At 36.5% G+C, this 288,358-nt stretch overlaps 1 protein-coding gene across 1 annotated transcript; it reads right to left on the bottom strand.

Annotated features, from left to right (window-relative positions):
* Positions 1–83,252: 83,252 nt before the first annotated feature.
* CCDC91 (coiled-coil domain containing 91) lies at positions 83,253–226,258 on the bottom strand. The gene is made up of 11 exons (XM_062569556.1): positions 226,087–226,258; positions 200,051–200,220; positions 197,017–197,199; positions 195,105–195,231; positions 176,258–176,367; positions 161,554–161,658; positions 148,142–148,234; positions 147,893–147,961; positions 145,386–145,562; positions 132,398–132,511; positions 83,253–83,375 (listed from the first exon to the last, which is right to left on the bottom strand). Exons 1-11 carry the CDS (start codon positions 226,256–226,258, stop codon positions 83,253–83,255), a joined length of 1,443 nt encoding a protein of 480 aa, XP_062425540.1.
* Between the last annotated feature and the right edge of the window lie 62,100 nt (positions 226,259–288,358).

The following is a 288,358-nucleotide window of genomic DNA, read 5'->3' as shown; positions in this document are numbered from 1 at the left end:
AAAGACTCCCAGGTAGGCTACGTCATCTTGGTTGTTGCCTCATTTGCTCTTGGGGGGCTGCATCTCATTTTGCATCATGTCTGCTGCAACTGTTACATAAGAACGCAACTTACTGTTGCAGCTAACTGAATCCATAACTAAATGAGTTATACTTCTCCTGTCTGAAGATACAAGCTTCACTGTGGCAAGAGCCATTCTGATTTTAGATTTTTCCTGTTCTAGTCTTGATGCCACTATTCCCAGGTTTAGCAAAACTTGGAAAACACATATCAGTTCTAGAGATCTCACTGTCTAATTGATGCCTGCGTTCATCCATGTATGTCTCACATCCCTTTCTACAACCATCTCTACATCCCATAGAAAAAAAGAGGATGGTTTTGGCCAAGTTCAAGAATGAACAACAGGACTGCAGTGGTGTCATTAATGTGGCCTGGTACAAAGCGCATGCTTCTGCTGAACAGGAATACTTCTGCATCTGTTCCTTTCCCCTCTTTAGGAGTCACCCCCTGGTCTTGGCAGCCACACTATTAAAGTCTCAACCATCTGATTCATGCTGCTAAAAGTTTCCCTGCAGAAAACATACTGGCTGAACCACTCTGTTTTTCCTAGAGCAGTGCAAATAGTTATTGAAAGGGGAATTTTAGGAAGATTGTGCCTGGCAAGGAAAGCTCACTAAGTAAATACATGATGTTAATTATCCTTTGCCTGTTTCAAGTGAGCATTTCAAAGTGCTTTGCAAACCATTAATTAAGATGCAATTTAGTACTATGAGGTAGCTAAATATTATTAAAACTGTTTTCTGCAAATGGGAGATTCTGACATAGAGGGTGAAATGATCTGGATGAAGTCTGTCAGCAACAAGCCTGAGAGTCAAAGCCATAAATTTCAACTCACCAGTTCCCTGTTTCATTTGACCTTTCCATTGTGAAAAGAAATGGCTACCCTATGAAATCCGATGTAAACATGTGAAAATTTGAACTGTGTATGTAGAAACCATTTAGCATGCTACCCCCATAACAGAATGCTACCTCCATAACAGAAGCAATGCCTACAGGAAGAGTGATTCTCTGGATTATGTGGTATGTCTCCCATGTCGTGGAGCAGCTCTTGATTAATAACAGTCCTTATAGTTAATTATGCCATTGATTCTGATATGCCCAGATAGTCTGCTACCAGCCTCATAGGAGTCAGATTTCACAAACGAATCAGTCACTTAAATCTGCGCTGCACTTTTAACAATCTTTTTGGCTCAGTGATTCTCTGAAATGGCATTGCCTCTTTCAGCTGTCTCACTCAGCCTTTCCTCCTGTTTGCAGTTAACCCTATCTCTCTAATCAGTGGCTGAGCTGAAGTATCTTGATTAAGACATTTACTGAGCTCCAAAAGCTGTAGCGCTAAGAGACTACTGCAGAACTGCATGTGCTGGCCAAAGATTTACAGTTGAAGGAAGGTGATGTGCACTGCTGAAGATGCCTTGTATGGCAGAAGTCATACAGTGGGATGGTTTTATCAGCTCCTCATAAGATACATATTTCAAACTTGATTTTTAAGTATTGCCTTAGCTTTGTTCTCCAACTCCAAACACCATGTCTCCAATCAGATGTCTCATCATTTCCGATATTCCTACAGTTTTAGCCAGTCTTCTTCCTTTTTTAAAATCATCTTAATTATATTCTCAGCTACCATAACAACTCTAAGTTAATAAAAGAATAAAGAAAGAATAAAAGTTAAGAGTACCTGGGAAAAGAATCACCTCAGATAAACTGTGAATGGTAATGGTGTTGAGCCCTAGGATATATGTATCTGACACAAGTCAGGAAAAGTCTACAGGAGAGAACCAAAGGGTGGGAGGAGGGCTATCTAGGGGGTTCATTTTATAAAGCTTTTAAAAACTTTTGGGTGTTAATCTTCACTTTTGGATGGACATTTACAGCAAAGAAAAGTGCAAAGATTGCAGGGCTGCTTCCTCATTCAACAATCCTCTTCTTTTCCCCTTCCAGTATCTGTTATACAATTTGGTTCATAGTAACTCTCATTCCTTTTAAAAGACAAATAACTCAGGTGTAACACTTCCTACTGCTACAGAGCAAAATTGTTCCACATGTGCAAATCAGATGTTAGCCACCTAAACAACAACCAAGTGATACTAACCACTTTTTGAATCACAGAATCACAGAATAACAGAATGGTTGAGGTTGGAAGGGGCTTCTGGAGATCATCTAGTCCAACTGCTCAAGCAAGGTCACCTAGAGCGTGTAAGACAGGGTTGCATTCAGGTGGGTTTTGATTATCTCCCGAGAAGGAGATTCCACAACCTCCCTGGGCAACCTGTTCCAGTGCTCTGTCACTACCACAGTAAAGAAGTACTTGATCATATTCAGGTGGAACTTTCTGTGTTTCAATTTGTGCCCGTTGCCTGTTGCATGACACTACTGGAAAGAGTTCCACCCTCTTCCCTTAACACCCCCGCCTTAAAGAATTTGTCTACTTTGATAAGATAATCTGCCCCCTATTGCATGTATGCAGCTGAAGATATGCATTTGCTGATGCGCATTTTTATGTAGATGTATAAATCTATTCACACACCTATGTGCAAAGATCAGTGGCAAATGAGCGATATGGCAGATGTACAGATGTACTGAGCCACTAGATGGGGCTACCAGAGGAATATGATAAATGTGGGATTATAGGCAATTCATCACAATCAGGCAGAACTGCTTATTCCAAATCCTGGTCTGTGTGGAATCTTTATTGAAAAAAATCAACCATAATCGCAGTGTACAGCACCTGTAATCTCACCAAGCAGAGGGAAGCAAACATGCTTCTCAAGCCAAAATGCACAGCATTTTACCAGGAAAAAAAACATTGTATCCTTACAATTGTAAACTCTGGTGAATGTGCTTATACACTCAGAGCATGAGGCAGATGGTAACAAACCACATGCTTGTGGATTATCCCACTTTTTCCACATTTGCATTCTCAAAACCACTTTTGGTGCCCGTGGTTTAACCTCTGTTTCCCTAACTCCTGTTTATGAGTTAAGTGGTCACATGTCATCATATTGAGTGGGAAAGTGTGTACAGGGGATAAGGAGGTAGAAGTGGTTCCATATGGTGAAAGAACTGAGTATGCCAAATCATTAAAAAATATAGAAAGAGGAAAACATAAGAGTAAAATACTTTGAAAGATCGGGAATTTAAAATGCTTTTGACCTTATATGAAGGAAAAAGTTTTCTGTTTATGAAAGAGAAACTATGATTTAAAATGCTAATAAGAAACTTTACAGGGTTTGGAGCAGAGATGAAGGTGAGAAAGATTTACCTTCCTTTGTTCTATACCAGATTGGGATTGAAGGCAAAGAGAATTCTACTCAGAGGATAGGAGGCCTCTGAAAAGGCCATGAAAGAGCTGAATTCAGTGGTCCTTCCAGTTTTAAACTGCTGATTAGAATAAAAAGAAAAAAATTGTTTTCTGTTCACAGTGGTATTGTAAAGTCAGTGTGGTGGTGCCAAGTATGGGTTTGGAGTCTGTTGAGACAATTCATTCACCAAGCGCAGTGTCCTTGTGCTTCAGGGAAAGGCAAATCAAACTCAACAAATGTCCTTTATTCAAAGTAGTAAACAAGGGTAAAATTAGTTATAATATTAAATACTAAATGAGCTGCCATAAAACTATGGAACAAACAATGAGAATAGCCTTTCATTCCCCAAGTTTAAATAGAAAATAGACAGCAATGATAAAAATTTATTGTTGTTTGATGGGAATATAGCATTCTCTGTGCTAACAAAACCACTCCCACATTTGCTGCCACCATAATCAGTCCTGGTAGTTTTATTTAAAAAGATCAAGCAAAGAAAGAGGAATGGGAATTCAACCTCAAATAATACATCTACAGTGTAGGCTCTCACCGGTGCTGTATGCTGCAACAGCTTCATAAACGAAAAAAATATTTCACTTACCCAAGGCAACTGAGGTATCTCAATTTTTGGTTATACACGAAGCAGTTTGAAAAGTCAGCATTTTTATACCCTTCTGAAATGCAAGCATCTTTAAGAAATTACTATTTGGCCACCCAAAATGCAACACATTTCTGAATATTTAGGCCAAGGGAATTTGTTTTTGAGAGTCAATTATGTAAGCATAAGTCAGTCCTGAAAAGGAGTTCAAAGACCAGCTTACCTAGCATTCATGCACTTCATTACTGGTGGTCCTGAGTGTTGCACACCCTCTGGATGTTAGCTGGGATGAGTTTTAGAAGACAGACTAAGAAAAGCTGCATATGGTACTACAAAGCAATTAGCTCTGCTTCAAGAGGAAGTGATCTTTGTGATAATCTTTGCCAATCTACCTGATGATGCATAAACACAAGGGTGAAATTGCAGTTTTCCTTTACCATCAGGTTCAGTGTGGCCAGGATTTAAACTCAGTGGTTTTAGGGACACATCCAATACTCATTTTGTCAACTCAGAGATTCTCACTGAGTTAAGAGGGAGATAGATCACAACCTCAGAAATTAGTTTAGTCATATTCACAGCTCAGGAAAAAGTGCTGTACTTCATGATTTTAGAAGTGGAAGCAAAATGAACTGGACTAGAGGGAGGAGAAAAGAGAATGATAGGCACAGGTCAAGACTACTCCAGCTAGCACCAGGGTAGCAACACTAAAGCACACTTCATCCCTGTGAAAGAGGATTGGATTTCTTATAGCAGGTCTGAAACTTTCCCTGAGGCACGTTTAAAGCTCAAAATTGTATGTAAACACTTTCCATCTCACTAGACATGCTATCACAAACCTGTTCTGTATTCTGTAGAGCTAGTGGTGGGTGGCTTTCAGTTGACTTCCTCCCCACACACACTTTCACTCCCCTCTGCTGCCAAGTCAGAGAGATGCAAAATCATATATACTTGCATTCACCAAGTGATCTCCAAAGCAACTTAATACTAGTTCAAGTCTTCCTTGTCTTATAAATTGGATTCATTCTGTAGATTGTTTACCTACCACTTCTAGTATGTCTCCAATAAATTAAAATCTGCTGAAGTGGTAAAATGCACGAAAGATATAGTGAGTGGTGTGCAGGCTGCACAGTGGAGCCATTATTCTAAGAGGAAGTAGGAAAGGCAATCATAAAATTTTGAAAAATTATGCAATAACTTTGTAGTTATTGCCCATCTGTATTCATTACAATGATCTGCTTCACAGACGTATAAATAGAACTGGCAAGTAACAGATATGCTGTTTGCCTGCAGACGTGGCACTAGGCTTCAGCAAATGAAATTCATTTAAAGTCTTTAGAAAAAATGTTGTAAGCATTCATCAAGAGAAGAAATCTAATCACCTCTCTGTCCTACCCCCCATTTTACCTTCCACTGTGCTTCCTCTTATGCCCACTCAGGACACCTTTGGAAGAAAGATGACAAAGTTTAACTGCTTCATTTGCAGGGTAATACACTGCATGACATAGTTCTCACAAGGCAACAAGTCCCATAAATCACACGTACTGAGTGCACCCATTAGAGCTCCAGTGTGACAACTTTATGCCTAATACTCTCCAAGTAAGGACCACACAAAACTAAGACTGTAAAATTGCAGTTGACTCACTGTGGCTTTTATAACATGCATTCAGCTCAAAAAGACTTAACTTATATGATTTTTATTCATATTTAGGCATAAGAGACCTCTCACTGATTCAAGACAACGTATATTAAGAAAAGAAGAAAAAGCATGATATATTTGGCAGAGCTCTTTCCCTTGCAGTTCCCACAGATAAAAATGTCAGCATAATGGAAAAAATGATAATCTAATTTTGAAAAGAAAGGAGACCATGAGAAGTACACCTTCCTAAAATAATAATAATAAAAAAGTGTGTTTCCACAGGGAGGGGTAAGAAAGATGGCGCTTCTGCGTTAGGTCTTCAGCTCTTGTATATCTGTTGTATATCTGCACAAATCCACAGAAGTAACTAGAGCTACACCCATTTTATTAGGAGTCTTGATGCTGCAAGGCTAAATCCTGTCCCTAAGCATATTTACACCATTGAGTCTGCATACAATGACTGCCCTATGAAAATTCTATTTGTTTTGAATGTGAGCATGTGCAGAGTTGCTCAGTCCTGCTGGAGCCAAGTGCTAACACCGGAGAAGAGTGAGTCCCACTTAAGGAGCTGATATTATTCCCAGAGTTAGATAAACAGGTGATATTATGTGATGGATATTCAAAAAGATCCTGGACTAACTGCCCCAGAGAGTCCCAAATCTCAAAAGCAGAAACTACCACTGCAGGCTTCTGCATAAACAGAGAGAGCATAAAGGGCTCAGGAAGAGATCCAAAGATTTTCATGTCTTTAGACAAGGGCTCCCACTGCTTCCCTCCAACAATGTGACACACATCACTACATTTCACTGAGAAACGGTTATTTCTTTGCACAATAGTTTCCCCCCCTAATCCTCCCTAGGGCTACAAATGAGACTGAGGGGGTGAATCTTACATACTGTCCAATGGGCTTCCTTGCATTTAGAAGGCAAAAACAAGGGGTTTATATAATCAGGCTAACATGCAAACCAATTGAAATTACAATGGTACATTAGAGTACATTCCTTAAGTATTCAAACCACAGTGAAAAAAATCTCCTCTGCAAAACTACAAGGGGCTGACTGAAACCCACAATAGCTGGGAAACATGGTAAGGTCTGACTGAAAGCCTGTCCTTACTTCACCCCTGAGGAAAAAAGAGCAGAGTGTATAGATAATATTGGCTGCTTTTTTTTTTTTTTTTTGGTAGGCCCCAAATACATAGCAGAACTATTAAGCCTCACAAATTAAACATGAGGCTTGCAAACATATCCTCTCTCACATTCCAATGCAACCAGGCCTTTATCTCTCATGCCTGCAGGACTGCTTACTTTCTGTCCAGAATCTTCTGCAGCACAGGTGCCACTCTTGGCTCTGCTTCCCTGATTTACAAGGTTTAAGGTAGCACTTGTCACATTTTTGTCCCTCCTTAAGCTAGCTGAAAGGCGTTTTGATAGCATGAACAATTCCCCCCTCTACCTCCCCCAAAGTAAAACATAAAATTTTGGAAGCATGAGTCTGGATGTCTAGTTTCCTATGGATTTGTGCCTCATGTTCCATTTCCATATTCTTACCTCCATTATCATACTCACAGCACCTCCCCTATTCACCTACCCACAGTGGTTTGGTTGGGCTAGTGGCAGATGCCATAGCTGGTTTAAGATTATATGTGTGCTGCCTGGCTGCCTGCTCAGTTCATTGCAATTTTTTCAGATGGATAAGAAACTAAGCTATAATTGTCTTTTCCTCAGTTAGAGTACTAATTTCAATCTTTTTCTTCTACTCAGCTATTCCTTTTCATGAAATTCACAGGAATTTCCTGTCTTCACTTCTTCCCCATAGCTAAACATAGCTGAAATGGACCATTGTTCAAAGGTTAGTAGGAAGGATGGGTGGGCAGACTGTATGTTCACAGAAGCATCATTTCTTTAGGAAATCAGGTGGCTGCCAGTGCAATCAGTGAAGTTCTTTGATTCCTCTGGGTTTTCTATCTAAAAAATAAACACATGCATATACACATAGAGGCCATGTAGGTCTATATGTTGGACTCTCTGCATCATTGCAGATTCTGTGCTTTTCACCAATTTTCGAGGGTTTTATACAAACCATATTTTCTACTTTGTGGCAGGAAAGTGATTTGATTTCTGTATTACAGGTGAAGAGTTGAAAACCATCAAATATCAGGATCTTCTAAAGTATCCAGTTCTTGTAGTTTTCAAGGGCATTTAATTAGTTAACTACATCTGAGAAACTGGGAACACAGGCCTCACTCAAGGGCTTACCAGAGGTTTGTGGAAGAGCAGAGAGCCAAATGTAGTTCCAAAACAGAGATTAATGTCCTAGTTACTTCCTCTTCCATCTGCACCATAATGACATATAATATAATTTTCATGGTAAGAACAATTACAAATATATGGGGAAAAGAGATTTTTTTAAAAAAGAAAGATTTCAATTTGATTTGTATGGTCTTTCAGCCTTATGTTCTATATAGACCAGACTTGCATGCACAATGAAGTCACTCTAAACCACCTTGGCAAATTAGGTCTTGAAAAAGGCAAAGTGTATCTCATATCCTATCTAAGCTGCTCTACCCTTTCCCACTACCTAGCTATTTAAAAGATACTTTGCTCTAATGAGATTCAGCTTTTAAAAGTCAAAAAAAAAAAGAAGATTAACACAATTAGAACATATACATTTTTTTCTCTACTGCTATTTTCTGGAGGGGAATCAGCCTGCTTTAAGCATAGAAGCAGCTTCAAGCTCTGCTTGAAGCAGGGGAATGAAAGTTTCTTTGTAAACAAAGAAATACAAATTAAATTTAAAAAGCAATGCTTCACATTCTTTATGGATTGGCATGAACCTGCAAACTGATGGTTTGTGATATTAAAGCCATGGGTCCACTCCATGGAAGATCAGCCAAAGTTTGACACTGAAGCGTATTGGTTGGGGCTATATAAATATTCCGTCTGCTTTGCTCTGTTTTTAAATGAGTAAATGTGAAATACTGGGTTTTGTTTCATTTTGTTTTGTTTTTTTGTTTCCCCTCAGAGCAAGAGGGGTTATTGTTTAGCTGTTAAACAGAGCTGGGCAATCTTAGGACGCATGGAATAAATAATGCAGAAAATGCCATAATGCCATTTATATCAGATGTGGTCTCATCTATAATCAGTGTGCAGTTCTGCCTCAGCAAAGATATTATGCAGTTTCTAGGTCTGGAAAAATCTGTGAAAAATCTATTTGTTCACTTCAGAGAAGAAATAAATAGCAAGGCGCAAGAGAAGAGTATATAACATCATGGATACTCTGAACAGAAAGCATAATCACATTCAGGGAAAGTAAAAAATAAGTTACATAAATAAGATGAAAGTAAAAACCATTTAATGGAATATATAATTAGCCATTGCTACAGGATGTTGCTAAAGAATTTATCAAGATTTAAACATGGATTATACATATGTATTAATAACAACCCTATCACTATTATTTATTGATACAACAATTAATGATAACATTTTGGAGAGATAGGATTGCTGCATAAACTTGATTAGATTTTCACACATTTAAAAAAATTAAAAGCCAGAAAAGATCATTGAATCATTTCCTGAATAGCATTGCTTGGTAAGTGTCACCATGCTTATCACAGACACATCCAAAAGGGCTTTAAAGCTGACTGTTGTTTGTCTACTGTACCCATAGGTTCTGGAATTTAAGCAACAATAATTTAGGGGAAGCTTACTTAAAAGCCTGCTTCTGCTCTACCTTATTCTGCTCTTTGACTCTGCTTTCCCTTTCCTGTAGCCTCAGTTGCTTTTTTGAATTCTATTACTAAAAGAACTGTACTCTTTAGCAATTCTCGTATGAAGACTGGAAAAGAAGGATAAGAGAGCATAAATCTTTAAATCCAGCACACTTACCTGGAGAGGAGGAAGCATCCCAACACACTTCCTATGTAGCAGTGAACAGCACAGTTAAGCAATGACAGCTCTTAGGCTGGAAAACTTTCAACCACAAACAATGCACCTTGAGTGCTCCCTTCAAAGTCAGCCTTCATTGTCTTTTCTGCTCTTTTATTGCTGAAAAGGGGGCATAATGAGGGCTTGAAACTGATCTCCCCTCATGATCAATGTCTTACCGCAGTTAGTGAAAAGATTCACTTACTTGCCTATGTTCATGTACTATATGGGGCAAATCTCCTTATAAAAGCCATGGAAGAGGTGATGTACCTCCATGCATTGATTTAGCCCATCTATAGCACTGCAAAATTTCTGTCTCAACTGAAGCAGATGTGTGCTTACAATTAAGTATTTCAGCACTAGCTTTTATATCCATTAAAGGTTTTAAGTGTCTAAGTTGCAACACTTTCCCCTAAAGGGAAATTCAGATGTTTGTGTTCATCACCTGGGCCTCCACAGGACTGAATGAGGAAAACTAGGCACCTCCCGATAAAAACAGAAGATTGTGCTCCGGTGAGGAGCTACTTAGAGATTCTAAATAAGAAATGATGAGTATTGAATTCTTCCTCTTTTCAGAGCTTAGATACATCACTATGCAACCTAGAGTTAAAGCTCACATCTTAAGAAAGATATCCCATTTTTGTCCCATAGGACAAGGACATCTGTCTACTGGATATTAAAAAAAAAAAAAAAAAAAAAAAAAAAAAATCTTTTTTTGTTTATATTAAAAAAGAAAAGAAAAAATGAAGATGCTTTTCTTCCCTCAGCTTTATTACTCAATTCTAAATTTTCATCAAGTTACAGTGACTCTAAAAATGTCACTATAGGAATGGTCACTATTGGCAAACGGTTGCACAAATTTAAGAAGGTATCAATATGTTTAACTTTATTCAGGAATATCTGCCTTTGCTAGAAACTTTTAGAGCTGTCAGCCTTCACACTTTTGGAGTGAATTTCACAATAAAATATTTATCTCACTTAAAGTTTCATGGAGACTTGCAATTTTCTGACTCTTTTGTTTTTGTTTTTGTCTTTCATACTTTGCAGAGAAAGTTTGAATATGGCTCAAAATCCAAGATATAAAAAAAAAGAGTCCAACGGTTGCCACTTAGGAAGATTTGATTTGAAGAAAACTTGATTTACTATATGCACTTGATTTACTATACACAAACATTTCAGGACAGCAGTACAAGACCTCATTATGTACAGCTATTCAAATGTCACTGAGTCTTCCAAGATTCCTAACAAGAATGCCAGTAGGGGAGTAATTTTATATGATAGAGTCATGCTCTCCAGTTCCATAAAGGTAATATTTATATAAACATCTTAATTTATTCTCTGTGAGTGTTTTATACTTGGTATATTTTGCCATAAAAATACTGGGTACTAGAGTCCTAACGGTTTACCATTTATCCATGACTTACAGGAGAAGAGGGAATGTGGCCTCATCAAGCTGGTGGATGATAGTCAATATACTCCATGCAGTGCTACCATTCAGAGGAACCTAGAGAGGTTGGAGTGGTGGGCTGATAGGGACCTTATAAAATTCAAGAAGGATGACTGCAAATTACTGTATGTGGGATAGACTAACCTCATGCAATTGTACAGCACAGAGATTGACTGGATGGGTGGAAGCACTGCTGAAAAGGACCTGGGAATCCTGGTGTTCTGGTAGACAGAAGGCTAGACAGGGATCAGCACTGAACCCTTCGCAGCAATGAAGGCTAACAGCATCCTGAGAAATACCAACAGAAGTGTAGCCAGTTGATTTCAAGAAGTGGTTATTCACCTTTACTCATCACTTGTTAGACCACATCTGGAATACTGCATCCAATTTTGCACACCTTTTGCCAGTACAAGAAAGATGGTTATAAACTTGAGCAGGTCCAGTTGCAGGCCACCAAGATTGTCCAGGAGCTAGGACACATGAACTTTGAGTACAGTCTGAGGAAATGTGGCTTATTGAGCCTGTAGAAGAGAAGGCTTAGGAGGAGACTTACATCACCATACCTACGAGGAGGTTATTCAAAAGATAGAACCATGCCTTTATGGAGGTGCACAGGAGGAGAACGAGCAACAGTGGTCAAAAACTGAAACAAAGGAGGTTTCAGCTGGATGCAAGGAAAGAAGATTTCGTAGTGAGGATAATTAGGCACTGGACAGCTGCCCAGAGAGAATACCTGTTCTTGGAGAGTTTCTAGACACAAATGGGCAAAATCTTAAACGACCCCTTCTGAACTCAGTGCTGATCTTCCTTTGAGCAGGAGGTTGGATTAGGTGACCTCCTGAGCACCTTCCTAAACAGTCTGTGATTATGACTGCCATACACAAAACAAAACAGTAGTTCAGTTACAATCTTTAAGCAGAATTAGTTTTTGTTCATTAGAAAGACAGTCATTATAGTCAATCTCAAGAAAAGAAACTTATTCTACCAATTTTCCTGCTTACTTCATCTGATTTCTTGACTCAAACTTCCACTTAAATTTCTGTTTTTCCAGAGCACTGCTAATTCTTTTTCATTTTTGAAGTAGAGCTTCTATCTCTAGGGTAGAAGGGGAAATAGTATTTCTGCAAAAGGCAAAGCTGCAGCTAGACAGGCAACTCTCAGAAGCTTTTCTCTCATAGAAGGGAAGGAAAGAGAAAAAATGTGGTCCTAGACTGGGGGAAAAGGATATCAGCATTATTTGTAGTTATTTTGTAGTTCCACAGAAATTAAAGCATTTGCACATAATAGCTTCCCATTCCTTCGTTCCTGTACAGATCTGGCACAGGTGGGAAGTTCAGGTTCTTGAAAATGGCTCTCTCTCCCAGCTAGGCCAGAACCAGGGTAGCTGATGAGAAGAAGTGTTAACAAATCACTGTCCTTCAGCACCTGGGACTAGGCAGGCAGGGAGAGAAACTTTTTAAGTACTACAGGGTCATACTAATTTATTTGATGATCTGTAAAGCTGTTGAAGATATCTTTTTCCTGTGTGCCAGTTATTTTAAACCCTTTTATATGACAAAATCTTTGATCCCTCTTTAACATAAATGACTCTCAAGAAGGCTTGTCAGCAGTTTACTGTGGAGACAGCAGTGAGGGGAATGAATTGGTAATAATGGACCATCACCTGCCATCTGAATGAGTTTCATATGCAGTATCAGACATTTGTATCATTTATTCCCATGTCAAGATGGAGCTCAAGGTGATTTGTCAAAGATGTGTCCAAGTAGGCATAGCTAGAGTGTGTGCCTCTCAGAGGGGAAAGCATAACTATGACAAAAAAGACATTACATATACTATCAGCAACAACCTGAGATGGACTGGATCTGAGTTACTGTGTATTCTTCATAATGTAGGAAGGAATACTGTGTATTCATCCAAGAAGGCCAGAAAATCTTCTGAATGATGAAAGTTAAATAGCTACTCATTCATGTACTTATTTGTAAAAAAATAGAACAGATGTTGCTGGAGATAGCATTCCTGCTTAATTCTTCTAAAACTGGAACTACTTTCCAAATGTCAGATAATAAGATACTACACTGTATTCTGAAGAGAACCAAACCCAGTTCCCACTCATTAAGAATTCATTAAGAATTATATTACATAATCAAGGTACATATCTTATTTGTCATGATCTGTCTTTTGAACAGAATTTTATATCACTTCAAAATATTTTTCCATTGAAAACCATAGGTATTTAAGTTTTAAGTGTTCAATGTTTAATTTTTTCAAAATTAAAACTAAAGTGAACATTAATAATTTTACTTGCAAACAAGTAAATTTAGCTAATTCTGTGATTATTTTCATATAATAGTATAATTGTGATTTGAATGCTCAGCTTATCAGCAACTTAAATTTTGATGAAGTCATAATCATTCCAACCTCGAAGAAACTATGGAAAACCCAGCTTGCATGTGAAACAACTTCTGTGACTGGTCTTAACAATAAGGAGATCAAAATTTCCATTTCATTTAAAGTAACATTTATTTTTAAACAGATTTTAGTTTACATAGCTGGCAATAACTGGTGTACTTCATATCTTAGATGTCACACTTCTACACCGAAAAAACATGAAGCACTGCTTTATAAGAAAAGAACCTTTGGAAAAATCTTTCCTAAATTAAGTGTGAGTTTTGCAAGCTGCACAGAAATTTTAGTCATGCAATTTACACTCATTTTAATGAAGTCAGGCATCTAAATGCCCCAATTATATTTGAAAAATATGTTCAGACCTTTTTTCTTTCTGTACCTTAAGGTACAGTTCCTATTGTTTGGTATGAAATATTGCAAGTGGTACCAGTGTGGATATCTACACTCTTAAAGGCTGGGGGTAGCAGAATATAAGAATAATTACTGAAAAGTGTCACATAATTAGAATAATCTTTACTTTATTAGATAATTTCATATAAATTGCAAGAAAATATATGTGAATATTTGTTAAGCACTTGCATAAAACTATTAAAAACAAGACAAAGAAAATAATTAAACTGGATTATTCCCAGGCTGATTCAACTGACCATGTAGAATGTGAGCTTTCTGTAAAGAATGGTATTTTTCTTTCTGGACTTCCTAGAATAGCTTTCTCTTAGCACATGTCTTCATAGATAGCAGTATGATGAATTATGTGGGAGCAAAAACATATTAGCAGGTGAAAGTGAAAAAGTGTCATTCTCAGCCATACCAACTTCATTTTCACATGTTTAAACACTATGTTTGCAACATTTCTTCAGCAATGCTCAGAGCCATGCATGCTGCAGCATGGAAAGGGTATTATTACCCAATTGCGCACATTGAAGCACTTGTAGGAAGACTTCCTCCATTTTCCCCTTGACATATGTTATGATTTCATGACAGCATGGAATACTCCTCTCTGAGACTCTGCCTAACCATTTTTGCAGTATGCAAGGGTCGTGCTGTTCCCTGGAAATGCTATTGGTCAGTCTAGTAGTGAGCCGTTGATAGGGCCTTTGGCTAAACACTGCTTTAGCAAATCCATCTTCCAGATAGCTTGAAAATTTCCCTAATTTCTGACACATTGTGCCCTTATAGACTGTTGTAGCTTTGTCAGTTCTTCCACCTGTCACAGAAAAGTCCTCTTCCTTACTTTCCTCTGGTGGCCACTAGAGTATTAAAGAGAATCTCAAGATCAGGATTGTTCCACTCAGAAGCAGCTAGCAGAAAACTAGGAACTCCATTTGATTCTAGATTTTTGATTGATTAGAAAGGAGAGATGTATGTTTCCCCCATTGGAATAGAATAATCTCTTGCTCTTCTTGCGTGTGACCATGGAACAATGAAAGATGTAACTAGGGGCGTGAGAGTAGCATTTTGGGAACCATCCTTTGAAGTCTAAAAGGGAACATCTGGAGAAGGAAATCAGCTCTGGCACAAAAGGTTCTGGTATGAGTAAGGTTGTGAAACCTCACTAATGGCTCTGAGTCTTCTTTTTTGGCCTTTCAGATGTGAAAATGAACCTTCTGCATGTTGAAATGCACCTACCACCTTCTGCTTAATAGTGTACTGAGATACTGCTCTTCCTTTCTGTGGAATAAAGAAAAACACACTTAAAAATAGTATAAATCCTTATCCATGTAGTTTTTTACAGAGTTACTTTCTGATATCTCTGACTGTATCCCATTTTTCATACTAAGGGTGGGATTCCTTCCATCAGGCTTTAAGAATAAGGTATCTGGTTGAAAACAGCATGCCTCTGTGGTAATCCCCTTAGAGTCAATGACCAGACACATACATCCCAGGGCTCTTTTAGCCCAGATATATATTCTAAGATATGATTAAGCACTTCCTGAGAGTGAATATTTCTTTCCACTAAGCATAATGTTATTTGTGCATTATACATTAGACTTCTTTTTTTTTTTTTTTTTTTTTTTTTTTTTTTTTTTTTTTTTTTTTTTTTTTAGGAATGGGAATAGTCCAAAGAGGAACATCTGTAAGTAAACATTAAATTATCTAAAATGATAATAAGGAATTCCTGGAAGCGGGCCTCTGCATTTTCTCTATCCTGATAAAGCTCATTACCTTATTGGAATCAGAGGTCTCTCAAAAGAATACACAAATCTATATATTCATTCACAAAGACAATCCAGAAAGATGGAAGCCAATTTCACAAGGTTCCTCCCAGCCTGTACTTTTTTCATAGAATCATAGGATCAGTAAGGTTGGAAGGGACCTCTGGAGATCATCTAGTCCAACCCCCCTGCTCAAGCAGGGTCACCTAGAGCATGTTAGAAAGAGTTGCATCCAGGAATATCTCCACAGAAGGAGATTCCACAACCTCTCTGGGCAACCTGTTCCAGTGTTCTGTCACTCTCTCTCAAAAAAAATTCCCCCTCACATTCAGGCGGAACTTCCTGTGGTTCAGTTTGTGCCCATTGCCTCTTGCCCTGTCACCTGGGACAACTGAAAAGAGTTTGTCCCCATCCCCTTGACACTCTCCCTTCAGGTACAATGATAAGTTCCCCTCCACACACTTCAGTCTTCTCTTCTCTAGGATAAAGAGGCTCAGCTCTCACAGCCGTTCCTCATAGGTCAGACGCTCCAGTCCTCTGATCAGCTTTGTAGCCCTATGCTGGACTCTCTCCAGTAGCTCCATATCTCTCTTGTACTGGGGAGCCCAGAACTGGACACAGTACTCGAGATGAGGCCTCATTAGGGCTGAGTAGATCCTGCCAGCAGGATCACCTCCCTCTACCTGCTGGCAACACTCTGCTTAATGGACCCCAAGAAACCATTGGCCTTCTTCATCACAAGGGCACATTGCTGGCTTATGGTCAACTTGTCATCCACCAGCACTCCCAGGTCCTTCTCTGCAGAGCTGCTTTCCAGCAGGTCAGCCCCCAGCCTGTACTGATGCATGGGGTTATTTCTCCCTAGGTGCAGGACCCTGCACTTGCCCTTGTTGAACCTCAGGAGGTTCCTCTCTGCCCAGCTCTCCAGTCTGTCCAGGTCTCTCTGGACAGCCCTCAGGAGTGTCAGCCACTCCTCCCAGCTTAATATCATCAGCAAACTTGCTGAGAATCAGGAAACTTACTGAAATTTCTGAAAGCCAACATGACAAGGTAAGACATCTGAGGCCAATTTACCTCATGAGTGACAGGAAATGCCATTGCTGATTTTTGCATGTGATAACAAGGAGAGAATCTTAAACTTAAACTTGGAGGGACTTACCCATTATGGACATGGAATTTGCTCAAAGATCTCACTGTCTTGGCCAGATGCTACCCTTATTCCACGTAGCTCTCTGTGTGAGTTCATTAACCTCTTGAGCTCCCCTACATCTAGTGGAAGAGGCTATGACATCTTTAGCACTCTAACAATTTCTTTTGGGGTGGATTTTCTGCTGGGAAGCCATTATTTGTTCTCTCTTCTCTCAGGGAGTCTCTAACCAGAGGATACAAAGATTAGCTGCTTAGGGCACAGCATGAGAACAGCCAAAGTTAATTATTTAATATTGCCTGAGCAGTACTCCTCACCTCTGATGCAGCAAAGGTTACTTCCAACAGGAGGAGGAAATTAATGGGTGGAAATAGCAACCTTAATACTTCCTCTCTAAAAGTTATCTGTCAATGCCCCTGATATAAGATGATATGACTTTCTAAGCACATGGATTTGGTGGGCATTAGCAAGCTGCTACGCATGAGAAGATGTAAGAGAAAGGAGAATCTTTGTATCCACATCACCCTACTCATCCACTTGCTCTGCTCTGTGTGGTCAGGCTGGTTTGAGGACAAGTGTAAAGCACAGGGAATGCCTCACGGGGGACTCATGACTTTTCTATTGGTAATTCAACTTAATATATATATAGCTCAGTTCAATCTGCCTGCTGTCAAAATAATCAGGTCAGTAGCCAGACTGATCTCTGCACAAGTCTGTCAAGGACTGAAAAGAATTTGAAAAGATCCACATACTTATAAGACTGGTGGTCTTTATTTTATTCCTTCAGTCATATCAGTGGGCTTAAGGGCTGCAAGATCTGGCCCTACATAGGTAATAGCCTTTCTAATTCTCACTTTTTTGAAGAGGATTAAATAGATTGTTTTTTCTTTCCCATCCTATGCAAACTATGATTCATCATGTCAATAGCATCATATTCATAAATATGCCACCATGCCTGGTGTTTTCCACTGCTGGCAAATGTACTTAGAAAGAGGTGAAATGAAAATTTCAGGAATTTCCAATTGGGCTTAGCAAGTTGTGAAAGAGGAGTGATGACTGCTATCGATGCAAAGAGTTATGAACTGCTTAGTTCTTCTGTTTTATGGAACAGGTTAGCCATAGAGCATACCTACTTCACTGCCACTGTGGCCTAGTCCTGGCCATGGCTTTAATTTTTCTGAGGATGTTATTCATAAATGCTCCCTTAATCAAACTCAGCCCCAGAATTCTACTGTACAGGCCAAACTAATTGCCAGGATACATGAGATGCCAAAGCCTAGAAGGTAAAGCTAAAATTTGTGTGTCCTGGCTCAGAGAGCCACTATGTTTCAACTTTGAAATAAAAAAGTGATTTTCTACGTTTCTTAAATAGTTGATTTTCCACTCCAACAATTAGAACTCTGTGCTTCTCAAAGAATTTACACTGTGAATAAGTAGATCTCCTTCATTTTTTAATTTTACCAAAACAAAGACTTATCTCTTTTTTAAAGGATTTTTTTTTTCCTTTTTAAGGAAAAGAAAAGAAAAAGGAAGGTTCTATTTCAAAATCATTTCTGGTTAGTGTGTGTGGTTACCATGCTGAAATAGAAAGCACTTTTTTGGGTGAAATGGCATTGCCCCTGGTGCCAAGACCCACATGGAAGGTATGCCAAGGACTGTGAAGATTTTTGTCTCTCCTGCCATCATAAACAGGAATGTTATATCTTACAAATGGGAAACTGGCAGGTTCCCCATTGATTACACCCTTTTTCTTGAAAAAGGGGGAGATGAATGATTTTCTTTATTCTTTTCACATAGGAAAGCTTCTACAGTATTAACAATTTCATGGTTCTCAGTTAGAACACAGACTTCAGCACAAATCATTGTGAGGCTTCGTAATAATCTTATCACTCACCATTAACTGAAATACTGTAATTAATAAATGAAACAATGATTCTGAACCTTTCAAGTTCAAAGTCCACTAGCCCTGAGTTGTGTGATTGTGAGAAACAATAGTTCACTTCTTATTCATGCTAGTAGAAAGAAATGAAGTGAGGTGTGTAGAAAGAAAGGCTGATAAGTCTGAAGGAAAGACTGTTCATTTTTTAAAAAAATTGTATCACTCCTTTTGATAAAAAATTAAATTGCCCCTCCTTAAAAACCTTGCATCTGGGCTCCAAGCACATCTCCCCCTCCCAAAGAGTTTAGATGTCTGCACTCACAGACAGCTCTAATATGGTACAGCAATGCAGTCACTCAGCTGTGAAAGAAGATCTTTGGAGAAAGAGTTGTCCAGCCCTATGAGGCCTTAGTAGGGACCTTCCTCTCCTTTGAGAGCTCTTGATCAGCATGGTTATAAAAATAGTGCTACAAGAGTGTATGGGATTCTGTGACCTTGAATAAATGAATATTACTGATGCTTAAGTAGGAAAGAGTCACATATCAGCAATCTATCAGGCAAATGCTTTAGATATCTATCTGTTGCTATTTCTTCTCATCTTCATCACAGAGGAATTACTGCTACCAACTCCATTCCTTCACAAGGTAAATTTGTAAGTGTTTCATTTGTCCTCTAGAGCTCTAAAGGAACTTCTTCTGAGAGGAGCAGATAATTTGGGACTCTGAAGACTGGTCACTCACATGAGGAATTGCTGGAAGAGCTTAGTCAGTGAAGGAAAAGTCTGTAAAAAAACAAAACAAAACAACACCCCAAAACCCTAATCCTTTTTACTTTAAAATCAAAGCCAAAAAGAATTGTCCCACAGAATTGGCTTTGAACTGTTTAGTGTAAAAATATATTCTTGTCAGCAGTTCTCAAATTTCTTTCTGCCCTTGTGTTCCCACCTTAGTGGTGCTGGTACTACTACTGTAGGGTCATAATAAAACAGAGAAACCAAATCAGAGAAAAGCTCCAGATCAAAAATAGTCCATCGGGGGAAAAAAAAAAAAAAAAAAAAAAAAAAAAGAGGTGACTAATGAGGATTAGAACAACTTATAGGGCAGCCTTGAGTGGAAATGAGGAGTTGACATCGAAAGCAAAGGCTAGGAACAACTTAAATTGATTTTGTTACTGAGGAAAATGCCTGTGTAATCACGACATGAGAGCCTAAACTTTGTTGACTTCTTCTAAGACTTTGAACTTCATGTACCACTTCCAAAAAGAAAGAGCTACAGCTCCTCAGTTTCCTAAGGGAATTTAAATGTTACTCTTTTATCACAGAAAAAAAAAAACTCTGTTTTTTTATTGCAATTTATTGCAATTTAAATTGCAATAAACTCTTTAAACAGTTAATTTCACTCAAGCCATTTTTCAAGATGCCTGAGAACAGCTTACAAAATCTTCATCTTAATTTTAATTCAAAACATTTGTGAATGTCATCAGTAGGCTATTGATGCTATGGAGTACTGAATGTAATACACATCACTTGCTTCAACTCTTACATAGCTAATTAGCAGCAGTACACATTACAAACTGCACATTTGAATGGAAAATTGAAAAGTCACATTGCTTTTGGCTCTCCAGTTGAAGTTTCTGGCAGGCAGCTAAAAATTCAAACTACAATAAAAGCAATGCATTTTCCATGCGGACTCTGCTAGGAAAGCTCAAACGTTCACTAAAAGCATACGAGAATGAGTGAACTGAAATAAACTTTTGAAGTTAAATGAATATCCATATAACAGACAAATATTTGTGTTTTCCATCCAGATTTGTAAATATACATTACACTGTAATAATGGATGAATACGAAAAATATTGGCCTGTGATTCTGGATAACTACCCAGAACTGTCAGTTCTTGTCCAAGTTATCTGGATCATTTGGACATGGAAAAACTGGGTGGGGAATTGCATGAGATCAGAGAAGAGAAAAGGAAATCTTACAAGAAAAGATCGATGAGGATTGCCTCTCATGGTGTTTTTGGCAGTCTCTCAACACAGAAGCACATAGCAAATGAAAAATAGCAGTAATAAACTCCAGATACTGTTGGGAATTGACTGAAAGACCAGGAGTATGGCAGCTTCTGGGACCCCATGCACAGCTACAGAATGCTTGTAGAATGCCACCCTCCACTCAGCTGCTCACAAAATTTTACAGGGACAGTGCTTATTGCTGACTCATGCTGGCAGACAGATCTTACTGATTCAAAGCATGATATAAGAGGATCAGGAATATGTCACTGGAGCAGAGGAAACTTGCAGTTGCAGTGAAGGAGTCCCCCAGAGAAAGCTTCAAGAATAGTTAAGCTTGAGGAGAGTGCTTATGGTGTGTTATTACTGCAGCCTGACAAAGCCAAATCCTAGTGAACGGGCACCTGGGATGCATACAGCATGTTGAATCTGTTCAGAACAGGGTGGGAATTTTAGCTTCTTATAAACACTTTCCTGAGCTGTATGGCTCAGGCCTAACAGATAGATGAATCATTTGCAAAAGATGAGTCTGCTTGTTTGCTATCTAATCTTCTGCACCATGCTAGCATTGATTTTATTAGCTTCAGCTTAGATTGTTGCTCTCTCATATTCTTGTTGCTGGAAAGGGAACTTAAAATACACATTCTCCTGTTTGTAGCATTTTAAACTTGTCTGGCACTAGGTATAAACGAATGCAAGAATTGCAGGACAAAGGGACTCTGAGTTGAAAGTGTCCCCTGACAGAAAGCTCTCTAGTTTGGTCTCCAGGGTCTGCTGCAGATCTCTTTATAAGTCTCCTTTGCAGGTCAGCCACTTTTCTTGGGTGACTATGAGCAGAAGCTCCCAGACAGTTCTGCAAGGAGGTCACAGCCAGGGCCAAACCCCGCTTCTCGTGGGAGCTGCTTTTAAGCTCCTAAAGGCCCCCACTTGAACTACTACTCCAGCTTAGACAACTCTTTTCCAAGTTTAAGACACACAGGTTTTGAAAAATTGCCATTCCATTCTCTAAATTTAAGACCTTCCAGATTAAGACAGATTGCCATTTCTGAGGTGGTTCTACCTAATACACTCTTACATAATTATGAGGTGATTTGGCATATCTCTTCTGCTATTGTTATGCTGTGGAAAATCACATTGACGTTTTGTTCATTAATGTAACAGTGATTTTTCTAATGTACTGTTGTAACTGTTTACAGCTGGTGTAGTTTCAAATAAAACTGTGACACTCATCACTTTTATTGTTTTAGAGCTAGTGTAAGTCTGGTTATAGAAGCTGTTCTGAACAGGCCATTAAGGAGATATCTCTTACCCTGGGGTCATCCAGCTCTGTCACAATACACCCTGCCAGTAAACATAGGTGAATCTTTTTTGCTAATTATGAGCCACCGTCAGACTGTAGCTTTCATCATACTGTATCCCTTGAGCTAAGGCAGGTACATATCCTTCAAAGAAACCAAATGATTTTCTTGGTAATAAGTCTAGCCACACAAATTCTATCTTGATTCAATAAAAAAACATGTAAACCAACAAATTAAGAGAGGGGAATCAAAAATAAACACTATTAATTATTATGGGGGCAGGTTTAGCTCAGTTGGTTAGAGCATGGTGCTGCTAATGCCAAGGTCACGGGTTCAATCCTCCTATGGGCTATGCTAAGGGTTGGACTAGATGATCTCCAGAGGTCCCTTCCAACCTTACTATTCTATGATTCTATGATTACACTATCTTACAGCCAATCATAACAAAATGACACGGTACAGTTACCAAATCATGAGTCACCACAATTTTCTACTTCAGTCAGCTGTATGTGCAGTTTCCTAACCTTACAGATAAATACAAGCATCCATTTTATAGGACGAAAAAGCACTTATTCCAGATATTGTAAATATACAATAGCAAAAGAAAGAGAGAAACTGGATTTGGGAAGGAACAACCTGGGATGAAATGAGTTAAGAAAGAGAGAAAATAAAGAAAAGGTTACTGATGGGCAACACAGGGGAACAAAGAGGAATACAAAGAAGAAATGAAGGGAACGATTGTATGGGAGTTATTAGTTAAAAAAAAAGTTTAAAAGGAAGTAGAATAGGGAGAAGAAAAGCAAAGGAAAACAGGAGGCAATTGACATTCTCATAGTCAAAACTAGCCTTCTCATCAGGAGATCAAATCCTTGTCTGCAGTACTTGTCTGGGCCAGGTGCATTGATTTCTGGATTCACCTGAGTACAGTGTTAGCTTGGTGAAATTTCATGAAGCTGAATATACTTCTGTTCTTTAATAGACAGACTAGAAAACCTCCAAAATTGTCTGAAGTCTAGGTGGAAGCATCCTATCTGCCAAATCCACCCTGCCATGCAGAAAAACCTGAATCAGAATACAATGAGGAATAATTGTATTAAGGTAATTTGCTTGCTCAGCTTCCCTAATGTAGGCGAGTTGAGGTGAGATAAGGAAATCATACTCGGAATTGTAATGAAGAAATCATATTTTTTCTCTGTTGTTAAACTACGTTGTGTTCAGAAATCAAAGGAACATTTTCCATCACAGGTTTATCAAATTTTTTTCCCTAAAAATTAGTTAGTGTTTTAGTCTAAAGTGTTCTGCAAGATGTTGACTTGTCAAAAACAACCTTTTTCAAACAAGGTCTTGGAACAGAAGATTAAGCTTAAAACTTCCAGGAAGAACTAACCTCATACACAGTATACTATTGTTTAGACCATTCAACACATGCACAGGCTGGATCCAGGCTTGTGCTCTAGTAGATAACCTTCATTGGTCATCTTCTGTGGATGACCTTCAAACGGATTGACTGAGAAGGTCACTCCCTGCCGAGGAGATCGAAGTATAGAAATCAAGATGCCTGCCATGTAGAAGTTTTTAGAGTGGAATTGGCATTTGATCTGAAATCTCCTATGTCCTTGCAGAATACTTAATGACCTGGGTGGGATCACTGTGCTTTTGTGCTTTTACAGTTAAGGAAAAATAAGGGGGGTGGGGAGGGATGCCTGTATCAGGAATACTTCAGAAATCTCAAGCATTTTGCCATGACAGGAATACCACTTTTTCTCAGCTCTACATTTGTCCCTTTCAGTTTTATTTCCCCATCCCATTCTTAAAAAAACAGACACATTTTGCTTAAATCATTGATACATTCTTGCCAGACCTGGTGACCAAGACTGCTTTGCCCTCCTTCATTGCCAATTGCCGCACCTGGTTGGAAAACCAGGAAACCCACAGAACTTCTTGCAATGAGAAATAATAATAATTTTACCATCTGCGGAAGTTTTTTGAGCCACAGCAGGCTACATGCAAGATTTCTGATGAAAGTCCACCAGGTATTCAGAGTTTTTATTTAATTAAAAACTATAAAAGTTTTTATTCTACTGTGTCTGGGCATGAGAAAGCTAAATTACCTGTGCTTTGAAAACAGAGAAAGATCAAACAAATTTCAGGTTGTCATGGAAGCAGATTGTTGTGGCAATAGCAGAGCTCTGTAGTTGCAGATAATTAACCTTAATTATCTTGACGTGCTGTTACTAAAAATATTTGGTTACCTATACTGCTTGCAGTGGATAAAACTGACAATTGCGCTCACTTCAGGCTGTGTGGTTTGATAGCAAAACATATTTCATTAGTAGAGTTGACACAGAAATTTGATTGTGTAGCCTGACAGCATTTTAGAAGCCGTACTCCATCTAAACAGTGCACTTCCTAATATCTGCGCATTTGGACAGACTGAGTTCTGTGTGCTGAAGTAAAATACTCAGAAAAAAAGTGGTAAAGTTTCATTTAATATTCTTGAGATATTTTTGCCAACATATATACAGTACTCATCATCTAATTCCTCTTCTTTATTAGCCTGGCAGAATGTGGAGGAAAAATGATTTTGCTAAGTTCCAAATACCAATATGAAAGGCCTGACAATAAAAAAAGAGAAAAAAAGAAAAGATTTCAGTATGAAAAAAAAAAAATCTATTTTACATTTAAATAACAGTGAACAGAGTTGCCCACTGCAACTCTAAAGATCTCATTCTTTTCTTTCTCCTTTTCCTCCCCTTTTGCATTTCAAAGGTTGCCATGTCAGTCTTAACTGTGAAATTTCTGCCTTACGGAGAATTATAACACAACTTCTTTGTGAAACAAGGAGGTTTATGAGAATAGAGTTTAGGCCACTTTTCATAGTACTTAATTTCCTTCTTTCTTTCAGGAAAGGCAAGGGTCTGGTAATAGGAAAAAAAGAAAGAAAAAAAAAAGAGTCTCAGGATTCAGGTCACTTTCCTGATACTGACTTTTAGACAACAGATGGAGCACCTACTGATGCTGGTGGTGTATTTTAGGTACTCCAGTCTCAGGTCATATTTTCTTCTGCTTTCTAAAGAGTTCTGGAAATTGATTTAAATTAAACTTTTATATAATTTGACCTGCAGTTATTACACTCCAGGGCAGGCTCACCTCTCTGCCTGAGGACCTTTATTAGATCTTTTTGTCTCTTTTTGCAATGTAAGTAGTTCTGAGCCCCTCCCGGTGGGTGTCAGGATAACTCATTCCTTCTCATGCCCACAATAAGGTTGTCAATTGTAACATTCAGACCTCCAAAATAACAGACCTAATCTATATCTTTAATCTTAATGAGAAGAGCTGTCTTAGGCTGTCTATCAATCCCTTCATGCATTTCTGCAAATTCCTCATACAGTTCTACTGAGTTAGTAAATTGTAAGGTAAGCACCAAAAATAAACTGACTCAGGACTTTCAAAAGAGTGGCATTATTAATATATTATTGGTTTTCTGACTTCTCAGGAAACTCTAGTTAAATGTTTCAAGTTTTGAAATCAAATTAGAAAATGGGAAATTAAGAGTGTTGGAAAGATACTAGTAAATATGAGTTTTGTCTAGAACAGAAAAGTTATAAGTCTCTGACTGTTGGCATCAAAATGAAAGTAGCTGACAGCTGACTGCTATTCAGATGAAAGTGTTGATGAGAATAGAACATATTCGCCATTGTACTCTGGAATAAATATTCAATACAATTTGACTTCATCTGTACTTGTACTTAAGTTATCTTCATTGTTGGTTGTGCTGTAGTTTTCCAAATCCAGGAAAAATTAGAAAGATAGTAAATAACAGTGAAAACTCTTGAATTACATTCAGAAAACTAACAGTAAAGCAGTATTCATGCCATTTCCATTTTGATCTTTGATACTTTCATGAGAAAGTAACACATAGTATTTCAACATGCCACTTTTGTAGTCACATCAAGTATTTTACATAAGAAAAGATCAATAGTTCATTAGGAGCCATTCTTCTCATCCATTCCCATAAATTTCTTCTATAGAAATGAATGGAGATACGGTATAAAGACCTAGCTGCATATTTTGACCTTTACATAGGACAAAACAGGTTATCTTCTCCTTTCTTATCCCCCAAATTCTCAACATTCTAATCTGCAGTATAGCTTTTCCAAGGGATATTTTCAGTGATGATCTACAGCAGTTTATTTACAGAAAGAAGAAAGACTACCTGTCTTAAATTCTTAAGGCCTAGTTCTCACCTAGATAAAGGCCATTTTATGTGACTCAATGGTCTAAAACTAAGTCTTACAGATCTACTCATCTACTTTACAGACCTTTTAGAATTTATTTTTATTTATAATTGATTATATCATTTATTTATATTATATATATATTAAATAATATAGCATGATTTTAAATGCAGTTGAGTGGAATATATTTCCCATCTACAGTACTGCAAATTTTTGGCATATAAAGTCATTAATTGTTAATGCTAATGAATAATTCTCTAAAGAAGTCTCATTTACAAAGAAAAACTAGCAAGCTATTGTGACATAAAGTATTCCATGATTCCAGAATATCTTAAAGTAAATGACATTCTGGAATGAAAGTCACTTGTATTCTAGAATAACTGATATTTGGAAAAATATTTGGAAGAAAACAACTTCAGAGTGCCTCTGAAATGGCCTTTGAAGAAGTATTTATTCTGCTGCAGTTATTCCAGCCAATATCCTATGAAGATAAGCACATCAGAAAAGAAGAATCATGCCTACAGTATTCAATGTAGATAGAGCTCTTTGATTCAGATTTGATTTTCTTGGCCTGATTCCTTGGTCTGTTACAACAGAGTGGTTGTGGTGACTCAGGGCTCCTCTGGTCTAAAAGCAATGAAATGTATTGACAAATACATCTCAGAGACTGTATCATCTTTGGGGTAAGAAGCTTGTCATTGTCTAATGCTGTATAGTGGTGTGTATACAGGCATTTGTATTGTATTAAAACAATGTGGTAACTGAAGCCTGAAATAAATAATATCTGCACAGATAAAATCGCTTTTGTTGAGTGAGGTGCTGTCCGTTTTTTGCTCCCCTCCTATGAATATCCTTTGAACACAATTTAGTGGCAGGAGTGTTCTCAATATATTTGAAGGAACTATAAGTATTCATAAAAAATAAATTCTTAATTCAAGCATGAGGAAAGAAATCAGAATGAACTCAGAATATTCATTCAGTACAGATCTACTCAGGGCCAAAAAATGCCGTGTGACTCATGCATACAGTTAAAACTGAACAACAGAGTTCAAATTTCAATCTCCAGCAGGGAACAGCCATCTAAGCCATTTATAGTTACAGCTTTATAGAATAATTAAACAGCAAATATATCCAAGAACATTCAGAGTTTCTCATGGAGTGCTAAAAACATTGAAAGAGACTAAATTACCTTATAAATACAAAAGCACTTACAGTCTGCAGGTTTCAGATAAACATGTGAATTGGAGGTTGAGACAGAAAAAGGTAGATTGGTACAGAATGAAATAAAGGACATCTGGTTTCCTGCAGGCTTGTGTCTCATGACTGTATTTTTTGGTGTTTAGTAGGGAAGGAGCTCACAATACATCTCTTTTCTCAAAGAGGCACTTTCCAACTGCTGTCAAGAAACTTCCTTTGCAAAACTCCTGTGTTTGAAACTACTATGTCCAGTCAAGATTTCTTAACTAAATTTTGGTTAAATTTTGTAACAGTGACAGAACTGACGGGTAAGAGAAAGACTGAGAGAATTAGGACTATAGTGTAACCAAGCTGATTTTCCACCTCCATGCCTTAGTTAGCGACTGGTTTTGCCAATGCATTGAGCCAGTACTACTGTCTCTGTTAAATTTCATTGAAATTGGCCAATCTGTTTTAAAAGTTACTAGCATAGAGGAGGAATTGAACAGTCTAGCGCACACTGAGTGAGTAAAACAATCCTTGTTTATATTGGAAACTAGATTAAAACAAGAAAAGATGGAGATCTTTCATGTTCTACTTACAAACGACTCCAAATCAATTCAGGCGTCAAACGGAGCTGGCTTATACAGTGACCATAAAAATGCTTGTACGAGCTCCTTGGGACTTGAAATTGGATCAAAACTATGACTATTGATCCCAGAATTTTTATACAGGTATGTCTTAGTCTTCAGAGCTTCCTCTTTGAGGAAAACCAAAAATAAGTAGTGTTTTTCGCACTTTGCAGGTGATACTGAAGCAGAGGATTGAAATGCTTTCCCTGAGACCTCAGAGCACAAAGCGAGCACCTAGGACACTAAGCATGCCAATCTCATACCTATCTTACTGGTTCACATTCTAGTATTATCTCTCTTGAACAGACTGAGAGCACTGGGAATGTAGTGAAGGAAAAGAAAAGCATACATTTTTGGAGCTAGACTCTGATGCATTAGTGCATAGTGCAAAGGGTAGGAAAGACCTGGTTTAACTGATATTCATTCCAGAGATGTTAGACTTTAGTAGTCATGTATTTGCTTGACCCAGAAGCTGTCTTTTGTGCAGACACACAGTAAGCTATGAATCCTTCATATGTTACTTGGCTCAGTTGGCTAGAGCATGGTGCTAGTAATGCCAAGGTCGCAGGTTTGATCCCCGTATGGGCCACTCATTTGGGAGTTAGACTAGGTGATCTCCAGAGGTCCCTTCCAACCTTACTGATTCTATGATTCTACTTAAGTTTCTTCTTCAGAGGTACAGCTCATTCACAGAAACAGCTGAACCAAGGTACATGAAAATATATATTTCAAATGGATGAATTTATGGATCCGAACTCTGAGTTGGCATGTCCAGTCCATAGGCCTGAGGATGAGATCACATAATCACAGAATAGTTGAGGTGGGAAGGAACCTCTGGAGATCATCTAATCCAAATGCCCCGCTCAAGCAGGATCACCTAAAGCATGTTGCGCAGGACCATGTCCAGATAGGTTTTGAATAACACTGGAGAAGGAGACTCCACAACCTCTCTGCGAAACCTGGTCCAGTGCTCTGTCACTCTCACAAGAAGTTTTTCCTTATATTCAGGTGCAACTGCCTACGTCTCAGTCTGCGCCCATTGCCTCTTGTCACTTGGCACCACTGAAAAGAGTCTGGCCTCATCCTCTTCACACCCTCGCTTAAGATATTTCTATATACTGATAAGATCCCCTCTCAGTCTTCTCTTCCACAGGCTAAAGAGGCCCAGCTCTCACAGCTTTTCCTCATAGGTCAGATGCTCCAGTCCTCTGATCAGCTTCGCAGCCCTATGCTGGACTCTCTCCAGTAGCTCCATGTCTCTCTTGTCCTGGGGAGCCCAGAACTGGACACAGTACTCGAGATGAGGCCTCACCAGGGCTGAGTAGAGGGGCAGGATCACCTCCCTTGACCTCCTGGCAACACTCTTCCTAATGCACCCCACAAGACCATTGGCTTTCTTGGCCACAAGGGCACTCTGCTGGCTTGTGGTTAGCTTGTTATCCACCAGCACTCCCAGGATCTTCTCTGTAGAGTTTCTTTCCTGGGGGCTAGTCAGTCCCCAGCTTGTACTGGTGCATGGGATTATTTCTCCCTAGGTGCAGGACCCTGCCCTTGCCCTTGTTGAACCTCAGGAGGTTCCTCTCTGCCCAGCTCTCCAGCCTGTCCAGGTCTCTCTGAATGGCAGCACAGCCATCAGCTATATCAGCCACTCCTCCCAGCTTAGTATCATCAGCCAACTTGCTGAGGAGGCAATCTGTCCCTTCATCCAGGTCACTGATGAATAAGTTGAACAAGAGTAGACCCAGTGCTGATCCCTGGGGAACTCCACTAGCTACAGGCCTCCAACTAGACACTGCGCCACTGATGATGACCCTCTGAGCTCTGCCTTTCAGCCAATTCTCAATCCACCTCACTGTCCACTCGTCTAACTCACACTTTCTGAGCTTATCTAGGAGGATATTGTGGGAGGCAGTGTCAAAAGCCTTGCTGAAGTTAAGGTACACAATACCCACTGCTCTCCCCTCACCTACTCAGCCAGTCATGCCATCACAGAAGGCTATCAGATTGGTTAAGCATGATTTCCCCTTGGTGAATCCATGCTGGCTACTCCTGATCACCTCCTTTTCCTCCGTATGTCTTTAGATGACATCCAGGAGGAGCCGTTCCATCACCTTTCTAGGGAAGGAGGTGAGGCTGACTGGCCTGGAGTTTCCTGGGTCCTCCTTCTTGCCCTTTTTGAAGTCTGGAGTGACACTGGCTTTCTTCCAGTCCTCAGGCACCTCGCCTGTTCTCCACAACCTTTCCAAGATGATGGAGAGCGACCTAGTAACAACATCCGCCATCTCCCTCAGTACCCGTGGGTGCATCCCATTAGGGCCAATGGATCTGTGGATGTCAAGCTTGCCTTGAAGATCTCTGACACCATCCTCCTTGACCAAGGTAAAGTCTCCCTTTCTCCAGACTTTCTCTCTCATCTCCAGAGTTTGGGATTCCTGGGGGAATATTGCTGCTCTTTAGAGAGAGAGAGAGAAAGTGTGTGCTGATTTTTTGTTGAATATTTCTAAGTGTTAATGTTCCAGGCAGGAGAGTCTTTCACAGTTATTCATAAACTGTTTGTTTCTTGGGAGGGCAGTTAATTCCTACTTTAGCTTCATGTTCCCCCTCTTCCTTTCTGCCTCCCATAGAACTGTCTTCAGCCAGCCAGAATATTCCACCTGGGTGTGGAGCACAACTTATAGAATTCACACACTTTGCTGTAAAAATGTAGAAAAGAATGAGTATGTTGGAAAAGTTGCAAGATGAGAGCTCTGAAGAGGGAGAAACATGCTGGAGCAGTTTTTCTCATGAAGGTGATTAGGAGCGTTTTTTCTACCACCTACTGGAGTCATACCAGGTATTCTGTCAGACAGGTTCCATTTTCTTTAATATGTGCTTCCATAATAAATTTATGAGGCCCCCAGAGGCCTGTTAGCTAGAAAAAAATCTCAGATCCTTATGATGCTTCAGCTATTTGCTCTTTATCACAGAAATAGATCAGAAGTAAACTTTCAGCAAAAAAATCCTCATGGCTGGAGTAACCACTGCCAGGCTCCTGAAGATACGAATGCCCCAATGTCTTTAGCATTTCAGTGTATGTTTTGGCCACTGGAGGCTCAGATTTTCAATTATGGATCAAAAAAAGAAAACAGTTGCAGGTAAATTTGTCAACTCAGACAATGAGATTCTTGTTCTTTGTGAAAATTTGTATTTATTTAAGCTTTAAATTTATGTTCATATTTACTTTTAAAGAGCGCAGTGGTGCTGGAGCTGTGCCATGTCATGTTTACACAAAAATTAAGGAAACTTGGTTGAAAATAGAGCAAGAAGCTCACATGAAGATGATGAAGATTATATATCATAAGATAAGTAGCCCCTGGGAGAGGGAAATTTTAGCCTAGTTGGAAGTGAGTTTTCTTTTGCTTTTCTGCAGCCTTGTTTGCTGGGCTAAGGAAACACAGTCCTTGATCTTCCCCCATCACTAGCTCCTTAAATTGGAAAAGAGATAAAACAATGGAAGGCAATTTATTTATTTATTTATTTATTTATGCAGCAGGTCAATGGGGCAACAGAAAATCATCCTATTGGTTGGAAAAGTAAATAAATTCAGAAATACATGTCAAAATTGCTTTTCAGGCATATGTGTTGTATGTAGAAATAGAAAAATTTCTCTGTAGTCTGTGTAATTTTTACTGAAGCAGATTAGGTTTAAGTTACATGTAATAAATGCAGGCTACCTCCCTTTAGAGGAACGTTAACAGTTCATGATGAACTTCAAACCATTCAGTTCATTTTGATGTATTTTCAGGATGTCTCTTCCAGTTTACAGAAAAACCTCTGATACTCAGCCTTAGCTGTTCCCTTACCAGTCTTCAGCAGTAACCAACAGCAGAACCAACCATCTCCCTCTTTTCAGTTTCTGTGCAAGTACAGTCATTTTCCAGTAAGAACTGGAATACTGCAATGCCAAGGGAACTTAATTTCATACACTGACTCTGGCTAAAAGTGTAAGTGGAAGAGACAGAAATTTATATACAATATAATTTATAATTTATAAATTGAGAGTCCATGATATCAGTGGGTGTATTATTACAGAATTACAAAGGAAACAACATTTTCACCTCCATTTTGTACTCAAGAGGTTCTGACTTTGTGGATGATTACCACAACCAAATCAAAACACACAAAAAAATGTATATACTGGTCAACCCCAAGGTTTATCAGACCCCATTAACCCTTTCTTATGGTTAAGTATTCAACTTGCTTGTAACCAAAGTACTTTGCTTGGCTTTGGTAGCAAATATTCTTTGAGATTTCAAACCCTAATTCTCTGGGGTAATTATTAATATCTCAAATATCTTAACATATAAAGATTTTTTTTTCATTTGGAGGGAGTCAGAGATTCCAGGTTCTTTATATACTTTAACTAAATGCTCCAGAATTCATGGGAAAGAAATAAAAATATATCATTGCTGAAGAGACGATAAGGAAAAAAATGTCAGTATTTGGCGACTAGAAGGAGGCAGCCTATTTTGAATACCTGGCACCAAAGTAAATAACTGTTTCTCTCCTCATTGATTAAACATTGTCTAACTACTAAGGTAAGTGAGATAGGCATTCCTGTCTTGCTATACATTAGCACTTGCCTTGTGAAAAAATACTACGTCACTGGAACATTTAAGATGATAAAACACATATGAAAAAAGGTCAGGATTTAGACTGCATAGTTTTTAGTATAGAATACTGAACATGGTGAAAAATAACTTGTACCTTTGAAAAGTTTTTGCTAAACAGAAGCAGAATAGAGTGATCTGTACAGAACACTTATTCAAAGCTGAAGTAATTTCTTTTATATAGTTACAGTCTTCTCTCACATTCAAAATCACTGTAATTTCACTCAGCTTTTACAAAATGGTGGATCCTTTGTTCGGGGGAAAAAAAATCATGGTACTATACTACAAAAAAGCATGTACAGCATCCATAGTGTGATTTTTAAAAGTAAAAAGTCAAGGACTTTTTCCTTGCATTGCAGTGAGATTGTCTGCATTAAAAAAAAACCTACAATCACAGTCACAACATAGCTTTGAGGAATCACATTAACAGTGACGGTCAGCATGACTTTGCAGTCAATGTGGATATGAAAGCTAAACTGATTCTTAGTTTCTATAATACTTTGTACTTCCTTTATGGTTTCAGCTTGAAATTTTTCAAAGTTGCCTGCAAGGTTTAGAGTCTACTGTGACCTTATTTTTGAAATTGGTAAGTTATAGTTACATAGCATGTATCATAAAGAGTTATTTTATACTAACCACCTTATCCTCGGTTGCTTTTATTTCCTTAATATAAAACCAAATAATCTATTTAGAAATAATTCTTATTTCCGTCATAGTCTCTTAATTCTTGATGGTATTTAAACCTCTTTTAAAGATGCTTAAACCTCGTTCATTACTATAAATCACTATTCTGTTGTTTGTGGGTTATATAAAATAAACTGAATGTTTGGTGCATTACACATATACTGGTTATTTATAATTTAATGGGAAGTCTAATTTAATGAGAAGTATCAAGGAACAGAAAAGTTTTTTTTCTGATAGGGAAAAGAATTTAAGAATCAGTTTAAGGTTAGATCATTTTCTAGTCATGCTTCTCAGTTAAACGTGTAAGCCTTCTATTTGTGAACAATGTTATAAGGTGTTATATCTAGCTATTTTGTTTTTCTTCTGAATCATGTAAGGAAAAAACATACTGGATACTAGAAGGAGCTAGTGGTAGATGCAGCAGCAGATGCAGATAGATAAAAGCACTACAGCTGCTTGCTCTTGCTTTTTTCTTTTAGTGTTGTTCACAGAAGGGTGATCAGCAAAGGACCAAGCAGACTCCAAGGTAGAAAGCATATTTCATATATTCCATTATAAAATTCACAAATGTCTTCCCCAGATATGGTAAGTCTCTAAGAGGTTTACTACCAACCAGGATGCCTAAGAGATTGGAGCGCAGATGTTACTTGTTTGGATTCTCCTGGATCCAGCTTGTGGTTTCCATCACTTCTCCTGTCCCTCTATTTGACAGGATAGAGAAATAAATCAGAAAGAACTGAAAGATCAAATTTGCTACAAATTTACTGTTTTGCAAAGGAGTCCAACAAATTGCTTGCCAAAATTTCAGTTTCTTTGAACAAACATACAAAAAAATTAGAAGCTTTAAAAAGCCTAAAGTGCACAAATGAATATTAAAAGATTGGAGTTGAACAGCTACATGATGCAGCCCACAATATATTTTTTTCCTGTTTATTGATGGCAATAGTACTATGAGCAGCAGTACTACTTTGATTGTGGTCGTATAAAAAAGACTTCACTCAGCATGAGGTCAGCAAGGTGCTACAGAGGAGGGACACAAAAGCATAATACCTCATGCTCCTTACACTGCCAACAAAAATTTATTCTATTTCTTCTTTTCTTCTGAGAAAGTACTGCTGAGTGCAAATGGTTGATAACGTTTAATGGCATTTCAAACTGGAGTATAGATTTCCAAAGCAGTATAATCTCAAGTCTGAATGATCTGAATCAGTGCTCTCCATGTTTTCTCAGTAGAATATGCTGGCAGAGCATTAAAATAGTCTTTATGAATAGAAATGGAATGATTGGTCTGCTAGGTCTTACATAATTTGTAAATGTCATGTCATAGGTGTGGCCTATAAAATAGGCCTTTAATGTTCATATTTTTGACTTGTGGCTGAAGTTGATCAAAATACCATGTTGCCAGTACTCCTGATTTTATGATATACCTTAGCTTCTGCAGCTATGGGAGAATTTTTCTGTGAGCTGTGCTCACAGAACCCATCAACCCATCTTCCTTATTTGAAGACACTAGTACTAAAAAACTAAGAACTAGAGGACAAATAAACAAATGCTAAAATATTTTTGTAATCTCACTGCAGTCATTGTCCTCCTCAGTGAGTCCTCCAGATGTTCTGTGTAGCCTTCTGATCCCATCTTCCTGTGGAGTTGTGTACTTCTGAACACAGAGTTACAGACTACAGGCTTGCTAAATCCAAGCTCTGCTTCTTACAGCCTTGCAGATACTTGTGCAGTGAACCATATTGCAGCAGAATGAGAGCCTCGTGACTGGGCTTTTAAGAACTAATCCTATGTTTCAGTTTGGACATTTGATCTGAATTTTGACTCTGCTAGTTAACCTGGTCATCTGGAGAGCCAATGTTAGAGAAGAAACTTCCTCCAAAGAAGACAGGTCTTGTCTGTGTGATTCTAGTTCTGCCCCATGTATTGTTTGGAAAGTTTGTGGCCCATAAATTCCTGATTTGCCAACACGCTGTTTCAATGTCCACCTAATGAGTCCAGTAGCATATGAAAACATAGGAAAATTAAAATGACAGTTTTCTTGGGAAAATCAGCATAGTGGTTGAGGAAGGCTGTTCTTAACAGAGTAACAGGGAAAGCTGGGCTTCCTCTGCTACCCCTTTCCTCTAACCCTTTGTTTAAGCAGACTAGCAACAGTGTGTAGGAACTTACCTGTGTGATTCCTTACTAATTTCCACTATTGATAGTCAAAGGGTAATAGAAATGGGCTTCTATTGTGTATCATAGGCTCTTAAGGTCTCCTAGAAACTAGTTATTTTCAATTCTGCTTTGACATAGGCAAATCTTAAGAGATCAAGTCAAATCTGAATGGTGTGAGGTGAAATAAGCAGGGTTACATAGCACTAGGAAATTGTCTGAGTTACCTCAATATTCCTTTCATAAATATCCAAGATTAATTTCTTTGGGTTTACTTTTTGAGATATAGGTATTTGTCAAGTTTTCTTTTCAGGGGTCAAAAGACAATGGGAAAAATGCTGGGAGTTGTTAGCTAATCTCCAGAAACCTTTATCTTCTAAACAAGTTTTTAGCTGTCAAATCACAAAAGTTTTAACCAGGAGAGTGTACATGGCTTGTGAAAGAAGAGCTCCAGCTTACCTGTAGCAACCATCAAAGGCCTTGGCTTGGAAGGCTGTGCAGGTAATGAATGATGTATGAAACCAGAAATTAAGATTTTATTCTTCAAGATAAATTACATAGTAACATCATTTATTGAGAAAAAATATAAATATTTGTATAGTTTTTGATAGGTAGAAGAAACCCTTATCGTTTACTGCTTAATGTCATCCTTAGTTTCATGTGTCTGTCAGCCCAGTCCTGTCTTATTCCCTGAACCACACCTTCCATTTCTACCTTTCTTCCACTCCTCCTCCCGCTTTTTTTTCTCATCCAGCTGCATGTGTTATGATCTTTTCCAATGCTTTTTAGGCACCTTGCCTGCCCTGTGCTTGTTTTCCATTTCCTTCATCCCTGGCCTTAGTAGTCAGAGATGCTGCAGTTACCCTCAAAGCGAGCACTAAAAACCTAGGAAGCAAAAATTTGAAAATTTGAAAATTGAAAATATGGAAACGTAACTGTTAACCCAAAAAAGTTCAATTCTGTTCTGTATTGACACAGTGAAGTCAGGCAAGAATAGGCAAAAATGAAAGACACTGCTAAGTACCAGTTTAATCAAATCTTGAAAACAATCTTTACAGTATTTTAATCATAATATTGTTATTAAATGCTCTAATCACAGCACAGAGCTGTTTGGAGGCTGTTCTGGGCATTTCTGTAACTGAATATGTTTGGCTACCTTTCAAGGTTAATGTATAGTTTGAATTTACTGGGTTTATATGTTTGATTAATGGATAGTTATTTCCTCATCACAATATGTTTCATCTTACATTATTAATGTCATATTTACAATCCTAAATCCCTCTTAATTTCCTTTTCTTTTCAGATAACACGTAAAGGACTGTCAATCCAGCAAGTAAATAAACAATCACTTTCATCTGAAACAATTCAGTATCTACATTCAGATTTCATTGTGGGTTGACAGCTGAGTGCACAGCGAACAACTGGACCAACTGGAGCCTACTGGCTCAAAACAGAACTAAAATAAAAGATTTCTTAAAGGAGATTTATTTTCAAAGACTAATGGAATATTTCCATGATTTTGATTTTGCTCTAGTATTCTTTAAGAAATCACACATTGCCTCCCCATATCTGAAATCTAGATCTTGTCGCATTGAGAAATCAAAGTACAATGACCTCAAGCTACAACAAAATAACTGGGTCTATTTTCATCACTCAGACATGTGCAGACACAAAAAGGAAGAAAAATCTCAGTAACAAAACGTGAAATGACCTTTGGTATGGTCAGCTCGGCTAATTTAATGTGCTCTGATGAACACAGCTCTATTCTCTTCTTGAGCGGCTCTGAACATGTAAGAACACAAACTGGGGTTAAGCCACAGACCTACTGTGCCCAAAACTCCATTCATGTTCTGTTCAGTGCAAGACCTATGCCTGGGATTTAAACTAGCAGTGCTCTCCTACTCATTTGGGTTGTAACTAGGGTCTAAATTCTAGCTTTAGTAACAAAAATGGTATTAGCTCTGAACATTTGCATGCATTTATGTTAAATGCATTACCTTTGTATTTAACCTGGAGCTAGGCTTAGTGTCATGTGAAAATGCCTTTTTTTGTGCAGCAAGGGAGAAGGGATGGGCTGGCTCTGATCATAGATACTCACTTCTCGTGTTTCCTAGAGAAAAAAGATGTTTACTGAAAATAGAGATATTTTCAACGCAGAATAATTGTCAGGTCATTTCTTCAAGAAAACATTTGTAGTCATTTCTTGTAAGTATAGGTTATCAAGTGTAATAACGAAACAGACAATTGGGGTAGTATATTAACAAAATAAGCCTCTATATTTCACTACTAATAGACCTCCACCCATGTCTCCTCATGCAAAATAACCTCCTCTCCAGCCAAAGAATGCTCTATCATATGTGTCCTCCAGACCCCATCTATGCTATGCCTTAAGGTAGTTCTATAAATTGAGTTTGCGTGGCTATGGAGTGATACTAACCATTCTGCTTCACTCCCAGCAGGCATCTGGTACTATGCATCTCAAGTCAGATTTATATCAGGTTGCTTGGATACTCACATACAGGAATGATATCCTTATTGCAAGAGCTATAAAGTTCCCATACAAAGAGGTTCCTTGTTCTAACTATAACTGGTAAAACAATTAATTGAGTATTGAAACTGGGGTGAGTAGGCAGAAAATAAGCAAACACACAGCAATGAATTGTCTATACTAGCTGATAAGATTCTTAATTTAGACACCATGAAAAAATTGATGATGTGCCAAGATGTTTAATTCTTGTATAGATCTTGTATAGATCCATTATAGATAATGGATCTCTGTTCTCATACTTCATATATGAGAACTTCATATGTTCTTCATACTTCATAAAAATATATATAATGTTTCAAACTATTGTGGTCCTGTGAATGGATCACTTTTTTTCTCTCATTTTATCTCTCACTGTTTAAAACATGAAAGGTTGAGACAAGCCTAATGGTATTTGCACTTTTTTTTCCAAGTAACCTTTTATTTTGAAGCGGTTGCTTGGAGAACTGAAGTCAATCCCTCAGGTGTACACTTTGAGAGATCTGACATGCTTTCCTAGGAAATCCACCCTCATTCTACAATCATCAGTATGCAGCCTCACAGTTTTATTTATACACTTGGAGGCATGCAGATTAGTCCTGAAACCATCCTTCTCAACCTCCCCTGTTCCAACTTGAAGTATAATTGTTCTTGAGAAACAGAATCATTTTTAAAATGACCTATTCATTAGTAAATGAATACTCATTTACTCTAGTAGCTTAACTACTAGACAATTCAATCTGGCAGCAAGATACATCAAGTTAGAATTAGCCAAATGTGAATAATAAATTCAGAAGCACCTTGGTTCAGAGTTTCATTTTGTGAATTGTATATATTTTTTTAAAAAAATCTTGGCTGTGAACCTAATGAAGAGCTTCTTCAGAGTTTTCCTAAATTAATCGTTTTCATAGACAAAAGAGTCAGCCCTGCAGACATACAGGGTTGCATAGCTAGGTATCCTTGTTCATAGTACACAGTCTAATGGACCTCTTAGCCACAGAGCCATGGCATGACACAAAATAGACCTTCTTTTTGCAGTCTAGAGGGACATGTTAATAGTTTATATCTTTCCTTAAGGGACCACCACCATGGTCAAGCTATGAACCAAGCTGTGAAAACAACATTGACTCATGTTAAGCTCATGTTTAGGTAGTGGAAGATGTAATTTTTAAGCCTTACTCTGTCTGTGTTGTTTTATTTATTAATGTCACTTTAGTTGCCATAAGTCTGTCAATTGGAGCTGTAGAAGCTGTGTTCTGTGTAACTTCAAGTGAAACACTGCCTTCACTATCTACATTGCTTAAACTTCAGTTTCTAAATAGTATTTCCAAGAAAATACAAAACATGGTTATCATCTAAAAAAGGCTTCCTCTCTGGATTTATGGCTTATTCTGAGCATGAAATGGTGCTGGCACAGGCAGCCTGCAAGAGAAGAGCAGGAAGTGAAAATTTCTTTTTCATTACGAATGTATTTGTCTGACTTCTGTCAGAGGAATTCCAACAATGAGAACAATTGGGGTCCCTCTGGCTGGTTTTCAGACTAGGACAGATGAACAGAAGCAGCCAAGAATTTCTTGAGTGAGGAGGAATAAATCCATAGTTGTCAGAAACAGGGAGCTTGAATTTGGAGGTTGGAAGTATGGCCTAAACACCTGTTTTCAAGCCCAAATCTCATTAAGAGGGAAGCTAGAGGGAAGACATGTAATAAACAGTGAGAAATTCCTACTCACTGCAACACCTCAAAAGACAAGTCAAACTCTGAGTCAAGCAAAACTCTGAGTAAAACTTTGGCTCAGCCAAAAAAAAGGTCAAATGGTAAAATTTCCCTTACCTTTGTTCCTGGAATATTGCCCCATTAGGACAATTCTAGGACACTAAGAGCTGGAATATGGCACATTGAGTAAAACTTAGGCTATAGCCTCAAAAATTTCATTGTAGTAAAACGATACTAGCTTCACGACTCTAGCAGACCTATCTCAAAGGAATCTTAAATTAATTTGCCTTCCCTACAGTAAAACCAATGCCTTGCAATGGAGAATTCCACTTCCCTTCCTGCAGCTGTTGTGACAAAGCAACTTTTCAAAATGAGATATGTGCCATTAAGGCCACATATGTGGCAGAGGTTATAGAGAACAATTTCTGCCTGTTGACCCTTGGATTTGATTAAAAGAAAGCCATCTTGTTTTATTCAGTGTTACTAGGAATGAGTAAATCAGTTTGCTTAATAAAAAAATTGCCCTGAACCTTAGCCAAAAAAGGGACTATCTCTGAATTTCCTGGATGCAGAGAGAAGCCAAAGTGCAAAGCTCTTGGAGAAGTCCCTTGTTTGGAAAGCTCTTTATGTTGAAAACTCAGTCAGAGTAAGTAGTACTGTTAATTTTCCAATCAATTAAGATGCTCTTGAGAGATCTCCGGGCATATTTTTAGAAAAGGAAGGTTCATAAAAGCTTCTTTTAATGCTACTAAGTGGATTGCGTGCACAAGACCTTGTTTCTCTTCCCTCTTAATGATGTCAGACTATTAGACAATGAGTTAAGTTGCTCAGATTCTAAGGTGAGAGGTGCTTCAACAGTATCTGGACTCACTTTTCTGCAGAGGTTTGTATGCCTGTGGATTTTTGAGGATGACTGCAAACAATTTCAGCAGATATCATTAATGCTACTGCTAGATAACCAGATACCCTCAGAAGCTGACTCAGGAATGACAATATTCAGTGTAGAATCCTCCTTTCATCATAAGTTTTGAAAAAACAGTGACAATGTTGGTACTGAGCTGAGAAAAGAACATTTGATTTAAATGTACATCTTGCTGAACTGGACAGCTAAGTCCTCTTCTCACCTACAGAACTGACAAAGCAGGGAAAACACTTGTGCAAGGCACATCTAGTTTCAGCACATTTTACTGCTGACCTGAATGGAGAAGTGTAATCTTTCTACATCATTTGATGGTTGAAGGGGCTCGTGAGTTCCTGTCCTCATGTTTATTTTTATTCAAAGAATAGCATCCATCTGGAAACATTCAACATAAATAAAAATAACCAGGCTATTTCATAGACAGTAGACCATTCCCAGCCATCAGATGGAAGCAACTTTCAATTGCTCTTATCTGAACCACAGTTAACCCTGATAGCCTAGAGAGGTTCCTTACCTCATAGCCAGTGTTCTGATTGTGTGATCCCATTCAAATGATGGTTTGCACTGCTTCAATAATAGCAACATAGCAACATCAACAATGTGGTCTCCTCCTTAAATCAAAATTAAAAATCTTTTAAACCTCTTTTTTTTTTTTTTTTTTAAGAACAACAGAGAACATGTGCCAGCTGTGGATAAGACATGGGCCAAAGTCTACAGGCTTCTGGCACTACAGCCCTGTTTCTTCCAGCTGAGGAGTAATAATTTGACACCTCTGAAGCAGTAGGACTTCATACTCTGACAGCTGCAGCCTTGTTCTACAGCTCTGAGCCATTCAAACATATGACAAAAATCACAGTCAGCAATCCGTAGTGGATTTTTTTCCCATCTTAGCAGTTCTTTCTTTCCTGTGATGTGGGCTTGGAGATACACTCTGTGGTGTCACTGTTAAGCTTTTCATTTATTTTTCCATGCTTACCTACACAGAATGAAACACCCCCTTTTAGATGCCAGTCTAAATTACTCAAGAATACTTTTGGCAGTTGTCAAGTAATTTAGAACGGTACCTTCTTAACACCTTCTCAAAACAGACCTGACAATCCAGAGGAGTAAAGCTTCCCCCACTTTTAACTATTCTATGCGTGCTAAGTTCTACCAAAGATATTCATAGCATTGAAGCGTAGTTTCTTTCTTCTTAAACGGGTGAAGAGACTTCACATTATTTTGGGTTAGAACACACTTTGCCATTTACAAACTGCTACAATTTTCCTCTATTTGCCACCACCAAAATCCACACTTTGGCTGATGAATCCTTAAGAATATGTGCAGTGTTTTAAAAGATACAGTTACCTTTAGAACATGACGTATTACAATACTAAATGGGTCTTGCAAAAAACATGAAAGCTATCTAACTGATCAAATCAAAGTCTTGCTTTCAGAAGCTTTCTAGTACCATTTTTAAGTTTACAGTCCAGCAAATAAATACAATAGGGAAGTCACCTGCTTAGTTTAAATCATCTGTTTTGCTGGGTTACCCTTCACTTTGAGGATTATTTTTCTTGCATCAGTCCAGAACATTCTTCCAGCAAATTAGGCATGATGGTGGCTGATTCTTTTTGCAACATTGAGAATTGCTCCATGGATAGAGCAGACAAAACCTGACACACCTCTGAGAATGAAGTTTGAGTCACAGAGAGTGGCTCACTACCATCAAATATTAATAAAATTGTAACTCCAGATTGAATTCTTACAATGATCTACTTGAAAGGCATATAGTCAGAAGCACATTCAGATATGTGGCATTCTTTAGCGTCTGTGGCAATCAACAGAAACCCTTGCGGACACAGATTTTTGATCCCAGAAACTCCCCCAAACTTTTTTTAAAAAAAAAAAAAAAAAAGCTGCCTCACTTATCTAAAACAATGCATGCCTGTGAAATATGTGGATATATAATACCTAGGCAGCATAATCCATGTGTTCATCATGGATTTATGATATCCATGTATTTATGGATAAATACATCTCTCAGCAGCAGACATTTTAGCAAGATTAAGAATAATGCCCCAAGCAGTGTCCAAAAAAAAAAAAAAAAAAGAAAAGAAAAAGACAAAACAAAACAAAAAGCAGGAAACTTGTCACTGCCGAAGAAATTAACTCTTCTGCCTTAACCTTCACTCCTAAGCCCATGCTAACTAGGAGTCCAAGAAGTTAAAAAAATAAAAATAAAAAAATAGTAATAAGAAGCAGAACCAAGCAGGCTTAGGTTTAGTTTTTGGCATAATCATGGCTTACTGAGAAGATTTCTTTGAAGGAGGTTGACAGCTGACATGGAGATGTTGGAAGAATGATGCAGCAGCTACTGTTTTAGGCCTGGTCTCGGGAGCCATTTTTCAACCAACATCACAACTCTTACTTATTACAAAGGGTATTACCAACAGAAAAGCACTCCAAATTGTCCAGCACTATAGTAATGACAGCTACAGAAGGGCCAGAGACAGACATAAAACTTAAGTTGATTCATTTCAGCAGACATGACAAATATTGAGGCTCTCCTATTTATCTGCCTTCCTTCCCTGCTCTTTGTTGAGCATGACTGTTAGAAATGATAGTGTTTCTTTTGTTTGTCATATGTTCAGTAACATGAAAGGACAATTTTCAGAGCTGTGCAGCATGGTGGATTAGGTTGGTACTGACCTCCACAAAACAGCAAAGAATAGGGTTAGCCATATAGCAGATGGTACCCTTCCCCTCTTACTGGGTCCTCAGCCATCATTTCAGCATGCATCTGGTAGGCCTGATGTCGTCAGCCTTCAGGTTATATCTCACAGATAAGATATTTTAACAAAGAGAACATGAACACCCACAGACAAAGACACAATGATGAATTAGATTCTTCTCATTCAGTAACCCAGAGAGCCTGAGCGATCAGGTTTCTTCACTGTCATAGCATCTCAGAAACATGGCTTGCTTCTCCAGTAACTATTGAAGTAACAAAAGTCAATCTAGACCTATTATCCTTTTCTTTATATCATTTTTTTTCTTTCACTTTGAAGCTGTGAATATGAAATCCTGAGAATAAACTGTTTGGAAAAGCAAAATTGCTGTTGCTGTCCTTGGCAAAAGATAGTTCACTCTCCCTATCTATAGAAACTTGTCTTAGTGTGTGACTGCTTCTGGTCTTTAAAGGTTATGGTAGGTGTGTTAGCCCTGATGCCTTGGCTGCATCACAGCTTGTCTTTAACTGGATATGCTGTTCATCTCTGCTGTTTGCTTTCAGATGTTGCATTCATATTAAATGCAACTGGATAAACTCTTCATGAAAACCCACTAATTTCAGTAACAAATGAAGTGAATCCTTTTTTTTTTTTTTTTTTTTTTAATATAAATTCTTATTCTTCCTATAGTGGCACTATGTCCCTACTGTCATACACCTACACACTCAAATCTGACACAAGGTGGTAGTGGAGAGAAGGGAAAGAGGAGGGTGAAAGTACTTAGAAAAAGTACTCTGGATATGAAATATTTCATATGTTTTCTCGGTGGAAGGTTCACAGTAAACTGAAAATTAAGAGTCTAGTAATATGAATAGAGAATACATGATTTATAAAGTGTAGTAAAGCTCTCAAAAAGGTTGAACTAGAAAGGACATACTACTTAAATATACAGTGGGAGTGAAACAGGAATGGCTTTTGGGAAAGAGGGGATGCATCATTACAGAGAAGTAGGAAATGAAAATGAAATCCTTACAGCCACAATTGGTCTAAAACTTCCATGATCCTAATGCTGGAATCCTTTCAGTAAAAGTACTTGGAGAGGAAAAGGAGGGAGAGAAGGGAAAGGATGTTTCATCACTAGCAAAACAAACAAAAAAAAAATTATTTCACAAATGCTCTGAGCACCTTCCCCAAGCCAGTCATCCTCTTAGAACAGCTATATACTGCCTAAAACTGGTAACTTGGGCAAAAGTTACAAGTTAAAGTGCATCACCTTCACAGAAATCCAAGTAAATCTGCATGGAAGAGAAACCTTTTGTACTTATACAATCAAAGCACAAGTTAGGGATTCCTGAGGTTGAGCATACACTTCCTAGATTTCTAAAAAGTCTGTATAGGGGATGATGTGATCATATGATAAATAATGGAGAAAAAGTCCTCCCAGGGAGCTTTACACAATAATCCTCCAACAAGGAACAGGCAATGCTAAAATAATTTATGGGTTTTCTATACTTTTGCTCTCAATACAGAGATGCTGCTAAAGAAGGAAGTTGAAAGCAGTAGACCTTGCATTTGAACTAGAATATGATGAAGTTAATCATGTTCTTTGGTTCATTTAATGATTAATTCAATGGCTTGGAGTACGTTCCAAAAACTTCTTACTCTACTTCTTGTTTAATTCAGCTATATAAATTTCAAAGCAGAACTACTGAAGAGGTGCTACCAAATTTGCTTCTGAAACTGTCATGACCTAGATTTAGCTAGTTAACTTGAAAACAGCTTATCATACAGGCTTGGCACCCTTGATCTGCTGAGAAATTTATTGGCAGAATATTTAAACAAAACAGAACTTTTTTGTTTATTTTCTTTTTTTTTCTGTAGCCTGTGCTACACTCCATTCTTGTTGCAGGTGCACTGGTAGCAACAGGTATACTGACTGTTTATTCAAAGATAATTAAGGTATATCTTCAGTAGATACATTCTTTGAAGTGACTATTTTTTAGATCTATCCTTAAATACTCACATGTTTTAATACGACTGAAAATGTGTAGGAAGCCTCAAGAGTAGGCAGGAGGTTTAAGCAACTCACTGTAGCCAGCAGCTGTAGAGACTCAACATTGCTTTCTGTACCACCCGTCACTCAGCATGTGGTAGATCTGTGGAACTCCTTGTCCGAGGGAATTCTTGATGCAGAGCTCAAAAGAACACAAAGTTCATGGGTTCAGTGGAAGACTGGACAAGTATACAAAAGAGCGCTCTATTACTAACTGTACAAAGCACATCAGGCTCAGGAAATATCAAAGGCTGAAAGTAGCCGGTGACTGGGAGAGTATTTGGAGCAAGTATAGTACAGCTTGGTTATATCTTGGCATCTGTCCATGGCCACTGTTGGAGACTGGGTCCTTGCTAGATTGTCCTTGGGTAGTCATTATTAAGTTGTTATACCAAACTGAAAAGACACTTGAATTCTCTGGAAAGAAAGATGTGACATTACTGCAGATAAAATATGGGGGGAAATTGAATTTGACTTGAGACCAAATGCAGTTAATGTAGGAATAACCTTCAGCTGATGTAAATCTGCTTGAACTCACTGACATAAAGAAGCTTCACTAGTTTACCCTAGCTTTGTGCAAGATAGATAAAAATACGCTGTTTAAAACACTTACTGCTCTGAACTACACTAAGTAGATGAATACATTTAATAAATTATTTGAACCATTGCTTTGGCATCCTCAATTAAACATTTAAAATAGTTAATGGAAATGCTCTTTACTTCTGGATAAAAATTACTAAAAGGGCTGACTCTGAAATATTTGAGAAGCTTGGTTTGTATTAATGTTTAAAGGTTGGATTCTTATTCTAAACATTTTGGATATTTTTGTGCAGTAAATCATATGTGAGCAAGCCATGTGGTTTGTAGGCCTTATATTTGGCAGTGTTAAAACTACCACAGGAAGAGCTTTTTCTCATGGCATTTTGGCTTCCGGTCACAAGCATAGCTTGAAAGTACAGAGGCGTGGGAAATTAAAATAAGAGGGGAAACAGTTAACCAAAATTTTGTGAAAAGGCTTTGGATTCACTAGAAGTTATGGGAAGGTCAGCTCTTATTGTATCCAGCTTCCTTCTCCCAGGCCTACTAATAAATAACAGGAGTAGGTCAACAAATCTAAACATATAAAAAGACACTAAAATGTCTCAGGTCTTTCCTTTTGCCAGCTGAGGACTTTTCTGCCACTCTGCAGCCTCTATACTAGGTGAGACAAAGTGTTAAACCTGACCCCTCTGCATGGTGATATACAGCCCTTAACACTTCATCAGCCCAACACTACTCCCTCCATTGTATAACAGGTCAATAGTCACTTGGCAATGTAATCCTCAATTCTGTGTATTTTCTTGAGAGAAGATTCATTTTATCCTGGTATTGCTACTCTTGGTATGTTCAAAGATTACCGTAGAATAGCTTTTCCATAAGGATCCAGATTGTTTTGGGTCTTCCCCTTATGGTCTCCCACCTCTGCCTTTTTCTCAGAGGGAAACAATCTCATGCCAGGAGGAGAGACACTGAGATAGCTCAACCTTTGAGTTTAATTAAAACTTAAAATAAAAAGTGTGAAAGCTTCAGTCCTGTAATCCAAGCCATTTAACAAGCTTGAATTTTCAAGCTGGTATAGGAAGAGCGGCAGCAGAAATTTGTGCATTAGGTTGTCTGTTCTTCAACACCGCTGTTCTCAATGGCACAGTCCTACTTTCCTATTTGCTTGAAAAAAATCAATCATCATCTGGAGAAACAAGATATCTTTTTGTGTGTGTGTGTGGAAGGAGTTAATTTTAAGGAAGTGAACTATAGTTTTGGGGAAGCCTACAGTTGATTTAAATTTCTGCTCAAGTGAGCAAGTCTCTTCTCTAAAATGAACTAGCCTAAGGACAGACACTCAGCAGTAAGATGAGCATTCTACAATTATGGAAGCCCAGAAAAAAATGGTTAGTTTCACCTTAAAACGCTACCATCTGCTTTTGTTTTGTGGAGAGTAACACTTCATCAGCATTTGGGAAAGGAATAAAGCCAACTGACTGATGACAGAATTAACATTTGTCTCCTTTGCAAAAATATATTCAGGAAAAAAAATCGATGTTGGGGGAGCTCTTTGGTGTGAAGGATTCAAATCTCATAAAACTGGTTCAAATACAATGAGTTCACCTCGTGTGAGGTGAGAGTGAAAGCTAAAGGAGCATTTCAGTAGAGCTGACCAGATTTTGGGTCATCTCCACCAGGATCTTTTTAATATAATCAACTAATCAGATCATATCGTGCCTTGGACTTCCACATATGGGAGACAGCCTCTTTCTGTTACATCCTGAAGGTGTTGAAATCAGCATAAATTCCTGAACTGTCAGCTTCACAGGCCCAAGAAAAAGGAAAGTGGTGGCACAGTATGTCATAAATCAAATAACTGTATATGGAAGGAGTTTTTCATAAAAAACTTGTCTACCTTTCTTGGGCAGATATATGGGCTCTGCTGTCAGAGCATCCCTGTTAACTTGCTTATCCTCACAAACATCCAGGAGGTTTTACCACAGCAATTAAATGACTTTTCCGAAGTCATATAGGAAGTCTGTTGCAGAGTAAGGAAATGAACCTCAGTGTCCTGAATTCTTGGTTACTATCATAAGCAATTTCTGCCTGTAAAATAAATCTTATGTTAGAATAAGAATTTTGGGTTGCATTTTGAGACTCATTGGGAGTCCAGACCAGTATGTTTGGTAGGACTACTGTAAATTTTCTCTAAAGCTCTTCTGACTCAGAAAATGGAAAAATAAAGTAGGTCTTTTATATAATTTATGTAAAGAGGCAACTCAGACAACAGCCAAGCCTTTCAAGGAAAGTGGATTTCCCTTGTGTGTTCTGGCTTATAAACCTCGTCTCTTTTATTTTAGGAATATAATTGTCACACCTTCCAAAACAACACAAGAAGCCAACTACAACAGTTAGTGTCTTGTGTGCCTGTATGGTCCTGGCCAATGAAAGGAAAGAAGAGTTAGGGTCAAAATAATGAAAAAGAAAACCACAGCAAACAAGTTTGATCACAACAAATAAGTCATTTTGGGCAAGAATCACCTCATTTGTTGGATATACAAAAATGAGGCATTTTGTTTGTATGATCTCTCTAATCAAAGGAGAGAAGGTCTTCCAGATGCTGATTCAGTCTTCCTGAGATAGATTTTTAAAATAAATATGATGAATCACTCTCCAACAGCTCCTGTCTCCCTCCACTGACTATAGATGAGGTTATTGTAGACAGATAACTTTGATGACTAAAGTTAGATGAGAGGAAACACAGACATCACTTCTTTGATGTATGTGCCAGCTACAGAGCTTTTCCTAAGACACATAAGTAGATCAGTTAAGGCATCTCCCTATTCCTTTTCTATGATTTGCTCCAATCAGATGTTCATCTGCATGTATTGCCTAAGATTTTTAAAAAAAGATCATGAAGGAACTTCTAAAAACTTAAAATATGCAGGAGATAAACATTTTCCTATATACAAAGACCATTTCTTTAATGTACATATAGCTAAACTTCCTGATAAAAATATAATCTCTTGAGTCATCCAGTTATATTTCTTCTTCAAAGCCATTGCGGAAGACCATCAGCCAAACAATAAAGGAAATTGATAAACATGAAATCTATCAGCATCCTTTCTGAAAGGTACTGTCTTGCAGGATCTTTTCTATCTCCAGGAATTCCTGTCTGTCACTTTTTTCCTTTACTTACAGAAACAAAACCAAACAAGACTCCCAAATCAGGTGTTGCATCCTCTGACCAGAACAACACTGTCTACTTGATTCTACTACCTAAAGTGAAAGAGTTCTTTCCAGCAACACACTCCACAAATGGAAGGAAGCAGTTGCCTTTAATCTCCTTTCCCTGTCTAATAGTTACCTTCTTTTATCCTCAGGTCAAATTTCAGCTAACCCCAACCTTTTTAGGTGGCCAGTAGAGCCATTTTTCACTTCATAATCTTTTTCCAGTTGAAAGATTAGAGGAATATTTTACTGTTGTACTGTATAACATCTAACACAACTCCACCTGAATATTTGTCAGGATGCCACCTTCACATAAGTTATGAAAAAGACAACAGGAAGCTAAAAGATCTGACTCTTCCTTGAACTATAGTTCCCGAATAATTTAGAAATCCTGCCAGTCAAAATATTAGCATTACAATAACACACAAATGATGCAAGAGAATCAGGCTATAAGTTTGAGTATACATGGTTCATGCACCAATATGCATGCATATATGTAGCAAATGAATCTATGTACATAAAGTAAATAACAAGTCTAAACTGATAACACAGCACCTACAAAGCAAGAGCCTAACTAGTTTATATTCTGTGACACCACCAGTCTCATTCCTGTTTTAAAGGCCTGCATGTTTTTGTAGGAACCTAAATTAAACCTTGAAGAAACTCCTGTGTAAACCCAATAAGGAAGAATTCTTTTCCAGTTTAATTTCTAGAGAGAACTGGAAAAAAAAACATTTTTTTTCAACAATGATAACTGGGAAACTGTAAAATAATTACATTGGTCTTTGTTATTAGTTGTGTACATTGTAATAACCCTGACTCTCCTACTGAACTTTTTCTGCCTATTTTTTACTTTGTCTACACTTTTTACTTCCTTTCTTAACCGCTCTACTGAGCTGGTGCAAATTCTTGCATGTGAGCAGTACTGGGAGCCATCCATGCTGATTCTCTGATTAACTCAATGGTCAAGCTGTTGACCCCCTTCTCCAACCTCAGGATTCCCCTCTGGCCATGCAAGACGTGCACTCATGTCATTGGGAAAAGACCAAAGGAGGAATTCTGCTTAAAATAGTAGATAATGATATATAGATTGTCTGATGCTTTATTTTTAACTAGGTCAATCTAGTAGTGCCAGTGCCAGTGATGGCTGAGATGTTTGATTAAAGTCATAAAGTGATTAAGGCTTGCTGTTGAGGAACATCTTCCCCCCAGCTGTACTAGGGCAATGTAGTCTGGAGCTACTTCAGACTCTGACCTACTATTTATTCTCTAATACTTCTCAAGCTTTTGCTACGACTCTATATGTTTTTGTCTTTGCAGTATACCTTGATCCCAGCTCACTTCTGTTTGTTGCTCCTGTCCTGATTGTCTCCCAGTTCCCATCTACTGCCTGCCAACTCAGCATAAGACTGATGCAATTGTATGGGGACATTCCCTATCCACTTACAGGCTCATCTGGAGTAAACAGAACTCAGTTACTTGCTCTGCAGCACTGAGGGGCACTTAGAGATTAAACCAAAAAATTCTAATGCTAAAAAGGATTGGTAAATTATCAAGTCTGGTATGTTATATACACCTACACTTTTTCATTAGGAAAGCAACAGGCTGATATATTCCTCTTTTTCAGTGAAAATATATGTTATTTCTTTAGACAATTACTATTAAAGTTAAATGTATTTTTTTAATCTACAAGAATGGATAATTTTCAACAAAGATTATTAAAATAATTGGCCAAGGAGATCCTAAACCATTCTTAAGGTTGACTTTTAAGAAAGCTTTGAACATCAGGAAATTCTACAGAATTGAAGGGAAGCAACCACTGATAATAGTTATGAAGTCAATCAGGGCAAAAATAAGAAGGTGAGACTGATATTGACCTTAGGCAAAGTCTTGGAAAGGCTGCTATAGGACACTATCCTTAAATAAAGAAGAAACTATAACATCAAGATGAAAGATAATCATGTTAAAAGGTTTATTTTTTTTAATTATTATTATTATTATTTTCTTTCTTTTCAAGACTACAAATTCGACAGTTAAAGGTATTTTTGACATAGCATTTTTAGCATTCTGTAAAGCATTTGACATAGTTCTGTGTGACATTCCAGCGAGAAAAAGAAATAAATAATGGTAGAAAAAATGAACATCAGTGTAGCTCATGTTAAATATATCAAAGGTTAAGAGATTACAGCAGTTAATTGTATACAAAGAGGTTCATCATACAGAGCTGTTTCTACTGTTACCCCACAGCTTTTGTTCCTGGCTGAATGCCATCCAGTATCTTTATCAGGGGTCTCAAAGACTATATGATAAATAATTGGTAGTAAAATTTAAAAATAATATTAAAGGCTATTGGAATTAATATGTTGTCAGGGAGAGATCATATTAACCTGGATCCAAACTGATACATACCTCATGGTGAAGTGGGCTTATTTAAAACATATGCATTTTAAAAACTCTGAAGAAATGGACAACATGCCTATTAAATGAGCGAGTGTGTTCTGCAAAGTAATGACTGCTCTGAAAAACCTTTGTGGATTATGGCAAAAAGTCACTTGTGAGCATCTAGTGAGATGTTGTGACTATCAAGGTAGACATAATCTTTAGTTACAAATACTGAGTAGAAAAGAACATGAATATTAATCCTGTATCTGGCACAAAGGAAAGCTTTCATGGCATCACCTATCCAGTCTGATGTCTTCCCTGCCAAAAGACTGTTGAAAAATTGGAAAGTGTTTAGAAAAAGCTACAAGAATGACCTGAGATTATAAACAAATGGCTCACAGTGTGAGACTGGTTTGGAAATATTAGGATGAAACTAATTTCTAATAATTGATAGCTTTCTAATCTAACAAAAGAAAGCACAAATAAGATTCAAAGACTAAGAGCCACAGTTAGACACAGTCCAAACTAGGAGTAAGCAAACATTTTTATCAGGGAGGGAAATCAGCCATTGGGAACATGTGATTTCTCTATCATTTGGACTCTTAAAAATCAAACCTGGATCTAGACACATAGGTCAGGCAAAGCTCTGCGCTTGGGATAAGAATATCTGGGTAAGATGACACACAAATGCTTACTCTGGGTAAGAGTTAGACTAGATTATAATTGTCCTACCTAGTGTCAGAAACCTGTGAAAAACTCAATTCACTTGTTATGAAGAACAGGGTGAGTATTCCAGTGTCTCCAGAAGATACATGGCCATGTACTGAAGTGTGGTTTGCAGACTAAGAGACATGGAATAATTAGAGGAGAAAGGTGCCCCACTGGATTGTTTATATTCACTGTATCTGTGGCAGACCTGAATGAGGTTTTAATGTGCATTAAAATTATTCTGTAGGCAGTTACATACTGTGAAGCTAAAACATTTCCTCTCCTCCACCTCCCCCCACCTCAAACCCTAAGGCTTTCATTTACAGTAGAAAAAACGAGCCAGTAAATCTATACTATTGTATACACAGGGCAGCACAATGTCTGTTAAAATTCTGTGCAATTTCTTGTAATCATATATACTTAAGTAGAATTTACATGATCATTATGAGCTGCTCTTGGGCAATGGCTCTTTGTCAGCCTACAGCGATTAGCACATTGGCCTTATCAGGAAAAAGTTCTGTCAGTACCACAAGGAGCAAATTTTTCAAGTTTCTTTTTATACAGACTCACAGCTCAAACTGGCCCTGCAGCCTAATGGATTTTTTTTTAAACTTTTCCAGCCATGAAGTTTGACTCTTCAGATGGAAATTAAAACAATTTCAAAAATGAATAGTTTTAGCCTGTTTCTAAAAATAGCCCTGATCTTCAGCTGGGAATATGATTCCTCAGCCGTGTGCAACAAAGATGACCTCTCTGTCAGGTCTAGTCTGCAGCAGGAGGTATCTGTGCCTGGTCTACTTTTACATGGGTTCAGAAATAAACAGCCAGTTCCTCTGGCTGTCCTCCCTCACCAAATGCAGGCATGGAACATTCTGTACAAGGACATACTCACAATCATTTGAAGGGCCAGCTCTAATGAAGCTAATTGATGCATCAACAACATATGCTCGACATTAACGCTTTTCTAATACTTTCATGGGTTATACAGCTATGTATTATGTTATTGCACAGTAAACAGTACCATGCATTTGGGATATCCTGTGGACATGAGTTGAAAGCGAATGTATTTATTTTTGCAAAACGGAGTCTCAGATCTAAAATTTTTGTAACATACCCGTGACACCAGAATATATCATCTATTTTTCTGCAAACAGTTGAATAAACCAGAAATGTGTAATATCTTACAGCAAAAAATATTCCAATAAACAAAAAGTCACTTGAGTCCTATATGAGTTATATCTTTTAGAAGAACAAAAATAGGTAAGGAAAAAAAATTAAAGCTGAAGTAACATGAAAGTCATTAAAATATGACTTTCAACACTTATGTGTTGAAAATCCACACCTGTTTTAGCTATCTTTTATATCCAGGAATTAAAAAACTACATTACATTGCAGGGGTGTTCAGAGAGTGAAGTATCAGGTAAAGAATGGACTCACAGTTCCAGTAGTGTTAAAGAGTTAAGATGAGAAGATGAGCTAAAACAAAAGTGTATATTGAGATGTGTTTTCTCTGACAGAAAGATGTGAAGTGTTGTTAGGATGAGAATTTAGACCCATATCTTCGAACTTGAAGTAGCACACACATCAGTGAAATGATTGAAGTTGCAAGCACTGCAACTTCACTTGCATATCATCGTGGATATGTTATAACACTGTGTAGTGATTAATGCATTGAAAGCTGTGGAATAACACTTCTGTTAATGCTTTGGCTGGAGAACAATCATCTGGGTTTAGAAGAGAAACATTAGAGGAGACACAGTGCAGTGTCTCTCTGAAATGGTCTCTGAAAAGGCACATACGGATATGTTTAGCTAAGCACAATATAATGGCCTCCATCTCACTGGGCAAAGAGAGAAAGTTATTTGGGAGACAGCAGGATCTAAAGTCAGAGTAGTGTCTCATACACTGAACCATTTGTTTGAGCTGCTAGCTCCTTTAAGACAAATGATAACACTAAAAAGGTTTATTTTGTTCTTCTTCTTAGGTTATGTGATAAGGAGCTTGTCTCCACATACATACACAGAGGAACACAGAGAAACACAGCAGTACATTGGGGAGCCCAAACACCCTGCCCCAGCTACTCCCAGGCCCATCATAAGGGAGCACTCAGCTCATGAAGGCTCATTGTTGCATGATTGTGGGAGCACAGATGCACAACAGCCAGCAGGGAACCCCAATAACCCACTCAGAGAAATGGGACACCAGAATATGTCACCTACTGGCCATGCTGTCATCTCATTAGTACAGTTTGTCATGTTTTCTCATTAAACTCCACTTCTAACTCTTCTCCCAGGTGAGGGGCTCTCTTATGTGTGTGTGTGTATATGGAGGTCCAAGTGCCAGCAACTGGTGTTAGACTGCAGATCTCAGGAGCCTGTGTGTTTCCGGTGCCAGCAACTGGAGTGAGTGAGAGCACCACATGTCAGTGTGCAATTGCTGGTGAATATCAAGCTAGAGTAGTCAGCAAGTAGGTCAGGTGGCCTAACAGTGAGGTCTGTGCACATGTCCTGAGGGTGAGGTACCTGAAGGCATTGACTACTGGAGGGAGCAGGAGGTTTGTGTGAGTACTAAGTGTTTCTTTCAGTGTTGATCTATGTGTGTGTGTGTGTGTGTGTGTGTGTGTGTGCATGTGCGTGTGTCCATTCGTCCGTCAGTCCACCTATCCCCTTGTTGGCTACTGCATTTGACAACTCCCTAACCCTTATTATTTCTCTTGTGCCTGGCTGCCAGAGCAGGGAGGGGATTGTAGAGCACATGGCTCTATAAGGTTGGAGCTTAAGTCCAAAAAAAGAGATAACGGATGTAATTAAAGCCATGACAGACTTTTATGTGATGAAAGATTGAAAAATGTGAGGCTGGTCTAGAGAGGTCTGTAAAGATAGTATAGGCATAGGTGTACACTGTCATGGGCAAGAAAATTGAATGGGCAAGATCAATGTTTATCTTTTCTGAGAATACAGGGACAAGAAGACATCCACTAAACATGAAATGCAATCCTTTGTCAAATATAACACAGTTTCTTGGGGAGCCCAGTGTCACAGTGTGTTATTGAGGACAAGTGGTTAGTGAAGAGACAAAAATTGAAAAGGACAAGATATTAAGACTGTAGATTCTCGGTCTTCCAGGTATAAAAGCTAACTTCTAACTATCTAAAGTCAGGAAGAATGTTTTATCTCTTAGCCTATTACTCCATAATTTTCCATTATGGGATTTGTTGGCTTGCTCTCAGAACTACCCAGTACAACTAACTGTGAGATGCAAAAGCAACTCTGTGAGTAGCAAGGTGTCTATTGGTATTGAAGTCTAACAGAAACCATACCAGTGCCTCAACCTGTGGAGTGCTGATTAAGCAGGTAACTTGACCATGGACTTTAGTGGAAAAACTGTGCAATTAGGTAAGAGGAGAAGTATTCGGATGAGTAAGAACACAGGGAGATGTGTTATTCAGTGATCTGCTGAGTCTTGCTAAGTTCACTTCTTTAATAAAAAACAGATCATGGATGATGAACATTACGGTGATATGGATCATTAAGTGGCCCTGGAAATGAAAGAACTGCAACCATGTTATCTGTTCCTCTTGGGGCAAATATTGTGCCTACTATATGAAAAACATACTACAATAAAGATTGGCATCATTCAAACATTTGTATAGACCTGTGAGACTGATTCCCTTCTATGACACAGACTTCTGGTGAGCCTTTATGTCAATAGTTTAATTTTTCCACATTGTGGTTTTCCCATTTGTAAAAGAGAGATGGCAGTGCTCTTCCTTAACTCATAGCATTTTTCTGAGTTAAAAAAAAAAGTCATGTGAGGTGTTAAAAACTATGCTAGCAAGAATGATACAAGCAGGCAGATAAAATAACAGTCTGTATACAAAGAAATCTCTTTACTAGTGAACTTCTCAGAGGAAGGAATTTGGACAGATTGAACAGATATAAAACCAGCTCCTTCATTGTTGGGTATTTTGTACTTTTTCTCATCACTTTTTCCAGTTAGTGATTCTGTTTATGTCCATGTTGCTTGCCTTCTCCTTCCCATTTGTTCTGACATTGAAGCCACTATTACACAAGCGTTTGAGCCAGAAATACCATATCCAAACTTCTTCAAAGACTGGAAAACGGTGGGGAGGGAGAATGAGTTTTGGCTCCCAGAATGGAATTTCAGCTGGGAATTGAAACTTCCACCTAGTTTGGGATTGTGCAGTTGTGAAACTCCAGTCCAAGTTCATCTCTCTAGTCATAAGATGGAATTCATGACATTAAAATTCTTTCCACAGCACCAAATGGATGTCACCATAATCACTAGGTCATGACTTCTCTATAGGCTGCTACAGAAGAAATTAGTGCAGAAGCAGCAGAGACTTTTAAAAAGTGGCATGACCTTTTGGTAATAGAAAACACGGAAAATATAAGTCTTGAAGAAGCTTTTTTAAATTCTGGCTTGACCTTCTGTGTAAGTCCCTGTGTAATTTCAAGTTTAGGGCCAGGATTTCATGCTTTCTCCTTAACTGCAGGCACAATTTTGCACATTAATATTCTAACTCTGAGATCTTAATGTACTGATATTTCTAAAGTGCAGGAATTCATTGTGAGAAACACAACCACAGTGACATCTAAGCTCTGAATTTGGATGTGGAAAAAATAACAAAGCAGAAACAAAAACTAAGAAAAGAAACAGAGACTGTGTTGGAGTCTTCCTAAAAATCAATGCAAGAATACATGAGGAGGGAGTTCTGGATGCTGTTCATGCCTAACACAACTAGTAGATAGATGCATGGCTTGTAGACATGAGATAGAGAAATTGTCAGACTTCCAGATGAGGTTTTAAGTGTTTGTAGTAAGCAACGCTTCCTATCTTTTTTGGTCTGGCCTGAGTGCTGTCTTATAGACCATAAATAGAAACTTCAGGACCAAACATTTGGGGGCTGGTAATGAACCCATTTTCCAGCCTGTAAGCCTCTTGAAATTTGTGATCAGCATCAAGATCAAAGAATGTGCCTTCAGGACAAACCATTCTCTCATCACCAAAAGGTACATAGTACACAGGCCATAATACTAACAAAGGCAAAGGCTATATAGCTTTAAATTTCTCTTGCAAGTATTATTCAGCTCTCCACAGCTAGGGATCCAAATCTCCAGTTTTTGTTCTGGGGAAATACTCATTCTATATATCATTTTGCATCCCCCTCCCTTTCCCTGCTGCTACTGACAGCACCCTCAGCCTCCCCATCTTTTTCTCTACGTGAACATTTTATGTTTCGATGGTCACTTGCAAGCTGTGAGATTCAGCCCAGGCTTGTCTGGGTGGTTTAGTTTTCTTCTTTTCCCCTTTTACCACCACTGCTTGTTATGTAAAAAGCCAGTGTTTGCTACTTCTCTAAAGAAAAACATTGTAAAATTCCAACTGTGAGCATGTATGGTCAGGCTTTTGTGGACAAAAGTGGCGGTCTCCTACTCTCAGAGTTCTTGGAGTGTAGTATAAAAAGGATGAAAGCCCAAAATGGCACATTGTGTTTATGCTAAGCAAATCATTTCAATTATTTCATTTGAGTCAGGTGCATTGACTCACCATAGACCTTTTTTCTTATTTGTACAGAGATAAGCTGCAGCCACCCTTTGAGAGATAATCATGATGCCACTCTTTCTTTCTCTGCTCTTTGGAATAGCTAATACTGCACCCTCGAACTATAAAGTGGGACCACTCAAAGTGGGACCAAACTTACCCATCCCTTGCTACACAGATTGGCCCAGCTTCTCAGCATTATGATAAGGTTTGGAGTAAATTATTTGCTGTTTTGTTTTGCAGCAGAACTTGAACTAAAGCTTATGCTTTTTAATCTGTTCAAAAATATATACCAAATGGGAAACATCTGAAAAGGGAGGGTTCCCAGATATCAGAATGGTGATATGGAGCTCTAGGGGGAAAAGGATCATTAAGGCTTGAATATGTATTGCATATGTCAGGTTTGTTTTATAGGCTTGATTCAAAGCCTACTAATGTCAAAGAGAATCTTTTCATTGGCTTGGATGAGACCTATGGATATAGAGAGAGTCTTGAGTGACAATCTAAATAGGACTGATAGTAAGCCATTGGAAAGTGACTATCCCGTAAAGAGATTTTTAAGCAGAATATTCACGGCAAATTTTTGTGTCTATACTTATGTCACAGGTTAATATGTGAGCTACTCCAGAATGGTGCCCAGCATTCTTACTCCTACTGCTCCAGCATAAGCAATAAGCTGGATAGAGAGAAAAACCCCTTTCCGGTTGGATTTCCCCTTTAGCACAGCTTTGTGTGCTTATATAATAGGAAACTTTTCTTTTTCTATATTTCTTTTCTATTTCTGTTAAAGCTCTAGAAGCTTGGATTTCCCCCAGGATTTTTAATTAACAGCTGAGCCTAAATCAGAGCTGCCTGGGGTCTCCTTTGCCTTACTGACATCATAATATCATTTCATCTGTTATTCCGAGCCAGTTCCTTGTTCTCTCAAGCAGTTCATCCCTCTAAGAGAGAGCATGATGATCTCTCTCCCTTGCTGTTAAAGCTTTACTGAGCTGTTTCAAAGCTGGACTTCTAGCACTGTGGGGAAAATCTCTTTGTTTGATTGACTCAGAGCTGGAATGCAAAGGTCACTAGAATGGACTGCAGGCCAGAAGATGGATTATGTTAAAGGCAGTCAGCTTCTGTGTATATATATGTGTGTGTGTGTGTGTGTGTGTGTGTGTATATGTACATATACATACATATATATATATATATGTGTGTATATATATATATTCAGGCCCACTTTGGGCTTTACCCAAGTCATTCAGGGGCCAAACCTTAACACCCTTGTTTATACACCTCATATAAATTAAAACACTCTCACTGCACCAGTTAGGAGCTACATATTCCTCCTTGCCACCAAACACATAGAAAAAATGCCCTCTGTGTGGTTGAACTGATGCATAGATTGAATTTGTGCAGTGGAAGAGGCGGGGGGACTAAAACCAATAGAGCTGATTTATGATATGTACTGGGCTGCCATGTTACCATCCTCAAACTAATTGAATTACATCAGGCCCTTTTTCTATTTCTTGTGACTTAGTGTGGCTTGACTAAACTGATAACGGAAATGGCAAAAAATGGTAAATGGTAAAAATGATAAGATTACATGTGCATTGTCTCTAAGAGTAGGAGTGGAGTCAGGAAAGCCAAAGTTCAGCTGCAGTTGAGACTAGCCAGGGCAACAAAGGACAATGAGAAAGGTTTCTATAAGTACATTAGTAGAAAAAGAAAGGCTAAGGAGAGTATGGGCCTATCATTCAGTGGGTCATGGGACCTAGTCACAAGTGACAGGGGAAAAGATGATGTACTCAATGCATTTTTTGCCTCAGTTTTCACAGATACAGCGTGTCCTGTGAGCTCCTAGGTCCCTCAGCCTCCTTTTGATGTCTGTGGGAGTAAACAGTGCCCACAGCAGAAGAAGAAAGAGTTAGGTTTACTCATTTGGACATTACAAAAGTCCATTGGACCAGGTGAGATGCTTCCAAGGGTGCTGAAGGAGCTGGCCAACGTCTTTGTAAGGCTAATCTCCATCATCTTTGAAAGATTAGATGGTCAGAGGAGGTTTCTAGAGGTGGGAAAAAATCAGATACAGCACCATCTCCAAGAAGGGCAAGAAGGAGAGTCCAGGGAACAGCATGTCAATCAGCATAACCTCGATCCCTGGGAAGATTATGAAGCAAACTCTCACAGAAGCTATTTCTAAGCATGTGAAGGACAAGAAGGTGATTGAGAGTAGCTATAATGGATTTATCAAGGGCAAAGCATACCTGACCGACCTTATTGCTTTATCTGATGAGGTGCTGTGGACAAGAGGAGGGAAGTGGATGTTGAATACCTTGTTTTTAACAAGGTCTTTGACATAGTCTCCTTATCATCAAACTGAGATATGGGTGGATATGGGCTGGACAAGTAGAGTGGAAAATTTGCTGGAATATCAGGCTCAAAAAGCTGTAGTCAGTGATGCAAAGTCCAGCCTATAGTTAGTAACTAGTGGTATTCCTTGGGGATACTGGGACCAATATCGTTTCATATCTTCAGTAATGGCATGGATGGTCAGATGGAGTATATTCTCAGCAAGTTTGCAGATGACATCAAACTGCGAGGAACAATCAGTCTGCTGGAGGACAGGGCTGCTTTCAGAGGGACTAGAACAGAAGGGACAGGTTGGAGAAAAGGGCTGACAGGAAATTCATGAGGTTCAACAAGAGCAAATGCAAGGTCTTGCATGTGGGATGGAATAATCTTATTAAATGATCCAGGCTGGGGGCTGACTGTCTAGGAAGCAGGTCTGCGGAAAAGCATCAGGGGGGTCCAAGCATACAACAGGTTGAATGTGAGTGAGCAGTATGTCCTTGCAGCAAAGAAGGCCAACCACATCTTAGGTTTTATTAGTAGGAGTATAGGCAGCTGGTCCAAAGAAGTGATCCTTCCCTTCTGTTCAGCACTTACGAGACTGCATTTGGAGTACTGTGTCCTGTTTAAGGCTCTCCAGTATCAGACGGATACTGGCATACTGGTGAAGCAGAGCGCCACCATGCTGGTTGTGGGGCTGCAGTGCATGGCATATGAGAAGGAGCTAAGAGTGCTAGGTCTGCTCAGTCTGGAGAAGAGAAGGCGAAGGGTTGAACTTATTGCTGTCTGTAACTACCTGACTGTAGATAGAATTGCACTTGAAGGATGAGAGGCAATAGACACAAATTGGAACCTAGGAAATTCCAACTAGACATTAGGAAACAATATTTTTATCATGAAGCTGTCTGAATAGATGAACAGATGCCCAGAGAGGAGTTTGACTAGATTACCTTTCGGGGTGGTGGGGTCCCTTCCAAACTATGTTATGATTCTGTGATTCTATTACCCTGAAACTGAGTATTCCTGCATAGTTTTTTCCTAATAAAAATTCTGTGGACCTCAGTACCTCTCTTAAAAGAGAAGGTCATGGGCTCTACTCCCAATAATCATTAGAATAAGAACCTAGAATAGTAAAGGAGATTGTTTAATATACATTGATTGGTGTTATTTGCTATGGCAAATTTAACTTTGTTTAATTAGGGTATGTTCATCTAAATCTTATCTTACACCTTACTTATTTTGGTTTCAAATGTGGAAAAAAGAAGTTGGCATTTCTCTAAGTGCCATGCAATTTTCCAGCTTCTTTTAGACAAAACAGAAGGAGGGTTTTGAAATCTAAACCACAAGGGTTACCTCACATTCATTTTGAATAAGTGTTCAAAATGCTATAACTTCAGATTTACACTGTGCTGACATTTTCAAGAGATTCTCACTCCTTTGAATAACAGTGAAGTTCAATTAGACTAAGGAAAGACTCTCGTCCTCTGTAAAAAGAGAATGATTTGTAAGCTTCATACTTTTTTCACTGTTGCTAAGGCTAAATCTATGATTCTGCATCAGCTCCCAACTTCCTTTCTAAAAATTCCCTCCATAGCAATTACTAACAGTATCTATGGGATTTTAAAAAACATACCCACAGACAGACTGCAAGTATGAAAAATTCCAGCATGAAGCCTAGGAACATAGATCCAGTGGTGTAGGGAGTGCCTTTAGAAACTGTTTTATAACCTTAGCAATAGCTTTTGCCACTGAAAATTTCAGCTGAAAATCAAAGCTGAAAATATGCTTATACAAAGCAGGCAGATGTTTTATTGGCAGTTCTTGGGTATTGTCCCATAATATAATCCATAGCCTTTCATTTTCCACTTTGTTTGGCCATATTATGTTTATTTTTCACCTGAATAAAAATCCATTCAGCACAGAAAAGGCTCTTAGGATCAAACTTATTAGACTATTCCCCATAAACAAGAATATAATTCTTGTTCTAATTCTAAATTCTAATTTCTTCTTCTAATTCTGAGAAAACTGGAAGTTAAGGCCTGTCCCTTACAAGGGGACCTTCTGTTCCTTCATTTCCTTCCATTTTTTCTACCTCACTACCTTTCATGTTAAATATTATCTCTCTGCTTCCAGCAGGGGTTTTCCTCCTTGCCCATGCAACTGCACCAATCACTTAATCTCCGAGATTTTTGGACAACCGTCAGTCCTTCATTATTTTCCCTATTTTTTACACCATAAGGGCAAGGTTGTTCCATGCAATTTGTGTGGCCATATGAACCAGCACCTGTCCACAGTTTGGAAAACATAGCTCAAACAGATCTGCATTCTGCTCTGAACATGAGATCATTCTTTAGAGTCCCCTCTTAAAAGCCAGTGATATTAATAAAAATCTCATAGATAAGATATTTGTGAAATACAGCTGAATAAGAAATTTAAGTAAGCTTCTACTATTTCTCTCTAGCCTTGCTGTGTTCAGACCTAGTGTATCAGACCCCGAGAGTTCCCTGAACAACACACCACAACAATCCCCTTTGCACTGCTCATCTCTGTGGAACAAAATGGACAGTGGTTGCTTTAAGGAAAGCCAATACCTTCCCAAATATAAAGCCATTATAGAGAACCTATTGAATCTGCCACCTAGGTGAAGTGACCTGGAGACAGCAGTGGGTGAGAGTGGAAACAGGTGTGTTGCCCTCTGATTATCCTCAGTGAAAAGAATAATTCAAAAGACCATTTGTGCCAGAATAATTTAGCAAAGCATTTAAGCTGCTCTAAATGTCACCCAAATTGAACTCCATCTCCTATAAAGCACCAGTTAAAGTGGGAGAACATAAAGATGAAGGGGAGTCACCTACCTCTCTCTCTAACATCTTGAGTACAGTTCAGTCAATCCTCAAACTGTTATCTCCATTGCATGCTTTTCCAGAATGTCAAATTTATATTTTCAGTGATGCTTCCCACATTTCCTGGCATTTTTTCTTAGATATACATAAGCTGATAAGTAATCCTGCAATATACTTAGGACACATCTTTCCATCCTGCCTGCTAATGACTCTTGGAAGCTTCAGAGATTTCATTAATAAATCTGTAATTTATAATTATAGCTTTGCTTTTAGACAAAAAGCACTATGAAGTAGTTGACTTCAGCTGTCAGCTAGCTCAAATTAACTGGAATGTAAAAAACAGAAACATGGGACAAAATTGCAAAAACAAAAAGAGGAGTGGGACATTACTGTAGCATTAAATTATGTCTGAGTATGTAAACAAAAATAGTTTTTTTAAGAAAAAGTTTGACTTCTCACTTCCTATTTAATACTTCCATTACACAATGTAAATATGTCAAAACATCTCCAGATTCCTTCATGCTGAAAATCATGTTGTTCTTAAACAAAGCTTGTGTGTGTCCTTCTCTGGCAGCTTCCAACTGAATGTCACTGTTTTAAACACCATTTTTTTAAAATCTGCTTTTATACTTTGCCAGATGAGGTCACAAATGCTTCCTGTTAATAGCTAGAGATTTTACCATCAAATCTGTATTTTAATACATGTGTTTTCTGTTGTTTGCTTGATTGCTTGATCTGAAAAGTGTGCAGGAAAAGAGGGAACCAGAGAGATGTTGATAAAATATGGAAATCGTCATCCTTGGTCCCTGCAACCTAAAACAATTTCAGGTCCCTTGCTGCATGACCCTGCAGTACTGCAAGGGGAACTATGTGTCTCCATCCTGTCAGGGCTTCCACACCTCATTACTGTCATTTTCCATTTTTTTTTTCATGAGGCAGGAACAAAGAAACATGCGGACCCTTCTCTTTGTTCTCTCTAGAGTCCTCGTGTAAACCAGCACTAACTCCTGTCCTTAAGTAACACAGGCTGCTAATAACTGTCAGGCCCTGGAATGAAAACCCTGAGATCATCTACCAGCTGAACCAGCTGATGTTCTGTGTCAAGCCTACATTCTAATTCCAAATGACTAGGATCAAGTTGGTCAATATTGCCACACCTGCAGAGGGTGTCACAATGCTTTAAATAATGTGAAACATCAAGATCAGATCCTAGTCAATGGGATAAAAAGAAATAGCACTTTTAAAAGACACCGTAAAAGCAAATTCTTTAGAGAAATTTGTATCATTTTCACCAGAAAAGTGACCAGTTATTCACTTTTCAGATGAAAAGGACAGTTAATCAAAGGACATTTCCTGGTATGAAGTGCAAATCCAAGCTTCTCTGGAAGCAATCATTATGAGATCATTATGAGATCAATTCATTCTATGTGCAAAATAATGTGAAATAATCTTACAGTGAAAGCAATTTAAATCAGCAAATGAATGGAGGTGGTACAAATTGTTTTGATGACCTCTTAATCCAAATTAATCCAATCATATCCTATTGTGGAGACTGAAGGCCTCCTATCTGTCCTTTTTGCAAGTGTAGCACATAATCTTCCAAAATCTTTATGGTACCATTGCTTAGCATCAGCATCTGTCTTTAGGCAGGAAAGCTTTGACCACATTGTCGTTCATTCCTTTTATGGCAGTCTTTGCAAGAATGAAGGTGAGGAGCTTTTTAAGAAATCAGAAAAAATAAGTCCTATTTTTGCCATGATGGGTAACAATACAATATTTTTTCTTCTCTCAGAGACCCCAGCACACCTCTGCATTCAACTAATCTTACTCCCAAAACAGCAGCCAGATCCAAGACTTCACACCTTGAAGAGAAGGTCATGAATCCAACCTCACTTTGAAGGTAGAAATAGTTAATGTTTGGTATGACTACAACAGACAGCTCTTTAATCCCTAAGCCTGGTCCAGCAAGCAGTCAGGCATGTAAGTTAGTCTTTAGCAGGAGTGATCTGGGTCTCTAAGAAACTAGGAGCTGACTAAGGACAATTCCTACCTCTGAGGATGTCAAAGAGCTAAGGCTTGATGCCTCCCATGCTACTGGAACTCTTCTCTTCCTCGGGTCAAATGGGTACTGTGTGCCAGCACAAGCCCCAGCTCACTGTCACGGGATTCACTTATCACAAGGATTCAGCAACTCAGGCACTCCTAAGTTTCAGGTCAAACACACCATCACCATGTTCCTTCCAATTCCTCGTTGGTTTCCAGTTGCACAGAGTTTGTTGCAGGTGTACATCAGCCATTTAAGGGCCACCCTGGATGGCTATGCACAGATCTAGCAGGTTATAAATCAGATGAGCCTTCTTTGCCTCGGATATGTCTCAGGCTTTTTCTGAAACTCCACTACAACACATTTACATTTTGTGAATCTGGGTTTTGAGGAATATCAAGGATCTCATGTCAAGATCCTTCACTAACTGCTTTTCATGATAGCATCTTCTATGACAGATCTAGAGCTCTCACCAGCCCTTTCCTGTGACCAGTCAGCAGAAATGTAGATCCCTTCAGTTTCTCACAGAGCCTTTGGTCATACTGGAAATATATATATATATATATATATATATTCTGAATATATTTGCCTTGAATTTTTCTTTCCATTCACTTCATTTGCCTTTGAATCTGGCCCTGAATCAATTACCTTGGAAGCATATGCAGTGACAACGGGACTGAAGGAAACACTCCTGCTTGTCTGAACATCTGTTAGATGTGAGCAAAAAAATAGAGAAAGTTCAAATTACCCCTCTTAAAAAATAAGACAGATATGAGTAAGAGGTACCACTCATGACACAACTCTGTGGAGTAAACATTTTGGAATAATATTCCAGGCAACAACTACAGAGGCTCTAACAGATCAAGCAGCCATTTATTACATTTCAAACAAAGTGACTCAAAGGAAAATATTCCAAACAGGCACCACGGGGTATTTGACTCAGCTCAAGCAATCCTTTAACTGTTGCTCTGCCATGAAGAACATGTGACTTCTGTAAAGTATGCCTTGATAGCCACCTCTGAATAAACAGATAGTGCATTTGACCATTTTTTTCCTCCAACTTTTTAAAGGGAGAAGCCATTGCAGGGTGCTCCTCCCAGTGCATAATTCCAGATTCAAATAATTGTTTAAATCATTGCAAACATTTTCTCCTCCTTAAATAACATTAGCTTTCTGGACTAGATAACTTAAATATAAATAATATATGAGTGACTGCATGATCGTTCTAAAAATAGATTGTTTTCCATCTTAAATACTTCAGTGATCTGGAGGAAATTCAAGATGTCCAGGTCTGCAGGCTGAGAGTGCCTCAGACCTGTGGCATGCTGACCCTAGAGAGGCTGGTCATGTCTGAGATACCAGTATTTTATCTAGAAGTGTATTTATAACACTTTGTACCATTATGTCCACTGAGAATGCAGATCAGAAATTACAACAGGAAATGACACACTATTAAGACTAAATATTCATGAGTGAGCCTCAGTTATGACAAGTTCACTAGCAGAGACTGTGGTCAGTGCAGGTACTGAAATTTTCCAAAAAAGCCCCCAGACAAACAAGTTGCTCCAGGAAGAAATTCATACCTTCATGATTTATAACAGTGGGAGTTAGTCCATAAAGCAAGATGAACCCAGTGAACCCACAGTCATAGGCCACCTATAGACTTTCATGTTGCCTCCAGTGCCTTAGCTCGTTCTAAGTGGTCCATAACAATGGGTATGGACCTCTGTTCTTAGGAGTGTGCAATGTCAGCAACTTCTATTGCCTTAAAGGCTGATGATGAGTTTCAATGTGAGTTAGCATTAACATGGAAAAGTATAGCGATCCTATTTACGGCCTGCTGGTAGCAGACAGGTAGAAAAAAATTACTCTTCCAAAATCAATGTTTGCTTTAAGGAGAGGACTGCCTTAGATGTACACTGGAAACAATTCTGTCTGTCTTCCACCACAGTTAAGTCACCCTACAGTTAGGTGTGCCAGCCAGTAGTAGACAGCAGTCCAGAATCAACATTTCTGCTGCTGAGCAGAACCAGACCATATGGCCGGAAACAGATGGAAAATATTATATGTGGCACAGCATCTGATGAATGATGATAATGAATAAAAAATATAGAGGGGACTAGTGGGCATCTTGGCTCCTTTTCACCCTACTTGTGACAGGATACAGCATCTTGCACCACTGATGTGAGAAATAGTTTTAGCAGAGGGTCTCCTCCCATCTAGCACAAGCCAGTCCTCTTCTTGCTCCTTCTCATCACCTAATCTCAGCCCAAAGGATATGACACCATGAGCCTGCTTCTTCACTCACTGGTACCCTGTAGGATCATTTGATCCTGGGAAAAGTAGCTATAAAACACAACTGATGAGAATTTTCAGTTCATTTCCTTTGATAGGAGCAACTTTAACCTTACTGTTCAAAATCATGGCTGGCCATTCAGTGCATGAAGCAATGAGAAAAAAGTGCAACCACTGAAAGCACCTTGAAAGTAGGGCCTATGAACTTCAGCATCTTTCAGACTATCCTTTCTACATATAGCTCTCTGTTCCTTGATCTCTGCTTGTGAATATTTCACTATGAGGGGCTCCCCAGTCCAGAAACTTGGTATTACTAAGTCACATTTCCTGACATTCTGATCTAAAACTAAAGTCATTCCTCTTCTCTTCATCACTTCATGTAAAATAATGGTGATTCAAGTCTTACATATTAATTCTCATGGATACTAGATGCCAATGGAAAGGCATTATTAGAGCCCTTGCTACAGGATTCTGGTTTTCCTTATTAAGTTAGTGGACTGCTACTTTCAGAACCATTAACTCTGTCGTATCACAGTTACTGCTTGACTTTCCAATCAGCAGATAGAAAATGTTTCTCAGAGACTTCTGTAACAAAGCAACAGACAAGCATAGCAACCTCTGTGGCTAGCAGAACATTATGAACTGGCAAAGTGCCTGAGAACCAACCAGTGTGACAATGTAAGAGGTGGTATGTTCTCTGCTGCAGGGTTTGATGTGACTATTTGCCATTATTAGCCAAATGCATACATGGAAAAAAATGTACGATAGCTTTTTATAGAATGCTGCTCACGAAACCAAGCAGAATTGGGCAATGAAATAAATACTGGTTTTGACTGATAGGATTTCATCAAAAGCAAAAGAAAATATTAACTTGCTAACTAAAAGCTTTTTGCTAGCTTTTTTGCTTCCCAGTCCTAGAGCCTTCTCTAAAGCTAGTGTATATGTGCACCATATTAGTCTGAGTGAAGTCAATGGAACTCCAGTACAAATCTCTCCTCAGGCAGAGACAATTGCAGGATCAGACTGAAACAGTGGGAAGTCTTAATGCCAGCAGAGTTCAGTGCAGTAGGCTGGAACTCAAATCTTATGAGCGAGGAACAACCAAACACTTCAGGTTGCCTTCTAGTGCTATCTTTCTCTGCTATACTTTTGCTCCATCAAAGGAGCAAAAACACACTCCTGTGGATAGAGATGCTGCATTGATTAAATAGTTATTTCATCTTCTGCTAACTGTGGGCGCTGACCCCACCCTCAATGTTCTGCAAGAACTGCTGCTAAGAAACAACACACACTTGAGGGCCTGACCTCCTACAGGTTTGCCAGGTCCTCCAGGGTTGCATTTACACACTTGGCACGTATTTCAGTATTGGAGACACACTGGAACAAACACCTAAGACAGTGTTTTTACTCCAGAAAAATGATAAAAAGATTTTTTGCAGCTCTTATCCATACTCAAATCTTACTAAAAAAAATCTGCATAGTTACGTAATCATTTGTAGTTGTCATACTTATATCCTGAATAGAGTGTGGAATGTGCTTTTCTACATAATTTACTGTTTTCCTCTGATTCATGAAACTCCTTTTTTTTCATGAATAATTGGTCATTTCTTGTTTATATATCTCCATGGTACATAGCTAGCAGGCCAAAAAAAAAAAAAAAAAAAGAAAAAAAAGAAAAAAGAAAAAAAGAAAAGAAAGAAAAAAAAGAAAAAGAAACAAGGCTGACATTTAATCATTACATTCATTGTAAAACATAACACCCCCTTCTCCCAAATGCCTTCCTTTTTACCTACCCTCATAAAAAGAATGTGCAGAATTTTTGACAATGGAAATTTCCTAAAAAAGATTCTTACAGTTTTACCCTTCTTAGCACTCATTAGCAAATTATTTTGCTTCATGCTTGTTTTGTGTGTTGCATTTTCTAGAAAAATAAACAAAAAGACCCTTATGATCAAACTGTGATGATAGAGAAAGAGGAATGTTTTGGGCAAATTGTTGTCAGGAATGGCAACTTTCCAAACACAAATTTGTTTATTTTTCAGGGGATGATAGTCACAGTTCTGCTTATCAGTAGCCACCTGAATTAGAAAGCACATCAGTTTGTTTTCATAATACTGTTCCAGCCTCAAAACACTTTAGGGATCATCAAGGGGCACATTATACACTTTTTGCAGTCAAGTAAACTGAGGTACAAATTAATTTGCTTGCAATGTCTACTCACTGAGGCACTGCTGAACTGGCTTTGACTCTTTGATATGTAGAGCTTCTCTTCTGCCTTCATCTACAGCTTCCCAAATGGATTGCATGATTAGCTCAATGTGATATCTACTGTAGATGAATGTGTATCTCTGTATATGTGTTTGTGTGTATATCTAACACTTCCTGCCTTTAAAGCTGAGGGTGATCTTGTAAAGTATTTTGACAGTAGATGAAAAAAAAATCAAACAAACAGTTTTATTTATGCTTGAGAGCATTGTACCATGGCAACCCAAGAAAATGTCAGAAAATAGAAGTTAACAGGAACATTTAAGAATATCACAAAAAACATCTTGACTTAATACCAACTATCAATCTCATCCAATAGGCTGTCTAGAGCAGTGGCCAGAACCAATACAAAAACTGAATACAACAGAAAAAGAAAAGAAAATGTTTGTTATAGGGAATACACAAGGACATTAATCTCCTTTTTACCACAAACCCAAAAACCCAAATCAACATCAGGTTTTAAGACTGGGAAAAAAAACTGAGTGGTTTTTACCTCATATAGACATGAGACAAAACCAAAGCCTCAAAATCTGATCTTATTAAAAAAGGGGGGGGTGAGTTGTGAGTTTTTTGTTTTTCTTAGGGGTTAGGACAGCGGAAGGAGAGAAAAGACAATTGAGAGAGAAAAACAGCTGCTTGGAGTTTACTCTTCTGATTCAAATACACCTTAGCAGCACTGGTAGGAAAGCAGACTCAAAAGCAGAGAGAAATTCTGGGCCACAACCAAGATTACAGAAATATCTCGGTCTTCACTAGGCCATAATCTAATGAGAAAACTTGTGAGAATTTGATATTTCTAAACTAGAACCTTAAAACTGATTTGGATCAGAAATACAGCTGTTTTGAAAATGTTTTACTTCTTCCTGTGGAAAAAAAGCCCCAAAATGGAAAAAAGATTCAGCCAAACCCAAAGTGCCCGGTCTCATTACAAGCTCAGGAAATCAGCTCTGTTTAAATCTCTTTCAACACCATTGTCCAACTTTAATAGTGTGTCTGTGGAACCAACTGCTACACACAAGTCCACCCTCTCCTCCTGCTTTCTCTCTCCCCTACTCTAACTTCAGCTCTCTGTCTCTAAAGGGTCACTATTTTCATTTTTCTTTCTGATTCATCTTCTCAAGACTTCTCACTAACCACTTTTTAGCATCACTTACTCCACTGTCTCTGTGATTTTCATTATCTCACCCTTGCAGTCCTAACTTTGGTGACTTCTCTGGTGTTGACTCCCAATGTTATTGACTCCTCTTTTCTTGGCTGCCTCACTCCCCGTCATTACTTCTCTCATCACTTCTAACTCTTGGGATACCAAAACTGTTTTTATTACATCAGATATCATCTGAGTGCTAGATGAGTTCACCCAACTTTCTGCCACAATCTTTTCTTACACTGCTGGGACTCCCCCAACCAAGGACCCCTTGAATGTGTATCTCTGGGAAGGCAGGGACCTCTGCCTTCCTGTATCTTTAGGAAGGCAGGACTTCTCCATCCCATGTCCATTCTTTCCTCACCACTGCCTCTGAGCACCAGTTGCTTTCCCTAGACTGTTTTATTTTTCTTCCACTGCCCTAACCCATTCCCATGCTTCTAGCACTTGTTGACAATCACCAAGTTGTGAGATGAGGAAAGCCCTCTAGCAGATTGCAGTGGGTATCCACTAAGACAAGTTCTGTCATTGGAGCTCCAATTTCAGTGTTGAATTCTCTCTACTCTTTTTGTTTGCACTTACTATTATTGCAAAATCTTCAGTTGCAGCATTGGGAAGTTTACTTTGTTTCTGAATCACTAGCATTACGTCCATCCTCTGCTGAGTGGGTTCACTGATCTTTTTCTCTTCATTTTGTCAGAAGAACAATACATTTGCTAAGTACTGGGTGGGAGGTTGGTTGTTCTACGGGTTTTGTTTGGTTTTTTTTTGTTTGTTTGTTTTTTTGTCAGTAGGACCAGTCAATGGTCCTACCTTAAAGTTGTGAAGATGGACCTTTCCTAGGAGCCTGTCTGAAAGCTTGATTGCTCTGAGCACATTTATCTACTATTTTTAATTTCCATGCAAGTCTCTAATGCTGCTGGGCTAGTTGATCCACCTTCTTTCTGTTCTCTGTAATGCTGCTTCTTTTGGGAACCACATAGCAGGAGACCTGGCAAATCAAATGACATTTTCTGATGTAGTCAGTTATTAATTTGCAATGTCTTACATGTCAAATATCATAGGTTTGGAAAAAGAACTCCACTGTATTTCATTATTAAATTGTTTTTTAAGCTACCAACTGAGCACTTCTTACAAGATTGATTGTCATTACTCACCACATGTTATTTTCTGTCAGTTTTCCAATCAGTGATGGGAAAGACATTGTATACAGCATGCTCTTAAATATCATTCTGAAGGGCAAAAGTGCATTAGATTCTTTTCTTTCATGAAAATCTACGAGGACCTAAAACACTTCCAATATTTCCATATCTACAATGAACCTCTGACTAGCCACCTTTACTTATTTTTACATTATTTATTTTTAATCTTAGTTTAGATATTTCCACAGGTTAATTAATAGGGAAAAGAATTGCTTTCTTTCCTTACTGGTATCAAAGTCTCCCTAATTATTAGCAATTACATGTTAAATAAAGCTACCAACACTAAAAATAACAGGTGCTGGAAATATATGTTTTGATTATATCAGCTCTGCATATTTTGGTTGTGTGTTACTGTGAACCACAATGAGGTAAGACTTAGGCTTTCTATTGTGAAAAAAATTTCCTGTAAACAGGATGATCAGGAGGATTTTAACACATTGAGCACAGTTGTCAGCTTCCACATCTGCCTTATCTGCATCCAAACTGCCTAGCAGCCTGTCACTTTGGTATGTAATAAGCCAAATAATGTGGAAGTAATTAATTTAGGGGCTGCATGATTTTATTCACATTTTTGGTAAACTCTGAACAATAGCTAGTGAGGACTTTATACTTTACTTAAGCACAGAGGCTACTGCTGCAGTAACTACACCAATAGTACATATGCAGCACGAGTAGTCTACCAATTCATACTATATTGGGATTTACACATTTTCATACAAAATTAAGTCCCTCTGTTTCCCAGTGTATCCTGCAGGGGTGACTTTTGTGAGAGGAAGGAGACAAATCCCTTCCCAATTAAACAATGCCAAAACAAAAATACTTGTCAAAAGATTAAAAGTTAGATGACATAGGAAGACCTGACAGAATGATATGATACTTTCTTTTTCTCATAAGTGAGAATTAGATGAATGTAAGATCACCAGTCACCCAGTATATACCAGCATTAGTCTAAAGAGAGCCTAAGATCTAACCTCAAACCTTCAATCTGGGGAGCAAGTGAAGTCATGAGGTTAAGAACAGAACTGGAGAAGTAGGGCTGAATTATGACACTCTCCTTCGGGCGAACTACTGATCTACCCAAGACAAGGCTGCTCTGCTAAGGATTTTATCACAGGTTTTACAGCATTTGAATTTTTTCTTAAAGTCTCAGCTACTGACATCCTGTGAGTTTTAGCTCTCATAAAGAGGAAAAAAGGCTTTCTGGCACTTGCTATTACAGAGGAAAGCTTATAAATAAGAACGCTGAAGGTTTCAAAACTATGAGGCAAATACTGTATTCATTTCTTATTAAAAATGACTAAAACCACTTTATGACTTTTAAAAATAACTCAAGATCTTGGAAGACTTGACCACAATGTCTGAATATTTTAGGATTTTAGGACTTTAAAGCATTGTTAAGCACCTACACGTTTGGGCACTAGTTTATTGGCCATTTAATAAGAAGTAAATAAAAGAGTAGAAATAGTCAATTCCTAAATCATTTCTAGACATGTCAAGAGAATTGTATGCATCATCTCTGTACCAAAGCTGAGCGAAATGATACATGAGGCCATTCCTGTAGGATATGTTGCTATCCACTTAGAAAAAGGTGATTGAAGTTTGGTAGTGATGACAATAACTAATATTAAGCCCTTCAGATATACATGAGTTCCTTGTTAGCATCCTGCTGCCTGTTTGTAGTAGCCTGGGAAAACATGGGATGGGCAAGAATGAAGGGAGAAGAACAGGCTTATAGAGGGATTGAACTATACCTGTGTCACAATCCGAATCTCTGACCTGCATCTCAAAACAGATTGCACTAGGTTTTGTGATACCGCACGGACAATAAAGGTGAATTCAACACCAAGTGACTGATAAATCCAATTAAAACTTTTTATTGACTACACAAGAGGAATGATTAAGCAGTTGGGAGTGCAATCCTAACTATTTTATACTGTATGTTATACTATTCAAGCAAAATGGAACTTTCTCTACTGTACTTCATCAGTGAGATTGAACAAGTTGAAGAAGAGAAAAGGGGAAAGGGAGAGGAAGAAAAAAAAAGAGATGATAGGAAAGAGAGAGATCACCACCAGCAATGTCTTGTCCCACATTGTTCCTGACTTGAGGTTCCTGGATGGTGGGCCAACAGTTACCTGCATCTTGCATCTTTTACAGTTTCTTGTTTTCAGAGATTCTCTCATCAGGCGAAGTTTCATCAGAAAGTTTGAGCAGGCGTACTGCGTCATTCAGAAAGTTCTGGAAATGGATCTGGAGGTGTATGGTGGGGGGAGGAATCCTGGTGGTCGACTTGTCCTCTCTATTGCCATGATTGTGGTATAATCTTTCTGTGCACATGCACTCAATCTTTAGTCAGGTAATGCAGGAGATAGCACCATTTGGCCTACAAAAGGCCTGCTGTTTCCCACAACTTCCCAACTCTGAAAACAGCTTGTTTAAGGCATACCTCACATATCATGTCCATGACAACCTGCCTATGCAAAGGTTCGCAAAGGCCCTTGCTTGGCTTATCCTAAGAGTCAGGCTGAAACCGACTCTCAGGAATTCCATAGAGAGAGGAATGAATCTACTTTATCTCCTCTGAGTGGTTATGTTTGAAGTATGCTATTTTTAATGGGTTCTTCTGACTAATTTTGACAAATTTTAAGTGCGAAGTAAGATATAGTAAGATAGACACAATACCTTTCCCTAAACAAACATGAAAGACATCCTGTACTAGCAATCTCTTCCTCTGCACAGAGACATACTGGCAGTTTTTACTAATGCAACACTTTTCAGTAATGCAACAAAAATAACATTCAAGATCTTGTTGTATAGTCACTTTCCTCTCAGTATAATGTTATTATATCAGAAGAGCCTTTAACACAATATGCAAGTGGGCAACTATACAAACTCCCAGGTTAAAAGACCAGTGCAGTAGCAGAGCATACCAGGAAGCAGAGCTGAGCACACATTGCTATGACAGTGTGATAAGGCAATTTCCTCCATGACTCAGAACACATTGTAGTCTATGTAAATAAGGGAGGTCTCCCTGAAAATGATAAGAAATTAACAGAATGACGTCTTTGGAAATGGAAGCACAATGTTCCTAAGTGGACTCCAAGCTGGAAAGCTTTTCAATGTCTCTCTCTTTATAATGGATATCTTTCCTTCCTTGAGAGCCCTATGTGAACATGGTATCACTGATGTTCCTTTAAAGCTCCATTGTCAAGAAGGAGAGGCAATAGCTGGAAACAATGAGTAAAATCCTGACCTCATTCAAAACATTCTTTGAATTCAAGAGCAAAATTCCACACTAAAGCCACAAAGCAACTGCTTCCTGCTAGCATTTGGGGACCAAGCAAGAAGCCTGGGACCTCACCTGGGGGCTAGCTTGTCCAGATCAGGGAAAGCAGGAAGCCTCCAGTTAGAGGGGTACATTGATACCAGGAGGTTGGTGCACATATAATTCCTTTTCTACTTTCTGCCTTGAGGTTTTGCTGCATGAGATGATGGTGTTCATGTCAGTAACAATTCTGTTTGTGACTCATGAGCCAGAATAAAACCTAGTTCACACTGTCCAAGCTCTGCTGACTCTGGCTGACTCTGAAGGATTAACTGCAGGAGTAAAATCCAATAACAAAATTCTTTGACCTGCAAGTTGGCAGAGAATAGATCTGTACTGGTTAGTTTTAGGACACTGTTATATAAATGCATAATTTTCAGAGCATCACAAGACTGTAAAAAACATTATTGGTCAACAAAGTTTCTTGATTAATAAAAGCAAGCAACTTCCTTGGCACATTGATTTTGCCTTCTTTAAAGGTAACCAACATCTGTTTCACTGAACTCAACAGTGGAAAGTCTAGAAAGTGTGAATTAGTTCTCACTGTAAGGTACAAAATCTATTTTAAAGTTGTTAATTGACATTTCTGAGCTTTGTGCTGGAGGCAGCTGTAATGAAATCTTTCATGACACTGACAGTATACAAGGCATATAAAACACTTCAATCCACTTTCTCATTTAATTTATTGAAGTTTAATCTACAAGAAAAAATACAGGTTTTTTAATTTAAAATATGATTAAAACATGTTATTGATAAGCCAAGGGACATAAAAACTACTGTGCTATATGTCTGCTCTACGAAAAGTAACACACACTTCCAGATGCTTACACACGATAATAGGTTAATACATTTGGCCTAAATGTATGGCAAGCTAGCCAACCATTCAGTTAGGCACTTCTTAAGTGGAAGATGTCCTCATCAGTCCTCTCCTTCAACTCGCATATTCTTTTAGAATGCCTAAGAATTTACTGAAGAAAAACTGTCTTGCAAATTGTACACATACATTGTAACCAATATTTATATTACATATTCATACAATTGAGTGCAATTTAATGTTTATCTTACTTGCACTTATTTGTATTCTTCTGTATATTCATATTACCTCTGAACTGTCTAGCTACCAATCTTTTATAGACCTTTTCCCCTGCTCTCTTGAGTTTATGGGAATTTTTTATTCAAATTTCAGAAATATGTTCAAATGAAAAATTACTTCATCCGAGACTTAAAGACATTTCTTATTTCCAAGAAGACAGGTAGATGACATATAATCTTCCAACACAACATCTGGATCTCTTTCTTTTTTTTTTTTCTTTTTTTTTTTGTCAGACATTTGAAGACTTCTGTCATGTACATAGTATTTTATTAATATTAGTGTAATTATCAAACAAGAATATCCTCATTATCTTGACACAGTGTCCCCAGCAAACACCATTCCTCCTGAGACACTCTCAACACATTCTTGTCAAGGATGTGAAAAAATCTCACTTCTGGACATTTCTCAGATTAATGTATAAACCATAAAGACACAAGAGTTAGAAAACTGTACATGGGCAGATTTCTGAAATAATCATGCTTTCCAAAGTCAATGTTACCATTTCAAACAGAGTAAATGTAGTGTTGCTGTCTTCAGACACAGCACCCACTGAAAGCCTTCAGTGTTGCCATCCCAGGACAGATTTTGTCCTGTTCTATCTAATAACACATAAACAGCAATATGCTTTCATTTATATGATCCTTTGACCCTGACAGATTTGTTAAGTTTCATCCTGGTTTAAGGTTTAAGGTTTTTATCAAAAGACAGCCAAGAGTAAACTTCACAGATACTTGCAGGAGATGATACACCATTTGGGAATGTCCTCATCTTCTTTGTCAATTAAATTAATTTGTCAATTAAAACTAATAATCAAAGGGATATATAACAAATGCAAATCTTACATTTACTTTCGTGTTTTCCACTACTGTCAAGCCTGATGTTAAGATGAAGTAATTTGTACCTTTGTGATGGTGACTTCACTGACATATCTAAATTTGTTTTTTTCTATGCTTTTCAGCAGGGGATGCTATAGAGATGCTATCAGATGTGCTGATGGGGAAGCAGCTTATTTCAGCAGGAATATGAAAAAACATACTTCTTAGCAGTAATGTGGTAATATATAACCTCAGCAGGGTTTCAGCCAGCAGCTCCTCTTCATACCCATAAATGGAACAAATACAATATTTTCTTCAAAAAACTTGATCAAAAAATCTGCTCTTTAAAGAACTTCAAATCAACCTGGTTTCTGTGCACATTTCTGCACCCACACAAAGCCCTGTGCATTATATTCATTGCAGACATAGCTGCAAAATATGTGAGAAAGGATGAAATTGGAATTTTGAGCTGGAAATAACCAACAGTAGAATTCTTGCTAACTTTCTGGGAGCCAGAATTGCACAATCACTTTTGAAATACGTAATCTATGTTCACAATAAAAGAGTGAGAAGCTTAAGTGATGGAATTTGTAAAATTATTGCCACAAAATTAGAGATTGGACATGTACCATGGTGACCGGCTATCATTTAGAAAATTTATATACAAAGATAGGTTTGAAGTCTTAACTGATGCTCTATTTTGGTAGCAGTAAGATAACTTGCAAATATCTTGCAAAGCATCTTGTAAACTTCACTCAGTAAAAACAATTTTGTTTCTCCTTCGGCTGAAGGCTAACAGGCTTTCTACAATTATACTATACAGAGGATCAGTTAAGATCAACTTCCTTTTAAAGTCAGAGAGGTGTAAATTCCTTTGACACGTGTGGGAAGAATACAAAATATTTGAATAACTTGAAGAAAGAGAATGAATCTCAATGACTTGCAATCCGATGGTGATCTACATGTATTGCTGTAGATTTATGGTCAAATCTGAAAAGAAATATGAGATAACCTAGGGCATTTCATCGATAATTATATTTTTATGAAAAGCACATTAACAAACATCCCATTTTTTACTAGGGTTAGCTGTCAAACTGTTTAAAATGCTATCTAGAAAAAAAAAAAAGAAAACAGAACAGCCTGAGTGTTTATTCAATAATCCTTTCTTTGTGTATCATATTACTCATGCTGGACAATTGAAAATATCTAAAAAATGCTCATTTTATAAGTCTGAAATGTGAGGAATTATGTGAATGTGAATGTCTGATGCATAAAATGGCTATAATTACACAGAGAGTACGTAAGACATGGATGCAATGCCAATACCATATTTATCACAGGAAATGATCACCTGAAAGGTGATGTATCAAGTTTAAAATACATACTCTAAATTAAATAAGATCAAAAGAAAGAAAAAACAAATGTTTTTATTTTGGCTTGGCAAATACCACACTATCATTGCCATCTCCGCTTGACTATCATCACTTTCAGGACATTATGATAGGTCTTTATAAAATAATGCTAGCAATGTTCCCACAGAAATGTAATCATAATAACCTACCATGTGTATCTGTGGCAAATGGCATAAAGGAAGACTGAGCTTTTGCTCCATGTATGAGGAAGCTTGATAGGGGCATTTTTTTGCTGCTGCATCATTGTGGCAAGTGAACTGTTCAGATAGTGCCTACAATAAGAAGTCAATGCACCTCAGTCCTCTCTTTTCACTAATGAAACATATGCTTTCAAAGGCTATTACAAACCTTGAGCCAGAGTGCAACTCCGCTGATTTCCCCCATTAAGTTAAGCTGATTTGGGCCAAATGTGGCCCTGAGCTGTTATTCAGCAACAATTATATTAGTTTAATGTGGGCTTAAATTTTTTTTTTTAAGAATCTGTTTTTAAGTTCTACTAACAAATAATTGACTCTTGAAGCCTTAGGACAGTATTACTGGACAGATCACTGAAAAGACAACATTTGTCTAGCCTGCTCCTGAAAGCAAATGGAATAGTTAGGGCTTAAATTATACCCAGGTAAAAAGTGTTTCCTGGATCAGTATTTCTTTAGCACATTTATAGTCTACTGATGAAAAAGAAATGCCACAAGTGTTATAAAATCTTTCTAGACAATATTCATAACTACCATGTAAAAATTTTTACCTCAATCTGACATACTAATTAATTGCTGCTGCAACAAAGCTTGTAGTACCCAAAGAACTTAATGCTGACTGTGTATTTCAGGTAGCTTAGCATGGGCTGCAATGTAGCTGATGAAGCAGGGCCGTACAAATGGGAAGTTAAACCATGTTGCATACTGTGCTTTAACATCTACCCATCTGGCATCAAGAAAGCTATCTAGCTGGAAGCTAGATTGACTATAGCTATAAAATGTACTTTCAGGACCCCTTTTACATTTGCACTGAAGTCTGTTTGATACTACACTGACATTGTACATGATCTAAAAGTTATTATAAATTATATCTGTGTCCACTTTATGAACAATTTATAATCAATGCCTATTTCCTGTTAGGAAACAAGGTGAAATCATCACAGACTCTTCCTACTCGAGGGGAGAGGACAAATCTGTAGCTCAAATATTTGGCCTAGAAATAAAAGTGGAAGAGGAGAGTCTAGAGAACTAAAAGGGAGTTTCAGTGTGAACAAGAATTAGGCCCTTTCAGGTCATGTCTACATCGATAATTACAGTCAGGAATTAATATTACCATTTACTGAGCAAGCTGGATATGAGGCAACTTTTGACCAGAAGCCAATGTAAAGATGCACAAAAATCTCAGAACACTAATGCGACCTCAGCCTCTGGAACAACTACTGAATTTTCTCTGTTTGGCCTTCCTATGATATACTGAAGGAATTCAATGCTTTATTAATAAAAATGTTATTTGTCAATGACATTCCTAGAGCAAAAAAATATTCAAATATTCTCTCACTGATTTCAGTTCTGGACAGTGTATAGAAAGTCTGTGGCAAATGATTTCCTTTTTGTTAAAGATTTCTACACACAAAGGCTTAGTGCTAATCTAGAATTTTGGAATGGAAGCAACTAGGGAGTCAATAGAAATGTGTGGAAATAAAACACAAATGTATAAGACTGTATCATACCACAGCATTCAGTATTAATTTATCAAATTTTTAGTTAGTTCTTATCTGCTCTAGATCATCAAATAAAACTATTAAAATGGAACAGTCCTGACACTAACAGCAATGAAAGGCATCATTACATATAGTAGTTCTGTTGTTACCAAAGTCTTCTAGCCAGCTTTTAATATACACAACTGTTTGTTTAAAACACATCTTTGCATAACAAGAATTATGACTTATTTTTAATATATAGAATCATTATATATATATATATATATGTACAAGATATAAGCTTTGGTGGTGTTCTAGGCTGCAGATTGTGGCACTTCTGCCAAAATTATTTTATACAATCATGGCTATTAAAGATACTGATACTTGAACATATTATAAAAAGGAAAAAAAGGAAAAATTTGACCAAGATGGCAGCCATGCCTCAAAGAGGCAGAAAAAGGTTTTCTGGTAGGTCTTCAACATATTATTTCTCTTAGATTTCATTCTTCAGTCTGTCAAAAGAGAAGGAAAAATTCTAGTGTCACTAGACATTACTCTAGTGCTAGACTGGGTTTTGCAAACATTTCCCTATCCTCCCTCCCAAAATTCCACAAACTGCATTGGCATTTATGCAGAAATAATGTAAAATAAATAATGTAAAATAAAATAATGTAAAACAAAATTAAGCTCTAAAGCCTTGGGTGGGATGTGGAGAAGATGGAGATTATTGCATACTGCAAAGCTGGATAGCTTTTTCTGCTAGGTAACAATTTTTTTTCTCTGAGACTTGGGCTTTTGAATACAATCCAGGTTCTCAATCTGATTTTTGTATGACTGTGATCTAATTCAGTTTTATTTGTCACCACTTTAAGTAGCAGACACTAAATCAGCAGTTTTGCTCAGAGTCTAGAGAGAAAGATTAAGGGACTAAATCTGTCAAAGGTAAAAAGGAAAAAAAAAGCCCTCTTACAGCTCTCTGTGACAATCACAATATTCAAGAGCTGACATTAAACAACACATAGTAATGCTAATGGAAAAGATATAGAGCAATTGCCAGTGAAATCTTATTGACACTCATCAAAAACTTCTGTAACAAGTGCTTTTGTATGTTATTGCAACTCAAAATGTAAAACTTTTCTGTACAAAAACACTGGTAACACACTAGGGCTCTGTCTTTTGATGGGGAACACTTGGCAGTCTATCACAGAAAAGAGTACTATTCCACATATGGCCCTAGAAATAAAAAATAAGCAGATTGAAATCCATCTAGGAATCTATTCATATCACATCTCCATAATCAAACATATGTTATGAGACAACACTATACAAACAATCAATTTTATTTTGCACTAACTCTACTTCTCAAATGCAGATCAGTGCCATCCCCTAGCTGTAGTTGACAAAGACATTAATTACCCTTGTTTGGGACCAACAAACAAACAGAAGACTGCAATCTGCTGGCCAGGACCTGGAGATGAAAAATATTCAAATTCTGCATAAGTAAGTACAGAGCCCTGAAACAAAGCAAGACTTACATACTGAAACTGAGTAACAAAGGGGGACAGACGGTCAAAATGAAAAGAATTAATATTATCAAGACTGTATCCTTTGCCTAGTCTCTCCAGGTAAAAAATCATCATTTGGTCTGCCAAAAGAAATGTACAGTAATCAGTCAATCAAGATATGTATAAAAAACGAGAGTGATTTTTCATTCATGAGGAGGGAGAGGTCACGATACAGTAAAACCTGCATTATTTATTTCTTCAGTGAACCTTTGCACTCATATAGAAGATAAAAAATTATTCTTGACTACAAAAATGAAGCACAGAAAAAGAAGGTTTAAATAATACCTAAACATCCTGTAATACACATTTCATATGGCAAAATATGTATGCACCATTTGGAATTTCTTTTATATATTTAATAAGTACCAAGTGCAGTGTATCTGCACTATAACACACCCATGAGTCCCCACTGAATCACAAGCCCACTACAAAAGGTATCATTCACAATTTATTTACACTCATAAATAGTATTTTATTTTCACTTATTTCATTCAAAATTCCTCTAAACTAAAGCTCCAAGTTTAAAATCAGTAGAGTATAGGCACACTGCCAATAGCAAGACTGGATAGATCTAATGATCCAAAGCCCAATACAATCAGTGGGGAGTATTTCTACTTTCTTCAGTAGGTTTAGGAAGGGCAGCTGAGGTCAGCATCCTGCACTCATCCTGTCAGAAGTTCCACTGAAGCAGTACAGGATCAGTCTCCACATAATTTTCTTGATTTTTTTTCCCTTGAAACTGATGTCAGTCACATTAATCCTACTTCATTAATCCTACTTTCGTGAGAAAATAGACTTTTGGAATCACACTAGCTTCAAAAAAATAAATTATATACCATGCACTAGTTATTACAACACAAGACTTCCCGAATGCTTTGAACTACTCTAAAAAGACGTAGTGTTCAGTTTTTAAACTTTTCTATTTCTAGAGCTGAAGCTGGTTTTACATGATTAAGGAAATGCCTGTCAACACTCTTAAAATTCAGTACTGATCTTCTGTTATACATTCAAAGTAATAGAAGGTAATAAGCTCTTCAGCTTTCTTGGGGCAATGCACTTGGGGATATACTTTAGAAACACAAATAGATTTTCATGAATATTTAATTATTTTTTTCTCTATATTTAAAAATATCAAAACATTAATAATTTACCAAGACACACGATACAACCGTTTAAACAGTCATAACAGGAAAATGTTTTCATCATTGCTGCAGTTACCTAGAAAATCAATCATGAGCTACTAGAAAATATGAAGAAATCACAATCATAAATAAAATGTGTTTTTTCCAATGATTTTCTTATTTCTTATTTTCCAATCAAATAATAGTAGTCAAAAGGAAAAAAAAAGAAAAAAAAAAGAACAACATCCACAAATATTTCTAGCAACCATAGCTTCAGATCAGTCTTGAGCCAATGGTAAAATTCACAATGATTAGAAAAAACAACTTTTGTCATTTGCTACATTGAGATTTGCAGCTCCACAAATCATAATGTATCGGTGTATTTAGTATGTCACTCCCTCTTTTCTTCTGCAGTGACAAGCTCTTCCTTTAATAAAGTGCTTAATTGTTTCTGTGCACATGAGAGGAAAAGTTCCAAACTAGACAGACTTCTCTGACGGACAACCTGATCAAGCTGTTGAAACAGAAAAAGAAAGAAAGATCAGTTTTAAGAAAATCTGAAAACAAATGCCAGAATTTGTCAGCAAAAATTCAATTATTCAACCAAAAATTCCAAATAGCTTACATGCACACAATTTAGTAATAATTTTTTAACTAAGTATTCCAGTTTTCAAAAATAAAACACATTCAAGTCTAAAAATAATTTTCAACACCTGCTAAATTCCACAAAAATATAGTGACAAGAAATTTGAAAAAAATGAAAATAAACTTTGTACTTTACATAATAGACAGTAGGTGCAAAGAATTAAGCCACTGTGGTTCTAGTTTTTGCTCCTCTGATCAGTTAGCCTATGCAAATGTTCTACACATGGCTATCAATATCAAAAAAAAAAAAAAAAAAGTAGGCCTTTTAACCATTCCTAACAGAATATCATTTTCCGGACAAACCTATTAGAAAATATGTAGATGCTAGCAGGGAGAGAGAGATTATAATGTGCAATAAAACCACAACTCTGTCATCTCTGTGCTACTTGCTATAGAGCAAAATAATGAGTTTTAATTCTGTGGTTCATCTTTGAGAAACAGTCAAGAATTTCAAAAACTGTTTTATGAGAAACTTTCCCTCATAGGTAGCCAGGTGTTTTTGTCCTCCATAAATTACCTGAGTTCGTTCCAGTACACAGTAGCAGTTTAATTTTACTTACAAAAATCCTAAGGGCAACTGGTGCACTGGGTAAAGTATTACTGGGGTATAGGTGTAAGAACCAGGGACATTGATGATTTCTTTGCTGGGGATGCATTCAGTATGTCAGTAATAGATATTTGCCTGCAAGTTTTACATTTACTGCTCAGGGATAGCCTGACCCATTCCCACACATTACAGATGGCATTATTTTTGGCTTTTGATAAGAAGTTTAGCAAGACTGGGTGGTTTTGAAGATACTACCTTTATTTACAAACCTACCTATGAACACTAAGCATACATAAAATGAACTCCAAACCATTAAAATGAATTCCATTATTAGCTTTTTTTCCTTTTAGAAATGCACAAAACCCTACATTCCTGTCACATTTCCCACCCTCAGCATGTTCCAGAACCCTCCTAGATGTTCTCCAAAAGTACTTCCCTCACCTGAAAATAACTTGGACAACGTAATTCCTTCTGTTAAACTTGAGTGTCCTCATAATAATTCTTCCTTTATAAGGACATATGAAACCCTTAAATAGTGTTCATCAACATTAACTGCTCTTACCTCAATGAAAATATACAAATTTACTCACCTGAGAATATGTCCACATATTTTTTACTTAAAGTCTCATATTGATTTCCTAACTTCCTACTTAATAACTTTTATTTATTTATTGGGTATCTGCTCTAGATAGAATCCAAATACAATATAAACAAGAGACTAAAGGAGGTGGATGGGGGATTAAAATCCTGGGTCCAAGTAAAGTCAAAGGAATTTTTCCACTGGAGTCAAAGTAGCACAAAGTCCAATAGTAAAAATAGATTTTATAAAGCCTGTTCTCCATAGTATGAAATTTAAATTGAGCTGCATTCACCTATATGCAAAAATAGCTAAATTCAACTGTAAAGAGAATGAGGGAAAAAGTTTGGCTAATACTAAACAACAGAAAACATTAAGATAGATTATCTACAAATAAGAGTGCAATTTATATTATAATACTCTATGACCATTTCAGTTTCATGGGGCTTATTGTAAACAGCATTCATATCTCCTGATTTGATAACTGTCATAAACAGGCTTAGGAACCAGAGGGTCATTATTGCTCAAAATTCACAACCTTTCTCCTCCAGATAATATAGCAACAAAATTTACTAACTTTGAAGTCATTGAGTAAAAGCTTACAAATACAGACAATGTAAATCCAATTGTAAACAAGGGAATAGTGGAATAATAATAAAGCTTTAAGTAAGGATTTTTGAAAAAAATTCGGCAAGACAGCAACCTGAACAGCCCATTTGCCACACTAGATAGATCATCTTTAACAGGTTTATCCTCAGATAAATCTGTTAAAACTATACTTGTTCATTTTATAAAAGACAATGCTTTTGCTTTAAAATGAACACTACATACAACTATATATTTCAAATTTCAAAATGTACTTATAATTTGAATGATAACATGTTTAAATAGCTTCCAAAGGCAAAGTGGTAATATTTTCTGTTTTGTTTCTTCAGACATGTTCTTTCAGTTTTTGGTGCCTTTACAGTCAGGCAGTATGAAGTAAATACTTTCGGTAAAGGAAATGCATCCCATTCTTCCCTTCCCCTTCAAAAAAGATAGGAATCAAATGACATGATTCACCAGATTGCATATGAATGACATAAAAACATGGTTTACCAAAAGGTATTTGAAGGTGCTTAATGCCATAACATTAATAAATAAAACACAGCAGGCTCCCTTTCACCTTAATTCTGTAGTTCAAATGTCAAGCAAATATCATAATTGAATGATGTTTTGAATATGACTATCCTCTGATCAGCCACAAATTCAACTGAATGTATACATAATGAAGATGCAGGGTGAGACTGAGAGGTAAAGCTCATTAGCTCTACGAGCTCTACAAAGCTAATGAGACATAAAAGCTATGCCATTCAAGAAAGTAAGTAGTAGAATTTTAACCTCCGTAAGACCACACAGTCATACAAGACCTACAGTGGTGAGTATCTGCAAATGGCCATGGTTTTTGAAAGCATATTATATGCCCTTTACATCTAGCATTCTTGGTTTTAATTACAGCTTTCAACAAAAATTGCTCCTTGTGGTATGCTTCAGCACATATAAGTAAGCAGCTCACCATTCAGAAGTTGCCATAATGCTCTAGAAATCATTTGAATGGATATCCTGTTCCATAAAATATCTGCTTTTTTAATATTAAGATAAAATTCACTGCAAAGTTGGTTATACTTTCCTACTTCTCTTTGAAAATGCATTCACGATTTAATTACAGCACTGACTAAATGTTCACAGAAATATTTTTATGAAGCTTTGCTTTGGTGCTCTTTATGCTCCTCTAAAATGCAAAACAGGCTCTGGTAGTTCGAATATTTAGCATTTTCTTTCAACAGTGACAAATGTGTTAATTCCATAATACGCACCTATTTTGTAGAAGTCAAACAGTCATAAAACTCTCCTTCAGTAATACAGATCTGCCTGTATTCCTTCATTTTCTGTGGTTTCCTGTAAATTTCCAGCCATTGTGCAATTTTTTGCATCTCATTGCAGAGCAGACATTACTGCTCTATACATAGTCTGATTTGTACTTAGCCTACTGATTTGCCACAGACAGTTCTTGACATACTTAAGTAACACCTACCACTGACAAGAAAACACAAGACATAGAAAAAGCAAAATAAGCCCTGAAGAAGCTGTATCTAGAATGGACAGCCTGGAACAAATAAACAACATGAATATACTGTTAATGCAAAAGAGTGTATGTTCTGGTTTGAAAGGTGTCTTGCCTCTTCCTCTCGTCCAGTCCAAATTATAAAGGGCATTTTGCATGGGGAAGTTTGCAGATATTTTTGTCCTCGTGACGCATATTTCTCTGGGGAATGGGTAGATAAAAGTACAATTCACATAATTCATCTGTTTATGTCATATGAAAGAACATATGACACTTATTTCTACAAAAATATAGTATCATCAAATTCTATTGCTTCTAGTAGATGTATTAGTTTGATGATAGTTTTCTGCTTACAGTACATTATATCATCTATGCTCTTAGACTGATCTTTACTGAGGTGCCAAGAGCTTTGGCTAAACTTTCCCTTTTTTTCTAGCCTTTCGTTGCAGATTTTGTTTTAAAGAGATCAAAGTAGCTCTCCATACGTGTGTTTTCTGATATGCTGGTGTTAACTTTCTTTAGTAAGGCAGCAATCTCAAGCTGTATACTGTTAAAATTATTTATTTCACCAAGTAGCAATGCAGATGTTTAATACGTATAGTGATTGGCTGCAGCATGAACAAAACAGAATTTCTTCAAACTGAGAAAGTCTTTAAAAGTCTTAAATGAATTAGGTAAACTTTTGGGCAGTCTTCACTGAGCTCAACTGGTTAATCAGCAGTCTGTTCATATGGAAAGTTTATGGCTTGTTAAAAGTTTGTGTAAATTCAATAACAGAAAAGTTCAGAACTCAGTTCCCTCAGCAGCCCCATATCTGCTCAGTTTAAGTGTAAGCTTTGCTTTAAATAATATGCTTTAAAATTCTTTCAAGCTACAGTAAATGAAAAAGTATTGTGGGAAAAGCCTTAGCATCTTCACAGGGCAGCACAAAATGAGAAACAGTGAAATGATGCTTGCTTTGAAAATGGTACATTTAAATGTAAAGAAAACATTCTATTTAATAGAGTAATTGATTAGGAAAATAGAAACAAAAACTGTGAAACTTTGTTATGTAATATATTGTTTAATGAAGTGTTATTGATACGATCAGACAAATGTCTTCGAACAATGCCTTGATATGGCTGTACTTTTGTTTGCATAATACACTATGAGAAATGCAAATATATAAGTAAGGCATTTTAAACCTTGTTTTTCTGAACAGTCTTCCCTCTGTATTTTTAGATCCTGTTCATTTCATGGAATGATCTCATTATTTAAATAAACATAAATGGACATCTGGCAAATTCAAACTGAATGTGACTCATATGCAAATATGATCGCTATGAATAACACATATTAGGAATGGAGCATTCATGTAACCAAACCCAACTGTCCTAATTTTATAGATACTGAAAAATGCACTGCATCGAGCCAGATTTACAACACTGAAGAGAGATTTTTCTGCTTCAGATCATCACTGTTTTTATTCCTATTCAATGATTTTCTACCTCCGTGTGAAATCCAGTTCAAGGTTGTCAGTTCTGCAGATTGTCTCCTATTGGCAGAGATGAAATCAACACAAAGTTTTAATGCTCCTGGCATTTTATAATAATGAAGAGTTCAGGAAAAGGTTTAAGATATTTAATATCTTAAGATACTTAATATCTTTCTGAATTCTTCAACACTTTTTTTTTCTTTAAGAATCAGAGGGTGTCTTTCTATGTGCTTGTGTTGTTCCTACCGTGGAACTGGCTATGTAACACATGGAGAAACAGTTCCCAAAATAAGCAGGTGTCTATGCCATTCTTTAAATTCCCAGAGTAATTGGGAGCCAATCATTTTGCTAAAAACAGCTGATTCTTGTAAAGGACATTCTAATATATTCACTGTTTTTTTTCCCCCTTTCTGTTTAAACTTTCTGTCCTCTTTTGAGGTCTAAGTGTGGTTCCACTATCCTTCTGGCCAAAGATGACTGGATGAAACTCCCTATGGGGCCCCATTTCAGTCATGTCCTTAGTTGCCCTAATCCTAACACACACCTCCATCCCAAATATTTTGCCTTTGAGTTAAGTGAGGCATGTCCTGAAGAGAGGCACAGGCCCAAGCAGAACTTCTATCAGTGGAAGCAAGAATTTGATTCAAGAAATAAAACTAAAGGCTCAGATATAACAATGTGGCATAACAAGTGGCAGAACACTGCCACTAGGTGATTGTTTTAATTCCAGGCTGCTCTATTTTATTTTATGTCATTCCCTTTTCTCATTAAGTATAATTTATATTACCTGTAAAATGGAATGAAAGTCTATATGGCTGATGTTTTAAGAAAATACTCTGTTTCTTACACAAATAAGTGAGCATATACATCCTTAATATTTTCCCCTTCGAATATAACTGCTCATAAATAAAAGTATTTTCATGGCATGATTTTTTTAGCTTCCTCTATTAACTATTCTCCACCCCTTCAAACATGTCAAATTGCTAAAAGAAAAACTCAGTCAGAGCTCTATAAATAAGTACTACACGTCATAATTATATTATCTATTACAAGGAACTAATAAAATATCTTATGGAAAATACAATTTTAGGTTTAGACATGAAGATTAAAGGATGAAATTCTGATCTCACCAAAGTGAAGACATGTTTATTATTAATCTCAATGTAGCCTGAACTTCCTTCATAAAAGTGAAGAAATGAAAAATCAGTGTTACACATGGATCTGTCACTTTTCCATTTATTATTAACATTCAGACTTAATTTTTTTTTTGATGCTGTTTCTCAGAGAATACCATTTTCTACAGCTTGAAATACAAATGTGTATTGAACAATTTATCTGTAACTTCAAATGACACTGTAATGATTAATGTATCCAAATGCATTCCAACTCATAATTTTGGTTCTTTAATAACAGGAATAGAAGTTGAAATGTTCTTCATAGGGTTAATTACCAGAGACTAAAAGCAGCAAAGCTGAGTAAAGTTATTCAGTAAGAAGTTGATAAATTTACTTTTATTATTGGTATTTTTCATAGCTGACTATATTTAAATATAATCATGGCATTTTTATTTGTTTAATAAAGCAGAGCAAGTAGATTCCCTTAAAGATCATGAAATCAGAAATCAACTTCTGAGTTGTGCTGATTTTTGAAACTCCTAGAACTGTGTCAAGAAATCATTTTAGCATGATGATATCTATGTTTTTATTAATCCATAAAGCAAAATAATAAGAAATGGACCACAAATCCTGGAAAGCATCCTTTGTTGCTCAAGTGAAACAGTCGTGTTCTTGCAAAGATGGAGCATAGGATATTTCTAGCCCAAACTGAATGGTTTAGGGCAGTGAAAACATGGTGATTGATGTATTCTGAAGCTTGAGCTTGGTAGGTCTAGATTTGTGGAGCTGATATAAAAAAGCTTTATATTTAACTACTGTTTACAGGTGGCTGCTGGTTAACTGTTGGATAGAATTAATTGCCAAGTTAATTCTTTCAAGTTGAATATTGATTAGCCACAGCTAGTTATCATCACAGAACTATTGCACACATTTTTTCAAAGAGATTAGTAGCAAGAGAAATCCTACATATTTCAGCAACTTCCTGCCTTCTTTCCAAGTAATTTTCAGGGGAAAGAGTATATATCAACATTGTTACTAAAACCAATCAAAATTTGTTGTAATATTTGTGGCAAATTTATCTTTTTTAACGTAATCTTGATTACTCTAAATATATTCATTATTGATAAATATAACAAAGCTTTGTCTATTAGTATCTAACTTCTATTATTTGACTATATGGTACTGTGGTATATGTATTTATAAATTAAATCATTTTAAAAGAGTAAATATAAACTGATAAATGATGATTAACCTACTTTTGATTATGTTTTCTAATAATTTAATTAAATATCCTACTCTTTGCAAAAAATAATATGAGCCTAAGCTTACAATGAGGTGAACTGATATTTTTTTCCCATGAAAAGGCTCTAGTATAATTTTTCTTTTTATTCTATATTCCTAACATAACAGAGTTTGGTCAACACTTAGGTGGATATCTCCAAGGAGAATATAATACTAATGAAATGCATTGATGATAAAAGACTGCTTCTTCTAAATACTTCTGTGCCTAACAATTAAACACTAGAGGAAAAAATTACTTTAGTTCTATTGAAATCAGTGGAATCAGGAATATACTTAAAGTTAAGGATAAGGAAGAGCTTATGGCTCTTGATTTGTTCACGTACATACAAGAACAAAAAAAAATCTTTTTTTTTTTCATGCCTTTCATACCTTTTACAAAAAAATTCCTTCAGTTGTACTCTTTCCTCTGTGTAGGAGCTTATGCTATGTAATCAATATGATACTAAAGAAATATTGCATTGTTTATGTTGCAGTTTCTCCAGCTTGTAGTCTTAGACCATTATTGTTGTAACCAAATTCACAGTTAGGTACTTCCATTCTGTCCCTAACTATAGGTAAATCTATAAAGGTAGGTAATAATGTTGTTAAAAAGAATATTTTAGCCATCTGCATTGTGACATTCAGATCATGGTCTTTCTGAAGGACATCCTGAACTTCAGTGCTAAATGGACTAATAACCGCATTTTAAATCTGTTTTAACTTTATCTACTTTTCAAAAATTTTTTGAAAAAAAAAACTGGGTGGCATGTTTCTGAAAGATTACAGGTTTTCTTGTGTGAGTAAAGTCTAAGCTTTTGAAGTTTCCCTCTGCTCCCCTATGTGGTGGGCAATAATCCCCTGAAATGCACTGTTGCAACTTATTGTTTAAGTTTCCTTGTGTATACCATACAGTATATTGTCTACCAAACTCACAGTGCTCAGCAGAGCAGTATAGTGTAATTAGAGACGCCTAAGTGTGTTTTCATATTTTCATCTGTAGATATCTCTTTGAGAAAAAATCAAAGATGCAGAATTTGTTTGGTATAATTTTTATAATACAATTTTTTTTTCCCCACAATTGACCCACAATAATAAATGAGTCTGACATGATTCTGAAAAATTCTATACTTGCAGAGGTTCAGCTATATCATTATATTTTCTAGTAAAACTATAGGCTCAGGAAGCTTTCCCAGTGCACTAACATGATCTTCTAGCCAAAGATTCAATAAAAGCCTTTAAAAAATTCTCCAGCATATTAAAAAGAGCATATAAAAAAAATATTACCTTAAAGAACTTGCAAATCTGAGCTGGATGAGAAAAAAATGAACTACTTCCTCTCATTTCTATAATGGGTGAAAAGGAAAACAGATCCATATGTTACATACGTGTATCAGTTTATTTTAGAGAACAGGACATTTTGTCTGTCTACCTGTGAATTTCTATTACTGATAACACTAAGTATATAAAAATAAGGTTCTTCATGGCTGTAATTTGTACAGGATCTGCTACACATTAGAAAGACATCACTGTTCAAGACTGAACCTCTAGGAAAGACTGATGTTTAATAAATTATGTCGCCATGTGAAAATGTCTCTTTCTCCTTAAATAAATAATGCTGCAACCTTAAGGATTTTAGGCTCTGAACTTGATCAGTGAAACGATTAAAATAATACCATATGTTGGATACATCTTTAAAACACATTTGCCTAGTCTGCTGAAGGTGATGGGAAAACACCCTGTCAAACCGCTCAGAAACTTTGCAGTCTTCCAGCTGCACAGAGGAATGTAAGCAAACATCAACTTTTCTTCATCATATAAACAAGAGAAGGAAATTTGCTTTCAATTAAGGAAGCAAAATTAAGCGCAAAAAGGAACTAAAAATTATTGTAGCACCTGCCTATGATATCATAAAAGGTAGAAAATTGTTATTATCCAAAACCAAACAAAAATAATAATGAAAGCATTAATCCATAGAAATAGATGAGCAACCTATGCAATGACCTACACACATACTAGATCAGGAATATGGGATTCTTTTATTAAGTTATTTGTAGACAATTGACACACACTAATATACAGAGCTAACAATTTTTTTCCAGTAGAGTCAACATACTTAAGATAAATGTATTGAATTACATGCAAACAATATATAACTATCTGAATATCTTATACAATGAAATGCACTTGTATAATCTTACAAACTGAAGCCCTGAACCTACCAACTTTTGGACACAGGCAGATCTTTGAGAACAGTAGGACTGTTCACACTATTGAAGTCATTCATGGATACAACATGAACATACATTTCACTGAATTTTTAAAGATTTCCAAGAAAACAAAAGCTATCTCAAAATCTTGCTTTACTTGTAGAAGATAAGTGCTTTGCTTACAGCTTAACAGCTAATGCATGAAAATGCTGATTAGATACAAGAATGAAGTCAGGTTTCTCTCATATTGAGTCTATATACTCTCTAAGCTGTATATGTAAAAGTTTTTGTTTTACAAATTACAATAACATAAATCAAGAGAGAATGACTGATAACACATCACTTTTTTATTGTTATTAGCTACAAGTAGCACATCTATTGGTCGTATATTCTTTTCCAACCAACAGTGAGGTCTTATCTGTTAGTATATGATGAGAAAATTCCTTTATAAAAGCAGACCTTGATGCTCTACCACATTGACAGAAGTCAATGAGAGCTTATTTTTCTTTTCTGTCCTGAGAAGAAGCCAGTTTTGAGCACATCTGCCATCTAAGTATTTAGCAATATACCTCGTTACCGGTTAAGTGTATAAAACACAATCCAGGCTCATAGTTAGATAAACACACATATTTCTGGTGCTCGATATCGAATCTAATGAACTAGATCTGAATTGAAATATGAGAAATTTTGTGATTCTACCTTCTGACATTTCAATGTCAGCATGTGATGATGATCTCTCAGTGCAATTCAGAATACACCAGGGCCCGTTGGAATTTTGTCACTAATTTAATGTATATCAGAATTTTGCCCAACATGGTTCGCATTGCACAACAATAGCAAACCTGATCTTCCCCTTCCTTCCCACTGTTGAGCAGTGACATTCTACTGCACATCTATCAACCACACATCAGCCTTTGACTTCTTACACAGCCTTTCTAAGAATATAAGATTTTATAATGGTGATATAAAAGCTATTGGGATTTGTTAAGTTGATTTCAATTTATAGACACTGGCCTATGACTAAGAAAAGAAATTGCATATGAATTACTCAGGTGTAATTAATCAAAGTTGATTGTACTGAATGGATTAAATTTTGTATACAGTACAAAGTAACATAGTTACAAATCTTAAATATTATGTTTTACAACTACCCCTGTGTTACTGATATACCTAATTATACACACTTGAAAACTCTGCATCAAAAATGTCAGTTGAATACAAATCACTGCAATGTAACTTTGGTTACAAGAATATAGATGGATTTTAAAGAAAAACACAGCAAATGAACAAAACCTTCTTTTTAACAAGAATGTCAAAATATTCACCCAGTCCTCCTCCTCAAAACATGCACTCGCTCAGTCAAGTAGGATCTTAAAGTTCTCTTGTGAATGTCTAAGGACAATTTTTCTGCTGTTTAATCTCAAAAGAGATTTCAAGAAGGTTGTGCAGAATGCAGAATGACCTAATTGATAACAAGCTCATTCTCTCAAGGATAACATTCCCTCCTGAACCTCAGAACAAATGATGTGGTTACAACTCTAAGAATTCCCGAAGCACAAATTAAAAACAGTTCAGTTCTAAAACAAGAAGGTTGGATCAGGAATAATAGCAGACTGGTTGATATATGTTACAGGAGAGCCTCACTTACAGGTGTCAGAAGGAGCATAAGAGAGTACCACTTCCTCCTTTCTCACAGTCTTTCTCACAGACAAAAAATATGGAGGCCTCTTCTGTTTCTGAATCAAATATATGCAGAATAGACGGAAAGTATTGGCACAGTAATAGAAAAAGGAGGAAAAAAGTTATCTTATGAGAGACACTTGTTTCCTTGGACCTTGGGTGTTGCTTCTCATCCAGTAGTAGGCAAAAACTCCACTACCCATGACTGGACACATGCGGGTGATGTTAATACAGTGTACTCTGCAACGCCTTATTAATGTGAACAGTCTATACCTAGATGGTTGGTTGCATGATCATGTGACTGCAGAGCTAAAGCTTAGGTATCTCTTACAGTAATTACATTGATGCATGTTGGACTAAAAACATAATGTATACAAATCACAACAGAAGTTTTAAATGTAACAGCCAGTCATCTCATTGTTGACCATTATCATTCATCCTGTCATTTGCCCCCTTTTGGCTTTGATATCACAATCTTTTCTCAGCAATAACACCACTTGAATTCAGTTTCAGCTGGAATTTGGCCTGAGCAAAGAGTACAGGCATAATCTCAGTCTTTATAGTTTTGTAAAGTGAAGCACACAAAATAATATGAAACAGCTTTAAGTAATAAATTTCAGACTCTTGTAATTTTACTCTAGAGTAATTGTAAAATACATACATAGGCTATGTATGTAGTTTCAACTAAATTCTTTCATCAGCATAAATGACTATACAAGTAGTCTGAAAACTTTAATTTTGGTTATTTAATCAGGTTCTTTTTTTGGATTTCAATGAACCTAAGTAAGTGGCAGAGAATTGTATTCTTTCCTTCCATTTTTAAATACAGAGTACTATAATTGCCAGGAAATTAAAAATTCTCTTAAATGAATGATGCTTCTGTATTGAAATGTGGAAGAAAAATGGCGTAAGACTCTCTGAAGAAAAATGTCTAATAGGATGTATAGAATGAAATTCTATATTCTTTCATCAGAAATTATCATTTCATTTTAATATTTAGAAAGGCTAATTTCAAAGCTATAGAGACTTTAAAATTCAAAAGAATGCCAAGCTAATTTCTGTATCATATGCAGTACACTGCTTCAGCCTGCCTTATTCACAGAAGAAAACTGACAGCCAGGTGCACCAACTCATCTTACACTACAACTTTACATAAATCCCCCACTTAATCCTTTGGATTTATACTGCTCTTTGAATTGGGTAAAGGAGCAGTGTGAAAATGCTCCTAAAGCCTCAATGTAAATGTTTCTTTAATCCTATTAAAGCCACAAAACAGGCCCAGCTGAATGAGCAGGAAACTGAGCTAAGGAACTCTCAGTGACCCCATCACTACTGTCTCTCTTGGTACTGACTCATTGGTCACAGGTTCATCCTGAGCATGCTGTGGATGTGCTGATATTGGGCTGGTAAAGAACATCAGTATCTGGCCTCTTAGAATACATATCTTCATATCAGATGGTAGTATGTTTTGTAATAACATTAAACTTCGCATTGGTAACTTAAAGTCAAATTATTAAAACAGCTGATAAAACATACTAGATGTGATTAAAAGGTTCTTAATGCAACTTTGTTGTGTTACACAGATATTTGTGAAAAGTGTTTTCTCCAAGTATGGCATTGAATTTGGCCAAAAAGATACAGCTTTAGTGCTTTTCTTTTAAAGTCAGAAGGGGGGGGGGGGGGAGTTAAAAGAAAAAAAACTCAAGGTGACACTACACTTTAAAAACAGGGAAACTAGTCTGTTAAAATGTGTTAGTGGTAACATTTAGGCTTTGGACTCTCATTAATGTGGCCCCAGGGAAAATATAAACAGTCTTTCTGAAATTAAATCTTGAGTTTGCCCACAACAGTCTTGTTTTCAGCTTCAGCTCCTGGCACTTCAGCCTGCAATTGAGGCCTTGCATCAAACGCCAAGTCAAATATTCTGGAACAAGAATGGTAATGACACCCTACTTTGTTCAAAGTCATATTAAAACATAGCAATTTTTTGAAATTGTTAATTTAAAAGAAAATGATTTTCTTAGCCTCTTCCACTTGCACTTGCCTTCAAGTAAGCAACCTTCAAAAGAAAAATGTTCTTGATTCTTGAAATAGAGCACAGTTATGAGACAATAGACATTCACGTCAAAATTCTGACAACCACTGACTAATACTGATGAGCATTGCCTAATACTGACAAGCATGAGTTTTACAGGAGCTCAGAAATGAAATCATTATTTTAGGTGCATGATTTTGCAAATCACTCAGTATGAACAGATCAGTAAATCAAAGCCAGCAATCTGTATAAGACGTTTTTCAAGAAGGAGCCTTCCTATTCACAATGCTTTGATATACTGACATTGTAACTCTACAAATGAAACATTTAATATCAGCAGCCATTTTAGTTCTTAGTTCTCCTAGTCCTGCCTTCTGTTGCTAAATATACTACCTACAAAATAACTGTGCTGCTCCAGTTATTCACTTTTTTCCCCTCTCTCTTTTCAGACTTTAGCAGTAGCTTTCTGCTCACCAACCTTATAATTTAGATGGATCAAGAGTACCAGACAAAATGTATGGTATAGCCCTATCTCAAGTAAGGCACTGGAATTTCCCACATGAAAAGGGAATGGCCAGCCTTGCCCACCTTCCCTTTATCTTCTGTACTGCCATAGACACCATATATGAGGAAATATGACAGTCTGGATCCAGCTGGGGTGTACAGGATGTCTTATGTAACAGTTGTCCTAAAACATTTTCTTTCCAGCTGATGGGAATCTGGTTTGCAAATTAATCTGACTACAGATCACTATAGATCACTCTGATTCAACGCAGTTAAAGATAGCTTACCTGCAACTGGAAAAATGGAAAACTAGAAGGATTTGAAGCTATCCACTTGAAAAAAGACAAAAGAAAGAGTGAGACAGAACTTTATTAATTGTTTTACAAAATCCATTGGTAGAATTGCAGAACTGTTGAATTCAATGAGGGGAAACATGCACAAGTCACTTGAAGAACAAGAGACTACAATATACTCTACAGTTCTACCTAATATACAGAGTGAATATACTGAGACAGGCTTTTCTTGCCTTTATTTTAAAGAGCAATCATTAAAATCAATCCTGATATGTGAATAACAACATGATGCCAATTAAATAAATGCCAGCTCACAGCCCAGGCTACATCACTGGCTAGAAACTTTACACTTTTATTTGTAGACTACCTGTATTTAGACCTTGATAAGAAGATACTGCATGCTTGTAATGACTTTCTTGATGCAAATAACCGGAGAGAAGGCAGAGTGTTGGATTCTTTATATTGTTCTAAACTATAGCTGACATTTTTTGTGTGCAAGCACAACAAATCACATCTCCACTCTTCTCGGAACAATGAAGTCAAGTATATATTTTCAAAACTGCAGATCATACATGTATAGCATACCTACTAAAATGTTACCGTACTGGCTTGTGGTAACCAATATTTTCTGTTCAGACTAAGCAGGTATTTTAGAAGCCTTTTAAAGCACATCATTTCATATTGACATGCAGTATTTATTTAGAAGGCAAGTAAAGTATTTTCTTCTTTTGCTTCTACTCTGTCATGCCAATTGCTGTGTAAATATATATTTTACTAGCGATGGTAAATGATTTTGCAAATTTAATTAAGAGTGAAAAAGAAGATTGGATGGACACAGTTGGGCAATAATAGAATTTTTAAAAAGCAAGAAATGAAGGTATAATCTAAATGTGAATATCATTCCAAGAATCTGAGCTCTTAGAGTGTAATTATCTCGGATTCAAATTTCAAGCTGAGATTTTACTCAAAAATGGCTACAGCCCATAGACATATCACAAAAGTAGATACATAATGTCTAGAAGCACAGAGAGGAAAGCCAAGGTACAGTCAATAAGAAGATCAAGGAATTCCAACATCAATGAAGCTAAAAGAGGGAACGTTACCTACATAATAAATGTCTAGAAGGCAACCAATTTAATAATTTCAAAAAAGACACAATATCAATAAGCAATAGCTGAGCTCTATGTCAACTCTTGGTTGAAGAGAAAGCCAAAATTCTATTAAAATTTCTTTAATTACAGTTTGCCATAAATATGTTAACAAGTATGAAGACTGATGTATGAGTGAGATAAAAATGATTCAAGTGTTGTGACATTTGCTTAGTGGCATAAATACCAACTACACATAGATATCTTTCTAAAGAGACAAAGTAAACTTCTAAAGAAGAAAATTAAAAATCTTTAACAGAACAGCAAGAATATAACATAGATGTTTGTATGTGTGACGATGGAGGGGAATATGCCATTTTTATTTTCTATTTAGCTGATGTTGGAATAGGCTTTCCGATAATAATTTTGCTTTCAAAGAACTTTATACAATCATAGACAGTTTCAGCTACCAGAGAGATATCTCATTTTTCTTCTACTGTGCTGATTTTCCTCATTATTTTTACCTACTTCTTAATGTAAAAAGGATTGCAAACTACAGGATCCTTACAAAAATTACATGACCTTTTATATATTCCATATTCTTGTCAATATTGTACAGAACTAAAATATTATTTCAACTGTAGTATTAAAATATGCAAAGGGGTCTCATTTAAGAAAACCTTCACTGACCATTTTCTCTAATGATTTCAGTAAGACAAACAACAAAGCAACTATGTAAGTGTATAGATATCTTCTCACTTGACTATTAAGTGAATTACAGCCAGTTCCTCAGATAATTCCAGCAACCAGAAGGAATTTGCTGCCTCACCTCAACAGAGTGGATAAATCTAATTTAAATGAACATTTACTCTCAACTTCAATTATTTTCTTGAAGCCTTTATCTTGAATGATTCTAAATGCAATATAATATGTTTCATGACAAAATATTCTCCTAAAGTATTAAGATGTAAGAATGATGTACATTGTGGACAGAGCCATCTTTTTCCAGATCATCCAAAATTACTTTTTCCAAAAAAAAGTTTAAGATATCCTATAAGAGAACGTTCCCATCATCACCATCCTAAATGAGATTTTTTTTTTACAGACAAATGTCACTTCAGAAAACATAGACTGCTTAATCCTTAGAAGACTGCTTAAAAAATTCTGGCCTGTGCAAACACTAGTCAAATCCCTCTCCCTCAGGGAGTAAAAACTGAGATATGAGGTAAGCAAATCTGATAACCTAATTTACAAATGTAGAATGATTGAGTATTTATATATAATTTCCCTAGGATTTACTTTGTGAGTCATTTTTATGTAAGATATCTTTTGTTTACTGTCAGAAGAAATACATGTACTTGTCCTCGGTTTTAAATCCTTACATTTCCTTTTCCCATTTCTATTATTTTACTTCATTAAAAAAAAAGATAATGATGTTTAATTATCTGGTCCTGATATTTCTACTGTGCATAATAAAACATGTATCTTGCTGTTATATGAAAGGTACGGTATACCAAAAGTAAACCCCAAAAAACAAAACAAAAAAACCCTCCAAACCTGAATAACCCCAAAAGCAAGCATGTGAGAAATAAGCACAGCAGTAAAGAGTAACTTAAGAAAAATCGGTAGGTAGTTTATAGAGCTTTTAAAGAACAGAGATCTACTTATACTGTACTTTATAAAAAAAAATCCCCTCAGTACCATGACTTCACCAATATCACATGGCAACTTCAACCTACAGTGCCTTAGGCTATATGACAATTATGTTTCAAAACATGTTTCTTTCTTACTCAAAAATGTGGATCATTATTTCTGCATCTCAGAATGCATTCTCATCATTAAGAAAAGAATTTCAGTAATATTATATTTAATGAATACATAAAGAACTGGGATTCTGAATAAGACCTCAATCAACTACTAAAGTTTCCTCCACTTTTCATAATTGTAAATTATTTTATTGTCTTGAATATTAGATCATGAGTAAAAGCTTATTTATTTATTATCAAATGCTAGTGGTGAAGGTCAGGTCCAGCACAAGGAAGCAAGCTTCAATGCCTACAAGAATCAACATCAACAAAAGTGATATAACTTAACTTTATAATCCCAAATAGTATTCTTTTACTGGCTAGACCACCATTATAAAAACAAAAAATAATACAAAACCATTCAACAGTCAGAGCTAGGTAGAAGACAACATTTCATATCTTCCAGTTTGGCCAGAAGGGCAGAAAGGAGAAGATTCAGGAATTAAAGTCATAAAACAAATATGTTAAATAGCTAAGAGAAAAATAGTGTAGACAGATAAAGAGGTAGATAATATACTTCATAATGAGGTAGATAAAAAGAGAACAAAAGAGACAACATAACAAAAGAGAGGAAATTAAACTTTTACAGACTTCATTCAAAAAAGAGGCTACAAAACAGAATTCTTAGAAACAGAGAGTATAAAAGGCATTTGTAATTCACTTATGGAGAGAAAATCTGGTGGATTTCAGTAAACTGAGTGTATGTTTTTGGATATTTATGTAACATTGTACATATGTACATATGTATGTACATTGGTACATACACTAAAACCAAATGAATGTTTAGGCATTTGGCCTGAATCTATAAACCAAACTTTATTGCGGCAGAATAACTGGAAAAGGTTGTAGGATAATAATGACATCACCTGAATCTAAACAAAGTTCAAAATGCAAAGTCAGAGCTGAGAATATTTGCAATAGCTTGTTTCATGGGGCAGGGGGAGGGGAGTTTTACAAAGTAAAGACACGTAAATATTCATTGGCCCTCTATCATGGACAAGTTCACAAAGGTTACTTAAGAGTCAGATGCAGTAACTCATACCTAAATCATACCACAGAATAAATTTTTCTAAATCTGAATAAGATTATATTTGACATAAGCACAACAGAATCCTGCCGTTAACATTTTACTTCATACATACTTTAGCATGTAACTTCCCTCAATAGGGCACATTTTCATTATGGAATGACATCTTTAAAAAAGGCCTGATATTGTTTTATTAACTCAATATTTAAGTATTCTGTGGTCAGAAACAGAAATCACTACTGGAAATCTTGGTCTGAACACCAAATACACAATAATTTTTCTGTATGAACTGATTGTCTTCCTCCATTCCTATGATTTTACTATTGCTAATTAGCCTTTTTCCTTTACCACTTCTTAAAGAAATCCTGTTCCTTGTTCATCACTCTTCTTTCCTCACTGCTAGAATATTTTATTTGTTAGGGAAATTATGCTTGTTAAGCAGTCAAAATAAGTTTTGGTGTTCCAGACACATTATCAATAGAACCATCTTCCTATAATAACCTTATTCAGATTTAAAAATTGCTGTATGATATTGACAGTGCTCATGAAGAAACTCCAGTGAAAATTTGTAATTTCTTTTTGGGGTTAGATTTTTGTTGTTCCTCTCAGTTCTAAACTCCTCTAGTATTCCCAGCTTTTTTAAATTTCTCTGATATGCAAGCAATAGAAACTATCTCAGCAGTGATAGCATACACTAGGTATTCAACCTAACAAAACTACTGGTTGACTGTCTTTTTTAAGCACACCTCTCAAATAACATGGGAACTGAGAAGGCATAAAAACTTTGCAGAATATCCAGCCATCCACAGATTTCCGATTTGAATGAATACAATAAATTCAGATATTCTCTGTGAATGCTGCAAAGAAAATATCTCACTTCACTATTTAAGAAAAAATCTACATAGAAAATAAGGGGTTATAACAATAGTAACACAGATGATCCCCCACAATTTTTATTGTTGAAGGTGCTTTCAGGACAGATTTTATATGCTTTGAACTTGAACTACAAAATTTAAGGTAAAAAAACAGAAGTGTGACTAGAAGTGTGTTATGCTAATTCAAATCTATAAGACTGTATTTAATTATAAAATGTAATACATAGAACTTCAAGACAATCATAATGAGATTTTGCACCGTAATAAAATCAAACTCAAAAGATATAGTATACCAGACAAAAGACCACTCTCATAGCCAAAACAAAGGTCTAGTTGTTTCCCCAAAACAAAGCAAACAAATGTTCCCCAAAACATACAAAATACACTTCACAAATCTAATACATTCTTAAAAGTAACCCCGATACAGGAGAATGGGAATCAGGTGTGTTAAACTGACTTACTAAAAGGTATTTCCTGCTGTCTTGAGTATAACTTGACGTCTATTTTTCTCACCTTAAAAAGCAATGTCATTAAAATTCATCTGTGCAAAGAATAAAAGAATAAATGCACAGTTCCCTCTCCAAACATTACGGACTTGTTTCTTTCCATAATAACCCCACTGAAACCAGCAAATGGACTACTTGCACTTTAACGTACAGCCCAATATCAGATGACCCTATATAAATGTGCATTACTAAGGTAAATGCTCTTATTTGCCAAATATGTTTCCAAGTCTTCTAGTTAGACAGTAAATAACCTAATCTCAGTGTCCTAGTACATACTAATGCCCTGCAGTCTCCCACACATCCTCCATGGTTGAACAAGACTGCACAGAAAGCACCTGGACAGTGAAGTAGCAAATAGGACTGGAAGTCCAGTTTCCAAAAGTAATGGTATTATTACTAAACTAAAGAAATACTTTCTCTACACAAATCCAGAGCAGAAACTTTTCACCTTGTTCTTCACTTTACAATAAAACACCCCTGGTTTATACCAGGTTACCAGAGATTCTTGCCTTTAGCTTCTTTAATATTGGTAAAAAAGATCTCTTAATAACAAAACCAGAAAAACAAATCCTTTGGATATTCACACTTCTGAAATGTGCACTAAGCTTCTGTCACTTAGTACTAGATGGTAGCACTTTCATTTGTAAAGAAAGTATTTGTCTGTCAGGAAAATACAGACTGAATAAATACTTTCATTCAAATACTTCCTCAAGTCTTGACACAAAAGCTAGTTTCTTTCCCTTGTAGGCCAAAATATTTTCTTTGAAGTCAATGAGAGCTGTGTACATGTATCAAGACAAAATCTGACTGCTTAATATGACTCACTTTATTTTCAGAAAATAAGCAGTAAATTTTCCTGAAAGATGGTGAGTGTCGATATATAAATAGGAAAAACTTAAAAAGCTGGCTACAAAGATAGTCGTTCAGGAACTATGACCATAAAAAATGCTTACTCTAGGTATTTCCCTCCTGAAGTAAATTTTTGTCATTTAGAAAATTTGTTTAAACAGCATATCCAGTATGAATAGATTTAATTAGTAGAAAGCTCTCTGTGGTGGCTTGCTTACTTCTGCATATGCCAAGTACAAGAATTATTTTCTTTTTCTCTGTATAGCTAATAGTCAAAAGTATATAAACAATATTTGAATACTGTACTTCTGCCTGCTATACACATGCAAACTATAACATAGTGAATGAATATTTTATGATGAACTCAATAACAGTGAATAGTCAGTAAATTATCAAACTATGAAGTTTATAAAAAACTTTCAGTCAGTACGACTGACAATAAAATTCTGGAACTAAACAACAGAGAAATTTTATATACCTCCATTCCATAAAAATTCCTAACATTTGTATGATCTTAAGAGTTGACAGTGTCTGGTTTTGAACAAAAGGCAAAAGACATCTACAGCTTACACAGAAGCCTGCACACTGCACGTTTCAAAAAATATGAAGCAGAGCCAAACATTTCCTCACCTTTGTAAACAACAAATAATTGTAAGCAGATCTTAGTTTGAAATATATTAGTGAGCAATTAACTGTTTTGATGATTAGAATTTTTATAAGACATTTGGAAATATTTTGGTTTTTACTTTGATGGAGTTTAGCCTGAGTCAGTTTCTGGACAGTTTAAAAGGACACCATCAACATGAAAAAAAAAAACATATTTCTGTCTGTAAACTTCCTATCTAGCTATAAGTAACCCCTAAAGTGACTAAAAAAATAAGGACATTCATAAAAACAAATAAAACACTACATTATTTCCCTCAGTATGTTTACTTTTCACTTTCTGAGCAGGAGTGAAGGAACAAAGGGTGACTGGAAGGTCAGTTGTCTTACTTGACTGCTGTTCAGTATATAAGTTCTTCCTTTCCCAGGTTTAACATATTCACTGAGAAGCCAATGGTATTTTAGAAGTTGTGAGACTTTACATTCTGTGTAATAGTAGCCACTAGCAGAGAGGCAGGTATACACACAAGAGCTAATAAACAGCTATAATGTCGACATTCTCTAACCTTCCCATACAATAGACAGTAACAGAGATCAGAAGGAACTAAATTATCAACATGTATTCTCTGTTGGTGTTCTAGTCTGTATACATGTCTCCTCTGACAAATAGAAGCATATTTGCTTACATCGGTATTACACAGGTACTTCACATTGAAACATTTGAATGGTGTAACGTCCTGAGTTAGGAGACTAGGAGAATAGCCTGGAGTGGCTGACTGCATGGAACAGTGCTCTTAAGGGAAAAGATCTCATTTGGGAATACAACTATTTCATGGCTATCGAGTCCATTTCCTGTGGTCTTAATAAAAAAAAAAAAAAAAAAAAAAAAAAAACTACTTTTTTCTTTCTTCAGAAAGCTCTACACAGCACTGCATAGGTTCTCTTGAGTAAGGCCGCCTCTGTGCAAGCAACTTACGCATCTCAGAAAGCCACGGATATTTTGCTGGTTCTGGCACTAAACTACAATGAAAGTTTTTATGAAAATGGTTTCTAGAGAGATATTTTTTTCCCTCCTAAAAATATTTCTCCTTATTTTCTATTAGGAAAAAAATAAATGAAAGCAACACAGAATCAAAGAATGGTTGAGGTTGAAAGGGACCTCTGCAGATCATCTAGTCCAAACTTGCTGCTCACCTAGAGCATGTTAGACAGGATCATGTCCAGGCAGGTTTTGAGTATCTCCAGAGAAGGAAACTCCACAACCTCTATGGGCAACCCGTTCCAGTGCTCTGTCACTCTCGCAGTGAAGAAATTCCCCCTCACGTTCAGGCGGAACTTCCTGTGGTTCTTGTCCTGTCTCTGGAGACCACTGAAAAGAGTCCACTCCAGCCCCTTGACATCCCCCCTTAAGGGATTTGTGCATATTGAAAAGATCCCCTCTCAGTCTTCTCTTCCACAGGCTAAAGAGGCCCAGTTCTTGCAGCCTTTCTTCATAGGGGAGATGCTCCAGTCTTACGATCATCTTTGTAGCTCTATGCTGGACTCTCTCCCATGTCCCATGTCTCTCTTGTACTGGGGAGCCCAGAACTGGATGCATTACTCAAGATGAGGCCTCACCAGGGCTGAGTAGAGGGGCAGGATCACCTCCCTCAAAGGATCAACTCCCTCAACCTGCTGGCAACACTCTTCTTAATGCACCTAATGAGACCATTGGCCTTCTTGACCACAAGGGCTTGACCACTTTGCTGGCTTATGGTCAATTGGTTGTCCACCAGCACACTCCCAGGTCCTTCTCTGCAGAGCTGCTCTCCAGAAGGTCAGCCCCCAGCTTGTACTGGTGCACAGGGTTATTTCTCCCTAGGTGCAGGACTCCGCCCTTGCCCTTGTTGAAACTCAGGAGGTTCCTCTCTGTCCAGCTCTCCAGCCTGTCCAGGTCTCTCTGAATGGCAGCACAGCCCTCAGGAGTGTCAGCCACTCCTCCCAGCTCGGTACCATCAGCCAACTCGCTGAGGAGGCAATCTGTCCCTTCATCCAGGTCACTGATAAGTTGAACAAGAGTAGACCCAGTGCTGATCCCTGGGGAACTCCACTAGCTACAGGCCTCCAACTAGACTCTGCGCCACTGATGATGACCCTCTGAGCTCTGCCTTTCAGCCAGTTCTCAATCCACCTCACTGTCCACTCATCTAACTCACACTTTCTGAGCTTATCTAGGAGGATGTTCTGGGAGACAGTGTCAAAAGCCTTGCTGAAGTCAAGGTAGACAACACCCACTGCTCTCCCCTCACCTACCCAGCCAGTCATTCCACCACAGAAGGCTATCAGATTGGTTAAGCAGGATTTCCCCTTGGTGAGTCCATGCTGGCTACTCCTGATCACCTTCTTTTCCTCCATATGTTTAGAGATGAAATCCAGGAGGAGCTGTTCCATCATTTTTCCAGGGATGGAGGTGAGGCTGACTGGCCTGGAGTTCCCTGGGTCCTCCTTCTTGCCCTTTTTGAAGACTGGAGTGACACTGGCTCTCTTCCAGTTCTCAGTTCTCCATGACCTTTCAAAGATGATGGAGAGCAACCTGAACAACATCCACCCTCAGGATGGAATCCCTCAGGATTCATAGGTGCATCCGATGAGGGCCCACGGATGTGTGGATGTCAAGTTTGCCTAAAAGATCTCTAATCCTATCCTCCTCAAACAAAGGCAAATATTTCCCTCTCCAGACTTCCTCTCTCATCTCCAGGCTCTGGGTTTATTGAGAGCTGACCTTAGCAGGAAAGACTGAAGTAAGGAAGGCATTCTGTAACTCTGCACTCCCTGTGTTCATCCTTCGTCACCAGGGCCCCCACCCCATTCAGCTGTAGGCTCACATTTTCCCTAGTCTTCCTCTTGCTGCTGATATATTTGAAGAAGCCCTTCTTGTTGTCCTTGACATCCCTTGCGAGACTCAATTCCAAATGGGCCTTAGCCTTCCTCATCACATCCCTGCAGACTCTGACTACATTCTTATATTCCTTCCATCTGGCCTGTCCCTTCTTCCACATTTTGTGTACTTTATTCTTCTGAGTTTTGCCAGGAGCTCCTTGCTCACCCTTGCAGGTCTCCTGCACCCCTTGCTGGATTTCTTTCTCCTTGGAATGCACCACTCTTGAGCTTGGAGGAAGTGATGCTTGAATACTAGCCAGCTCTCCTGGAGCCCTCTTCCCCCCTAGCGCCTTAACCCTTGAGATTCCTACAAGATTCTCTGAAGAGCCCAAAGTCTGCTTTCCTGAAGTCCAGGGTTCAGTCCTGCTTATTGCCTTATTTCTTTCCTGCAGGATCCTGAACTCCACCATCTCATGGTCACTGCAGCCAAGGCTGCCCCCAACCTTCACATCTCCAACCAGTCCTTCCTTGCTTGTTAGTACAACGTCCAGCAAGACACTTCTCATTGGCTCTTCCATTCCTGGATTGTTCATGCCTAGCAAGACCCATAAGCTCTTGACTCACTCTTCATCTACCCCTAGATAGAACTCGGTACATTCCAGTTGCTCTTGCACATAAAGAGCAACTCCACCACCTCGCCTAAAAAGCATGTAGCTGTCCATGATGACATTGCAGTCATGTGAGCTATCCCACCATGTCTGTAACTGCAATGAGATCACGGCCCTATGACCACACAAAGATCTCTAGTTCCTCCTGTTTATTCCCCATGCTGTGTACATTGGTGTATAGGCATGTCAGAGAGGTAGTTGTGCATGCAGGTTTCCCAGGAGAGATGCAAGGGGCTCCCAAAGCCATGTCTCATATGCACATCCTAGGCTGCATGCACCTGCTGGAGGCCTCCCGACTTGAGCTGTGTTTTGTTGAATACCGTCTTTAAAACTATCCACTTCCCCCATCCTTCCAAGTTTAAAGCCCTCTGTTCCAGGTGGTAAAGACATGCGTACCCCCCTTAGTGAGGTGGATCCCATCTCTCCGCATCAGTTGCTGATCTTCAGACAGGGTCCCATGGTCACAGAAATCAAAACCCTTTTGCCAACACCAGAAGTGCAGCCAGTTGTTAACTTGGAATATCCATCTACTCCTTCTCCTATCCTTCCCCATCACTGGCAGGACTGAGGACAAGATAACCTGGGCTTCCAGACCCTTCAACACCATGCCCAGAGCTCTGAAATCCTGTTTGACTGTTTCCAAATTGCCCTTGGTATCATTAGCAGCTATGTGACAGAGCAGTAGAGGGTAGTAGTAGTCTGACAAGTGGACAAGCCTTGGCAGTCTTTCAAAGATATCTTGTATACAAACCCCTGACACGCAGCAAACCTCTCTAGACAAAATGTTAGGTCAGCAGATAGGTGCCTCCACCCCTACAGCATGGAGTCACCCACAACAACCACTCTTTGCTTCTTCCAAGTGTTCCCACAAGGCACAGGGTCTGTCAGCCCAGTTGCTTCCCTTGAAGCCATGTCCAGCTCCTCCTCATCCTGGAGGGCACTAAATCGGTTGTTCAGCTGCAAGTTCAAGTCTGCAGGAGGACTTGGGGCCTTTCTCCTCCCACTAGAAGAGACCAGTTTCCAGCCTCCTTCTACAGAGTTGTGATGTACTGTTTCACTTGGCACAGAGCTCTCCTCTGCTGCGGGGGACTGGGACTCCTGTAGCAGTATGGCCTCCAAGAATGCCCTGTCTATCTCCTGCTCATTTTCGTGGATGCTTCGCAGTCTGCTGACTTCCTCCCATTACTCCTTTACAGTGCAATAGAATTTGTCAACAACAGCACACCTTCTGCAGAAGAGCTGACTATCAGTCCTGGCCTTCTAGAGAGGCCCCAAGCACTCCCTGCAGCCTAAGACTTGAATAGGGAAATAAATAAGGATAAAATATACAAAACATCTACTTGCTCCTGCAGCCAAAATCAAAAAGGAGAAGAGATGTAGATGTATGGTGAGGCTAGCAGTTTGGAATAATATTCAGTATATTTGTTCTCTAAGGAATCAAAACATTTTGCTATGGTTTTGTATATTCTATTGAAAATATAGGCAAATTAAAAATTGTTATTGAATTCATAGCAATACTTATGGTAATATTCCTGAACACAGGTTCATAAAGATGGAAAGATCTTCTGTTTGAAATTAAGTCTTATTCACGCTACTGGACAAGATGTACTATATTTCATGAAAAATAGTATTCCAGGAAAAACACAGTATCTAAAACAGGTTGTCAAACTGATAAGCTTTTGCTATCATGCTATTTGTTTTCAGTTCTAAAAATGTTTACAGAAATGCTTTGGAGTAACATTCGATTCTCCTGGGCTATGTCATATACTGAAGGCATGTATACTGCAATAAGTTTTTACTTTTAAATACCAGGTTATAATTTTAAAATTTCTTTAAACATGTATCTTTTATTTATGTAGTAGATAAATGAAATCCACATATGTATTACTTCAAGACATGATAGCATAATGGATTTAAGAGCTAGATTCTCCCAAGTGTTCTAAGACAATTAAAGTATAAATATTTGAAATAATACCATGAGTCATAATTCATGTTTTTACTATCCTACTACTTTCCACAAATCCTTTTGTTGTTGTTTTTGTTGTAAATGCAGATGAATTGATTGTACATATCCAAAAATAACAACCCAAATGAGAAACGTCCATATTTAGTGCTGAGACAACAAACGGTACATGAACCACAAATAGGTCCTACAAATGTGGCAGTAGTAGCTGCAGCTACCAACCTTACTGGCCGCCTTGAAGAAACGGAAAACAACCAAGTACCTCCTTCTGCGCTTGTACATGACATAACACATGGCCAGTGCATTTAGCTCTTTTTCTAGACGTGACTTTGTGTTTCTAAAAACAACTGCAGATCTGCGAATTCCTTTTCACTATCAGTACAATTTGTTTACATAACAGGAACATAAAAAGAAGCTGTCCTCTACCTATCAGTACATGCCAGACTAATGTCCATCTCACCCAGTAAGTATCTTTAATAGAGACAAATAGCAAGTATCTAGTAAAGAAGAGAGTATAACAGGACTAACACTGAAATAATTCCCTCATTTCATGAAACACTCACTTATCTTACTACCTGAACCAGATCAAAGTATGTTTGTATTTAATAGCCCTTCATGGAATTTCCTTCCATAAATTTGCCCAGTCACTTTAAAAACAAACAAACAAAACATTTAACTTTTTCATCTATGACATCTGGCAGCTAGGAGTTCCATATTATGTGAAGAAGTATATCCTGCTTGTTTTGAACTTGTCATGTTATAACTGTACCTACTAGACCATTTTATAATTGTTAATATGTTTTTTTTCTAAGAATCATTACTTGCAGGCTTTCATGAGTTAGTAGTATGTTGCAGTGTTCAGATGTAAACCTTTGTCAGAAATAACTGCTTGCTCAGAAGGCCCTATTGTATTGAATAAGTTAGAAGATAGCAGTTTTGAGGCTTCCACTAAAACAAGATAATAGATCTCTTAGAACAGATGTTCTACAACAGGACAGAAACACTTCTGAATGTTTGCATTTTTCCCCAGTTTCAATTAAAAAAGCTTTTACAATATGATATTTCATATCTAAACAAAAGCCATCAACAAGACGAAAGAACATTCAACCATGTCCACAAAGCAACTTAAAAAAATGGATGACTTCTATTTAAGTGTTTCAGCTGAAGAAAGGATCAGGTCAAACACGAAGAGGGGTAAAGTCAAGTCATGCTCTTGTACTAGTTTTTAATGAAACATGGAGAAAACATGAGAACATATGATGATTAATATTTTTTATATTATAAATTCCAATTAGATTGAAACTAATGGAAAATACTAACTCGAATCATCACAAGTGCCTATCATCTATTTGAAAGAAGCCCCTTCCTCAATAATTAAAAAATGTATCCTTTGCTTCAGATGAGAAAAAGTTATAAAAGTACTGAGAACATCCAAATGTTGCAGAATAGCTATGTGAGCACAATGCTGGTTTTGATAGTGTATCTTTAAATGTAAAGGCCAAAAACAAGCATGAAAAATACTTTCAGCACTTTTTAAGGAAACTAACTGAGAAGCACAATTAGTATCTCCATGCTTAAAAAAAGAAATGGTAGTGATCATCTTTCAACCTGTTTAAAAAGCATCATACTCTAGTTTGAGTGATTTTTTGCACTAAGCCCCTCATGCTTGTGTTTATTCTTTTAGTGCAATAGCCATAGTGATTTAGATGATCAAACAGGTATGAAAAGAAAGTGAATGTGTATTTGAACATGTGGAATATTACATACAACTAAATCAAGTTGCTTTTGTAAACTATAAGAGGAAATAGAATAAAATATCGAAAACAAATACATATGCAGATCTGTAGTTAATACTGATTAATTTACTATACACATAGTTTGCGTGCTGAAGGCAAGATGAAGGTTAAAAACCATTCCTGGACTTAATTCATTCTTCTTAACTTACTCCTAAAATGTAATTTCATGAATTTACTACTTGAATATTCTCTGAAAAGCAGTTCATCCATTAAGTTGGAGACTAAAATTGTTGAGATATTGAAGTTTGTTTTCAGCTCTATTAAATATTTAGCATTGTTGCCCTAGTGTATGGTTCACAGTTTGTAAAACTAATGCCTTATGGGTCCAGAAAAATATTGGGATTTTAAAGAGGATGAATCATTTGCATTTTAACTGGTAAGTAGGAGCAGTTAAATATCAATCACAAAGCTTAAAACCACATTAATTACCAAAGGTGTAACCCAAAGTCATTGAGAGTTCTCTTTTAAACATAAAAGAATTCAGACAAACTAATGATGTATGGACAGAGCTACGAAAAATAGAAGACCATTTCAGAGGACACAAGTAGAGAATTATTTTTAATTTACTTTCAATATAAAAAGTATCATAGTAAGACACGTGCTCCCACCTAAGCAGAACTGAGCTGCAACAGTGTATGTGATTGATGTGTCATTTCTCTTCCATGCTATGTCTACTGATCTCAGTCAGTAGTCTTAGTTTCTAATACAACAGATCCAGAAGATCTTTATACCCATTCCAATTAGCCAAAATTCTCCCAAGTAAAACTTTACTAGAAAAATCACATATTGGACCAGATAATATTATGCTAAATACATTTTTTTCAATTGTTTCCTACTGTTTGGGATCTAGAGAAAAGTGGTTTTATACAAATTATGCATGAAAAGCTGGTAGGAAAGATGCCAATAAAGAAATATGAAAAATATAGGAAATAAACATTTCTGCACTAAGGTATTATTTCAGATCACTGAAATACTGTTTCTGTTCCAAATACTGTTCAAGTCACCCTTTCAGAATCCAGTTCAATTATGTATTCAACCCAACTGGAAACAAATTATCTTAAAACACAAAACGGATTGTACTGTAGACGTTAAAAATTGAACCAAAAGAATGGAAAGAAAAATTAAGCACATAGGAAAGGAAAAGGGAAAACAACATCTCATATGAACAAGTAACCACAAACAGAACCTCCTCCTAAGTAATTTAATTATTTAAAACGTCTAATGTCCCCACAATCAAAATTCCAAGATGGATAAACTGAAAGAATAAGGATAAAGATGACATTTTTGAGGCAATGATATTCACACTCAAATCAAATAAGAACTTTGCCATTTACTTGGGCACTGGATCAAGCTCCATGTACAAAAAAAGATCATAAAACTCTTCAGTGATGACTAAATAAAGAATCCCCAAACAATTCCATATGCAAAAATAACAAATGATTGCACTAAGTTCCCATGATTATATTCAAGTAACTTCAGCATACCTAACTAAAAATGAAAATCACAGAGAACATGGAATAAACTATATTCTGACAAGCATCTCTTATCTTCAGTTTCTGAATCATGACAAAGAGATGGCAAATCCAGGGAAGCCAAATTATAAATTAAGGCCAAAAGTACACAATGCTTTGATAATGAGGCTATAAAAGTTCTGATGTTATGCTGTAAATCCACTGTACAAATTAAGCCATGCAAGTGGTTTAGGATCAAGAAGGAATGAATTTTAGTTGCATCTTGAATTTTAAATCTTTTAAATAAAAAGAAAGAATTTTTCTAAAATACACTCATTTGACAAGATTATTTGCTTCAGTCAAGATAACAGAAATAAAAATATTAGTAGGGAATAAGTACCTTGCTTAAAAAATACACAGAAGCTTGAAGATACCTTCTTTAGAAAAATAGTAATACACATCAGGAGCAGATGTTGTTGTAACAGGTATCAGTATAAACTGGGAAATAGGAATCAAAATAACATATAACATGCCATCACACTGCAAAATGAAACAATAATGGGAAAGTGAGAAAAATAAAGAAGTCATTTGCATCAAAGGCAACATAGGATCTATTCCTGTAAAACACGTACAACAAGAAATAAAAGTACTTCATAAAAAGGGCATTTTACAGAAGTAAAAAAATCTGTAAGGGTGAAACCTCTCAACTTCAACAAAGACAAAGCACAGAGTGACCACACTTTTTAATGGCTCTGTATGGATACAGAATAAAATGACAAAAAATTAATACTTCAGCATTATTTTATGTCCTGGAACTTTTTATATGTATGCAATGAACAGAATTAACAACTACTGAGAAAGTAATAACTACTACTGGGTTTCAATGACTGTCCATTAAAGCAGTGAAGAAACAAAAGTGGGAAGTGTTTGACCTCGTGACCAGAGGACTACAATAGAAAATATCTCAGGTTAAAACAAGGTGCCAAGAGTTAATCCAGCCCCTAAAACAACCCGGTTTGGAAGGAGAAATCATAAACTGACTGTTTTTTAATGCTGTTTATGCCATCAATTGGACAGGGATTATTTGTAAGTAAAAAAAAAATGATGCTTCTCTGCCCACTTTGAGAAGGAATATACGCTACAACTAAAGATTGGATTTGATAACCCAAGAAGCCCATTCCAGTTCTACATCCTTTCTATTCCAGAAAGTCTAGTTATAATTAAAAGTGGTTTCATGCACCAACATGAACACAAAAACAAAGGATCTGACACAGAATGAACAGAAAGCTACTTCTGTACATTAACATCATTAATGATTTTTGGACATGCACAATCATCACTGCCTGTTTTTTAAACAATCCTTGAACTTATGAAACATCATATTTTAGTTAATAGTTACTAATTTGCCGATGCATTTTTTTTAGTGTATAGGCAAGCTGTGCATTCTTGCTTCAGTTTTCACTGGTGAAAGGTTAATGAGCTACATGGATGGAAACTTCAAGTTCTCCTTCGAATCCTGAGATGCAGCAGGTAGACTCTTCCAGAAGATGCAATTTATCCCGTTCAGAATAAAGAAGCTTGAATTTGACCCTAAGATATTTAGATATTTTACATTTCCTACTCTGCCTCCATTTCCACCCCCCCCCCCCAAATATCTTGTGTTTATTAATCTCTGTCAGGATTTTTTTTTTTACTAAAGTAAAAATAAGAAATTCATAGATTTATACTAGCAAAAGTTTGACAACAGATTTTTCACTGGACTCATTTGGCACCTTTTATTTTTTTAAGCACATGCTACTACCAGAAAAGAAATTTGCCTGCATTTCAGTTGTCAATGTTAAAAAGCAATCCATTCTCCTTAAAATAAATCAATTTAACTATAACCACATATAGAGCCATAAATATTCTTTTCCTAGAACTCCCCCAGTTTACATCTGTAATTTGAGACAGGAACTGAAAGCAGCATTCTTCACATTAAACGTACAGAATGGTGAACTGAGTGCCAGGTCATTTCTATATTTCCTTTGTGTGCCATTGAAATCACTTTTCTGCCAAAATTTTACAGTTCAAGCCAGCTGTAGTAATACATAGCACGAATTATAACACATAAAAAGCGCAAGCACACTTTTGCAGTATCAAGCCTACAGGCACGTGTTCCTCTGCCAGGATCCATTTGAACAACTAAGTCAGAAGGTCACAGGATAGTACATAGACCTATTATAATCCTACTTTTCTTTCATATTGACTGCAGGTGACTCCAGTATGAGTTTTTTCCCCTATATACTACTGTACAGCATTTTTTCCCTCAGGAGTGGTTTATAGTCTAACAATGCTAATATGGAACCAACAAGAAAGGAAAAAGAGAAAAAAAAACACATACAGATGTGAACTAAATATAAATGTTAGCAACACACTGAATGCCTATTATATTCTTAATTCCATCCTCAATTAAGATATTTAAAGCCTCACAGAAATTAGTAAATGAATGTATAATTTATATTATTTACTTCCCAGTATTTTTTTCCAGCTTTTAGAATGCATTTGGTTGCATGCAGCATTTTATTTGCTAGAAATACAAAACACTGTGTGACTGCTCAGCTACAGTATTTCTAAAAAATCCCCAGATTAACTTGTTAGGTGTTAGCAATGAAAATCTGAACTCATCCAAAAAGACTGCACAGTCTGAAATTCACCAATTTTAATCTTTTAAGACTTTAAAAATTAAGTTCCTTTTCTTATTCCTATCATGCGCAAAGTAATACAAAATCATCTTAGCTGGTGATCTTACTGTAAAATGCAACCTTCATGAATTGTCTTTATGGAACAGCAGGCATAAATAAGGTCAGAATCTGTTCTATAGGAATGCTTTCATTACTTCAATAAGATTAAGCAGCATGAGAGCTTGATATCCTCCAGGACTGATTTTATTTCATTCAGGTGTCACTTTTATGCTATTTTACAATTTATTTTCAAGTTTATTTCATGTTCAGAAATTAACTCTTACTCCTGTAAATCCTTTGATTTGGCTTCTCTCAGACCAACAAATTCTGAAAATTTGCTTAACTTACAACAATACCTGTTTCTATTCTACAGTTTCACAGATTGTTTTACCTGCTACAGTGTGTATCTACTTTTCTTCCCATGTTTGATCAGCAAATGGAGACAGAGTGCAAACAAACCAGCAGGGCAAATGTGTTCTTTAAGCATTACTTTACACAGCAAGCTAATACATTTCTCTTACTCTTCCAATTATATTATATACGTATACACAATGTAATATATATAAACATTATATACACATACACACACACGCATATACGTGTACCTACATACAGACATGCAAATGTGTATCAGGATGCCAGCTGCCATTTTTGCAAACCAGACCAAAAGAAAAAGAAAAACAAAACCAAAGTTGCTTTGCTCTGGGGAACTCCAAGGTGAATATATGTGAAGGAAGCCCCTTCACATATATTCAGGATGAAAGCAAAGGTCAGAATTTTTAAAGATAATGCAAATAGCTTAACCTGGCCGGGGGGGGGGGGGGGGGAATCAAAGTTTGTAGAAAGAGAAAAAAATCTTTTATTAGAGAAAGTGTCATAGTTAACAAGGGTAGACACTTTTATGCATACAGTTCCTTTATTAGATTTAGCAAAAAAAACCCACAATCGTTAGGTTAATCAGTTGAACAATGCAAAGGAAATAGGTAGTTAGCAGGAAGGGACAAAAAAGTACAAACTTGCAATAGACCATAAAAAACAGTATCTCCATAGAATTTATGATCATCAGTACCTAGTATACTGATTGTAGTTCTTGGAATTGGAACTAAAATGGTATTTTATGAAGAATGCTCTCCCACTTGTAACCAAGTGTTTCTGAGTACTGGCTGAGAAAGCTCCATTTGGAGCTCAGGCAAGCTTCAGTTTCACCTGAAGAGCCTGTGTAAGAATAGTCTGTGGATGAATGCAGTATGTCATATTTTGGGATGAGTGCATAGAGATTCCACTGATTTTGGTCTTTCTATTATGGGAGTTGCAATTATAGAAACCATAGAGATTTGTGGACAGACTGTACATCTGTTGTTCTGGCAAGTTCAGATCAAATGTCAAATCTATATTAACCAATAACACCAGTAGTTAAAAAAAAAAAAAAAAAAAAAAAGAAAGAAAAAAGAAAAAGAAAAAGAATATGATATACCAACGATACATTTTGTTTCTTGTCACATAAAGGGCCAAAATAATGACTTATTTAGAGGCATCCTATGACATTTCAGTGGCACTAGAACAGTATTTATTAACAGATAAATAAAACTTTAATGAAGCCCGAAGAGAAGCCTTTTCTCTTTATCTATGGAAGATTTACATCAATTCTAATGACATTTATGCCACATTTTCTGAACAGAGTGGATAGATGTGAAATAGGTAGTGTCAGCGGGTGGGTTTTCTTTAATATTAAACTACTAATATTTATACTATGCATTGCTGAGTAGCTGGTAACACTTACTAACATGATTTGCCCAAATCTTCATAATTCCTTTCATAATAACTGAAAATATGCAACAGTTGTCTTCTTGAGGCGGTATGCCTCAAGAAGAATCTCAGCTTTATGGAAAGATGATGAAAAATTTGATATAGTGTGTTCTAAGAAGCAAAACTGAATGTGTATACTTTTCCTTTTTTCCTTTGTATTGCAACATCCTCATATAGTTAATACAAACTTGAATAATCATGTTATGATTATTTTAAAAAATTGAACTATTCCCCAAATCAATTTAAAAAAAAAACAGGTCAAAATTAAAAATGGTGTTTTTTTTTTTTAATAGATTAAAATATGGGAAATTTCCATTCAGGAAATGAAAATTAAAGGAAATAAGGGAAGAAATGTTCAGTTTTGGGGAATCCTGTTCTCAGAGAATCTAAAAGGTGTCATTGAACACTGATCAAACCAAGGAGATAAATTTATAATTAGTGGGAGTTCACTGAATTTATCACAATTAAGTGATACTGAAACAACTATGTTAAAATTACGATCTCACCAATCTGAGAACAAATGACTGCAGAGATGGACTGGTTTTATCTCATTTTAGCAGACTGATATAATGTTTTAGAAAGTCAACTCAATTCACAGGAATGTGCAAAATGGATTTTTTTTTTTCATGTGAGCACTGTAAGAAGATTCTGAATTAAGTCATTTGAAATTGGTCACGTATCGAATCTACTGCTCCTCAGGGATAAAATAGTTTAGATAGTACGTTATGACTTACACCAGCAAATGACACAAAATAAGTCTGCTATTAACCACTTTTGTTTAGTCAATTGCAGCAATCAGAATATATGCATTTTTAGCATATCCATATGGATTACAACTATTTTTTTATGGTTAGGTATGGTATTCATTGTCAGTTCAAAATGCTGTGATGACAATGGATCACACTGCCACCCAAAGGGAAGGTACTGTGCTCCACTTGACCCACAAGAAGAAAAGAAAGGTGATGATCCTTTCTGAGGTATTACTATGCACGTGATGAGTTCAGTAAGAGTTAGCTAGAGACACTGTCTGTCTCAAAGGGTTGGATTTTCCATTTGTTTTCATGAGCAGCAAATGTCATCTTCCCTTTGAGCTTCACAGAAAAGTACGGTAAGTTTACATACTTCACAAGTGATCAAAAGCAAACTTCCAGGAAACAACAGATTTGGCTGAGATGAAACATGCTTTTGCTTTTCCCAGTACAATCATTAATACGGGCACAGTGATTTGAATGGCTGGACTATGCAATTTGTTAAAATGTGGAGCATTTAGTAGAGTGGGACCTGTCACACCAGCTGTTCTCAAAATAGCAGTTGAACAAAGACTGAAGCGCAAGGCTAGAGGTTATAGGATTATGAACATCAGGCAACAGAAGACAAATGAGTTTGCAAATCTTGAGCTTATGTCAGAAGCGATAGAGACTTTGGATACTCATTGACAAGTGTCTCTAGTTTTCACTCAACTCACTCTTTAGTGAAACCGAAGGATTTTGCTTGCTTCTACATCCAAATCACATAGATATAGGTGGGATCCAGGACTGATGCACTAGATACATTCTAAGAACAAAATTCATTTTAATGAGAATTAAAAGTGAACACAATGGCTTGCCATTTAATACTTCAATGCCTGCTGTTCTTTTATCTGTGTGCTAGAATCCTTCTTCTCCCTCTTATCGCTATTAGGAAGGTAAAGCATTGTTTTGCCTTCCTAACTGATACTTGTATTATAAAAAATACATATCAATCCTACAAGATCAAAAACATACTTCCAGGAAATTAATAATTTTCCAGGCAAAATGTGAGTGTGGCTTTGCTTAGGAAAGCATCTCTGATTAACATCTGTAGCAAGTGATCTCAAATTTGACTTCAAGGTTTTCTGAAGTCTTATAAGAACCTCTAACAAACCTGATAACTCTGGAAGATGCCTTTAAATGGAGGCAACACCCTTACTCAATTTCAATTACGAAGTACACTAGAGAATCATGGTGGTGGTGGTGAGATACCAAAAGGTCGAATTCTTCACTGCTAAATGATTTCCTTCACATCTTAGATAGCCAGGTTTTTAAGATGTTATTTGCGGCAACATAAAAAAACATTTTTATAATATTAAATTCTTTATTTAAATAACAAACAAAATAGAACCATGACTGCAGTATGCAAGCTGAACTGTTTCCAATATAGTGCTATATATCCTTAAAAATTTGAGTTTTTATTTGGGGTATGAAAAAGGGGTAACCACAGAACATTGTCTATCTTTCATTTACTGCATGAAAATAAACGTTGCCCTCATACTTGCATTGCTTTTTCAACTTGTGGTTTCCTTTAATCAAATGCAAATATTTGCCTACATAAGACTTCTACTAGCTTTAGACATGAGTGTGTGAGATATGTAGCTGTAAGAAGATAGGAAATAATAAGCTTATAAGTTATAAACTTCTTATTTGTTGCTACTTCTAACAAGACCTCTCTCCTATTAAAAAAAAAGAAAAGAAAAAAAGAAAAAAAAAGAAAAAGCATATTTCAAGACTGCAAAGGCATGAAGGCATGGAGTGGAGAAAAGTTTATCTCTGTTATCTTGGGCATTTCAGCATGGTGTAGCATTATTATCCATTTCTCCCTATTAATTTTAATCTTCTCAACCTGCTTTTTTAAATTAAAAAAAATGCACTGAAGGTCCTTTGTTTGCACATGAGAAAATATGACCAAGACTGCAAGTTTTACTGTTACTGAATATGACTCATTTATGTATAACAAAAAGTCATAGATGTATCACTTAAAAAGCTTCTTAGTTTAACTTCAAATTATTTATCTGTGAAAAACTTTGAAATAAGGTCTTTACAGTATGGATTAAATTTATGCACATAACCTTAAATTCTTTAGTAAAAAATCTTATCAAAGGCAGGACATTGAGGTTTCTCAGCTATAAAGAATTCACATTAAAAGATTACACATCAGTAAAGAAAAAAGTTGAAAGAGATGTGTGAGGACAAAGGAACCTTAACTTTTCTCTTTTTCCTAATCAACTTATTACTTCAAATTGTCCTGTGTGTATTTCCTGTATATAGACATCATTGATAAACTGTGTATTGGAGGCTGACATGCTGGACTAGTGAATGGTAAATTAAGCAAGTACAAGTAACTGCTAATTTCGGACAGAAGTATTCTAAAGCACATTATTTTTATTGTCCATGCCCTAGCAGAATAAGCTCTAGCTCAAGAAATAAGTAGTAGGTTAATGCATAAAAGATCTTGATACAAATTGAAAATCATTTTGAAGTTCAGGAAGGAAAAGGCTGTTCCTAAGATTCACTTCTAAAAGCCACAATAAAACCTCAAAAACACACTAACTGGCTTGTTCTGTCACAGATGTGGAAGAGTTTAAGAGCAAAGTATAGAACATGAAGTAAGTTAATGTAGAAGGGTTATAGGATTTGGATAAAAATTTCATAAGGTATAGAATTAACTTATATGAATTCTAAACTCATGGAAAATGGTGTCTCCAAAGGTAAGTATAAACTAGATTACTGCCTACAAAAAATCCTATCCTCAAAGAAAGTAAATATAACAAAACAATGTCATATTTTAACAGGAAAGATGGATTGATCAAGGACAGAATCATCTTCCTCAAGTCTATTCCAAACAACTCTTTGACACATGGAAACACAAAAAGGGACTTCTGAATACTCGTTACAATGAAGTAAGAAAAAAAAACAAGCAAGTATAATGCTTGTTAATAATTAATACGTATAATATATAGGTATCTAAAATAAAGAAGTAGAAACACAAAAAGGGACTTCTGAATACTCATTACAATGAAGTAAGAAAAAAAAAACAAGCAAGTATAATGCTTGTTAATAATTAATAAGTATAATATATAGGTATCTAAAATAAAGAAGTAGAAGCCATAAGCCCAGTAAGTCAATCAAAAGTCCTCATAGTTACAAAAAATACAGAAAATTTAAGGCAGGTGGAGGAACTGTATGTATTTGAATGGATCATAATGAAAAAGTTTTACTGAAAGCTGTCTTAAATGAGCTTTTTTGCTCTAAATCATACTTTCTTGGACCACCACTGAAGAGGTACTCTGTGGCCTGTTGATATGCATGCTGGAAGATATAACTAGACGAAGTTGTTATGCAATACCTTGTATGTGCTGAAGAGCATTCAGAGGATTTAGAAATGGTGGACTGATAGATGGACTGACATATGCCTTAAGATAGGAGCATCAACTGACAAACCCAGAGCAATTCCAGGGCAAAAGTATCATTCTTGACAATGGCTTTTCTGCTATAGCTTCTTGAGGAAGGAAAGAGACAGCATTTGTTAGAAATTTGTGGATTGACCATTAAAACAGGTACAACTGAATTATATTCAGCTAGTAACTTCCCACAGTACCTCTGTAACAATCTTTAGAGATTGTGTAAAACATGCCAAATAGTACAAAAAAAAATCCATCTCATGATTTTAAGGTATCTTCTTGGAAAGGGTCTGTGAAAGTATGGATGAAGTTGCATTTTATGAATTAATTTCAGATAGATTCCTATCTCCTTAAAATCACACTGAAGAGCCTGAACTGATCTTGATCACTGCTGATAATAATTCAAAAGTTTTTTTTTCCAGTTCCAGAGTATCTATTACATAATCCTAAATTGTAAAAGTAGCTGGAATTGAAAATTTGTAGGTAGCATGAAATACAGTATCAGACAGAATGAAGCCAATATAGAATACTCAATAGATGGAAGGTTTCTATTGTAATATGACACCAGATGTTCTCAATCAGATATTACTGGCATCATTCACATTTAGTGATAATGGTTGCTGAGTACTGGTTATGCAAAAATGTGGTTCAGTAACTATCAATATATCACAGTGTTGATAACATTTTACAAGGATAGTGTTAGCTGGATTAAAGAACAGTGACACAGACATATTCTTAGCCAGTAACAGAGAGAGAGGCAGATGTCCAGCTCATCTGCTGCTGGATGGGCAGGAAAAATGATACTCACTGAAAGATAAATACAATAAGGTCTCTGAATACTTATCATATAGCCTACTGGCACTCAAAAGTAACTATTATTTCAGTGGTAACACTTAACTAGATAAATTGAAGTCAGTTCTGGAACCGTATCAGAAAATTTTTGAGGTTTGTTTTTATTGCGTATGTTATGTTGACACAATAATTTATATGAGTAAGTATCAGATCAATATATTTTTAAGAAGAATCACAATCACAAGTTTTTCCCACTCAGAACTCTGAATTAAGAAAGTATTTACTATTATAAATACTTTCATTATGTTTATCACTCTTTAGAGCACCATGGTCATATAGTCACCTATATAATAAAAATTTCAAAAATTGGTGTAAGTTGTATTCAACTGCAAGCAAACAGGCATATTATAGCTAGCATTGTTTTCACTAAGCATATCCAATGAAGCTTAATTTTGAAGGCAATTATCCATTATATTAACCCAAACCCTTACTATTAAAAAATAAAAAAGTTAGATCCTTTAAAAAAGCTAAGACTGAACACAAAATTCATCTTTGATATACAGGAAAGATGCTCATATTATACTTGCACTTAGAAAAGATCTCTTCACAGCAAACTCATGTAAAGGTCACAGTTTTAGGGTAGGCTGAAACACTTCATTCTGGTCCAAAGCCATTAGTTATTACAAACCACAACTGTTTCCACCAATGGGAACATGGTGAGGGATGTGGTTTTTCCTATCTCCTTTTTGAAATAGCCACAAAATTGACCTACTATTAATTTCAGCACATGTGATATTACACTGGTTATAAAAAGAAGCTATTTTCTTAGTTTTGCATTTTTAAATATAACTATATAAAGGCATATATAAATGCAAACAATTTGGAGTTAAAAATGTCTTCCAGTTTGAACTTCAATGTGAATAGACTTTACAGATTTTACACCAGAAAAAAATATCTGCCCTTAGGCATAGATTTTGTAATATATGGACATAAATGGTAATTGATCAACAAAGGAAAAAAGTTGATTGAAACACTTTGATATTAAAGAAATCCATGGACTGAATGGAAACACTACTCCTACTTGAAGGGGATCTTGTTTCTTTGAAAACTACACTTTCATTTTTTCATTGATAAAGTTCTTCAAGAATTTAGTGCATCTTTAACTTAAAACTTTTTGGTCCATTTAAGTTTTCATTAGTGACAAGCAGTATCTTTCTCCCAATTTCCTCATCTTGAATTTCAGATGTGATACTATGCAGATGCAATAATCTTCCTTCTATTAATTGTATATACTTTTATTTTTTATGTATCTACCTACATACTATTTTATATACCTTTATATACATACTACTTTACATACATACCTTCATTTTTATGTATCTAACTACATACAGAGCACAGCTAACAGAGGCAGCGAACAGACGCAGTTTGCGCAGCATTGTCTCAGCTCTGCCTTGAACTTCTGGGGCCCATGTTGAACATTGTGGTCTGCTGACCCTTGTGGAAGGAGGGGACTAGAAAGTGACTCTGCTAACAGGTAAGGGGAACTGGGCAAGGGCAACTGCAGGAAGCATTAAGCTCTCCTGGGAGAAGATCCAGCACTTATTACCCACTCCAGCTGGGTGTAGCTGCTGCTAACAAGCTGTCTAGGTTGCCCCTGAATAGAGGGAGTTGGGGCTTTTGATTCAGGTAGCCCTTATTTAGGGTGGATCAAGTACCCTGTGAATCAGTATTAGGGAGAGGTCTATAGAAGAGCCAGGCCTGGTTTGCAGTGAACAGAGACAGCAGTTTGCACAGGAGGGGTGCAATTAGGTGCAAAAGGACATCATTCTTTTTCCTGCGCTAGTAGTGCCCACTCTCACAAACATGGTTGTAACTAGCTGCAAAGCATATTTGCCTGTAAGTGTTGGAATTGCTGCATCAGCTGTGTCAGAAACTTCAACCCAGACAGACCCTCTTACAGCAGATGCTGCTCTACAGATCTCAGACTGCAGGTAGTGCTTGGAGTCTCTCCAGAATGCCTGGACTGATGGTTTACCCTCTTGCAAGAGGTGTGCTGCTGTTCACGGTTTGTGTCGTCAAGTCAAGGAGTTGTGGGATGAAGTCAGTAGACTGAGAAGCATCTGAGAAAGTGAGCAGGAGATAGACAGGGCATTCTTAGAGACCATACTGCTCCCAGAGACCCAATCCCCTGTAGCAGGGGAGTTGCTGGAAGGCTCTGTGCAGAGTGAAATAGTACCGCATAGCACTGTAGAAGAAGGCTGGAAACTAGTTGCTTCTCAAAGAAGAAGAAAGGCCCCTAATCCTCCTGTAGACTTGGAGTTACAGTTGAAGAACAGGTTTAGTACACTCTAGGATGAGAAGGACCTGGACCTGACCTCAAGGGAAGCAACTGGGCCTTGTGTGACCACTCATAAGAGGAAAATAGTGGTTGTAGTGGGTGATTCCATGCTACGGGGGATGGAAGCACCTATCTGTCGACCGGATTAATCCTCTAGAGAGGTTTGCTGCCTGCCAGGGGTGAGGATACGAGATGTGATGAAAGACTGCCAAGGCTTGTCCGCTCATCAGATTACTACCCTCTGCTGCTCTTTCATGTGGGTGCTAATGATACAGAGAGCAAACTGGAAACACTCAAAGAAGACTTCAAAGCTTTGGGCATGGTGGTCAAGGGCATGGAAGCCCAGGTGGTCTTCTCATTGGTCCTGCCAATTAGGGGAAGGCATGGGAGGAGGAGGAAAATTTTCCAAATTAACAACTGGCTACACCACTAGTGTTGGCAACAGGGTTTTGGATTCTATCACCATGGGACATGGTCTGAAGATCAGCATCTGGTGGGGAGAAATGGGATTCACCTCACCAAGCGGGGCACATGTGTCTTTGCCAACAGGTTGGCCAGCCTGGTAAAGAGGGCTTTAAACTAGGTAGGAATGGGGAAGGGGAGAGTCACAGAGAGAGGGTAGTCAGTAAAATACAACTCGAGTTGGAGGGCCTCCAATGGGTGCATGCAGCTGGGGATGTGCATTTAAGACATGGCTATGGAAGACCCACCTAAACCCTTCCTGGGAAACCTGCAGACATGACTGCCTCTCTGAAATGCCTGTACACCAATGCACGCAGCACAGAGAACAAACAGGAGGAACTAGAGAGCTGTGTGCAGTCACAGGGCCATGATCCCATTGCAATTACAGAGACATAGTGGGATAGCTCGCATGACTGGAATATTGCCATGGATGGCTACATGCTTCTTAGGAAAGACAGGCCAGGAAGGTGAGGTAGTGCAGTTGCTCTTTATGTGAGAGAGCAACTGGAATGCATCGAGCTCTGCCTAGGGATGGAGGAGAAGGCAATCAAGAGCTTATGGGTGAAGATCAAAGGGCAGGCTAACATGGGGGACACTGTTGTGGGTGTCTACTACAGGCCACCTGACCAGGAGGAGGAAGTTGACGAGGCCTTCTACAGTCACCTGGAAGTAGCTTCATGATCACAGGCCCTTGTTCTCTCGGGAGCCTTCAACCACCCTGACATCTGCTGGATGATTGAAGCAAGGCACAGCAAGGCACAAACAGTCCAGGAGGCTCCTGCAGAACATCAATGATAACTTCTTGCCATAAATGCTGGAGGACCCTGCTGGACCTTGTACTAACCAACAAAAAGAAGAACTGGTTGGAGATGTGAAGGTTGGGGGCAGCCTTGGCTGCAGTGACCATGAGATGATGGAGTTAAGGATCCTGTGTGGAGGAAGCAAGGCAATAAACAGGATTGCAACCCTGGACTTCAGGAGAGCAGACTTTGGGCTCCTCAGAGGCCAATTTGGAGGAATCTCAAGGGTTAAGGCCGTAAGGGGAAGCTGGGTCCAGGAGAGCTGGATAGTTTTCAAGCATCACTTCCTCCAAGCTCAAGAGCAGTACATCCCAAGGAGTAAGAAGTGCAGCAAAAGGGGCAGGAGACCTGCATGGGTGAGAAGGAACTCTTGGCCAAATTCAGACAGAAGAAGAAAGTATGTAGAATGTGGAAGAGGGGGCAGGCTACTTGGGAGAATTATAGCAATGCAGTCAGAGTATGTAGAGATGCGACGAGCAAGGCTAAGGCCCATTTGGAATTGAGTCTGGCAAGGGACGTTAAGGACAACAAGAAGGGCTTCTTCAAATACCTCAGTAGCAACAAAGGGACTAGGAAAAATGTGGGCCCACTACTGAATGGGGCGGGGGCTCTGCTGACAAAGGATACAGAGAAGGCAGAATTACTGAATGCCTTCTTTGCTTCACTCTTCACTGCTAAGGGCAGCCCTCAAGAATCCCAGAGCCAGGATGTAAGGCAGAAAGTCTAGAGAAAGAAAGACTTTCCTTTGGTTGAGGAGGATAGGATTAGAGATCTTCTGGGCAAGCCTGACATCCACAAATCCATGGGCCCAGATGGGATGCACCCACAGGTACTGAGGGAGATGGCAGATGTTGTAGCCAGGCTGCTCTGCATCATCTTTGAAAGGTCATGGAGAATTGGAGAGGTGCCTGAGGAATGGAAGAAAGGCAATGTCACTCCAGTCTTCAAAAAGGGCAAGAAGGAGGACCCAGGGAACTCCAGGCCAGTCAGCCTCACCTCCATCCCTGGAAAAATGATGGAACAGCTCCTCCTGGATTTCATCTCTAAACATATGGAGGAAAAGAAGGTGATCAGGAGTAGCCAGCATGGACTCACCAAGGGGAAATCCTGCTTAACCAATCTGATAGCCTTCTATGATGACATGACTGGGGAGAGGAGGGGAGAGCAGTGGACATTGTGTACCTTGACTTCAGCAAGGCTTTTGACACTGTCTCCCAGAACATCCTCCTAGATAAGCTCAGGAAATGTGGGTTAGATGAGTGGACAGTGAGGTGGATTGAGAACTGGCTGAAAGGCAGAGCTCAGAGGGTCATCATCAGTGGCGCAGAGTCTAGTTGGAGGCCTGTAGCTAGTGGAGTTCCCCAGGGATCAGCACTGGGTCTACTCTTGTTCAGCTTATTCATCAGTGACCTGGATGAAGGGACAGATTGCCTCCTCAGCGAGCTGGCTGATGGTACCGAGCTGGGAGGAGTGGCTGACACTCCTGAGGGCTGTGCTGCCATTCAGAGAGACCTGGACAGGCTGGAGAGCTGGACAGAGAGGAACCTCCTGAGGTTCAACAAGGGCAAGGGCAGAGTCCTGCACCTAGGGAGAAATAACCCTGTGCACCAGTACAAGCTGGGGGCTGACCTTCTGGAGAGCAGCTCTGCAGAGAAGGACCTGGGAGTGCTGGTGGATGACAAGTTGACCATAAGCCAGCAAAGTGCCCTTGTGGTCAAGAAGGCCAATGGTCTCGTGAGGTGCATTAAGAAGAGTGTTGCCAGCAGGTTGAGGGAGTTGATCCTTTGAGGGAGGTGATCCTGCCCCTCTAGCCCTGGTGAGGCCTCATCTTGAGTAATGCATCCAGTTCTGGACTCCCCAGTACAAGAGAGACATGGAGTTAGTGGAGAGAGTCCAGCATAGGGCTTCAAGGATGATCAGAGGGCTGGAGCATTTGCCCTATGAGGAAAGGCTGTGAGCTGGGCCTCTTTAGCCTGTGGAAGAGAAGACTGAGGGGGGATCTTATCAATGTGTATAAGTATCTGAAGGGAGGGTGTGAAGAGGACCTGGACAAACTCTTTTCAGTTGTTGCATGCAAAAGGACAAGAGGCAATGGGGAAAAACTGAACCACAGGAAGTTCTGCCTGAATGTGAGGAGGAATTTCTTCACTGTGAGAGTGACAGAGCACTGGAATAGGTTGCCTAGAGAGGTTGTGGAGTCTCCTTCACTGGAGATATTCAAAAGGTGCCTGGATGCAACCCTTTCTAACATGCTCTAGGTGACCCTGCTTGAGCAGGGGGGTTGAACTAGATGATCTCCAGAGGTCCCTTCCAACCTTACTGATTCTATGATTCTACTCAAACATAGTTCTCACCGTACATATATGACAATTCAAGGGAAAGAATATCCTTGACCCAGACTGATAAGCACTACAAATTTCTATTGCATCTGAAAAGGAATCTAAAATATGCTTCAGATTTCTAAAATGATGGTGGCAAAGCTTTTGTTTATGATTTTATTAAGAAAATAAATTCAGGTTATTCTTCATCACTGACAAAAATTGACACATGTTGTATCAGAGCAATTGGGGGGGTGAGTGGATGAAAAAACTTACTTGTGCATTGTACTTCAATATTGTGTTCCTCATCACTGTAAAATTAGAAGAACATGACGATAGAACAACTTTTCTGCCCTTACACTTCTTTGTGGCCTTTGTAATTGTTTTTGATTAGAAAAAATGTGTAAATACAAGGCAAAATCTGGTCCAAAGTCTTTTATTTTTGAATCTCAAAATGATTTGTGAAAACTTCACTAGGTCAAGCAAATAACAAAATAAAGGCAACCAGCTCCATGAGGCAGCTCTGTCTGTAGATAGAAAAAAAAAAGTGAAAAAATGTCTCCATTCCTAAAGGGAACAGAAATCTAAAAAAAATTAAGTATAGATCAGTTGATATAGATGGGCCTGTTGGAGAATAATCAAGGTCTGCATAAAGATGATCAGAGGGCTAGAGCATCTGCCCTATGAGGAAAGGCTGTGAGAGCTGGGCCTCTTCAGCCTGGGGAAGAGAAGACTGAGGGGGGATCTTATCAATGTGTGTAAGTACCTGAATGGAGGGTGTCAAGGGGACCCAGACAAACTCTTTTCAGCTGTCCCATGTGACAGGACAAGAGGTAATGGGCAGAAAATGAACCACAGGAAGTTCCGCCTGAATATGAGGAGGAATTTCTTCCCTGTGAGAGTGACAGAGCACTGGAACAGGTTGTCCAGAGAGGCTGTGGAGTCTCCTTCTCTGGAGATATCCAAGGCCCACCTGGATGCAACCGTGTCTAACATGCTCTAGGTGACCCTGCTGAGCAGGGAGGTTGGACTAGATGATCTCCAGAGGTCCCTTCCAACCTTACTGATTCTGTGTTTCTATGATTTATCCTTCTTCAATCTAATTTTTTTTTCTCTGAAAATAATTTTACAGTGTCTTCCTCCAGAAAGAAAAATATGCATAGACACTTGTCAATAATCAAGTTCTGAAGGAAGTCTAATAAATACTGCATAGAATTTACATATTTTTGCAGTTGTTAAAAATTATGAACCATATTTTCACATCTGATGTTTTTCAGATATAAAAAATGCACAGAAACATGGGTCAGAAATTATTACCACTACATTAGTTCTCTCTGTTAGTAGCTAAATTAGACAATTTTCTCTAGTTCCCATTTCTGTCAGTGAGACAGAAGTTCCTTTGAAGACTGAGTTACAATACTGAAGTTGAACACTTCACCTCTGAAAGAGGGAAGAATCTTATTTTTCACAAACTACAGGAAGAACATAGGAGATTTAAAGAGTTAGGTTAAGCATTTAAGCTTGAATCATGTAAATATGACCTGAAAATTACTGCTAGTGGTAAGCAACTATTTCTGGGTCCAAATATTTTGTGCCATTTATAGTAAAATATCTCTAACAAGTTGCAAAAACATCTCTTCTATGTTATGAATATCGTATGCAGTTGTTTTCTTGGTGGTTGAGTTGGTGCCGAAATGTGGTTAAGCTAGAAATGGAAAAAAAAGGCAGAAACATAAGTAACTTTCCTGGATTCAAAGGAGTTAAGACAACAGTGTTAGGCCATCAGTTGAAGGTACAAGTTGACTAGCTGTTTCCCTTCATAAGGGAATGTTTACATACTTCTCAAATGAAATTAGATTCCAAAAGGCAATTCAAAGATCATGGATTTTAAGAAGACAGGAGGATGGAGTGACTTGATAGTCTAATTGGAAAATGAAGATGGGCAGTGGGACAGGTTGGAAGCAGAGAGAGACTTCAGTACTACAGGCTGTTCCTTTCTTGCCACAAGGGAACAATAAAGTAGGCTGAAACATTCCTATACAGGGACACATAGCAATATTTTCTATATACTAACTATTTTTTCTATGAAGAAGTAATATGCCTTACTGTGTTTGGAAGAAGTTATTTTGGAGCCCCTTTAAATCAGCTCTTGCCATCATCATCTGCAGAAGAGATCTAAAGCTAGGTTCTAAACTTCTGGAATAAATTTAAACAGTACCTGGGAACTGCAATTCAAGATTTGGTGTCAGAGCAGACAAAATAAGAATTTTAACCCAAATGAGTAGAGTTGAAGTTGCCAAGAGTGACAGAGGGCAGAGGATTGATATGAATGAATCACACTTGTGAAAATCCAGGCAGCACAATGAACCCAGGAACTAAGACAAAAGATAAATGATTTTAAGCTTTGCCTGTACATGGGAAAATATCTGATATTGTGTGAATTATTGTAATTCTTAGAAATCACAATATAAAGAATGGTGGAATACCTACTGGTACCTCATACTGTACACATTACTTCTGAGGAAAATTATTTTAAATATATTTCCTGAGTAGCCAAATTCCTAGCCTAATTTCCTGGGTTAAGGTTAGGGTTCGGGTTAGGGTTAGGGTTCTGTTTTAGGATTAGGTTCTGTTCTGTTTAGCCCATTTTTGTCCATTCTTTGACCTTATGTACTTGTAAAATAAACAAGTGTAGTAAGATAACTTTGGTTATCTGATGGTATGGCAAGATATGGTGTACCTGCAAATGAGGTGCAAACTGATTGTCAGTCTATTCACATACAAAAGAAAATTGACAGGAACTGTATAGGAGACAACTGCAGACTTTTTCTTCTGTTATTTTAAACAAAATATTGAACTATTTTTAAAAAAATCCTCTGTTTTTCTCCCAGATACAGTTGAAACAAAATCTGTTTTTGGGAAATCAAAACATTTTTACTGTAGTCTCACAATTGTGTAATCTAGTTGTCAACAGTGAGAAGTTTCCACTAGATGATTAGTGGTCCTATTAACCAAGGTATTTAGGATACAAGCTATTCTAATAGTAGGTGTATTTTCACTTACCATACAGTGTATCATTTTTAAATGACCAACTTTATAAACATAAACAAGCCAACATCTTTAAGAACAGTGTTTTCCCCTGGACAACCTTTTAAACATCTCAGCCAGTAAGATACTTACTGCTAAATGTAAACTACTCCATCCATAACATAATGGAAGAGTTCCTCCAGTACTAATTTTGGAACTTGGGAAGTTAAATTTCTTCTCACTAGGGAGAAGTATAATACCTTCAGCCCATAATAGCAGGGAATATAAGAGGACAAACATTATTTCTATTTCCTTCTCAGGATTAAGTTAAATTCAAGCTTAGTGATTTTGTTTCTGCAGAATACGGAAATAACTGAATTTGCTCTCAGGCTGTTACTGCCATATAAAAGTGTTTTTTCCTCTCTCTCCTTTTATTTATTTATTTTTTATATATATAGAAAGAGTCCCAAGGGTGAGTAGTGCAGTAAAAATTTATTCTGCTCCTGAAAGTAAATCAATTTATCTTAGAAGTCACTGTTTATGGCTTATACACAGCTATTAGTGTGCAAGTACATAGTTTTAACAGAATATCTGAAAACAAATTTCATAATATCACATTTCAGAACAAGAGAAGGGTACTGAATATAAACGATTCTGAACAATACATCAAATGCATTTTCAGATCGTCGTATAATATAGGCTGAGAGAAACAGTTAACAAAGCTGTGTGCATGCAGACTGCACAATAAAGTTCATTTGTGAACATAAAATAGCATCCATTATTGATACTGAAATGGTTTCAATGAACTGAACTCGGGCCCTAACTCGAATTTCATGAATTACATGTATGCTTTCTCTTTAAATTGCTGCAATAATATCATGGATTTCAAAGACTGCATTCATTTCTGCTGTTCTGACTTTTGATTTGTGATGAACCTGCAATTCTGTAAATATGCATGAAGAAATATAGTAACAGAGATCATTAGAGAAAAAAAGGAGTGACAAATCTGAAGAAATAACTCCTGATTCTGTTTTCCATGCATTTCAAGACAGGTTTCAGGATTAATAAACTTCATTGGTTTCTTCCCAAAGGAACTGAAACCCATTAGAGACTGGTAACTCACCCTTTTCTGTTCCTTAATATATTCCACCAGTTCCTCTCTTGTCCTTTTCACAGCTTCTTCGACTGCCTTTTGACTTCGTTTTTGCTCTTCCATTAAAGCTTCTCTGACAATGTCCTAAGTAAAAGGAAAACATGAAGTCTAAATAGTTAAAGTATTTCACAAACACAATGCAAGTCATCCTTTTCCCTTTTTCTAAAGTTTTATCATGATCACATTCCTTTTGCAATGATAGTTATCCTAAAAGTGTGCATCAACATCCTTACGTAAACCTTATAAATTCAGTACTATAATTACTAAGGTGCATAAAAAGAGGGAAAGAATCAGTTCAAAGCTGTGTTAATAGATTTACGATGTTCGCTGAGAGCAGAAGGATGCTAGCAATAAAATACAGCACAGAAAGCTGGAAGCAAATCCTTAAAATACCTCTCCCATCTCTAATGTAACTTATTTACAGAAGTTATTAGCTTATGAAACAACTTCCTGGCCCAAACTCACTGTCCTGAAGTTCATGTTTCTGTTTCCTAAAGTCACTCAAATAAGGAAAAACATTATTTAGCTAAAAGTTTGGGTTTTAGAATTCAGGAACATTGAGGTGACAAACAAGTTTCCTGGGGAAAAAAAAAAAAAAAACATACAAAAGAGTAATATTACCAGAAAACTATACAACAAAATAATCATACGGAATGTGCTAAATAATTCAGACTAAAGAAAAAATGATGATTTTTAAGGAACCATCCAGAAAAAGTCAGAGAAATTACCATTTATTATATTTATAAATGCAGGTACAGTGTAATAAGCTGAATGAAAAGTACTGGACTTCCACTGGAATTTAATGCCTATCTGCTTCCAGAGCCCTATGTCAATCAGTGCAGAGCTCACCTCGGTGTGAGACAATTTTCATTTCACCACATCTCAGAAATCAGGGAGTACATGTTGTATTTCCTATGGCAGGCATTCAAAGGTGATAACAGTGGAAATACTAGTAGTGCTCCTTTAGAATGAAGCAGATATATGTGAAATATACTTCCATTAACCATCATCACTGAACCTAAGCTTACATACTGCATTCACACTAGTAAGAAAGATCTATCAGAAATTTATACTTCATTTATCTTTTTAAATTATTCAAATATAGCATATAACAATGTAGGTGGCGAGAAATATTACTTCTTCAGAAAAACAAAAAAAGGTTGTTTTTTTTTTGACAAGAAGTCCCAGTCCTTTAAAATACACATATGAAAACTAGAGAGGAAAAAAGAACCTGCAATACTCAAAAGAAATTTTAAATAAGGTAACATGACCTTATTTTCTCCTATGAGCCAAAATTCATCTCCCTTGTAATGCATACACAAGTTTATAATATACAACTTTGCAACTTGGAGAGTGTGTGCATGCGTATGTAAGCATGCGTAAGGCAAAGAGATGGGAGAAGGTTGGTTTTTTGTACTTCTAATGGCTAAGGACCACATATCTAAAGAGTATGCAAAGTCTTTCCATTGCTATATGATACTCTATCAGATATGATCTATTACCTGTTGCTACCTAACCATAAATCAGAATAATGCCTACTAAGTAACACATGTTGTCATACATAAAGCAAACCTCTTAAAATCATATATTTCATTTCAGTAAGAGAAAAAGAATAATCAATGGTGGCTTAATTTACCTTTAGGATTGAATTATTCTATTCACAGGCTTTCAGGCTTGTCAAAATGAATGTATGTATCCTGTACATAACTTGCGAGGCTTAGAAGAAAAAAATTACTTTGCTGCAGTACTTAAAGTATACAGTTAAAAATATCCAATTAAAACACAACTCTTATTTATATAGAAAGAATAACAACTTAAGCAGAAATACATAACTTTAAAATGTTTGTGGGCTTAGATGATGATCTTCTTCATCGCTTTGCTTTATTAAGAAACATTTTAAATATAAAATCATAGAAGTCTACCTAATTTAAATATTCATAGTGTTTTAAAAATCTACTTTCTTTTCAGAAAATATTTTTGCTGAAGCTCAATATTATTGAATGGATTCACTCTGGAGAAGAGGCTGAATTCTAAGATTTTCGAAATACAAGATGTTTATGAAGCTACATAAGTTAACTACAAGTATGTGACTAGCATTTTATCATAATGCTATTAGCTTATAAAATGAATAATAGTGTTACCCCAAATTAGACCATATAGATCAAATCCCATTTTATAAAAACTCTTCAGTGGAAATCTTTCAATTGAAAAAGACAATATGCTTTCTTAGCCTTTGCTATTTACTACTTTTTAGCCAAAATTGAATCGTTTCTACAAAACTATATTTTTATTGTCTTTACAGAAGAAAAATTTTAAAACCACAAATTTAAAATGCTCATTTTCATAGTTCTACCTGTTGTGGTATACAGAAAATATCTGAACCATACTTAGAAAAGTTGATTATTATTTTTTTTCTATTTTAACTCAAGTTTTCCAAAGAAAAATCCTGAGATAAAGGTCTCTTTCACTAGAGAACCCTGGCAAGACTAAAAGAAAAATAGCACAGAGTTACACATAAAAATGTAAAAATATGCTGATCTCATAATTACATTCTCACATGAGCTTAATTTGTCAAAAGGTACAGAAATACTTTATCTCATAATACAATGAAAAAAGAATCAAATATGCTATTACACTCTTAAAAGCAAGACAAAGATGTGATAAGGTGCTAATCTTAATATGCAAAAAATTGTACATCAATCAAATACTTCAAAAAAATAAATGCATGTTGATTTTCCTTGATATTAAGCTACGAGAAACTTCACATAAACAAACAAATTATATGAACAAAGGTCCTAATAATGAACCGATGAAATTCTGCAAGTCTATTAAAAACATCCAAGAAAACAGAAATCACAAGTAATACAATTCTAAAACAGCATTCGTATCACCCTGAGATAACAACAAAAAAAATAAAACTGGTAAGAGTTATTTTCCATTTACAGTGAGAACTTTCCAATAGTAGGAACACTATTAATTCTCTTCGACAAACATGAAGTAACAGATAATAGACAAAGCTAATTTGTTTAACATCCTATTGAGGGAATAACAATCTAATTGGATACTTACTACAGTGTTATAGTTAGGCATTGGCTACTCTTCACGATCAAGACTCATTTCAAAAGAAATAAGTTGATAATATAAATGTTATTTCCTAATATCATATATTATTACCTGTCACTTTCATAATGCCTTACATAGTAAGAGCTTTATATCAAAAAGAATTCAAGTGGTCCTTACAGCATCCCTAGATTTCCCAAAAGTGAAAGTGTGAAAAATTCAGCAAAGCCCCTCAGCCTTTTTCTGTGCCTTACTCTACACCAAAGGCTAGTTTTTTGATAGATTCTCAGGGTCCACTGCTTCAGAAAATTTTTGTATAGTCCTAAACTGGCACTTATTCCAAAATTCCCATACCTTAAACAGCTACTTCTAACTTTTCAGTCCCTGTTCTTTCTTTTTTCTTACACAGATTCCCTAATAACATAATGGATGCCTCAAAATTTAAGGGCAAAAAACTGTCTTTCTGATAATAATCCAAAAAGACTTTCTGACAACAATCCAAAACGCTTCTTATCTTTGGAGATCAAACTTCATTAACCATACAGTAACATAAATCATGTGGTCCTACTTCTCTGTAATTTGAAAGTCTATTTCTCAACTAAGTTAAACATCTCTCCCAAGTTTAGTGATCAAACAGTACAAGAATACACACAGTTTCCTTTCTAGGTATATGTCTTGAAAACAGCCACTAACAGCTTCAACTGTTCAACTGGCTGATTTAATTTATACTATCTCTTACTTGCCATTTATATTGGGAAATCATAGGCCTCCTTGTGAAAATACCTGGACTGCTCAAGACTATCAACAGATAGCTTTGCTGTAGTATCACAGATTGGGAAGAAAAGTCTCTTCTACTCATCCCATTTAGCATGGAGGAGGCTGCAAAGAGCCAAGAAATCTCCAATATTCCATTTAAAGCACAACACAGGCATCAATAAGACAGCTTATTTGTTAATGAGGGATAAGGGAAATCAGGAAAATAAGTATACATATATATATATATGTACATATATATATATATATATATATGCATATATATTCAGTACACCAGTACAAGCACAGCTGATCATGGTTTCTTGAGAGACTCACAGTAACTGTCAGGGTATATGCTGTCATTAGCAATAGGTGCAATATAAATTTGCTATTTTCCTAAGATGGCACCAAATTAGGAGATTATGCAAAAGATGATTTTTCCCCTCTATCTCAGATGAATATACAAAACATGTACTGTTGTCGAAAACATTTGGAGAGACATAACTTAATAAAACATGAGCTATTCAAAAACAATTTATCCAACACTTAATACCCTATCCAGCATCCATATACTCTTGTCCAGTCATAGAGTCACAGAATGGTAAGGCTGGAAGGGACCTCTGGAGATCATCTAGTCCAACCCTCAGCATAGCCCCATACAGGAATTGAACTCACAACCTTGGCATTAGCAGCACTATGCTCTATCCAACCGAGCTAAATCCGCCCCCCAGTCCTTTGAATAAATCAGTGATATTAATTTTTCCCTCTGTGAAAAGAATCATCATTCTTTCTTCTATACTGTCCTTCATGAAATCCTCTCTTCTAAGTTCTCAAAGCCTTATTATTCAAACTCTTTTTCTGCCACAGTCCTTACAGTAAATTATCAACTGATATCAGAGCTTTTTAAGTTCTGATACTTATGTGCATGTACATCCTGTCATCATATATACTCACTGTTCTCTTCATCACCTTCTTTGCTCTTTCCACCATTAAATTTTATCCTAATTTAGATTTTTGCTTTGAAATGTAAAAATTGGCCTCTACCTCAACTCTGGCTAATATGGGAAAGGCAGTACTAAGTGCCACAAGGGACAGTTCAGCATCTTTTTAATTCATTCAAGAAAACAGGAAAGCCCATTTTCCTAGAAGTAGCATTCTACTCTATCTTACCCAAGAGGTACAATTCTGTTTATTCTGTTTTTAAGCCTAGAGGCTATCAGTACTCAATTACAGTCAAATAGCAGAGCCTTTCTGTGGACATATGCTTGACAACAATTACAGAATTAGAATGGAAAATAAAGTTATTTAAGTACTTAATTGAGAAATCATGTTCAAATATGTATTAGGAATCACATAAAAGTAAATAGGGAAATTTCCACAGGGAAATAATATTCTAAAAACAATACTCTATATGATGCTTTGCAATTTTACAGTAAAATTCTTTTCTTTCCACAGAAAGACCAGGTGGCAGTACTGAATTTTATCTAGGAAATGCAACCACAGACTGCAATATGAATGTTTATTCAGAAAATAGAAACCCTCAAATTATAATGTCTGTAGTTATAAACTACTACAAAGTACTTCTGAAGTCAGATATGCTTAAATACCGCATGCAGTGGACTATTCCTTTCCCAGACTTTATGTTACAAAAAAATTGATCTAATGACAGAAGTCTCTTCCCACGCAGTGCTATTAAGATGTGTTCTTTCTTACACACTGTTCAGAGAACATTTATTTTAATGAAAAATGTTTTTCCAAACCTTTCTGGAATCACCATGATCTCTGCAAGTATTGGACGTATTACTGTTGCTGCAAAAAGCAGAGAAACTGGAAGAAAGTGAAACTGAAAATTACTTTTAAAATATTTGTCATTTCTTTCATGTTTTCATCATGAAACTATTCTAACTTATGATAACACAAATAATTTATATTGAGACATTGACTACAAGAGCAATGTAGTACAATGTAGTGTAGACAGAAACAGTGCTCAAAGTAGGGAAGAAGGAAAAAAGTGAGTTAGGCTTCCAAATTCCATAGAAGTCAAGAGATAATCTCGTACAGAAAGCATAAAGCAACTACCTAATTGCAGAGAGGCAATAGTTCCTGATCCTACTAAAGCAGTATAGTATCACCGAGTACCGCCAAAAACTACTGCCAAGCAGGTAACCAATGGTACCTTGCCTCTACACAAAACAGTAGTTCTCAAACTAGTTGATCTGCTGCCTTGTCAAAATTACTGGGTTAGTTGTTGCATAACATAGGAACAAGAGATAAGTTCCTTGATCTGTTCTACACAGAGATCATCAGAACACAGCTCTTTGATGATTTCGTAACAAAAACATGAAGAAAGTTATAACACCATGTAGCCCATTTCTTAAAGATGACAGACAGAAGAAACAGATTTTTTCACTTTCATTATGGGAATAGCAGTTGAATCTGTGTTTGTAGTCAAGCTGTTAAGGAGGGAGTGTAAATATGAAAAAGATGACCAGACAGGGTAGGAAGAGATTACAGGAGAATAGATGAGAAAACACTCTTCCAAGGACAATACTGAAAACTACTGTGTAAAATAAAGTAAACAAAGGTAAATTTAAATGGATTCATAGTATGAAATTCATTCAGATTTCAAAATCAGGAAGGAGGCATGCACTTGCACCCAACATTCTCTATTTTTAAGAGAAATATGGAGATTGTACTGCCAATGAATGAACTCTCAAAGTTTTGACATCTAAAGAAGAAATGTTGGGAAATTATCTGCTAGAATAGTCTTATTTGACAATAAAAAGATAAGATTAATGTATATCCCCATGTATTTTCTTCTTTCTTCATATTACTGTCCAAAATTTTAATTATGCACCTATTCATTTGAAGCACTAGCAAAAATTTAGTGAATTAGAGTTTTCTCTAGATTACAGGACTAAGAAAAGACAATTCTACAATTAATAAATCTGACTAAGCACTAGAGTACGAAAACACTTTTTAGAAAAAATTTTTTATTTATTAGTTTTTCAACCTTCCCATATAGAGGGCAATGAAGAAAAATATTTACATAGATAATTATTCTCAGTAAATATGTTATGGTTAAGTTAAGCGATAATAGGAAAGAAACAAAAGTCAGCTCTTAAGTATATAGCCAACACCTTGATATTTTCAGTTACATATCTTTTGTTCACTTATATTGGGTGTGGAAATCCTTAAGACATTCAATGCAAAATTGATTCATGCTTGCCAAAGCTGTCAACAGAAGCACTCCCTCAAGCACAGAGCCTGAACACCAGAAAGGTTTTACTAACGTAGCAGGAAAGTAGCCATCCATTTTTCAAGATTAAACACTGTTATGTTCTGGACATTTTGCCTTTACTTTCTGAGCAATGATATTATACTGCCATTTATAAGCTGATGGAAAACACATTAAACATACTTTAAAGAACATACAATACCAACAGAAGAATTTTTAATTAATCACATTTTTTTCAATCATTTAGATGTTTGGCAATAAAAAACTAAACATTCTAAAATAATAAATGATAAATCCTAGTTCTTCAAAGTACAACACATGAACCCTCAGGAGCATGAAAAAATACAATTGTCTTGAATGCTTAGACACTTACTGGGCAAAGACTTTCAGGAAGTTCACATTTTTTCCATAAGTTTTTTCCATAAGCTTTTCTTCCAGAAACATTTTTTCTTTGTCTATCTCAGTATATCTCAGTTGTGGCTTGGCTAAATGAAATATTGTAGCTTCAGTGCTCCTGAAATACTTTCCCATTGGTAAGATCATTTTGCCTCAGTGCTTTTGCTCATGTCAAAGAGGAAGAAGATTTTATTTTAGTTCTTTTAATAAATTAAAGGTTTTTTACTTTCCAATTATTTGCAGCTTTCAGAACATTTTTAGTATCTAATGTATCTGTTGTGTGGATTATGGCAATGATGAAGTCAAGCTCTCTTTCCCTCGAGAGCCAGAATAAAACGCAGTATTTTAAATTTAACTTCAAGCGTTCAGGAAATGACAAAAGTGATTCTTTAAGTGCTTTATGAAAGTTACTAATTTCAAGCTGTGGTCCAAGACATGGACCTAAATTTTTAGGGCTTAACATCTGTCTGCCAGCTTTCATTCTACGTTTAATCTTAGTTTTTTAGTCTTCCCTAGAATCTTCATTGCAATTTTGAATTTTGTGGAAAAAGCTTCAGCTTCTGTCAAATCACTTATTATGGTTTCTCTGTATCTAGAGGGCAACCACTACTTTATCTGAAAGAAAATTCTGAAAAAAGTATTCCAGTGGGAGATTTTTCTATTCCACCAGGCATTCCTCTCAACATTGAGAACTACTAGATATATTACACTCTGTCTGCATAGAGGTTGCCACTCTAAAAACATACAATGTATGAAAAAATAAAACAACAGGAACAAAAAATTGGAAACATGTCAGCATATATCTAGCCTGTTGAATATATGGGTTACTCACAGAATCACAGAATGGGTAAGGTTGGAAGGGCCCTCTGGAGATCATCTGGTCCAACCCCCCTGCTCAAGCAGGGTCACCTAGAGCATGTTAGAAAGGGTTGTATCCAGGCAGGCTTTGAATACCTCCAGAGAAGGAAACCTCTCTGGGCAACCTGTTCCAGTGCTCTGTCACTCTCACAGCGAAGAAATTCCTCCTCACGTTCAGGCGGAACTTTCTGTGGTTCAGTTTTTGCCCGTTGCAATTTGTCCTGTCGCATGGCACTACTGAAAAGAGTCTGGCCCCATACCCTTCACACCCTCCCTTCAGATTCTTGTACACATTGATAAGATCCCCCCCCTTCAGTCTTCTCTTCCCCAGGCTAAACAGGTCCAGTTCTCGCAGCTGTTCCTCATAGGGCAGATGCTCCAGCTCGCTGATCATCTTTGCAGCCCTATGCTGGACTCTCTCCAGTAGCTCCATGTCTCTCTTGTACTGGAGGGCCCATAACTGAATGCAGTACTACAGATGAGGCCTCACCAGGGCTGAGTAGAGGGGCAGGATCACCTCCCTCGACCTCCTGGCAACACTCTTCCTAATGCACCCAAGGAGAACATTGGCCTTCTTGGCCACAAGGGCACATTACTGGCTTGTTATTATTGATTAGCTTATTACTGATTAGCTTGTTACCCACTAGGACTCCCAGAACCTTCTCCACAGAGCTTCTTTCCTGTGGGCTGGTCAGGCTTCAAAGGCATGAAAAGGTTGTTCCATCAAGCTGAAATGTTAACACAGAACATCTTAGTTTGTATGAAATTACTTACATTTTAAGTTTTTCTTTACTTTGCTCTTTCATATACTAAATAACTAAATACTTGATACTGATCATGAACTGTTTACCAAACTGCTCCCAAATTCCAAGTTTTTTTCTCCAGCAAGGTTAAATTGATAAAATAAACCTTACAATGAAGTAGCACCTCCTTATCTGCACTCTCAGCATCTTACTGAGGACAAACAACTTTTTATGGGAAGAGTTTGTCAAGCATAAATATGCAATAAGCAAAAGTAATCTGCACTAAGTTTCCATTATGGCTCTCCTGCCCAACCATTGTTCAACGACAAACAGAAAAGAAATACACCACTAACAACTTCCTCCCCTGTCAATTCTACAAATACAAATCTCATCTCCACATAGTAGCTGTTAGTCTTTTCTTCTTTTAAATAATTTCATTAGAACATGAAGTGAAATCGTACCATCTGATGTGGTAAAAACTGATAACTGATTGATTGGCTGAACAAATTAACTGGCAAAGGTTAAGGTTCTTCCAGTAATTTTCTCAAGTTTAACAGACTTCTGCAAGGTTTTTCCACTAAATATGCTTAAAAATATTGAAAAAATTAATACCTTTTATTTCCTAAGTAAAATTATTTGATAATAAACTCCTCCTATAAAACAAACAAAAAGAGATCAAAATACCTAAACATATTTTCTGATCTAGAAGGTTTATTTTCTTTTCATAGTTTAAAGGTTTTACAGACCTTTACAAGATACAATTCTGCAATTTCTACACTGCAATTCCCGAAATACAATGTCTTTACTATCTATCAACTTTTGGCCCATATATATGTCAGTGTCCTTCTTTTTCCTTTATACTAAATTCATCTTTTCATCTTTTCAGTCTTTAACATTCATATATGTCTTCTCAGTTCTTAATTAACCAGGAGCTGACAACAATATTTTTTTTTTTTTAAGAGCCTGAAATTTTTAAAACAAAATCTCTATATCTCTATTCTTGGTTATGATTCTTAGTGTCTACTATGCTATACCCCAGTTTCTACTATCAAATTCACAATTTTCTTGAGTTCCTGTTTGGTTGTGAAATCTGGGGTCTTAGTTTCTCCTGTTTTGTTCTGGTCAACTCTGACACAGACCAAAACAGATTTCAACTGCATAGATTAAAAAGTGGATTTTTCACCTTAAGGAAGTTTATAAAATTTTTAGTGTCTTCAGCTTTTTGAATTAATTATTCCTAGACTTACTTATCTGTACTATGACCAGAAGCCATTTTGGCTCATCTGTTTGCAGAAGCCTACAGAGACCCATTCTGATTTTTCTCTTTCAACTTTTCAGACTTACAACATTAGCACAGGAAAGTTCTATCTCTTTAACACTATGCTTAATTTCTGGGTTTTTTTTTTTTTGTTTTGTTTTAATCTGTAAAATAAAACTCTTCAAGTTAACTTACAGCACTGTAAAAACAAATGCATTTTTGTTTACATTTCTATGACAATCACTAGTGTAAAATGAGACAGAAGAAAAAAAGAGAGATTGAGATGTAAACACAGTATCTTTATTTTCTCACACAAAGATTTTGTCCCTTGGAGATAATGTGAAAAAAGATGACTGACGAAAAGAGAGTTTTTGCTAAAGACAGTCATGCTGGGTTTTTTTCTTGTATTTAGTTCCAGACTCATGGGTTAGTTGCTACAAAAGTACTCTCTCCTGAATTAACCATATTGCTCTTGAGGACATTTTTATATAGTTGATACCAAAAGGAGAATATTTTGCATATTTATTTATATTCATCTACAGTCAGTAGCTTCATTACTTGCTACTAAACATAATAGTCGTATCAGGTGATGATTCTGAAAGAGGATGAACTACACTGTGAAGAAGTGCTATTATATGAAACAGCATAAAGAATTAAATGAGAAAAATATTACACATGTTGCCACAACTGTAAATTTCATTTTCTAAAATGCTACTATGTTTTACTGTTATCCCTTACAGATCTGACATGTAAGATCGCTAAACAGTAATCACAGGAAAGTCAATATTTCAATTATATCTCTGGAAAAAAAAAGCCTTAAAGAAAAAATGCAAACGAGAAAAGACTCTGATCGGAAGGTTTGACTTAGAAAACCAATGTTAACAGACAAATTGCCTATCTGTAGTTCAAGCATTTTTCAGCACTAAACCAAACTTGCATTGGACATCTTATGTAAGCAGTTAGTTGGCACATTAGGTCCACAAGACTACTTTTACTGTCAGTTGGACAGAATTTTAGTAGTAATAGGGTTGCAACAGTAATAGTTTTAAGGACACAGGCAGTTTGTTTGCAGAGGTAACAAGTAAAAACTTTTGCAAGAGACAACTTTCTACAAAAGCAAAACATCATCCCAGAGAACTTGCACTCATTAATCAGAGAATAAGGAGGGTACCTTCAAATATGCTATATATTTAAGTTAGAGAATCTTGGAAAAGCTAAAAAAAATTTGCATTGTATCTAACTGAAAATAGGTTAATTATCTGAAAAATGAGCATAATTCAAAAGAGAAATCAACATATATTATAGTAGACTAAGAGAAAGTATTTGTGCTGCTGTCAAACTTGTCAGAGCTATGCAGTATTACAAACAACAACATCAACAGTAGATAGACAGCTATATCAGGAGCAAGATTTGAGCATCACTAAATACTCTAACTTAATCCTTCACTCTCCCACCCTAGCACATTTTACATACTGCGAACTTACTTGTTGACAGCTTTACATTCAAAAGAAGTAAACAAATGATATTGAGAGAGCATAATTTACTTACACTTTATTTACACTAGGAAGTAGGCAACAAAGATATAGAGCACAATAATGGCTTAGGATCGAAAAGTAGTTTTGTCTAATTGATTAGATATGAAATATATAATTCTGTCAAACACTAGAGAAGAAAAAAATGGATCTATTTCCAAAAGGGGGTATTTAAATTTCTATGACATACTAAAAAATTCTATTTTAATTAAATTCTAAATGTATGGGGTTTTTTTTTTTAGTTATTCAGGACATAAAATAATAAACAATATGAAATTCCAGCATCTGAATGAAACATATCTTGTTTAAAGTTCTTAAAAGTGGAATATTCAAGTGGGCCACCAAAAAAAAAAAAAAAAAAAAGAGAGAGAGAGAGAGAGGAAAAAAAAACAAAACCTAGTGTATTTATAGACTGTTTCCAAATCTACTAGAGACTAAAAAAATCCAGCTTTTGCAAAAGCATTTAACTGTCACTGTACTTGATCTGTAATTCCTACTGTCCAGTAAAAAGTGATGCTGAGAATTTCCCTATCAATTTGAGTGACATACAATTATCCTTAAAGAAGTATCTCTCTAGAAAGTAACTGTAGAAATATTTCTGGCTCATTACTGTTACAGTTTTCCAATTTTGATAATTCTCTTTCTATTTATCTTGTATTTATTCTAGATTTTGTGTTAGAAAAAATCTTTTTACTAAGATAGCGAGTGGAATTCTAGTATAATAAGGAAGAACAGTAACATCTCTTCTCCTCTGTAGATATAAGAAAGAACCTTTCCACAACACAGATGCCTGTATCTGAGCTAGTTATCTCGGGTTCCTTTTCAGGTCAGTGTAGAGAAACAGGCAGTTACAGGGCCTGATCCATTTCATTTCAATACACTTGCCTGAAAAGGTCACAGCAATTGTGTTCTAAATGTGCCAAACTGTCTCCACACACAGTACAGATGAAAAAAAAAAAAAAAAAAACAAAATGCTGTGCATTTCAAATATCAAGTAGGTGCAGTGATAAATGATGGATGATCTATTTTTAAAGAAAAATCTACCACAACATTAGGAAGACATTCAAAAGAGAAAATAAAATATGCAAAGCAAGTCCTCAAAAGGGTAAAATGTACTCACTTGATCATGTTTTCTTTGTTCTTGCATGGCTTCCAGAACAGCCTGGGCAATCTTCTCTTTGCGTGAGTCACATTCTGCTTCCCACATTTTCCTTTCTTCTGCATGAATCTTCTCCATATTTCTCCTTTCCTCCTCTACTGCTTTCAGAATAGCTTCCTGCACTACTTCTTTTTCAGCCTTTGAAATGTATCAAGCACAAATAAATAACCAAAATACCCAACGCAGATGTGAATAAATACTACTTCTTTTATGAGACCTATGAGATAACAAGATAGGAGAAATATTTTTACTTCTAAACTATGAGTTCAAATTTATCTTAAGGTGCTGCTATGCAGCTACCATTTGACAATGACTTTATAGTTACAGCAAGAAAAAAGAAGACAAAAAAGAAAGTTATAGGCAAGAGTCTTAAATTCCCACCTATTGAAGTGACAGTATGTCATAATGAGTTTTTTTCTGGTACACAGCAGATGGGCCAGATATTGAATAGCACTACAAACTAAAAATCTTCATAATCCTTAAGGAATTATCTGTAAAATTGTGCGTCAAATTAGTGAAGTAACATGAAAGAAGGCTATATTTTATAAGAAATATAGGAAATGAATTCTTTTCTACAAATAATAGAGTGTTTTATTTTGTTTGTAGTAAAACAGAAAGAGAAAGAAACTTTTCCATTTGAAGCCTGGCACAGACTGAGGAGAGAGAAATGGAGAGGAAATCAAAAGACATACACAGAAGACAAGCACAAAAGACAGCCATTCTGCTGTCTCCAAACCAGTATGTATGCTTGTCACAGATTTTTGCACCTCAAAAAGATCTGCAAACAATCCTGTGGAAATTAATTTGTCCTTCACAGCTTGCTGAAGAGTCAAAAGAACATTCATTGCTCTTCAAGAAAATAAATAACACTTCACTAAGAGAACAACTTCCCAACTTCTATCAGATGTATGGTTCTTTGACACAGAAAAATCCACCTTGGATACATCTGTGTTACATATGAGTCAAAACTCATATATTCGAAGATGAAATAATCAAAAGACAATTAGATGCTCCTCTAATAAGCTAATATCCTATGCTTTGCTTAATTCAAACATATCATAAAACACAAATCACTTCAGTGTAGGTGATATTTATTCTCTTATTCTGGTCTTCCCTGTTTAATATTGCTATTACTGCTCTTTTCTTGTAAGTACCTAACATATAGTCCAAAAATGCTGAGCTCTTTCAGTGGCAAAGTAAATAGGCATATAAAACAAACATGTCTTCCCTCCCAAAGCTCTTTAACTATCCATTCCAAAAGAACACCATCTCATTGTCTTTTTTCAATATTCAACAATTACACAAAATAGACTGAAGCTGGAATAACAAAGGCAATGCACAGCTTTATATATGTTGAGCAACACATAAGTGTATTTACCAGCAAGACAATCTGGCATTGTGTAATATCTATAGATAAATATGCTCAAGTTCAAGATAAACAAATACTGGCAAGCAGAAAACTATTTTAATAAGCTTATAGGTCAGTAATGCCCTTTAATGGCAATTATGGAACTGGTCAAGTAAGGTTTTAAATGGAAATAAATATTAGCTTTCTCAAATACCTACATATAGAAGAAAAGCGTTTTACTGCAATTCCTTGAACTTGATTTGGAAAATTTAATTAGACATTCATAAAATATAATAAAATACTTAGCAACAGAAATTAAGAAGGTCCTACTAAGTTGAGATATTTTACTGCACAAACATTTCTCCTCAGATATCAACCATGTAACTAAGTCCTTTATGCTGTCGAATGTCACTCAAAGAGATACTCAGAAAATGTTTGTATACTACACATAAAGATATAAAGGAAATAATCATATAGCCAAACTAACTGTGTTAGGTTACATCTCTAGAGGTTTCCCCAGAATATTATAACCAACTACAATTTTGTATTTGATTCTAGAAATGAAGTGTGGTATAATACATAGAAAATTACTCTCCTAACCACAACACACTTTAATAATGAAATCTACTGAAGAAATAATTTTCTTACAGGATTTTATAAAATAGTATAGTAGAAAATTAACTATTTATTTTTCATTCTCATTAAAAATTACTTTAGAAAAATAAAAATTAAATCAGATGCAATGCTAATTATCTTCATAAGTTCATCAGCTGACTTTACTACCCAGTTCTTCAGATCAAGAGGTACTGATACTGTCAATGAAAAGCTATGAAAATAAATATTTTCTATTTAGGTAACATCAAAGATCCTGTCTTCTTGGTACAAATTAATACAGAGGTTATCTTAAATAGAAGTAAGCAAGCTACATCTCCTCAACAGTTAGGAGAGCTTTATGAAGACCTAAGTTATAATAGATGTATTTATAGTTTATATATTAAATACAAATGAGAACATAATTTTTGATACATCTAGTTATGAAATAAGAATCAGCTGCTGAGCTTGGCATTCTTAATGATACTCATGGAATCTACATTGTACAGCTACAATTTACAAGAGATACCTTTGCCACAGCTGCCAGAGTCTCCTTACTTCTTTTCTTTTCCTCATCCAAACATTTGTCAAGCACTTCCTGCAAATGTTATGAAAAATTAAATTGCAATACAGAATAAATGAATGGCTAAAAATCACATCAAACACTCAGAGTGCTTGACAAGGCTTCATTTTTCCTGCCAACAACTGTGACAGGATCATTCCTTATGAACTCCAAGGTGCAATCCAGGCTCCTCTTTTTTGTAAACAAAAGCAATACCTTATGTTTTTGTGACTGTTGCAGCAAAGCTTCTTTTATCTTTTCTGATAATACTTCCTTCTCTGCTTCCAAGATGTCAAGAAGTCTTTGATGCTATTGGAAGAAAACATCTGTATCATAACTACAGTCTGCTAGTAGAACAGACAAAAAGAACTCAGGCAGCATAGTTAAGTTTGTCATTTGCTTATAAAATTATAGAATCAAGTAGACATAGAATCATAGAATTGATGATGATGAGTTGATGAGTTGGTAAGGTTGGAAGGGACCTCTGGAGATCATCTAGTCCAACTCTCAAATGAATGGCCCCTACGGGGATTGAACCCATGACTTTGGCATTATTAGCACCACACTCTAACCAAAATGACTCAAAATCTAGATTTGACTAAAGATAAACACTGCTCCTTTAATTGCTTTGATGGTAAGGGAAACTCGCAATAATGTGAAACATTTAGCCCCAGGACTATCTATTATATCCTCTAGATCTGAAGAGAATAACAAAGAAAAGGGGAAAAAATTACTATATAGAGCAATACTCTTACAAAAGTTATAAAGATCGCGAAAGCAACATCATACTTGAAAGAATTCATTTAAACAGCTGTGGAAGGTAAAGTATGCTTGTACTACCTTTCACTTTAATGTATGGCAGAAGTTAACTGTAAATATTTTTTTCAACCAACTGTTATACTCTGAACTCTATATGCCAGGAGATGACAGCATGAGAACGCTGTTTTCTTCTGACTTTCTTGTAATCTGAAACATTTTTCAGGGAGATGGTGAATACTGAAATAATGTGATCGAGTAGCCCATTTCTGATAATATAATGTATTCACTGTTTTTAATCACAATCTTTTTATCTATATTTTTCAATAAACCAAACATCGTAGAGATTTGGGTTTTGACTTAAAATAAACTGTATTCCAAATCTAAAAATCATTACTGGAAATTACCGACGCCATGTGTCAATAACCAATGGATAGGAAAGCAGAACATGTTATTACATGCTATTTAAGAGATAATTATTGTAACCTTAAAATAAAAGTATAGTATCAATACATCGTAATATTTTAGAAGATCACCAAACAGTATTCCACTACAGCTTTAAGAATAAAAGTATTCCTTATGAATTTAGTTAAAATAGGTTTGAATGTAGCAGACACATTCTAATGGAAAACACTTGTGACAGGAGTACTCATATTTAATGATGTGCAACTAACTTTTCTTGTGGACTCGGTATCTTCAATAGCTTTAATTATCAGGGAAGCTACATAATTTTTTCCACATTAACTCAAACAAAAGTGAAACAATAAATGCATGTTATTACTTAGATAATCTCTTATTCTTCACTTAACTGATTGCAGAGAGACTACAAAGTGGCATCTATTATTCCATGTTCATTTAAAAGACTGATGCAATAATAGACAAACATACTTAAACACTGAATCAGAGGTATTCAACAAACCAAAGTTCAGCAAGGTCAACTAAAAGAGATGAATTTTACTGGCTTTAGATAAGAATTGAATAGGGATTTTCTAAGGTATGACTATCAGAAAATCAGATCTTTTACAGATCACTGTAAAAACATATACAATAAAATAGCAATCAACTGTTCAGGATTATAATTTCTAGTATAACGGCTACAGGTAGTTAACTGCAGTTTGACACTAACCATCAGATTTCTAGGTTGGATGAGAAGAATGTGTATGTACATTTAAAGTTACCATAGTGGACCAACTACTGTATGTATTATACAACATTCCCTGTGTGATCACTATTTTCAGTCTTTAATCTTCAGAGCAGGTTTAGAAATTTAATTTACATATATAAGAAAACAGATAAGCCTATCCTAAAACTTCTGAAACAATGTTGAGATTTGCATTAATTCAATAACAAATATGTCTATATGGACAATGGAGGCAATTAATGTCTGTTTTACCTGCAGCTGAAAAAGATACCTTCATGACTACAGCCTTCTGTGTGAACATAACCTCACTACACAGCAGAGGGCTTTTTGTTGTTGTTTTCCCCCTCTTCCCCTCTCCCCACCCCCCCAAAAAACCTTTTAACCTACAATCCTGAAAAATACAGAAATCAGGACCAAAGTATTTCTAGTCTAAGGAAAATTGCAATGTTCTGATCTTGAATACATCTCTGAAGTAAAAATGTACATCCTTTCCTGAAAAGAAGAGAGTATAACTAAATCCAGAAAAGAAGTATTTTCATACAATTTTATGCCTGCTGGGTGTTACAGTGAGGAGAAGGTACATATTTGTCAAATTCAATCAATTCCATTGAGATATAGTGTAATTAACAATTTGAAATACAGATAGCACTATAAGAAGAAATCTTTTTACTTCTTCTAGAAGCAGAAAGGGAAACCTTTAAAATACAGTATACTGCTTTTGCTCAACACTTTTGACTAGGAAAAAAAACTGTCTAATGAGTAAAAAGTTATCATAAATGTGAAGGCTACTCTAAGTGCAGTTTACAGTATGATCACTTTAATCTAGCTCAGGATCTCTTTCTTCCTTGGGAGATTAGAAAAACTATGTGGTACTGTATTTTGAATTCCATGGAATTTATGAAAATTTGCTAAGAATTGTAATTTTTTTATATTAAACACTTTTTTCTGTGTATATATACACACTAGTTTTGATTTTTCAAGATATTGCTGGAAAACACTAGCCACAAATATATTTAGAATGTTTTCAAAATACAAGCTAATGACTTCTGGAACACTTCAAAGCAACTTCTTTTACATTACATATATTTGCATTAGAAATAAGGATGCTAAAATTCATAATTTCATCAAGATTGTAAGTTTCTTGTGACTAGCCTGGCATACCCCTCCTATTATAATGTAAATGTTTATTCATGTGGAATAACCCTCCTAAAAATGATTACCCTCATATCTGGACTTCCAGAAGTTCATATATCATCACAAATGTTGCAACAGCTGTCCATACAACTCAGTAATAAAGCACACTCTCTTGTATCAGAGCCTGAGAAATACCTTGAGGAACTGTTTATTTGGCTTCAAAATTTATATTCGGCCAACTAGATTTCTTTTTCAGAGAAAAATGTACTTTCAACTACTAAATTACCTAATTTATTTGAAAAGAAGTAAGTAACTGCAAATAGATAAAGCAGAATAAAATAGTGTGACCCACTTCTCCCCAGAACAGGTTTTGAGTCCAGCAAGCCTGTATTGTGTAGTTAGCACAGATATAATAAAAAGGATGAAAAATGACACTTTACATTTAATTAAGAGAAGTTATATATTAGGAACTCCCATGTTTCCACAGTAGTATGCTTCAAAGTGCTTATATTGAGTCATGGAATCTCCTTGAAAACTGTGTCTTTTAGAAGGGGTAAAGTGAGCTCAGTGGCATCACCGATCCATTCCACAGACAAGAATGCATCTCCCAGTCATGTACACCCCCTTTTCACCAAAGCACAGATCTTTCAAAGATAAACTAAGGCACCTAAGTGTTTTTGGAAGTCCTTAACAAGTCCTTGTATTATGCATAAACCTTGAACATCAAAGGTCACATATACTGAGAGAAATGCCTATGGCTGAGCAAGCTTTTCTCATAATCTCTTCCTTTCCTCATCAGAAAGAAAAGCTATAGAAAGGATGTGAATTGAATCAATCTCATTCAACATTTCCTTGTTTCCTCAGATAAGAATTATGAACATGTTCCTCTCTGTTAGACACACTTAACAGAGTAAATGAAGAGCCTCAAGACTACTCTGATGTTGCTTTTTATCAGGTTTATTCACATGTCAAAGTTGAGGTTTTTCTGATAATTTTAACTCTCAAAAGGACATTCTCAGTTCTCCAATAAGCAAACCTAATATGAGCCTTCAAGAAAGAATGGTTGGTCTCCTGTGAGTAGAATAATGAATTCAGAACTAACAGTCCTATACAGAAAATGATAAAGATTACTCCAGTTCTCTGAAAGCGATGATGAAGACATACTATGGAGTCTTACATTTGGAAAAAAATATATCCAATCTGCCTAGACTGCCAGATACGAAGTGTTCATGAAGCTTATAATGGAAATTGGAGTAACTGATCAACAATCCAAAGACCAGAAAATACATCAAAAAATTATGAAGATTTGGAGGCTTTGGATGCAGCTATCCAGCTCTTTGTAAACAAAAGGGTGAAACTGGTGAAAAGTTATGACTACAGATCATTTGGAAATAATAATAATAATAAAAAAAATTAAGGCCTGAACTGATAGTAGTGAATAAATTAGCAGGAAGTCAAAAGGAATCTCAGCAAAAATTCTATTTTAATAGAATAAGAAAATTTTCAGTCAGCATAGGTTTGCTGAAAATTTACATAAAACATGTAAGCTATAAGGCACAGTAAGAACACTATGCAGAGATACTAAGCCAGCTCTGAATACCTTGAACTTAGATGCCATGAACAGTACAGTATATAAACTACCATATAGTGTGTAGAAGTTTATGCATTATTTTGCCTGAACTAAATTTCCTAGATTAACTACACCATCTCCAACAAAGTCTTCATTTGTTCCCTTTAATTCCTTGTTCAAGGAGTATAGGGCACAGAGTATAAACTTTTGTTGGAGTGCAAAAATATTGAAGAGCAAAATCATAGTGGGACGTGGCGGCTTGAAAGTGTTTTGTGACTAAAAAAAACAAAACTATAAAAAAAGTATTTCAAAATGGAGAGAAATACTAGCATTTCTACCCTCCTCTGTGTAAAGTAGCAAGAGAGAGGGTCAAGAAGAGACAAAAGAAAATCAACCTAAAACAAAAGGCATTCAAAATAGGTTATATTTTTCTCCCTGAAAGAAATTCTGCAGACAACAGTTCCAAATGAAAAGTGTTTGATGTAGATTCAAATATAAATACAGAGGTCCTGTGGTTTTTCTTGATTCCTGTAAAAAAAAAAGAAATCAAAAAAATCTTTCTTTTTTTCCTGGAATGTGAGTCAGAGAAGGCATTGTAAACACATTTAATCACAACAGCAACTAGTCTTTTTTTTTTTTTTTTTTGTGATTTTTATAGATTAAATTTATTTCTGAAGAATCCTTGACAGTCTTACTTCAGGTATGCATGTTTTGAAGGGTTACATAGTATATATTATAAATAATCTGTGGATTGAATAATTCAGAATTCTTTTGAGTTATTTTGGAGGTAATATGCTATATTAAAGCTATTAATAAACTAGATCTAATTTTATAGTTATAATCCTTGCATATTCCTATTAATCTTAAAATCCAAATTTAAAGAAAAATGGAAAAATGGGTATCCAAATGAACTAAAATGAATTTTAAAAATAGGGACAGTTTCTTTCTAGATCCTGTACAGTTTCATCAGAAAGGGAATGGATACAGAATCTCATACAAAAAGATACAATTCTTTTGCTATAACTGATGGGTATCCAGTTTATGTTTCTGTGGATTGTGATTGCTTATCCAAATACTTTTACATAACCCATGAATAGCAGCTAAAAAATGCATTTATCCATATTGAACTGACCAGTGTGTGATAATTCACTCCATTCTCAGAAGCACCTACCCCCCAAAAAAAATCAAAGTTAAAGTACATACACTTCCACTAAACAGAAAAAAAGCTTGCTGTATGTGCAGCATCACTGTAACTAGTAATAATACTTTATACCTTCAAAGACCTTTCATCTGAGGAAAAAAAAATTCACACACTGGTGAAATGATATTTAGAACCATCCTGTAATAGCCTCATTCTGAAAACCAAAAAATTAGGACATTAAGTATATATATTTCTGAATTCACACTCCAGTGAATGATCATTTTTTCTTGTAATTAAATCTATCAATTTTATTCATCTAAAGAAACCACATTCTAGTCAGTGATTTAACAGGAAAAAACACAGCCAAAGTAAGACTTCATGTCTCACCTTCAAATAATTAAGTTTTTCTTCTGCCTTTATTACGTACAGATGTAGAGCAATTCCTATTCCTCATTTGCAAGATCTGGGAAATACTATCTACTGGACTGGGAAATATTCCAGTCCTTTATTCATTAGCAGGAACATTTTAACAAGAAAACTTAACTCACCAAGTTCTATTTCTACTTCACTTTCTCATGAAGGAATCTAACGTGAATAACACGGGTCATGGGAAAAAGTTCATTATTTGTATTTGAGATGGATATGACATAATAAAAATATGCAGTTAAAGCATCATGATTCTGTCTGGTTCAATGAAAATTAGATAAGTATTTCAGAGCTGAGTATTTCAGTATTTTAAGAGCTATTAAACATTCATCAGAACAGAATTTTAACTACCATTTACAAGCCTGAGGAAATGTTATTAAAATATGTCCAGTTCTATATCCTGTTCAAAATATTATATTGAGGAAAAAGAAAGCCTTAATAAAATAGTAGTAATACTTCACCACTCTTGTAAAAAGGCCAGCTGTATTTAATGTCATACTACTTTATGCTGCACCTTTCCTTTACCACTTCTAACCTATGTCTAAGTCACATGTCAAACTAAAAGATCAGGTAATCACAACTATTTCCTACACTCCTAGCCTGTCCTCACTATCTGTGGCACTGGAGTGTTTGGCAATGCAAGGTGGAAAATCTGTGTGAAGAATTCCAGCATCTGCTACATATTTCCACTTCCTCAAATTATAACTTATTATTGCATGGTTGAACCGTATGTTGCTAGTTTGAATTTCAAGTGGCCAAGATGACAGCAAAACTTCCTTAGGAGAAAGCTCAGGAAACCAGCAAAACATAAGTCAAAAAGAAAAGTTAAATCAATCAAAATACAGAGAAAAAATATAATAAGGGTAGTAAAATAACTAGGCCTACTACTCTGGCTCAAAGTTCCAGCCAGCTTTTTACTGAAGAATGTGTATAACTTGAAGAACATCAGAGGCAAGTCATTTACAACCAGGCTTAAAATATTTTGTCATATGTATTACTGTTTAAAATATAAAGTAGGAAGTTATTCAGAGTTGTCTGATACTGAAAATACTTTTCTCAGAAAGGGTACTTGGTAATAGAGGTTATTTAAAAAAAAAGTAACTTTGATTAGGATATAGAGGTAAAAGACTTTAATAAAAATAAAATGAAAAAAAGTATTCATTAGTACTTCTGTTTTCATGCTCCAATGCATATCACAGTCCGTTTGAATGCTTGCACAATTGTTCCGTCTATTAGAAAAAATAAAAGGGAATGAATTCCCAAAATAAAATCAATTTAAACATCAAAATATTCAGTAATAGAAGACAGCAATAGGGAAAAAATATTTGAACAATAGCTGACAAAAATAATTGAAGAGAAAAATCATACTACATTACCGATTTGTTCAGTATTGATGAGAGTAGATGATAATAGATTCATGACAAGTAACGAAGATTTTAAGGAAAATTGTTATATAAGCAAAAGGTAACAAAATATCCCGCACACTCAGGATCTACTTTCAACTGGAATTTGACAAAACCAAGAAAGATTTAATTTGGATTATCAAATGCAATGTCCAAAAAAGATTTTTGTTTCAGACTCTGAAAGAATGCTGGCTGAATTAACACTGCAAAGGGACTGCAAAATCATCCTTTAAGTATTTTGTGATAATGGACAGATCAAATTGAAGCTAGAAGGCTTTGGTAAAGATTTACTTTTTTTTTTTTTTTTTGGGGGGGGGGGGGGGAAGTGCCTTTTAGCAATACAACTTTTATTTTGGGAGATATGCACTAAACAGTAAGTGGAAATAAGGTCAGCACATCAAAACCAAAACACACAGCTAGAAGTAACCAAACCTTTCCAGGGAGAGGTAAGAGGGAGGGAAGGTGTCTTTCCAACACAAGCATAAGCAGAAATCAAGGAGATATTCTGCATTTGGAGTAAATAGCTCAAGTTGAAAAGAGAGGTTTTTAAGTACTTTTTTCCTTTACATAGCCAAGAACTACCACAGAATCAAGAAGTTCTGAGATAATCTAACTTCCCCCTCAGTAGAAGAGAAACAGACCTGGAAAGACACATCTAGAAAAGCTATGCTTAAGGATAAGAGGTTAGGTGTAACGTGAATTAGAGGAAAACAATGAGAATGACTGATAGGAAGTACATTGTTGTGGTGCAAAAGAACAAACTGTTGTTCCCAGGTCAGGAAATAGCAACATTTTCAAGGACTAAGCAGAAATGCCTAAAGATAGCAACAAGAAAAATATTCCCAAAAATTTCCAGCTCTATTATGCATATTTGGAATTAATGAACCATCAAGATGATATCCACTGCATCCTTCATTTTTTCAGTCTTTCTTATATGTTGGGATTCTGCAGATACCTACTGCTCTCACTGCAAAAATTGACTATTGTCTCCTTAAAAAGCATATATTCCAAATTCTCTAATTAGCTATGCAGATGCATTAGCATGGTTGATGTTGGCAGGAACCTGTGGAGATCACCTAGTCCAACTGCACTGCTCCAGCAGGGTCACCTGCTGTTGTCCTGTTAGACAAGATTATGTCCAGGCAGGTTTTGAGTATCTCCAGAGAAGGAGATTCCATAACCTCTCCGGGCAATCTGTTCCAGTGCTATGTCATTCTCACAGTAAAGTGAGAAAAATAACATATGCTCCTGATAAGGCATGAAAAAAGTTTTTCAATTATTACCATTAACAGAGAAAGAAACACAGAATCTCTTTGCTTATAAGAGAAAAACCAATATTATTACATAAAGACGTTGCACATGACAAGTATATATTAAAAAAAATGAAATAAGAGAAAATGATAGTTTCTGATCGTAGAATTAAGTTGTTGAAACAAATAAACATTCTCTCTGGTGTACAGAAAAGTAAATTCTACATTTGGCATTCCAGAATATGTGTGTGTGGAGAGGTTACTGAAAATGCAAAGCATATCCAAATGCATTATCTAAACACCGGAGAAGGTAAGGCATCTACCGCATTCCTGCACAAGCAGCTCATTACCTTTGCCACACCAGATTTCTGCTTGCCCATGAGCTCAAACATAAGCCATCTTCAGAGTATTTACATATTTAAAAAAATTGAGTTCCAGCAAATGGAACTTCTTTGGAATGACCTTTTGGCAAATTGTTTTCAAAATGAAGCTAAAAATGCTTTTTTTGAGTATGTGTCAAAAAATTACTGCAAAATATTATGCACTAAACAGATTTTGAACAACTATTTATCAAGCTAGAACCATGAATACAAAGCACCTTTACAGCCAAAATTATGATATAGACAAGAAAAGAATTAAGGCTAACTCAGTTTATACTAAAATACTGTTGCATCTACAAATATGAGATTTCTTTCATAACTTCATATAAAATCATCGCAAAAATATCAATATGCAAAAGCACAGAGGGAACTTTTAACTGAGTTCTTTTTCGTGTGATACTGTTTTAGTACTGTTCTGTCTCATCGATTACACTAGTAGCTGCTTTGGCTTCTTAAATTTGAGGGGAAAAAATTACCCGAATATACTCTAAAAAAGGCTAAACTACAGGCTTAAAGAACTTTGCAAAAGTTTATAGAATAGAATAAAAGATGATTGATGTGGGAAAAAACTACCCATGCACTTGAACTACAAAATTAAAGACTTTCATTGCTCTTCTTTCTTTATTCTTCTTTTACATGAACCAAAATGGAAAATATCCCGATTAATAAAATGTAAGATAACCAGTCTCTGATTTATACTGCTTCCTCAAGAAGACAAAGAGGGATACTGTCAAATCAAAATTTAGCAACTGCGTGCTCTGAATCTGATTTTTACGTGTACCTTCACCCGTCTTCTTCTATGAATGCCTGCTTTCCTTCACCTTGTTTAGAAGACAGTAAGGAAGAATACCATCAAGAAAGGAAAGGAAATTGTACACAGACAGAAAGGTTTCTCATATATGACAAGCGATTTTCTGAAGGTATTTAAGAGTCTATTTTATTTTGATAGATCATTTGACTGTCCTAAATAGAATATCACAACTAACGTTAATAAGGACCACATTTTTAGGATGAACTACCTTGAAAGTAAAAGAAATTTTTGCTAAATCAGCATTTCTAGGGCTTACAGTGAAAACAGATCATCTCTTTACCTTTTGAAGCTCAGGGTCTAAGAATTTAATGAGAAAATTACTTACAATACTCTAGTTCTAGATAGTAAACACTTTTAAATAACAGATGCTGATTTATTCCATCTTTTTCTAGTATCTTTTATAGAATATCCTCTTTAAAGTTACTGTAATCATCTTCTTAAACTATGAAGTATTTTCCCTCTATAATCTGCATCACTAATAATGAAGGGAGGTTAAACAGTGGATGTGATTTCAACCATACTAATTTAAAAATCTCTCTCTGTATCACTAAGTAGGAAAAATTACAATAGGGGGAAAAAGGATTCACATCCCACCCGCTAATTATGGCATTTTTTTCAACAAGACAAACATAACTAAAAAGCAGAGAGAATAGCATTAATATGTTACAGACATTTGCAACTGTTAATAAAGCAAAAATTCTAAATATTTTATCCCTCAAAAGAGCTTTACTAACCACAAACCAGACCAACTACTCATTCTGCATTTAGACAGCTCAGTAATTATTTTTAAAGATAAATCAGACTGTACCAGATATGAACTGTAGTTTAATCAGAGTGTAATTACCTGAATACTAAATATGCTGACTCCTACACTTGACTTGGTATCTATCATTCTCGTACTTAGAAAACAAGACAGAAAACTCAGTACCAAGAAGAAAACTAATTTCTCTGCATTCTTCATCATCAAATAACTACACAAGTAGTGCAATTTACAGTTCAATCTCTACATGTCCCTTTTTCACTCTATGTTCAGATCATTTGACACACTGAGATCCAAACCTGAAGGCATTTATTTATTTATTTATTTATTTACTATCCATTGTGGCAGAAGCTTTTAATTTATTTTTGGAGAACAGTCCAAAAAAAAAAAAAAAAAAAAAAAAAAAAGGGAAACTGTCCCCACTTAAACTAGAAAGTTCCCAGTGGTCAAGGACTTTGAGAGAACTTGTCCTTTCAATCCACGCCAGGATTTCACTTCCACAGTTAAAGAGCACATGGGCTAGGATATTCAAGATAAATGACATTACGGGACTTAGAAAAGGGAGATGTAGTAATAACCTAGCATCTGTGGAGAGTAACTGTATAGCAACCACTGCTGAAGTTGCTTTCAAGTGGTTGTAGCAAAACCAATGGATAGCGATAATAATTCAATCAATACAGAGGGACACTTTTTTAAAAGGTGGTTCAGTATAGTATGTCAGTGAGTATATTGAGCAATGCTGCTCAAGGAGATAACAACTGCGTAAACTGCTCCAGGATTACCTATTACCACTGATTAGCTAATCAGTGTTGTAGAAAATCTTGCATGTCACAAGGATTAACTAACTCCAGAAATTTCTCTAGCAGAAAACTGAGATAGAGCTGGGCCTTTCACTTCTTCCCCCAGCCTGGAAGTCAGAGCATTGTAAATGGAATACATCAGGAGTACGGTAATTTTCCAGATAGGCTTTTACCATTTACTTCCACCACTGACACCCAGGCAAAATACAGCTTAAATACCAAAAACTTGAATAAACGCTAATGATTAGTTAAATACTAGCAGAGAAAAAGCATAAAGAGTGAAGGCAAAATACTGTTTGTAAAACAAGAATGTTAGAAGAAAACAACAGCAACAAAAAGCACTATGCTTATTTTCCGAGCATATTTGTACTGTATGATTACTGCTATGTGAGTATTGCTGTTACTCTTCAAATTGAAAGTGAGATGGATACTTGTAATTCTCCATGTAAGTGTGAATATGTACGCACAATGCAATAATACAGAACATTAATCAATTTGCTGTATAGTTATTAGTCATCATATTAGCAACCTTAACTATTAGCACAGAACAAACCCCTTGGAGAAAAACAAATTCTAAAACAAACATGTAAGTAGATAATACATATAAAAACAGATGTATTAAAATATATCTGTATATACCTGTATATTTCTCAGACTGTTCCAATAAACTTTTATGACAGACCAAAATTTGTAAGTATGAATGTTATTTTATAAAAACTGAAAACTCAAATTTTTAAACACTCAAATTTTTAAACTACTTGCTTAGGTTTCAAAATCCAAGAGTCTAATACTACAATTAGAGATAGTAAACCTTCAATGAATTGAATAATAAATGACTTAGAAATTGTAAACAGAAAGTAAACATTAAAATGTAGGCATGATGTGAACTGTTCCTTGTGTTATGGCAGAAGCATTCTTCTGTCCTACAACATGGTGAGGCCTCATCTCGAATACTGCGTTCAGTTCAGGGCTCCCTAGCACAAGAGAGACATGGAGCTACTGGACAGAGTACAGCATAGGGCTACGAAGATGATCGGAGGACTGGAGCATCTGCCCTATGAAGAACAGCTGCGAGAGCTGAGCCTCTTCAGCCTGGAGAAGAGAAGACTAAGGGGGGATCTCACCAATGTGTATAAGTACCTGAAGGGAGGGTGTCAGGGGGACAGAGACAAACTCTTTTCAGTTGTCCCATGTGACAGGACAAGAGGCAATGGGCAAAAATTGAACCACAGGAAGTTCCGCCTGAATGTGAGGGGGAATTTCTTCACTGTGAGAGTGACGGAGCACTGGAACAGGTTGCCCAGAGAGGTTGTGGAGACTCCTTCTGTGGAGATATTCAAGGCCTGCCTGGATGCAACCCTGTCTAATGTGCTCTAGGTGACCCTGCTGAGCAGGGAGGTTGGACTAGATGATCTCCAGAGGTCCCTTCCAACCTTACTGATTCTATGAACCATGAATAGGCCCCTCACATTTATGAGTTCTTCTGAAAAACTGTCTCATTTAGATCCCCTGGTAAATTTGAGCTTCTACATTTCTGTAGAAGAATAGGTTTGAACAACAGCTGTTTGTGTGTCTACTGCCTAAAAAGCATCAAAATATTTGGACCGATAATTTGCATGAATCTCATACAATCAATTGTTGCATTTAAAGATGAAAATTAAGTTATTACAGGTTTTCTCCAAAGCTACAGAAAATGATGGTTATTAAAGGAATATGTATTAAATTGCTCTACAATTCCTCATCCTCTGTGATAAACTCTTCCTGAATTTTTGCTAAGGAGGTTTAAATGTCATAAAATACCTTGGATCCCACCAAACAAAGAATTATTGTTTGTTGTGAATTTTGAATGTCTATGTTTACTGTTACGCTGAGGACACAAGGTAAATGACTGATTATTTTGTTTGGTGATCATGTGTTTACATATTTTCTCAGACATATAGAAAAGAACTCAAACTAAAGAAAATCATGAAGCTTTCTGTACTGCATACATACACAGATAATTATATGTATATGATAGACACGTAGCCTATGTATACCTGTCTGTGTACATCCATACCTGAGCATTAAGTTCTTCACATTTGTGAGAGTGTTTTTCAATTGTCAATATATACTGTTTTTCAGTAGCTGCTTCTTGCTGTTGAACTGTAGACTGCAGCAGCACCTGAAAAAAGAAAGCACAGAATATTTAACAAAGAAATAACTGGGATGTTTACTGGAAACTGGAAATCAACTATATACTTGTGTATAACCAGAACATGGAATGCTGTTACAAATTCAGAATGTGCAACTATTGAAGTATCTTTCTATGTAACACTATTTTGTTTTTAGATTTATGTCTTCCCATAGGCATGATTAAAATTTTTTGGATCTCAGATTTCGTTTAGACAGACTCTTAAAGAGAGCAATACACAGAAGATAGAGAGTATTTCTGTTAAATATACTCAGTTTAGTGAGACCACACAAGAAGAGAAGCATATGAGAGCTGCTGAAGGAAAAAAAAAAAAAAAAAAGCCAGACATATTTCACTGGCTGACAAAACTCCACATCCTCTCGGCACACTGTAAGATCCCATGGGCCAAGCATGATCTTCATGACCACAAGTGAAGTAAAAGCAGATGGAAATTCTGAGCAATTTAAGACATAAAAGAATGCCCCCCCAGGAAGTTCACACTTGATTGTGAAGCAGTGGAAGTCAAAATGTAGAAAGCTGAAGTACCAGGACAATATCAAAAAGATAATAACATTAGGAATTCTTTGTGTATGCATGCGTGTGTTTGCACATGTGTATGTGCACACATGCACCTGACTGAACTCTAAAGAAGTTACAACATCCACATGCAGACAAAAACAAAATCAAATAGATGAAAAAACAAATCACCATTTGAAGGAATTTCACTCTGATTTCCTTAAAACAACGCTAATATTTTTGCCCAGGAGTCACTTAATTTATGTGCTATACAAGTATTTTTTCACCCTAAATATTATAAAATATTTATGTCACTTTCCGAATATACATTGGATTATTTATACACACTATAGCAAACTATTTTTAACTAGTAATCAACATAACAAACTAGCTGAAATTACTGTGTAAGTTAAAACAGACATAAGTTTTATAGAAAACAGATCTTTGGCCCAAACGGAGACAAAGCAAACAAATTAAATAAAAAAGTCTCATCTTTCAGATAATCTTTGTTTTGGAAATATATTTACTTGATGGAACATAACTCACACACTAAATGTAATTTTGAGAACTTAAAAAAATAAAAACCAAAAATCACAACGTTATATAGAAATAACTTTTGCCAATTTTTGAACTACCTTCCCACTTTTTCCACTGCTTAGCCTGTTTTGCCAAAAATCAGCATTCTTCAGGATCACACCAGTGCTATAGTTTTAGTTTCAAAACAAGCTCAGAAAGATTTGAAAGTTAACAAGCAATAGATCATACTTTATGTAAACTTTAACTGAAGAATAAATTTGTTGGCTTTTGCAGGGTATTTAACTAGTGACTAGTTTACTTTCATAAAAGCCAGCTAACTTCAATTCCTTCCAGTTAACTTCAATTCTTATATTATATAAATTCAGATAGTCAAAAAAATGTAACTCACAAATGAGTATATCGTCTGCATATGAAACTTTATATTTAGCTGAATCCGCTGTGCATACACTGAAATTGCCATATATCACCAGCAATAACAGTCTGTACTTGGAATTTCTTTCTTTTTTTATTTGCACAAACTAATGATGTGACAGGAATTGTTCCATTATTTAAAAAAATAAAAAAATATATAGAGGGAAAAAAAAAAAAAAAAGAACTGTCACAAAAGGGAGTCTCCTCCTCTGGAATTCAAAACCTGCCTGGATGCAACCCTGTCTAACATGCTCTAGGTGACCCTGCCTAAGCAGCAGGGTTGGACTAGATGATCTCCTGAAGTCCCTTACAACCTTATCGATTCTATAATTCTGTGATTCTGTGAAAAACATATTCATCCCAGAAAAACAGTAACAGAACAGTCATTAAGTTGCAATGTAGTTTCTTAAATTGTTTCTCCTTGCTCACAAAGGTAGAGTCACTTTACAGACTTTACTATGTGAGCTTAACTACTGAATGTTATATTCCTATTAAATTTACTACATAAGTTTGTTAAATGGAATAGGTAAATAAAATTTTATCTTTAAAAATATCTTCCTTTTCCATTATCTTCACTACTAATACAGCTTTAACAGCAACAAGGAATTGACCCTATATTTAAGTATTCCACTAGATGACCAAGTCATGAGACAGAAATTACTACACGTGGCACAGAATTTCAGAGATAGCTTCCATGTTACGTGATGAAAACTGGCTAGACACAAACCTAAAATACAAAATCTACAGACTGAAAGTAATATAAATTATTTTGACCAGGGTACAGATTTTAAGTGACCTAAAACAAAATCAAGTGTGTCACATAAAAACTCTAAAATGACAGTAACTCCTTTGTATAAAAATAGTATTTTCCCTTTTCAAGGATAATTTGAAGATTTTCTGGCCCTATGATTTTAAGACATGCCTTAGAAACAAAATACAATATTAAATTACTTATCAACCCTGTCTAACATGCTCTAGGTGACCCTGCTGAGCAGGGAGGTTGGACTAGATGATCTCCTGAGGTCCCTTCCAACCTTAGTGATTCTACGATTTTATGATTCTATGATTTTTTTTATTTATTATATTATTATTTATGAATTTAAAATATAAAAATCTTTTATTTTCAAGAGAGAATATGCATTCGCAAGCGTTTATGCTCAGGACTGATCATAATTGTCAGTACTAGAATATAAGGAGCTTCTGTAAAATAGAAATTCTACTCTTATATACGAAAAGTGTCATAGATAAGTGGCATTGCTTGACATATCTTGTCATTTAAACTCTTTCATTATTCTTCACTGTTTATTATTAAATGCATGTCCCAAACTTTATTATAAATTATCAGGAAAAAAGACTTTATTTTAAAATAAAAGTCAGATTTGACAATTTTAATTCTTATTTAACATGCACCTAGTGTATAGGATACTACTACATTCACTGCCAATAGCCTACACCTACCTGTCTTTAGCTGATCATAGAAAGTGGGGATGCCATGAGAGATGGTTGAACATAAGGATGTCATAGAAAAATGTCTTGCCAAATGTTAACAAATTAGGACATTTTACTCTTTATCTGATCACAATAGCTATTTAAGGTCTTTTGTTGGATTAAATACAGCAGAGATGCATAGAATCCACTGCTATGGTAAACTGCAGAACAATCAACTAAAGTTATTAAAGACATATAGACAAAAAGACTGAATTCTTCGTACACTTTTAAAATGCTTTCTTCAGTGCAAGGAAACAGAAGTCTCTAATTCGTACTCTGCACAGCTATTTGTCACACTGCTCAAACATCACTTTCTTCCCAAATTAATTACATGTTATCCAAATGGGCTTATATTCCATAAATCTGTTGTACTGACCTAATATCAGCATGGTATTCCTGAAGCATCAGCCATCCTTAAATAGCTTTGGAAGGCAAGGAATCTGTTCAGCTAAGATTAGAGCAAAATGTAGCATAAAGCAAGAGGGTAGAATTTCAATATGGTTATTCTTGGTAATTTTCTTCTCCCTCTGTATATTGCACAATGAACTTTCAAAGGGTCACCCTGAACAAACAGCCAATTGCAGGACTGATGACAGGAGGCTCAGTGTGGTTATCTCTTATCATATAGGTACATAGGTACACTCCTATCATATTTGTTATCTGAACCTACATTTGTTATAGTCCTAGAAGTAGTGATAGCTTCAGTTTCTCAGAATTTCTTTACATATATCAAATGCCCACTAGTAATTTTTCATTTTCTTCCTCAGACAGCCTGAAACACTTTACAGAGCCCTAACCAGATGTGCCTTTAACAAAAACTAAGCTTGTCCTTTAGATCTCTGTTAGAATCAGACAAACAGTGGTACTTTTCAGGGTATTACTGGATCTTTTCCACCACTCATAAAAGTTATTATATCTAAGGTACTGCAGTGCTTTACACATCTACTTTAAAGCAGTTTGCTTAAAATTCAAAGCCATGTGTGAATGGAATCGCTACAGAAACAGTTATGATCACAACTACGTTATTGTTTTTTGAACTGATGCTTTTCTACTAATCAAACAACAGACTTTACAAGGACTACGCACTGAATAATCAAAGTATATTTAAGTATATTAAAATAAGAACAGCCACATGTTTTTCTCAGCCTTCTGAAATTGAAACAAAACACCCACACTACAGTTCCAATTAATAGGCAATCAGCTACACTTGTTTGAATTGACTTGAATTTGAAACTTACATTCTTAGCTTTTTAGCATTTCGTTCTTCGCTGTATTTTATTAGCTTTTTACCATGACTAAACTGGACAAAAAAAACACTGATTGAGAAAACCAAGAATTAATGTCTAAACTAGTAACAGTGTACTAGATATGGTTCAGAGCGTAATTCATTTCCAACTTGGTATAATCTTCTTAGCTAGTCAAAGGTTTAATTCAGTCAAGTTTTAACTGTGAGACTTCAATCTACATGTATCTTGATTTAGAGGTCAGAAAAAGATTGTTTGATTTGTAGGATTTTTGTTATGTTTTTTGAGAAAACTCTGATCAACATTCTAGTTACTCAAATGACATACAAAATGTGGATACATGCAAGTAAAGATGTCTTTCCTTGAACAACCTAGGGAGGGAAAGAAGGGAGAAGACTGTCAACTACAGCTTGAAAGATGACACAAAGCCATAATTTTAAAGTCCAAAGAAAGAAGCAAAGACATGGTAAGGTAGTATAGGTGTTGCAAACCAAATCCAAGGTATTATATATGTCAAGTGTCTATTCTCATAAATTTGATGAAGAACATTAGTGTTAGAATAGAAACCAATTATTTTATTAAAAATGGTGGCATTTATTTGCTCCACCTTTGTTTTTTCCCCCTTAATTTTACAATTTTTTGCAGTATATGAAATAGAGGGAGAGAGAGAAAAAGGTCACATAAAAAATAAAAGTAGGAAGGGAGATTTTCAAGTTCTTCAGTATTATAGGCAATGAAAGTGTTTGAATGTTCAATGTTTCAAATCCCTACAGTAAGGCACTACCAGCCTTGCAAATAAACAACACAAACAGAATCAATGCCACTCTGTAAAAACAATGTCAAAAGGTCCAACTGGAGGAGCAATCCACTATCAGTGTGACATACTGTGTCTCCTACCATGCATGACCTACTATGATACATTTTATAAGTCAAGAGAATGGTTGATTCTTGCTGAAATGACTGCTGCCAAGTAAGTCACTGTTTATCCATAGTTTTGAATTACTGGATAGTTCAGTCCTTCTAGATTGAAAAAGTTTATTTCTGATAATATGGAATCCACTAGTGAACAAATCTTAGGGTCTTGTCTGTTGCAGCTACAGAGGCTTCCATTTTTAGCTCTGACTGTCTGTGAGTTTGTGGTGTTTCTCATTCATAAGCTCTCATAAATAGATCAAGTTTGACATAACAAGATCCAGCAGTAATCTAAATAAAGCATATATCCCATATAAAAGTCCCCTTTAAGGACAGAATAACATTTTGAATAAGGTTCAAATTCTTGCATCTTTACAGATATTTACAAATTATGCCAACTGTTTCATGAAATATGAAAAGAAATGGTCTCACCAAGCAACAAAGCAAAGGCTAAGTGCATACTTAAAAAAATAAACCACACACTTCTTCTAGATATCCTGCCTACCTCTTTTGAGGGGCATATAAATTAGATTGTGGATTTACAATCTTTTCCAGAACAAAAATTAGGTAGTCAAATGATTTACATAATAAAGTCATCAAAAGGTGATTAGTGTTTATTGTGTAATCACAGAATGGTTGAGGTTGGAAGCGACCTCAGGAGATCATCTAGTCCATCCCCGCTACTCACGCAGGGTCACCTAGAGCATGTTAGACAGGATCCAGGCAGGTTTTGAGCATCTCCAGAGAAGGAGACTCAACCACTCCTCTGGGCAACCTGCTCCAGTGCTCCGTCACCCTCACAGGAAAGAAATTTCCCCTCACATTCAGGTGGAACTTCTTGTGTTTCAGTTTGTGCCCGTTGCCTCTTGTCCTGTTGCTGGGCACTACTGAAAAGAGTCTGGTCCCATACCCTTGATAACCTCCCTTAAGGTATCTGTAGACATTGACAAGATCCCCTCTAAATCTTCTCTTCTCCAGGCTAAAGAGGCCCAGCTCTCACAGCTGTTCCTCATGGGGCAGATGCTCCAGTCCTCTGATCAGCTTCGTAGCCCTATACAGGACTCTCCCCAGTAGCTCCATGTCTCTCTCATACTGGGGAGCCCAGAACTGGACACAGTACTCCAGATGAGGCCTTGCCAGGACTGAGTAGATGGGCAGGATCACCTCCCTCGACCTCCTGGCAACACTCTTCCTAATGCACCCAAGGAGAACATTGGCCTTCTTCATCACAAGGGCACATTGCTGGCTCATGGTCAACTTGTCATCCACCAGCACTCCCAGGTCCTTCTCTGCAGAGCTGCTTTCCAGCAGGTCAGCCCCCAGCCTGTACTGGTTCATGGAATTATTCCTCCCTAGGTGCAGGACTCTGCACTTGCCCTTGTTGAACTTCAAGAGGTTCCTCTTCACCCACTCTCCAATCTGTCCAGATACCTCTGATTGATCTGGGTTCATCTGGGAACTGCTAAAGTTCAAGGTGATTGTGCCAAAAATGCCAGTCTTTTCAAAACTGAACTTTGCTCATATTTCCCAAGAATAACAGAAGGCATTGACACAAAGGCTAATTTTGTGAAACATGAAGTATCTGCTCTAACATACATACACAAAAATCTCTCCAAAATGCCACCTACACTCAATGTATTTTGCCTGCTGGGGAAAAAAGCTTTATTATTTTGCTTCACATTAAAAAAAAATACATGGAAGAAATGACTGGGCAGAGAAAATTTCAGTCTAAACAGTTAAATTTTGACAACATAAGCAAACAGGAACAGGTCCTCACAACTGGATATTTCTTGAAAGAAATAACATTTTGAACTAAAAATGAAACTAAATGTCTATTTATATGTGTGAACCCAAGCCTATACAAGCAAGGGGTTTCAAAGGGGTTTCCTTTGAAAAACGAAGACTCTAGTACAGCCTCATCACTCAGCAGCAGCAATACGTTTTTAGCAAACTGGTAGTTCAATTTTCAAAGAAAGGAGAGAAGGGAGAATGGGGAAACTCTCATTTCACAGAATTTATAGTTCTTTCCTTACTATTCTTCAGGCCTCTTCAGTTTAGCAAAGGCTGGCATTCAGAGATTGTCCATATAAGATAGGCATATGTCCTATACTTCTATTAAAAATTAGATGCATGTTTCTGATCCTAATAGATTATTCCATTTTCCTTTTCCTACCAATTAAGCTTCTGATTAAAACAAGGATACTAAAGTTCTCATTCCCACCCCAACACCCACCCCCTACAGCAAACCTAAACAAGAACAGAAGTCTGCTACATGTAATTAACATGAAACATGCACAATAAGTATACTTAAAATGCACAATAAAGATCTTGCCTTTCTATCACATTATGGTCCTGACCAAAAACACATACAAGACTTTGCTAGACTGCATTACCAGTGTATGCAGGATTTCAAAATTTAGATGGAAATAGTCATGTGTATGATCCTGGTAATTTAAATGTATGAAGGACCTTAGAAATGCTGTTTGAGAAATCCAGTTGCACAGTTTCATATGGAATAGTGGTGGTAGCTAGCATTAGCTTTCCATATTGAAGCATGCAGAATACTCCACAGAAGTTAAAGTAACTGGCTCAGAATTCATACAGAAATTTTCCTGTAAATTTTAGAATAAAGATACAGAGAATAGGTTTCCTTGGCTCTATATCCCTAAACCTACAGGGATATAAACCTATAGAACACATCATGTATGTCAATGAAAAGACAATAATCTTGAACTCCTTTGGGGGCATTCTTGGGAGTTAGGGAATTTTAATATTTTCTACTAACAACTTAAGAGAATATTTCCCCCCTTAGAAACTGCAAAAACTAAAATAGTATATTCTCATGAGAAATATCAGTATTTCTCAGATACTAAATCAGAGTTCCAGAAAAGGTACTTACAGTATGTCGGTGGGGGGGGGGATACATTTTCAATGGGTTCCTATACTTGCCTCAGGCTTTACATCCTGTCTTAGCTTTGTTTTAGATTTCAGTCAGGATTGAAATCAGGATTTCAGTGTCACTATTCTAAACATTATTCTAAACATTAATATTCTGTTTTACATTGAACCAAAAAAGGAAAGAAAAGCAAACATCAGTGGTTATGTAATACACAACTGCAAACTGTCTTCAGTACCTTCACAAGAAAAGCCAGATTATTGTTATTTTTTATTTCAATTCATCTTTGGATGAATTAATATAAAAAGTAACTATTGATAGTTGATGCATATTCTGGTCTGGATTTACAATGCATATTTCCTTTGAATTATACTTACACAAATGGGACATCTCTACAATAAACTCTCTAGCACGTATATGGCATTGCTTCTTCTACTCCCCAATCCACATTCCACCCATAAAGGTTATAAAACCCAACCCAACCCTTGAATAGAACTGAAATAGTTGCGTGTTTGGGGGGAGAAAAGGATTTCAAACTACCACATACATACTTGATTCCCCTAAAATAAGATTTACTTGCCAAAATTACACCAGCTTAGTGTACCTTATACATTATTTTTGGTCAAAAAGCAGGGACAAACAACTATTCTTCCCCAAAACCATATTCCTCAAACACTTAAGTGTTCATACAAAGGTTAAATGGCCTAGTACAAAACATTTTCAAATTACTCTGTTAGAAAATTTAAAAGCAAGTATATCCTGTTTTTTTTTTTTTTTTTTAATGGATTTTTGCCAAGACAAATTAAATTTACCTGAGTAAATTGGGCCAAATGCTTGTTTCAGTTCAGGTAGAGAACTAAACTTAGTTTTGAGTTTTATGTATAAGGATATTTTGGAAGACTAAATTGAAACCAGAGCCAGATATCATAAGAACTTTATCTATAACCACTATGGATTGTCCTTTGGAGTAAGCAGTGGTAGATGCTCTGTCTGGAATATGTATCTTCTTTATTGTCATATGTGCTTTAGCAATGGTCAAACTGGGTTTGCATCACAAGTTTAGGAAAACATGGACAATGCTAAAGGTTGTACTCCTGTGTACAGTCAGGTTGTCCTGGAACTTAACTGACAGCAAACTGTGTGTACTGTGGGAACACTAGAGACTTGCTTTACTGCATGCAGACCAGAGACTGAAATAAACATGTTTGATTCAATCTCAGAACAATAGTTTAAAAGACAGAAAATATGACTACCACTGGAAAAAAAGCATGAAGATACTTATCCCTTATTTCTACAGGCTGTTTTTCTACAATACTTCATGCTTTCTAAAGTTTGCGCTTGTTCTTGGAAAGGACAAAGTTCAATGACTAAGATTTTGCCAAAACGAAAGTACAGCCACCACTCTAGCCCATCTTTAATATAAAACTATCTGCCCAATCCTAGCACATATTGTCAAAATTCTACTGGCAATTGAAACTATAGCCGATTGCCCAGAAAAAGGATTTATTGTATGGCTAAAAGTCAGAATTTATGAGAATACTTCTTGAATTATATAGCAGAAATAGAGACCCTTACCCCCAAATTCACTCCTAATTCCCTAAAAGAAACAAACTACCAAATTTCTTTCTCCCTCTCTCTCTTTTTCTCTGTCACATCCCCCTACATTTTCTGTCAGAAAAAAAATATTCAGAAAATAAAAAAGGAAGAGAAAATCACAGTAGTTAATCAGCCTTCCTTATCACCTCCAAGCAATTCTAAACCCTGTAAAAAACAGATTTCAATTGTAACATTGCTTGAAAATGTTAAAAATAGATCAACTCATATTTAACAGTACTATCATATGTTCACTACGATGCACAGGCTGTTTCATTAAATATGAGATACTTAAAAGTACAGCATCAAAAAACTTGAGTAAATTCAAAATACTCTTCAGTTTCTTCCCATGACTCAAGTATCATTAACTTGCTTCAGTAATTAAACATAAACCAGTACATCGAATATCTGCTTTACTTCAAGATTTTTAAGTCAGCACGGTCAAAACCTGTGATATTTTAAAAATAAAGCCACTTACGGAAACCAAATGTAAAATACTTCAAATATATGAAAAATAATGAATGCTAGCATTAATTTTAGTAGTAATACATAATAATTGCTATATTTTATAGCATTAGACAATGATTCATCTAATTCGGTATCCTGTCTCCATCAGTACCTGCTACTCTGAGGGCAAAGTATTATATAAAATGCCTAACCCGTTATTGAATTATTATTCAGTAACAGGGAAGAAGAAACAGTTAACACTTCTTCCTGACCCTGGAGTTGATATGCTACTTCAAAAAACCACAGCATTTGACTCATACCTCAGTTGTATCATAACTCAGTTATCAGCTGGTACACATATCATATAAATTATACTATTTCATAGTTTTTCCCAAAAAAATGTCTTTTTCAACAGAATCCAAGACACTGTATATTTTTACTATCAGGCTACTGTCAGATGAGCCTTCCTTGAAGTGAAAATGACACACTCCCATTTAGGTGCTAAGAAATAATGACTTTTTTGTACAAATAAATATTAACTAAAAATTGAAGCAATTAAATGTCAGTTTGGGTCAGAATGAACCTTCAATTTATAATAAAGTGGACTCTCAATGAGATAAAATAAAATGTTGAGTTGAATTTCCTGGATTGTTTCCACTCATAATCATAGCATGTTACTTAAATACAGCTCCTGCTGTGAAATTTTACATATCGAGCTGAAAAGTATTTCCTGTGGAAATTTCTTTTCATCAGTTACTCTTGACAGAAAGTCAGCCCATCAGGGTATGAAGAAGCTTTGCAGGTTCACTAACCACTGTTCTGTTTACAATGCGCACTGAGTTTTAGTCAGGTGTTTCAAAGACATACTGTAAGAGATATTTAAATCAAATACAAGAATAGGCTAATGTACTTATATATAAAGTGGTCTAACAGAATTCCAGCTTCTTTCTACAGCTGTCTTTAATATATTGATAGTGATCAACAACTACAGTTTGAATACCTGTTTAGCTAGACCTCTCAGTTTTACTGCACTGTGAGTTTAACGGATTTATTTTTTATTATTTTATTAATCACAGAATCACAGAATGGTTGAGGTTGGAAAGGACCTCTGGAGATCATGTAATCCAACTCCCCTGCTCAAGCAGGGTCACCTGTGCTTTGCACCCATTGCCTCTTGCCCTGTTGCTGGGCACTACTGAAAAGAGTCTGGTCCCATACCCTTGATAACCTCCCTTAAGGTATCTGTAGACATTGACAAGATCCCCTCTAAATCTTCTCTTCTCCAGGCTAAAGAGGCCCAGCTCTCACAGCTGTTCCTCATGGGGCAGATGCTCCAGTCCTCTGATCAGCTTCGTAGCCCTATACAGGACTCTCCCCAGTAGCTCCATGTCTCTCTCATACTGGGGAGCCCAGAACTGGACACAGTACTCCAGATGAGGCCTTGCCAGGACTGAGTAGATGGGCAGGATCACCTCCCTCGACCTCCTGGCAACACTCTTCCTAATGCACCCAAGGAGAACATTGGCCTTCTTCATCACAAGGGCACATTGCTGGCTCATGGTCAACTTGTCATCCACCAGCACTCCCAGGTCCTTCTCTGCAGAGCTGCTTTCCAGCAGGTCAGCCCCCAGCCTGTACTGGTTCATGGAATTATTCCTCCCTAGGTGCAGGACTCTGCACTTGCCCTTGTTGAACTTCTCCAGCCTGTCCAGGTCTCTCTGAATGTCAACAGAGCCCTCAGGTATATCAGCCACTCCTCCCAGCTCGATATCATCAGCCAACTTGCTGAGGAGGCACTCTGTCCCCTCATTCAAGTCACTGATGAATAAGTTGAACAGAATGGGACCCAGTACTGAGCCCTGGGGAAACGCCACTAGCTACAGGTCTCCAACTAGACTCTGCGCCACTGATGACAACCCTCTGAGCTCTGCCTTTCAGCCAGTTCTCAATCCACCTCACTGTCCACTCATCTAACCCACATTTCCTGAGCTTATCTAGGAGGATGTTCTGGGAGACAGTGTCAAAAGCCTTGCTGAAGTCAAGGTACACAATGTCCACTGCTCTCCCCTCCTCTCCCCAGTCATGTCATCATAGAAGGCTATCAGATTGGTTAAGCATGATTTCCTCTTGATGTATCAGTGTTGACTACTCCTGATCACCTTCTTTTCTTCTCCTGGGAGAAGCTCCAGCACCTATTACCCAGCTCTAGCTAGGTGTAGCTGCTGCTAACAGGTAAGGGGAGCTGGGCAAGGGCAACTGCAGGAAGCATTAAGCTCTCCTGGGAGAAGATCCAGCACTTATTACCCACTCCAGCTGGGTGTAGCTGCTGCTAACAAGCTGTCTAGGTTGCCCCTGAATAGAGGGAGTTGGGGCTTTTGATTCAGGTAGCCCTTGTTTAGGGAGGATCAAGTACCCTGTGAAACAGTACTAGGAAGAGATCTATATAAGAGCCGGGCCTGGACTGCAGCTCCCAGAGGCAGTGAATGATGCAGCAGTTTGTTCAGCAGGAAATTGCAAGAGGACATCTTTGTTTCCAGTCTTAGTAGGGCCCACTCTTACAAACATGGTTATAACACTCTGGAAAGCACATTTGCCTGTAGCTGTTGGACGACTGCATCAGCTGTGTCAGAATCGTTGACTCAGACTGACCCTCTGACAGCATATGCAGCTCTGCAGGTCTCAGGCTATAGAGAGTGTTTGGGGCCTCTCCAGAAAGCCTGGAGAGGTGTACTGTTGTTGATTATTTGTGTCGTTAAGTCAAGGAGTTGTGGGAGGAAGTCAGCAGATTGCGAAGCATCCACGAAAATGAGCAGGAGATAGGGCATTCTTGGAGGCCATACTGCTTCAAGAGTCCCTATCAGCTGCAGCAGGGGAGTTGCTGGAGGGTTCTGTGCAGAGAAAATAGTACATCACAGCACTATAGAAGAAGGCTGGAAACTAGTTGCATCTCATAGAAGCAGAAAGGCCCCAAGTCCTCCTGTAGACTTGGACTTGCAACTGAACAACCAATTTAGTGCCCTTCAGGATGAGGAGGGCCTGGACCTGACTTCAAGGGAACCAACTGGGCCGAGAGACCCTGTGCCTTGCAGGAACACTCAGAAGAAGCAACAAGTGGTTGTTGCAGTGGATGGAAGCATCTATCCACTGACCTGACTTCTCGTCTAGAGAGGCTTGCTGCTTCCAGAGGCTCAGATATGAGATATCACTGAAAGGCAGCCAAGGCTTATCAGACTACTACCCTCTGCTGCTCTTTCACATGGATGCTAATGATATTGAGGGCAAACTGGAAACAACCAAACAGGATTTCAGAGCTGTGGACATGGTAGTCTAAGGTCTGGGAGCCCAAGTGATCTTCCCCTCAGTCCTGCCAATGAGGGGGAAGGATGTGAGGAGAAGTAGACAAATTATCCAAGTTAACAACTGGCTGTGCTGCTGGTGTTGGCAACAGGGTTTTGGTTTCTATGATCATGGGATGCTGTTTGAAGATCAACAACTGATGATGGGGAGAGATGGGATCCACCTCACTAAGTGGGGCACATGTGTCTTTACCAGGCTGGCCAACTGTTGGCAAAGAGGGCTTTAAACTAGGTAGGAATGGGGAAGGAGAGGGCAGTCAATAAAACACAGCTGAAGTTGGGAAGCCTCCAGCAGGTGCATGCTGGGGATGCATATATAAGACATAGCTATGGGGGATCCCCTTTTACACACACCCCCCCCCCCAGGAAACCTGCATGCATGGCTACCTCTCTGAAATGCCTGTACACCAATGCATGCAGCATGAGCAATAAAGAGGAGGAACTAGAGATCTGTGTGCAGTCGCAGGGCCATGATCTCATTGCAGTTATAGAGACAAGGTGGGATAGCTCGCATGACGAGAAGGCTGTCATGGATGGCTAATGCTTTTTAGGAAAGATAGGCCAGGAAGGTGAGGTGGTGCAGTTGCTCTTTATGTAAGAGAGCAACTGGAATGAATCGAGCTCTGCCTAGGGATGGAGGGGAAGGCAGTCAAGAGCTTATGGGTGAAGATCAAAGGGCAGGCTAACATGGGGGACACTGTTGTGGGTGATGCTACAGGCCACCTGATCAGCAAGGGGAAGTTGCTGAGGCCTTCTACAGACGGCTGGAAGTAGCCTCATGATCACAGGCACTTGTTCTCATGGGGGACTTCAACCAACCTGATATCTGATGGAAGGATAACACAGCCAGGCACAGTCCAGGAGGCTCCTGCAATGCATTGATGATTAACTTCTTGACACAGGTAGTGGAGAAGCCTTCGAAGAAGGGTGTCCTGCTGGACCTTGTACTAACCAACAAAAAGAAGAACTGGTTGGAGATGTGAAGGTTGGGGGCAGCCTCGGCTGCAGCGACCATGAGATGGTGGAGTTCAGGATCCTGTGTGGAGGAAGCAAGGCAATAAGCAGGACTGCAACCCTGAACTTCAGGAGAGTCTTTTCTAAGCTCTTTTCCAGGTCCACACTCTCTGACTATATCTAATATAAGCACTATTAGTCTTGAGGTACTAACTGTAGAAAATAAAAACATGTACCAAGGAAATATGCTGAGACCCAGTGCTTTTCTCCAGTAAAATATCAACATCCCCAATTAATTTCTTCTGCAATTTCTCTGAATCCTCAAACAGGACTTCTGCTAGGTCCCCTAATAAAACACAAAGCAAAACTTAAAATCATCCTTTCAACTCAAGAAATTGACTGTCTTGTCCTTCTCACATAGATATTTGGTTCTTCGTTCTTGAAGACTAATGGCACACAAAATAATTTTTTTTAGGCAAGAGAAGGCAGGAACATATAAACGCCATGCCAAGAACTAGGTCCTCTACCGGCTGAGATTCTCCTGTTTTTGTTTCGGGTTTTTTTGTTTGTTTTTTTTTTTCTTTGAAATAAGATCCTCTCTACTGCATAACAAATAATCCAGTTGCATAAGCCATCTCCAGAAAAGTATGCAGCTAAGAGAGTCAAATTATGTGATCATCACAGCTACTGCTTCTGACAAACCAGCACAGATAGATAGTTATTCTCAGTAGAAAAAAAAATACTGAAAAAAATGATAGAAAGTAGGTTTCACAGCATGATTTGAAGATATTTAAATAGATATTCTCTCAGACGTGGTTTGTCCAAGATGTACATTACTCCAGATACATGCAGTAAGAAATTGACAAATGATGTAATTTTGAATAGTGCTGCAGTCTGACTCATTAATGTCTAGAGTCATGAATTGGTAAACTGCATTTGAACGGAGAGACACTTATACAGCTACTGGTGGAATTAAGAAGCCATCTTCAGCTTGGGATTCATTGAATCCTCTGCTACATAAAATACAGAAGCATAAATTCAGAACATGCTATGAAGAGGTTAGATTAGTAATTGCTACTACAATTTGCATTGATTTCATGTAGTCTTTGTTTAAACAGGCACTTTTAATGACTGTGATGTTGGAGGAAAGAATATGAATAAAGTTGAATAAACAAGGAATGGCTGCGAGAGATGGGCCTGTTTAGTCTGGAGAAGACTGAAGGGGGGGGATCTTATCAATATGTACAAGAACCAGAAGGGAGGTTGTCAAGGGGATGGGGTCAAACTCTTTTCAATAGTCACATGAGACAGGACTAGAGGAAACGGGCACAAACTGAACCACAGGAAGTTCCGCCTGAATGTGAGGAGGAATTTCTTCACTGTGAGAGTGATGGAGCACTGGGCCAGGTTTCCCAGAGAGACTGTGGAGTCTCCTTCACTGGAGATATTCACAACCTACCTGGATGCAACCCTTTTAACATGCTCTAGGTGACCCTGCTTGAGCAGAGGAATTGGACTAGATGATTTTCAGAGGTCCCTCCCAACCTTACCGAGTCTGACTCTGTGATCTGGCATTAAATTTACTCAAGTTGGAACTCTGCTTGAGATGGCACCGGATAATGACAGCTGACTGATATCAGACGGATGTCATGATTGCAACCGAATCTAACTTGGGCTATGAACAAGTACTTGACTTGAATCTGTATTGTTTTATTAAAACTCAAGGAATGCAAAACAGGGCTGCAGAATAGGTTTGCCCTTCTATCCCCTTTAAACGATTCAGTAGTTTTGTTTAGATCTACATCCCAGGTACTGTGGAGATTAATTTGTTAATACTATAAATCTACTGAAAATGAAAATCATTTCCATGTATAAATTATGAGTATTACTGTAACACAGTCTTTAACCATAAAGAAGACATACTTCAACATAATGTTATGTGTGGCTAAGCATAAGCATATTAAGAGAGTCTAAAACTTCCACTATTTTATGTTTCACTAAAATGGCTAAACAGATTTTCCTTCTTTCTTAAATTAAACAAATCTTATACATAGGATCCTCACTCAATTATCTGGCTACTAACTGAGTGTAATTGCTGTTATGTCCACTGCATGTAACAAAATAAATTTCTTAAGAAGGGAGGATGTAGACAGGCTACAGCCTGACTCTTTCCAGGGGTGCCCAGCAATAGGATGAGAGGCAACTGGCACAAACTGAAACACAAGTTCTGAACATGAGAAAACACTTTTTTACTATGAGGGTAACAGAGCACTGGAACAGGTTACCGAGGGAGGTACCCAGTCTTCTTCCTTGGAGATATTCAAAAGCCATCCAGACAAAATCCTTGGAAACATGCTCTAGATGACCGTGCTTGAGCAGGATCTAGATTTGATTAGATGATTTTTTACTGAGACGTATTTGTCACACTCCATTTACTTCTTTTTTTATCTCAAAAAGATAATGAAGAAAGATGATGGACATAAAACTTATGTCTTAATATACAGTAACTTGAAAAAGTACCTTGCCTTCCCTCCCACGCCCATCAGCACTACTATTCTAGTTTATTTACTAGGTTTGCTAAACTAGTTTATTCAGATCTGTCTTCACAAACTGTTCTTCTTCCCAAAAATTATTACTGTTAACTCCTTCCGACTGATAAAATCATTATGTTCTGGAGGTGACTGCAGTTTTTCTGTTTAGTACTCAGCTATGAGAAAGAAATTCCTTGAGAAATACTACTACTTCTTTTGAAATACAATTTAGTCTTTTCAAAAATGTAAGAGCAAACAGAATTATAAATGAAGAATAAAACATGAATTTGGAGACAATGTTAGAAAAAATACTTTAGTCAAATTGGCCTTCAGTTGAAACTTTTATTTACTTCAGTTGAAGCTGTATGGGGATACCAAAAAAAAAAAACTTTCTCATTATAAAAAGTCTTTCATAAGAAAAGAACTGAAAGAAAACTGCCTAGAAACTTCTTCCTCCCCACTCAAACCCCAAGAAGCGAGATCAAGTGACATAAAGAGAATTAACATGGCTAAAACTTAATTTCTCATCTTTCCTCACAGTCTCAATTTTCCCATTGTTCCAGTTCAGAAACTGCACTTCCCTCCAAGACTTGCGCATGCATAACTTCAAGTTAATAACTGACTTTCCCATTCCTGTATCTAACACTCACTCACTCTCCAGATCTTCTGTCACTTTGCCATTACATTGTTTCTAAAATAAACCTTCCCCTCTCACTCTCTCCTTTCCTCCCGCAATGGTAAAACCATGGTTCTCATCTTTGAAATTCTTTCTTTGGACAACAGTAACTCTCCAAACCTCCCTTCTTTTATCTACTCAATATGCAACAGTATAATTTAAAAAAAAAAAAAGAAAAAAAAATCAAGAAAAGCCAGAAATCACTTTTTCCACAACAATATCAAGAGTAGGGTGAAACAAGAAGAGCAAGAATATACTCCTGTTGCTGAAAAAGCAAGAGGGAGAGGCAGAGGGATTCTAATTTGGATACAAATATTACTTCCTCCAGCTCTACAAACTAAGACCATACATACGCCACCCCACTCAGGGTCCCTCAGTTCCCTTCCAAGCCAGCTGGAAGGCATGCAGTAACAAGCTCATGCTTTCTTTGTTGTATAATACAAATCAAACTGTAAATAGATTTTAAAAGGCTGTAGCATTAGGACTGAGTTTTGACTAAAAGCTTTAGCTGTATTTTAACTTCAGTTGAAACTTCTTAGTATTTTACAGTACATCAGACCTCCCACAAACTGGCTAATCTGGATGAGAAAAATCATAAGACACATTCTTCTCGTTCTGAGCAGCTCCCCTCTTCAGGTTGGCAAAAACATTGCTTACAGTAAGGCTCTTGGGCTAAAACCCTTTTGAAAAAGGTAAGACAAATCCTTTTGAAATATAGCCTTCCTCAACCGGATGCATGCACTTACGAAGTAGATATAAAGGTATTTAAAATTGGAGGCCACATTAAAAAGCTGAAAAAGTGCAACAAATTAAAAACATAAAATTTCAAAAACTGAATTAATCTTTTTTTCCTTCAAAGAAAAAAAAAAAGGATGTCAGTCCCAAAGTTTCCATTGTGCAATGGAAGATTAATCAGCTGCCCTCTTAATCACTCTTACGTCAGTGATTAGAATCTGGTTAAGATAATTTAATTTGAGGGAACAGAAGGGCAATATGTTGAAAGTTTACAAAATACTGTCCTAGGAATTGCATCATCTCAAGGCGCTCTATCATTACTTAAGAAGCACTCAGCTCTTGAAAGAAAATGTGTAACTAAAGTAAAAAACGAGCAAATGCTACTAGACCCTTACCCATATGAGAATTTTTGCATAGTATTTTCACCTACAGGATAATATTAGACTACTCCTGTAGCATTTGCTATAGGATAGCTATAATATTCTTTTCCCCTGCACCTAAGATGTTCATTGTGCCTTTGGCAGAATCCCATAAATCCCTGAATAATTTTTCTCAGTTAATACAGTCACCATTCACATCACATATTCTTCATATATTTTTAGTAAACGAAGACAGTATTATTCTTAAATCTCTATCTATCTTACAAACAGTAACACTGAATGCAGTAAAGCGATTCATGACTAAAATGAATGTTTATAAGCAACAGGTCCAAATCCGATTCACTGAAGCAACTTTCTACCATTCCAGCTGCATGCAACTGCTTTATGGCTGGCCATCAGAGGATTCTGTTCAGGTAATCTCAGATGGCGCACACACCATCATACTCCATATGAAACCTAGACATTGTTTTCATTTTGTGACCAAAATTGCAGTTGTCTCCATTTACATTACATTTAATGAGTTGCTCATTGTTCCTGAATGAAACAAATCCAATGGAAGCAATAGTAATATCCAAAATCACTCAACAAATACTGAAAGACATGAGAAGGCATGAAGGACAGCAAGGTATCCCCTACAGGCAGTTAATTTCAACATAATCTGTTACAGAATTTCTTGAGTTTTCAACCTAAAACATTTAACTCTGCTTACTACTAAAACCAGGACCACAATTTAAACAAAACTTGGAATTGCAACATAAGCATAAGAAAACATGGTATCAGTTTGAGATAAAATTTTCCTCAGTGGAAACAAGTATGTCAAACACTTTGCAAAGCAATGCCACAGAAACAAGCAACAATTAATATCAAACACTACCTGAAATCATGATTTAGTAAATGAAATGGAAAATGGACATTTGTTTTTCTTCAGCGCTAACAAGGTGGCTCTTTGACCAAAAATATTACTTTTCCAGTTATAGTAGTTGAATGCAATGCTCTCTGGGAAGATTTATCATTCCTTCTTGCATATGAGTTCAAACACACCATGTTTTTTCCCTTTTATGCTTTTTTGAGTTATCTAGCCTTATTTCAATTTCTATATCTAGCAGATGAATAGAAATTTGTTTGGCAATGACAAAATCATTTCTGTCTATAAACATATTTTCAAATTTAGTTTATACCATCAGCCTTCAGAAAACCAAGCACGGGAAACTGATTGTTCCCACTATATAAAAATGAACTAGAACATTAACTGCAGACGGTAATATTGCACTTAAACACAATTTGACACACAAACTTACAATATATGAAGAAATTCCGAAAGACTGCTCTCACAGTCTTTTATTACAGTATCTTAGATTATTTTTAAGCATTAATCAGATTTGCATTTGCATATTTATAAGTAAGATTTCATTAAAATATTTATTTCCGGCAATAATTGTTTATCATCCTATGCTGACCATCCTAAATAATTATTCATTTGAAGATGCTTAAATCAGTGATTTAAATCCAAAATCAGAATACTGCCTGTTTAGCAATAGCTTTAAATAATACCTTTATTTTTAAGGAATTGCATAGGACAAGGAAAGCTTGTTTTAAACAGCAGTGAATTTATTTCAGTATCCTTCAGGTTTAAGAGTAAATGTTCTAGCTTTGATTAGTGTAGTTTTCTTTTAAAAGAACTCAGGATGTAGATGAAACTTTACCCAAGAAATTTAAAAAAAAAAAAAAAACTTAAAATTCTCGAGATTTTAAATACATGATTAAGTACATGATTAAATGCCGCACTCTGTTCTGGACCTTGTAAGCCTTTAATGGTGAAAAATTATAGAAGTCTCAATAGCAATTTTTTTAACATTTATAATGAACTAAAGTAATTAGTGTCTACATAGTTAGATAAAAGCAGAATCAAAAATTTTCAGCATAAGAACTACTTCGATGATATAATTTTATTTACATAGAAAAAATAAATGTAGATCAGCAATCTAGTCATGTTGGAATATGATCAAGGTTGACTTTTACCTTACCTTATCTCCTTCAACTCCCAAACCTTATTTTGTCCTTTTAAGTTTCTCTGAGTCAGTTGCTAGTTGTAAAACCTCCATAACATCAAGTTGCTATATTTATGTTCCATCGTGATAACTAATGCTTTAATGGTGTAACTGCTTTCCCAGTATCAGGAACTTTGCAGAAATGATCTATTATCCTTTGGCAGTGTGTATTCACATCTCTGATTGTTTATTGAAATTAAGATGCTAAAAATTTTAAAAAGTTATTAGAAGTTTCAGCAACTGCACTACTCAAGTAAAAATAAACTAAATTTTAAAGGCCTTAATTAATTAGGAATTTTCATAGTTGAGATACAGTATCTGAAAATTTAACTTTCACATGCAATTCACCCTAGTTTTTCTTAACTAAATCAAACTACAATGTAAGAATTTGTTAGATTGGAATACATTTACACAAATAAGATTGTTTAACACTTGACAAATGATACAATATTTCATCTGATCAATCTGTTCCAACACCAAGTTTGTACTACTAATTAAATACAGCTTGAAGTAAATGAAAGTGCCAATTAACCAATACTCTAATTAGACAATAAAATATCCACCAATGGCGTAAGGTATTCACCAAGTATACTATGACCAGAATTTATGAACAAACTATGATCAAAATGAAATGATTTAGGAGAAGGGAGATTGCCAAAGTATCATCCTAATATTTGTTATTCACCTCATTTCTCCCAAATACATAAACATGAAAAAAATACTAAAAGTATTGACTAATCTTGACTAATACTGACTGAGATCTAATATTTCAATAGTTAACAATAAGTACTCACTACCACTACATTAGCTGTGTCAGATGCCTGAAATTGAATGCAGACAGGAATCAAGTGGATCCAGAGATATGGAGTTGCTTTCTATTGGTACTGTTCCTCACATTTTTGAGAAATTGCATGCCAAATATTGCATGCTAATATACTTATGAGCATTCTCGTAACAGTTCAACCATGCAAGTTCTACTCTGTGTGAGTCTTCTTAATTTTGCACAGTTCTAACTCGTTTTGTTTCTACGAAAGATAGGTTCAATGAAAAAAGCTGATGTGATGCTGATGGGTCACAACTCCAATTTGTCAGATTAAATATATTTTGGACATTTCTAAAGGATCTCAATTAAGACTTTCCATGTTAAAAACAGGGGAAAAAAAGAATCATCTTGAACATACATACTGCACAGAGATGTGCAGTTGCTCTGATGGACTTGTGACACCTTGAACTTAAACTAGCCAATTCATTCAAACAGCTCTAAGATACACTGGCATGGATCAGGTAAGGACAGTCAGAAAGCGGTCAGATTGGAATGATTTTTATACTTACTCATTTTAAAAATTAAAGTTGTATAAGCACAATTTCTTGTTTAAAATCAGACAATCAAAGACGGCATATAATTGTAAAAAATAAAATTTTCTTCAAAAAGAAAATTAGCATGCTAAGTCTCATATTCAGATGAGTCATTGGCAGATGACAAGAATGGTTCCTCTGAGTACAAGCAAATTTATGTGTATCAGGTGCAATTTTTGAGATACATATGAAGCACTCATCAAAATTATGAGTATATCAAAATCAGTGTTTGTACAATTCTACTTAAAGGCAAAATTATATGATCAATCTAATATTACAGAAAATTCTCATTCTTATATTCCATGCTAAGAATGTTTTAAGGTTTTGAAGCATCATCTCCAAAACCAAGAGAAACAATCAAGTACACATTTTATATGAATGCATGTGACATATGTATGTAATACATAAAGAAAAAAAAACAGGTAACAGTAATCAGATTAAAAATAGTCAAAAAATTCAAAATTATGAGGGATGAAACTGTATCCCAAAATCTTAAATTTACCCTTTCCTACCTTTACTTAAATACACTTAATAAAATTCTCTTCTTCATAATTTGAAGCTCCATAATTTAAATGATACTTTTAACAGGTAAACAGTGAAAAAACCCATCAATAGCCACGGAAATAAACAGATGAATGTCATCACTAACAGCAATGATTGTACTTAAACTACCATGCAGTTTAATCCCAGTTAGGTGTCACAACATGACCTACTAGCACTTCTCAGAAATTTCTTTGCATCATTATGTACCGATGTATAAAGGCTTCCTTCAGCATAAGCTTCCTTTCCCAAATGAAATCATTGTACAAAACTAGTTCATTTTTAATCATGACTTTTTGCAACTATTGGAATATTGTTAAATAAAATAAGCACAAAGTCATTTAAAAAAAAAATCCCTAAACAAGAGGGGAACAGAAACAAAGGATTTCAAAAAAAAAAAAAAAAAAAAAAAAAATTTTGTTCAGCACTTTATTCTAGTATTCAGAAGAACAGATATCAGCTGCCAAAATAAAAAGCAAGTCTATTTCAAAAGAAAAGATTGCACTACATCAACTATACAGTTTTGTGGAAAAAAGAACCAGCTTAATTTCTAGAAAGGGTTGATGACAGCAAAATTGTGTAAAATGGGAATTAGAATTTTCCAATAGCAACACAGTACAACTTCAAATATGACTACATGGTAAACCAAAGAAACAGCAAGGGAGAACAGCAGTTAGTGAATCGTCAAATATTGTTGTTTGCTTATACACCAAACATGAGAAGTTTTATCAGATAAACAAGCTATTGTAAAAATTAAGCTCCTAAGCAGGGTGCTAGAACCCAGGCACTATTTTTTTTAAAAAGTTAAGGTGAATATACCTAAATCTGTTTAACTGAAAAAAAAATATATATATATATATTTATATCTGCTTTCTTCCACTCTAAATATGGAAGGAATTACAAGGCTAAAGCTCTGTTCATGCAATTTTATGGTTGCAGCAATGCACACAAGTCATAAAAATTGTCAGTTACACTTCCCACAGCATTTTTAATTCAGCTATATTTTGTATGCAAAGAAGTAAAAGTTACAGTATGCTATTCTGCCTCTTAAAATATTACAAATACAAAAGTGGGAACGTGGGAATCATAACTCTAATTTTACCAGCTTGCATGAGGACAAGATCTCAAAGAGACCATTGTGTTAAACATCCAAATGACTCTAGCAATTTGTTTATTTCATTTATGAACCTGCTGCTGTCCCTTTACTTCTCTGGTCATTGTAATAACAGACAGAAACAATATTAAGAATGTGAAAATACCACATGCTCTGCTCAATCTTTTTCTTATGCTAATTTTATTTAGATGAAACACAGAACATCTTATTTTTTACAGAAGAATAACTGTGTCAACACTGCATTGCCATATGTTAGTTTTATGCTAACATTAAAAACTCTGAATTCTGGTTCCAGTGATTAGAACTACTGATTACCACTCCCTTTCAGTTCTTCCATATGTAGTATTACCAAACTAAATACCACTTTTTTTCCTCAGACCCATGATGAAGATAGTTGGAATCCTGTGTGATTAGCTGAAAACACAGTTCACTTCAGAGAACCAACCCATTTCAAGGAAAACATTTGTATGGGAGCAATGCCTTTATTTTGTCTTTGAAAATGTTTGTATCGATATACTCAAAAAATTTGAAAATATATTTAACTGAGACATTTTTGTGGCAAAAAACACTCTTGAGATAGCAGAGTTGTCATCCTCGCTTGAGGAAGAAAAGAATAGGAAAAGAAGAGCAATTACTTTCTTTGCCAGTGAACAGTAGGAAACTGTGCATAATGAATGGGTATAGGTATACAGCCTTAGGTATACGATGGAATATTATTAACTAGAGAAAATAAAAGTGGATTATTACAAAGGCAGAGTGCTACCTCATAAATCTGGAAAACAGATAATGTGCTCAGAAAAAGGCAAGTGAAAGGAAATATGAAAAAGGAATATGAGCGACAAAAATTGGGAGATTCTTTGATTCAAAAGAAGTAATGCTATTATTAAAGATTAAATGTGTTGTCATGAGAGTAAGTCTCATTTACACCTTTCTGCTTTTCTCACCTGCCACTTGAACAAGGAATCTGTTGTGTACTCTTCCAATCTGTACTCTTTATTGAACAGGAAAACATAAGCTTTGCTTCCATATGCATTTTCCAGATTTGAAAAAAACACACTTGCAATAATTAAAACTGGAACAAAATTAGCTACTTGTATCTTCTTATACAAACAATTCAATTTCTTTTGCTTCATACAGATAGCTGCAGGAACATTCTGGACTGTGACTACAATTAGATAACTTTATACATATTAATATTTGCAATTGAAAAAGAACTGATTAGATAACAGCAATGAAATAAGGAGTTTCTAGCTTTCATTATCCATAGAGGAAAAAAAAGTTTCAGAGAATGAAGTAACAAAATTTGTTTCTAATAAGCAAAAAGCTGGCTCTGTCATCTGCCAGTTTTGTCATCTATTTTAAAATTCTAAGGATTTTTTATTTTATCTACATTTTGATACTTCCCATTCTTCACTACGAAACACAGATATCAAAAAAAAATCTGCAAAAATGCAGAAAGTCTTAGAAACATGTGACTGACAAGGTGACTGACCTATGAAGCTTTCTATCAGTTTGCTAATCTCACAGAAAACTATTTTATTTACAAGGCAGCATTCAGAAATATGTGGCTAGGAGAAATCCTAAGACATGTTCCAACAGCGCTAAGGTTTACAACAGCTTATCTATACCCTCAACTTCTGCCTCTGTTGTGCAACTATTTGTATGGAACTGAGCTATTGAAAGAGGACTTGGAAAAGAGACGGATCAGCAGGAAGTACTTAAAAGCTGAGACTAACAATGTAAAATGGTCTATGTAATCATCAATTCAAAACAGCCAGAACTCCTTCCAGTTCTTGAAAAGTCATAGAGCTTTTAAAATCCAAAAAGAGTAATTGGCTTAGCTGACAAAGTGAAACGGAGCACAATACCTTCATAAAAAAGTCTGTTTACCTAAACATTACCTTATTTGAAGACATGACTGGCAGTTTGGCTCCGCTACCTCCAAATCAGCTTTTGAGAACACCACAAATGCCAGAAGCCCATTAATTAGCAAACATAAAGGTGCATGAGATAATACCTGTTCATATAAATAACCCATTAAATCCATCTCATGAGGCATTTGTTTTCAATATCAGATTCGAACATTAGAGTAAAGAACTTTCTTATAACAGGAATTAAGTCAATGCAAACCTAGTGCTTAGGAAGCCACAGTCAGCTCCGTTAGAAGTCTTAGCCTAAGAGTTCCCAAAGCTAATCCAGAGTCACCAGTACAGTCTGCTTTTAAGCTTCTCAAGTCAATAGTACAAATAGCCAGCTGTTTCTGCTGGAAAAAGAACTGGGTATCTGTACTCCATAGCTGCTAAATTTATCCAGTGTGTGGCCACAGGTGTTGACCTTAGTGCTTTAGAAGCCAAAGGAAAAAGACAAAAGAAATAGGCATTAAAAGCTCTAATAACAGAGGAAGTCCAATATTCAAGTTTCATGGAAATAATTTTAACTGTTAGCTCTTAGAAGCACAACTCACTTCTCTTCTCTGATTTGATTCTGATTATATCCAGAAGACAACAAGTACCTGACTCTACACAGTAAATTAAAGATTACGACCCTTTCATCTGACACTCTTGAAAACTGTTGAATTTAACTTCCTCAAAATATACAATATTGTCAGATATTTGCAAACCTCAGTAACATTTCCACTACCTGTATGCTTCTGCTACAGGACAGGACAGGACAGGACAGAACAGGGTAAAAGAGGAGACGAGACGAGACGAGACGAGACGAGAGATACCTAGCATCTATCTAGTCACACTTTCCAGATTTTTAAAATGCAACACTCAAACTATTCCACTGGTAGTTAAGTCAGCTAATAAAAGCTGCTCACAGATATCTGCTCACGGATGTGCTTACCTTGTTTGTATCTTAGGAAAAAGATGTAACACACATGTACCCCATAAATCCATGTGAAAAGAACATTCGATAATCATAATATTGATTAATCTGTCTATAAAATGTAAAAGTGAGAGATGATGAGTATTCCTCACATCGGAGTCATGCTCAGGGCTGCCCTATCATCTCTTTCACCAGCCGCCGCAGCAGCTACAGAGAACCTTCTTGCATTGGTAACATTGCTCTTTTTTTTTTTTTACCTAATTGTTAATAAATATATTTATATTAACTAGCCTTTTGTCTCTTGCAATCGAGTGCCCTAATTATCCTTACAATTGAAGTCATGGACAGGATCGTGGGAACACAGAAGGCTGAAGGGAAAAAGGAGAAAAAAGGGAAAACCCATGAAGGGGATTCTGGGTGCGATGAGAAATTGGCTCAGATTAGGCTACCAGGATGGCCCCTACCGAGTGCTGGGCCTGGTAGCAGAGGTAATGGCGACCTTAGGCTACCCAGAAGACTGGCCAGAATTGGTAACGCCACAGGCGTTTAAGGAAGCCCTGACGGAGTGCTCCCTACCACCATCCCTGAGCCCGTCTGAGCATTAGCAGGGTGAATTGCATGGCTTTTTCTGATGGCACTTCAGGCATTTGATACTGAAGTGATGAGGATACAGCAACAGCTGTGATGTTTGGAAAATGAAAGGCAGGATCTGAAGTGGGAGACTGGAGATTTGCAGGATGCTAAGACAATTGCTCAGGAGGTTATTACTATACAAGCCGAAAAAAGTCAAAATCTAGCCCACAAAATGGAGCAGTTGGCTTTGACATTAGCTAATAAGAAGCATAGTAAATATGTGCGACTGCCCACAGCCATGCCCCGAGGCAGAGCAATTGTTTCGTAACCCTCATGGGATCCTGAGGAATGGGATGGAAAAATAAGGAGCTGTTCCTCGGACTCGGAAATAGAATATAGTCCAGCCGAGGAGCAGCCCCTTGCTCAGATGAGTCCCTTGATTCAAATGAGGTGGGAATGGCAAGTGGATGGGAATATGGTAGAACAAACATGGACTTACACTCCTAAAGAGTTGAGAGAGTTTCTAAGTACGTTCCAACAAAAAAACAGGAGAACCTTTGCTTAAATGGATAGTATGCGTATGGGATGTGGATTCAGTATCTTTGCAGTTATTGAGAGAAGAGTTGGATTTAATGAGCCCTTAACTACTGACCCTGAAGTACAGGATTACCTGAAACGTGTAATTAATCCCCGCGACAGTAATGGTCAGCCAGTACCTCCCTCCTTCTTTGTATCAATGGATATGCAGGGCAATGGTAGGAGTACATCCTGCACCAGGAGAGCTAATAACTACCTTAGACCCATGGAGAACTGTAGAAGGAATAGATGCCTTATGGTAAATGGGGGTAGCCTTACAGTTCCCAGTTGCTGAAGGACCAGACACTATTCAGGTCGCTAGGCCAATGAAACTGCAGTTTACAAAAGAAGCTGCAGGGACAGTTAAGGGATTGTTAATAAATACTGTTATATCAGCCAGAGGGACGGTAGGGGAGTTAGCTAACTCTATGAGGGATTATGATAGAGTGGGAAATGGTCCTGGGAGGAGCATTCGAGCTGTCCAAAAGCCCAGTGAAAAGAAGTTTGGGGGGGAGGAAGTTACTACAAAATTAAAAGTAACTAGGAAAGAAATGTGGATAGACTTGCTAAAAGCTGGGGTAGACCGGATACAATAAATGGCTTGCCTACAGCAGAGCTATTTAATGGTGGCAAGGGCACACCTCCCGTATCTTCAATGCAGCCCTCTGCTCTGTCCATGCCTGCAGCTGCGGGGTGGAAATTTCCTGCCAAGCAACAATGATGGTCAGGTGGATCCCTCGATGTCAGAGCATCAGTATTGGCATACCATCTGGGGAATCGGCACCCATATGTCCCTCTAAAAATACGCTAGTGCTCTGGTGGGGAAAAAATCTGTCTTGGCTTTAGTGGTACAGGTGCAGAAGTCACAGTCTTACATAGTTTTATTACTAATACCTCCATATCTAATAAGATTTGTGGGATAGGAGGCATGGAAGTCCCAGCTGTGCAAGCCACCATAACTTTGATAATAGCTAAATCACCAACATTTTCTACTGCAGTACTGCTGGCCTCTATTCATGCGTATATATTAGGGATAGACATCCTTCTAGGGAGTACTGTTGATAGGATGCAGGGAGTGTTCTCCTCTGGATGAAGTATGTTTCTTCCCCAAGCTGTAGCTATCACCATGATATGAGGATTTCCCAAATGGGATCTTGTCGAGTTGCCACAACCTTGCAAAATAGTCCAAATAAAGCAGTATCATATTCCAGGAGTAGAAAAAGAGATAAAAGAAACTGTGGACGCCCCTCTTCAGGCAGGAATATTTGGCCTTGCCTTTTCTGCTTTTAACAGCCCTATCTGGCCTGTGCACAAATCATGGAGACTGCAGATTATCGGGAATTGAACAAGGTAACCCCTCCACTGGCAGCAGCGGTCCTGGATATGGTTACCTTGATGGAGCAGATAGGCAATCGATTGCAGCCACAGAAGGCTGTGATAGACTTAGCTAATGCTTTTTTCTAAATTGCCATTTCTGAACCCGCCCAGGGTCAATTTGCCTTTACCTGGAACAATAAACGTATACCTTCCAGATTCTTCCCCTAGATGTAAGTATAGTCTGACCAAATGGTAGCTGCCGATTTACCTGAGTTGGCAGAGGATTGCACTTTACATCATTACACTGATGAACTTTCGATTATGCGACCAGATCAGGGCACAGTGCAGCACCAGTTAGAGAGACTAACTGGTGAGCTGAAACAAAGGGGGTGGGCAATAAACCCAAAAAAGATACAAGGACCAGAAACCAATGTGATATTTCTGGGAATTTTATGGCACGGACATATGAAAGTTACTCCAGAGAAAGCCCAAAATTCAATAGGTCAGTACCCTGTACTGACGGACCTTTCTAGGTCTACTGGGATTTTGGCATGCTTTTATCCCCCACCTAGCATATTTGATGCATCCTTTGCAATGGCTTACAAAAAAGTGTACTGAATGGCAGTGGATGAAAGAGCATCAGCAGGCTTTTGACCTAGGCAAAGATGCTATTGAACAACATGCTCAGTTATTCATTCCCCATCTTGGCAAGCCTTTCAAATCAGAAGTCATCATAACAGGTGACACAGTCTCTTGGGGATCATGACAGCAATGTGCATAGAACTGAAGAGAACCTATTGGGTTTTGGTCTAAGTCGTTAATTGAAACAATAGCCAGATACACACCACTAGAAAAACAGTTGTTGGCAGTAGTTTGGGCCTTGCAAGATAGCAAGTGTATCACTGGCAGAGATGTGGGTGACTGTCCACAGCCCCATACCCATACAATCTTGGATTCCTAGTGAAGATGTGCAAGCTCTTGCTGGAGCGGCACAAGCTGCTACGCAACAGAAATGGAAACATTATCTCCAGTCTCAACGGCAACCAGGTCGAAAAGATGTTAGTACTCCCCATGCTACAATTTTAGGAACTCTACAATTTGAATACATGCCCAGCTTAGCAGAACTTACTACTGTTCCCACTGTATCGGAACCAACAAATCCTTCTCCCGTTACTGAAGCGCCTCCTGAACTGAGTTGCCACCTGAACAACAAAAAATGGCCTGGTTCACTGATGAGAGTGCTATATATTCCTGGTGTGGGGGGCGAGCCGTGGCATATAATCCTTCTCAAAAAGAGATAAAATTTGCAGCAGGAACTGCATATTCAAGTCAGTGGTTCAAGTTAAAAGCAGCCGAATTGGCTATTTTGGAGGGGCTGGCTCCTTTCATATATACCGATACTTGGGTGATTTCCCATGGAACGGTTACATGGCTCCCAGCTTGCAGCAGCTGACTGGAACATACATGATAAAAAATCAGGGGGGCATGATATTTGGAGTACTATTTGGGGCCCAAGTAAAGCAAACCACCTTTCAAATTCGACATGTCAATGCACACCAGAAATGTTTCACTCGAAAATGCGAATACATTAATGCTGCTGGTAACCCCAACTGAATTGACCCAGGCTGTCCATGCCCACTTAGCCTCAGGACATCAGGAACCCACCACTGCTCAAGCATGAGATCAGGCTCGAGGCCATAATACATTGTCTCCAATTTGGTACCAGACTGCTCGAAATAATTGTATCACATGTACACAATTGGCCAATATACGATTTAGAGAGCCATTAGGAAACATTTTGAAGGGAAAGCAGCCTTTTGTAATTTGCCAGGTAGATTATGTTGGACCTTTACCTGCCAGTCAGGGATACAAATAGCTTCTAACAGGGGTAGAGACCTTTTAATGGCCTATGTTATGCCCTTCCGAGTAAAATGGCCTATCAACAGACTACCATCAAAGGTCTGGAAAAGATTATTTACACTTATGGTATTCCCTTAGAAATCCAAAGTGATCAAGGCTCACATTTTGTGGGACATTCTGTGCAAGAATGGGCAAAAGGTCTAGGTATTAGATGGACAATATACATTAGTTACTATCCTCAAGTGAATGAGTTGGTGGAGCAAGCTAACAGTCTCCTTAAGGAGCAGCTACACAAATTAACTCCAACTCATATGTTACATGGGTGGTATCCTCAATTACATAAAGCAGTATTTTTGTTAAATAACAGACAGGTAGGACACCACACCCCGTTTCCAAGAATGGTCTGCAAAGATGATCCATTATCTACTGCTTGTGTTTGAGTTCTGGAAGCAGGGCTAACTCCAATGATAAAAGCCCTGGGAGAACTGGAATATTACACGCCCATGGACATAAAAGCACAACAGATTGTCCCAATGTAACATGTCCTCTGGACATGCTTTTATCCCACTAATATCTGCTATGACAGCACCTCTCCTCATGACGGTTTTTCAAGAGCTTTCCTTTCAGGTTACTACTGAACACTCAGTGGCAAGAGGGACTCTGCTGGTCTCAGGGATCCTATGGCCATGAGCTCCATCTCCAGTAATTATCACTTTGACCACCACTCAAGCTCTAGCAAGTGTGTGGATCATCTGCCTGCACAAATCTCAATTTGCTGGAGTTATACTGGCATCCAGACCAGGATCAACAGCTTTAATCCTACTGGAGGATGAGGTTTTTCCCTCTTATATTCCCCTTTCTGGGGTGACTCACCAATGTTTATAATGAAGTGGATATGGTTATCAACTCTACTGTGACTGCACTCTGCATTGGACTTGACAGACCACGCTGCACCAGGTATAAATACCTGGATTTGGCTAGCCCAACATTCTGCCAATCTATCAGCATTTTGTTTAGCTGGAGGGAAGTCGTTAGACAATATACTCCATGTTATGTAGGGGTACCCACATTGATAACCATGATGCAGAATTATACATTCCTAAAGCATTCGACATTGCAGTTACTCCTTTGAATTTGTATGATATGGGAACTGTATCACTCATCTTAACCCCCTGAACATACACTTTCCATGTAGCTAATGTATCCAAGGCAGATGCTTGTTTCACTTTTGTAAATGCTACAGCTCTGTGTCGAAATATGACTAATATGCAATTGCAATGTAACAGCACCATGAATATGACTTATGCTTCCATGCACCTAATCTTGCCTTTAGAATGGTTCTTTTTATGTGGGACTGCCTCTGATGCGTATGTACTTGCTAATGCTACAGGAGGTCCCTGTAAGAGGGGAAGAGTTACCCTGGAAGAATAACATTAAGTACCTTGCCTTGTATGTTAAATAAAACCAGACTTCCAAGACACATTCTGGACAACACATGTAACCCCCATGTAAGCCTTTTTTCATATGGAGAAGCTCTAGGATTGCTACTAAGCCTAGTAGGGATCTCGGGGTTGGTAACCCATAACTATCAACAGCTGGAACGTGTAGCTTGCACACTGGCGCAGGGTCTAAATTGGACATCCAAGGGTATCGCCTCCCTTAACAAGGAGATGGAAGAGCTATATCAAGGAGTATTGCAGCATAGATTGGTAATCGACTATTTGCTTCTGCGCCATAACGATGGATGCCACGACTTTGCAGGAATGTAGTGTTTTAATATAACTGATGAATCTTCATCTATTAAGGATGATGTTGCTCACATCAAACAGCTTGTCCGGCATATCCAACAACATCATGCTGATACATTGCTGGCTGAGTGGTTCGGCTCTTTGACTGGATGGCTTGGACACCTTATCCAGGGTGGTCTCATAGCACTGTGGGCTATCATAACATTGTATCTATTACTTTCGGTACTATGTATATTGCCTTGTCTGGTGTGTAAGTTCAACCAATAACCCAATGTCTCACAGGGGTGGAGTGTTAAGGGCTAACGTGGAACAATGGCAAGGAGCCAGGCGAGACATTGGCTTATTGTCCAGGACTTGAGAACATTGTTCAAGGCTGATGTTACTAATAAGCAACTGTAGATATCTGCTCATGGATGTGCTTACCTTGTTTATACATCTTTTTCCTAAGATACAAAGTAACACACATGTACCCCATAAATCTATGTGAAAATAATGTTTGATGTTCGTAATATTGATTAAGTCCTCTATAAAATGTAAAAGTGAGAGATGATGAGTGTTCCTCATATCGAAGCCACAGTGGCGGCTGCTCTGCCATCTCTCTCACTGGCCGCTGTAGGAGCTATGGGGAACTCTCCTGCATTGGCAACATTGCTCCTTATTTACCTAAATGTTAATAAATATATTTATATTAACCATCTTTGTGTCTCATGATCAAGCCCCTAAATTATCATTACATATATATACATATATATATATATATATATATATATACACATATATATATATATAAAAAAAATAACCATGAGAAAGACACAATATTTCCTGAAGCATCTTGTAATCATCTTGATGTGAAATGACTTTTTCTTGTTTTTCATTCAAGAAATCCATTTCTGGAATATTGTATTTCTCTAGTAAATATTCTAATTTCTGTAAGAATTACAAAATAAAATACAGGAAGTTAAACCCTTGTGAATTGTGAAAACACAAATTCAGATAACTATTCCATCTAGTTTCATTTCTGAAGACTAAGACATCTCCTATCTCAATATACAGTGTATCTCAACACTGAATTTCTCTGGTATTTTTTAGGTTTCTCTAATATTCAACACTAAAGTACTTTTCCAAAACAAAGAAACAAGCAAAAAAGGTATCATGTTTGACAACTATATACAGTAAATTCATCCTATTTCTCAAAAAAAAGAACCTCTGTACCCTGGATCCACAGAAGTCATCACAATACAAATATACAATGGAGCTGAAACATCTGCATTGCACTCTCTCTCCATTATTATCTTCAGCAGAGATGAAGGGTCTTGCCAGAAAAGCCTGACTGTAGTCTTTAAATTCAGATATGTTTGAGAAGTATAAGCTATTTTAAATAAAACATTTCCATATTTTTAATGGCTTGTTTTGTCATTTTAAGAACATATTAAATATTCTTTAAAAAACAATCCACTAAAAAAGCAGAATTCTCAGTTCATACAGTCCTAATGATTTCCATCTGCACCACCAAAATGACTACAACTTTGAGATACTATATGATCCTTTAGCTCCTTGCAAAGAGCCAGCCTAGCATTCCCAACATGAATCAAGAGAGAGGAAGGAGAGTAACACTACTGTCCAAAAAAGAAATCCAAAATTATTTGCTATCTAAAGAGCTAAAGACATTTTGTTATATTTTAAATGGCTGTTGCCACTACCAAACTCATTCCTACTACACATAAGCCACTGGCAATTATTTTTGCAGCCATGCAGAGAATTTAGAAAGAGATGACCTGCTGGTTCACTGAACAGCTATTCAAACAAAGGCAAAACTGAGAGGGTCATGAGAAGGACAGAAGGAGCAGGTCTGCTTAATTCAATTCTGCTCTTTGAAGAAAGAGCAGAACAGTTCTTGAGACTCAAATTCTTAGACTAATCTGTAAAGACAGGTACAGATTTTGCAATAGTTCTTCATTCAGAGCCTTGTTCTCAATCTCCTCTTAGATTGTCCTCAAGCTTCCCTTACCACTTTCCTCTATACTCCTCACCCATGCCAAAAATCAATCCATTACAGATTCCTGTCCTTGGCTCTAACAAATCATCTTTATCCTCATTTTCATTTCTAATAATCCAATTCTTCCTTCTCTACCATGCCTTGACAGCTATCAAGGAATAGCATTAAGAATACAAGAAATAAAGTTCTTTCTTTCTCTTACTCTCCAGGGCCTTCAGTGACTAATTCAGACACAATTACAGCCAAAGTCCTGCAGGGTACTCTACGACATTCATTACAAAAGAAATATGAAGAATTTAGTTACTAGACCCTCCCCCAAAAGCCTGTACTATATGTTATGTTCACAAAGTCAGCCAAAGGCACCTTCAACTTCAGAAACCACATATTCATTTTCAAGACGTGGGGGAACCACTACATCTTCTAACTACATAGCTGTATGATAAATAAAATCTGTCCCTCTTCAGCCCCCTCCCATTCCCCTGCTTTTTCAAGGGTAGGCCAAACTATTTTTTATGACACATTACAAAAATTCATCCTGAAACAGACACCTAACATGAAAAACTTCTATTTTGGGTAAATTTAGCTGATTTCTATTAAATTTGGCTAATTTCTATCAAAAGGCATTGCACATCTTACATGAATACAACTGCCAAATCCTGCTATATTTAAATTCTGCGTAAATACCAAACATTTTATTAAGAGAAAAGTAGTCATACCTTTCTAATGATAAATTTTTCATCAGTGCCAAGATTAATTTCTAAACTTGTAATAGTTTGTTGAAGGTCATTCTTTGATTCTTTTGTTGTCTGTATCTCAGCATCACCCAAAGCAATGGCTGATGTGACTAAAGACTTGTCTTCAATTAGATTCAGAATGGCAATTGGAATATCTACTGGAATCTAATTCACAAGAGAAACAAAACAGTAAAGAAAATGTTAAAGAGAATGTAACATTCCCACTCTAAACAGTTAAATTTTATTTCCAGATGAAACTACAAAACTTAAAAGCTGTAAACACTAAGATTATCTATTTGTGACCACAATTCTCTGGCCATGCATGTTCTTCCATGTAAGATGGTGATGGCCAAAACCAGTCTCTAACAAAGGAACTGTAGCTAGTATTCTTGATGTAAAACATGCATCCTTCCAACCTCCTTTACCGCTTTTCAAGAATACTTTAGGAGAGGGATTTAAGAAGGAGAATGATACAAATTCATCAGTTTCCACTGCTTCCTGAGGTCAAAATACTCAAAGAGGTGAAAGGAGACAGAAGTGAAACAGAACAACTCATGTTGAAGTGCTATACTTAAAAGAAAATAACCTTGAACTCTGGTTTGGTCACTTCATGTTTTTACCCATTACAGGCTGCAAAACCCTGGAAAGAAAAATAATTGAAAGGGATTCTAACTAAAATCTGAATGCAAAATTCTTGTGCTAAAATAACATCTGATTCTGAAGCTAGACCTATTTTAGCTATTCTGAAGCTAGAATAAAAGTAATAGGAACATATCTACAATATTTAACTAATGCCGTTCCAGTGAATTGTAGAAGTACAAAAACTGAAATTGAGGTTTCTTGAATTCTTGAATACATAATCCAAAACAGATGTGACATAAATGATCAAGCCTATACTTTCAGCAAAACATAAAGATAAATTATGAGAGATTTAATTTACAGAAGCCAAAGCTGCTGCTGCTGCTTCTTCAAAAAAAAAACTTCGAAGGGAAAAACTGGTAAAATAAATTTGGCTGCCTTTTTTTGCAATAACATTTCTGAAAGCACTTGAGATTTGGTAGAAGAAACAAGTTATCAAGACACATTTGACTCATTTGATGTAGTCCACTCCCTTAACACCTTTTATTCCCAGCAGATGCTCAAATAATGGATTATCTTTTTGATTACTAAATGAGTAGCTTTGGATTCAAAGAAATAAAAAACCCAGCTAGCTGAGACTTCTTGAGTGCACACACATACACAAGATCCTGTAGACAAAGCAGACAAAAAGCAAGCAGTAACCTGTGTTCTGAATTCCTCTTCCATGACAAGGAAAGAGAAACTCTATGTTCTAATTCTACTTCCAAGTACTACTCTTATCTTGAGTCTGGCATGGTCAGTAATGATGCTGGAATCTGAAAAGAGGCTCAGAAGATACAATTACTAAAGAATATGGTTAACAGCTTCCTCTAATAGGTGGAAATTTTATGTCCATCATATTTCCTCAGTTGTTTTCCTTTAACTTTAATAAAGTTCAAAGGCTGGTCTCCATTACAAAACAATGTTAAATGACTTCTTCTTCAACTCAACACTCCTCCTTTGGAAATGCTTGCTAATGTTGTATTCTTTATTTTTAAAATAAAAACTAAGCAAAAAAAAACGTTTTGATTGTTATGAATTTCTAAGCATTATTTGCAGCGGGGTATATTTCTTAACTTTTTATAGGCTTCCTCCAAAACAGTTGACTGGGGAAAAAAAATACAAAAGAGTGCTTGCATCACTACTAAGATTAAACTGCTGAAGTTGTACTAGCCACATTCGTTTTGGAACTGTGAACATGCAGAGGCTGCTCAGTTTAATCAAAACAAGTATTTTGCTCAAGATGTCTAAATAGCTCTAGCAAAAAATAAATAAAATAAACTTTATGCTGAAATACATAGTTTATAAAAAGTCAGAACATGTAAATCTGACTTAATTTTGAATTACAACTTTCACCATGAGTGAAAGGACTCAATGGGACAAGCTGAAGAAAAATAACAGCACTAATAAGGTAGTAAGTGCTAGAAACAGGAGGGTCACAATCCAGTCCAAAGTATTGAGTGAATCAGAGAAAAAACAAGAGCATTTTCTGATTCAAATATATACTATTTTGCATTCTGAAACAAGGAATTTTGCAGTCAATAAAACTGCTCGAAAAATAAGCATTCAGTGACTGTAAACATTCAGTTCCATGGGCAGCTAAATCAATTTAATTTCTGTCTACCAGTTTTGCATTTCTTTTGCTGACTTCCATACAGAAATTCTTTTCATTCCCTTGCCCACCTGCTTATGTGGTAAAAAAGGCCCCAACTCTCCTACTCTCTACCTCCCCCCACTTAAAAACTCCAACGATCAGTTCTCAGAAGTATTGCGAACACAAAGAGAGATTGAGCATACACAACTAGGACTGCAGCAGATTGGGAGGTGCGGGGAGGTGACAAAAAAACCAAAATCGAATTAGACTGTCATGGAAGTCCATCTCTGAAAAGTACGAAAGACAAGTAAGAAAAAAATATGGAAAAATAAAATTAATAAAATCATTTTATTTTAAATTAAATTAAAATTAAAGATTTTTTAATTCTAAAACCTCTTGAGAAAACATACAAGAGATCTTTACAGCTATAATCTATACAGCTTTAATAGCAATAAATTTTCTTAGTTAACTTTCCTGCTGCTGTCTCCTACTTTCACGCCTTACTGTATCAGCATGCCTTTAACATATTAATCTTCCTTTGACACACTTCTCTCACTTACCATCCATATGAAAGTAATATGGTGTCTTACAGTTATTACAGGATTTATGTATTATTCATTTACATGTTCCTCACTCCTAACAAATTAAAATACACAGCACTTCAAAGTCTAAATCACAGAAATCGTCCAAGACCCATCTTTTGCTCTTACAAGGTAAAGATTTGGATTTGGTAAGAAAAGGTACAATGCTGTGGTATTTAATACACCAAGTTCTCATAATAAAACAGAGGAACGGTGGTTTTACCTGTTCTTTAAGAACAGCTGTGTTTAAAACACTGTCGGCCCTTTGAACAGTTGTTGCCACATTATCACTCGATGAAGTGAATGAGTCAGAACAAACAAGGCAGGAAGAAGGCATGAAGTGCTCCAGAAGAACATCAGGAGAAACATTTTGAGATGCATGGATTTCAGATACTAATGTGAGAAATAAAAACAGAAGAACAAAACATGATAGCAAAAAGCATTCAAAAATTAATTAACTCTGTATCTGAAAATCTAAATCTAGCAAAGACAGTGAATCCACAAGTATAAATAGGCTAATGTAAAGTTATCTACCTTTTACAATCCAATCTCACTAAAGAATAAGTCTGTACAAAGTTATCATATCTTTGAATACTATCAACTTAAGGAGATTCAAAGTTGTACAGGGGGTAGTCGCACTGAATTTATTTTGTAACTAACAAAAGTTTTTAAGACAACTGCCATCAAAAGCAGCAGACCTCCCACTCACAGCCTTTCAGCTTCAGCATGATCATTAATCAGTCTAAGACAACCGTAAAGGCCTACTTCTATGGTTCCAAATTTCCTAAAAACTTTAAGATCCTTACTGTGCCTTGGAGGACATATACAAAACAGCTTAGCAAAAAACATGATAAAAGCAGTTAGTTCCTCACTTTAAAACAGAGGTCAAAAGATAATAAAAGAAGTTACTCTATAGCTATTAAAACACCAAAGTTAATTAACACTGGAGTGAGAGCTCTTCCACACCTAAACACCGTAACAAAACAGTTTATTTGAAAAGCTTTTGTGACTATATGTTCTACAGCAGAAATCTGGCTTTTCTGACAGAGAGATCTTCTGCTAGAGATAAGTACTTCTATATTACCAAAAAAACTACTCAACTATGCTTAAAAAGAAAAAAAGAAAAAAGCAGTTTATATTATCATTACAGATCTGGTAGACTGTTGAAGACTCTACTATCCCTGACTACACTTCAGCATTTCAATGTTACTGTTTCATAGACTGAGCAAGTCTACAGAGCAAACAAGCATATAAATTGGCCTAACAGCTTTCAAAAAGACACTCTTTGAATCCAGCTGCTTTTTGTCCCATCCTCTTTATATCCAAGTTCTGGATTCAGGGTAAACTGGAGCAGGATGCAAGCCTCATCTAACAAAGAAAAGAAACAAAATGGATGAGGTGACAAAGACAAAAATATGAGGATTTTAAGGGCTGCAAAGATGGGATTTGGACACATGAAAAGAAAAGAGCTGAGTAGAACACGTAAGCTTGGATGAAAAGCCTGGAGGATGGTATTTCAGTAAATAGAACAGAAATCAATTTATGTAATCAGGACAAAACAAATCAGGACTGGAGGGCTGGAGCATCTGCCCTATGAAGAAAGGCTGTGAGAGCCTTTTAGGCTCTCTTTAGGCAGGGAAGAGAAGACTGAAGGGGGGGATCTTATCAATGTGTACAAGAACCTGAAGGGAGGGTGTCAAAGGGATGGGGACAAACTCTTTTCAGTTGCCCCATATGAAAGGACAAGAGGCAACGGGGAAAAACTGAACCACAGAAAGTTCTGCCTGAATGTGAGGAAGAATTTCTTCACTGTAAGAGTGACAGAGCACCGGAACAGGTTTCCCAGAGAGGTTGTGGAGTCTCCTTCTCTGGAGATATTCAAAGCCTGCCTGGATGCAACCCTGTCTAACATGCTCTAAGAGACCCTGCTGAGCAGGGGAACTGGAATAGATGATCTCCAGTGGTCCCTTCCAACCTTACCAATTCTGTGACTCTGTGATTACTCATTTATTTTTTCATTGGTATATTTCAGATCTCATGTCTTACTTCTGATGCTCAAAACTACGTGGGTCTTAAGAAACACTTGTTTATCAGTTTGTATATAAGCACTTGATCTTGTTTTCAGAATGTTTGATCCTCTAGTCAAGGGCTCAGAAGTGATCAGATATCTCTTTAAGTAATATTCTGGCTATAATTCATATATCCATCTTATTTTGATCTTCTTGGATATATATTTTGATATAGCCTGCAATAAAGTGAGTATGTGCTGCTTTTCTTCATAGTATTGTAATTTTGATCAATGAACAGCATGATTTTTCTTTGGAAATCCATCAAGAATTGTAGGACTCATGCTTCATTTACTGAAGAAGTCAGAGGATTTATATTGAGTGAGGGCAAGATACTGTGGAAGAATAGTTTGTTCTTAATGATTGTATCAGAATGGTTGTGTCGTAGCAGGTGGTTGTGCAGCTAAGTGGGAAAGGATCCCTAAAGTGATGTTGTAGAGTCATTACCTACACTAGGTTTGTTTCAGGAGTTTCAGGAAAGAAGTTCTTCTTTATAGAAGTTCCCCCCATGTTTCTGTCTGTGCCTGTTGCCTCTTGTCCTGTCAATGGCACTACTGAAAAGAGTTTGGCCCCATCCCCTTGACATCTCCCCTTAAGGTATTTGTACATATTGAAAAGGAGGAGATCTCATTCTTCTCTTCTCCAGGCTAAACAGGCCCAGCTCTTGCAGCCTTTCTTCCTAGGGGAGATGCTCCAGTCCTCCAACCATCTTTGTAGCCCTACACTGGACTCTCTCCAGCAGCTCCATGTCTCCCTTGTACTGGGGAGCCCAGAACTGTATGCAGTACTCCAGATGAGGCCTCACCAGCACTGAGCAGAGGGGCAGGATCACCTCCCTTGACCTGCTGGCAACACTCTTCCTAATGCACCCATTGGCCTTCTTGGCCACAAGAGCACATTGACGGTTCATGGTCAACTGATTGTCCACCAGCACTCCCAGGTCCTTCTCTACTGGGTCCTTTCCAGCAGGTCAGCCCCCAGCCTGTACTAGTGCCTAGGGTTATTCCTCCCTAGGTGCAAGACTCTGCACTTGCCTTTGTTGAACCTCAGGAGGTTCTTTTCTGTCCAGCTCTCCAGCCTCTCCAGGTCTCACTGAATGGCAGCACAGCCGTCAGGTGTCAGCCACTCCTCCCAGCTTGGTATCATCAGCCAACTTGCTGAGGAGGCAACCTGTCTAGGTCATAATATTTACTAATTGTTTCTTATTTATACCCAGAAAATAAGATAATATGTCAGCATGGCTCTGACATACAGAATAAACTACCTCTATTCCTCTACTTCCTTTGTTACACTTCATTGGCCCTTTAAATTTTACTGCGCTTTGAACTGTATCTCTGAGCACTTTAAGTTAAAAGTAACCTTCAGATACAGTGAAAGACTATTTTTGTGGGTCAATTTCAGTAAACTGTTTAAATCCCAATCCCACAGATTGTTATTCAGGCACAACTAAAGAGACAAGAAACTCTATCCTGAAGGCAGCAATTTCTGTCACCCATAATGTCAGAGCCAGAGTAAAGGGCCCTAGAGATTGCGTAATTATGAATAAGCAATTTCAGAAAAAATAAATTGAAAATTGCTGTGTATAGAGATATCAACCAACATACATTTTCCAATATACAGCAATATAACAGACAATGGAATGTGTATGTTATCAAATCAAATACAGTTTAAAATAAATAAATCTCAAATGCCCAATAAACTTTTTCTGTCACTGCCAGTGGAAAGCAATTGCAATTGTAAACAAAATCTTATCAAAATTATGTATCCCCTTTTCCAACTAAGCAAACATGCACAGCTAATACTTTGTCTATTTTGTATCAAATCTATTTCCTGTATTTTTACATTGTTTTTAGCTCAATTAATCTCTATGTAAATGAAAGAAAGGGTTACACTGCTTAAAGAATATGTTGAGGGATACTTTAATACATTCAGTAGGCTTATAATAAATGTTATAAAAGTCTCAGACGACACAGAGTGTTCTGTAATGCTATGGGAATTTTATTAGTTTGCTTACCAGTTTTATCCTTCCCAAAACAAATTTAAACCATTTTATTTGTAAATTACTGATTTCATAGGATGAGGATGCATTTTCAGATTGTGGGGGAATACAGACTTCAAAAAAGAGCAAAATGTACTACTTTATTGCTTTTAAAAGTATAACTAGAATTAGAATCACCTGGTAAAAGTCTATCAAAGTTGATGGCCGCTTCTCTATTGACTTCAGTTTGCACAAATGTCCTCCTATCAACAGGAAACACTTGGCTGCTTCTCCACACATTCTAGTTCACAGCAGCAGTGCCAAAATATAGACAAGAAATACCATTCTAATGTGTTTTTTAAATTTTTAACATTCACAACAAAAAGCTTTTATCTACATTTTATTCTTCCAAAGGCAAACTATTCTAGAAAATAAATATTTACATATGCTATTCTAGCATCTGAAATCTTGATAGTGAGCATAAGAAATCATATTTTTGATACTGACATTTAGACATTTTCCTAGAAAAAAGATTAACTTAACTGAATTTCACAGTTCAGTATGAATTTCACAGCATTCATATGAATTCAGTCTTTCTCTGGCTGGAAAGAAAGAAAAATGTTATGTTTAAGGCTATTCTTCAGAATTAGGTATTTTTGACTTTATTTTAAAAGGGATCATTGATTTGTAAACAAAAAAATGCTAACACATTCCGAAGACACAGCAGTATCAGTCACAGGATCTTTACCATTTGATTAAATCAAGTGTTTAGAATATTTTTTTATATTGTGCCAGATCCACTCCTGCAAATTATTAAATAACTATTTCTCTTTTTTCTGCCAACTGGTACAATCCAAAATGTACTACTACACTTCCAAATGCGACCGTATGCTTTTCTATAATCTACTCTGATACAGGGAAATCCTCAACCTGAATTATGCGTGTACGTCACCATTACTGAACTTCTCTTAGAATTCAGCTTGCTAATTGAAATGAAGAAAACACATTTACATCATTCCTTTTTCTATCCTACTCTTCCTATGAGGCTTTTACTGGCTCCTAAACAATGGTAGCACATCTATCATTGCAAAAATACCTTACCTTAAAAAGAAGTTATTTATTTATTTTTAAGTTTGGAATAAATCCCTCAAATGTACCACAATAAATGTCTTCTGTGCAGATATAACATCACTAAATTCTGGAATTTCTCACATAATTGCAAAATATACTTGATTTATCCATATTCATGATGCCCACTTGCATATAACAGTGAAGACATCTTAATACTTCATTCTATGAAACTTCAAGGTACTTCACAAGTCATAGGTCACACAACAGTGTTAACACACACACACAATATCTGGACTGAGGCAACTGGTTTACGGAAAATTGCCAAAATATTCAGTTAATCTCACTGTCTTTTAAAGCAGTTTAGCATCTGCAAGGACGGGAGAGAGGAGGTAGTATGTAATCTAATAAGCATGCAGCATGAGTATGTATATGTATATTCTAGATTTTCAAATCTTAAAAGATATTTAACTGAATTTCAAAGTAGAGTATCCCAGGTAACAGTAATGTCAGCAAATGAAAAGCAAGACAATTCCACAGTTAAACACAGGTGCATATCATTATCAGCAAAAATCACCGAACTTTGTCCATTCATGACAAGAGAAATCATTCCCTCAGACCTCCTGAGAGGTATCTTCATATTTTACTTTATTATTTTCTACTTACCTTAATAAGATCTTAATAAGAGATATCTTAATTTTCTACTACTTTCATTTTTCATTTTTCCCCAAGTCATTAGCATTCAGCAGAACCCTAAACTTATTATGAAAAGAAAAAGTTGAAAATCTTCTCAACAAAACAGTTGAAATTAGCATCTTTCAAGCTAAGCAGATGTTTGCTACATGTCTACAAGCTAGTTCAGATCACCCCACCTCATATTGCTTAAACTTCAAAATATCTGCTCTTTTGATGCCACAGAGACCATCAAAAATACTGAATTCATAGCAGAAACGTGGAAAATAATCTTTGCATTCACCTAACCCACCTGCATTCTCACAGAATGAACAACTATTAAAACAACACGGAGAAAAATCTTTTCCTGAAACTTGGAGGACGCTGTTATTTGAGCAGATATTTAGAGAATTCAGTATCAAACCAAATGTAAAATTTGGCTAAATTAATAAAATGGGCAAACCAATAGCTTCAAAATTATACATGCTACCTCTAAATCCTTTATGTAAAGCATATCGACATGACACAAAGAAAGCATAGAAAATGTTCCCCAAGTAACTAAAAAGAGCTCCTCTGACACAAACCTAGGTGTCTAAGTGACTATTACAGACAATGGAAACCTATCTGCAATGCAAAAAAGCCACCTGGTTCACCCTAAAAGCTCAATTCAGGTTTTGGTCATCTGAACAGCTTTCTCATTCATGAACTGAACTGGCCAGATCTCCATTAAACAAGTGAAGGCCATTCAGCTCACAAAAAACACTGATATTAAGGTACTTGCACATTAGTGCTGGTTTCCATACAATTGTGTTCTTGTCCTCTAGTTCTTGTAGTTCCTTTCTCTCCCATGGTACTAGGTAAGAGCTAAAATATTCAGGTCATAGCTCTTCTAAATATGCAAACATGCTTAATGACCAGGCATCTTTTATAAAGCAGAATGTACTGTAGCTGGATCCAACTGTTCTTTCATTTGGTGAAAGGAAATTTCACTATGGAAATACATTTCACTATGTCTATCATTACTCAGTTGCTGACTAGGACAAAAAAAAAAAAAAAAGCCACATACATACACCCTGGGGAACTGTAATTAACAGAGACTGTACTCTCTTCAAGTTTAGCTGAAACTAGCCAACATACTCAAAACCTATAATGGAGGAATAGGGACTAAAACCAATAGCATAAGCTTCACTTCCTCAAAAAACCAGTCTAAAAAACAAATAAATACTGCCACCTCATCTGCATGTAACACCATAGTGTCTCAGCTAACTCTTGCAAACATAACTGGTAACTGTTCTGAAACCACACTGTTTGGAATTCACTGAAAAAGCATTACCTACCCTACCCTCCTTCCCCTCCTTTTTTTTTTTTATGATCATTTTTATTTTAGTTTGCACAATATACAGCAGATCAGATTTGTAAGGATCCATCTCAGTGCAAACAGTTCCCCTCTGGTAAGCATGGATGCACAAGACTTTCTCCCCCTCCCCCCATCTGCTCCCATATATGGGCTTCTTCTGAAGTCCAGAACCACAAAAGAGATGCTGCCAAAACAAAATATTGACATACTGTGCAGAGACCCAGACTCTGTTGCTGCCATTCACTGTCAGTGACAGACATATTATTCGTAACGTTAGAAAAGCAGAGATGACTTCAAAATCGGTTCACATGCAAGCATAGTGCTGTATTTCAAGATTCTCCTTACAGGCATAAAAGTATACTTGGTATGTACAGAAGTACAAGAAAAATGATCCGTTTTCACTTATTTTTAGGGAAAAACACATACAAATAAAGCATAAAGTGGTTATTTTTAGTATTTCAGTAAACAATGACCATAAAAAAAACTCATACAGCTATTTGGTTTTATTAAGTTGCATAAAAAAATTCTAAGTATCTGAAGAAGCAACATAGCAAAACTAATTTAAGAATAATTATTTCTTTCATTGATAGTTCATTGAAGTATCTTGCTTTTCAGTTAAAAGGAACATCCTAGATCCTTTAAAATACTGGACAGTTACTTTCTTATATAAAAAAGTGTATCAAACTGTCTCCAGTAGTATCTTTAAAGTCAAAAGAAACACATTAGCAGTTAGATTTCACCCCTGTGTTAAAGAGCTCAGATTATACACTAATGTTTAATATTAATAAATGAAATTATTTGAGAACAGCATAACTTTTGCATTTCTTCTACTCAAAAAACTTTGTTTATGAATTCAAAGGGCAAAAATCCCCTGTAAAGTGTCTTAAAACAACAAACCAAGAATAAATCATGAGATGTCTAGCCAGTTGTAACACCAAATACAGTCAGCCCCTTTGAAGCTCTGTTGACAATCAGGACGTAGAATATTCCAAAATCTCTGATTTATTTTAGAGTTCCAAGTGCTTTTAATTCTGAACTGTATTAACTGCTTAAATGTAAGATTTAAAACTCCGTTATTATGCAGTAGTCTCATCTTTCCAGAAAACAATTTAATTTCAATCTGAATTGTTTTTAGACGCGTCCCTCTTTTTCACCCTTAAAAACACTATGAATCCATGGTACAAAACTGAATCCATGGTAAGAAAATGCTGACATTTTGAGTAGTCACCTCACATTCCTCCACAGCCTAGACATCGATCATACCATACAGATTCTTTCTAGTACTTCCCCATATTAGGACTGGAAAGGAAAAGGGAATCTATCACATGTACAATGACACCAAACTAGAAGTACTACCTGCATCTACTTCAGTTAAAGCAGTCAAAAGGAACAGACTTGGTATAGCACTCTTTTGCAAACATTGCTAAAAGTAGTATCAAAGATTTCTAAGTATAGTCTGATATTTAAGACTGCAAAAATGTAAACTATTTTTTTCTTTCACTCCTTACTCATTCCTTCATATTAGTGTTGCATACTTTCCACAGAGCTAAGCTCTTTGGAGCGGCCTCATTTGCTATCTTTATGTTTATACAGCACCCAGTACGATAGGTATTTGACTGAAAATTGTAACCACAACAGAAGAAAGAGAAAGTCTGTTTTCTAGAGTAAAAACATTATTTCCCTATTTGGCCACACCACTAGAGAACCCTATCATGGAAAGAGGTGCACATTCTCTCAACTGCCCTGGTGAGAGGAAGAATGGTATACCATTTCTCTCATGTGAATTCCTTTCTCTTCTTCTGAACCAGCATCCACAACTGACAAATATATGAAGATCTGAAGAACTTTACAAGAAGGATTATATAGAAAAATGATTTGTTTCTTAGAAAATGTTATATACGCCGGTAACAAACATTTTAAATTATTTATTTACGTGAGCCTTTTGAGTATACACATCTTAATAATATTTGTCAGGACAGTACAGAGAGATAGAATTCAAGTATAAACTGCATCCTTCTGCAAAGCATAAACAAAAAAGGTCCCAAATAGAATGGGAATATTAAGCACTCTCACAGTCAGATGTGCAACTGGGTCTCAGAGCAATGAAACAATAAGTTTTGAAGTATAATAGACTGAATATTTGACATACATAGAAATGTGAAAATCTGTAAAGCATGTTTATTAATTGACAAATGTCAGCTATATGTATGTATTAAAATCTGTTTTAAAATACAGATTTATGATACTAGAAAATGTAACACTTAGGCACTTGAAGAAGAACGTTAATAAGATATTTATCATCCTCTACTTCCATATTACTTAAGATACTAGTCCCAATTACCAAAGTATACAACTGTTCAACTCATAACATGACAAAATTTTTATGAGACTATAATTAACAGAAGCACAGGCGTAACAGATTTCTTGAAGAATATTCACGACCATTTCCTTCAAAAATAGCTAAATTTGAAGATATATTCATGACCATTTTCTTCAAAAATAGCTAAATTTGAAGATTAAGTCACCAAAATAACATAGCTCAAATCCTCCAAAGTCGTCATTGTCCATCTTTCAACTGGTACTAGAAAACAGCAAAAATCTTGATTTAAAAAACAAGAACAAAAATCCTAAACTGTTATATCCAGTTTATTCATAAAACATTAATAAAAACTGTGTAAAACAGAAGCTATGGTGTTAATTTTAAAGAATACATTCAAGTAGAATGTTACAGCAGCCAAGCCTTAAAGCCCAGTGGTATGAAGTACAACACTCTCCATTGCAGAAAAAATGGAGACATTTCATTGGTCAATCTCATAAGAAAGGTCTTTTGAATTCATGATCAACTAAGAGTCTAAAAACAAAATGACTCACGTACTGTACGTCAGTTAGATGGCAGACGAGTAACTTCAGATGTAACTGTTTTCGAGCTCACCCACATGCTCTTCCTAAACTCATCACTTCCCCATCTAGGCTGGATAGTCTGTCTTCCATCCAAGTACTTATCTTCAGAGACTACCTGAAATCTTCCTAATTTACAAGTTCTTGAAGGACAAGTTCTTCTTCAGAACACTATTGCAGAGATGACAGAAGGGCTAAAATTGCAAAGTCTCCCTTAAACTCTTTTGTATTGACCAAGATAATGGACAAAATTGGGTATTTTTGGAATGGAGCTTAAAAAAATCTTCAAGGGAAAAAAGATAAGCATTGCCCAGCAATATCATCAAAGATATTTTTAAGATAAGAATATAGAAAAAGGTTTTTGAGTCAGGAAAATAGGGAAAGACACTTTCAAAGTTGTCTGTTGCTGTCAAGTATAGCAATCAAGTCCCCATTGCCTCAAAAAAAAGGTACTTAAAACAGTAGATAACTAAGTAATTTGGATGTTAAAAAAAAAAAAAAAAAAAAGTCTGAGTAGCAGGATTTCTGGCACACTACCAGCTTCCAAAAAATGAAGAATTTTCTTCATTAGTAATGAACACAAGATCTGATACATTTATATGGAAAATAAATATACTCCATAAATATAAACAGAATATAAAATCTACAATGTACTCTGTAGCTTTATGTTCATGAGCTAACAATGGAAAATATTTTTATATTTTAAGTAGCTTTTCCAAATCAGCCCAGTGATTAAATCCAGAAAAGTTTCCTGCTTTTCTCATCTCTTCTTAGTTGTCTGGCAACATCAGCACAAACTGCAACTTAGGAAAAGACTGTGGTGAATGTTTGGAAATTTTTCTGCTACCACAGAGGTCCTTCCCTAGTTTTCATGGAGGGGCTGCTTTAGATTTTAAAAAAACTGATTAGCCTTTTTGAGTTATAGCCCTGACTTCTGTGGCATTTTGATGTATTTTTAGTTAAACTGCTGTTCCTTTTGCAAAACTGCAGGGATTACTTAGCTAATGAAAGTAACTCAAGCTATACATGGATGCTCAAGGAACAGTACGCTAAATACAGGTATTGAAAAAATTCCTCTTGATACATGAATGAAAGATTATCCAAAAAACATTCAGTGTTTTTATAAAAAAGATAAAATGATTGCAGAAATTGAATCAACTTCAGCTTAAGTAGACTACATGCTAGGGAAACTATTACTGAAAAAGCATATGCTTAGAAATAGAAGAATGGAAAAAGTTTGGAGGAAATGTCTGAATTAAAATATTAGAATAATCCTTAGGTGGACACGTTCAGTTGATGCCCACTGCTGAAAATCGTTACCCGCAGAAAACTGTAATTCAGACACACATCTTACAGCATTTAACAAATTTATTTAATCTAAAGTCATCAATAAGAACTGGAAAATAAAAGAAAAATATTGTCCACTACACATGTAGTGTAAGAACTCTTTTCAGAGACTGCAAAGGTCTTCTTTTTTGGAAAAAAAGACAGTTGGGTATTTTATCAATGTTACCCTGGACTCATCAAATGTTCATGCATTAAGCTAACGTTCACAGTTTGAAAATACTATTCAAAAAATAGTATACATACACACAAATTAGATCAATGGAAGCTATACAGATAGAATACCACTGCTGAAGCTGAGAGTAATCATAGAATGGTAAGGAAGGGACCTCTGGAGATCATCTAGTCCAACCCTAAGCATAGCCCATACGGGGACCAAACCCACGACCTTGGAATTAGCAGCACCATGCTCTAACCAATTGAGCTAAATCTACCATACAACTCAGAATGCCAACATATTTGCACTGCCAACTATTAAATGGCATCCAAAACACAAACTAGACATCTATATAAATACTGCAAAATTTAACCTAGATTGAAATTCTAGCAATAGCTTGGAAGTTCCTAATGTTTTCTTTTCTTTATTTAGAAAGGCTTTGTTACAGGAGTCTTTCTCTTGATTTTAGAAGAGCTCTGATGCAGGGAAGAATATAATTACATTCATGCAGCTACTTTATGACTACATTCTATTTAATTAAAATTAATGTTAGTAATATTTTCAGTATTAAGAATTGTTGATGCACTCCTAGTTTTGTTAAGCCCTGCACAGTATCTAATTTTTTTCATATCACAATTAGTAGCAATCACAACTATGTTGGAGAAAAAACAGCTTTACAAGGACAAATAAATATTTTATCATACAATATGACAAGCAGCTAGAAACCTAGATGCCAGTGCCAGGTGAACAGACCCTACCATAAGTTGCTTCAAAGACCATAGTATGAAAAGCAGATTTTTCTCCCCAAACAGCAAGTGCTATTATTCGCTTCTTCTCAGAAATGGTTGACATCTCAGCTGGGGGAGTACATTCTATATTCAGCAATATGTTTTAAAAAGACAGACTAAACAAGTTCAGAGGAGTGCAACAGATACTAAAACTACTTTGGAAAGGCAAGGGAAAAGTCATATAAACAGATAAGCAGTTTTGTTTTTTTTTTTTTTTTTTTGGAAGAAGCAAGCAAGTATAACTATAAAATAAGAAAAAAAGTTATAAAAAGAACAGTTACAATTATTTTCATTTATCATCAATTGCAGCAGAGACATGAAACAATAAGGACAAAAACCTCCTTAGGAAACAAGATTAAATATAAAAATGTGTACAAGCATTTTGAAAAAGTCAACATAATAAACCACTAAAAGAAAAAATTTAAGAATCTTTTAATACATAAAATAGATGTAATTTTTGATATAGAAATCCCTTCAAAAGATGTAGGGCAGAAGAAAGAAAGGAAGAACAACCTCTAGTTGAATCCATTATCCTTGCTATAACATATCATTATGCTTGCTATAACATATCATATGTGGTATTCTTAAATCAGGTAAAAATAATCTCATGATCATTACCAAGATTACCTTACTTCATAAATTTTAACACAGACATTTCATGACTACAACAGCATTATTACCTTATAAACTATGCCTCACATCATATTTAATTGGAACCAAGTATCAATGGTGTTTTAATGGCTAATTGTAGAGGACTCCTCTGATCTCCAGTTCTTAGGATATGTCACAGGAATTCAAGACAAGTGACTCTTTATCAGCCAGGAAGGAGTGTTTGCTATATGAAGGTATTACACATACACAAATATGTGCGTACACAGGTAAGACCTGAATATAGGATATTTAAACTTGGAGGCTGGGGAGTTTTTCTTTTCAATTAGAGTGTTAGTGAGCTAAGAACTACTGCTGAGAGATGCTGACTTTTGGAAAAGATGTTACCTCTTGCAGAGGGCAGAGCGAGTGGGCAGAGTGTGCGAAAGAAAAGGTTACTTCCCTGAAGCAACTTTTAGTTAGGGGTCTTCCACAAATCTCAAAAGTACACGTATATTTAGTGCTAAAGAATCTTTGAGTAATAACTGATATTATTGATATTTACCATTTCTCAATTCCACCCCTTATTTTGGTGATAAAAATCTTCATAAACTAGGAATATTATTTGTGGCACCAGAATAGGAAAGAATACATTAAGTGCTGACAATGTTGATAGATCAAAAAAATAATAAAAAATAATTAAAAAAATGAACAACCCACACAGTTTTACTATGACCAAATGTGGTCTCTTAAAATATGCCTGAAACTGGAGTCAAGTAATTGTAAAATTGGGCAACAAAAAGTTGACCTCAAAATTACACATTCATAGAAACTGTGGTTGGACAAGACATAGTAGGTCATCTAGTGCAGGCCATTTTCGAAACATTGCAGTTTCACCTCCTACAAGGCCTGAGATGCTCCCCTCCCTCATAGTCCTGTGAAAAGGAAACTTTTCTTGGATTATGAAAATGTAAACCACTGCATTTTCAGTGAAGAGTAGATTCTATCAAGAAGTTTGTATTCATAAACTCACAGAAATTCACAGACCTCAGCAGGTCACCTAGTCCAACCTCCTACTCAGGAGAGCAACACTGAATTCAGGCAAGGTTGCACAAGACTTTGTTCTCTGATAAAATCATACACCGAATGTACTGAAATATAGAAAGCAATGCATATCTGAGACGGTTGCAAGCTTTCTTATGCACAGTGCAGTCAAAGCTTGGCCATCAGATTAACATAGGTCATGAGAACTTTGAGAGGTACTTACCTAACCAAAATATCAAAGTCATGTTTTTATACATAGCAAGATCAGGATTCATTCACAAGGAACAATATAGATAAATATACTGGGTGGGGGGAGGAGGAACCTCTTTCCCACTCCAACTGTTATGAGGAGGAAGAATAAAGTTGCAATCCTACTAGAAATCCTGTTATACTTCATTTCCAAAAGCTAGAAGTGGTAGAGAGACCAAACTCTGTATTAAGAAGGTTTCCTCATCCATTTAAAAGTCTCTCTTCAGTTAGTAAAAATTGAAATTATAATCAAGCCCTGATCTATTACTTGATAAATCAAATAAATTGCCACAATAACATAGATACTTAAAACTACCTTTACCAGGTATGTACAGCTAGACATTGTGTTATTAGTTCTGTAATTTTGAGTAATCAAAATTTTGTACATTTTAAAGGAACAACTTAAGAGTATGTTGTTGTGGAACTGTATGTGTGGATCTGGCTGAGAGTGGGGCTGCTCCATTTGCATTTCTGGAAAACACAGCCTATCCAAGATACATATAAGAAGTAAATACATATTTACATAGTCATTTAGAAAGTATATATACTGGCAAAAACCTCTGTGATAAACAGCAGAATAGATGATACATTTCTGTTTCACAAATTTCTTATCAACTCACACGCACTTTTCAACATGTTTTTTCTGCCAAAACTCCAAACAGCTCTGAACAATCCTAAAACAGGAACTTTTACTTTTTTGTCCATCTCATAATATGGACCTGATCTACAATCATTATACTACAGGATAAGCATGTACCATCTTAATACATTATGGTAGCTACTTAGTTGTTAGAATTAAAAATTGCTGACTGCAAAATACATACATTCCAAAGAATATATAGCCCAAAAAAGATGAGAACATGATGCACATTATCATGAAAGCTAAAGTAATTTTATAGCATTTGTAAAGTTTTCAGAAAAAATGCATCTCGCTTACTTCATGCCTGCTTGAGATCCAAGCACTAAAAGTTATCTGTTTTAGAATACTTAGATCATAAACAGAGGGATTGTTTACATTTATTATGGTAGTGAATTCAGTGGAATGAAAGACACTATAAGCAAAGACCACTGTTTAAAACAAGAATTATGGCTACTGGCAGAATTTTCCTGAGACTGAGAAATTCTAACTTCCCCTTCCTAGAAGTAAGGAATTTCTGCTGGCATATCTGTCCGAAATCAGTTTCTACAAATAGCTGATATAATGAGGCACTGAAATGCATGCGACTTTTCACTTTTTCTTCAGAAAGAGTAAAAGGGTATTATACAGTAATTCTCAATTCCCAAAATCACTAGAGTTCAATTCTTTTAAAGTTTTATTTTGTAATTTGCAATTCTTAATTTGCCTCAAGAAATGTTATTTGCAATGAAAAGCTTCTAAAATTTTTTTCAAGTTGATTACATAGTAAAATCGTATGGAAAAATTTCTTACAAAGAGAGCAATGAACTATGTATTTAACATTCACTTAGTGGTTTGTTATTTATTTACTTAACGAACAGATTTCACAGTCTTGTTACAGAAATACAGAATATTCTGTACTATTTAACAGGAAAGTTCTTTACAGTTCCTAAATACTGAAAGATTAATACAGAATTTATCATCTATATCTAACAAGGAAAGTATACAACTGATCAGAGGATAACATCAAAAGACCTTGAAGACATGAGATGAGGGAATTTTAGGATTGTTTTTCAAACTGGAAAGTTAGACTGCATTAGCAATTATAATAAATGTGATCTTAAAAATATCTTGGAAGTAATAAAATTTATACAAGTCTTCCATTAAGAAATCATTGATTATATTTTTAGCACAAATTCATAAATTAGGAAAAGAGGCAACTGTTTCCTGAGACATACTCCAAATTATTCTACTATTAAGAGATACATTACTTTGAGTGCTCACTAATGCAACTTGGATAAGCTACAGTTTTTGAAAAAGTTATCTATACAACTTCTAGATAAAATTGAACGTAAACATTAGAAAGCCTTTTAGGAAGAAATTTAAGCTTTTTAATCATTTCAGAGACTAAAAAGTGTCCAAAACAAGCTTGAAAGTTTAATTAAGTCTTCTACTTTCGGAAGGGGGGGAGGGGAAAGGAAGGTGGTTCTCATTTTTTTGGTTTTGTTTTTCTGAAGTCCAGCATCATTTTTAAACACAATACAAAAAGAATTAAACAAACACTGCTTTGGAAATTTAAGAAAAAAATAATTACTTTGGAGGGTATCATTTCATACTATTCACAGTAATGAACTCCTGACCACTACATATGGCACAAATATCTCAACCGTAATTTAAACACAGTACAACTTCTTGAGATTACAGAGGCAAACCTTGATTAAGTACTACATGAGAAAAAAAGTCTACATTTTTTTTTCTTAAATTAGAGCATCTAAATCCCTGGAGGTGTACATGCCAGTTCCTAAAGAAGGTGATTAGGAGAGGGGACTGAGAATCTGTAACATCAAAGATGCAAGGCTGAGATTGCAACAAGTACATTTTGCTCCTTTAATCAAAGATCTGCTCTCTTAGTTTTCAATCAAATGATCAATACAGCCTCATATGAAGGTGTTCAAGGACTGTATGTCCTACCCTCTATCACAAGATAATTACAAACATATCATGTCAGCAAAATGCAAATGACCTCCATTATGTGAGAGGCATGAAGAGTCAGGTGAGAAATTCCCAGTCCCATGAAGCAGTAACATGGCAGTTAGCACTTCTATTTGATCACATCACAGAAGCATGTCTAATTACTTAATAAAAGGCTTAAAGACCATAGGGAAAAAGAAGAGCACACAATATATAGTATATCCGGTCCTTGATCTGAACCCTGTGCCTGTGCAAGAGGCCTCAGGGGAAGAAGATAACACAGAACATGTCACATGAATTTTCTCTTAGGAAGAAAGGTTCATTTCAGTCTCAGCATTGACTTAAGTATTTTGCTGATTCAAGGTGGTGGAGTGTTGTTTTGTTTAAAGACCATAACCTATTCAGCAGGTGTAGTTGCTTAAACTACAATTGTTTCCACTAAAAGCCGCACAGATTTCAAGAAACCATGAGAATTTGTTCCTTCAAAACCAATTCTGAGAGGCACTTCAGGAGGACACCTGATGCAATCCCATCTGAAAGCAAGGCTGTCTTAGACACTACATCAGGTTGGTTTAAGGTCACATACAGTTAGGTCTAAAGTATCTCCAAGGACTGAGATTCCACAGTCTCTCTGGGCATCAGCTCCAGTGTTTGGCTGCTACCACCATGTGAACTTTATTTTCCTATTTCTCTTTTTCATTTATTCCTTTATCCTTTTATTTCAGAGACTCCAAAAGGTTATAAAGCTTAGAGATGAAAACAACGCATTAAAAGATGAAACAATAAAAGGCAAAAATCAACTTACACAACATAAGATAGGTGAAATAAAAGCCAATAGCTAAAACATATCTACCCCTTCCTGAAATGAATTTAACATTAAAAATATATGTTTATATATATCTCCAACATCTAAGAACAGAAGACTGTTTACTCCTTAGCCTGTTTCTCAGGAGTCACTCCATGAACCCAGAAATCCAGACCTCTAAGAAGTAAAAGAGATTCCATACCACATAAAATGAGATTTTACACCTAACTTCAAGACAAATTTTGAAATACCAGTATTTCTGTAACATTGTGTATGTAACAAATAGCAGCAACAAAACATGTTACATGAAACTGATGCGAATGCTACAAGAATGTCTTATGCAATCAGCAAGACATATAGCCTCCTCCTATGCCTTTCCCACTTTTATTTAGAGCATTTTTAGAGTAAGACTGTAAGACTGAACACTAAATATATCTTTTATAAGCAACATAAAGGTGGCAAAATTTGAAACAAATATATCCAATGATAAACAATATCTGAGTAACATCCTTCTAAAAGAAATTAGAATAAATATTTTCCATATGAACCACAGTCTCAGCTGAAAATAAAATGAACTAAAGTGAGCAAAAAATCCTGAACTCCTACAAAAATAGGTGAAAATTTGCAGAATGCAATAAAAATCTGAATTGAAAAGGTTTCACATTGCCCAAATGTGTTAGAACAAAAATGTTAATTTGCTTTCTAATAGAAATCATCATTGCCAGAATACCTATGCACATTATCCTTCCATTTTTCTTCTTTTTTGCTATATTCCTAAGCACATTGCACAATAATTTTATCACACGATCTTTGATCAAATGGATAGCATCATAATTGCGCAGTCTCTTTTGCAATGAAGAAAGAGATATTTAAACTGTCATGGAAAAGGTTGATTACTGTTGATTTATTCATAAAAATGTATTAATAGGATTACACCCTTTGTAATAAGAAGAGGAAGTTGAGGAACAAACATCACAGATCAGGCCAGAAAATAAATGGGGTTAGGGCTCAATACTGAAGTCCTCTTCTTTGCTACTGAAGCAAAATGATTTACAATAATTTCTCTAAATGTATTCACCATACCTACCCCTGCATCTCTAGAATACTTTTCCTCACTAGTCCCAGAGCCTTTGACAAAGATAAGTTACTGCTGTTGACCCCATTTTAGAAAGAAGGGAACAACTACTAAGAGGACTCATACCCAAAGTTAGCAGCATATTTAAGAAATTTAAGTTCCAAGTATGTGAGAAGAGCATTGATATATATTTGATATTTCTATATTATCAATAAATTATCAATACAAATAAAATAACACAAAAGCAAGCTACCAGTTAGATTCTCTCCCCCTTACCCCAAGTAAATCATCCATCCTACAGCCCATTCAATTTGGTCACCTTCCCTAGACAGGCTACAGACCTAGGCAGGCAGCATACTGTAGGTTAACTGCTCTAGAAGCACAGACCCTACTTTCTTTCCCAGGACGTCTACAAGTCCTCTTCAGTTCTACTAGCAGAAAAGTATTTATCATACAGTTAAAACGTCATCAGTGACGAGATGGACCATCACCAATGAGCGATGGCATTTTGACAATGTGCTATTACAGAAGTAAGAATTTCCAATCTCATATTATACTAGCAAATACATACACGAAAACAGGTAATTCAAAAAAATATACACTACCTCAAAGATAGAATGCAGAATAAATGGGATGTACAGTACATAAACTATATGCAACATATGCAGACAAGACTCCCTTCTGCACAGAATATGAACAACTCACAATGCTCCAGAACTTCCCAGTCTAATGGAGAGTAGTTGTTCTCTTTCTCCTATGTAATGTATTTCAAATTACAAAACTCTATATCCTCCAGGACCTTTGTTAAATTGTAATTTCCCTGGAAACAAATGCATGCTGAATATGTATTCATCCTAAAATAAAAGTTGTCACATATGTTAAACTATATATTATACATACACAAATAAGTATACATACACACACACAATAATAAACTATAGTGGATGTTTGTTTTTATAACTTACATAAATTCACAAATATCTTACATAAGTATCATATGTCTAGTAAACACATAATTGTGAATGTGTGCATATATATATGTATGTATACAAGAGCAAAACTTAATAGCTTTAATTGCTTTTGAAACAGTCACTGTTTGAAGAGAACTACTGAAATTTATCCAAAAATTACCATGCAAAAGTGATATCTTTTGGCAATGCTGAGAAGCTTGAATATTTCATCAATAACCATTAATACCTTGCACTTATACTCAATAATAACAAATATTGATACATTCAACAAAAATTATAATTACTATAAGCTTATATAGAGACTTTAACAAAAAGTTTATGTAAATAGACAAATTCAGCTACACCAGTAATCTTCTAAAATATCAGATTGTTCAAAAATGTTAATACAAAGATCACAACTGCTTTTCTTCATTCATAATGAGTATTATTGTAGGTTATTTCTATAATCAAACCACTGCTTTTCCTGGACAAATAGTGTTGAGTGCACAACTTATATGCAAAACTAAGATCACTAACATCTCACTAATCAAGAGAAAACAAAGAAAAAATATTTTTTTAATCCAAGTATTCCACAAAATTCAAGCCCAGTGAATTTAACAAGAGTAGCTCATAATGTAGACAGACAGGCAGGCACTTTAAAAAAAAGTTTTAAAAAGGCTCATCTTCCCTCTGTTTTCTTTATTAGCAGTCTCAGATGCTTTTACATCCCAAGTCCTACAATAGGCATCCCTGGAGAGCTTCACAAAAGCATATTAAAACTACGATGTCTTAAGTTCTATATCATATCGTGTCAGTTTAACGAAACAAATCAACTCTGACACTCTGGCAATAAAGTAGTGGCCATTAATGTATTGCCTGATAAAAAAAGAAGATGAAGAAAACTGAACAAGCAGTCCTGAATCCTTAAATCCATCTTACAGGCACTGAACAAGCAGCAGTTCAGCTTTAACACACAAAAAGTACAGTCGTTTGCTGTGTTAACTGGAGTTCTGAATCTTGAGACTAACAAGAATGAAAATGATAGATGTGTGAGACCTGGTCTGCTTCCCAACTCATTTACATTAAAAAAAAATAAAAAAAAAATCATCCACTAACAAGCTGGACTGAATTCAGGTCAGTGACTTTCAAGTGAAAGATTCTGTACTCCCTTTCCTCTCAAGGCACTCTAATATTTCCTACTCTTACCCCTTAAAAGTGTCATCATAAACATTTTTGGTGAAAAACCACACAAGTTCCAACATTCTTCAAAAACTGTAACTAGTATCTGCACTTGAAACAACTGATTGCAAATTGCAAATTTTTCTGCTTTTCAGACCAAGAGATTATAGTGCTCTGGCATGACTTTTTAATTTTAGCATATAGAAAAGCTGAGGACCTTAATAAACACTCTCAGGAATGCAACACTTGAAAAATTGTACTCTAATTATGATTAAATACAGGACTTGAAACACAACCAATAAGCCTATTTAAACACTGACATTTTTTGTGGTAACGTCGCTGTGAACTGCTTTTATGAAGGGGCTTGATCTGTTGGTTCTCTAAGTCCTTTGCTGCAACAAAAGCAACAGTTCTAGCAATAGGTGCAGAGTTGCAGCCTTTGAAATTAGTTTTCTAGCCAGAAGAATTTGCTTTTCATCTGTTTCATATCTTAACATGTGCTTGCATCCCTTATATCCTTATTTCCAAAGAAAATTGTTCTTAACATTGTCATTTCTCTGTAGCAGCTCCCAACTATATTCCATGGACTATGTGCAAACCACTCCCTCATACAAGTTGCTTTTCACTGTACAATATGTCCTACAGCCTTATAACACCCAATAAAAGGTAAGTAGAAGCAAAAGCCAGAATTTGCCACTTCACCTGCTATCAGCACAATCACTTTAATTACTTTTTCCTAAAGCAAAAAGCCAGTATTGTGACAGTAACCTAAAATCATTTTACACGTTTGCTCAAAGAACTACTATCTTTTCCAAAAAGACTGCATTACAAATAAAAATACATTATTCCTGGAGTTAAAAGGCAGAAGAATTGGACAAGACCTGACATATATTTTACTGCAGCTGACTGGTTATACTACAGTATTAAAACTATGAACATCATCCTGCCAAAAATTACTAGATAAGTAAATTCATAAAAATTAGCAAAAAGAAACCAAATCCAGTTCTTTGACCAAGGAACTGCTGAATAGGTGAAAACTGTATACGTTTTAAAATGATTACTAAAACTGCTGGGGCAACCTCAAGAAATTGAAAAACGAGAAAGAGTATTTCTGAAAGTGAAGGTTCTACAATGCAACAAAAAGGACAGCATTCCATAAATTGAGTTTTTAGATTTTTTGATACTAAATTTGTGAATGGTTCTCTTAAAATTTTAGAATACAACAAATATAACAGAAGATATATTTTACATCAACAGAAATCAGCCACTTGAACTAAAGTCATTTCTAGATTCCTCTCTAGAATACACATAGAAAGTGAATTGTGATAATTTGTAACAAAAAAATTAATAAAAATTTGCTTTTTTCCTCCTTAGGAGTCCTCAGTTTTCCAATAAGGATATAAAAAACACTAGAAGTAATACAGACATAAGAAACACATATTATTGAGGATCCAGAATAGCCCTATAAATATTATGTCCATTCCTTTAGTCCTATTTTCAATGCTTGAAAAGTTCACTAGCCGATATCTGTTAAAATATGATCAACGTGAAAAATTAGCCTCATGCATGCAAACGGGTTACAGGCAGGCAAAGTCCATTACATCCATCCACTGAGAAACTGAAGATGATTGACAGTTTCATACAAATGCTGCCCCTAGAGTTTGCTTAGAAATCATCATTTTAACAAACAAATATAACAAATCAAATCTGCTTTATTTTTGTTCAAAATATCCTGTATGGTGGCTGAAAAATAAATGTATGTGTGCCCAGTTTTGCTTCTCCAAACATATCCTACAACAGATTTTAAATATTTAAGTCTTGGCTTTGTAGAAAGATTGAGCAAATCCACCAGAATTCATTCCAGTCACTCCAAAAATAAACCAGTCAACTGAACAATTTAAAGGGAACAACCCTGCTGAGTCAGAAAAGTACAATTCTTCACAGACATCAATCCCAAACTCTTTAGGAAAAAAGAATGTGAGTGCAAATCCTCCCCTGCATTAAATTCCACCTTCCACATTAATCTACATTAAGAAAATCACAAAATCACCTAACATGTTTCTGTAAAAACAGCACCACTTCTCGGTTCTGAACAGCAGGTACCACTGCTTAAGGGTAAGAGTAAGGAATAAAGGAAGGAAATTAAGGCTGCAGTAGTCACTATCAGAAAAACTAAATCCAAGTCTAAAATTTTAAGGATTTGTTTATACAAACAAAAGGGAGGGTTATTATCATATAAATCTCAAAGCTTTAAGAAATAAGCAAAAAAACCCTGAAGTCAAAAAATTTGAATTTCTGATGCCTTCTTATGATTATAAATATGTAAGTAATAAAGTAAGTGAAATGCTATACACTGTAAAACACTATGTCTGCAAGCCACTTTGAAACATTTTTAGATAGCCTATATAGTGCATTTATAGTACTTCTAGTCTTCACAACCTGAAATTTATGCCTGCAAGCTAGAATTCCCATGCTATAGAAGAGGCCCTTCACAAAAGAAGCCTTCGTTGTGGGAAAAAAAGAAAGTCTAGATTCATTCAAAAATAGTTTCTATCTCCACTATTAGTCAAATTAGTTTTACATAAGCAGAGATAACTTATTTATATGGGCATTTGAAAGAGGCAAAAGCTGCACTATCTGACAATATTAGATTTTAAGATACACCAGAGTACCAGATCACTGCAGAATGAAACAACCACCTTGTTCATTTGAGTCCAGACAAATTCATATGGGAAAGAAGGTTTAGTGAACTTTCAAATTTAAAGATTCACAGATAGCTTGTTTCTATTCTACTACAAACTTCTTCCATTTGGTGTTGCAAGCCTTCTTGGAAGTTGGCTTTCAAAAAGCCAGAAAGAATATAGCCAACTGCTCAGATAAGCACCATACTTAGATGTCTTAGCAGTTCTGTAAACATTTAGAGAATGCCAGCTATTGGCCTTAACATCACTATCCAATTGCTCCCCAGACCAGAAATATGTATCATAACATAATTGCATTCTGGCACCTACAAATCTATGTAGCTGTCATCATTCTGAACATCAGTCTGACACCACATGAACAACTAATATTGTCTAGGCAACATATATTCGTCTGGCAGTAGTTGTGTCACTTGGAAAGAAAGGAGCTCATCTAACAGCCCATGGTGTTCAAAGACAAACAAGAAACAGTCACAGAGCACATAATTAAATGAAAAAAGTACTTAAGCTACACTGAGAGTTCTAGTCAGGTACAGACTGATAGATACACCTAAAAAGCCTTATGGAGGTGTATATATGAATTTTACAGGTTTGAACGTGTCACCAAATATCCTGCATTTTTCACTCAATTCTATCTTCGTGGAAGAAAGAATCCTTAAATGTAATTACAACAACAGTCACAGTAGAAATTTGGATAACATGTCCAAAGACAATAGGGCTCTATTTTAACATCTTGATTTGGTTTGTACAAGATCCACCTACCTCCTCAGATATGCTACAACCAAATACCATCTCACCATTAAGGTAGAAGGAACCAGGATGTGGAGATTCCGATGTCCTAAACTAACAGCAAAAGGCATTATCGGTGAAGCTATTCACAAAGGTAGGTAAGCAGAGTTCTAGCAGGCATCACACACTTGCGTTTTACATACACCTCGCTTTCTTTCACAATATTCTAAAATAAATTTACACTAGATTCCAAAGAAGCCCTTAAAGAAGTTCTGAAAAAGGCTTTGGGATATCTGCTGTGTCTACTGAGCATCCAGGCATCATCCTAGATGCTCAGTAGAGCATCTGTTGGGATTTTTTTTCTGCTTTCAAGTCATACTAGCAATAGAGTTCACTACTGCACTTAACACACATTTACCCTATAAACAATGCTTGAAAATGATCAGCAGTCCACTTCCTGCATTAGTGACCGAGAAACCAACATTTTCCAAGAAAAAACAAAAAAGAAACAGAATACAAACACCAACTGCTACTTAGGCATTCAGCCCATGGATGTAGAGGCACTCAGAACAAAGACGTAAGTTAAGAAATTTATGCAGAAGAGCAAAATCTCAAAAGAAGGCAAGAACAAATACAGCATGAAAGAACAGGTAAGTACTAAGAAGAAAAAATAATAGTTAAATCTACATAAATAAGTGTTCAAGCACTGTGACAAGAACTACCCGAAGTCCCAATAAAATGCTACAGAGGGACAGACACACAGACACATTGACTGGCAAAAAGAATTGCCAAGACAAGAAATGATCATAGTTTATATGATGAACCAGTCTGATGAAAAGATCCACAGCTGTGAACAGAGTTTATAAAAGGAGATTCCCAGAGCAAAAGGTTAAGTACAGATGCTGAGGTATGAAGTGGGTACAGTCAATCCTCTTTTGCAGATGAGGAACTCAGACTTGAAATACTTAAGGACTAGATTTATAAAAGATATTTTAGATACCTTAAGAGTCAGAAAGATAAATAACAGTATTTTCAGAAACACTTCAACACCTAACTGTATTTTCATGAACAAATACTATGCACACAAGTGCTTCTGAAAATCTTAAAGACAGCTACCCACAACTTAAAATTCCTGAATGTGTCTGCAAATTGGCCATGCACAGTTTGTCCCCAGAAGCAAAGCAGCAGAGAAGTCATATCCAAGACTTTCAAAATTCTAGGCTAGAGAACTTCTCACAAGGCTCTCCTTCCTGCTGACAGGAAAACATTAGTTTTCCAGTGCTGGAAGGAAGCTCCTGCTGTTCCTGTAAACTATTAAGTCTCTTTTTGTGGCAACCTTTAATCACAATACTCAACCACAACAGGACACAGATGTCAATACTGGTGTGGCATTGCTCTGGCACAGGTAGGGCCCGCAGTGGAAGGCAGCGGCAGTAGAGAAATCAGGAACTGCTGTGGCAGGTAAGCACAAAAATGCAGAAGATGGTCCTTACTGAAACACTACCCTTTGAAGTCAAGCTCTACCACAGCACGTACCAGGTCAGCTTCACACTCTGCACACTAGGAGGGGAGACAAAGGCAAATCGGCTGGGAACTGCCTGCCTGCTAGGCTTGTTCGATGCGTATAAGCAGCCTTGAAAGGGCAGGAGTAAAAACAGTTTCTCCCTTCCCGCTAGGGCTCACTCTACAGTGGCTCCTGTCAGGCACACCCAGCTAGCCCGCCCTCCCGCGACCAGGGGCCGCCAGGACTGTTGGCGTTCGGAACCTCCCATTACCTTCCACGCGCCTTGCTCCAGCACCCCCCGCCCACTCCCGTACGCAGACACGCACTCTCTGCCGGGGGGGTGGAGGGGAGATGGAGAGAGGAGGGGGAGCGCGCGCACGCCCCTCACTCAAGGCTGCCACCACCCCGCGCAAAGCGCCCCACCGCCCAGCACGCGAGCCAGACACGCACAACAGCCCCAGACAGCGAGGCCTCACCCAGACATGAATTTCACAACGCTCCCCCTCCGCCCGCTCAACATACGCTCACACCCCGCCTCTCGCGAGTTACGTGAGGCTAATCCCGTCGTTGATTGGATGTCGCCGAGGTCCAGCCGCTGCACGGGTTGGGCTGCTTCGCATGATGCCGGTGGAGGTATCTGGGCGCGTGCGCACGCGGAGCTCTGTGGTAAATGTTGTCCCAGGTAGCGGCGCATGGGGTGGGGCCGCAGGTAGGCGGCTGCTGGCGGAGGTTCTCCGTCTTTGCCGAGCCAGCTAGGGGGAGCCCGATTGCATGGGAGACCCTCGCTGGCTGAGGTAACTGGTGCTAGCACGGGGCAGACCCTGCTTCTGGGTGGAACACTGGTTGCCTCTTGGCCCCTGGCTCGGCCGTAAAAAAAGTGATTACTTGCACTGCCTGCTTAGTGGCCTGGGGCTTACTGCTTCAAGCATTGTCAGCAGTCACTAGTGATACGTTTGCTATCAGCATCACAGAGAATTAATCAAGAACTGAGTGGACAGTGGAGATCCAACCACCCCCTTCATTTCAGTTACTTAAGGAGTCCTCCTTGCCTTTGCCATAAAATACCAAGATAACCTTACACTGGTAAGGAAGTAAATGGAAAAAAAGTAAGGCACATGTTCCCAGTATCTTAAGTCATGCCCCAGTATTATGAATGGGGAAAGTAACTGGCTGTTTTCACTAGTAGACTCATTCTGCCATTAAAACAGGTAATAATCATACTTTTTCAATGAACAGTTAATAAGACAGTTAAAAATTTAGCACTACAGTACTGGAACAGTACACCGTAGTAATTTTCATGTGCTGTACTTTGTGAAGGAAAGCAGAAGGGATTACATTTTAGGCTGTATGTCCTATTGCACCTGACAGCAATATTCCCAAGGGTGGTGATAGAACCTGAAATATCATATACACCTTTAATAAACTTTTTACAAGTTATGCCATAGTAAATCAAATTGGAAAAAAAAGACTTTAATAAGTACCTAAATCACTTTAAAAACAGAAGATTGGTGTGCAGTTTTGAAACATTCATCCTTAGCAGACAAAATTGCAATTCTGCCAGTTCTTGTTTTCTGCATTAATCAACCATTGCGGTCGATCACAGCTCAAGACCATTATATAGGTCAGTTAGATGGCAGAGTTTCTTCTTGGATGTGCAAGAGAGAAAAATTCTTAAGAGAATTCTTTGAATATTCCCTATTAATGTATGGACATTCAAAAAGTTTTATAAAGTTTTAGTTAGTAGTTACCTCATTGATTTCTGCAGTCCTGGAAGTGCAAATTCAGATTCTCGGAACTTCAGGAGATCCTTTCCAGAACAGTGTTCAAACACACTCCCAAGCCAGGATGGCCTGTTCCCATTTTGTCAGTAAACTGAAGATTTCACTTTTTTGACTATCAAAGTATTATTCTTTGTACAGATTAATTCTATTAGTGATTGCTAGGAGTAATCCATAAGAATATTATGTTTACAAATGACTTGCTCTGTTTTGCCTCTCTGCAAACATTTTTTTGGGAGTTTGCCGTATTGTTTTTAGAGAATAAGCATATTCTGGGCAAAAAGCCAAGAAAAAATCAGCTATTACCAAACTAAATTAGGTAATTACATTTTCAGTATGTTTTTAAAGCACAGCTGTATCTTTTGGGTTGTGAGAATGAATATATAATATATTTAACTTTATACTTTTCATCTTATGTAAGGGAAAATGTCCCTTCAAATTGCAGGCTTGTCTAATGAGTTCATTTTCTCCATTTTGAAAATCAGTAAATGCATTGCTTTTTATAATTTTAAAATTTATATATTTCCTGAGTTTACAAAACAACAAATAAGAGCAGATGTCTCAACTTTTTTGCATGTCAGAACTAGGTAGAGAAGAAAAAAATTAAATCACTTCTGTTTTGGTTTCCATTATTAGTAGGACTGAAGTGATTACATTAGGGTTGTATCTCAACACTTTTCAATAATATTTTAATAACATAAAATACAGAAAGGGAAGGTGAAATATTGTTACTCTTTTTTTTTCTGTGGCAAGAGAATGATACAAATAAAGTTATTTTCGTAGTAATTGAAAAAGACTGATAAAATGATCACGTGATTTCTTTTAGTAGATACACAGTAAGATCACAGTGTCTTACAGAGTTCCTTGAAATCCAACAGTTTAGTCACCAATATTCTAAGACTGTTTTAGTCTATATAAAAATTGGGTATGCAGCTTTTATACGTATGTATAGTAAACCAATATGAATCCAGAAAACAACTTCATAAACTACTTATGTTTCTCTAATATAAAGTGCTCAGGAATTCTTGAAATCATATGCAAAAGTGTCTTCTATCTTTAATTCATCTGTCTACATCACAGCAGAGGAAAATGTCCCTAGTATACTAAAATTATTCTAAAACAATGAAATACTAAGTTTTTTCACATATGATAATGCTTGGTTTGTGCAAAAGTTCAGTTTCAACATCAAACTCAGTTTAGATTTTCATAATACAGCCCTCTGTCTCTAGTTGTTGTTTAGTTTCCCCAAATTAACTCAAGTGGGAAAAGTCCTTTAAGTCTATAATTTTCTAAATTTTTGTATTTTATGGTTTCTTTAGGGTCTGATGTGGTATTGTTTTGATGTTTATCTTCCCTGCTGATTGGCCACAATGTAGCACTGGAACTAGTGAATCTATTTCAACTTTTACTTCAGCTGGCCTGTCCCGAGGTACTAGTCAATTAATTTTGAAAAGCTGCCTGGATATGTCCCTGGATACTCTGAGATTTTAAGAGTATTTCCCATTACAGTGCACCCCAAGGAAATACTAAACAGAACAACAATTTACTTAACTTTCTGTCACTACAGTTAACTGAATAGCCTGATCTGCGCAGACCAGCAGCATAAGTTATCAGCAGGCATTCTTCCAAAGCAGTGCCCATTCTTGACAGACACCAAATTCTGGGAAACTGGAAGACTAAGAAACAAGAAATAAAAAGAAAATCCGTTTGCCTCCCCATCAGATTCATTCATTAAAGTCTGAAATGGTCAAAATAATAAATCTAAATTCAGCATATAAAGAAGAGGAAACACATTCCAAGCTATATGCTGATTATGATTTTGAAAATGATTCAGGAGAAAGGAGTATATGGGAGGCTTATATTTTGAATTAAGATTGAATATTTTTTAGCGAAAGGTTGGTTGACTGTTGTTTGATATTTGTACTGCATGTTCAAACAACATGTTTCTCTCTAGAGTTTTATAAAATATGAAAGAATACTTTTTATAATACCTAAATTACTATAAACCAGAAAGTCTAATATAATTACACTCAAAATACTTATAACCAAACTTTAAGACCAGAAACTCCTTAATTAGGGCTGATTGTTATTATTTTGTCTCCTGGAGAGCAAAGTTTATAAGAGATTTGTTTCTGTTCTGAAACTTCTTTTTTTGAATTGATTCAGCCATACCTGGTAATGTTAGGTGATTATGAATAAGTGGGTAATATTACCCTTCAGTATAACAATTTGTGTGTTATGAAGCCAGTCATGTTTGTGGGTCTTTCAAATCAAATAGTGTCTGTAATGTTATTTTAAATCTTCTTTTTAGAGAAATAAGAAAAACTGCTTTGAACAAGTATTAGTTATTATAATGTAGATAGGAATTAATTCAACATTATTAAATGCCAACATTAACCTAAAAAACTGACTTCCTTTCTGAGGGAAGCTAGTAAGGTAACTATGGCAAGAAAATGAAGTGTTCATGTTTCTTGTGTTGAAGCAGGTTGTGACAATGGTTAGGACAGTAAACTTCTTTATATAAAATTTTACCACTGTTTTAAACTAAATAATATTGTACCATTCAGTATTTTCAAATACAGTCAAGGCTGATAGCAGCTAAAGTTTTTATTATCTGTTGTTTGACAATCAGCAGGAAAGAAAAGGCCAAGTTCAGGTTGACAGAATTCAACAGACATAATCTCTTACTCTTGTGTTCAGTATCAGGAGCAAGAGGCAAACAGGTACAATTTGAATGGGCAGAAGAAAATACTGCATCAACCCTGAAACTAGCCATCCCTTGTAGAGTAATTTCATATGTTTCATCAGCTCAGAATTCTGATTTCTCTCATATCCAGGTCATCCACAACTCTGATCATCCTTAGTTCAGTCCTCACTGGTATTACCACAACTGGCAATAAAGCAAACAACATGTAAGTTGCTAGATCACAATCATCCTACATAGTAGAAAAATTCTGCCATCATTTTCTACCCAGAAAAAAAAAAAAAAAAAAAAAAAAAAAAAAAAAAAAAAAAAAAAAAAAAAAAAAAAAAAACATAGTAAAGCATGCAAAACTTGTTTACCTTTTCTATCTTTATAGGAAAAACCCTGATATAGAAATTGTTACAATTTCCTTTTAAGAAAGTTTGATAAAAAGTAGACATTTTAGAATTACCCTAAAAGTCTACAATGGAGTACCATTTATTCTAACCTATTGTGATATATTTCTCCTTTTAGATGATAGTTGCAAAACCCAGAGGACAAGTGCCAAAGGTTGGGGTTTTTTGTTTGTTTGTTTGTTTGTTTGTTTTCCCCTCATTTGTAGTATTTGTCTATTGGTAAACTCTTTAGGCAGTTATAGGGAGAAATGTAAAGTTCTCTTGAGAGTCTGTTCTGTTAAAGTATTGCACTGTACCTGCCTTCTCAAGAGTCAGGCAATTTCTTACATGCAATGTATTAATACTGTCCACTTTACTAACCTTCTCTGATTTAAATAGACAGTGTGCTAAGTAAATTGGTGTTCTTCTGGGTGTGGTTTTTTGGAGTTTTAAAAATTTTGTCCTACTGTTCTGTGTAGAAGTACTTGTGAATTTACAGTTGGTGATTTTCTTCTCCACTGGCTTTTCCCAGTTTTGATTAATGTGTGTGTAAAGCGCATCCATATAAGCAGAAATACTGCACTGCATGCTTCTTTGTGAAATCATTTAAAATTTTTTAAGGCAGATTTTTGATTCAGAAGAGCAACTCTCTTAAATTACTTTTTACATACATTTGCAAGAGCAGTTCGAGTGTTATTTTCCTATAGTATTTTAGTTTCCCTTATTTAATGTTAAAATAAATAAATATTTGAGTCTTTAGAAACTCTGGAGAAAACAATGTTGTACAAAGAAATCACCTTGTTAATCATGGAAAACTGCACAAGTTCTGGGAGTTTGCTTGGTCCTGTTTAAAACCATTACAAAGGCATATTTGCAGCACTTTAAATCCACTTTGAAATTGTGGACAAAAAGGTCTGTAAATTGTCTCCAAACTAAGTTCAAGAACTCAGAACTTTACCTAAAACAAAAAAAAAATCTGTGAAAATGAAATTATTGCCATTTGAAAACAATTATTTTTTCACTTAGAACACCAGTATTCAAGAGTTCTGTGATCATACTGAAACGTAATTTTACTTCTAACGTAATCAGTACCCTTTCCAAGATATTGCCAAAATATAAGAAGTTATATATATGATCTCATGGAAGTCAAGATTTTCAAAAGTAAGCTGACTGGGGCAAAATTCTTCCCAAAGCTTTCGATCTTCTGCTTAAGATCTTGTAGCGTGGTTGGTTTTTATGTATTTGTTTTAATGTTTAGTAAGCTTATAAAAAGAACAGGCTTTCTAGCACTACTGTATTTGTTCCATTAATATTGTCTTGTGAAGTGTAACTCAAGGAATGAGTGAACAGTTAAATTGTGCCACTCCATTTACTTTTAATACATCTATTCATAGTACCAATATTTGAAAGGTAGGACTTTATCATGAAGTTTTGGTTTATTTATTTATATTCTGGTAAATACCTGAGAAAATTTATGATAATAAATCTGTTCTATTAATAGCAATGATTTGACACAGACATTCAATAATCTAGGAAGTCAATGTGTAAACTGTCCATGTGCAGTAAATTTACACTTTTAAAACATCAGTCCTGAACTTCCTTCAAACAGAAACTGACACAGTTCTCTAAGCTATAGAAATCTAAGGCTGACACAGCAAATGTGTGCTATGATGGACCTGGGAAAATAGTTTTGCCTGCAGTTTTACCATAAGTTTAAGCTCTGGCCTTAGCACTGAAAAATATGAATTATATTCTTAATAACATATTCTTAAGTCTAATGATGGTTCATATCACATAATGCAAGTCTTACTTTAAATTATCAAGCATCTTCCTAAATGGTGCATATTATCATGTATGTAATGTACAGACAGTTTTGGTTTTAGACTGTTTTCAGTGCCACCTGCCAAGAGTTACAAGAAGATGCAGGGGGACAGAGATAAGAGTAGGAGTGCTTGCAAACATTCGAGGGTTTACTACTGTGCTTCAAAAGAGCATAACTCAATAGAAAGAATTTGTCACAGAAAGATGAGCTACTGGTAGAACATAGTCTTCGATTTGTGCCAAGAAACTAACTCTTTCTGCATGTCAATATGGAGGATAAGGAGAAGGCTTATTCATTTATTAAAATCTGAAATTTAAAGCAAAATAACAAGTATGGCAATTTTCTCCACACAACATTAAACAAATGATCAGTTCAAACAATACACCATGTTGGTCTAAACATTTCTTATGACATAGCGGAAGCTTTTGTTTCACTAAACAAGTTTCTCCATTCTGAAGGAGGAGGATGTCAAGTCTTAAATTAGAGTCCCTGATTAACAGACCTGAAGTACATCAGAACAGAACTATACAGAATAGTTTGCTTTTGTAAACAGTTTGCAAGATATTATTTGATACCGTTTTACAAGTCTCAGGTGAATGGTCAAAAACCTAAAATATAGGGCCAGAATACTTCAGAGATCTTGAGTGAATAACCACCCCAGTTACTGACTCATAGGCTACATAAAAAGGTTGCAAGTGAGCAGAGATAGGATTCAGCAAACAGATTCATCATCTGAGTGTTGAAGAAGGCCAAGCACTCATGATCTGTTAAATGGCTACACGGAATTACATGTCCTATAGTGCAAGACATACTACATCAGATTAGTGAGCCTATCAGCGTATCATTTCTTTATGAGTAATCTAATATCCAATTTTGAAAATAACCTGCAGTAAGATCTATTTGTATTGCAGATGAACCCCACAGTCTGTTCCTAGTAAGCTGCTCACTATCTCACATTGCAGTGTTCAGAGCACCCTCTTCACACTGAAGTTATTGTAACTTAGGTATGTATGAAACAAGTGCAAGAAAAGAGCCAGAAATTTTCTGGAACAAAAATTCCTCAATTAATTGTCTTTATAAAAAGTGTGTATCCTTTACTGAGTCCAGGACTTTGTCAGAAATGGTGTCAATACCCACTATTGTCAGGACAGCTACTATGCAAGGAAAGGCTTTCTTTCCACCAGTATTCAGACAGGGACTGACCATTTCCTTCTTCAGCAGTAATCCAACGGTGTCAAACAATTGCATGAAAAGGGAGCTCTGAAAGAAGTCCACTCTACCTGTTTTTATCTATTCCCATCTAGGTGAGCCCAAAGACTGAATTTGAAATTACAACACTAGACAGAATACAGATTTCTGCTCCAGTTGCTTCCTGAATAAAGATATCTTTTCTATCTCTTCCCAGTAAAGTACAAAGATATATCTTTGGCATTTGAAGAAATCAATCATTTTTACTGCTTGACTATTTGCAAAATAGCTACAAATGGGATTTGTTCATATTAGAATTCAGAATAATTTATTTAAAACTACAAATAGCTAAAATGTAGCAAAGAACAATTAAATTTTTCTTTCAGTCCTAGATAAATTAATTTATAGTTTATTAATTAAGAAGGTTTTAATGTTCTTAGTCAGAGTGGTTTAGCCAAGAAATTACATAGCCTGTGTAGTTGCTTTTCTTCTATGGAAGAAAAAAAAAAGCCGCGGAATGAACACTTGAAATGATAATTATTCCCTGTATACTGCTTGATATTTATTGTTTTTACTGTCTGTTATTTACACCAGTGTTTATTTTTTGATACAGTAAAATCATGACGTGCACATAGCAAATATTTCTTGCAAATTCTTTGGGATAGCATTATAGTAGTACTAATCAAGAAAATAGTGCAAAAGCCCAAATCCTGATTGTATCATCTATTGGAGCTAATTGAAAACAATTAGAAGCACTCTTAAGGCCTCTATGTGCTATGCAAAAATGTAATTAAAAACATATAATAGTTGTTTTCTATTATAATTGTATTTATATTGTAAATAGCTAAAGCGTTGTATATCTGCTAATGTGACAACATAGCAAACACAAATCAACAATGAAGGCTCCTGATCCTCATAAAATACTAAATCACCTTGGGGGAATTACTACAAGACAATAACCTTTTTTAAAATAATATAATTTTAACTCACTCATTTTCCCTGAAAAAAAACAAAAAGAACATTAATTGGTCAAACCTATGAAGATGATGTTCAGGTAGTAAGTGCTCCCAACTCTTACTGCTTTCAGTGGAACTACTAGCTGTTATGCATGTTAAGATTTAATGTTATAATGCGTTTAATTTTCATTCAATCTTTTATTGATTTTTTTGTCTCAAACCAAGCTATTGCGACTGCAAAAATTTGTACACCATTTTCATTAATCTAAAATATATTTTAATTACAAAGGCAAAATGAAGTGATTCAAAAATGTTTGCTGCACTAGAAACTAAGATCACTTGTCTCTTGTGCTCAAAAAATGATAATATGACATTAGAAATGAACAGAATCACAGAATCAGTAAGGTTGGAAGGGACCTCTGGAGATCACCTAGTCCAACCTCCCTGCTCAAGCAGGATCACCTAGAGCATGTTAGACAGGGTTGCATCCAGGTGGGTTTTGAATATCTCCAGAAAAGGAGACTCCACAGCCTCTCTGGGTAACCTGTTCCAGTGCTCTGTCACTCTCACAGGAAAGAAATTCCTCCTCATATTCAAGCGGAACTTTCTGTGGTTCAGTTTGTGCCCATTACCACTTGTCCTGTCACATGGCACTACTGAAAAGAGTCTGGCCCCATCCCCTTGACACCCTCCCTTCAAGTACTTATAGATATTCAATAAGATCCCCCTTCAGTCTTCTCTGGGCTAAACAGGCCCAGCTCTCGCAGCCATTCCTCATAGGGGAGATGCTCCAGCCCTCTGATCATCTTTGTAGCCCTATGCTGGACTCTCTCCAGTAGCTTCATGTCTCTCTTGTACTGGGAAGCCCAGAACTGGTCTCTTGTTTTAAGCTGCCTTTGGTACTTCTAGCTATTGGCAATTATTTTTACCAAAGCAAGCATTTAAAAATGGACTGTTGGCTTTCTGGTGAGATGTTTCTGTTAGCAAAATTTGATGGCCACTATTTAAGGTGGTTTTCATTAACAAAGAATAAGTGAAGGAACTTTCATACTGAAAGTACGTTCACAACACCAGAAAATTATGTGTGTATGGCAAATGTGCATTTATTTTATTTTGCAAATAATTTGCATTTTTCAGTTACATGAACTATTAGCAAACATTTAAATTAGTGGAAACATCTGTTTTTTGAAAACATGAATTAAGAAATTAGTCTATATATGTAGTTTTGACCTGAATCCATTGATTCACATTTTAGCATACAATATAGATTACAAATAACATTACTTCTATATGTGTTACTGTATTATAAAGAAACATCACAGCAACATACTATTTGCATGAGTGAAAAAGGAGAAAATATAATACCAAAACTGATTTTTTTCTCTATCATAAGCTACTACTTTTATGGGGGAGAATAATTGTTTTTACACTTAAATGATTTAGACAAGTATGTACATTTCTTAAACAAGGAGAAATTAAGCCTATATTAACTTTCTTTTCCAGATTGCATCCTTGCATGAAAATAAAATTTTGATTTGGTACAGCAGTAAACTAACATTAATAGTCAAGGCGTATAATTGATTTTGGAAAGTTATTTTATATACTGCAAATATCTTCTTAAGGTATTTATTTTGGAAAAACAGATAAGAAAGGGAATTTAGAGGAACAGCATCATGTTACTTTTGAAAGTAAATTTACACAGTCTTAATACAAAATGGTAGATTATTGTGGCAGAGATTAAAAGGAAGCTAGTTTTGTCTTTTTTTGATTGTGTGTACTTTGTGGACTTGAAAAAACACAAACTTAGTCAGTTTCATTATCCTTGATCAGTCATTTTGTTGCTCTTTGCATAGATCTTTTACATCATGAAATATGAATAAAGAAATAGTTCTACTAAGAAACTAATAGTAGATAAGAAAATATACTGCATAAAATGTCATACTCATTTTTAATACATCTTGTTGAGTAGTATTCAAGATTAAGATACCTCCTACTGAATAATAGTTTTCTGTATTTGATAGCTGAAAAAACTTCCTATTCTTAAGTCTTCTTTGCATGGCCTTCATACAACCAGATAGAACAGAAAGCTCAAACTGTGGTTTGGTGATAACTGGCATCATACAATGCCAAATCCAATCAATCCAGTTGATTTAAAAATCATTTAAATGTTTTCCATGTATTGCAGTGCCTGTGAAACAAACCTTAAACTGGAATACTTTAGATGGCAAGTCATGGAAGGTATATTTAAAGGATATGATAGCCTTTGTTGTAGAAATATTAAAGAAATTTTTCCTGTATTTTAGGTACAACAAAACCCAACCAGCCAGCCAAAAATATTGCTTGTTTTTAAATAGTTTACAAAGATGAAAGAATTTAATAAACTGTAGTGAAAAGAGTTCTCTAGCTACTTCGTGGACAAAAAGTAGCAGATTGCTGTTAGACTGGTGCTTTCTATTAATAGACGAAACAAACAAAAAATATCTAAGTGAAATTCTAGGTAGTCCCTTGCTGTGTTGAGGAAATAATTGGGCAAGATGCACAGCTTCTTATAATGAGGTAGGCGTGTACAAAAGTGGTAAGTATGTCTAACATTTCTTCTTTCAAGCTAGCTAGCAAAAAAAAAAAAAAAAAAAAAAAAAAAAGAAAAGAAAAGAAAAAAAAAGAAAAAGAAAAAAGAGAGAGAAAGAGAGAAATACAATCAATATGGAAGCATTTTAGGGAAAAAAGCTAATACATCCCTGAAACCTAAATGTTGGAAGTACTTTATAAATTTAACAATAAAATGCAATAAAACAATAAAAAGGGTTCTCTAATTTCAGCTTAATTGAATGAGTAATAAACACAAATAAACAACTTAAGTAGTGTCAAGAAATTTAATTCTCAAACATTTTCAGTTTTGATCATTTCAGATTGTGTGTGGTACAGATAAGGAAGTTTATTTTGAGATATCTTGGTAATGTCATCTTCATTTAATAAACTAAGATACACCAAGAGTTTCCATAGCTGTAATACTATACCAACTATACAATGGATAATAAAGGAATCTTCCAACAAGACTAGGTCATATATAAACATCATCTTTCAAATATCTTTGTCAAAACAGTACTAAATATAAGTCATGGCAGGCTTCACAGCATCTGGACTAAAAGATTTCAGCCAGACCATGTCACTGAATGTCTTGAATTTATATTTAATGCTTACGATTTTCAAAAATATTCACTTTATGTAATTTATTTATGTGACTAATTATTAGATGAAATACACAGTAAAATAGAAAATATATGTACAAATGTACAGAAGTACTGAGCAACTTCTTTGACATCTGAAAATACTATCTTTCAATATTTTCCCACTAGAATTTTTATTCCTTAACACAGAACTCCCTCACATTTCACATAATTTTTTAACTTCAAAGAGAACAACAGTGGAGTAGAGCATGAGCAAAACACCTTTCAAGTACTATTTCTAGATAAAAATCCCTCTCAATTTTCAGTTTGACTTGACTGTCGTTCTGTCCTGTGACCTCATTACTATATTATTGCATAGCCTCAGGAAAAAAGGACTCATTTTACACAGCTATGATCTAGTTAAGAGTCATTCTTGTTTCCACACAACTTCGTCTGTACCAAGGCTTATTGACACTAAATTTCTGGTCCAATTACTGTCTATTAAACTATCCTGTATTGCCTCCAATTTTGGCCTCTATGATACTACGTGTGGAAATTTAACTTAGAGAAACTTCAGGATTTTTTTTATCAGTTACCATAAAATAGTAGAGGTTGGAAGGAACCTCAGAAGAGTCCCTTCTAAATCTAGCCTTCTACTCAAAGCGGGATTAACACTGAATTCAGAGCAGGCCGCTCAAGGCATTGTCAAATCCAATCTTGAAAACCTTCAAGGGCAGAGATTCCATAGCATGTTCCAATATTTATCTGTCCTCTTCTGTTCTATTGTTCTGTTGTAAATTTCTGAAGGAATGTGTTCTTTTATCTGTATCTGCCAATTGGATAGTCTTGAAAAGCAGAAATCCTGTTGTAGCAGAAGGGTTTTTTAAAAAGATATGCCAGAGAAAATAAAATTCATAAAACAACTGAAGAGCATTGCAGCAGACATTAGAACATAATTGAGCTGCATTCTCCATTTTCTCCTGCTAATACAGTCTAAGACCAACACAAGCCACTCACCATCAAGTAGAACAACATCTGCTATATCCTGTTTGAAATAGCCTTCTTACAGTAATGCCACATCATCAAAGATTTTTTTTTATTATTCATGTGAGTATTGTAGAGTGCCCTCCCCATCCAAGAGCACAGAGACAAAAGAGGGAGGAAGGAGCAAGAGAAGAAGCAGGAGAGTGCTACACAAGAAACAGAGAGGAATACATGTGGAGCATTGTGCAGGGACACTGCACATTTTCTGAAACATCGAATCTGATTGACCACAAAATCCAAGCAGTCTTTTTCACACTACACAGCACTATTAACCTGAGGACAAATTTGCTTACTGTGTATTTTACCCCAGACATCTCCTGCACCGATGATGCAGTCTTCAAATACATTCCTTTCTGATTGAACAGAAAGCAGAATCAGAAGTTCACTGACTTCAGACTTTTTGTTCACCTCTTTTCTCTCCTCTTGTTTGAAGATGCAAATCTGAAAAATATTGTTAATATTAACTAGACTCTTCAGATCTTCTGTTTTGTCCTGTTGGTTCCTTTTCGGCTTTATATTTCTCTTAAATGCTTTTATTGTTCTCTCAGGATCCTCACTTTTTTTGTATTGTTTGATATTACTGTTAATTAAAATTTTGATCTCCATAACCAGAAACTGCCATAGAAATATGCTTCAGATTACCTATAAAAGAGGAAATCTACCACAGAAGTACAAACGAATGTGGCACAGATATGATAAGCAACATCTCTAACTCCCTTGAGACTTCTATGACTTACGAGTGTAAGAGCAGGCTAAAAATTTGGAAGGCTGGAACTCTCCTAGCATTCACCTTAGTGACATTAGTCAACACATCTCTGTATCACATATAAAACCACACCTCAGACTACCCAGTATCAGATCGTTCCAAGGTGATCAGTGCTGCTTATTCTAGACCCAGCTTGTGGTTATTAGTATTATGAATGTTTGTATTGCACAATGGTTCTATAAGCATTTGCAGATTTATAGTATGTGACTGGAGCAGTGACACTGTTGGTATTTTGTGCAAAAGATCATCAATTACAGGACTTCATCTCTAAATACTTAGTATCACTGGATTCCTATTTAGATCACCAGGATCTAGAGATTTTTTCCTTGCCACTTCCCCTACTGTGATGGATTTTTAGAATTGTTATGTCTTCACACACATAGGTCCCTTGCTAGAGACATAGGTCATTGATGTCTTCCATACCAAATTCCAGTACCTTATTCATATTTTCCAGGCCTTAATGTCTCCCTTGGAGTAAGTACAGGATTTGCCTGCAATGTCTGATCATGAGACTTCCATGATTCTGAGAAGGATTCTATAGGTGTGCCCACATTAGTATTTTGACTTATGTGAGGAATGTGTTTTTTAAGTGACTCTCACAATTCTCAGAGGCTACATGGGATGGCTGCTCCTTAAGGGATGGGGAGCCAGGAGCTGAGCACAATAATACAGCCAGCAGGGCTGGTTTGCCAGGTAGGACCTAATCCCACAGTACCTGAATCAGCAGGACAGACCATGGCCAGGTTCAACCAAGAGTCAAGATAACCTGGTAAGTTTGTGGTAATGAGGCAGATCAGAGATCAAGCCAGAAAGTCAATCCACAGGCCAGGATAAGGTCCAGTTGGATGGGTTCATTGTAACAATGAAGGTCTGAGGTCAAGGCAGGAAGTGAGTCCACAAGTTGAAATCTGGATCAGCTGGGATAACAGCTGGGCACAGACATGGTGGTAGCTGAGTTAGAGACTAGAACTCCTCTATTATAGCTCAGACAGGGATTAAAGGCCCAGGGCTGAGCTTAAATGGACTCCTAGGCCCAAGGGCAAGGTGACTGGAGGCCCCAGGTAAGGCTGGGCCATTAAGGCCTATAAATACCCTTAGTGCCCTGACACAACACTTGAATTCACACTGTGGAATGGTCTTGGAACATGTGAGCTGAATTTCTTTTGGTTAAGCTGTAAGGAGTGTGCCTAAGATATTCTAGCTATTAATATATGTTTAGTCTATAAGACCAGATAGAGACATTGCAAACTAAAATCCCTGAAACATATAATGTGGACTGAAACATCAGCACTGTTTTTTTCCTCGGATCTGCTTCTATCATTCTGCACTACTGTAGACATTGCCTATAGGTCCTGAAACACCAGCAGCTCATTACTGCTACACTAGGTGAAGATTTTCAAGAAATAAAACAGAAGATGATAGCAGAATCTATAACTTACAACTGTAAGTCTTATCAAGATCCTCTGAAAGAATCCCTGATAAAGATGTCAGATCTCTTCTAGCGTATGTAAACACTAGTAATTGTAATCTGAGTTAAAAAAAAAGTGTTTCTGAGCTTCTTGCCTCTATTCTTACACAAGAGTTTGCTAGAACCAATTTTGCTGAAGAAGACCTGGGGTCTTGGTGGAAAACAAGTTGGACATAAGCTCAGCAGTAGTTGAAGAAGACTAACTACATTAACAAGAATGTAACCATGAGATTGAGGGGTGCAAATTTAATTTCATTAACTGGAATAAATGGAATCAATGAGTAGTATCATATAATAGGGAACTCAGGCCATGAAAAGACTAAGCTATCTGCCACTGCTGACATTCAATAACTACTTTTCTCTTATGTGGAATATAAACTGAGTATTAGGCCAACCCTGAAGTTTTATTTTTGGTCACAAAATGATTTCACTGCTTTCTGAGTAGCTGTGGATGAAGAATTTAATCTTTCAGGATACCTGAAGAAGTAATACAACATAGTGGTTTCATGGCCTGTATAGGTGAGATAGAAACAACAGAATCAGATCTTGTAATACATAAGCACCTTAAGTATTTAGTTATTATCAAATGTCTTTGTATTGTTAAAGGAAGGGGATTTCTGCTCATTTGTGAAGGAGAGAATGAATGAATGACTCTTGCTAATTAAGAATCAGATTGCAAAAAGTATTTGCATTTGAATAAAAAAAACTTCAAATTGAAAAGTCACTATTCAGTCTTGCCTACAATTGGGTGTACATACTTTCTAAATCAGCAAGATTACAGCATTATAGCAGATAAATGACACAAACACAGGTGTCTGGGGGTAAGATTGGCCCCACAAGCTATAAGACGTGCCATCACCTAACTTCTCACATTCCGTAAGCATGGTATGGATTAATCTAATTAACACTAATAAACCTGTCAGTACATTTTAAAATTATTGAAGTTTTATTATAAATGTTCTTCTACACAATTTAAATACCTATTTATAAAGCAAAATATGACTTCCATTTCTATTAGCTCTAAATTCTCTTCTCAGATTTACTTTATTAGGACTTCCATTTATTTTTAAGAAAGATATCCTATTTAGCATTACAGAAAATTTTCTTTCAGGTACATATCAAATAATGTAAAATAATGATATTAACAAAAGTATTTGATATAGGAGTTTTCATCAGATGGTTGTTTAAATGTCTATTTTCTATAGTATGATATCTATTCTTTTGTTCTTTACCTTCCCACTGCATGTATAGTATTGAGTATTCCTTAGAGATCTGAAAGATCTGGAGAGGTACAGCCTCTGAAGTGGTGCACAAACTGCCCTGATAGCTCATGTTTAGACTCATGTTAGGCTCAAGCAGTTACAGAATTTTCACAGCAGGAGTTTGGACTTGGCTTTATTCCGTATGTACTTCACCCCATCATGACTGACCTTCCATCCATACTCCCACTGCAAATTTACCTGCATTATGCCTGTATAGTCAGCCAGATTTCAGTCTGTAATATCTTCAGTAATGACCTTCCCTTAGGCTACAACTGGAGTAGGCACAACATACACACCTGTGGCAAGGGTGTCTCCAAAATCAACCTTCTCACTGTCCTATTAACTCATTCCTTGTGGCTTTACACCTTGAATGCACCTTGGAGGCTGTGGTCTAACTTGCCTATTTCACTTGCAGTTGTGCAAGGGAATCGCAAGTGTTCAAGAATTACAACACATGGATTACATCCAGTTTGCTCTTCACAGAACAGGTAAGCACATCCCTGCAGGGCTAGCTGAGATTCTGTAAGTACACATATGAATCCTTCCTTCTCTAAACTTGTAGTTGTACTCCCCTATTCTGTTCCATCCAGATCTTAATCATATTCCATCTGTGGCCTTATGTGCTGATCAGAGATTTGTCAGAAGAAAAATTTTGCTTTCTTAGCTATATCCAGAAATTTGATTTTTCTCCCAGGCCTCGGGATGTCCTTTCTATATTCTTGTTTACTGACCTCTGTTTCACGTAGTAACTACAAAATTGTATAATGACTCACCCAAAAATGAAAAGTCTTTTTCATGCCTAACATAAATTTTTAGTAGAACAGTGGGATTATGTCTACATCAGGTCATGGGAGAAGGTCCTGAGCAAGCTGATAAACTGTTGGAGGATTAGAGCCAAGACAACTTAAGTCAAACTCAACTCAGCTATGCCCACACCTTCTGTAACAACAGTCTCAATCCTTTTTTCTTGTTCCTTCGCCAGTATTAAATTACTCTGCCAAGGAGCAACCTGGCATATGACAAATCCAAGTCTGAACATGTGGTAACATGTAGAAAATAAGGATGCTACGGGAGATAACTTTTAAGATTGAGATTGTGCAGATAGAACAGTGAAGATATATCTTGAGGAATCAGGAAAGTCTACACTCCAGAACAGAGGCCACTGACAAAAAATATCTCTTATTTAGGGGATGACTGTCATTCTGAAGTCCACTGACACTTCTCAGATTCATTACATTGCTATAGCAGATATTGTAAGAAGCTGTGAGAACAGTTATATGATACTGATAGAATCTATCTAGCCTCAGGTATCCAAATCCAAACGTATTCTTGGTTTTGGGGATGGGATTCTTTCTCAGGGATTCTATTTAGTTTAGGGTGGGTAAATTTTGGCTTTTCTCCAATCAAGATCCTGTCAGTTTCTCTTCAGTCAAAATTTACAATTTTTTTAGAAAGAGTTTATTAGCTGCATTCTTTTGAAACACATTATGAGACTAGATCAACATTGCCAGTTATGATTCTTCAGTGGACCAAAATTGACGAAAAACCTTCTTATCAGGGGTTCTTATCAGGGCTTCTTATCAGGGCTTTGAGAAAGGGGAATTATCAAGTTATGATAGTCATACAGTGAACAGTTACAGATAAATTTCAAAGGCACAAGGTCATGGAGATCAAGAGAGATGCCTAGGGCCTGGAAAAAAGCAAATATCACTCCAATCTTCAGAAAGAGCAAGAAGGAGGACCTCGAGAAACAACAGGCCTGTCAGCCTCACTTTGATCCATGGGCAACTCGTTCTAGATACCATTTCCAGGCAGATGAAGGACAGGAAGTGATCAGGAGTAGACAATATGGATTCACCAAGGGGAAATCATGCATAACCAACCTGATAACCTTTTATGGTGGGATTACTAGTTGGGTAGATGAGGAGAGAACATTGGATGTTGCACCTTTGACTTTAGTAAGGCTTTCAACACTGTCTCCCATAACAAACTCATAGACAAGCTGATGAAATATGGGCTAGATGAGCAGACAGTGAGGTGGATTGAAAACTGGCTGAATGGCAGAGCTCAGAGGGCTGGCTAGTTGTTGGCCATTAACTAGCTGTGTTCCCCAGGCGTCAATACTGGGTCCAATACAGTTTAACATCTTCAACAATGACCTAGATAATGGGATGGAGTGCACCCTCAGCATATTTGCTGATGATACAAAACTGGAAGGAGTGGCTGATACACCAGAGGGCTGTGTTGCCATATAGAGGGACCTCAACAGGCTGGAGAAATGAGCAGAGGAGAAGTTCAAAAGTTCCTGAAGTTCAATAAATGGAAGTGCAAAATCCTTCCCCTATGAAGGAACAACTCCATGCACCAGTACAAGCTGGGGGCTGACCTGCTGGAAAGCAGCTGTGCAGAGAAAGACCTGGGATCCTATTGGCCAAAAAGTTGAACATGAACCAACAATATACTTTGAAGGAGTGTTATTCTCAGAGACAGTTAGAAAACCAAAAGCTTGACATTTGGGCCAAATCACGTGCCAGAATAGTTTCTGTTATTAAACCTTTCTGTAATTATTATTTAATTTTCTAGAGGGGTGCATTTTAATTAAAATATATAATTAAATATCTTGCTACAACATCTGTAAAGTCTTACTTCTTTTTTGATGAGAGGGAAAAGGCTATCATACAAAAGAGGCAAAGCTGTATTTATTATTATTTTTATTATTATTTATTTAATATTATTGTTATTAAATACTGTATTTAACATTCAGTTGTATGTGATTATTTTCCCTCATTGTTTCTTTAAGTGCTTCAGAGAGCAGTAGAAGAGAGAAAACTATTATGAAAACATGGTCATGAGTTATTATATTTCACTAATAGGATCTCAAGTTCATTTTAGAAGCATAAAGAATTTCATTGGATTTTGCTTATGGCACATTTAGCATTTTATTTCTCTTGGAAAACAAAATAATCAGGCAGTTGATTAATGCTTTAAAAACAAATCTGAGTATTCAGTTTCCTTTTCTGAACTTGCTTTATATTTTCAATGGGTGTGTTATCAAGTTACATTTCATTCTGGATGTATGAAAACAATTTTAGCAGCTACTTTCAACAAAAATACACATCAGTAAAGCTGATTTGCTCTAGAAGTATCGATTTAGCCCATCTTGTTATATGTGTAGAAGATGTGTCTGTATGGCTTCCATAGAGCTTGAGAAGGCAGCATTTGTATCCAAATATTTCAGCTGAGATTTTAGTTGAACAATATACGTGAAGTGCATGAACTTTGGTAGCTGAGGTCTTCTGAAAGAAAAGTAATATACAGAATTGCAGGTATTTGTATACTGTAAGGATATTGCATGAATGTTGACACTTAGTAAGCATATTGTTCTCTCACTTCTGTGTGAGAAACCAATAGGATGCTATGTGTGTTTAACCAGCTGAAAGATATCAAAGAGTTCCTGCAAACAAGCATTGTTTGAATTAATACACTATTTCCAAGAGCTACATTGGCAAAGTGTACAGTAACATGTGGTTTAGAAAAATAAACCTAAATAAAATGAAAACAGCAGCAGAAAGTATGTTTCAAGTCTTATATGAAATCTAGATATAGAATCTCTGGGTTTTATCTCACATGGTAAATGACTGATAATTAGAAGAAATATGCTAATGAAAAAGGTGCAGACACAAACTAAAAATGTGAACACAGTGAAAACATCCTTTAAGCCTTATTTATATGTGGGGGTCAATGTTTTGTAATGTGTCAGCAAAATTTATTATACCTTTTGATATAGGTATTATTCAGTTCTGATAATATAACTGGAATCTGCTTAAACACATTTCCCAAACATGCGAGAACTGATCCAAAGGTCAGCAACGTCAGTGGGCTGATTATCAATTCTGTGATTTCTAAATAGATAAAAGTGATGATCTGGAGAAGCTGGGAGTGTTATCTGGCTGTCTTTAAGTCAAAAATGAATGTCTGAAGAGCTTATGGAAGAAAGCAAGCCAAGCATTGCTTCAATCTAGTGTTCTGGGCTTTCTAGAAATTCTCTATTTCCAAATCCTCCAGTTTTCCTTGACATATGATATTCTCTGATAAATCATTTGTTGATCAGAGACTACTCATGCTTTGAGTTATGAATAAAATGGAACTCTGAAAATGAGAGGAAATAGCTTAGGTACAGATTTTTCTAAAGAGCTTATCACCAGAGGATCTGAGCATTTTCAAGAGGCATTCTCAAAGTATCCCTTTACATAAGAAAATGACATCTATATTTCTCAAATAAAAAGCTCAGTTTCAAGGGAAAAAATGAGGAAGATGCTGACTGAGTTTTAGAAATAACTGGGGAATGAATGTCCATAAACTTGTCCACATTTCCTTCAAGGCATTTATTCTGTACATGTGCAGCTTATTTGGTAAAACTTTGAGCTCTTATCTTTTGAGCTGCAACTCACAGACTCAAATTATTGTCTATAGTTTACAAAAATAGTTTATTAATGTGAATAGACCTGGATGAGGTCTACATATTAGCTCAACACAGACATACTCAGAACTAATTTTAAGAGAGAACAAGAAGTTCTTTCACTGAACAGCTTTGGTATCTGTATGTTAGTAGAAGAATTATGTAAAACTACTTTAAAGTGGAAAATATTAAGGAAATGGGAAGTTTCCCTTAATAACTAATTTTTTGTTCGCTTGTAAACTTACTCTGATACCAAACATTAGTTTGTAAAATCTATAAAAATACTTACAATTTGAAAGGCTCCTTGAAAGTCATTTAGGTTCACTGAAAGTCACCACTCATTTCTTTTCAAGGAATCACATCATTTTAATAGTTTTCATTTCGTGGAACTTATTGGTCAATGGCTAAGCAGACTTTAACATTAACTATGCACTCAGCATTCTGTGGCTGATAAATACATAAAAGTTTTGATTATCAAAAAACAGACACATCAAGGTCTTCTGGAGCTTTTTGGATTTTAGCTAATAAAGTTTTCCTCTTCTCCAGTTCTTTATGAATTTTCTCATGGCCTTGAAGGTAGATAATACAAATGAATCCGTCAAATGATCTGTCAAATGAGCTATTCCTTAAAAAAGTTGTGTCTAATGTCTTTTAATTCACATTTTGTTTGAACAGACCAAATAAATGTCTATTTGTCCCTTCCTAAGAATACATTTGATATTTCTTTATAGCATCGTATACCACAAATAAGTGAAACATAGATACATAGCTGTTTCTGAAAAATTATTAGGATTGCTGCATAAGGAATTGTGCTCTAACATTTATGTCTATTAAAATCTACTTTATTTTATTTAATAAGATGATTTTAAAATGCTTCTTTCCACTAAATAGAAATCAAATCGGTGAAAGTATTTTTTTTACAAGATGCTTACTTGTTTAATAATACCAAAAGCTTTTGAAGGTTTAGGTAAAATGGATCTGGAGAGCCAAATTGAAACAAACAAAAAAAGGGATGTAAAGCTGTATAACCCAAATTCTTTAAAATCATTTACATTTTATTAGCCACTTTTATACACCTTAAGGCCTGTATGTAGTTATACAGGAGGTAGTAGAGAGGACTGTCCTCTTAACTTCTGATTTACCCTGCTCTGAACTAAAGTCTAGAGCAAGAAGCTTCCTTCCCTGTGACATTTTTCCCCATAAAATCCTAGGATCACAGATTTACTGACTAGAAATGTATGTACACTAAAGTTTTAGTAAAAACTGTCTCTGGCAATGATCTCAAAAAATTAAAATCAGAGTGATAAGAGAAAAGATTTCCAGTGTCACCTTATCTTGCTCGTTATATCTATATTATTTCACTTCAGGCTTACAATCTCTCTGGCAACTAGAGAAGTTATTTAAATATTTAGTAAGCTAAGAAAACCCTATTCTTTCAGGTAGTGAAAAAGAAAGTTGTTCAATGGCAATGCTGTGATTGTGTGTCAGATCTTTGCATGAGATAAATATATGTCCATGCATATTTTAAATGCTGCTATTTACAATGCTATCTATAATGTAAGAATTTTCTAGAAACTAAGTGTAAATTATTTATCAAGCATGACATGTATAAAATATCATATAATTCTGGTTCTTATTTTGTATTTGTTCACTTCTATCAGATGAGAAAAATACATTTTGGAGTAGTGTAGGTGAACCAGATAATTTTTGTTAAAATTTCCAGCATGCTGCCACATCAAATCAGATTTTATAAGGATTTTAATATTGTTGCATGTTATAATCTGTCTGAGTTAATATGGAAGTGGGAGTACATAGGTGAGAGTACCTGTGGCAGGTAGTACATGTACTGTGGTAACAAAATACATCTAGTATTGAAGCAATAAAATGATTGATCCTTCCTTGCATATGCATAACTCCCCTGAAGATCTCTGGGAATTGTATATGTGTAAGGCAAAATTTGATGTTAAAAGCTTATCTACACATTTAAACAGACAAAAATAGCTTTGGGATGAAAGACTAGAGCCATCAGAATTGTATTCAGCAACTAAAATCAGCCAATCTTTGTTTTGTATTAAAAAAAAAAAGAAGAAGAAGAAAAAGAAAGAGAAAGAGAAAGAGAAAAAGAAAACCAAAAATGCTATAGAAGCCTCAGTTTGAACATGGTAGTCAACAACTGCAATTCTTACTCTTGAGAAAGCTAGCTTATGAGTCATACTGTTCTTTTGTTGACACACAACATGTTGCGTATTAGAATCCACGTATTTGAGCATATTGCTGCCATCATATGGTTATATATTTTTTTTGTCAGAATGGTATAATAAGAGCAATTCTCCATTTTAAAATAGACATTGTTATGTAAGGAAGTATTAAAGTTCACAGTAAAGTAGTAATAAGAGATAAAGATTCTGGTTCTATTTCATGTATAAACTGTACCAGTTGACTGTCTAAAATACAAAATACACTCTCCCAAAGCTATATGTAATCCATATAAAGTAACATAAAGATAATATACTTAAGTGCTAATCAGAGAAAGTATCATGGGAGAAAAGTCAGTGGGAGTTTTGCCTAAGTAAGGAGTGAATATAAACTAAGAAAAGCTGTCAGAATGTATCCCTAGTGGTTATAGAAGTAATCATGTCAGTGCATTACAGTATGTAAAGTCAAACTCAACCTTATTCCTTTTCTCTCTGATCTTCTAGTTTTGGTGCTTCTCATGCAACCATCATCAATTAATGATCAATTAATTAATTTTGGTCTTTCTTGACTGATTTTTGAAATAGGCATGACTTGCCTTTTCAATATCAAGCCTATGTGTGTCCAGGCAGGCACAAGTCATGTTGAAGCAAATATTCTAGATCATGAGCCTAGCCAGTCTTATAAACACACAGTCAAAACACAGCCAGTAAGAAAAAAAAAAGAAAGAATAAGAAATGAAGAATATATCCTAGTATTATTATTTAAAAGTTTTCTTTGGTAGAAAAATCTCTAGTTCTAAATTGGATATATTTTCTGGTGATTTTCTGAAATATGTAGCCATGAGTATGATAAAAACTGTATTTGAAGACAAGATTGTTCTTTTTCTTTTTCCTTTCAGTTGCATAAAATCTCACATGACCAAACCTGTTTGGTTTACCTCAGATCATCCAGCCTACATTAATTTCTACAACATACTATTTACTTTGAAGTAATTCTACAGGAAGTGACAAATCTGTGCTTGCATCTTTGCACCAGGTTAACTTAGGGTTAGAAGAGCTGATTCATAGTCACATGAAATGCAGCTTCAGAGAGCTTATTCAGGCATGAAAAATGATAGAAAGAATAGAAAGGACAATAATTAATTACTCCAGTCAGTCAGTAAGTTCATTTTACAAGTTCAAAAGATGCATATCTTCCTCAGCTGTAAAACAAGGAAGAGAATTCACAGGCAAGCTTTGTTATAGTAGTCCACAATTTCAGAGCACAGCATCAAAATCATGTATTCAGTAAGGATTTTAATCCTATACTGCCAGACTGCACTAGACAAGAAGGATAAATCTAGTTGTCATGTATATTGGAAACAGATGTTGAAGGGATGTAAAAAGGTTTTATAAACATGAGTTTGGAATTACTGCATTGCTCATAAGTGATAAAATATAAGTACACATTCTCATAGCTGTGCAGGGCTTTTATTGATCCAAAAGAAGGAATGATAGAAGAAAAAATAACTCTACGGTGGTGTTTTCTCCCTGTTGAAGGATTTCTTTCACTATTTTTTTCATAAGGTAGCAATGTACATGTTTAATAAGACTTACGGAAAAGCAGAAGAGGAAAACTAAAAGTTCTGGACATTTCTGCCATATATTATACAAACAAAAGTCAGGTCTCAAATCTCCCTCAAAATCACACCTTGTGGCAGCCAGCTGCATACTTCTAGCATACAATGAAGGTCACTGAAACACGAAAATAGGATTATTCCTAAACTGAAAAATCCTTACAGAGGATAATCTGTGGCTAGCCTTCTGTACTGTCAGTCAAGAGGGAATTAATGTGAGGATTTCCACAAACATTGTCTTCAGTAATTTGACACAAAGAGAGAATTGATTTTGTCAAGCCCTGTCGTGGAGGAGTCACTATCAGTCAGTACCTTAGAGCAAAACCCAATTTCTTATATTCCAGTTAGGAATCAGTTCACAGCATATATTGCTGCTAACAATAACCACTCTTCTTTTGGTATGCTGTGTTTAGTAGGATTTTGGATTACACCCTATGTAGCTACACTTTAAAGTGATCCAGTCCTCAAATATGAAAAGCAAGGATCATAGCAGCAATTTCCACAGTAACATAGCAGCAATTTCCACAGTAAAAGGAAATGTTTCAATCTTCTAAGCACAGACAATATAGCATTTTTGGTAACTCCTACTATATGATCAGAGAGCAGCTGGTATTCAGCATAACTGAAATTTTGTGAACATAAGTGAGAAATAGTGGAACAACGAAGGATATAGTGGTTTTATGTTCGAGCTATTATCCCTGATCATGCCATCAATTTCATCCCAGTTGCACTGGATGAATCAGTTAGATTTCATCCTTTTCCAGTTTCCCCAGACCCATGGCAAGACATTTGCAGTGATTGTAAGAGGAGTGATAAAATTATGATCTCCACTGAAGTCCCACATCATAGTGTGGAAAGGGAAAGGCAAAGGCAAAGGCAAAGGGAAGATAATTGCCCACAGGACATTTTGGGAGAAGCTGATTAGGTAATAGAACAGCAATTTAAAAGCAGTGGTCATTATTCTTATAGTCTATGAAAGCTAGTGAAACTTGGATGAATAGTCTAACAGTATTATCATGGATATTCAGTTTTGGTGGATTCTCAGGTCAGTGGAAGTAGTGCCATTTCTGTCCCATAACCAAGCAAATAATGGGACTGAGAAGGATCAAGGAGCTTGGAGGCAACAAGATCCCTGGGTATTTTCTTTCCCATAAGTTCTGCTGTGACTGTGACGAAAAACAGAATGGAAATAATAGGCTGATTGTTAGTAGTCAGCATCAGCCATCCATTGCTTTTTTGTACAAAATGAGCTATCACGTGTATTTCACACACACAACATTGTGTTTGAAAGATCATACAGGCTTGCAAAGTCATCAAATAAAGGGAATGTCATAATTTTGAATTATCTTTTGTGTATCCATCAAGACCATATGATTAAAGGTCATAGTGTTTTTTATTTTCTTCAAGGGACTCTCTGCCTCATTGGTTCTCATCTTACAGTCTTCAATTAATAAACAGGTATGGAATATTTTGTTCAATATGTGAATGTAACTTTTAAGTGAATGTAGTGTTATTCAGCTGTTTGGAAATGCTGTGCACTATTAAACTGCTACATTTCAGTGGACCTGCATTATGAACTCCATTTCTTTCCAAGTCTGAGTAGCAGGTTCTCAGCACCAGGAAGGCCTTCTGGAGAAAACTGAGGACAGAAAAAAGGAAGAAGTTTCAAAGGTGCTCAAAACTTTCCCCACATCCCAGGGAGTAGCCAAATCACCCTAGAAATGGCACAGCTGGGTGAGAAAGTGCACTGATTCACTGTACATCCTGGGCAGTCCTGGCCAGAACAGGTTCTGTGCAACCCCGCCCCTTGCTTTATTCATGTGAACATTTCATTTGCTTTTGATTGCCTTTCCACATTAAGTAGATGTTTTTATTAAACTCTCCACAGTGACACACAGGTCATTTTCTTGGGTGGTTACAGTTAATTTAAAACCCAACAATACATATTAGTAATATCCTTCTAACACACCTTATTTTGAACTTTCCATCATGAACTTCCTCTGTCATTGTGCTTCCTAATTGCCTAGGCAATTGTCTTGGCTAATCTAAGTAATTGCTCAGTTGCATGGTTATTAATTGTTAAAAAAATAGTTCCACAGCAGATCTTGCTGCCATACTGATTAAGCTAAAGTTCTTTTAACCTTACCATTTTCTGCTGCTAACTTCTGCCATGTTGAAAACTGACCATTTTATTCTATTATGTTTTCTTTTAGTCATTTTGTAATCTATAACATAACTTCCCTCTCACCTTACAACTTCTTAGTTTCTTCACTAGCCTCTTGTGAGGTATTCCGTTAAAAGCACATTAGGAGTCCAAATAAATTATGTCAACTAAATAACTCTTGTTTATAGTCCAGCTGGATTCCCACTCTCAAAATGTACTAATTTAATTCAGAAAAAGAAATAGGAACAACAGTAAATGTGAGTTATTTGCTTTTAGTAGTTTGGCAACAACTATGTTGGTGCTATGTCTGGCCTTTAGCCATCTATATTCCTACAGAGAAATTAGTACTGTTAATTGTTGCTCTGGGGGTCCATGGAATACTGAACAGTTTCCAGGACCTGATACATCTAAGGAAGGCAAAAAACTCTCTTTGCACACATGGTCTGACTGAGAACTGCATTCAAAAGTTCTGGGTAGTAGGAGGAATGGAGGTGCTGGGCTCGAGGGTAAAGAGCACTTTTAGCAACTGGATGAGGTCAAAACTCTGAGAAGTGAGTCCCAGCCCATCCCACAGTCTCTACCTTCCCGCTGCCAGAAATTTTTTATTGATTCCATGAAAATCCTCTCACAGCTGACCTAACCTCTTTGCTGCCAGCTCTGTATGTCTGGAGGACAGGAAATATTTTTGGCAGGGAGAAGACAGAGAACATGCTGAAGGTAGTAGAGTGAAAACAGGAGCACAAAGGGCTGAAACTATATTGTTGGATTTTATAAGTTTACTGAGACGAAAGGGAGTAACTGATTATGGAAAAGAGAGGGTTCTAGATAAAGATGATGGTAGGATCTTTAGTGTCAAGAGATATAGTAATCACTACAGAGAGTGCATTTTAATTTCTAAAGAATAAAGTTCCATTCAGCATATCAGTTTTTAAAATTGGTATTGCACATCTCACCTCAAGAATTGACAAATTACTGGAATATGAAATGTCCTGGAATGGCAACATTGTATCAAAATGATCTGAAGAAACAGTGATATTTTGTTTTGTTTTGTTTTAATTTCATTGTCACTCACCAGTATGCACATTTGCTTAATAACCTTCCTATTCACACCAAACACATGTATTCTAAGTAAATATCACAATGGAATAACTTAATTTCTTGGAAATATTTGTGAGCAAGTCACATTTTGTTTCCTGCCAGTTCACAGGATTTTTTTTCCAGAATATGAATGTTATATTGCTGCTTAAGAAAATCTTAAACTTCAAAGAATACATCAAAAAGTTCTCTTTTCTCTTGGCAGAGCAGTATAGCAACACTGCCATACTCTCAAGTTAAAATCTAGGAAAGGTTTAAACTGAAATGTATGATCCAAACACCGCTAAAGAACGTAAGGTAAAAATCAGCTACACTGGGTACCTCTTTTTATAAGCCTGTGTTTTCAGTGATATCAGGACACACTTGCCTCTCACATTTTGTGTGTTTGCAGTTCATATTAAATAAATTTCCCTACAATTGGAAAAATCATCTTTTACTTTATGGAAACATGCATGATACACGAGTCAAGTTTCAGCTCTTGATTTCATCTTATCACATCTTTGAATGGCTCATGGAAGCAGTTTAATACATATGGGTTAAAGACTGGCCCTTGTTATGCTGCAGGCAGCTGCACCATCAATCATTTGAAACAGTATTTAGCAGAGAATCAGATGCTGAGTGATTCTTCTGCAATGACATGAAGCAGGAGAAATTCCACTGAAGTCCTTAGTGTAATGCCAAAGGAGAAGTCAAAGTAATCAGAAGGAGAATAATATCCACTGTGGGACCGCTGCAAAGCACAGCTATTCAGTAGGTGGCATTTCCTTTTTTGACAAAGGTATCTGGAGCTTTGTCAGTGACAAGCAGCATAAATTACTGTTTGATAAAATCTTTGATACCTTATGTTAAGCACTGCTGGCCCAGAAACTACTTCAGCAGTTCAGCCACTAGGTCTTTCAGCTAGACAGTTTAAAAATGTCTTGGGAACATCTTCGTCATGCTGCAAGCAATGACTGTGATGGATTGATGACTGTCCTTTCTCGCCTTTATTCTTGTGTTAACTTTGACTTATTTCATAGAATGCATGGCCCATAGATGGCACCTGAAAGTACAGTATCTGTTACAAAAAGAAATCCTGGGCTTACTTGTTTTTCCTCATCTTCTTCCAAGAGAAGAAAGCACATATACTTTGTGTGTGTTATACAGGACACCACCCATAACCTCACCCTTTTTTTCCCCTTCTATGGATAATCTTTTTGCAGGGTGGAGAGAGGATGGGATAGGATGGGATGGGATTGGAAAAAAAGAGTTGCTTTTATGTATTCTAGCAATGATTTTCTCTACAACTATTTCCTTCTCAACTTCTTACTCACTGTTTATGAAATTTCCCTGTGCTTTAACAATAGCATTGTTGCTACAGCTGCGCTGATTATTTTTCCCTAACTTCTCTCATTTTGGAGCTTGGAGTCAGTGTGGTTTGTTTTTATACATAATAACTTGGAACAGCCTATGATAATACTACAGAAAGTCTTGATAATATAATTGTAATGTGCACACACGCTACTCTCTACTTTTTGTCTCCCTGATCAAATTACTAATTTGTATTTATTTATTTTTAATATTCTGCTTCTAATAAAAAGTAAATTGCTAACTCCAGATGACAGCCCTTCAAAATTTAAATATTTAATTAACATATTCTTAAAAGGCCAGTGAATGTTTAAATATTTAGTTGCACAGTCGTGAATATCTATACTTCTTTTAAATATGCAATATCCAGGCTTCTGTTTAAGATAAAGCAAAAATACCAAGAAAAACATTTAAAATGCCTAAGGTGTATGATTATTTTTATATTAGATTATCAAAAACATTGTACTCTTCTCAGCCAACATTCAAAGCAAAGATTTGTTTTTTATTTATGCTAAAACCTGTACAACCACTTTTGCCAGGAAAGGGTCCTGACAATGCAAAGTTCATTCCCACTCTGCAGACTCTTTGAACTTCAGAGTAAAAACCCTTCATTCAACATTCAAGAAAATAATCTTAGTGTTGTTAAATAAGAATAATGCTATATATTAAATATGTCCGTTTGAAAAGCCATTCATTTGCTGGAGTACCACCTGGAGACAAATAGGTGTATGTAATGAACTCCTACTGCAATCAACATTTCCCCAAGTGTAAGAATACTGGTTATGGGACATTTATTTAAAAATATGAGGTAATGCAACAAGACTCTCTCACAATTAGATTGCATCAGATACCTGTACAAGTCTTAACATACTATACACTTTCCATTGTTTCCACGGTTGATTAGTGCTGACAAAAGTGCTTACTGACAGTCTGGGACACAAAAATTCTCTTAACCCACATAACCCAAACAGGATGAATTGTGGAAGTCAGCACATTACCCTATTGTCTTGATCAGCTGCATAGATACTCTGAAACAGCTTTAAGGTGTAGGTCAGAGCCTGAATGCTAGTGCATGTGTTATGAGTTGCCCTGCTATGAGTCAGCCCCTGAGACAGGCCCTCTGTGAGAAAATCTTGAGCAGGCTCAGTTGGCCCAAAGGGTATATTCCAGTATTGTCTTCTATTAAAAAGTTCTCCTGAATGACTTACTAATGTCACATAGAAAAAGTGAAAGGAATCAGACCCTAATGATATTCCATTTTTACCACTGATTCAAGTAGACTCAGACAAATAACTCAGAACAAAAGACTCTGTATATTCTTAATTGTTCCATCAGCTGTTCCATTCCTGATGTTTTTTATAATCTATCCCAGATACAATCTTTTTTTCTAGTATGTGGGTTATAAATAAGGTGATTAATAAATCCAATGCAGATGAACAGCTTTGACACTGTTACTTCTATATATGTTCCATATACGATGACTTCTAATGAACGGGAATTGCAGCATTCACAATTTATTTCTCTGGTATCACTATATTTAAGTGATAAGAAGCAGGAGGCAGCATGCTCAGATTCCTAACACATTAAAGAAGAAAGTGTATTTAAAATTCAAAAGGTGAGGTTTCTTGCAACTCCATAGTAATAGTTTTTTGGCAAATTAGGTTTGAACGGAGAGCCAGAAACCCTTTAGAACTAACCTGGAAAGTAGTTTATGTGTCTCAAGGTTAATCAATGCTTTCATCATTAAATGCTTGCATTCATTGTCTAACAGATGCAGAAAAACCTTAACTCAATTAAAGAATAGGATTGTCGGCACAAACTACAAAAAAAATTGTTTCTCAAATAAGTGTATGGTTAAAAAATTCAGAGTCTGATGTTGAAAGAAAGTGTTTGCACCAAGCAAATTAGGGACGTCATCAGTCAAGACTTTTTAATATTAGTCAAAATAGAGTCCCTGCAATAAACTGGCAAATTAAGCCTCACTTTAAGTTATCTTTGGCTCTAACCATACAAGTTATATCTGCCTAAGGGTGTCTGCTGTAACTCGCATATACTTAAACTTGTTTCAGATGAAGTTTTCATTTTATTTTGTGAAGAATTTTCTAATTATCTTCCTTTTGCCAGCACAGATTCGCTTGTGCTTTTCTTACTGGACATGCCCAGAAATTACTGGATGTATGTCTGAAAAAAAAGTCATGCTTCTGAGCACAAGCTGAACCCAAAAGGTAAACTAGATAAAGTAAAATTGGTACAATTTTTAGGGGTACTTTATAGGAGGTTGCTTAATTTTTATTAACATCAAAAGCTTTCTTTTAATATGGCATAAAATTTTGTAATTGTTCTTTGAACATGCTAGTGTTCGAAGTCCAGTGGAAAAAAAAATCCTGAGAGCTATGTGAGTTACACTTATTTTGTAATTTGAATATGAACCAATCTGCATGATGTTTGAGCATAATCTCTGGTCCTATGAACTCTGAACAATTCATTTCCATATTTCTCTTACTAACCTGTGTTTGAAGCCTCCATGCTTCCTGGTTTGATCTAATATGAGAAGCAGAAATGTTGAAACATCTCAAAGACAGCTACGGAGATTTGTTCGGAAATAACACCAGAATTTTCTTTTAATTTTAAAATTTCACACCCAAGGAATTTGGAAAATGTGTTCTTGCTTAAATGCATTAATTCCTGAATGACCAAACTGTCTGATACTGACCAACTGAAAAAATAAAAGATAATTCATCCAATAGAGAAGATACTCTTGCAGAGGTTAATATTTGGATATTGAAGCTAGAAGATGTATTTCCTCTTTTGATGTGATGAATAGAAAGCTATGTGACCTGTTTAAGCTATGTTTTATAACTCTCATAGTGAGAAGGCAGGGGAACTATTGCAAAATAAGGTATGGACAGTGTGAATAAAAAGGCACCAGTATGTATCTCTTTACAGCTACATTTTAAAATGTATTCTAGCCCTCTGATTCAGTGGAACTAATGCATTTCGGTGCCTTACAGGAGCCTTTTTTCTCCACCATCAAATAATATTTAAGGAATTGTGAAGGTTTATTTGCTTAATTTGCTGCCTTTCTAAAGCATGATGTTATCCTCACCACAGAAGCAGTATCATTTAATGTAGCTTTTATGGACAAGATTGAAATTTGAATTCAAGATTACAACACAAAAAGGTAGCAACTCCTACTATTCTGTGTTTCTGCTTAATTTTAAGCAATTAATTATACTACTTCTAATGTGTAACAAGTTACTTGATAAGGCAAATCCTGCTTACTAGTCAATCTAAAAAGAATATTGTGCATATTTATCTCTTCTGATAATTGAATTATTACAATTATCAATATTAGAATGAAAGTGACTATATCAGAAAGGAAGGAATGTTGTATCTATCTGCATTAGTGCTGAGTCAGGTTAATCTACAGCACGAGGTGGATCTTTTGTTAATATAAGTAACTTGGCTAGAGAAATACCCTCCTCCTCACATTACAAATGTCTTTCAACGAGAAAAAAATGGATCACCAATATGTTATTTGAAGATCGAGTCAAGATCTTCCAAGTATATTGTTTTTTTCCACTAAAAATGGATTCTGCATTGCTAAATATTTATCTCTTGCTACATTGTTTTGGTACTCTGTTCAATAACATTTGGGTTTTTTCTATAAAATATTTTAATAAATTTTAAAGCTCTTTTCCTTATTGATGAAGAATTGAACAACAGAACAGCAAAACAGAGCTCTGCATCTTTTAGTACCTCTGTACTTGAAAATATCCTTAAGAAAGAGAATTGGGAAGTCTACATTCCCATAATTACTGTATATTGTATTTAATTTGAAAGAAGCAATCTACTGCTTATTTAAAATAGACATAACATACTTTGTCAATTATTTTGAAGCAAAGACACAGAGGGGTTGTAATTAATTTGGTAAATTATTTGTAAATACAGAGAATGCACTTTCATTAAAAGAAAGTTTTAGATTTCTAAGAAATATTGTGAAATGTGGAAATCATCAGCACAAACTTTAGCCATAAGAAATATGCATAACCAGTAACTTATGTCTTTTTGTTTTGCAAAAACATCAGGAAGCTGATGACATTCACACGTCCTTGCAAAGAGGAATTAAAAAGGAACATGCCTCTCTCAGAGAGGATAACTGCATCTTAGAGAAGTTCATGCAGAGAAAAGGAAAATCTCAACTGACTTCATTGTATGATTTTGAGAGGATACACAAACTACTGCTGGCAACCTATGGGAAGCTTGACAGTCATCTTAAGCAATGTTCTTCTATGGTTCACTATTCAAGGTTCATCATGAGAATGATATGACTCCTTTGCTCCATCATTAACTCTTACCTTTGCCAGATTTTCTTATGTCAAACTACCTATGTTCTATTTTACACTGAAGGAAGACAGAAGCCAAGGATGAGTCTACTCACTAGAAATCTATCTTATTCATCTCTAGCCTATTTGAAAAGGAATATGCTTTCCAATAATTTTACTACTGGGTCTGTTTTTTTGGATGCCACATATTTTCTGGGTTGCAAAGAACATACTAGAATTTAGACATACCACAAGAGATAAGTCTCTTAGCTTGCAATACACTAAGTCACAAAATAATCTAGCAGATTTAATTTAAACACAATTGTTTTTGAGGAAGAAGATCATTCCTCTGTGCTATTATTACCCAGTTAAGAACTACCAATATTCTGATAACTACATTTTTTCCTTTTCTGTCTAAAACAACATGATTAAAAGTACCATATTTCTGCCATCTTTCCTTTACTGATACTTGAAAGGTCATTGATGATCTAAGGCAGACTAGTGATTACATTTTTATATGCCACCCATAGGCCTTAGGTCTTATTATAAAAAAAGGAAGGGGAAGAAAATGAAAGATGTTCCACAAAAGCTTAAATGCTTTTTTTATGTTGAAAGTCTCCTCAGATATACCCTACACTAGGTCAAAGAAGCATATGAAGAGAAGGCATGACTCAGCCTAAAGATTGCCAAGCTATCTGCTACTTTGCAGAGGGGTAGCTCATTATCAATAAGTGAGGTGTTAACTTTCTTCTGAAGTTACCAGCTGCCTTTATACATGCACATGAATCTATCTTAGTAAATGTGCCAAACTGTTTTTTTCTACCTGCAGAAATATAGATTAAAAAGAATAAATCTCTCTGAAAATTTATGGTATCTATCTCAAGGGGATATCAGGAGAAACTAGGACTTTTCCACATGCACATCCTTTACATTCCTTCTTCAGTTCTGGACCTTAGCAGTCACTTCTACCCCATGTCTCCTGGAGATGTCTCCTTGACTACATCAGGCAGATATAATATCAAAAAGAACTGTGTCTCTATCCCCATCACTAATTGTGTCTAGGCTTTCTGCCTATCCCAATGACAGAATGACTTGCAAAGCAGCTGTAAATGCAGGCCTTCTCCAGGCTCTGTTTGTTTTACGTCCACATGGCTACCTTAATGACAGCCCATGCCTGCTGGCAAATGAACTTTTTAGTGTATTTGTACATGGAATGGAGAGAGGTTCCCCCATGCTTTGAAGGATTTGCCTTGGCTATGATTTCCTGTGCAAAATACTGATTTTAGTTTGAGGAAGGCCTTGAGATTGCCATTAATAAGCAATGTAAGAAATGCAATATGGTGATTTCAGAGTTTTTTTTAACTTCAGATCTAGTTCAGACATGTTTATAATAGTGATATAGTTGGATAGTATCTTGGCAACAGACTCATCTTTATTTCCACTTTTCCCATCATGGATCAGGTTTTGAAGAGTTCCTGTTTGAAGACTATCAACACTAGCATCATCCTCAATTTTCTGTGGTCCTTATTTTCCCTTCATGATGATCGTGGTACATGCTACTTGCTCTAGCCTTGCTCTGTGGGAGGAATCAGAACAGTAAAAATTGAAGGGAAATACAACGGTAATGTTAGGACATAGAAGAAAAAGGAGGATGTAATGTCTTCTTGCTTTGGATGCAAGACATTATAGTAGATGGGAGGGTGTCTGGGATAACAAGAATGTGATTTAAAAAGAAATGATGTTGGAAAGACATAAAAAATACACTTTAAAAGTTAGCGGAAGGAAAACAAGCCCAATCAAACAAATTAAGATAGAAAGTCACAAGGGAGTAAGGACCAATAACACAGTGGGACTAGGTTATTTATAGCTGTCATGACATATAACTCATATCTTAATCTGCATTTCATATTAAAAAAAGCAGTGCTAGTTTCTAATCCACAATAATTTCTTTTAATTTTGGGGGTGGTAGTGCTGCTGCTGTTTGGCCATCCATTACCAAAGATCTAAATACTTTCCAAATAAAATGGAAAGCAATTGTGAAGTGCTTTATAAAATTCAGAGATTTTCTGCCATTTCCTTAGTCCTGAGGTAACCTAAAACTTCTATTTGGGTTTAGACTTTACCATTTCCACACAGCTTCTGAACCAAAGACAGGAGAATCAACATCCCTTTCCAGACCTCATCTCCTATTTTGGTTGCAAATCCCTCAAAGATTGCTTTTGAGAACTCCAGTGATATGGAAATGAATAATAAATTATTATTATTTATTAGTAATTCTATTACAGTAGCTTTCTGATGGCCCTTTCCATGAGGCACTGCATGAACACAGAGCCCTTGTCCTAAACACCTTTCAAACAAATGCAACTAGACATTTGGACTAACCCCATGTAACAAGGAAATAAAATCACCACTTACAACACACATTAATTTCTGTAATGAAATTCAGGGTGGGCATACTGGGATAGATTCATTATCAGATCAGATTAAGCCTGTACACATGTCCACATTTGTATTTACGTATTTCTAAACAAGATAAACTTCCAAAAATAAAGGCAGATAGAGACTTTTTCCCCCAAATAAAATTAGGAACCATTCAGTACCGAAACTTCTATCATGCTTCTTGGCAAGTCCTTTCTTGATTGGCATATAAAAAAAAGAGGTTTCATGTTATTCAGAACTTCTTAAATAAGAGGGACATCAGAAAATAGTAGTAGATTTGCTCAGTATTAGGGCAGAATAATAAACCACAGTATCTCTGTGAGGAAATAGACTTCCTGTCTGCTGTTTTCTGTGTGTCTAATTAAGTACAGATTTTCTGGCTACTAAAGCATTTTTCCAGAACTACCAAGAAATAAAAACTAAACAAGTTAAACAAAGGCATGAATACATAAAAGCTTTGGTACTCTTTCACAATAAACCTGGAAACCTCCACATGCCAGTACCCTCAGCTCTTTTAACACAGCTATTGTTTCAGCCATCCTATTTCTAGTGAGCTGTTAACTAATTGCTCTAGGAAGACCATCTCTAAGCAAGAGTCATTTTCTGCTTCTTGTGCTCAAAGAAATCACTATAATTCATCTGCTGATCTTGTCACTGGCTCTGTTTAAGAAAAAAATGTTTGTATCAAATGTATCTATCATGCAAATGCCCCCATTCCATGCAGCTGCTAAAAGAGGCAGAAGGGACAGGGGCAGAACGAACGAAGGTAGCAAAGAATGAGGACCTACAGTGCAGAAGATTCAGGGTACCCCACACTTTATGAACTCCTGACCAAGGCTCTATGACAGCTCAAATTTGTTCTCTTTAATTGACTGACATCATCTAATTGACTGTACTGCATATACTGCATATAAAAGAGCCATCAAGGGTGTAGTGTTTCCTGATAGATCTACACAAGATCCTGCGCACTTTTGACAAGGAGACTTACATTGTGCACTACACTTGTGCAATAATTCTGTGTGTTTGATTTGATCCATAAGTAAGGAAGATCACTTACAGCAGCATCTTTTGCCACTCGTATCCTCCGTGAAGCTTTGCCTATGTCCTGTTATCCCTCTCTGACTTACTGGATGCACAGATTTTCAGTGAAGAGGAAATAGTCACTGTTCTGTATGAGAATATAGGTGGGGTATTAAAAAATGGGGAATTCTGCTACTGATTCTGACCATCATCTACCGACAGCTTATCTATTACATTTGCTTAGACATAGAATACGCATGCAACACACAAAGACTCCCTTTCCTGGCCAATGAGTAACCACTTTAATTCCCTTCATACTGTTTGAAATGTTATTTGCACTATTTTCCTCATACTCACACTATGCAACAGAGAAAGTCTAAAGTAACAAAAATGTAATGAATCGGTCTCCAAAAGCTGGTTATCACCATTGACTGATGGCTGTATTTCTTATGGAAGGAAATGAAGGAACAAACTGGCACAGAAAACATTGCTGACTAGAACCTTTTCCAGGAATTCACAAAGAATCCAAAGCAAAAAAACTCAAAATACTGGAAATGGCAGTAGAAAGCTCAGTCTTGTGAGATTTTCGCTAAGGTTTCCACAAGAAAGAGGCCTACCAAGGGGGCTGGGCTTTGTTTTGCAGAGGGATGTGTGAAGTGAAACATACGGAACCTCAGACAGGAGACAGTTTTCTTTAACCCACATGGCAAAATGATTGTTATGCGTAATGACATGGCATATGAGAGTTTTTGCAAATGGCAAGTCAGGGAAATGCTTATTGCTTACATTGAAAAGCAGCTAACGTATGCTGTCATGAAGGAAGAAATGATAGTTATAATTTGCACAGCTGTGAAGATCCTTGTCTTGCTAGCTAACCATCTCAAAGCATTGTGGGATGTCCTCACAAAGCATAGGGCAGGAACTAGCTACAGTGGCATACAACTTTATCCTGTCTCTTCCATTTCCAAAGTAAGCACTATTTCTTTGTAATACTATGTATTCTACACAAGGCGATTTCTGACCTTTGCAAGATTTTCCCAATCAGTTACAGCAAGTGCTTAGACAAGTCTGCCTGCTTGCTCTATTGGTGGACTAAAACCTTCATCACGTCTCTAGCTCTCAGTTTTTACAAATAGGAAAACTGTAAATAAATTCCTGACCATGAAATCTGATACTAGCTATGCTGCATCTAGAGGACATCAGCAGGACAATAACCATAATAGTCAAACTAGTAATTTAATTTTCCAATAGAAGTAAAAAGATGAGAAATTGGACACAAACATATAAGATTTTGAATATGTGTGGTTAATACAGGAGTGCAGCTAGATGAAAGATTCATCTTAATAAATACAGGAAAAGCCACAAATACTTTTCTCATATTCTCTTACTTTAGAGGGATGGGCCAAAAGGATATTTTTATGGCACAGGAAGTAAATCATGCTTTTCAAATATGTTTCCTATCAGTTTAAAGTTTCATATCACTGTGCACATTAACACAAATTGAGTCTTTCTGCAGAATCAAAGATATGCATCTTTTTGATTGATAGAAAATGAGGTTTATGGAATGTGTAAAATATCAGAAAAACTCTGTAGGTTGAATGCCTAAAACAAAAGCAGGCAATGTGGTCCTCCAAGTTCAGTTTTCACTTGAACTACGGAGTCATCTGGTGACCTTGGACAAGTAATTTGACGTCTGACACTTTGATGAGGCCAACTTTAAAGCAGTGTTAAGTGCAACACTGTCACAGAAGATCAAAAAAACCCCGAAACAAATGGAATCATTTGAGTAGCATAATAATGCTCTCTAAACATCTGGTCTCCAAAAATACCCTAGATAAGGCAATTGCTGGTATGTGTTTGTTTGTGTTTGTAGTGATCAAATTTGTAGAATACTTATTCTATGAAGATAGTTGCCAAGCCTTACTGAGCTACTTTATTTCCCCTCTCTGTAGTGTCTCTTTTGTAGGGTTCTCCATTGACAGATTGAGTTATATAGGCTGAATGAATAAAATGATATATTTCTGCCACTAGACCTTTGGATGGTTCTGATTTCTCTAAGCTTGGGAATCAGAAAAACTATTTCAGAGGAAGGTAATGACTAGGTTCTGAGCCTATTCTGAAAGCAAAATTTTGAGATTTGAAGGGTCCCTTTGGTTTTACATTTTCTGTTTTGTTTTTTAATGTCTGTGAGGTGAGCCCAAGGCCAGATTGACAATTGCATCAGGAAAATGGAAAGACAAAGAGAAGAGAGAAAGAATGGCCTCAGCCCTAAAATAGCACTGTAAAGGGTGTTTTACTTGGAACTTTCTTTCAGCTGACATCAGTCAGAGTAAGTGAAAGATTTTAGTTCAAAAGACTAAAACTAAAACAGAGCATTTAGAGGCGGATATAACACTCTAATCTATTTGGTCTTTGAAAAAACAAAGAAAAGAAAAGAAAAGAAAATGTCCACTTGGACCAGATGTTTAACCATTTTTTTAGCTTCAGAAGCATTGGGCTCGTTTTGATATCTTTGACCCTGGATAATAAAAATAAGGCATACAATTCAAGACACAAAGAAAAATAAAGGGAATTTATGAACAACAACAGATATTTGGTTCTTTTATTCTTGGTAGGTTTCAGGTTTTATTCCTGTGTGGATTTCAGGAAAAACAGTCTGGAGGGGTAGGTATCAGCAGCTAAGCTTCTGACAATATCTGGTGTTCAATGTCAATGCCACTGCGAATTGCTTGGGGAAAGGCATTTACACCAGGAAAAGACCAAAGACAACAATGCTGAAATTTATTAATATAATGTATAGCTAAGACATCATTCCTTTTTTGTCCAAAAGCTACAGTTTGCTTCATGGACCTCCTTCAACCAAAGTAGGTTTTTATGTGGACTTTCATTGAACAAAAAAACAAAGCAAACCTGGGAGTTATGTAATTATGACCGTGGTTCCTCAGTAAGAAGTGCTGTTTTCTAAGTCAAGACTTGCAACCACATATCTTAAGTCTATCCATTGTTCAAAAAAATTAGTGAAACTTTCATGTTACCCAGACCAAATAATCCGACTTTTCCACCTGTCTGTCACAGGTTCAGGATGTAGTGGATAAATTTGACAACAAACAGCTTATACATGAAACTTCACCTAAATATCCAGAGTGAACGTCCTTCCTCTAGATATAAAAAGGGGCAGAGAAGCCAGTGACAGCATAGAGAACATAATGGGAAGAATACAAGAGCTTGGGTCAAGTGATGAGACCACAGATTGATGAAGAATAGGAGGATTTGTTACTTACACATTCCAGTTGTCCATGTCTCTTCACCTTTTTATGTAACGAGAGATGGCTTCCAACCCTAAATGCTTCTCCATTGGCTAACTACACCAGTAAAGTGATGCTGGAACACATATTTTTAACATAATATCAGACATATACCAGGGTTCCTTATTATAATAATTAATACTATCTCCAAGCAATTAGCTTATTTAAGATGACTTGTGTAGCTGAAGTGATCCTCTGGCAAGTGAACATATTGATGATCTGTTGACCACTTTCCTCAAGTAATAATTTTAACCAGTAAGCTACGTGAACTGTGTTTCATTTTTGTACTAACGTTAAATGGAGAAGAAAGTGGAGAAGAAGAAGGGGAAAAGGAAAAACAAGTCTTTTCATCAGGCAGGTTTATACATGCTTAGCCAGCTCTTCATTGATAGTCTTAAGGCAGAAGAGGAATTAAAAAAAAAGAACATAAAGCAGTGTAGATTGTATGGAAAATTTGACTCAGATCAAGTGCCTAGCCAACACCACAAAATGGGCTAGAGACAAATCTGATAATTAGAAAAAGCAGTGAATAACAAAATATTTTTGACTCATGCCATATCATATTCAGAAAATTTTCAGAGTCAACAAAACAGGATTTCATTCCCCACAGTTTACTACAGTTTATTACAGCTATGCCACTGGCTTCAGTGACATTATACTAGTGTAATACTGGAGTAACACAGTGGGCAATTAAACCCAATTGGACCTCATTCTTCCTTGACTGTTCACTTTCACAGGTATTTACTCAGATTGCACAACCAACCAGGTAAACCAGGAGTGACCGCACTTATGTCAATATTGTACAATTGGCATAAAACAAGATCAGAAACTCTCCTATTGTATTAATCTGATTTATAGTGCGAAAGCTTTGTTTCTGTTTTCTTTATAAATCAATTGGCCAAGGTAAACATATATGCTGTCAAGTCTACAGTAAGGGTGGGATAAACATCATGACCATCACGATGGATACTATATATGGGTAAGTGTGTCTGCTCTCTACTTTTCATCTATTGCTGCCACTGCTACTGCCAAGTAGAGCAGGTAGTGGAGGCTGGAAGGCACAGTATGAAGGCTGGAATAGAGAAAAAACTTGCCAGAAAGATGTCAAATGCACAGGGAACAGGAGAGTAATGCCTGTGTAGGAGCGAGAGCACACAACAGGGGCAATAGCAGGGAAGAGAACCCAGAAATAGCTGGACCAAGCAGTAAAGTGGAGAGGTGAGGAAAGCCTCCAGAAACCAGGGCCAGGAGAATATGACGCAGGAGTAGTGATGAAAGGGGAAAACAAGCACCTGATTCTGAAAGGAGGTGAGAAGATGCACAGGAAACCCTTATCACAGCTATTGCACATTATATTTGACTTCATTCACAGAAGTGAGATGATAATAACCCTAAGAAGCACAAGTACCTTCGCTATTCCTATCTGATTTTTTAAATGGCTACAAGAAATTAAAGTCAGCCCTTTGGAAGCTGTTCTATCCGTGATATCTGTTTATGCCCAAAGAGACACTGAGTTACCAAAAGCATCCAGTGTGGTTTCACATGGCCTATATCTTTTGTTTGGAGGCATATGAAAAAAACTAGGTGAGCAGAGAATCAGCTAGTTCTCTCCCTCTCCAGGATGTTTGACTCAGGATTTCTCTCTAGATTTTCTCATTTTCCTAAATATTAATTAAGAGCAAACAGATGCTTCATGTCTGTTTTATCTGGAGGTTTCACGGGCTGTGTCAGTGTGTGACACTCCTTCCACACCTCCCAAAGGTGTCTGTTGGCTTATGTCTTTCTGCCTCTCTCCTGGTCCTTCACTGGTAGCGCAGCACATAAGAGATCCAGAGTAAAGGAGAAGTACATTGTGAGGCAAACTTGTAATCTCCAGCTAGGAAGGAAGCTTCCCACGTGAAACTCTCAAGGAGAAAAAATCCAAGGCTGTTAGGAAATTAACTTTTCTAAATTACAGCGAGCTTCCTTTGTCATTGCCAAAATAAAAATAGATATTTTTATTTTGCCACTTCCTTTTTCTTCTCATTTCCTTTAACTCCCTCCCTCTCTAGCAATACCGGTAAATAAAGAAAGGCACCTCGTGATGTTACCCACTGTGACTCTGCCCTAAGAAACAGGTTAGCTAATGCAAATAGCCTAAGTAAATACAGGCTAACAGAGGCAGTGAAGAAAATAAACGCTATCAAAAAGAAAATATAAAGCAGAATAATGGCAAACACCAAATACATTTCCCTCCTCCTTTGTGGTTTGTATGCTTAGGCTGTTGGATAAAAGGGAAGGTCTTGTTTCCAAATGAGCCATAACCAGTTACTTCCAAAGAGCTAAATACCAACTACTAACATGTATACTCCACTGCATAACAAATTAAGCAGATGTATCCATGCTCTCAATTTTCACATGCTATTCTGTCATCTGTGTTATGCCTAGAAGAAGTAATATGGAATCTGAATAGAATTTTGGCTTAGAAGAAAAAGAATAGGAAGAGTTTGTGTAGAATTCACGACCATGAAATCAGATCCTTTTGAAGTCCACCCTAGCTGCCAGTCCTGAAGTATTCCTATGAACAATCTTCTCTTGAAAGCCTCAGTAATGCTGAGAAAGTGCCCATAGCAGCCATAAAATTTACTCCTTTTAAATTCTTTGGTTGCTTAGTTTTCCGAAGGTGCTAAATCAGTTATTGGAGGACCAGTCCACAAAAGGCATTTAGAGGCAGAGTCAAATCTAAAACTTATGGCAGGTTTGACCTATCCCCATTTGTCTCGCAGATTTTGATTCAATTCATGTCTCTGTCAGGGTTGCAGTTCAGTGAACGATATGCCTACAGCCACATCAGTTTTTCATACCTGAATCAACCTGAAGTAGATATCTCTAAGCTTTTAACCAATAACTGAGTGGTTACCATTAAACAAAAACAAAAACAAACACAAAACAAATTTGCCATCCGCTGACATAAGGATATTAGAAATATCTTTCCATTTTTGTTTCCCATTATTCTCTTTTGGATGACATTGCTGTTATAAACAATTTGCCAGTGTTGGAACTCTACTAGTGTTTTAAGTAATGGCTACGGAATACTGAATTATAAATCTAAAGAATGAAAACTATTCAGACTTCTATTTATGAAAATAATTCCCATTTCTTAGTGATACTGTTATCAACTAACTTGCTCAAATTGTATAAGTCTTAATAGCCGAAAAAATGATTACCAGAAGATCCCATAGTTCCCTATTCCTAGGAGGCTATTCTCAAATGTAGTAAGCTTTTTCTGAAATCTTTAAATTCACTATCTAGAAGCTGTTCTAATGTAGGCACATTTAAATAATATTTTTATACCATTTAGTCTTTATTATTAGAGAGTTTCATTAGGTCTGTTTAACAAGCTATAAGAATCTGCTAAAGAGACACTATATTAGTTAGAATACATTTGAAAATTGAAATAATTTGAAAACAGTTTTGCAAACAACTATTCCAGCTGCATAGAATCAGTCAACTCTGAAATCAATGGGACGTCTTTTCTTCATTTGTGCTTCTCCCCTTTTTGCTTCTTTTTCAATTCTGATTCAGCAGAAGAGCAAAACTTGAGCAAATTTAAATGAATATGAATAAGTTATGTGATTATCTGCTTACATACTATGCTAAATAGACGTGGGCTTAATGCTGCACTTCAAGATGCAGGGCCCTTTGGTAAATATTCCTCTATACGAGTAGAGCCAAAAAACAAATCAAGTATTTTTCTGCTTAAAACTTGCCCATGTTTCAAAATCAAAAGATGTCACAGAAACAATTAGATTTTGATTTAATGTTCTGACAGAAACCTGCTTCATTTACTGACAATGTGACTGCACTGCTCCTTGGCAATCTCAAGGAGGAAGAAGAGAGCCTCAGGGAGTGACCAGGTGTTGAGTTTCAGCTTACTATGGGCCTATCAGTAGATAGGCTGTCCTAATGATTAAGGGCCCTGGTGGTCCCCAGATTTACTTAGTTAACTATTTTTTACATAATCATTTATATGTATACCTATATATCCATATTTCTATAGAAAAAATATATGTATACTTCTGACTTTCCTCTGAGTGTGAATACAAAGTGTTACAGAAAATAGGAAAACTATGGATTGGTACTTTCAAGAACTGCCATTTTAGTGTGTAGCAGTACTGCTTCTATAAAATGCTTAAAAGAGCTGAGGAGGTAACAAAACAGACACTTAGAGATTTTGTTCTCATTCTTTATGAGGCAGAAGCAAAGTTTGTAAAAGGCAAATACACTGTACTTTCTGGAGAGTACAGAAAGTAATATCTTTGTGACTTAGTGGACAAAGTGTACTAAATGGTATTAATAAGATCTATTTCATAGAGAAGTGTAGCAAAATCAGATAAAGTACTATTTGTGATTTGGTACTGTGGTACATTTAAGCAGCTTCTGAAAGAGGAAGCATTTTGGAAATATTACCGTACTGCTAATATTCTTGAAATATTAAAGCCTTTTGCTTGTTAGGTTGTATATTTCCAATGCATGCAGAAAATTTCCAATCTGCAGCTATGACCAAGTCAAAAGTAAAGACAGAAGATAGAAAAAGATGGCTTTTGTAGACTCCTCTTCAGAAATCCACAACTCCTGGCATGCATCAAAGTATTGGAAGGGTAGTTGCAGCCGTAAAAGAGTTTCACTGTGTTTGAAGGCAGAAAAGAGGTTAGCAAAAACACTGAAGACCTTTACTCAACCTATCTTGGCTTCTTTCTTCCTCAGCTAACAAATTCCATCTTCATTAGTCCAGTTTTAAATGTTTGTCAGTCAGCAAAGACCCTTATCCAGGCTCTTTGTGTCAGCTACTGGCCAGATCCGCTACACTCTAGTCTACGTGCTGGGAAGGATGATAGTTCTCCATCCTGGTCACATGATCAGAACTGTAAAGAAATTGAAAGGCACTATTTATAATAACCTCTGCAGTAGTTACTTTAAATAAATTAAGAAAAATATAATCAGCATTAGTGCCCCAAGTCTACATTCTAGTACAGTAGAGCCAAGAATTTCTAGAAACATTATTCTTGAAGAGGTTTTGTGCCTGTGCATTTATGTTTTACAGATTTTAATTAATCAGATCAAGAATATTTTAGTTTTTCAGGTTACTTCTAGAATATAAAGAAGCTCATGAATTCTGACCTGTGACAGCTCTGCTTTTCTGATCTTTAGTTCTCAAATGTCTTTGCTAGAGCATTACAATTTTTACTGGCAGCTACGTTAGCTACCGTTAAAGAGTTAGTTGCCATTCTGACTTCACAGATGGCCCATGCTTATGTTATAAAGCAAAACCATGCACAAGCTCGGTACATAGGCCATCAATGTTACTACTGCTACTAATCTGGTGTTCTTTTTTTCTGCACTTCATTTTGCTGCTTGGTCTCATTTTGCTCCTGATTCTGTGAATTACTTTATGTGAATGGTTCTACGTGCCCAACTGTAGTTTGACTAATCTCAGCAGAGCTTTTTGTTTTCATGAAGACCTGCCCATCTGGATCATCTTAGAACAGATGTGGCTGAGAATATGTAAGAACTTTGCATGAAGACCTATCTTTTCCTAGGAGTTTTCAAAATGCATAGCAAGTTAACATCCTGGTCCTACGAGGCCTCTCTGTAAGCTACAGCAGTGAAAAACCCAAGAGTTACGGAAATGGTACCAGATCTCTGTGTGAACACTTCAGACTGATTACACATAAAATATTTTTTTACTTGCCAGATGTTTGCAAAAAGTCATCGCTCCTCACTTTTTCTCAAAAAAATCATGATTGTCAACTTTAAAAAAAGTGGCCAGAAGGTGGAGAGAAGAAAAAATACTTTAATGTCTCTGTCTCCTCATATTCAGAGGTTTTTGATATTAAGATAACAGATAAACTCTCCAGGTTCACCCCCTTCCTCACTCCTTTAGCTATATCACTAATGCTCACCATTAACTGAACATATTATAAAGTTATCTAATTATACAATATATAAACATAACATCCATAACTTACTGATGATAATTTGAATAGAAGAGGTAGAGTTATGACAGTGTGCAAATTAGAGCTAATGAAGTAAGCAAGTGAACTGTTGAAGGTTTTTAATATATATTTACACAATCTTCCCACCATTTTCTGAGTTCCAATTAAAGCTCCTATTTTTAGTTTAGCTTAATCAGAGAATCAGTAAGGTTGGAAGGGATCTCTGAAAATCATCTAGTCCAATCCCCTGCTCAAGCAGGGTCACCTAGAGCATGTTAGAAAGGATTGCATCCAGGTGGGCTTTGAATATTTCCAGAGAAGGAGACTCCACAACCTCTCTGGGAAACCTGTTCCAGTGCTCTGTCACTCTCACAGTGAGGAAATTCCTCCTCATGTTCAGGCCAAACTTCCTCTAGTTCGGTTTCTGCCCATTGCCTCTTATCCTGTCACATGGGACAACTGAAAAGAGTTTGTCTGGGTCCCCTTGACACCTTCTCCTCAGGTACTAATACACGTTGATAAGATCAGTCTTCTCTTCCCCAGGCTAAAGAGGCCCCACTCTCGCAGACATTCCTCAGAGGGCAGATGCTCCAGTCCTCTGATCATCTTCTACGTGCTACGCTGGACTCTCTCCAGTAGCTCCATGACTGTCTTGTACTGGGGAGCCCAGAACTGGATGCAGAATTCCAGATGAGGCCTCACCAGCACTGAGTAGAAGGGCAGGATCACCTCCCTCGACCTGCTGGCAACACTCTTCCTAATGCACCTCACGAGACCATTGGCTTTCTTGGCCACAAGAGCACATTGCTGACTCGTGGTCAACTTGTCGTTCACCAGCACTCCCAGGTCCTTCTCTGCAGAGTTGCTTTCCAGTAGGTCAGCCCTCAGCTTGTACTGGTGCATGGGGTTATTCCTCCCTAGGTGCAGGGCTCTGCACTTGCCCTTGTTGAACCTCAGGAGGTTGCTGTCTGCCCAACTCTCCAGCCTCTCCAGGTCTCTCTGAATGGCAGCACAGCCCTCAGGTGTATCAGCCACTCCTCCCAGCTTAGTATCATCAGCCAACTTGCTGAGGAGGCACTCTGTCCCTTCATCCAGGTCATTGATGAATAAGCTGGACAAGATGGGACCCAGTACTGAGCTCTGGGGGACACCACTAGCCGCAGGCCTCCAACTAGACACTGCGCCACTGATGACGACCCTCTGAGCTCTGCCTTTCAGCCAGTTCTCAATAAGGCTGGCCTTTTTCTATACGGAGATTGTCAAATGTAACAAACCATAAAACGTTTGTCAGAAATTTAAGAATGGAAATGAATTCTTAAGTAATAGATTAAAAATTGTTTCTGGCACAGAGCATAGAACAATCATATAAGATATCAGCCCTAAAGGATTACTCTTCAATTTTATACTGAAAATGTTGGTACAGATCTCTAGTTGCAGTTTGTAACCACTCAGCACAGATATGATTAGTAGCATTTAAAGCTGAAACTCAAGTCCTTGTGTGCTGGGTTAAGCAAGCTCTCACAACTGGCACCCTGTGAGCAATTTAAGTTCATTTACTGATATCGTGCAGCTAGAAGTACAGCTGTTTCATGTAAGAAGCAAAAAAGTCTAGAAAAAATCTTGGAATAAAACACCCTGGAGCTGAAAACTATTCATTGGTTAGCAGTAATATTCTATACCGATTATTTTTAAGGTATTTTTGTTTACCTATCCAGTTCTTCACATTGGTCCAGAATATTCTTACAATTTACTTTCATTTTATGATTCTAGTTATACTTTGAGTTCAGAGCTTGATTTATTAGCTTGTCTTAAATATAAATTGAAAACATTTGGTGACTGAAGCTTCTTGTATTTATGCTCCACAATTATGGACTCAGCTTCTAAATCATATTCAGAAATCAGAATCTGGTTTAGTTTCTGAATCAAAACTGAAGAGGCATGTTTTTGATACTGGTTTTAAGTAGGCTAGACATGTGAAGTTTACTGGGATTTTTTTCAGAATGGTACTGTAGAAGAACTGTTTTGGAAGAACATTGCTTCCTTTTAAAGATCAACGCATTATCAGACCTTTGAAAATGTGGACCAGCCCAGAAATCTCAAGCATTTATTTGCATAAAGATATTTTATGTGGGAGGAGCTAGTGAAATGAGATACAAGAACTCTAATACATAAAAGTTGCATAAAATATAGCCATCTAGCACATAGATGGAAATATTTCTGCTATTCTGGGTCATTCTGACACAAAAGTATCCTGCCTTTAAAGTAAAGGCAATATATCAAACCTTGCCTGAGATTCTTATCTTCTCATTTTCCTGGTCTCTTATTTTTCTTCTCAACCTTTCCATTTTCTCTTGGTGTAGTAATTGCATTATATTATTTAACTGCTAGAAAGTATTGACTCTGAATCTAATCCACTCAAGCACTGACTTGCAATTTCAGCATAAAATTTTCATCGTAGAAGTTAGTACACATCCTTGGATTTACATTTTTTGGAGGACTATTTCATCCTTACTAGATGATTTTCCTCTGTATAGAAGTAGATGGGCTTTCAGAGAAAAAGAAAAGAACAGTGATACTTACATGACCCCAACACTACCTCATGCCTTTGGAGAGAGACTGAGTTGTAAGATAAATGTCCAAAAGCTAATTAATAAGAATCAAGTAATGATAACTAATAATTGCTCTTTTGCAGTGGAAGGGAATCTCCATCCATCTTTGCATCTACTGCCAGGGACTTGCCTCAAGATTTCTCTCTTCTTGTAAGAGAGGAAGTGGCTGATGACTAATTCCAGTATGGTACTTCTCTTGATTTCTGCTACCCCAGTTCCAGTCATCAAAGTCAAAACAAAATTTGCTAGCTCCCTAGTTCTTTTTCAATATAGGATTTTTTTTGCTCCAGAGAATAAATACCTTAGTGCCTTTCAGAAAGCAGTTCCTCAAGAGAAAAGAGTGAGTAGACCAGAGAACAATGTAAAATAGAAATGTAACATAGAAAAAGCAAATGATGAAAGAAACAGCTGCCATTGGCTAGACTAGTTAAATCCTTTCAAAATGGCCGTTTCAGGCAGGCCAGATCAGGAGTTTATCAAAGTATAAATTTTGCTCACTGGATTTCCTGAATTGCCTTTTTTTTTCTGCATGAGGAGCTGTGTCTCTGCCCCTTGCAGTCACTATGCTATGGTAGCAGATGTGTGCAGGGGGGAAAGGGGAGAGGCAGAACAGGAAAGAGCTTCTTAAGAGTGTCACATACTTTTGCTAAGATCATGATCTCAGCTTTTCACCCCAGTGCTTTTTTTTTCAGGTAAAGGGAGTAAGTCACTTTGTTCTCAGGCTCTCATTTAGGTATAGTACAGTCTCAAAGACTGAAGTTTATATTTTCAGAAAAATATTTGAAATTCTGTAGTTTGTGAGAGAAGAATGAAGGGAGGGGACGGGACGGGAGGGAAGGGGAGGGGAGGAGAAAAAGCCGACGGGAAAAACACCAGACTGAAACAGGTTCGTTTTTTTGCCATGCAGCTAGACCATGCTAATGAGGTCAAAGATGCAAATGGTGTACAGTGTTATTCCAAGACACCAGGAGCAAAGGCAAAAGTACATTTGCCTCCTGAGGATCCATGATAGACACTTCTGACAGGTGCTTATGAAATGTTTTGGGGTGCAATGTTCATGCCCTATTTCTTAATGGCTTAGTGCTACCAGTCACTCAGGTGCAGCAGAGGAGGTCAGCAAAAGGGCAGCAATACAGGTATGCTGTGGTTTATCTTTCTTGCTCTAATTTTGTGACATAAGTTTTTTTGGAAGGGAAGGGACAGCTTTCATCATCTACTTACCTGCAGCAATGGCGACTCATTCCCTTTCAGTCATATGGCAATGTTCCACCTAACACTAATCATACATCTGACATATGCAAACAGCATCGATGCCCTGGAAGTTAGTGGGTATATAAGTATGCATCTAGATAGATAGATAGATATAGATATATTGATGTAGTATGCATAAGCATATAAATGTATATAAGTATAGATGTAATTTTTAATACGTATATGTATGTGTATATATATGTGTGTGTAAACAAGGACACAGAATTTTCAGATTGAAGGGAGCTGTGGCAAAGAGCAGAGATACAAAAAGCAGCAAGCAGGTCTATAGTTTGGTTTCTTGATGAAGAAGGAGAGAGCAAAGTATTAGATCTCTTTGCCCTTTCTTGCCCTGAGCTCACTCTATTCCAAAGGGTGTGCAGGCTCAGACATGTTATGATTCATTCTGTATGTGTCATCTGGTAGAACTTAGCTGTAAATGCAGCAGTTGCAGTCCAAAATACCACATAGTTTATAAAATGGCCTAAAGTGCTGACCTATATTATTCTTTCTCCCTTGTCTTCCCTCTTGCAGCATGCTATAGATGTTCCCTGAGTCTGAGTGATCATTAAGCCTACTGGGAGTAAGCAAGCAACTTAAGATGCAGGTATTATCCCACTCGTGACTACCTGGCAAAGGTTCCGTTTCTCTGTTTGTTTCCCATCAAGGACAGCTAAGTTGTAAAATCAGATCAAAGATTTCTCAAAAGAATGAATGAAGGCCCAGCCCTAACTCATTACAGGCAAATTGCCCTGTCTAATGCTTACTTCCTTTCATTCAGTTTCTCAAGATCTTTGGAAAACAGCAGCACTTAGTCTGCCAAAGCAGCGGATGTACCTATTGGATAAGGAGGAAAATGGTTTCTCCTACATCAGTCAGATGTCTTATGACTGCTTTTCTTTCTAAACTCACTGTAGCTAACATGCATCATGACCTAGTATTCACAGCCACCCAACAAATCGAACCCTTAAAGGCCTCATGAACCTGATCCAAAATTCATAAAAATGAACAAAATCCTTTCCATGACTTCAGTACTGGATGGGGAATACAGAATTGTTATTCAGATTCCCATCAGTATCTGGTTCTTACTGGGGGAATATAGAATTGTTATTCAAATTCCCATCAGTATCTGGTTCTTACTGGGGAAACAAACTAGCAAAATATGTGAATATAATTCTGTGCCAGAGCACGGTGCAACTCTCTAGCTCTTGACCCAGCCTTTCCGATTCGGGAGCTTACCTCTAATGCTTGATTAAGCCATGGCCTTAAGGTAGGAGTCTGTTCTACTGTGGCTTTCTTTCAGGTATCTGAGTTTGGCCTCAATTCCCACTAGCTGGGGCTCATTAGCTGGGATCAAAGAACTGCTCTTTTCAGCTTGAGCTGTGGTAATCACAGCCTAACCACAGGTAACCTTTGTAGCAGTCCACATTATTCGCTAGCTAGTAGATGCTTTGAGCCTGAAGACTCTGTCTTTTAACACTAGACTTACATACATGCTGATTCCTGCTTTGCTTGCTCTATTTGCAATTCCTGTCTTGACTCTGACACTAGATTTTGGGAATTAAGGGGATGTTCTTTCTTTCTTGATTTGGTTTGTGCCCCCTTTCTTTCAGCTAATATGAAGGTTTTAATATTTCAATATTTCCTCAGTGTTTTCCACAAGTTTCAGAAAAGCACTCCATTTCTAGTGATAGAAGTAGTTATAGGCTGAAGCACTGTGGCTCAAGGCTCAGGATGCATTTTTATAGTGTCACGTGCCCCTTGAGCAGGCAAACTGCAGGACTGTGCCTCAAATTGACTTAGGAAAAAACTTTCAACACTACTGTCCTCCTAAAGGAGCAGAGATTGGCAAATTAAGCACTGATATTTCTGTGGTTTTCTCTAAAGAAAAATGAAGTTAAGTCCCGATGAAAGGAGACAATCTGAGAAATCCCAATAGTGAATATATCTATTGGTTCCCAGGAGGAGTGCGACATGTGGAGCAGCAGCATGTAATCTGTCACTATTTTGTTGCCTATGCACTTTAAACTTGCTATGAGAGACCACGCCCAAAGAGTGAAAGAATCACTTACGTCTCTAGCTCATTAAATCTTTGTTTTCTGTGAATTTGTCAGTGAAGAAATTAGCTGATTTCAACAGGGATAATTTTATTTATGTTACAGACAACCTTGTACAAGAACTTGACTATCTTTTTACAGGCTCCTAAATAGTTGTGAAGCAATGTTTGATATGGGAAATGAAGTATCAAGGCAAAGGTGAAAGCTATCTCATCTTTTGACAGCTGTAATAATCCACTATTTTGTAATAGGTGTGTTTATATGCTAGTTTTAGATTCATTTCCTCCTCACATCAGTGCTGGTTTCTAAATTAGATTGTCCAAATTTAAAACACCAATTGTCCTCTTTAGGTGTGCATTACTTACTGTTTTTCCAGTGGTCCATGAGCTTCTATAAAACTAATTTGAATCAGAGGTCTGCCTTTAACTTAGAAAATCCTACTTGCTGTATCTTGAAATGTGATCTTCTAATCAGATGGACTTAGAGAAAAATGAGGCACACTCATTACTGAAAATTTTTCCTTATATTCACTGAGTTAGGGCTGAGATATAATATCTCCAAAAGCCATGGTAAAAGCTTTTGACTGGTAGGGCTAACTACAATTTTGTAAACAGAATGCGTTCTTTCCTCTCTCATGAAAAACTGATATTCTTTCATTCCCTGTCAAACCTGATTTATACAGCAATACAGAGAAATACTTCCCTGGTATTTCTGGTTGCATACATTAATTTGCCATTCTATATTAAATCTTTCTATCTATTCTCTACACAGAAATTTATGGCAGTATTTCTTATGGACTCTATATAAAATAAAATGATTTTAACCTCAAATGATTATATAATGAAATTATGGGTTAACATAATAGTAAGTAAGTCTGGTCATAATTGTTTCTAGTGTTGACAATAACTTGTAGTTTACACATCCTGAAATAAGATGGTATATACTGCTTCAAGGACTCATGCCAAGCACAAAAGTAAATTGTCTCCCCCCTTTAGCAGCAATGGTTTCAAGAAGCACTTTTATAGATTTAGCTTATATGTCTAATTACCAGAAAAGAGCCCTAAAGCCTTGTGTGTTTAATAATTACTTACTATTCTGTTTCAAAATTAAGAGTACCATAAAAATGGAACAATACTCCATGCCTAGCACAGGCTGTATTTAAAGAATGATTTTATTAACATTTATTTCATATTAGGAATCTACCTTATATAAAATAATTTAAAAATCATCCCTGATATTTCTTTCAAAATAAAAGTACTTAAATGTCTATTCAGCTTCACATATGATAAAGGTTTATGTCTATGTCCTGTTCCTGAAAATCTCCAAGCAAGGATGGTATTAACACAACAACAGAGTTTCACTAAGGTCGAAGAGTTTAGCCAAGCAGATCCAGTAGCACAGTTGAACCATTACCTTGCACATTGTAAGCACATACATCATTCTTGGAATTCCTGCAATAGATTAAAATGATGACACAGTGCAAGGAAGTGTGGACAGTAACAGCAAAAACTTTTTATTCTACACTATGAATAATCCCTTAAACAATCTTACTCGTTTGGAAAGGGGATTCTTTCTGATGTTCACAGGTACATGGGAATTATAAATTCAGTGCTCTAACTCTTTCGGATCAAGCTGTCAAACTGCAATGGGACTAGCTCTGCAAACTAATTCAAAAGACGAGCAGTATCAGAGCCACCCCTCTGTTTTTCCCCCAGGGAGATGAGCACCTCACAAAGTAGTCTTGCGTTGATTATACTCTTTCCAGTAACCTCTCTCTTTCCTTCCAAACAGCTAAATCCAAATTACTACAGGTCTAGAGGAATTATTTGGTGAAAAAAAAAAAACTATATAGATTATAAGCCTGGCTTAAATATTTACACAGTAAGAAGATGTATGAATAAGAGTATAAACATTTAGAAACATTCAAATAAAGAAATCATAGCTCCCATTTTAGGGTCTGAATGGTGCATCTCTTCGTGGAGCATGACCGATATTTGCCCTGTCCAAATGTGAGGTTATTGTAATTGCAGAAGCATGAAGAGAGGGAGAGTCCAGATTTGAGATCTGTAAAGATGGGGAGGTGGGGAAGGTGAAATTCTCTGAGACCTAGGCAACAGCAATCCATAGTCACTTTTATAGAATCATTGAACAATTAAGGTTGGAAAGGATCTTTGGAAGTCTTTGGTTTAACCTCCTGCTCAAAGCAGGGCCTTTTTGGAAGATAGCCCCAGTTGTTCAGGGCCTTGTCCAGTTAAGTTCTAAAAGTCTCTGAGGAGATCCATCAGCCTGTCTGGATACATGTTCCAGTGCTGTGCTACTTTCATGGGAAGACATTTCGCTTATGTCCAGTCAGAATGTCCCTTGCTGGAATCTATATCTTTTGCCTCTTTTCTGTGCCAATCTGAGAAGAGTCAAGCTCCATTTTATATACAGTGTCTCTTCAGGGTAGCCAAAAGCAACAAGATTCCCCTCTCTTAGCCTTTTTTTCTCCGAAATGAACAAATCCAGCTCTCTTGGCCCTCTCATACATTATGTATTCCTGCTCCCTAACTTCTGCTGGAATCACGCCACTACATCAATGACTTTCTGTTGACCTGCTGGCTACAGTCTTGCTAGTACAGCCCAGGATGTGGCTGGCCTTCATCATCACAAGAACACACTACTGGCTCAGGTTTAACTTACTGACCACCGTGATCCCTCAGTCCTTTTCTTCAGAGCTGCTTTCGAGCTAGTGAGTTCCCAGCCTATATTGATGCATGATGTTATTCTGTCCCATGTGCAAATATCTGCATTTGCCATTATTGAGCTTCATGAGGTTACTATCAACCAATTTCTCCAGCCTGTTGAGGCATGGCCTCTTCGAGCATGTTACCTGCTCTTCCGAGTCTGGTGACATCTGTGAACTTTCTGAGGGTGCACTCTATCCTGACAGCCTGGTTGTTGATGAAATTAAACAATATCAGCCTCAGTAACCAGTTACCAGTTGGTCTTCTAGCCTCTGACCACTTCCCTTTAAGCCTGACACTCCAGACAGTTTTTCACCTGCCTTGTAGTCCATATATCCAGTCACCATCCTCTCTGTTTACAAAGCTGCTATGGGAGACCAAGTCAAACTTGAACAAGTTAAAGTCAAGTTTTGTCTCTTCTACTGTCTCTTCTCAGTGTCCTTGAGTTCCCTGTGTGAACCTAGCCACAGTGAGTTCAACCTACATACGATATAGGGGTGGCAGTGCGGGCAATGTTTAATGAGAGAGAAACATTTGAGCTATTTTATTGCTTAGGAAACTGAGACATTGAAATAGCTAATGGTAAGCATTGTCACAGGCCTCGTAGTACACCTTTCTTCTGTATGGCAGAAATATAGGCCAGAATTTCCACAGTTAAGACAAACTGTATAGCAATAAAGACAGATGCCTTCTCTGAATTGGAGACACACAGACACATCTTTCTTGTGAGACTGAAATCTGTTTAAAACAGAGATTCCTCTTCAGTCTCAGGAGGTAACAGTTAAATTCATTAGCTTTCTGCATGAGTTCCTTTTACCTCATTCAGCTGCATATGAATTATTTGTGCCGAGTCTGGTTATTCCATCCAAGTGTCAACCTTAAAATAGAATAGCTGAAGCTCAGGAAGGGTGATTATCTCAGACCACAAAAATAAACATTTCCAGCTTTTTTTTTTTTTTACAAACTCAAATCTTTTCAAATATAAGTACAATAACCCTGAGAAGCCATATCTGACCTATAAACTAAAGGCTGTAGTGAATTAAGTGTGTTTGCTTTGTTCTGCAGATGTTAAAAGAGTTGCCCACAAAATATGACAGGTTCAGTTAATTTTATCTTAGAAAAATGTAATGAGCATCTGGTTTGATTTTGCAAGCCATTGATAAAATTTCCATTTAAAGTTGATACCAGCTGGATTATAGAGGTGTGCAAAAGTCATAAATAGCCAAAGATGAAGCTATTACAATGATGACGAACATCTATTTATTCCTCTGTTATTTTTACACTAAAAATAATGAAAAAAGTCAGCAGTATTTCAATACACATCAGAATATTTACCTATAAATACGGTCATATTTACAGAAATACTTTATATGTCCAAATAAATATTTTATACAGTATATGTACAAATATATGGGTGGTGTTATCCTCATGATAAGCTTGGAATCCTAGGATAAACTGCAGAATCATGCACTAAATAACATTTATTATATGTCCCCACAATTTATTATGTGCTTTGGATTACCTCACCTGGCCTTTTCCTACTATCCTGCCTCTTCTGGAACTACTTCTACCATGCCATACTTCTCAGCACATTTAAATAGCTGTTCTTTTCTCTCTGGGCAATGTATCATAACAAAAAATTCTGTTCTCTGAAAATACATCTGTTAAATTCTCATTCTTGTCTCCGAGCTCATTGAGGTAAGGCAGTAGTGCTAAAACCTTATGAGATTTTTGAACCCAAGTGCCAGCGTAGCTTCCTTCTTTCTTTATTTTTCCAGCTATATACCAAGATAGAAACTCAGTGTTATCTCTGTCTCTAAGTACATTTTGGCATTCTTTAGTCCACATACCAAGAAGGAAATGGAAAGGCCAGTCTTCCTGTAGACACAAAGTCTGGGCTCTGGTAACGTGATCTGAAACACCACAATAGGGCTTGCTCAGTGATACTGAATATGAAGGGTTTTGGCATATTTCTCTCCTGTAAAAAAAAACCCAAACCTCTTATACTATGCAAACTGTGGGCTGAAAAATGCCTATTCCACAATTATAAACCATTCAAATGTAAACTGACATTTTTGGAACCCATAAAAGGCACCTCTCTAAGTCCAGATTTATCCTTCCAGGAAATTTTCAATCATACTGTGAATGATAGAAATTTTAGGATAATAAAAAAGGACATGTTTATGTGTGCTTGCATGCATGACGATGCAACAGTAAATGTCAATCTTCTGATAATAAATAAAATGAAAAAAGGGACTAAATAGCTTCTCCAATGATTTTTGATACAACATTAGATCTAACATTATATATTATATTTGCTCACCTAGCATTTTAAAAGCTCCTAGATAGAAACTCTAACTACATTGCCATTTCAAGTTCCATATCTTTGGGACAAGGAAGGTTCCTTAAGCCTGCTTGAAACTGTTTTGAAGATGTACCTTTTTTCCCCCATTTAAACTGCACTGGATCTTGAGTATAGTCCGGAGATAAAATAAGAGATAAAGACAGGCAGACAAACAGAAAATAGGAAGATGAGAAGAGACAGAGAAAGCTCAAAGTAGCTAAAATCATAATTCTGCTACGTTGCCAGCTAACCTCCTATATTTCATAGAAAACAGAGATGCCAAAATACCCTCACTCAGCATTGGTGGAAATACATCACAATGTCACTGTTTTTCACAAAATGTATCCACATCTATAATATTCTTATTGTTTTTATTGTGATAAAGCCAAAGGAGACCCTCAAAGGATGATGAGCCACCATGCTTGATTTGGATTTGTAAAACAGTAGAATTTGACCCAAATTGCATTGCAACACAAAAATTTACAATATACTATCCATTACCTCAAAAAGCCACTATAAATTTTCTTGTGTCCAGTTGTACATCTCTTAGCTGGTTCTTCTTATGTAGAGATACTTTTTGGTTTTCTTGCTTAAATAACAAAATATTGTAAGGTGTTAGGATTGTTTTAATTTTTTTTTAGCAATTTGCTTTCTCCTTTGATGCTAATAGGCATAATTGAGACATTATTTACTCAGTGAAATAGCTTTCAGCATACTCTTGGTTTTCTTCAACTGAGGTTTTTTTTCCACATGTTTATTGAATGTGGCAAAAATTTGTTTATTTGGGACAAGTACAGTCTCGCATCGGAAGGCAATCTGAATGGGAACAAGGTCAGAGGGGAAAGATTGTGTAGTACTTACCTGTGTATTTCTTCAGTCGGATGAGTTTGAAGTTACTTCTTACCTGGATGTTTTTTCTTTATATTAAAGTCAGTATTATGTTTATTGTTTTGAAGCAAGACATATGTAAGTTGGATGATCAATGGATTGAATGGTACAGTTTGACTACCTGGAAAGGCTGTGGTTCTTTCTTCTGCTTTAAACACACATAGGACAACTGTAATATATATATATATATACACTATAAACCTATATAGTATATAATATATATTGGATAATGTATAATATATAGTGTATAATATATCATATGTATGCTTTCTATATGGTGCAATACAAGCCATAACAATTACAGCACTTGATTGTATAATGTTTAGATTCTTAAAGAGAAAACTAGTATTTGTGATTATAGCCCAAGTGATAACTCTGAAGAAGTTCTAAAGAAATAATAAAAGTATTTCTTTTATCCTTGTTTATTTTCTCTACCTTTTCATAAGTAACTAACCAATCTGAACTTATTACAGGCTGATATACCCATTAAATTTTTTTATAGTCAAGGAGAGTTTGAAAACTTTGGAATGCAAGAAAACAAAAACTCATTTTAGTTAAAATACGAATAGCTGGACCAAGATGCCAGTCCTGCAACCAGATCTACAGAGGCAGTCACATGCTCTTAATTTGCTTTCATAGGGTTAAAAAGAAAAAAAAAGTGATCTTGCCTTTCAAGATAACAGGGCTCTCCAGGTGAAGGAAGCACTGATAAAAAGTAAAATTATATGATCAGATCTTCCACTTGAACAGAGTAAGACAGTTTTAAAGTATATTTCATATGTCGTCTCACTAGTCTGTAGATAATAGGTGCATGAGAAAATATCTTGATTCTATTTGGACCAATTTTAACATTAATAAATGCTACTCTGATGGAAAAATGTATTACATGTGATCTAGAGACATAATCCTTTATGCATTTTGATGTAAGCATTTTGAAATAATTCTAACTAATAAAAATTTTCAAGTTAACAATCAGATTACTGGAAATGATGGCATCATAAAAATCCCTTCATTTTAATCACTGGCTAATGTTACATGTAGACATTGTAAAATTGAAGAGCTGTTGAAACAGACCAATGTTACTAGGGTTTTCTGTGATTATAACCATCTAATTCCCAAGACAACCAGCTTGTTTTAATGAAATGTAGCTTTCAGTTTCATACTGTAAAACAATCAGCCAAACTGAACCTCTTCTATAAATTACAAATTTCTGGAGTAGAGACTTAAATTTTCTATAGAGGGTGTATTAAAAGAAATATATTTGGAAAAGGCATTCCAAATATATTTGGAAAAGGGTACTCAAAAGTACCACCCTTTAGTGGTACTACATATGTGAAGCTGATAAGAACATAAATCTTTGGACAACTTTAATAAGCAGATTCCATTTCTTTACATTATGCTTTAGAGGCTGATCAAGACAGAAATGTAATATTCTTGGTATTTAGTATAGTCACCTGAAATGAGGAATAAGATAGCAATGGCCATCTCTCTCATCTGTCTGTCTCCCTCTTTCTTTTTAAGAGCTTTTAACTGATTATCAGAATTACACAAATCCATCCACAGAAGTGTTTGATATGCTGTTTCAAAAAATCATCCTCAGTTTCTATTCTGAATTCATATTCAGCTTTGTCACATTAAAATGCTGTTTCTCAGAGCAAGTTTTTTCATTACCAAATTTCTGTCCTCCATGTAGATGCATATACTTTTTAAAAAGTCTCTCCATATCATTCTGTTTGTATAACTAAGTAACATCATTCTTATGAATCCTCTCTGAACCATCTGGTTTATTATCATAATTTTTGATTTGTGTTCTGGGCACAGTGACTGTGTCTAGCTCCTCTGCTAGAATCCCCTTAGTGAGTGTGTCCAGTCTGCTTCTGGTGGTGTCTGATCCTCAGTGAGCTTCTGGTATGGCAACACCACATCAAAGCTGAGCTGCCCTTGGAAATAGCCACTGTCCTGTAAGTCCTTGCAATATGCTGAACATAGACCTTTTGGTACTTAGTAGTTTATTTTGTGTTCAGCTGTTAGATCTACTTCATAGCCTTTTATAAGAAATACCATCCAGTGTTGTCTTTCAGCATTCACAATGCTCTTACTTTCTCAGTTTACCTGCAACAAGATGCTATACACAGGTACCAAGAAACCTCAGTGAAAAAGTCAGAGGTTCGCAGGAGGCCCGAGCAAGCATCATGGTTCCATATCAAATGCTGTGCTGCCCTGTCCTGCTGCTAGTATGCCACTCAGTCACATCTTGAAGCATAGCCAAGTTTTTCAACATGCTACTACCAGACTGATGTTCACTGTATCCCAATGGTTGTAGTTAAATATCTAACGCATTTAGATAGAACCCCATACGCATGCTCATATAGATTGGTGCTATAGCAGCTGGGCATTGACAGTTCTATGTCACTCTAGTCATTATGAAAGCTTCTTTGATCACATATGGTAGGCTTGCTCTTGAGTGGCTGCTACTCAATAAAATATCTTGCCATGCAGCATACTCAGCTGTACATTGACCTTAAGCAACTCCTATGTGGCATATATCAGAAGAGGCCCCAATTATTCCAACAATCACATGTATCATACACCAGAGTTTCGATCTATGCATCTTAACAATATGTGCATCTCAGCATCAGGAAGTTGGCCTAATTCGTATGTGGCATAAACTATTTCAAAATTCTAGTTTCTACTTCCCAAAAAAATCCTGCTCCTGCTGTCAATATCATATGTTTTCACCCCTATGGTAAGAGGCAACTATCTGCACCTCTGCCAATTCCTTCTGCCTTTAGTTTATGGGCTTATTGTGACAACCTTGACAAGAACAGCCAGTTCACCTTTGTCCTCAACTTCTATCTGTTGACTACTGAGTAAAACCATGAAGTCTTCAAGAATGGTTGTTGCTTCCTACTCAGTCAGCTGGACATCAGCATGGAGAGCATCAGTAGGATTACAGTGACCTCCTGTTTATCTTCTCTTCAAAATGCATGTGAGAAGAGCAGCAAACCTATCCAATCCAAGTGAGTATTGGAAGTTTGAGTGCTCTAGAGAGTCCTTGGCTAACTGACAGTACTCCTGGGTATGATGTTCTCAGTGAATGTGGCTCTGTCTCAAGAAAGGGTTTTGCAATGTGTTCTGTATGTACTGGTGAGCTTGCCTCTGCCTTCCTGTCATGGCAGCATAACTCAGCTCTGCCTCACCTCTAGAGCCTTAACCATTCTTTCTTTCCTCTCTTTCTCCCAAGAAAATTTCTTTAAGCCTTCCACATACTCCCTTCTCTTCCCTTGCACCCCCCCAGACTCCCTCCTTCATTGCCATGATGATGGGAAGCAGGTTAGTTGCACTGGACTGCTCAAGCCATATTTCCAGGCTACTTCCCCTCAAAATTCCTCCTGCTCTGAAAAACTTTTGCCCTCTCCTAAACTCTTTATTATTTGGCTAAAACTGTAAAAAAAAGGATTTGCTTCTCATTGCCATCCCCAGCTCAGAAAACATGCCTGACAGCCCATCACATTGACACACCATTGGTACGATTCTTTTGGACATTCTTTATTGCAAGTGCTAACCAGGTATCAAGGAAGGAGGAACTATGTTTCCACTCCTTGTCCAACATACCATCAAGTGGGTAGCATCTTACGTATTGCCAGATATGTTCCCCTAGTTCCTGTGCCTCTCACATGCAAACAGTAAAGGGACACCCCTTTATCTCAGTGCTAATATCACAGGGTAAAGGGGAGAGTACATCAGACTTTATATCCACTGGTGTGGCTGTCCACTGCTTAAACAACATGGAACAAGGAAGTTTCCTAGGACTTCTAGAACATTTTAATTCACAATAGAACAAGCATATAGGATTAAGTGAAAAGGATTTGAGCTGTGAACTCAGAAATTCAGATTACCATTCCTTAATAGTTACATGCCGGTAAGTGTATAAGAAAGCCAGCAATATCTCTATGAATTCAGGGAGGATACATGTTAGCAGCTTTCCCTGTATAACACCTACCGCCTCAGAGATTCACAATTTTATCTCATTCAGCAGTGGCTGAATTCTTTAAGTAAGTAATTCCACAGATACATGAACTTCTATATGTGGTCTGATGAAACCACCACCAAAGCAAAGGCATGTGTTCCATGAAAGTCCCTTCTATGAAAACTTCTCTTCTGGTTGCTACCAATTCTACTCAATAATTGGAGAGATTAATGCTTCGCTGTTAGGCCAGTCTCATACTCTTTCATATAAATGAAGTCTTGCTCTCTGTTCATATGATAGGTCAGCAAACAATATAGATGTGTCTAGGATTCTTTTTATTTATACAGCCTTTGTATTCATAAAGAATTCAGTTTCAGCAAATTCTGCTCAGAAGATCTGCTTCATTTACAGGAAACATCATGTGTGCTTCTATTTGAGCTTAATGTTATTTTACCTTTATTTCTTATTTGAAGAGAGGTGACA

Source organism: Rhea pennata, chromosome 1 (genome assembly GCF_028389875.1).
Source record: "Rhea pennata isolate bPtePen1 chromosome 1, bPtePen1.pri, whole genome shotgun sequence".
NCBI lineage: Eukaryota > Metazoa > Chordata > Aves > Rheiformes > Rheidae > Rhea > Rhea pennata.
This window is presented reverse-complemented; position numbering and strand designations above follow the sequence as displayed.

Coding starts and splice junctions, on each gene's coding strand:
- CCDC91 (XM_062569556.1), bottom strand. CDS start 226,258: ATGCGCCGCTACCTGGGACAACATTTACCACAGAGCTCCGCGTGCGCA. Junction 195,232..197,016: donor AAAAATTTATCATTAGAAAG/GTATGACTACTT, acceptor TAATTCTTACAG/AAATTAGAATATTTACTAGA. Junction 147,962..148,141: donor AACAGTCACAAAAACATAAG/GTATTGCTTTTG, acceptor TAACATTTGCAG/GAAGTGCTTGACAAATGTTT.